Source organism: Xenia sp. Carnegie-2017, unplaced genomic scaffold, assembly GCF_021976095.1.
Source record: "Xenia sp. Carnegie-2017 unplaced genomic scaffold, XeniaSp_v1 HiC_scaffold_19, whole genome shotgun sequence".
Taxonomy (NCBI): domain Eukaryota; kingdom Metazoa; phylum Cnidaria; class Anthozoa; order Malacalcyonacea; family Xeniidae; genus Xenia; species Xenia sp. Carnegie-2017.
Window position 1 is genome coordinate 3,818,757 of NW_025813481.1, and position 263,754 is coordinate 4,082,510.

The 263,754-nt window shown below is 35.5% G+C and overlaps 36 protein-coding genes, 7 long non-coding RNA genes and 1 pseudogene across 65 annotated transcripts; 34 read left to right on the forward strand and 10 right to left on the reverse strand.

Annotated features, from left to right (window-relative positions):
- The first annotated feature begins 2,147 nt into the window (after positions 1-2,147).
- On the forward strand, positions 2,148-10,381 carry LOC124438964 (isoaspartyl peptidase/L-asparaginase-like). The gene is made up of 9 exons (XM_046989158.1): positions 2,148-2,227; positions 4,081-4,151; positions 4,687-5,393; positions 5,780-6,371; positions 7,984-8,111; positions 8,190-8,340; positions 8,566-8,895; positions 9,002-9,171; positions 9,910-10,381. The coding sequence occupies exons 3-9, from the start codon at positions 5,391-5,393 to the stop codon at positions 10,123-10,125; spliced, it is 1,590 nt and encodes a 529-aa protein (XP_046845114.1). The 5' UTR covers positions 2,148-2,227; positions 4,081-4,151; positions 4,687-5,390; the 3' UTR covers positions 10,126-10,381.
- Positions 10,102-12,058, reverse strand: LOC124439307 (propionyl-CoA carboxylase alpha chain, mitochondrial-like). The gene is made up of 8 exons (XM_046989531.1): positions 12,040-12,058; positions 11,720-11,822; positions 11,478-11,559; positions 11,265-11,363; positions 11,149-11,199; positions 10,949-11,014; positions 10,719-10,793; positions 10,102-10,645 (listed from the first exon to the last, which is right to left on the reverse strand). Exons 1-8 carry the CDS (start codon positions 12,056-12,058, stop codon positions 10,499-10,501), a joined length of 642 nt encoding a protein of 213 aa, XP_046845487.1. The 3' UTR covers positions 10,102-10,498.
- Positions 12,059-14,084: 2,026 nt separating this feature from the next.
- On the forward strand, positions 14,085-19,983 carry LOC124439625 (AP-3 complex subunit mu-1-like). 2 transcript variants are annotated; one of them, XM_046989911.1, is made up of 19 exons: positions 14,085-14,253; positions 14,678-14,756; positions 14,895-15,000; positions 15,262-15,365; positions 15,485-15,606; positions 15,836-15,914; positions 16,142-16,189; positions 16,352-16,384; positions 16,479-16,512; positions 16,591-16,670; positions 16,822-16,892; positions 16,966-17,014; positions 17,153-17,209; positions 17,435-17,501; positions 17,603-17,649; positions 17,719-17,766; positions 19,278-19,328; positions 19,540-19,608; positions 19,770-19,983. In XM_046989911.1, exons 1-19 carry the CDS (start codon positions 14,219-14,221, stop codon positions 19,833-19,835), a joined length of 1,245 nt encoding a protein of 414 aa, XP_046845867.1. In that variant the 5' UTR covers positions 14,085-14,218; the 3' UTR covers positions 19,836-19,983. The 2 variants fall into 2 exon arrangements, with proteins under 2 accessions (XP_046845867.1, XP_046845866.1); XM_046989910.1 differs by having other exon boundaries at positions 14,086-14,253; positions 15,262-15,374.
- LOC124439630 lies at positions 17,777-18,798 on the forward strand. Its single transcript, XR_006946394.1, has 2 exons — positions 17,777-18,236; positions 18,453-18,798. It is a non-coding gene; the product is annotated as an uncharacterized LOC124439630 (long non-coding RNA).
- A 1,642-nt stretch (positions 19,984-21,625) lies between the features above and the next one.
- LOC124439628 (V-type proton ATPase subunit G-like) lies at positions 21,626-22,694 on the forward strand. The gene is made up of 3 exons (XM_046989916.1): positions 21,626-21,741; positions 22,001-22,101; positions 22,223-22,694. The coding sequence occupies exons 1-3, from the start codon at positions 21,660-21,662 to the stop codon at positions 22,388-22,390; spliced, it is 351 nt and encodes a 116-aa protein (XP_046845872.1). The 5' UTR covers positions 21,626-21,659; the 3' UTR covers positions 22,391-22,694.
- Positions 22,695-24,087: 1,393 nt separating this feature from the next.
- On the forward strand, positions 24,088-68,043 carry LOC124439622 (organic cation transporter protein-like). Of its 3 annotated transcripts, none has more exons than XM_046989903.1 (12): positions 24,088-24,407; positions 24,884-25,219; positions 26,486-26,728; positions 26,955-27,086; positions 27,168-27,395; positions 64,969-65,165; positions 65,697-65,936; positions 66,143-66,277; positions 66,536-66,621; positions 66,697-66,808; positions 66,890-66,962; positions 67,053-68,043. In XM_046989903.1, exons 3-12 carry the CDS (start codon positions 26,534-26,536, stop codon positions 67,581-67,583), a joined length of 1,929 nt encoding a protein of 642 aa, XP_046845859.1. In that variant the 5' UTR covers positions 24,088-24,407; positions 24,884-25,219; positions 26,486-26,533; the 3' UTR covers positions 67,584-68,043. The 3 variants fall into 3 exon arrangements, with proteins under 3 accessions (XP_046845859.1, XP_046845860.1, XP_046845861.1); XM_046989904.1 differs by lacking the exons at positions 24,088-24,407; positions 64,969-65,165; positions 65,697-65,936; ... (3 more) ...; positions 66,890-66,962; positions 67,053-68,043 and adding exons at positions 27,523-27,719; positions 28,392-28,500; positions 38,807-38,934; ... (3 more) ...; positions 47,585-47,657; positions 47,818-48,976 and having other exon boundaries at positions 24,533-25,219; XM_046989905.1 differs by lacking the exons at positions 24,088-24,407; positions 24,884-25,219; positions 26,486-26,728; positions 26,955-27,086; positions 27,168-27,395 and adding an exon at positions 64,690-64,837.
- On the forward strand, positions 29,141-31,164 carry LOC124439626 (solute carrier family 22 member 8-like). The gene is made up of 5 exons (XM_046989912.1): positions 29,141-29,452; positions 29,588-29,673; positions 29,806-29,917; positions 29,999-30,071; positions 30,518-31,164. Exons 2-5 carry the CDS (start codon positions 29,634-29,636, stop codon positions 30,791-30,793), a joined length of 501 nt encoding a protein of 166 aa, XP_046845868.1. The 5' UTR covers positions 29,141-29,452; positions 29,588-29,633; the 3' UTR covers positions 30,794-31,164.
- Positions 32,040-32,479, reverse strand: LOC124439633. Its single transcript, XR_006946397.1, has 2 exons — positions 32,386-32,479; positions 32,040-32,249 (listed from the first exon to the last, which is right to left on the reverse strand). It is a non-coding gene; the product is annotated as an uncharacterized LOC124439633 (long non-coding RNA).
- Positions 32,398-42,334, forward strand: LOC124439621 (organic cation transporter protein-like). Of its 3 annotated transcripts, XM_046989901.1 has the most exons (11): positions 32,398-32,642; positions 33,789-33,920; positions 34,003-34,230; positions 34,377-34,573; positions 35,271-35,507; positions 35,645-35,779; positions 36,219-36,304; positions 36,379-36,490; positions 36,576-36,648; positions 36,809-37,123; positions 37,310-37,915. In XM_046989901.1, exons 1-11 carry the CDS (start codon positions 32,448-32,450, stop codon positions 37,430-37,432), a joined length of 1,833 nt encoding a protein of 610 aa, XP_046845857.1. In that variant the 5' UTR covers positions 32,398-32,447; the 3' UTR covers positions 37,433-37,915. The 3 variants fall into 3 exon arrangements, with proteins under 3 accessions (XP_046845857.1, XP_046845858.1, XP_046845854.1); XM_046989902.1 differs by lacking the exons at positions 36,576-36,648; positions 36,809-37,123; positions 37,310-37,915 and adding exons at positions 40,306-40,378; positions 41,721-42,334; XM_046989898.1 differs by having other exon boundaries at positions 36,809-37,915.
- LOC124439632 lies at positions 37,960-42,795 on the reverse strand. The gene is made up of 3 exons (XR_006946396.1): positions 42,718-42,795; positions 42,565-42,621; positions 37,960-38,039 (listed from the first exon to the last, which is right to left on the reverse strand). It is a non-coding gene; the product is annotated as an uncharacterized LOC124439632 (long non-coding RNA).
- LOC124439623 (organic cation transporter protein-like) lies at positions 55,458-61,490 on the forward strand. 4 transcript variants are annotated; one of them, XM_046989909.1, is made up of 12 exons: positions 55,458-55,563; positions 56,134-56,373; positions 57,523-57,654; positions 57,737-57,964; positions 58,114-58,310; positions 59,010-59,246; positions 59,384-59,518; positions 59,880-59,965; positions 60,063-60,174; positions 60,261-60,333; positions 60,487-60,727; positions 61,007-61,490. In XM_046989909.1, the coding sequence occupies exons 2-12, from the start codon at positions 56,179-56,181 to the stop codon at positions 61,015-61,017; spliced, it is 1,647 nt and encodes a 548-aa protein (XP_046845865.1). In that variant the 5' UTR covers positions 55,458-55,563; positions 56,134-56,178; the 3' UTR covers positions 61,018-61,490. The 4 variants fall into 4 exon arrangements, with proteins under 4 accessions (XP_046845865.1, XP_046845862.1, XP_046845863.1 ...); XM_046989906.1 differs by having other exon boundaries at positions 60,487-61,490; XM_046989907.1 differs by lacking the exon at positions 55,458-55,563 and adding an exon at positions 55,871-55,997 and having other exon boundaries at positions 60,487-61,490.
- LOC124439631 lies at positions 62,552-64,695 on the forward strand. The gene is made up of 4 exons (XR_006946395.1): positions 62,552-62,585; positions 63,487-63,717; positions 64,397-64,528; positions 64,611-64,695. It is a non-coding gene; the product is annotated as an uncharacterized LOC124439631 (long non-coding RNA).
- Positions 68,044-70,644: 2,601 nt separating the features above from the next.
- LOC124439308 lies at positions 70,645-74,580 on the forward strand. Its single transcript, XM_046989532.1, has 4 exons — positions 70,645-70,912; positions 73,375-73,620; positions 74,154-74,274; positions 74,444-74,580. Exons 2-4 carry the CDS (start codon positions 73,423-73,425, stop codon positions 74,578-74,580), a joined length of 456 nt encoding a protein of 151 aa, XP_046845488.1. The 5' UTR covers positions 70,645-70,912; positions 73,375-73,422.
- Positions 74,581-75,087: 507 nt separating this feature from the next.
- Positions 75,088-75,787, reverse strand: LOC124439629. Its single transcript, XR_006946393.1, has 2 exons — positions 75,629-75,787; positions 75,088-75,326 (listed from the first exon to the last, which is right to left on the reverse strand). It is a non-coding gene; the product is annotated as an uncharacterized LOC124439629 (long non-coding RNA).
- A 392-nt stretch (positions 75,788-76,179) lies between these two features.
- On the forward strand, positions 76,180-77,374 carry LOC124439627 (organic cation transporter protein-like). Of its 2 annotated transcripts, XM_046989915.1 has the most exons (4): positions 76,187-76,332; positions 76,398-76,508; positions 76,913-76,985; positions 77,092-77,374. In XM_046989915.1, exons 2-4 carry the CDS (start codon positions 76,468-76,470, stop codon positions 77,278-77,280), a joined length of 303 nt encoding a protein of 100 aa, XP_046845871.1. In that variant the 5' UTR covers positions 76,187-76,332; positions 76,398-76,467; the 3' UTR covers positions 77,281-77,374. The 2 variants fall into 2 exon arrangements, with proteins under 2 accessions (XP_046845870.1, XP_046845871.1); XM_046989914.1 differs by having other exon boundaries at positions 76,180-76,508.
- A 484-nt stretch (positions 77,375-77,858) lies between these two features.
- On the forward strand, positions 77,859-93,138 carry LOC124438577 (gametocyte-specific factor 1-like). 2 transcript variants are annotated; one of them, XM_046988754.1, is made up of 6 exons: positions 77,867-78,070; positions 78,377-78,475; positions 78,556-78,580; positions 79,775-79,870; positions 82,004-82,139; positions 92,850-93,138. In XM_046988754.1, the coding sequence occupies exons 1-5, from the start codon at positions 77,945-77,947 to the stop codon at positions 82,102-82,104; spliced, it is 447 nt and encodes a 148-aa protein (XP_046844710.1). In that variant the 5' UTR covers positions 77,867-77,944; the 3' UTR covers positions 82,105-82,139; positions 92,850-93,138. The 2 variants fall into 2 exon arrangements, with proteins under 2 accessions (XP_046844709.1, XP_046844710.1); XM_046988753.1 differs by lacking the exon at positions 92,850-93,138 and having other exon boundaries at positions 77,859-78,070; positions 82,004-82,455.
- Positions 83,749-85,822, forward strand: LOC124438576 (UPF0764 protein C16orf89 homolog). Its single transcript, XM_046988752.1, has one exon. It carries the CDS (start codon positions 84,515-84,517, stop codon positions 85,451-85,453), a length of 939 nt encoding a protein of 312 aa, XP_046844708.1. The 5' UTR covers positions 83,749-84,514; the 3' UTR covers positions 85,454-85,822.
- LOC124438578 lies at positions 87,364-89,090 on the forward strand (annotated as a pseudogene).
- LOC124438574 (UPF0764 protein C16orf89 homolog) lies at positions 89,247-90,870 on the forward strand. The gene has a single exon (XM_046988750.1). It carries the CDS (start codon positions 89,489-89,491, stop codon positions 90,821-90,823), a length of 1,335 nt encoding a protein of 444 aa, XP_046844706.1. The 5' UTR covers positions 89,247-89,488; the 3' UTR covers positions 90,824-90,870.
- Positions 93,139-93,191: 53 nt separating the features above from the next.
- LOC124438575 (UPF0764 protein C16orf89 homolog) lies at positions 93,192-94,636 on the forward strand. Its single transcript, XM_046988751.1, has one exon. The coding sequence runs from the start codon at positions 93,192-93,194 to the stop codon at positions 94,509-94,511; it is 1,320 nt and encodes a 439-aa protein (XP_046844707.1). The 3' UTR covers positions 94,512-94,636.
- A 1,157-nt stretch (positions 94,637-95,793) lies between these two features.
- Positions 95,794-102,912, forward strand: LOC124438926 (fat-like cadherin-related tumor suppressor homolog). The gene is made up of 12 exons (XM_046989118.1): positions 95,794-95,939; positions 97,323-97,421; positions 97,540-97,800; positions 98,348-98,500; positions 98,607-99,624; positions 99,997-100,058; positions 100,879-100,922; positions 100,994-101,129; positions 101,404-101,523; positions 101,592-101,647; positions 101,751-101,897; positions 102,234-102,912. Exons 2-7 carry the CDS (start codon positions 97,346-97,348, stop codon positions 100,920-100,922), a joined length of 1,614 nt encoding a protein of 537 aa, XP_046845074.1. The 5' UTR covers positions 95,794-95,939; positions 97,323-97,345; the 3' UTR covers positions 100,994-101,129; positions 101,404-101,523; positions 101,592-101,647; positions 101,751-101,897; positions 102,234-102,912.
- A 79-nt stretch (positions 102,913-102,991) lies between these two features.
- On the forward strand, positions 102,992-106,166 carry LOC124438927 (aminoacyl tRNA synthase complex-interacting multifunctional protein 1-like). The gene is made up of 9 exons (XM_046989119.1): positions 102,992-103,189; positions 103,313-103,341; positions 103,640-103,736; positions 103,884-104,051; positions 104,160-104,267; positions 104,462-104,535; positions 105,467-105,507; positions 105,735-105,891; positions 105,985-106,166. The coding sequence occupies exons 1-9, from the start codon at positions 103,081-103,083 to the stop codon at positions 106,117-106,119; spliced, it is 918 nt and encodes a 305-aa protein (XP_046845075.1). The 5' UTR covers positions 102,992-103,080; the 3' UTR covers positions 106,120-106,166.
- An 873-nt stretch (positions 106,167-107,039) lies between these two features.
- LOC124438791 lies at positions 107,040-110,131 on the forward strand. Its single transcript, XM_046988989.1, has 2 exons — positions 107,040-107,275; positions 107,860-110,131. The coding sequence occupies exon 2, from the start codon at positions 107,905-107,907 to the stop codon at positions 110,011-110,013; it is 2,109 nt and encodes a 702-aa protein (XP_046844945.1). The 5' UTR covers positions 107,040-107,275; positions 107,860-107,904; the 3' UTR covers positions 110,014-110,131.
- Positions 109,921-123,853, forward strand: LOC124438788 (protein transport protein Sec16A-like). The gene is made up of 28 exons (XM_046988983.1): positions 109,921-110,482; positions 110,844-111,593; positions 111,982-112,134; positions 112,981-113,307; positions 114,052-114,233; positions 114,419-114,564; positions 114,648-114,697; positions 115,140-115,284; positions 115,971-116,120; positions 116,208-116,305; positions 116,504-116,585; positions 117,396-117,501; positions 119,037-119,136; positions 119,504-119,552; positions 119,671-119,727; positions 120,052-120,105; positions 120,358-120,444; positions 120,680-120,766; positions 120,930-121,460; positions 121,586-121,702; positions 121,770-121,853; positions 121,983-122,036; positions 122,111-122,210; positions 122,519-122,704; positions 122,783-122,905; positions 123,150-123,195; positions 123,290-123,341; positions 123,679-123,853. Exons 1-28 carry the CDS (start codon positions 110,202-110,204, stop codon positions 123,784-123,786), a joined length of 4,305 nt encoding a protein of 1,434 aa, XP_046844939.1. The 5' UTR covers positions 109,921-110,201; the 3' UTR covers positions 123,787-123,853.
- A 708-nt stretch (positions 123,854-124,561) lies between these two features.
- Positions 124,562-140,938, forward strand: LOC124439310 (choline transporter-like protein 4). The gene is given in 30 exon segments (XM_046989533.1): positions 124,562-125,056; positions 125,445-125,493; positions 125,569-125,642; positions 125,852-125,902; positions 125,992-126,019; positions 126,309-126,411; positions 126,513-126,620; positions 126,683-126,689; positions 127,254-127,325; positions 128,212-128,338; positions 128,587-128,629; positions 129,148-129,188; positions 129,686-129,736; positions 130,001-130,062; positions 130,429-130,452; positions 130,455-130,547; positions 130,623-130,722; positions 131,562-131,654; positions 132,250-132,334; positions 132,838-132,893; positions 132,973-133,102; positions 133,386-133,432; positions 134,521-134,615; positions 134,939-134,978; positions 137,355-137,424; positions 137,685-137,758; positions 137,873-137,943; positions 138,028-138,092; positions 138,189-138,273; positions 139,895-140,938. Coding segments are annotated over 30 exon segments (2,136 nt in total). The 5' UTR covers positions 124,562-124,974; the 3' UTR covers positions 140,005-140,938.
- A 458-nt stretch (positions 140,939-141,396) lies between these two features.
- Positions 141,397-154,275, reverse strand: LOC124439311. The gene is given in 6 exon segments (XM_046989534.1): positions 141,397-141,577; positions 141,713-141,908; positions 141,911-142,234; positions 143,486-144,706; positions 152,289-152,667; positions 154,073-154,275. Coding segments are annotated over 5 exon segments (2,097 nt in total). The 5' UTR covers positions 152,464-152,667; positions 154,073-154,275.
- Positions 142,754-143,517, forward strand: LOC124438793 (secreted acidic protein 1A-like). Of its 3 annotated transcripts, none has more exons than XR_006946168.1 (3): positions 142,754-142,775; positions 142,856-142,882; positions 142,995-143,204. XR_006946168.1 is itself a non-coding variant. In XM_046988996.1 (3 exons), exons 1-3 carry the CDS (start codon positions 142,861-142,863, stop codon positions 143,479-143,481), a joined length of 330 nt encoding a protein of 109 aa, XP_046844952.1. In that variant the 5' UTR covers positions 142,845-142,860; the 3' UTR covers positions 143,482-143,517. The 3 variants fall into 3 exon arrangements, 2 of the variants coding, with proteins under 2 accessions (XP_046844952.1, XP_046844951.1); XM_046988996.1 differs by lacking the exon at positions 142,754-142,775 and adding an exon at positions 143,297-143,517 and having other exon boundaries at positions 142,845-142,882; positions 142,995-143,117; XM_046988995.1 differs by lacking the exons at positions 142,754-142,775; positions 142,856-142,882 and adding an exon at positions 143,297-143,517 and having other exon boundaries at positions 142,935-143,117.
- Positions 154,276-154,336: 61 nt separating the features above from the next.
- Positions 154,337-159,167, forward strand: LOC124438792. Of its 4 annotated transcripts, XM_046988993.1 has the most exons (6): positions 154,337-154,844; positions 154,918-155,205; positions 155,983-156,495; positions 157,008-157,545; positions 157,623-158,175; positions 158,765-159,167. In XM_046988993.1, exons 3-6 carry the CDS (start codon positions 156,475-156,477, stop codon positions 158,973-158,975), a joined length of 1,323 nt encoding a protein of 440 aa, XP_046844949.1. In that variant the 5' UTR covers positions 154,337-154,844; positions 154,918-155,205; positions 155,983-156,474; the 3' UTR covers positions 158,976-159,167. The 4 variants fall into 4 exon arrangements, with proteins under 4 accessions (XP_046844949.1, XP_046844948.1, XP_046844950.1 ...); XM_046988992.1 differs by having other exon boundaries at positions 154,337-155,205; XM_046988994.1 differs by lacking the exons at positions 154,337-154,844; positions 154,918-155,205 and adding an exon at positions 155,291-155,720.
- Positions 159,168-163,387: 4,220 nt separating this feature from the next.
- LOC124438789 (disabled homolog 2-interacting protein-like) lies at positions 163,388-179,712 on the forward strand. 5 transcript variants are annotated; one of them, XM_046988985.1, is made up of 23 exons: positions 163,388-163,597; positions 164,053-164,168; positions 166,168-166,252; positions 166,841-166,917; positions 168,657-168,772; positions 170,887-170,968; positions 172,884-173,038; positions 173,332-173,433; positions 173,637-173,738; positions 173,894-173,979; positions 174,092-174,261; positions 174,334-174,496; positions 174,695-174,774; positions 175,030-175,092; positions 175,235-175,347; positions 175,471-175,551; positions 175,742-175,809; positions 176,331-176,406; positions 176,636-176,729; positions 176,823-176,930; positions 177,266-178,377; positions 178,454-178,529; positions 178,975-179,712. In XM_046988985.1, the coding sequence occupies exons 1-23, from the start codon at positions 163,558-163,560 to the stop codon at positions 179,362-179,364; spliced, it is 3,555 nt and encodes a 1,184-aa protein (XP_046844941.1). In that variant the 5' UTR covers positions 163,388-163,557; the 3' UTR covers positions 179,365-179,712. The 5 variants fall into 5 exon arrangements, with proteins under 5 accessions (XP_046844941.1, XP_046844940.1, XP_046844942.1 ...); XM_046988984.1 differs by having other exon boundaries at positions 163,389-163,597; positions 178,972-179,712; XM_046988986.1 differs by lacking the exons at positions 163,388-163,597; positions 164,053-164,168; positions 166,168-166,252; positions 166,841-166,917 and adding an exon at positions 167,744-167,922 and having other exon boundaries at positions 178,972-179,712.
- A 1,117-nt stretch (positions 179,713-180,829) lies between these two features.
- LOC124438151 (protein FAM102A-like) lies at positions 180,830-185,839 on the forward strand. The gene is made up of 8 exons (XM_046988145.1): positions 180,830-181,250; positions 181,393-181,513; positions 183,559-183,705; positions 183,814-183,860; positions 184,057-184,434; positions 184,567-184,685; positions 184,864-184,933; positions 185,049-185,839. Exons 1-8 carry the CDS (start codon positions 181,117-181,119, stop codon positions 185,080-185,082), a joined length of 1,050 nt encoding a protein of 349 aa, XP_046844101.1. The 5' UTR covers positions 180,830-181,116; the 3' UTR covers positions 185,083-185,839.
- Positions 185,840-186,375: 536 nt separating this feature from the next.
- LOC124438150 (retinoic acid receptor RXR-alpha-B-like) lies at positions 186,376-193,175 on the forward strand. 2 transcript variants are annotated; one of them, XM_046988143.1, is made up of 4 exons: positions 186,376-186,621; positions 189,622-190,480; positions 190,898-191,440; positions 191,925-193,175. In XM_046988143.1, exons 2-4 carry the CDS (start codon positions 189,964-189,966, stop codon positions 192,176-192,178), a joined length of 1,314 nt encoding a protein of 437 aa, XP_046844099.1. In that variant the 5' UTR covers positions 186,376-186,621; positions 189,622-189,963; the 3' UTR covers positions 192,179-193,175. The 2 variants fall into 2 exon arrangements, with proteins under 2 accessions (XP_046844099.1, XP_046844100.1); XM_046988144.1 differs by lacking the exon at positions 186,376-186,621 and adding an exon at positions 188,506-188,687.
- On the reverse strand, positions 187,380-188,220 carry LOC124438152 (thioredoxin-like protein 4B). Its single transcript, XM_046988147.1, is given in 4 exon segments — positions 187,380-187,698; positions 187,761-187,912; positions 188,017-188,048; positions 188,051-188,220. Coding segments are annotated over 4 exon segments (447 nt in total). The 5' UTR covers positions 188,148-188,220; the 3' UTR covers positions 187,380-187,532.
- A 214-nt stretch (positions 193,176-193,389) lies between the features above and the next one.
- On the forward strand, positions 193,390-203,425 carry LOC124438148 (vacuolar protein sorting-associated protein 52 homolog). The gene is made up of 21 exons (XM_046988142.1): positions 193,390-193,542; positions 193,680-193,749; positions 193,838-193,889; positions 194,406-194,481; positions 194,572-194,639; positions 194,718-194,747; positions 194,879-194,962; positions 195,238-195,299; positions 196,839-196,989; positions 197,496-197,596; positions 197,985-198,117; positions 198,362-198,419; positions 198,826-198,959; positions 199,154-199,309; positions 199,555-199,673; positions 200,094-200,217; positions 200,757-200,825; positions 200,911-201,045; positions 201,263-201,343; positions 201,811-202,020; positions 203,089-203,425. The coding sequence occupies exons 6-21, from the start codon at positions 194,721-194,723 to the stop codon at positions 203,233-203,235; spliced, it is 1,791 nt and encodes a 596-aa protein (XP_046844098.1). The 5' UTR covers positions 193,390-193,542; positions 193,680-193,749; positions 193,838-193,889; positions 194,406-194,481; positions 194,572-194,639; positions 194,718-194,720; the 3' UTR covers positions 203,236-203,425.
- Positions 203,293-206,352, reverse strand: LOC124438147. Its single transcript, XM_046988141.1, is given in 4 exon segments — positions 203,293-203,811; positions 203,887-204,115; positions 204,118-205,501; positions 206,140-206,352. Coding segments are annotated over 4 exon segments (1,818 nt in total). The 5' UTR covers positions 206,155-206,352; the 3' UTR covers positions 203,293-203,621.
- Positions 206,353-208,227: 1,875 nt separating this feature from the next.
- On the forward strand, positions 208,228-213,675 carry LOC124439298 (probable E3 ubiquitin-protein ligase makorin-1). Its single transcript, XM_046989522.1, has 18 exons — positions 208,228-208,267; positions 208,376-208,396; positions 208,597-208,672; positions 208,770-208,852; positions 208,960-209,038; positions 209,121-209,204; positions 210,075-210,119; positions 210,266-210,364; positions 210,464-210,507; positions 210,926-211,005; positions 212,097-212,160; positions 212,237-212,319; positions 212,461-212,539; positions 212,604-212,646; positions 212,752-212,819; positions 213,067-213,140; positions 213,223-213,307; positions 213,414-213,675. The coding sequence occupies exons 1-18, from the start codon at positions 208,251-208,253 to the stop codon at positions 213,481-213,483; spliced, it is 1,194 nt and encodes a 397-aa protein (XP_046845478.1). The 5' UTR covers positions 208,228-208,250; the 3' UTR covers positions 213,484-213,675.
- Positions 213,676-214,568: 893 nt separating this feature from the next.
- LOC124439297 (protein Niban 2-like) lies at positions 214,569-222,856 on the forward strand. The gene is made up of 14 exons (XM_046989521.1): positions 214,569-214,938; positions 216,239-216,363; positions 216,475-216,603; positions 217,025-217,139; positions 217,367-217,522; positions 218,217-218,329; positions 218,774-218,875; positions 219,168-219,330; positions 219,825-219,907; positions 220,066-220,170; positions 220,922-221,212; positions 221,511-221,618; positions 221,687-221,798; positions 222,187-222,856. Exons 1-14 carry the CDS (start codon positions 214,890-214,892, stop codon positions 222,354-222,356), a joined length of 1,821 nt encoding a protein of 606 aa, XP_046845477.1. The 5' UTR covers positions 214,569-214,889; the 3' UTR covers positions 222,357-222,856.
- Positions 216,899-217,943, reverse strand: LOC124439304. The gene is made up of 2 exons (XR_006946341.1): positions 217,747-217,943; positions 216,899-217,677 (listed from the first exon to the last, which is right to left on the reverse strand). It is a non-coding gene; the product is annotated as an uncharacterized LOC124439304 (long non-coding RNA).
- Positions 222,857-222,950: 94 nt separating the features above from the next.
- On the forward strand, positions 222,951-237,486 carry LOC124439296 (abnormal spindle-like microcephaly-associated protein homolog). The gene is made up of 23 exons (XM_046989520.1): positions 222,951-223,874; positions 224,402-224,627; positions 224,747-224,923; positions 225,229-225,285; positions 225,435-225,689; positions 226,173-226,240; positions 226,322-226,463; positions 226,584-226,714; positions 227,005-227,109; positions 227,426-227,496; positions 227,819-227,894; positions 227,964-228,113; positions 228,888-229,076; positions 229,269-229,467; positions 229,601-229,671; positions 229,967-230,038; positions 230,112-230,240; positions 230,690-230,719; positions 230,799-235,052; positions 235,612-235,804; positions 236,176-236,330; positions 236,772-236,924; positions 237,045-237,486. The coding sequence occupies exons 1-23, from the start codon at positions 223,344-223,346 to the stop codon at positions 237,252-237,254; spliced, it is 7,644 nt and encodes a 2,547-aa protein (XP_046845476.1). The 5' UTR covers positions 222,951-223,343; the 3' UTR covers positions 237,255-237,486.
- LOC124439303 lies at positions 227,577-237,764 on the reverse strand. Its single transcript, XR_006946340.1, has 3 exons — positions 237,539-237,764; positions 229,580-229,687; positions 227,577-227,995 (listed from the first exon to the last, which is right to left on the reverse strand). It is a non-coding gene; the product is annotated as an uncharacterized LOC124439303 (long non-coding RNA).
- Positions 237,765-237,977: 213 nt separating this feature from the next.
- LOC124439301 (high affinity copper uptake protein 1-like) lies at positions 237,978-240,986 on the forward strand. Of its 2 annotated transcripts, none has more exons than XM_046989525.1 (4): positions 237,978-238,297; positions 239,280-239,346; positions 239,567-239,741; positions 240,640-240,986. In XM_046989525.1, the coding sequence occupies exons 1-4, from the start codon at positions 238,196-238,198 to the stop codon at positions 240,839-240,841; spliced, it is 546 nt and encodes a 181-aa protein (XP_046845481.1). In that variant the 5' UTR covers positions 237,978-238,195; the 3' UTR covers positions 240,842-240,986. The 2 variants fall into 2 exon arrangements, with proteins under 2 accessions (XP_046845481.1, XP_046845482.1); XM_046989526.1 differs by lacking the exon at positions 237,978-238,297 and adding an exon at positions 239,010-239,165.
- A 153-nt stretch (positions 240,987-241,139) lies between these two features.
- On the forward strand, positions 241,140-246,236 carry LOC124439302 (papilin-like). The gene is made up of 7 exons (XM_046989528.1): positions 241,140-241,161; positions 241,294-241,345; positions 241,426-241,479; positions 242,287-242,469; positions 243,247-243,345; positions 244,510-244,605; positions 245,233-246,236. The coding sequence occupies exons 3-7, from the start codon at positions 241,458-241,460 to the stop codon at positions 245,550-245,552; spliced, it is 720 nt and encodes a 239-aa protein (XP_046845484.1). The 5' UTR covers positions 241,140-241,161; positions 241,294-241,345; positions 241,426-241,457; the 3' UTR covers positions 245,553-246,236.
- A 722-nt stretch (positions 246,237-246,958) lies between these two features.
- Positions 246,959-249,215, reverse strand: LOC124439300 (T-cell leukemia homeobox protein 3-like). 2 transcript variants are annotated; one of them, XM_046989524.1, is made up of 2 exons: positions 248,875-249,215; positions 246,959-247,633 (listed from the first exon to the last, which is right to left on the reverse strand). In XM_046989524.1, exons 1-2 carry the CDS (start codon positions 249,005-249,007, stop codon positions 247,215-247,217), a joined length of 552 nt encoding a protein of 183 aa, XP_046845480.1. In that variant the 5' UTR covers positions 249,008-249,215; the 3' UTR covers positions 246,959-247,214. The 2 variants fall into 2 exon arrangements, with proteins under 2 accessions (XP_046845480.1, XP_046845479.1); XM_046989523.1 differs by having other exon boundaries at positions 248,869-249,215.
- A 5,082-nt stretch (positions 249,216-254,297) lies between these two features.
- On the forward strand, positions 254,298-256,237 carry LOC124439256 (transcription factor LBX2-like). Its single transcript, XM_046989479.1, has 2 exons — positions 254,298-254,789; positions 255,166-256,237. The coding sequence occupies exons 1-2, from the start codon at positions 254,657-254,659 to the stop codon at positions 255,729-255,731; spliced, it is 699 nt and encodes a 232-aa protein (XP_046845435.1). The 5' UTR covers positions 254,298-254,656; the 3' UTR covers positions 255,732-256,237.
- A 4,004-nt stretch (positions 256,238-260,241) lies between these two features.
- Positions 260,242-262,009, forward strand: LOC124438682 (homeobox protein Dlx2b-like). Its single transcript, XM_046988877.1, has 2 exons — positions 260,242-260,611; positions 261,339-262,009. The coding sequence occupies exons 1-2, from the start codon at positions 260,482-260,484 to the stop codon at positions 261,932-261,934; spliced, it is 726 nt and encodes a 241-aa protein (XP_046844833.1). The 5' UTR covers positions 260,242-260,481; the 3' UTR covers positions 261,935-262,009.
- The last annotated feature ends 1,745 nt before the right edge of the window (positions 262,010-263,754 follow it).

Below are 263,754 nucleotides of genomic sequence, written 5' to 3' on the forward strand. Positions count from 1 at the left end.
CGTAAGCTTTCTGGTAAAAAATTTCCTCAGAATGTTCGGACTCTGCGAATGCTTGCAGAGGAAATTTTACGAAATGTTATGAAAGATATCCAGTGCTATGAGCATTTGACATTGCAATGGAAGACAAGACTGAGAAAAGTAAGACAACCAAAATTTTGGTAGAAAGTTTCATCAAACCAGTGTTCATCATGATGATGTTTGTTTGGGCAAAGAAAGAGGTTGACTGGCCTTTACATTTTGGAGCAGTAGAGGCTATGATGCCCAACTTTTTTGCGGGTGGGCATTTCAACTATGCAAGATAGGGTTTATATTATTTGCGCTCAATGGAGCGTCTCCCGGCAGAACTTAGAGATAGATTTATGAAAGAGAAGCATGTAATACGTCGTAAGCCTGGTTTATGGAATGAGTTTGGTCGGATATGTTTATCGAAACATTGTTTATGCGTAATTGTAATGGGCCAGGCGGCTAAATTGGTAAAACTTTAAACCGTCCAGCAATATCTCGTTGGGCATTCAGTCTTGATATTGCAGCCATCTGATTAAATGTGCATCTGAAATGAAAGATGAAGAATCATCATCAAACGATGTAGCAACCCATAACGAAGAAATGCCACCACGTATATTTTCGGATGCAAAAGATCGAGAGAAATTGATGGAAAAGCTGCAATTTTGTGTTGATCCACTAAATCCAGAAGGCCATTGTAAGAGTTTCTTTAATATCGTAACTGGCAAAATTGCTCCAGAATTTGTCAAGATAGATGAAGCTATGCGTCTTGGAAATAATCAAAATATTCCATGAATGTTCCATTACGATTCGTGTGTCTTTACTTCATATATGACTCACAAGATATCATTATACTTTAAAAATCTGGATATGACTGTTCTTTGTCAAAAGTAATGACCTTATTTTTAATATACGTGAAAGATCAGGAAATAAATGTAAAAAGAAATCATAAAAACAGGTATGACTGAAAGAGTACATTTAAGCAATATTAAAATATGTTTTTGTTGCCGGGTTAAATTACAGTAATTTAGAAAATGTTCCTATGGCCTTTGTCAAAATCACCACAAAACCCGACAATCTCTCGTTCGCAGCATTTTTTATTCAGTCAGTGGAAATGTTCAATAACAGCCAAATAATAAATTTTAGATTCCTAACCTCTTTGTTTTATAAAATCTTTGCAACTCATTTTGTATCTATATTTCTACAACATAGCCATGCCTGTATCAGTAAGTATTATTTTCATAATTTATTTAAACATGTGCTAAAAAGCAGAAGTGAGACAGTTTGGATGGCTGAAATCTAGAAATAGAATGTGTCAGCCAATATATGAGCTCGTAAATTAGATTTTCACCAAGGGTGCCAAGTTGACACTCTTAAAATTATGAATTTTATATTTTGTAAAGATACAAGAAATGCAAAAACCTGCTTGGGGTCCTTCACAGCAACGTTCTGTCTTAAAGCGGCATTTGGCAACCGCACTATAATTAGAATTTAAATTTAGTTAATTTAACACGCACAATAAAACATGCGAGTAAACAGCCATTTTCATGTCAAGAACGCTGGTCAGAGACAATCATTAATCACCCAAATGCCACAATGGCTACTCCATTTTCACATTCTCGGCATGAACAAAAGCGTGTAGTAACTGTAACGTACGGAGCAAATGCCACTAGCAAGCTGCTGTAGACCCAATTTGACTTTATATTTTCTTTACAACCCGCCTACAATAATTCACTAATTTTCTTATTTACACTTCTTTATTGACACTCTTTTGAGTAAATTTTTTTAGTAACTTATATGTCTTTTTTATGTACATGCACTACTCGTGTTATGGACGGTAAGACTTGTATATTATTTATTGGCACAGGATCATGCACATAGCGAGAACAATAATTGGGTGGGTGGCATATTCATATACATTAATTTTATAATCCGTAAAAACAAATTTTATTTTTACGATAGAAAACATGCTCAATTGCATGCGCATATAAAATTTAAATAAAACATTTCCAAATTCAATATTCACAAATTTTATTTTCTCTCCACCCACCCCCTCCCTAAGGGAAAGTATAGTTTTTTCCAGCTGTGATCTTTGGAAATGCTTCCATTGTTAAAAGATTATTTACATACGCGATGCAAAACAAGTCATACGTATTATTTTGATAGTTGATTCTCATCAGACGAAGCAAAAACTTCAAGTAGTGGAACAAGCACTGAAATTATTGTAAGTTCTATTTGTATCGTATTCTCTTTATGATTTGACACTGTACGCTTTGCCATAAAAATTTGCGAATTCTTTCAGTATATGTAATGACAATGTTCAAATTCCATTGCGTCAAACGTTTGACTTAAATGCGACAAGTTTGAATTTGTATGTAGTTTTAGTCTCTTTTTATTTCTCCTTGTCTAAAATTATATTTTTAAAGGTATAAATTTTTACAAATAGCGGAAAAACTAGAAAAAATTCAGTCAGACAGCAGGTACTAAAACATTTCCATACCAATGGGCTGGGGTGTTCGATTGTTACTCACTAATATATCGTTATTCTTATAAACTAGCGTTACAACATAACTAGTTTGAAGTTTTTATTATTTGGGCAACTTTGTTAGCGTGTGTATTAAATATTTATTTTGTTCATGAGTCATGAGTCAAAAGACTTGAAGTACGTAGGCGGGAATGGACACGCAAGCAAATTTTTCGATAAAAAATAAAATTCATATGAAGATTGTTGTTGGCGTTGTTTAAACTATTTTCATCAGCTTATCATTTAGATCTTGACAAATTTCCGTTGGTACTTCATGATGATTTGGTTAGAAACTGGTAGCGCTAGAAAACTCTGTAAAACTGAAATTACATGGATTACTATGCAGCATTTCAATAAATACGATATTTATGTTTATCGTTTGCATTTTTTCGTCTGTTTAACGTTTCGGAGGGAAAAATCTGTAAATGTTAAGTACATCATAACTGAAATAAATATTACTGAAAGATTGCCGATAAAAATTTCGCATAACTTATCTTTGAAATTGAAAACATTCAAAGTTACCGGTTCATTAAATGCACCATGCTAAGCAAACACAAAACGGAAAATTGAAGAATGATGAGAATATTAAAATGACTTGTTCTCTCACGTTCGAATTTATTTGCAATATGAATACGATGTGAATAATACATATGTCGTAACAATTATCTCAAGTGTTATTAAATATAGATACGTAGATTGCAATGCAGTTTTCAAAAGCTTAGCTTGTTTTTAATTTGCTGAAATTTAATCGTTATTGCTAATACCTGTATCTAACATCTTAAATTTTATTTTTTAGAAATTATTATTTTCCTATCCAAGTAAAAACAAGTTGGTTTTTTTTCTGTCATAATGATGACATCAAAAATCATAATGATGATTAAATGTCCAAGCGCTTTGATAAAAAATTTTTTTGGAAGTTTATCTTGTTTTTATAAAATGAAATCCAAAACAGGCTTTTAATAAAATGAAAGCAAAAACAAAAAAATAAAATTGTCAAGGCCAAAAAGATTAAGATACACTAAATTTAATTATTTTTATGATGCTTCGTTGTTGGTCAAAAATTATTTTATACTTTTTCAATATAAGATGTCTTCATTTTGACATGTTCAAAACATGTTCAAAAGTATACCTTTTGTATTTATTAGCTACCACGTTTGATCATGAGCCGCGCTGACTACATCGTACAGTACAAAATTCTTGTATGTGCATTCCACACACATCTTTATAGAAGTTCATTTCACTGACTTCCACACACCCAGTTCAACCAATAATTTAATAGAACTACCGCAAGTTTTTTTCTTAAATTTATGTATGGCACTTTTCATTAATGAGATTATTTCTTCCTGAATTAAAGATCGAACATTTCTATAAAGCTATTTGCATCAAAGACAGAATTGATGTATAATATTTCAAATTGTATATTTTAATGAACCATGTATACATTAAACACGTGGTCAATATAACGACTGTTTCCTGATGTAGCTTTTAAAACACCGCATACAATTATTGTACCGTCTTTGATTAGTAAATTTTTATTGGTACGGATTTTTTAGTTCTAACAATTTTGCCATTCAAATGGATCCAAGCCACAATTTCTCAGAAAGTCTAGTCAAAAACTCAGAAGGTAACCTTAAAAGCATTAGATTCTTTAATTCTCCGAACTCTTTTCACCTCGACAGATGCTTTCATCTTTGATTTTTCAATCTCAATGTTTTCGTATTTAAAGGAAAAGATAGTGACATTAACTTTTCCATTCACAAGAATTGAAAATTATTTAGCAGTGGAAAAATCAAAAAATTCTAAAGTTAACGAGAGTAAATTAACTGTGAAAACAAGGTTTTGATAACTTTTATGGGGAACATTCATTCCAAACGTTCCTAAACGTCCTTTGAACTAAATATCCCTCATCCGTGTGTTTGGGAGCAGGAAATACGCTGTTAATACAAATAAACTGAAACAAAGGCAAACATGTTATTATGTTATTATTCAGTAGCTAAATATAAAATTTAGTTCACCTTAACGGGCAAAGCGGTGTAGGTATTTCAAATCTTGTCTAATAGCCACATTTTCTTGATGTGCGTATAATTAGAAAATTAAATTGCTTCTTGATACATTGATTTATTCCTTTATAAATAGTCTACTTTACTTTTTGATTGAAGAATTGCTGTCTCAACCATGGAAATGTTATGATAAATCAATAATGCATCAGCAAAAGTTCAGAATGATGGAGGAATATGGGCATAAAAATCCAAGAAACGTTAAACTTGTAAATGGTGTAAAGGTTATTTGTTCTGAAGAGTTTTTGCTTGGTAAGGGAAGTGATGGAACTCGTGTTTACCTTGGACTCGGAAAAGATGGTTATGGAAAAGCAGTAAAACGATTGCTTCGAGATAACTGCGCGGAGTTAGCCAAACGAGAAAAAGATATTTTGAATGAGTTGAATGCAAAGCGTTCAAAATATGTTGTGAATTATTGGCATCTTGAAGAAGAACCAGGCACAGATTATTTGTATTTGATATTAGATTTGTGTGAATAATCGTTAGAGAGTTATGTGAAATCTTCTTCTTTGCAAGATCTTCAAAAAGTCGTTCCTAAAGTTCTTATTCAGATCTTGAATGGTCTAGTTCACCTTCACAGTGGTCCGTGTCCTATTCTTCATCGGGATTTAAGACCCTCAAACGTTCTTCGAGATGTGGATGGAAATTTTTTAATCGCTGACTTTGGTATAAGTCGAAAATTATTAAATGAAACTTCGACACATCGAAGCATACAAAGAGGAGCTAAAGGTTGGATAGCTCCAGAGTCATATGACGCATCAGATGAATCAATTGATAAAGTTCGTTACAAAAAAGAGTCTGACATTATGGTAAGTTCTTGAAGTAGAAATAGAGGTCCAACTACAGGTCAATGTTGTGTTTGCATTTGAATGTTGTATTTAGTAGGGATATCATTATCACTGCCACTGATATCATTATCACTTTTAAATAAAATTTTTGTTTACCTTCATTGTACAGTCATATAGTGGCGAAATACAAATTGTACTGTATAAAATATAAAAATATGTATATGTATGATAATGAATTGTTGTTATTGCCTTATTGGTTTTACGATTGTATGTCTCTCATTTAGATTACTCTAAAAAATTTATGGCTACGATTCTTAATTGGAGAACATTATTCTGACTTTTTTCGAACTGAACTTGTATTTTTTGCAACTAACAAATAAATTAACTGCATTTTTTATTGAAAATAGAATGCCGGAATGGTGGCTTATTATGTTGCAACAAAGGGAAAACATCCTTTTGGACCTGAACGGCAAAGACTAGACAACTTATTAAACGGAAAGCCAGTTGGCTTGGACAAAATCAAGGATGCCACGCTAAAAGACCTTTTATCGTGGATGCTACAGCTGAAACCGGAAGACAGACCATTGGCCAACGAAGCGTTAAAACACCCATATCTACAAACCGATAAGGAGACTTTCGATTTTCTGTGTGATGTTGGGAATGAACCAGAAATAAAGACATCATCTCCACATTCTCTTCCCCCAAATATTCGTGAGCAGTTAAATCTTTCAGTAGATTGGATGGACCGTATCGATCCTGAATTCTTTAATCATTTCAATAAAGTATCCGACTCTACATGGTTAGGTTGCCTAAGATTTTTACGAAACGTTCGCCAGCATTGGCATGATGAATCTCGTCCACAACTGTCATCATGTGTTAAAGATGGAAACTATCAAGAGTATTTTCTTCGACTTTTTAAGAAACTGCCTTATCTAGTTCACAGAACCATAAAATTGAGTGAATGGAAGACAAGACCTGTTCTAAAGGAACATTTTCCAAGTAAGACACAGAAATAAGTTGTTATTTTCGATAGTCAAGCTATAAATTAGCGGTCCATGACACTGACTAGGCTGACCGGCATAGGACAAGGTACAAACTAAGAGCTGCACAATGAACAAAATAGGCAAGAGGACACTCTTGTCGAACCAATGCTTGAACACCATTGATATGGCCAGACATGGCAGAAGCACTATCATATGTTTGCAAAACCAATTTTCTTTAGAACACTCACCAAGTTTATCTTTGACAACTTGTGATAATGCTGTGGCATTTTTGTTCATACTTACATCCACAAATCCTAATTGCCTCTCAATAATTTCACTTGCTTTGTCAAACTAAGCAATAACACTTAGCTGCTCTTTGGTGGACACATCAGATGCTTCATCAACCTGAATACTCATAAACGTGCAATCAATTATTTCCTTTCTGATTTCATCTTCAATAATTGAATCAAGATAGCTGATAAAATCATTTTGAATTTCTGGGGAGACTCCAGTAAATCTTTTGTCACCAATTATTTGCATTTTTGTCATTTCACAATCATGACAACGATATCAAATATGCTACAACTTGACAAGTATTTGATGTAGTTCTTGTTCAGAAGACCACAAAAATCTCAAAGGTTCTCATGATTTGTATACAATTTTTTTTTTCATTATTCATTTACGAAACGCGAGATGCATGTACAAAAACAAATCGTACAATTGTTGTGAAAAAGGCCATCACATGAAAGAAAGCAAAAAACTAATGAGAATAAGTGAGTTAACATTTCTCTCGTGATCCGTTGAGATAAAATTTGATACATTTTATTTCGTGCAGACTACAAACTTTGATCGAGCAAATCATTAAACGACAGTTACGATGCGCACATCTGCATTCATATGTGGCCAACAAATAGCTCGTTCGTCAATAGTTAAAAAAGGCATCCGTCGTAGAAGCCGACAACTGGCAACCACAGTAGACTCGCTTTTATGAAATTTATGTTTTTAAAGTGATTTTAATCTTAAAATTGCTTGCTAAATATGCGAAAAACACATACTTTTTCCTCACTCTTTCTCAAGGGGGGAAAGAGAAATTGTGAAAAATTCGGAAAAGCAGTCAATTTCGGTAAATCTCAGCGGTAATGGAACAAATCCTCCATTTTTACGGCGTCAGCCGCTAATTCCAGTGAACTCAGTATTTAAATTTCTAAGAGTGACACGCAGTTATGTACATCAAGATATTTTCCATGATTATTCTAAGAATGCTCCACTCGAGGTGTCTGAGAGTGAGGGATTATTTTTTGCTGCTCTCATCAAGAAATAATCACATAACCTTAAACAATTTTAGTCAACCCAAATATAGAGTAAAATTTTGATAAGTTGTCTTTGTATCAATTATCAATTTTCTCAAATGTGGTAAGAAAAAAGTGCGCACGGGACATTTCAACTTTTATTTCTCCTAAACTAAGACAAAAAGAAAAAACTTTACTATGGGATATGCATGAATCAGGACAAAATTTACTTTTTGCACATTCATCTATGTCATCAGCAAACAACATCATCCATACAATTTTATAAATCGCTCAGCTTTAAAGTGACGCATCAAATTTAATAACGGGTAATTTTTTAAGATTTCGATGGAGCCCCCGCAATTATTGTCATGGGAGGAGTCTATAGCAACCTTATTAAAGAACATATCAGTAATGAATACCTTAAAAAACTGAAAGAATCTGCCAGAGAGGGATATGCAGTCTTAACGGTAAGTAAGTCGTTTTAAAAATTTCGCCAGAAATTTTATTAACTGCATTTAACATTATGATTATTTTTATCACCTCAGAATGGTGGCACTGCTGTTGATGCTGTTGAAAAGGCAGTTAGTATTTTAGAGAGCAGTGACTTATTCATGATAGGTCGTGGATCTCCATTGAACAGTGAAGGAGAAGTTGAATGTGATGCAATGATTATTGATGGACACACTTTAAATACAGGTTAAAATCCATTTGTGATACTTTAACTTTGAATTTTTTTGATAACAAATAAAACCAGAATGTATTTCCCGCTGCATCTTCATTAGAAATTGGCAAACATGATACATGGTGTTTACATTTTGTACGAAGCAAATCGCATGATGTCACTCAAGAATAAACTTGGTACTCTTAAAATTGTGAGTAATCAGTGTAAAAAGCTTTTTAATTCTTTTCTGTTTACTGTAGGTGCTGTAATTTCTGGTCGAAATTTCAAAAATCCAGTTTGTCTTGCTCGAAAAATAATGGAAAAAACACCACATAGTGCTCTTAGTGGTGATGGTGCTCTGAAATTTGCTCAGGATAATGGATTGGATTGGTGCGAACCGAATGAATTGTTAAATGGACAGAGATGTCTTCCACATGAATGTTACAATGATTATGCGAGATATTTTATGGAGGAAGGACCTTTTCCTGCTAATGCGCCTGAAATTAGACCTCAAAAAATTGACACTTGCGATTGTGCATGTGCTGTTGCGATTGATAGAGATGGCAAGTTGGCATGTACAACGTCAACAGGTAATGACTAAATGTGCAGGTCGTATTTATATAATAAAAAATCATACATGAATTCAGTTCTACGTCACCTACATGTCATCATATTCCTAATTATTCATTATTTTAGGAGGTATTGCTGGCAAACTTAAAGGTCATGTTAGTGAAACTGCATTAGTTGGTTGTGGTGGATATGCAAATGATAAAGGAGCAGCTGCAGCAACCGGTTCTGGAGAGAAATTGATAAAATTGAACTTTTCAAGACAAGTTGTAATTGACATGGAATCAGGAAGTGCCCAAGTAATGCAAAATATTAAAAATTTTTTAATTGTTTCGATGTATTGTATTTTATGTATTATTGACTTTTTTTGTGTAAGGTTATGAAACTTACGACATGGACAAAAATTGTGTGATTTATCAAGTCCATTCAATTTTATCAACTGATACGTTCAACTTATTTAATTATATAATTTAGTCAAGTTTTTTTTTCAACACCTTTTTTGACACAAATTCAAGTCGCTTTACAATCGAAAGTTTACTGATTTTTCTCACCACCATGCAAATTGACTTCGTTTTGTTGTAAGGACCATGCCTCAAACTGTTAATCCTTAAGAAATCAACTTATAGATAAAAGAATATCAAGCTCAAACTCAATCATGTTTTTGTTTAAGAACATGTTGCTGTCGATTAATACGTGTACACGGCACAACATTTGATTGCACTGAACATGCAATCTCATGCTCTACTCTAAATTAAAAACTTATTTTTCCAACTCTTTTGTCGCTTCTCAAATCTCAACGAAATTCCTGTCTCAAAAAATCTCTCTTTTTTAACATTTTAAGCCTTAAAAATATCTTTGACGATTTCTAACATTTCTACCACAGTGTTCAAAGACTGGTCAACTGCTGTTTTTTTTTGATATCGTGATAAAACACTGTCCAATAAGAAATTTATAAAATTAAATTTCAACAATACAATTTTAACCAATACCCATATTCCCTTTTTTGTTTTAACTTTTGTTTATTTTTTTCATAAAAGAGAGCTGTACAGAGTGCTGTGAATTTAGTTCAAGAAAGACTTGACGGACGCGCAGGAGGAATTGCCATTGACAGACATGGAAATATTGGAAAGGCATTTAAAAATGACCTCATGCCTTGGGTTAGCATCAAAAATGATGAAATGAAATTTGGGTTGGAAAGGGATGAAGAAGGAAACTATCCTTTTGAATTTATTGAAAACAATGGCAACAACTAATTTATGATTTTGTAATACATTTCCTCAATATTCATTCACAATCATGCACTGTTGAACTTTAGCATTTGAAACTAAATATTCACAATTCACACAAACAAATAAACAATACAACAATCAATCATTTATGCACGTACATAATTATCGTACGTAGGTACAGTACTCTGCTGCATCAGTTAATCATAACATATTTTCCTTCATTGTTGAACTATAATATTTGAAACAATGCATTTTTAATTATTCACATGATACAAGAAAATCTTTGTTGATTAAATTTCTTCACTTCAAATATTGTCTGAACAGGAAAATGTTGTTGTTTTTTTCTCTTGTGTTTATGGATCACTCCAGTTTAGCAAAGTTTCTTTAAAAGTCAGTGTTACTCGAGCTCAATAAGTCGATCACCTTCCAATATTTTATCTCCTGGTTTACAGTTCACTTTTTTAATTCGGCCAGATTTCTGAACGCATAAACTATTTTGCATTTTCATAGTTTCAACAACACAAACCTCTTGACCTTCAGCTACCTGAGAAAGTGAAGTTTTTAGAGTATCCTCACCAAGTAATTGCACTACAATTGATTTCAATATTTAAAACTACCTCTTGTCCTGGTTCACATGTAACTGAGATCACTGTGCCTGGCATTCGTGAATCCAAAAATGGCGTCAAATCCTCCTGAAAATGAAAATTTGTAAAAAATTTAGAAAAAGAATATTTTACCCTTTAAGTACTGGGGTAATTGATACTATTATTTTTAGTTTAATTCAATAAAAGAGAAAATGTATAAAATTGAAGGTATAAATAGCTATGTAAACCATGAAAATCAATACCTTTGGTTTTTCTTTCATATTTCGTGAGTAATCATTCTGAGTTTCATTCATCACGATGACATCAAACTTACAATGGATGATAATAGGTTTGAAAATAATAATTAGAACTTTCGCTTAGCAAGACTCGCGTTAAAAAATACCATAAATTAAATTGACAGTTTTATTCAACGTAATATCTTAATTTTGAAAGTCATTCATACCTTTGATCCATAATGTTGAAGTTTGATATTTTGACCATTTCTTGACAAACTCTAAAAATTATTTCATTAGATGTAAACGATAAATTTACATGCAAATTAATGCGACAACAAATTACCTGTACAAAGACTTTTTTCTCATTTATTGTTGCTTCTACAAGATTTGATGCAAGGTTAGACGAGGAATGGAATTTCACACAAGTTCCGTCGATATTCATCTGACATTTAAAGAACAAAAACATACATAAGACTAAAAATTTTCCCAAAAAGTGCACAAATAAGCAATTCATTCGTGACATAAATCATGAAATGCACATTGGAAGAAAACGTACCAGATAACTATCGACATTTCGATCAACGTTCACTTTGTATATCTCATCATTTACCAGCACAAAAGCGTCCACTTGCTTTTGTCTGTAGAACCAAAATTATTCCTGATAAATGGAAAGTTGTAGGATATGTCAGAATGGTCGAAAATAACTTTTGAAACATAAAATACACGATAAAACATGAAAGTTGGTTTAAATTATTTTTAGAATTTTATGTTGTTCTTCAAATAAACTATAATGGATACCTTGTATGATTCAAAAAGTGTTTCTGTCTATTTCCACGAAGTATGAACAAATAACAAGCCGTGGCTGTCAATTCGTTCACTTCATCTCTGTTCAGCTGTTTTCCTGAAAAAAGTAAAACATGACTTTTTTTTATGGCGAACGTATTGTTCACAGTGAACTCAATATTTAAATAACTGGAATGATAATTGAAGCCAAAATTGAAACCTAAAAATATTTGTCGTCATCATTCGTCTCACTCGTGTTTCTCGCGTGTTTATAAACGATTTGTATTTTTTCGGATCCTAGATCTTAAGTTTGACCTCAGTTGATTTCATTTCACTAGTCAGTTTTATCTTCATGAAGAAAATCTTTTGAATTATATTTATTTCAATTCTACATCATCCTCAGTGCAAAAGTATTATTACCTCGATCTGCTCTTAAGCTGCGGTTTTCCTTTAAAACATATCAAAGTCTTTAAGGATGTTCAATTATTGATATCAAGATGACAAGCATTTAGTATTTCAAGCACTATCAAATCGATGAAAATGACAATCGCTCTGCAAAAAGTAAAAATGCGAGTTATAGACTCAATATTTTTTATGAAACTGGATATTCAAGTTTCCTTTTTCTTCTGAAAAAGAGATCTTTAAATCCACTGAAATGTCAAAAAAAGACAAACACTGTCTGACACCGTTTGAAAATTTACCTTTCGATGTAAGAAAAATTTTTGCTTGAATATTTTCTCGTCATATTTTTTTATTGTATTGTCTTTTTAGCATACAGTGTAATTTTCAGTTGGCTTTTCCTCGTTACAAGTTGTAAGTTACAACGAACTCACTGTAGTAAACTTTTAGCTGAAAAAAATAACCTTTTGCGAAGAGTTGGCCTCGTTGGCCTGAAAAAAAGAGTCTTCAACGGTCCATTTTTTCTCAAACTATTTTGTCGAGATACGGGACGATTTTGTGGTGGTTTATCCGGGAGAAGACTACGAACATATTCTATTGCTAGTCTTGTTTTCAACTTGCAATGGCTGTTGGGGTTGGTCGTCTAAAGAAAACAAAACAGAAATGTAATTTTGTAATTAGCAACCTGGTTTGTCGTTTTTTTTAACTTTTCTTTGTACACTACACTTAAATGTGTAATCAATCATCAATCATCAATAACCAATGATTGATCATCGTTTTCTGAGACAAACCGTGATCGACCTGTAATTCTTAATACTGAAGAGTATCGTAGTGTAAATGAAAATACATGCTCACTTTTTTAATCATATGTTTGTTTGGTCGTATATTGTTTCGTGAATGCTTTAGTTTAACATTAAATGGAAGATCACGTGGACCAGTTTTTGTCACCAATTGTGTTTTTGATGGCTCAGCTATGGCCCTCTCTTTTCTTGCATCAATGCAAAGGTATTTACTGGGTTGCTGGAAAGAAGTAGAAAATTATTCTTTGATATATGTTTTCTAAAAACTCCACGAGAACATAGTCAAATCTATTTTATAACATTAGAACAAAGTAAATACTTTACAATGCCAGACTGCGAGTTTCAGTTTGGTGGAAAAGCAGCTGATAAAATTAAGTAACATACACTTTTTCGTAAAGGAGAAGTTAAAAAAGATTTCATACAGCAATAGAATCAAGTTGCCAGCAATACCTGATAATGAAATGGACTTTGCAAATAATGTTTGTATTCATCGTTCATTTCATACTTTGATACTGCCATAATCATTTGTTACAATAAGTTGGTATAAAAATGAATGCATCAAAATTCTTTATTTTTTACGGAAATTCACTCTCCATTTTTCTATCCTTTTCATAAACACAAACATGCTAGTAATAAAATAACACAGAGGTTTTTAGTTTCGTTGGTACAGTCAACTAAGTTGATATTTTGGTTTCCAGAGAAACGAAAGAGCTTCTCGATCCGTTCGTAGCGAGTAGAATGAGACTTATTTATTAAACTCAGGATTTGAACAAAGTTATTTTCCATAATGCAGTCTATGTTTAAGGTTTTAGCATTTTTGTAGATTCCGGGGACTCTGTAGCATGTGCATAAAAAACTGAAGGAAGTCACGGTCCATTCCTATCTCGAAATACGTTTTTCTAAACAAAATTAAAATCGACTAAAACAGAACATCTCTCCTTGTACCTAGTGCATGGTATTTCATCTTTCGTTATATTTTATAACTGTTTGGGACTCTTACAATTCATTGACTTGTTATCAATTAGGATCATGGGATTGAGACGAAAATCTTCACCACCATAATTAAAGATAAGTTAGGTAAGGTAGCTGGTAAAGGCCGTTGAGTCTTCAGTGGTCTGGGGACAAGTAAGATGATTACATGAACCTTAATTTTTTTTAAATGGAAACATCGCTTTTAAATGTTGGTTAAATGTTGGCAATAATATAAATAAATATTTACGAGATGAACTTACATGAAAATAGTTTTATAACCATTAAGCTAGTTAAGTAAAGGAGAAATACATTTTTATAGGTTTTATTATCTGTGGATTTTACAATGATTCACAGTTTGTTTATCATCAACCATTCAGGGTGAGTCGGTAGTGACAATATGTATTGGTTTTATATTTGTTTGCTTTCAAAGCTCTTCTGTTGGTTTTGTACGTATCAACTTGTGATTATTGTGAGAAGTACTTTACAATTATTTGAATGAGGTAAAATGAGATTAGTTTCAGTAAGATATTAAAGGAAAGCTTGAACAATGTCAGAAGCCAGTGAAGGTAGATTATGAGAAGTATCATGTGACAGGATTAATACCCAATACCTAGAAAAAATAAAGAATGTCATAAAAATCGTGAGATATTACCTGATATCTGTAATTTCAATAGTGTTGAAGTCAGTTAGATGATGCCATTTTGATGATTTCAGCTTCCTCAATTGTGTAGTTATCACAACTTTACACCAAATGGGTTACTGTGAGTCACTAGGTCATATGATGTTTTTCATGTACATTTAGGGATATATTTCTGGAAAAACATTGGAGAAGTGTTTTGGGACGCTCTGTTTGTGATTATTTCTTCGAAGCTCAAGGAAAGGTAAATGAATTTATGTGTAAATTGTTGTTTGTGCTTGTTTGGTTGAGAAGTTTTAAGGTACTTTCATGAACGGTTTTCATGTTATATTTGTCTGACAAAATGCTCCTAAACAAATTAAATATCATCTTTTATGTTCAGGCTACTTCTCCAGAAGACATTCCTCCTGTAATTGCAACAGGATTCAGTTATCTCATCAGTATATTTCGCCATGATCTCTTCTTTGTTTCTGTTGTTGAAAATGAAGGTTTGTGTTTATATTAAGGTTAGTTAATGTTTTATTAATGTTTATTTTGAATCAATTGCCTCTAATCCAATCAAGAGATTGATTGCTAGTTTTAATTTAAAAAGTATGCATTACATTGCAAAGAAGTGTTATCACTCAATAAAAGGCATTGCATTAGGCATCTTAGTGGTAGATAAAAATAATTTAGTCTTCATATCATCAACATGTGGTGAACACTTTCATGATTATTATTATTGATGAATTGAAAACATTCCTTTCCAGTTCCACCTTTGTTTGTGATTGAATTTCTTCATCGAGTGGTTGACTTGATCAAAGAGTATTTCTCTGACTGTACTGAAACAATCATTAAAGAAAATTGTGTCATTGTATATGAGGTTTGAGATTAGTATATTTTGTAGAGAATCCAGCTGTTTGATAGATGAATTTCAATTTTTTTCTGTTGTGTGTGATGTAAAATATGATATTATATTTTTATATTCTTCAGTTATTGGAAGAGATGTTGGATAATGGATTCCCTCTTGCTACAGAGTCAAATGTCCTTAAAGAGTTGATAAGACCTCCTAGTATAGTTAGAAATGTTGTTAATAAAGTGACTGGAGATAGCAAGTAAGAACCTTCCTTATAGTAAACATATGAGCCATGTTTTGTAGTGATCTTTATGTTGTTCATATAAGGATCAGATATAAATATAAAGCAAATAAAACCACTAAACATTTCTATATTTGCATTGTTATTTATATGCAACTTACTACAATATTTAGTTAAATTTAATTTAGTTTACACATTTATGATCATTCTACATATAATTTAAGTTAAATATTTCATATTTTCCTAGTATGAGCAGTCATCTCCCAACTGGTCAATTGTCCAATGTTCCATGGAGGAGAACTGGTGTAAAATATGCAAATAATGAGGTACGTAGCTATATTCACATTGTTCCATTAAGAAATTTGAAAGAAAATTCTTTTTTATGCTTTGTTTTAGTTGTAATGGGATGAGTGAACTTTTTTCTTTTGTTAATTAGTTGAAATAAATATTGCTAATTAGTTGTTAGTTCTAATTATTCATAATTTGTTCCAATTAATTCTAATTATCACAAATTAGTCCTAAGTATTTCTAATTAATTCTATTCATGTTATAGATTTATTTTGATGTAGCCGAAAGCATTGATGCCATCATTGATAAACAGGTAACAACATTATAATACTGTGGATTTCTTGTTCACTTTGTGGAAGATGTATGACAAAAATATTTTTGTTGTTTTTGTTTAATGTTAAATTAAAACTAAGGACATGTACGAACTGAAAACTTATGGCATGTTTAAATTCCTAAAATTTTCTGTTTTGTGTAGGGCTCAACCATATTTTCAGAAATACAAGGAACTGTAAGTGCCTTCCTTTTTTTATGCTTTGTTATATGTACTCTCTTGTATAACATTTTAAAGGTTTTTTCACCTTTTTTCAACTTTGTTCTTTCAGATTGACTGCAACTGTAAATTATCTGGCATGCCTGGTATATTTATGATACTTTGTTATATCTCTAGATTAAACTTGAATTTATCTGTAGATTAAAGATTTGTATTAATTATAGATCTCAACATGTGTTTTACAAATCCTCGTATCCTTGAAGATGTCAGTTTTCATCCTTGTCTTCGCTTCAGAAGATGGGAGGTACGTAAGTGTGAATGTTGAATATGGATTGTCTCTGGTTGAATTCAACACAAATTATTCTTAATATGACTAATAACAATTGGCTTTTTACATTGAACACTTTTCTTTCAATCTTGCACTAAAACCGCGTTCAAATGTCTGTGTATTTTAGTCTGAACGAATTTTGTCATTCGTCCCCCCGGATGGTCGTTTTCGTTTAATATCATATAACGTGGCAACCGGGTGGGTGTTTTAGCAGTTATATTTTCATGATGACATTGCATATTTTGATGGGAATTTTTTGTTTTTTGTTTAGAGTAAATATGCTACCATTGTTTGCAAAGCCTCGTGTCTTGTTTCAAGAGGTTTATAAACTGTTGAAATTATTTTAAAATATTTTTTATTGATTGAAATAAATTAAAGTGTTTGATTTTTCTGCTTTTTCATTCGTACGACTGTTCAAAACATTGATTCGATGATCGTCTTTTTCTTGGTTGTTTCAGGGTGGAAGTGGAAGATTTGAATTGTCGATAAGCTCAAAACCAGTTATGGGTAAAAATGTATGTATTTATAATCATATCAATTTATTAAACTGCTGTTGCATCTTCTTGCATTTATAAACTTAAAGATATAACCTAAACTAGTCCATTTTTTTCATACGTATTATCTCAAAGCATTTTTTATAAAACTAACTAAATCGTCCTAACGTAATCATACCAAGTCAAATATTGTATACATTAACTTTTTCAAAGTCTTTTCACTCAGTGTTTCAATATTTTATTTAGATCGAGAATGTTGTCGTGACTGTTCCATTTCCTAAACAAGTTCTCAACCTTAACTTGACTACAAACGGTAAAAACACTCATAAAATATTAAACATTACAGTCTGATGTTTCATTGCTCTTCATTGACGTTTCCCATCAACATTTATGACTTGTGTTCCATGTTTTCAGTTGGTACCTATTCATTTGATCCAATCAAAAAAGAGCTTTCATGGGAGGTAGGTTCATGAAGAAATTGTCACGATCACGTGGTTATGTGAATCTAACGTTACGTTAAACAATTTTAGATCGGTAAAATACAATCTCAGACACCTCCACCTAACATCAAAGGAAATGTAAGTAAAACTTGGTTTTTATTTTGCTTTTTGCTCGTCTCAGTTGATTTACAGACGTCCAACCATGTTTTTCAAAAGAATATTTCCAAACTTTTTACATACGAAATAAAGTCGACCTTCACAACAGTCTTTGCTCACTAACTAAAGTTGACCTTCACAACAGTCTTTGCTCACTAACTAAAGTCGACCTTCACAACAGTCTTTGCTCACTAACTAAAGTCGACCTTCACAACAGTCTTTGTTCACTAACTAAAGTCGACCTTCACAACAGTCTTTGTTCACTAACTAAAGTCGACCTTCACAACAGTCTTTGCTCACTAACTAAAGTCGACCTTCACAACAGTCTTTGCTCACTAACTAAAGTCGATCTTCACAACAGTCTTTGCTCACTAACTAAAGTCGACCTTCACAACAGTCTTTGTTCACTAACTAAAGTCGACCTTCACAACAGTCTTTGTTCACTAACTAAAGTCGACCTTCACAACAGTCTTTGCTCGCTACCTAAAGTCGACCTTCACAACAGTCTTTGCTCACTAACTAAAGTCGACCTTCACAACAGTCTTTGCTCACTAACTAAAGTCGACCTTCACAACAGTCTTTGCTCACTAACTAAAGTCGACCTTCACAACAGTCTTTGCTCACTAACTAAAGTCGACCTTCACAACAGTCTTTGTTCACCAACTAAGGTCGACATTAACAACAGTCTTTGCTCACTAACTAAAGTCGACCTTCACAACAGTCTTTGTTCACTAACTAAAGTCGACCTTCTCAACAGTCTTTGTTCACCAACTAAAGTCGACCTTCACAACAGTCTTTGCTCACTAACTAAAGTCGACCTTCACAACAGTCTTTGCTCACTAACTAAAGTCGACCTTCACAACAGTCTTTGCTCACTAACTAAAGTCGACCTTCACAACAGTCTTTGCTCACTAACTAAAGTCGACCTTCACAACAGTCTTTGCTCACTAACTAAAGTCGACCTTCACAACAGTCTTTGCTCACTAACTAAAGTCGACCTTCACAACAGTCTTTGCTCACTAACTAAAGTCGACCTTCACAAGTCGCTATAACTGTAGTTATATACTTTAATTGTTTTCTGATAATTGCTTCTCTCCCCTTTCCACGTTGGAATGAGGTGAGAATCGCTGTACTTTTTTATGACACTGCTCTCGTTTCATATCTTCTTATCTTTACATGTCGTCAAACTCTTGCTGTATGTTGGTTTTCTGTAGTTTCTTGCTTCTTACCACCGGGTCGATAATTGAGGGAGAGGCAACAGTCATAAATGCATGTGTTATTTAATGAGTTTTTTTATTTAAATGAAATGTGATTATGGATTAAAATTGATTAGAACATATGAATGTATGAATATGCTCCCCCCAATTATCCATCTTCTGCGATCCATGCATCTTACTCTTTGTTCTCTTTTCGTGCGTTTGTATTGAAAGACTTAATGCATGACTCCGTTCACTGTATCTTACATTCTCTGATTTCCAATGTTTATATTTCAGATATCTTTACAAAGTGGTATTCCACCTCCGGAAGAGACACCAACCATATTCGTAAGTGGTGTTTTACTGGGGGACTGGGGAGATAGCACCACTTGTAATTGGTTGGTATACATAAATAATTCCCAAAGAGAGTGATTTTCTGAAGTTCTCTATGATTTAATCATAACACGACTCCCTCGAGGCAGGATTAATTCATCACAGTACCACCTCAGAAACCTGTCCTAGTCTTTCCTTCTTTCATCCGTAGCATTCTTTTCTTTAGTTAAATTTCAAAATAAGTGCATATGCAGCTTCGGGATTGAAAGTCAGTAGACTGGATATATATGGAGAGGTAGGTACACTTTGCATGGTTTGTTGTGTATGTAGGGGTACATGGTTTGTTGTATACAAATTGGTGTTCATTTTCATCCTTGCTGCCCAGTCGTCATTTTCAGTGAACGTTGGATGGTTTCTGATATAATTTAACATGTAGTTTTGTTGTGTTCTTTCTAGAAATACAAGCCATTCAAAGGAGTGAAGTATTACACAACAGCTGGACGATATCAGATAAGAACCTAAGAGTTTGTTCAACAAAAACAGTTCATTTGGTAAAAAAGTAATTTGTGAGCATAATCGCTAACGGGCAAGAAAATATTGACTGGTATTGATCTTGTATCCTACTGAAATTTACTCAGTTAATGAATATTAAAATCTCATATAAATTTAATGTGTGATCAGCGTTTGTTGGTGAGGACCTCTTGGGAAAATAGCATGACGCTAGTACATGAACTATTTCATAGCTTGAAAATATGAACAAAAGCGAGTAGTTTATGTTGCCCATTCTTTTAAAACATATTTGTTGAGATGATAGCCTATCTGCAACCATGTATAAATGTATGTGGTCTTTTCCCAAATTATACCTCAAATGCTTGGTTGTTATTCAGTCTTAGAACAGATAGAGTAAACAGATAAATGAGCGTGATAGCTTGTCGCACTCGAGTATTTTAGTTGATTTACTGTTTCTACTACAGGCATTTCAAATTAGATTTCGTTGATGATGTTTCTTGCGAACTTAGAGAATTACATCAAATAATTTTATCCTAATTCAAATCAAAAGTAAACTTTATTTAAACCGGTTACAAATTCATTTTGGGAGAATGGTATCGAAAGGGCCTTGTATGCGAAGAAATTCAAACTACCACTTATATCATTCACAATTTCATAAAAACACGCATCATATGAATATTTCTAAATTTCAATACTGGCGTGCATTGTATGTTTGTTCCAATAGGTTGGATACATTTGTTGCATTGTACGTAAAATTTGAGAAAGTAAAGCATTTAGTTATGAACGTCGATACATAAGACTTCACTTCATTACCTATACTGTGACCAAAATCTTCATTAAAGGATCAAGTGGCATTTTATATCTGGGAATGTTTAAAGATTCTTTTCACTTTGATGGCTTACCACTCGTGATAAAGAATGTTCTACCGCTCTCTGATGGTTTGTCATTTGTAGCAAAGTCATTGATTGAAATCACGAAGCCTATTATGGCTACAGATTACAATATAAAGTAAATGGTTTGAACCCGGAAGTATCGTTAGATGTTTGTAGATGTAGATCGTCCAGGCTAACCTGACCTTTACTCCGCATTTGACTGTGAAGATGACTACCGCTAAAGTTGTCGAAACGTCAGTCAACAACAACAAAAACAGTCCTTCTCGGGACTATAACAACCTGGACGATCTACATTTACAAACATAGTCCATTTACCAGGTGTTGAAAACTATTTAATATTTACTGCAGTGGAAAGTTTCTTCTTTTCACAAAGTTTTTCTGTTCCAGATATATTTTTTATGACTTGTTCTTCAACATGGCTTTAATAGTTGTTATTTTTTCTAGTCTTACTTGGTTTCATGAAACATAAGGAGTTGCTGGTACAAAGGACAACATGACGTGTTTCTTCATGTCTGTCACTGTCGAATGTAGATAGTGGAATCTCACTTGAAATCAAAGCAGGCTGCAAAGTGTTTTGAAAAATTCCACATGGTTTAAGTGCGTAATTAGACCAACTTCTATAAATATATTTATAATCGAAAATATTTTAAAGCAAATCAGATTGGTTATAATTTAGTCCTTAAGATATTGTTTAAAAATTTCTAACGAACAACTGGTTCAGGTTGCTCGTATGCTATGCTATGTTATGTTGTGGTGTGGTGTGGTGTGTTATGCCAAAATCTGTTGTACTTTGATTTTAAAACAATGTGCCATCGTGCATTCTGATTCTGACCAATCACAAAGGACCCTTCATGTTTCAAGTACATCGATGACCGAGGTCAGTAGCCAGCACGCTTCTCACGTGATGAGTGGAAGAGAATGACGTAAGAGGTGTAAATCAAAGATGGCTTCTCAATCACAAGGAATTCAACAACTTTTAGCCGCTGAAAAGAAAGCTGCGGAGCTTGTAAGCGATGCTAGAAAACGTAAGGATGAAGTGCTTTATGTTTTATTTATACTCATTTTGCATGTTTTAGTGCTTTTTCATTTTTGAACTCTTATTTTCAACCAAGTAATTCAATAAGGCTGTATTTTACATTTAGTATTTAAGCTTTAATATTCGTCTTCAGATTTATAGATTAAGCTTTGAAAAATGAGTAAAATTTTGCTAATCATAAATACTTGAGTTGGGAAAGGGCTGAGTGACGATTATGTGATTTAAAATCGAATTATTTAACTTTCCAGGCAAGACAAAACGGTTAAAGGAAGCCAAAGAAGAAGCGCAGGCCGAAATTGAGCTGTTTCGTCGCGAACGGGAGAAAGCATTTGAAGAATATCAGAAAACTGTAATCAGTTTGTTTTGACATTATTTTGCACCAGTGTTTATGAATTGACTAACTGGAAAACAGATTCTCATTGTCAGAATGAGTGACATTCATTTTTATATTTTTATTTTTCAATGTTTAGCACATGGGATCAAAGGATGAATTTGTCCTGCAAGATGAGCAAGACACAAGAGCAAAATTGGAAGAAATTGAGAGGAATGTTCAAACAAATAAAGATGCCATGATTGAACGCATTCTGTCTTTGGTTTATGAAATCAAACCAGAACTCCATCAGAATGTTCGTTTATAGACCAACAGGAATGTGAATCCATTTCCATTTCAAATGGTTGATATCCTTTCATGCATAATTTATTGATTTAAAATAAGCAATTACTCAATACTCTGTCATTATTTTAATTCCTCTGATCATACCAGGTGTAATGGCTTAGTTCTCTTAAGAAAGTGGCTTTAAAGTCGAAGTTAAAAAGTCACTTGCTACCAGAGGATGCTGAGTCAAATATGTTAATTTCATTCTCACATATTTTATGTGTTAGTTTATAATGTTCAACTTTTGCTACCTTCTCCTGTGTAATAAATGATAATTATTGTGATCATCAGTGATTCCTATTCGAAACACACCAGTTTTTTGTATAGGTACATAAATTATTTTTAATTTTGCAATGCAAAAATCCTTGCCACTCTCTTTACCTAATTTTAAGCAAAAATTGCACAATAATTGCATTAACGTTTGTGTAGAAAGATTGTGTAGAAAACATCTAAAGATGTTAGTTGAGGTTTCAAAGTCTTTAAAACATTGTCATAAATCTTAAAATTTCCATCATGATTTCAAAAAACTTTACCATAGATCTCCACAGATAACATGTAGTTGTAAGTAAAGTTTTTTATTACTTTCCTACACTTGTAATCTTTGATCTCTGCTGTAAAAATTCAGGGGGGAGAGGCTAATAAAACACTTCACTTACGTATATTGAAGACACTCAATGGACTTTATGATGTTTGTGATCCCTTGTCATCCCTTATGATCCACCATCAGCAATCAATGCCTATTTAATGAAAGAACGTGTACATGCGAGTGACGAATATTGTAATTTTGAGAGCTTTCCGTTGATCAGCACGTGCACTTTCAAGTACTCAGACCTCAGATGTATTCCATTTATATTACTACAGGGAAAAGTAATGTGTTTCTCTGACAATAAGCCATTAATGTGGAAGTGTACCGTTGAACTAAATAGATGGAAGGCTAGCAAGGAATATATGATACGTGCGTCCCCGGCATAAATAAGGAATCGCAAATATTTGTGATTTTTTGTTTTTAATTTTTTTCGCAGAGCAAAGGTTAAGTTCGTGTCAATCATGTGATTTGAATTTATAGTTTATAAATATCACGATTTCATTGTTGCACGAGATCCTGAATGAATGCACTTCTGCGATGCATCTTTATCTTTTCATTTCAGATTCTTTTGCAACAGTTGTGACAGTCGGTGGATGCAAGTCATCCAAATCTATGAGGTGCCTAGGTTCACATATTTATTTGAAAATTTCAATCGATTTTTTTATACATCGTTCCTTTCTCGCTATCAACCTTTGTCTTCCCACTTCCCCATTGACAACCATCGGAATGGGACTTAATTTTTTTTGCCATGATTTTTTTTATTTTTGGGCCGGGTTCTTATATATTTCGATAAATATGTCGTATCTTGTTCTCGATGAAAAGAATCCGATTTTGTCTCAAATCATCTGGGGCTGGAATGATAGATAGTAGTCAAAGCGTTTGGTTTATAGAATGCTGTATATTCAGTGTACAACAGCAAAATGTATTTGGTAACTCTCTGGTGAAAAACTGCATATGTAAAATCGTCTCATGTACAAAAAAATCGATTGAAATATTCAAATAAATATGTGAACCTGGCAGAAGAAGTCGTCTAGTTTTGGCAGCCATGTTGTTTATGAAAAGCCAAATGAAAAGCAAAGACAGAACGTTTTGCTTACATGACGAACCTCTGGCAAAAATTTCATCAAGTTTGTTGTTGAAAATTTCATCAAGTTGGCTCTTAAAAATTGGCAGCAAAAAATTTCATCAAGTTTTCAAGTGAAAATTTCATCAAGTTTTAAATAATCGCCTTAATTATGGTGACTTTTGTTCTTATGACAAAGTTTTCAGTTGCTTGATGATATTTCATGCGATTTGAAATATTGACCCATTTGGCACCTCATACAAATCAAACTCTGTCACTCATCTAAAAGGACAGTGACAAAGCTAGTTTGCGGACTTAAATTACATCGCCATCCTTGCCACGAAGAACTCGGTATGTACTTGTTAAACTGCTTATGCAACGAATTTTGACCCTTTTTTTTGACCAAATAAAAAGAAGTAGCCTTCCTCACTCTAAATTTCAAATCAAAATAAAATGAATTTTTGAATTTTTCGTCCAAAATTGACATTTTTGACACTTCCTGTGCGAACTCTTAAAAGGTCATTTTATTAACTTGAGAAGTCATAAGTGAAGCACACTTCTATCATGGCATGTAGCAATTATTTTAAAATCTCCATCGAGAATAATAAGACCTTCTCCTGGCGGATGAAACTAGTCGAATTTCACCAATTCTGTGAGAAATGAAAATTAAGATCCTTGTATATATTTCCTAAAGAAGAATAGACTCTCAAAGGCAAAGAAAAGGTTAATTTTGTTCGACAACGTTTCACCCCTTCGTAGATGTTTTTGCTCAGTGTATTTTGATGAGTCGTGTTTTGATCTATGTAAATGTTTGTTTGACCAAGAAGCTTGAAACAAAAAGAATGAATATTTGATTCCCACAGTCTATTTGGCTGGAATCGGTCTTAGCAAAAACAGAAAATGGATTTAGCTGGACTACAACAGGTTGGACTTGAATTCACAAGTATTTTAAGAACAGAATTACAATTATTGTGGAAGAGAAGTCAAAAAATGAAATCCTTTAACAAAATATGAGCTGGTTGAATATAATCAAAGCATCATTTTGATATCTTAGCCACCATGAGGAGATCAGTATGAACTGTGAAATATTGTATGCATGATAAAAACAAATCTGACAGTTTTCTTGATACATTGTCCATGAAAAGTTTTGGGGAATCTTTTGGGTAATGAGTTTGTAACTTTGTTTGATATCAAAATAAACATTGTAATCATTAATATTTGAAGTAATTGAGTAGCACACAAACTAAATCAAGACTATTTTAAGCATATTCTAGCTGTTATATATTATTGATGTAGTAGAGCTGTTTCTGTTGTAATAAGAAAACTAGAATGTAGAATAAATATGACTTATACACTCTCTTCAGATTAATCTTGGTTACTGATTAGTATTTGGTTATGTGGTGATTTAGTATAGATCTAGGGGTTTGTACAAATAAATAATTGACATTAAAATTATAAACTGTACTATTGGTAACTTATATTTTACAAGTATATTATTATCAAAACAAGAACTATGGAAAGAGCCTTAGGCAGGCTACATCTATTACATAAACTTTACATCTTACAAATATTCTAGCCTAGTAATAACTTTAAGAGCTTGACTTATTTATCAGGATCGAGTTGAAAGTACATAGTTTGTAAGAACACAGTCATCATTATCATTTAATAATGGCACTGTATTTTTTACACCTGCTCACATTGTATTAGTAAAATCTCCATCTTCCACATTATGTTTGTAGTTCAGTATTTTTCTAGTTTCTGCTCTCAAATGACATTGGATCACTTATGTGTTATTTTAAGTAATACAAAATAAAACAAATTCCGAAAGCGGACATCTCCTTCTCTTGATATTCAAGATAGTACAATAGTTTGAAACAAAAGATGGTGTAATATTTCGTTTTTATTCCAAAGACATCATCAGACTTATAGTTTACAATGAAAAGTTCGTTCATTAGGTCCGTATTCAGCAATAAAATTAACTAACTTCTACTCTACAGAAAATTCTTATTTATACATCAAATTGATACTAAAACTATGGATTTTCAGTTAAAGAGAAAAAGGGGGCTCATTGCATAAACACTTCCTTTTTCACGAGGAGAATTTAAGATAAAAAAATTATTTTTTAATTATTGAACTCTTCTGCGTGGACAATGCTTAATAAGGAAAGCGTTTATTAATGTGAAAATCGCAAAACCTTGTTTTGCTTATTGAAAGTTTATGGTTTTAGATATTTTTTGAACAAGAAAGTTACGTAATGTAAATTTCATAAATTTTTTATGAAAAATCGTCTCTTATGTTGGGAAATTCGTAAGACAGAAAATCTTTCTGGGATCTATTATGTTTTTAGTTTTACGAACGATATTCGTCCAGTTGATCTTTATATAATGTGCGTGGTGTGTTGATAAACGTTCGTCTCTTTCTTTACCTAGGTTATCGCGCATTTATCGCGAGATTTTGATTTAATAATAAAGTTAAAGATGAAAACAACAGAGTATTTAGCTTTCGCAATAGGATCACCTGGACGATTTCAAGTTGTTTTGTGTTTAATGCTGTCCGTTTCGTCTTCCTTCGTCAGCTGGGGTCATCTTGGAATGGCTTTTTATGCTGCAGAAACTGAACATCACTGTCTTCTTCCAAACTCCTCGTGGAACATTAAAGATTTCATACCGACTGTAAGTTAGTCCTAGTTATTATTACATTCGTTATTATTTTTATCATGTAGGCTTAACTAAGTTGCCTGCGTGTCATTAAAGAAACTTGCCTGAACAAGTTGATTAGATTATTTATTATCTAAGATTATTATATCATGCCGAACTTGTTTCCCATTGCGCACGATAATTGTGGTTTAACTTGATGAGCTACAAATGTGCACATGTGCACTATTCGTTTTATAATTAGGTAAAAGAAAACGGCAAAGAAGTGTTAGATCGCTGTCATCTTTATTCCGACGTCAATAAAACTACGAAAATATCCTGTACTCATGGTTGGACCTATAATCTTTCTGGTAAAGAAACAACAATTATTTCAGAGGTAAGGTTATTTTATATGGAAATAATTATGAACGTTTTATGTCTATCTTATATGTTTACGTTAAGTTCATTTGTTTTCTAGTGGGATCTTGTCTGTAATGACGTTTACAAAAGTAACATTGCCACTGTACTATATAGTTGTGGAATGATGTTAGCAATACTATTTGGTCAGCTGTCAGATAAATTTGGAAGAAAACCTGTGTTTCTGTTTACAACTTTCTCACCTTTCATTGTGGGCATTGTCATTTTCTTCAACAATAACTACATCATTTTTTTACTTTCTCGTTTTGCTCTTGGCTTTCTCTTGGAGGTTTGTTGATGATGAATTAACTCAATGTTATAACGAGTATTTTACAAATCTCATTGTATGTAATTTGCCTTACAAATTGTGTTGATTTTAACTGTTCCAATAGATATTTTATTTTTGCTTTTTTTAGGGATTACAATCAATATCATACATCATATCAATTGAACTTTTCGCCTGTAAATATCGAACGACATTCACGATAGTCAATGCATTATTCTGGGGTATTGGTGTTATGATTCTTGCTCTTATATCTTTTGTGTTGCAAGATTGGAGAAAGATCCATCTATTTACAACTGCCTGTGTGTTGGTACAGTTGCCTTTGATCTGGTTAGTATTGGTATCATAAATTTTCGCCCATTGTAACGTAATAGTTGAATGCTCAGATGTTATATTTTTAACTGATGAAATACAAGGAATTTTCTTCTTTATTAATGAAACAATTTTCAACAAGACGATGTAAAACATGGAGTAAAACATCTAAATCGAATGTATCAGAATAATGTTGCCCGTGTCTTGTGATGTTTTGTGAAATAAACACGAGCAAATCCTTTCGTCCTGCTATGTAAATTCTGTATCGTTATTATTGTCATTATTTATTTCTTTGGAAATGTACTGTTTTTACAATTTGTAAACTCGAAAAACTAAAACAATTAAACTCATGTGCTATCTAGTGTCTGCGCTACTGTGAACACAGCTATCATATACAGGTTGCAATGCTGTAGCTCTTGCCAATTATAATATAAAATAACAACTTTTTGTTTCCACACTTAATGTCCATGCATGAGTTGAAGAATTTAAGGAGTTGAATAAGTATTTCATGGATTCACTCGCAGTGCATTGCTCTATATACGATCGATCCGGGGCTTTGTCACCCAATAAGTTTTTTTCTTTAAATTGTTGGAATTGTTCTAAGCCGAGTGATTAATGTTTGGATCAAGACTAATGGTCAATATGGACAATGTCACCAACTTAAAAACGGCCATATGTATTTTTCTGTAGGTTTTTGCCGGAGTCCTTTCGTTGGTTGATTACACAAAATAAAGTTGACGATGCAAGGGCTGTAGTTGAAAGGATAACAAAGTTTAACAAGTTAAGTTTTCCTCGTGAGATATTCGACGACATCGCTCATTTCGTGAATGACAAGGATGACTTGCGTTCCAAGAGAGTTTACACGTTTTTGATCTGTTGAAATCACGTGAGCTGAGAAAGCGATTGGTGATAGCAGCTTTTGTTTGGTAAGTGCTACCTTGTTGTCATGTGACATTATCACGTGACTCATACGCTTGTTGTTAAGTTTTTTTGTTTGAAGCCTCCGTGTCGAAATGTTACGTATCAAAACATACTTTACCAACATGTGTTGGTCTTTTTACTGAAAATGGACAGAAATAAAATTTTCAATAAGTTCTTCTTTAAAGTGAATGATTTGAACCCAGGAGTTTCGTTAAATGTTTGTGAATGTAGATCGTCCTGGTTAGTAGAGTCTTGAGAAGGACTGTTACTGCCAATGTTGTCGAAACGTCAGTCAACATCAACACCAACAGTCCTTCTCAAGACTCTACTATCGCTAAGGTTGTCGAAACGTCACTCAACATCAACAACAACAGTCCTTCTCAGGACTCGACTAACCTGAACAATCTACTTCTACAAACATGTAAATTCTTTTTTTTTCATTTAGGAATTCCGCTATGCTTGTTTATTATGGCCTGACATTGGACAATTCAAAACTTGCCGGAAATAAATATCTTAATTTCTTTATTGGAGGCGCTTTGGAGGTCGTCATCGTAGTTATGGTAATGTTCATCCTTCACAGGTATCGTTCAAATACTTAATGTAGTAAGGGCGTAATGGAGTGTCTAGGGATGCTAGGGAGTAAATCTTGGCTTGATTGACTTCCTAGAGGCATAGGGGTAGCTAGGGACAGTGTGAAGTAGATGCATGGGACCTTTTACGCAATAGACTATTTTGAACAAATATACTTTGTAGAAATTACTTATACCTTCAAGTTTTATGTCTTTTTGTCGATCACCTCGTGTATGGTATTTATGAAAGTACAAATTGAGGTAGAAATGAGCATTTGAAACATCAATTTTTCATTTAATTGATTTTTTGAGACATTCAATGCAAATCATGATGAGTTTCTTACTTTTCACTCGATATTTTTGTATCAATTTTAATTACTCTCCTTCATCATGCAGATGTGGTCGGAAAAAACTTATAGGTCTTTTTTTTATTCTTGGTGGTATGGCGTGCTTGATTTCTGCTTTTCTGCGAAATGACAATGGTAAATATTCTTCCCTAAGTTGAAATTTTCAAATTGTGTACCCAGTTTGTATTAGGTGATGCTCTACAACACACAAGCCAGAACACATTCCTTAACTTTATTTTTTTCACTAAACAAATTTCTCCCTTTAAGAGTCCCTTGACTCCTTGAGAACTTCTCTTTCTCTGATTGGACGGATGTGTTTAGCTGGAGATGTAGCTGTTATGTTCATTTATACTGCCGAGTTGTTTCCAACAGTTGTAAGGTAGGACATTGATAATTTTCTTCTATGCGTCTTTTGCCTGAACATTTTTGTAATTGTGTTATCACTCGTTGATCTTTTCAGAAGTGTTGGTTTCAGTGTTGCTGTGTTTGGTGCAAGGGTTGGCTTTCTTTTAGCTCCACAAATTAACCTCATTGTTAGTATAACCTAAATTGTTTCAAGTCAATTTGAAATTCGCGCCAATTTATTTGATTGTGCAAAGCTACGTGCTGACGCTCTCAACATGTTAACTCAACATGCGCTCTACATTGTCGATTCAACATGTTTAGAGCATTTGCACACCCTGTTGAGGATTGTTGAGTGGTACTGAGGAGTGTTGAGTTGTACTGAGTGTTGTTGAGGAGTGTTGAGTGGTACTGAACAATGTTGAGCCTTGAGAAAAGTTTGAACTTGTTCGAACTTTTCACTCAATCTTTGTTTTGTTAAGTGATCACCAGAGCTAACCTCAACATTGTTTGAACAGCACACTCAACTTTTTACTTTGCATTTGAACTATTAACGTCATATAAAGCTGCTGAGTCGAAAATCTATTGGCAAACTACCGAAGGCTGCTTGTTCAGCTTATTTTCACGGCATTTTTAGGGCAAGTTCACCAATGAGACGGTGCCATTTGTCATTTTTGGAGCTTTTGCTCTTTTGGCCGCGTTTTCTCTCTCAGTAATGCCAGAGACGATGAACACGAAACTTCCTGAGACCATAGAAGAAGTTAGCAACAATACAAAGTCAAGCTTTACTGTAGAATTTCCTCTCACTTCAACATCCCAGACAGTAAACATAAAACTTCATAAAACTATCAAAGAAGCATGCAACAAGACAAACTCAAGCAATACAGCAGTAAAAGTACAAGAAGATGAATAAGTTGCTGCGTCGACCATTTTTATTGAACTATTTATATGTACTCAGGACTCGATGGTCGCTTGGGTACATTTGGGGATTTTTATGTATCCATGGAAAATTGAAGAACGTACTGAATTTGATGATGATGATGAGATGAAATGACTGGAATCATGGAGAGAATATTTCGGTGTTGACAAAAGATGTTTTTCTCATTTTAAATAGAATACGATGGATGAATAATTAATCTCGTGTATGTTTACTTGAAACAAACGTAAAACTGTACAGTTATATAGGCGCAGGACGTCAATTAGTGCCATATATGTGAAATTGTAGGGCTTAAATCCTTAAAAGATTGACAAGTTTTATCGAAAATATTTTTTAACGCTACAGTTTCCCATAAGCGCACGGTAATTTTGTCAAAAAATGACAAAACGAAGCACGCAAGTGCATTTATTTTGCAATCTGAAAAACATGTAAAACCTACAGCATATTTTTATTTGCTTTTACATTGCTATCGTATGTTAAACACAGTTGGTTAAACACTTATAGGCCTGTACACGATCTATTCTTAAAAACTCCCAACGCTACCTGCACAGAAGCTTCTGCCAGTGAGTAATACATTGCCTTGATGTGGAACTTTGCTTTTGGATTTTAAAATACAGTTAATCTTCAATGAGGCGTTAAATGATTTCGACGCATTGAAAGGGGGCAAAACTTCAAGCTTAAAGCCTGTTTTCCACAAGCCACGTATCGTAAAGTATCGTAGAAAAACGTAACATGGCGCATGCGTGCTTGTGAATTTGATGGTCAATAGGCACAATCACGCATGCGCCATGTTACGTTTTGCTTCGATACGTTACGATAGGTGGCTAGTGGAAAGCAAGCTTTAAACTACAACTTACTGTTTGTTAAGCGCCACAAGTCATTTCGGTTGAAATTCTCAAGTTAAGCCAAACTGGTTGTTTCAATTTTAAATGTTTTGCGTAGTTATTATATCAGAATATTGTGAAGTTACTGAAGAAGATTCATCTGATAAACAGCCATTAAGAAACTGCTTAAAGAACGTAAGAATTACATCTACTGCATTTTATACATCCTGCGCATAAACTTTATTTCAATTGTGTTTACGCTTCCTCTGCTACAAATTGCTACTGAATTTATGCAAAATCTAAACGTCGAGTTATTTCAAGAGGGCTGTAATTTCTTTGATAGACACGCGTAGTTATCGTCTTTACGTTACTAAACTTTCAAACGGTTTATCGTTTCGTTTATTTCTGAAACATATATTAGCCAAAATCTGAATCCTTTCTACATACAATTAATAATTACTTAAGTTATGCAGATGATTCAAGTCATTGGTTTTTAACAAAAGTTCACCGTTGTCGGTATATATGACAGCCTTAAGATCGTTTTGATCAATCGTCACTCTGGATCCTTAATATTCCTTTTGATCACCATTGAACGTTTACTATAAAATCTTAGACACAAAGTTTGGTGAGTGTTTCGTTTGCTTCAAAAGGAAATCTTCCCATACCGTGTTAAAATTTTGTCAATATATAATTACTCAAGGCCATACAAAATACGTCTATTGAATTGTCTAAAATAGTTTTTACCTTTTATAATCTTTTAGTTTACAGTAACAAGTCATCGAGAGAGGTGGTTTTCAGGTTAAAGGATGGCAACAGCGGATGATTTGGCTATCGCTATAGGATCGCCTGGACGATTTCAAATTGTGTTATGTTTAATGGTGTCTGTTTCGTCTTTCTTCGTCAGCTGGGGGTATCTTGGAATGGCTTTTTATGCTGCGGAGACTGATCATCACTGTCTTCTTCCAAACTCCTCGACGAACATTGATGATTTCATACCGACTGTAAGTAAGAACTAAGAAGTTTTTTTTCGTCAATGTGTTGGTGAAAACGATTCTCAAATTATACTCATTTGGTGTTGATTAGTGCAAAAATATTTTACCAAAATCCTGTCATAGCAAAAATTTAAAACGGGTTAAAGTGATTGCAAATCTGGTCATCTAAAGATTTGTTTAAGATTTATGCGACAGCCGATAAAACAGGGCAATTTGGCGGGTCTGCCTCAGGTCTATGATAAGATCTGAAAATGCTGAGTCAGCATCATGGTAAAAAACATTCGTCGATACATCATAAACGATTGACTGAAAGTAAACGGTGTAATATACTTTTTTACTCATCTTTTACAAGTCTATATAATGGTACTGAGAATTTTTATCAAATTCGCAAAATTTTTCGATTAGATAACTATTGATGACGTCATCGTAGATAAAACGTAAATTTCTGCTTATTGTGCACACTTATCGCATGGGGCCCCATTGATTACTTCATTTTGCGTTATTCCTTATAATATTATGAAAGAAGTTAGTTGTGAGAAGTGTGCAGCAAAAGTTATTTTTGAACACATTGGCCATGGCCTTATATTTATTATTATGTAGATTTGTCGTGTGATTATTCACCTCAAAAAATGAATTGTCTTTTTGATATTTTTATTGAATGCCGACATCAGCTACTGTGCATAGCTATTGCTGCGAAAACTAGATACTAATAGCCCGATTTATACAGGAGACGGATCATCCGTGTGGACGAACTTGGGCAAGCAAAACATAGTTCTTCTTCAAGTTCGTCTGCGTGTAAATACTGGCACACTGAAAAATCATCTTTCAAGACGAATTATCTGAATAGTTCGTCTGTATAGAGGAATTTGCATGGAGAGTTAGGTCTTGAAGCATTATCCAACTGTAAATGTAAATAAGGACTGTGGACGACATTGTTAAGTTCTTCGATGTGTAGTTCTTGTAGATCGCTCGTTTTGTGTTTATACTTACAAAGATGATCCTTCTCCAGTACGAAAATCGCGATTATTTTTCATACATTGCAATTGAGCCTCTGAAATGTTGTTTTTCTGGTTGTGCGTGAGCAAAGAAGTACAACAAATCATGACAGTGATTTAAGATGCGTTATGTTATATGAAAGTCTTGTCTTACAATTAGGTAAAAGAAAACGGCAAAGAAGTCTTAGATCGCTGTCATCTTTATTCCGACGTCAATAAAACTACGAAAATATCCTGTACTCATGGTTGGACATATAATCTTTCTGACGGGGAGACAACAATTATTTCAGAGGTAAGGTTACTTTATATGGAAATAATTATGAACGTTTTATGTCTATCTCATATGTTTACGTTAAGTTCGTTTGTTTCTGTAGTGGGATCTTGTCTGTAATGACGTTTACAAAAGTAACATTGCCACTGTACTATATAGTTGTGGAATGATGTTAGGAATACTTTTTGGTCAGCTGTCAGATAAATTTGGAAGGAAACCTGTGTTTCTGTTTACAACTTTCTCACCTTTCATTGTGGGCATTGTCATTTTCTTCACTAATAACTACATCGTTTTTGTATTTTGTCGTTTTGTCCTTGGCTTTCTCTTGGAGGTTTGTTGATAATGATTTGATTAACTTAATGATATGAGTATTTTAAAAATCTCATTGTATGTAATTTGCCTTGTAGACTTTAATTGTGCCATGGGACGTTTCAAGTTTTCTGTATTTGACTTTCTTTTGCAATTCTTACTTTTTAGGGTTTACAATCAGTATCGTACGTCATACCAATTGAACTTTTCGCCAGTAAATATCGAACGACATTCACGCTATTTAATGCATTATTCTGGGGTATTGGTGTTATGATTCTTGCTCTTATATCCTTTGTGTTGCAAGATTGGAGAAAGATCCATCTATTTACAACTGCCTGTGTGGTGGTACAGTTGCCTTTGATCTGGTTAGTATTGGTGTAATGAATTTTCGCCCTTTGCCTTTTTTGACGTCACGAACGTCGATAATAAAGCCAAGTTTACTAATAGTTGTGCTTGCTGTACTTCTTTCGGCGATGAAGATCCACAAATTGCAATTATATCTGAATGCACTCCGTCATTGTTGTAATTTTGTCACAGACATGCAAATTGGAAACGTTTGTTAAAGTTGAATCATGTTTAATTGTTCAATTTCACAAAAAGACAACATCAACTTCACAGAAGTTAGATGCTGACATAAAAAGGTTCACAAAACCACAACAATTACGACTATATGTGAACGCTTGATGTTGCAATAGTTTTAGGTTTGTATCATCATTTGTAGAAGACAGATACACTTATTTATAAACTTGACTAAAGGCAATGAAAGTGTTTTTAAAGAAATTTCTAAACATGGCGAAAGGTAGAATGGATGTCATCAACCTAATATGCAAAATTTCCGCAGTAAAATGTTTCATGGCTCATTGACTTATGCGTTATTTGGCTTAAGCTTACGAAATAAGGAAATTAATGAGTTTTGCTATGAATTCATGCACGGCAATAAAGAAAAATAACTAGAAAAGTCGTCAGGTCACTTAACTAGCTAATCACATTGCACCTTTTCCTGTGTACGTGGGTACTGGGTAACGTCACCAACTTAACATTCGTCGACATTTTTTTCTATAGGTTTTTACCGGAGTCCTTTCGTTGGTTGTTTACACAAAATAAAGTTGACGATGCAAGGGCTGTAGTTGAAAGGATAACAAAGTTTAACAAGTTGCGTTTTCCTCGTGAGATATTTGACGACGTCGCTCATTTCGTGAATGACAAGGATGACTTGCGTTCCAAGAGAGTTTACACGTTTTTTGATCTGTTGAAGTCACGTGAACTAAGAAAGCGATTGGTGATAGCAGCTTTTGTTTGGTAAGTGTAAAACATTGATGTATGGATGTAGTTTCACCAGAAGCGAGCAGAGGTGGCGAATATCACTGTTATATTTATGTATGTTTTGATAAGCCAGAAAAAAAGAGATTTTCCTATAATTTTTCATTGTCATTTAGGAATTCAATCGTGCTTACTTATGTTGGCCTGACACTCGAAAATTCAAAACTTGCTGGCAATAAATATCTTAATTTCTTTATTGGTGGCGTTTTAGAGGTCGTCATCGTCGTTATAATAATGTTCATCCTTCACAGGTATCGTTGTAATACTTTATGTAATCAGGATGTAATGGAGGAGTTTCGGGAGATTCTATGAAGGGGACACATTGGCTTCCTTGAAGGATATAGGTCTTTCGACGACAGATGCTACGAAAAATACAGTACTGACTCTTCCTTAAAAATATAGGTTTAAAAAATTGTTTTCATAATCTTTAAATGTCCTAACAATCATGTAATATACAAATGGCAACAAGAAACCTTGTTGGACTTTGTTGATTTTTTGAAAAGAAAACATTTAATGGTAGCCGTTTGGATATCTTTTCAATAGACTCACTTGGACTTTATCTATCAATTATGAAAGATCCACTTTTTATTAGTTTCGTTTTTTTTCGTCATGCAGGTGTGGTCGCAGGAAACTTGCTGGTCTTTTTTTGATACTCAAGATAAATTTGTGTTATCATTTTTCATCGTGTAGGTGTGGTCGTAAAAACATTGCAAGCCCTTTATTGCTTTTTGCTGGTATAGCGTGTTTCGTTTCTGTCGCTCTACGAAATAACAATGGTAAATATTTTGTCCAAGTTAACTTACACCGCATTCTTAATTTGTTATTATCCCAAGAATTATCTCCCTTTAAGAATCTCTTGATCCCCTGCGAACATCCCTATCTCTGTTTGGACGGATGTGTTTAGCTGGAGACGTAGCTGTTATGTTCATTTACACGGCCGAGTTGTTTCCAACAGTTGTAAGGTATGATTTCGAACATTTTTCTGTATATGTGTATTGTATTGACATTTCATTGCTTCATAGATTACTTTTTTTAAAATCTTTTCAGAAGTGTTGGTCTCGGTTTTTCTATGTTTGGTGCAAGGGTTGGCTATATTTTAGCTCCACAAATCAACCTGATTGTTAGTATAACCTTTATCCTTTCAGATTATGTGTTTATTAAAATGTTTTGTATTGACGATTCAAACCACCAAAGATTGCTGTTACATATTATGCATAGAACTACATACTTTTATTCCTTGATGATTTCTATATTTTTGTCCATTTTCATGATGTTTTTAGGGCAGCTACACGTATGAGTCGGTGCCGTATGTTATTTTTGGAAGTTTTGCTCTCCTTGCTGGGCTGTCCCTGAGAGCAATGCCTGAGACACTGAATGTTAAACTTCCTGAAACTATTGAAGGAGTACACAAAAAGACAGAGTCAAACAAAGTAGCAGGATCTTCCCTTACAATAATGTCAAAGACAGAAAATGTTGAACTTCCCGACTCTACTGAAAGCGAGGTCAAGACAAACTCAAGAAATGTGGCAGGATCTTCTCTCACAGTGATGCCAGAGACAGTGAATGTTGAAATTCCTGACTCTACTGAAAGAGAGGTCAAGACAAACTCAAGAAATGTAGCAGGATCTTCTCTCACAGTGATGCCAGAGGCAGTAAATGTTGAACTTCCTGACTCTACTGAAAGAGAGATCAAGACAAACTCAAGAAATATGGCAGGATCTTCTCTCACAGTGATGTCAAAGACAGAAAATGTTGAACTTCCTGACTCTACTGATAGAGAGGTCAAGACAAACTCAAGAAATGTGGCAGGATCTTCTTTAACAGTGATGTCAGAGACAGGGAATGTTGAACTTCCTGAAACTATTAAAGAAAAGGACAAGACAAACTCAAGCAATGTAGCATGACGACAAGAGGAAGGCAAACAATATAAAGCAATAAAACCATAAAAATATAAACAAGTTTCGTCAAAGACTATTTACCAGGATTTGATGATCGCTGGGGTGAAGTTGGGGATTTTTGTGTATCCATGGAAATAATCGCTGGAATTCTATTCAAGATAATCGTATGATAGGAATATAGGAATAATAGGATGCATTGGATTTAGAAGGAATCTCGCGTATGATTGCTTGACATGAACGTAGAACGTTTACACACGAACGTGAAACGTTGAAATACCAACACAAAAATTGATTGAATTCAAATATTTAGGTTCATGATGTACATATGATGTACAGAGTGATTTAAAAAACTTCAACTGTATGTGTAGTTTGCATAGGAGACAATTCAAATTTGCATCCCATTTTTTTTAGTAATGTATTTTTGTATTTTTCATTTTTTATCAAATAATATTTAAGTATAATATGATATTTCATTCTCATGTTCTGAAATTCGTACATTTTAATGTTACATGGTTTGGTTTTCATACCACTTTCACAGCTGAGTCGAATCGCTTTGGGAAAAAGATGCAAATTGTATCTGATGATGCGAGAACCGAATGAACGCAAGGCCAATCTGGAATAAAAATTAATCATGTATAAGTCGTATAGATGTAGTCTCGTGTGTGAACATTTGAAATTTATGCCATATACTCTCAAATTGATTCAGTGTTGGTTTTAAACGGAAGCTTACTGTTGTTGGTGAACGTATCAACGTTATGATGTTATTTTAATCATTAGTCACTGTTTTTTCATGAACGATAGATTGCTGTTGCATCATGTACGTGTATTGTATTGATTTGCTTGCTTCGTTAATTATTTTTTTAATATTATTTCAGAAGGGTCGGTTTCGGTTTTGCTCTGTTTGATACAAGGGTTGGCTATGTTTTAGCTCCAGAAATAAATCTGATAGTTAGTGTATCCTAAATTGTTTCTAGTTAATTTGATATTTCTGCGAATTTCATTAATCGTCAGACTATGTGATATGTCATGTGACTTTCACAAGCAGCATATGACCAAAACTGACGCTTGCTGGGGATATTATTTTAGTGCATTGATGTTTAGATGTTATACATAAACTGAACTTAGAACATGACCAAAGCCACTCGGCCAATCAGCATCCGGTATCTTGATGTTCTATATCTCATAGTGTCTACAATTCATAAATTGATATGGCAATTCATGAATTGATATGGGCTTTAAGGCTCTAAGAAAATGCACAGATGGAAGGAAAACAATAAGTACAATAGCTCACATCTGCCGGAGTCCTTTCGTTGGTTGATTACGCAAAATAAAGTTGACGATGCAAAGGCTGTAGTTAACAAGTTAAGTTTTCCTCGTGAGATATTCGACGACATCGCTCATTTCGTGAATGACAAGGATGACTTGCGTTCCACGAGAGTTTACACGTTTTTTGATTTGTTGAAGTCACGTGAGCTGAGAAAGCGATTGGTGATAGCAGCTTTTGTTTGGTATGTGCTACGTTGTTGTCATGTGACATTATGACGTGACTCATACGCTTGTTGTTAAGTTTTATTGTTTGAAGCCTCCGTGTCGAAATGTTACGTATCAAAACATACTTTACCAACATGTGTTGGTCTTTTTACTGAAAATGGACAGAAATAAAAGTTTTTAATAAGTTCTTCTTTAAAGTGAATGATTTGAACCCAGGAGCATCGTTACATATTTGCAGATGTAGATCGTCCAGGTTGGTATAGTCTTGAGAAGGACTGTTGTTGTTGATGTTAACAGACAATTCGACAATCGTGACTCTGAAGATCACTACTGCTAATGTTGTCGAAACGTCAGTCAACATCAAAAACAACAGTCCTTTTCAAGACTCGACCAACCTGAACAATCTACTCCTACAAACATGTAAATTCTTCTTTTTCATTTAGGAATTCCGCTATGCCTGTTTATTATGGCCTGACATTGGACAATTCAAAACTTACTGGAAATGAATATCTTAATTTCTTTGTTGGGGGCGCTTTTGAGGTCGTCATCGTCATTATAGTAGTGTTCATCCTTCACAGGTATCGTTCAAATACTTAATTTAGTAAGGGCGTAATGGAGTGTCTAGGGATGCGAGGGAGTAAATCCTGGCTTGATTGACCTCCAAGAGGCATATAGCTACATGACGGGGTAGCTAGGGACAGTGTGAAGTAGATGCATGAGGCCTTTAACGCAATAGACTATTTTGAACAAATATACTTTGTAGAAATTACTTATACCTTCATGCTTTATGTCTTTTTGTCGATCACCTCGTGTATGGTATTTATGAAAGTACAAATTGAGGTAGAAATGAGCATTTGAAACATAAATTTCTTCATTTAATTGATTTTTTAAGACATTCAATTCAAATCATGATGAGTTTCTTACTTTTCACTCGATATTTTTGTGTCAATTTTTAATTACTTTCCTTCATCATGCAGATGTGGTCGGAAAAAACTTATAGGTCTTTTTTTTATTCTTGGTGGTATGGCGTGCTTGATTTCTGCTTTTCTGCGAAATGAAAATGGTAAATATTCTTCCCTAAGTTGAAATTTTCAAATTGTGTACCCAGTATGTATTAGGTGATGCTCTACAACACACAAGCCAGAACACATTCCTTAACTTTATTTTTTTCACTAAACAAATTTCTCCCTTTAAGAGTCCCTTGACTCCTTGAGAACTTCTCTTTCTCTGATTGGACGGATGTGTTTAGCTGGAGATGTAGCTGTTATGTTCATTTATACTGCCGAGTTGTTTCCAACTGTTGTAAGGTAGGACATTGACAATTTTCTTCTATGCGTCTTTTGCCTGAACATTTTTGTGATTGTGTTATCATTCGTTAATCTTTTCAGAAGTGTTGGTTTCAGTGTTGCTGTGTTTGGTGCAAGGGTTGGCTTTCTTTTAGCTCCACAAATTAACCTCATTGTTAGTATAACCTAAATTGTTTCAAGTCAATTGAAATTCGCGCCAATTTATTTGATTGTGCAAAGCTACGTGCTGACGCTCTCAACATGTCAACTCAACATGCGCTCTACATTGTCGATTCAACATGTTTAGAGCATTTGCACACCCTGTTGAGGATTGTTGAGTGGTACTGAGGAGTATTGAGTTGCACTGAGTATTGTTGAGGAGTGTTGAGTGTTAGTGAGCGGTGTTGAGGAGTGTAGAGTTATACTGAGCGTTGTTGAGGAGTATTGAGTTATACTGAGTGTTGTTGAGGAGTGTTGAGTGGTATTGAGCGTTGTTGAGGAGTGTTGAGTTGTACTGAGTGTTGTTGAGAAGTGTTGAGTGGTACTGAGCGTTGTTGAGGAGTGTTGAGTTATACTGAGTGTTGTTGAGGAGTGTTGAGTGGTATTGAGTGGTGTTGAGGAGTGTTGAGTTATACTGAGCGTTGTTGAGAAGTGTTGAGTGGTACTGAGCGGTGTTGAGGAGTGTTGAGTTGTACTGAGTGTTGTTGAGGAGTGTTGAGTGGTGTTGAGGAGTGTTGAGTTGTACTGAGTGTTGTTGAAGAGTGTTGAGTTGTATTGAGTGTTGTCGAGTGTTGAGTTGTACTGAGCGTTGTTGAGAAGTGTTGAGTGGTACTGAGCGTTGTTGAAGAGTGTTGAGTTGTATTGAGTCTTATTGAAAAGTGTTGAGTTGTATTGAGTGTTGTTGAAGAGTGTTGAGTTGTACTGAGCTGTGTTGAGGAGTGTTGAGTTGTACTGAGTGTTGTTGAGGAGTGTTGAGTTATACTGAGTGTTGTTGAGAAGTGTTGAGTGGTACTGAGTTGTGTTGAAGAGTGTTTAATTGTACTGAGTGTTGTTAAGGAGTGTTGAGTGGTATTGAGCGGTGTTGAGCGGAGTAGAGTGGTACTGAGCGGTGTTGAGGAGTGTTGAGTTGTACTGAGTGTTGTTAAGGAGTGTTGAGTGGTACTGAGCGTTGTTGGGCGGTGTAGAGTGGTACTGAGATGTGTTGAGTGGTACTGAGCGTTGTTAAGCGGTGTAGAATGGTGCTGAGGAGTCTGAGTGGTAGTGAGCGGTGTTGAGGAGTGTTGAGTGGTACTGAACAGTGTTGAGCCTTGAGAAAAGTTTGAACTTGTTCCAACTTTTCACTCAATCTTTGCTTTGTTAAGTGATCACCAGAGCTAACCTCAACATTGTTTGAACAGCACACTCAACTTTTTACTTTGCATTTGAACTGTGAAACGTCATTTAAAGTTGCTGAGTCGAAAATCTATTGGCAAACTACCAAAGGCTGCTTGTTCAGCTTATTTTCACGGCATTTTTAGGGCAAGTTCACCAATGAGACGGTGCCATTTGTCATTTTTGGAGCTTTTGCTCTTTTGGCCGCGTTTTCTCTCTCAGTAATGCCAGAGACGATGAACACGAAACTTCCTGAGACCATAGAAGAAGTTAGCAACAATACAAAGTCAAGCTTTACTGTAGAATTTCCTCTCACTTCAACATCCCAGACAGTAAACATAAAACTTCATAAAACTATCAAAGAAGCATGCAACAAGACAAACTCAAGCAATACAGCAGTAAAAGTACAAGAAGATGAATAAGTTGCTGCGTCGACCATTTTTATTGAACTATTTATATGTACTCAGGACTCGATGGTCGCTTGGGTACATTTGGGGATTTTTATGTATCCATGGAAAATTCAAGAACGTACTGAACTTGATGATGATGATGAGATGAAATGACTGGAATCATGGAGAGAATATTTCGGTGTTGACAAAAGATGTTTTTCTCATTTTAAATAGAATACGATGGATGAATAATTAATCTCGTGTATGTTTACTTGAAACAAACGTAAAACTGTACAGTTATATAGGCGCAGGACGTCAATTAGTGCCATATATGTGAAATTGTAGGGCTTAAATCCTTAAAAGATTGACAACTTTTATCGAAAATATTTTTTAACGCTACAGTTTCCCATAAGCGCACGGTAATTTTGTCAAAAAATGACAAAACGAAGCACGCTAGTGCATTTATTTTGCAATCTGAAAAACATGTAAAAACATACAGCATAGTTTTAGATTGCTTTTTACATTGATATCGTATGTTAAACACTGTTGGTTAAACACTTATAGGCCTGTACACGGTCTATTCAAAAACTCCCAACACTACCTGCACAGAAGCTTCTGCCCAGTGAGTAATACATTGCCTTGATATGGAACTTTGCTTCTAGGATTTTAAAATACAGTTAATCTTCAATGAGGCATTAAATGATTTCGACGCATTGAAAGGGGGCAAAACTTCAAGCTTAAAACTACAACTTACTGTTTGTTAAGCGCCACAAGTCATTTCGGTTGTAATTCTCAAATTGGGCCAAACTGGTTGTTTCAATTTTAAATGTTTTGCGTAGTTATTATATCAGAATATTGTGAAGTTACTGAAGAAGATTCATCTGATAAACAGCCGTTAAGAAACTGTTTAAAGAAAGTAAGAATTACAGCTACTGCATTTTATACATCCAGCGCATAAACTTTATTTCAATTGTGTTTACGCTTCCCCTGCGACAAATTGCTACTGAATTTATGCAAAATCTTAAGGTCGAGTTATTTCAAGAGTGTTTTAATTTCTTTGATACACCCGTGTTTTAATTTCTTTAATACACCCGCGTAGTTATCGTCTTTACGTTACTAAACTTTCAAATGAAACAGTTTATCTTTTCGTTTATTTCTGAAACATATATTAGCCAAAATCTGAATCCTTTCTACATACAATTAATAATTACTTAAGTTATGCAGATGATTCAAGTCATTGGTTTTGAACAAAAGTTCGCCGTTGTTGGTCTATATGACAGCCTTAAGATCATCTTGATCAATCGTCACTCTGGATCCTTAATATTCCTTTTGATCACCATTGAACGTTTACTGTAAATCTTAGACACAAAGTTTGGTGAGTGTTTCGTTTGCTTCGAAAGGAAATCTTCCCATACCGTGTTAAAATTTTGTCAATATATAATTATTCAAGGCCATACAAAATACGTCCATTGAATGTCTAAAATACTTTTTATCTTTTATAATCTTTTTAGTTTACAGCAGCAAGTCATCGAGAGGGTTGGTTTTCAGGTTAAAAGATGGCAACAACGGATGATTTAGCTATCGCTATAGGATCGCCTGGACGATTTCAAGTTGTGTTATGTTTAATGGTGTCTGTTTCGTCTTTCTTCGTCAGCTGGGGGTATCTTGGAATGGCTTTTTATGCTGCGGAGACTGATCATCACTGTCTTCTTCCAAACTCCTCGACGAACATTAATGATTTCATACCGGCTGTAAGTAAGAACTAAGAAGTTCTTTGTTCGTCAATGTGTTGGTGAAAACCATTTTCAAATTATACTCATTTGGTGTTGATTCGTGCAAAAATATTTACAAAAATCATGTCGTAGCAAAAATTTAAAACGGGTTAAAGTGATTGCAAATCTGGTGATCTAAAGATTTGTTTGAAGATTTAGGCGACAACCGATAAAACAGGACAATTTGTCGTGCCTTCCTAAGGTATATGATAAGATCTGAAAATGCTGAGTCAGCATCATGGTAAAAACCCATTCGTCAATACATCATAAACGATTGATTGAAAGTAAACGGTGTAATATACTTTTTTACTCATCTCTTACAAGTCCATATAATGGTACTGAGAATTTTTCAAATTCGCAAAATTTTTGGATTAGATAACTATTGATGACGTCATCGTAGATAAAACGTAAATTTCTGCTTATTGTGCACACTTATCGCATGGGGCCACATTGATTACTTCATTTTGCATTATTCTTTATAATATTATGAAAGAAATTATTTGTGAGAAGTGTGCAGCAAAAGTTGTTTTTGAACACATTGGCCATGGCCTTATATTCATTATTATGTAGATTTGTCGTTTGATTATTCACCTCAAAAAATGAATTGTCTTTTTGACATCAGTTACTGTGCATGGCTATTGTTGCGAAGACTAGATACTAATGGCCCGATTTATACAGGAGACGGATCATCCGTGTGAACGAACTTGGGCAAGCAAAACATAGTCCTTCTTCAAGTTCGTCTGCGTGTAAATACTGGCACACAGACAATATCATCTGTCAAGACGAATTATCTGAATAGTTCGTCTATATAGAGGAATTTGCATGGAGAGTTCGGTCTTGACGCATTATCCCACTGTAAGTATAAATAAGGACTGTTGACGAAATTGTTAAGTTCTTCGATGTGTAGTTTTTGTAGATCGCTCGTCTTGTGTTTATACTTACACCGATGATCCTTCTCCAGTACGAAAATGGCCATTATGTTTTCATACATTGCAATTGAGCCTCTGAAATGTTGTTTTTCTGGTTGTGCGTGAGCAAAGAAGTACAACAAATCATGACAGTGATTTAAGATGCGTTATGTTATATGAAAGTCTTGTCTTAAAATTAGGTAAAGGAAAACGGCAAAGAAGTCTTAGATCGCTGTCATCTTTATTCCGACGTCAATAAAACTGCGAAAATATCCTGTACTCATGGTTGGACATATAATCTTTCTGGCGGAGAGACAACAATTATTTCAGAGGTAAGGTTACTTTGTATGGAAATAATTATGAACATGTTTATCTTATATGTTTACGTTTTTTCATTTGTTTCTATAGTGGGATCTTGTCTGTAATGACGTTTACAAAAGTAACATTGCCACTGTACTATTTAGTTGTGGAATGATGTTAGGAATACTTTTTGGTCAGCTGTCAGATAAATTTGGAAGGAAACCTGTGTTTCTGGTAACAACTTTCTCACATGTCATAGTGGGTATTGTCATTTTCTTCACCAATAACTACATCGTTTTTGTATTTTGTCGTTTTGTCCTTGGCTCTCTCGTGGAGGTTTGTTGATGATGATTTGATTAACTTAATGATATAACGAGTATTTTACAAATCTCATTGTATGCAATCTGCCTTGTAGACTTTAATTGTGCCATGGGATGTTTCAGGTTTTCTGTATTTGACTTTCTTTAGCAATTCTTACTTTTTAGGGTTTACAATCAATATCTTACGTCATACTAATTGAACTTTTCGCCAGTAAATATCGAACGACATTCACGCTAGTCAATGCGTTATGCTGGGGTATTGGTGTTATGATTCTTGCTCTTATATCCTTTGTGTTGAAAGATTGGAGAAAGATCCATCTATTTACAACTGCCTGTGTGTTGGTACAGTTGCCTTTGATTTGGTTAGTATTGGTATCATGAATTTTTGCCATTGCTTTTTCTTGACGTCACGAACGTCGATAATAAAGCCAAGTTTACTAATAGTTGTGCTTGCTGTACTTCTATGGGCGATGAAGATCCACAAATTGCAATTATATCTGAATGCACTCCGTCATTGTTGTAATTTTGTCACAGACATGCAAATTGGAAACTTTTGTTAAAGTTGAATCATGTTTAATTGTTCAATTTCACAAAAAGACAACATCATTTTCACAGAAGTTTGATGCTGACATAAAAAAGTTCACAAAACTACGACAATTACGACTATATTTGAACTTTTGATGTTGCAATAGTTTTAGGTTTGTATCATCATTTGTAGAAGACAGATACACCTATTTATAAACTTGACTAAAGGCAATGAAAGTGTTTTTAGAAAAATTTCTAACTATGGCGAAAGGTAGAATGGATGTCATCAACCTAATATGCAAAATTTCCGTAGTAAAATGTTGCGTGGCTCATTGACTTATGCGTTATATGGCTGAAGACTTACGAATTAAGGAAATTAAGGGGTTTTGCTATGAATTCATGCACGGCAATAAAGAAAAATAACTAGAAAAGTCGTCAGATCACTTAACTAGCCAATACATTGCACCTTTTCCTGTGTACGTGGGTACTGGGTAACGTCACCAACTTAACATTCGTCGACATTTTTTTCTATAGGTTTTTACCTGAGTCCTTTCGTTGGTTGTTTACACAAAATAAAGTTGACGATGCAAGGGCTGTAGTTGAAAGGATAACAAAATTTAACAAGTTACGTTTTCCTCGTAAGATATTTGACGACGTCGCTCATTTGGGGAATGACAAGGATGACTTGCGTTCCAAGAGAGTTTACACGTTTTTTGATCTGTTGAAGTCACGTGAACTAAGAAAGCGATTGTTGATAGCTGCTTTTGTTTGGTAAGTGTAAAACATTGATGTATGGATTTAGTTTCACCAGAAGCGAGCAGAGGTGGCGAATATCACTGTTATATTTATGTATGTTTTGATAAGCAAGAAAAATAGATATTTTCCTATAATTTTTCATTGTCATTTAGGAATTCAATCGTGCTTACATATGTTGGCCTGACACTCGAAAATTCAAAACTTGCTGGCAATAAATATCTTAATTTCTTTATTGGTGGCGTTTTAGAGGTCGTCATTGTCGTTATAATAATGTTCATCCTTCACAGGTATCGTTGTAATACTTTATATAATCAGGATGTAATAGAGAAGTTTCGAGAGATTCTATGAAGGGGACACATTGGCTTCCTTGAAGGATATAGGTCTTTCGACGACAGATGCTACGAAAAATACAGTACTAACTCTTCCTTAAAAATATAGGTTTAAAAAATTGTTTTCATAATCTTTAAATGTCCTAACAATCATGTAATGTACAAATGGCACCAAAAAACCTTGTTGTACTTTGTTGATTTTTTTGAAAAGAAAACATTTAATGGTAGCCGTTTGGATATCTTGATCTGTTAATAATCTTACGTTGAATTTGTTTGTCAATTATGAAAGATCCACTTTTTACCAGTATCGTTTTTTTTTTCATCATGCAGATGTGGTCGTAGGAAACTTGCTGGTCTTTTTTTGATACTTGCTGGTATAGCGTGTTTGGTTTCTGTCGCTCTACGAAATAACAATGGTAAATATTTCTCCCAAGTTAAAATTCCTAAACTGAGAAACCCACCTTACATGGCATTCTTATTTTGTTTGTTATCCAAAGAATTTTCTCCTTTTAAGAGTCTCTTGATCCCCTGCGAACATCCCTATCTCTGTTTGGACGGATGTGTCTTTCTGGGGACATGGCCGTTATGCTTATTTATACAGCCGAGTTATTTCCAACAGTTGTAAGGTATGATTTCAACATTTTTCTGTATATGTGTAGTGTATTGACATTTCACTGTTTCATTGATTACTTCTTTTAAAAATCTTTTCAGAAGTGTTGGTTTCGGTTTTTCTATGTTTGGTGCAAGGGTTGGCTATATTTTAGCTCCACAAATCAACCTGATTGTTAGTATAACCTTAATTCTTTTAGATTATGTGTTTATTAAAATGTTGTGTATTGACGATTCAAACCACCATAGATTGCTGTTACATATTATACAGAGAAATACATACTTTTATTCTTTGACGATCTCTATGTTTGTGTCCATTTTCATGATGTTTTTAGGGCAGCTACACGTATGAATGGGTGCCGTATGTTATTTTTGGAAGTTTTGCTCTCCTTGCTGGGCTGTCCTTGAAAGCAATGCCTGAGACTCTGAATGTTAAACTTCCTGAAACTATTGAAGAAGTACACAAAAAGACACAGTCAAACAACGTAGCAGGATTTTCTCTCACAATAATGTCAAAGACAGAAAATGTTGAACTTCTTGACTCTACTGAGAAAGAGAGTAATACAAACTCAAGAAATGTGGCAGGATCTTCTTTCACAGTGATGTCAGAGACAGTGAATGTTGAACTTCCTGAAACTATTAAAGAAAAGGACAAGACAAACTCAAGCAATGCAGCATGAAGACAAGAGGAAGGCAAACAATATAAAGCAATAAAACCATAAAAATATAAACAAGTTTCGGCAAAGACTATTTACCAGGATTTGATGATCACTGGGGTGTAGTTGGGGATTCTTGTGTATCCATGGAAATAATCGGTGGAACTCTATTCAAAATAATCGTATGATAGGAATATAGGATGCATTGGATTTACAAGGAATCTGGCGTATGATTGCTTGACATGAACGTAGAACGTTTACACACGAACGTGAAACGTTGAAATACCAACACAAAAATTGGATGAATTCAAATATTTAGGTTCATGATGTGCATATAATGTACAGAGTGATTTAAAAACTTCAACTGTATGTGTAGTTTGCATAGGAGACAATTCAAATTTGCATACCATTGCTTTTGGTAATGTATTTTTGTATTTTGCTGTTTTATCAACTTGTATTTAAGTATAATAAGGTATTTCAGTCTCATGTTCTGAAATTCGTATATTTTAATGTTACATGGTTTGGTTTTCATACCACTTCCACAGCTGAGTCAAATCGCTTTAGGAAAAAGATGCAAATTGTATGTGATGATGGGGGAACCGAATGAACGCAAGGCCAATCTGGAATAAAAATTAATCATGTATAAGTCTTATAGATGTAGTCTCGTGTGTCAACATTTGAAATTTATCCCATATACTCTCAAATTGATCCAATGTTGGTTTTGAACAAAAGCTTACTGTTGTTGGTGGACGTATCAACGTTATGATGTTATTTTAATCATTAGTCACTGTTTTTTCATGTACGATAGATTTCTGTTGCATCATGTACGTGTATTGTATTGATTTGTTTGCTTCGTTAATTACTTTTTTAATATTATTTCAGAAGTGTTTGTTTCGGTTTTACTCTGTTTGGTGAAAGGGATGGCTATGTTTTAGCTCCAGAAATCAATCTGATAGTTAGTGTATCCTAAATTGTTTCTAGTTAATTTGATATTTCTGCGAATTTCATCAATCGTCAGACTGTGTGATATGTCATGTGACTTTCACAAGCAGCATAGCTTTTCGCATATGACCAAAACTGACGCTTGTTGGGGACATTATTTTAGTGCATTGATGTTCAATGTTATACATAACTGAACTTAGAACATGAACAAAGCCACTTGGTCAATCAGCATCCGGTATTTTGATGTTCTATATCTCATAGTGCCTACAATTCATGAATTGATATGGGCTTTAAGGCTCTAAGAAAATGCACAGATGGAGGGAAAACAATAAGTACAATAGCTCATTAGTATTGTCTATGTAGAGAATACTAATTTGGAAATCGTTTTTTATTTTTCATTTCCTTATTAGTATTCTCTAAATAGAAATTCACGAGGGCCCTCGTGAAGTTCTATCTAATTCTCGGGACTCTTAATCCCATAGAATACACGTGATCATGCTTTAACCTTTACATAACCAGTTCGATTACGAATGACTCAACTAACCAAAGAACAACGAGTTTTTATCGTGCTAAATTTAGCGCGAACGCAAGCTCTACTAAAGTAAGAAACCTTGAAAATCGTGATTCAATGGATTTCAACTATTCAGGGGTAGGATGTACTTAATATACAAGGGTGTATTTAAAAACTGCAACTATGTATATTTAGCACAGAGCCACTTCTAAATGACATGCCATTGCATTTATCTATGTAGTTTTGTGTTTTTTTTTTCATCAAATAATATAAATACTTATAAAAGACTATTATCCTATATCACCCTATGTTTTCGTTTTTACGATACATTCAAACGAGAAACATGTTTGTGTGTATTTTTGAAGTATCTTAAATGTGATTTGATGGAAAGGAGACCTTTAAAAAAATTGGCCAATTGTTAAAAATTTCAATACTACGGGCACATTATTATTGTGCAGATTCTCCTGTGAATTTTTCCCGCGCAGATACGCGCGTGTTTTTCTGTGTGCATATTTTTCTATGTTATGTAATATTTGCACGTATCTTAGGATGTATTACCACGCACCCCCCCTGGTTTAGCATAATCATACATTGAAACTAAAACAATGGGTTAATTTTTAACAATAGTTTAATTTCGAAAGATCTCCTTTTTTATACATACCGTGCACTGCAGATATCTCGATGTTATCTATACCTGCATGTCAATTATGCAATTGATTCAGTCGTTGGTTTTAAACAAAAAAAATCACTGTAGTTGGTCAATATGACAATGTTATAGTATAAAATTATTTTAATCATCCTTCAAAGTACAATAGATTGCTACTGGATATTTACTGTAAATATTTCAACGCAGACTTTGGTGAGTGTTTTTTTTTTTCTTACATGGAAAATCGAGATGAAATCTTTCCATGATGTGTTATCATTTTGTTTATTCGAATTACTCAACTTCCTGGAATATACATGCGTTGCATGCATTATAACTTCTAAGTCTCTTGTCTTTATTGACGTTTGTCTTCATGATTCTTTTTAATTTAACACAGGGAATTATCGAGAGATTTGGTTTTATTAAGTTAAAAGATGGCAACAACGGATGATTTAGCTAACTTAGCAGTAGTCATCTTCAGAGTCAAATTAATCAAAGAGAAGATAACTACCACTAAGATTGTCGAAACGTCAGTCAACAACAAAAAAGACAGTCTTTCTCAGGACTCTACTAACATGGATGACCTACATTTACAAACATGTAACGACACTCCGGATTCAAACTATTTACTTTAAGTCATTACATAATTGGTCAACTTTATGTGTACTGTGTTATTGTAATATCATTTCATATGTCTTTAAAAACTTGTATCATGCAGATATCAGTTACTGCATATATTTATTGTGCCGATTTTGCGCTTAAAAGGCTGATTTTGATTTGATATAATTCGTCATAGCTCATTTCTCGTCATCGATAACTGAAACGTTGTTGTATTGTGGTAGAATTGTCTCGAATTCAAATTTCCATACGACTTCCATAGCATAATCGTAATTGTCGTGGTAAAGAAAAGAAATATTTCAATTATGATTTTGGCTTTTGTATTTCGGATTATGCAATATTATGCAATATTACGCAATGTTACGACAATCAATTTTATGTGATATGAAAACCAGCCTTAAAGTCTTGTCTTACAATTAGATAAAAGAAAACGGCAAAGAAGTCTTAGATCGCTGTCATCTTTATTCCGACGTCAATAAAACTACGAAAATATCCTGTACTCATGGTTGGACCTATAATCTTTCTGGTAAAGAAACAACAATTATTTCAGAGGTAAAGTTATTTTATATGGAAATATTTATGAACGTTTTATGTTTATCTTATATGTTTACGTTAAGTTCATTTGTTTCTGTAGTGGGATCTTGTCTGTAATGACGTTTACAAAAGTAACATTGCCACTGTACTATATAGTTGTGGAATGATGCTAGGAGTACTATTTGGTCAGCTGTCAGATAAATTTGGAAGAAAACCTGTGTTTCTGTTTACAACTTTCTCACCTTTCATTGTGGGCATTGTCATTTTCTTCACCAATAACTACATCGTTTTTGTATTTTGTCGTTTTGTCCTTGGCTCTCTCGTGGAGGTTTGTTGATGATGATTTGATTAACTTAATGATATAACAAGTATTTTACAAATCTCATTGTACATAATTTGCTTTAAAAATTGTGTTGATTTTAACTGTTCCATTACATATTTAATTTTTTGCTTTTTTTAGGGATTACAATCAATATCATACATCATATCAATTGAACTTTTTGCCAGTGAATATCGAACGACATTTACGCTAGTCAATGCGTTATTCTGGAGTATTGGTGTTATGATTCTTCCTCTTATATCTTTTGTGTTGCAAGATTGGAGAAAGATCCATCTATTTACAACTGCCTGTGTGTTGGTACAGTTGCCTTTGATCTGGTTAGTATTGGTATCATAAATTTTCGCCCATTGTAACGTAATAGTTGAGTGTTCCGATGTTGTATTTTTGAACTGATGGAATACAAGGAATTTCCTTTTTTATTAACGAAACAATTTTCAACAAGACGATGTAAAACATGGAGTAAAACATCTAAATCGAATGTATCGGAATAATGTTGCCCGTGTCTTGTGATGTTTTGTGAAATAAACACGAGCAAATCCTTTCGTCCTGCTATGTAAATTCTGTACCGCTATTATTGTCATTATTTATTTCTTTGGAAATGTACTGTATTTACAATTTGTAAACTCGAAAAACTAAAGCAATTAAACTCATGGGCTATCTAGTGTCTGCGCTTCTGGGAACACAGCTATCATATACAGGTTGCAATGCTGTAGCTCTTGCCAATTATAATATAAAATAACAGCCTTTTTTTTTCCACACTTAATGTCCATGCATGAGTTGAAGAATTTAAGGAGTTGAATAAGTATTTCATGGATTCACTCGCAGTGCATTGCTCTATATACGATCGATGGGGGCTTTGTCACCCAATAAGTTTTTTTCTTTAAATTGTTGGAATTGTTTTAAGCCGAGTGATTAATGTTTGGATCAAGACTAATGGTCAATATGGACAATGTCACCAACTTAAAAACGGCCATATGTATTTTTCTATAGGTTTTTGCCGGAGTCCTTTCGTTGGTTGATTACGCAAAATAAAGTTGACGATGCAAGGGCTGTAGTTGAAAAGATAACAAAGTTTAACAAATTGAGTTTTCCTCGTGAGATATTCGACAACATCGTTCATTCCATGAATATTAAAAAAGATGACTCGTGTTCCAAGAAAGTTTACACGTTTTTTGACTTGTTGAAATCACGTGAGCTGAGAAAGCGATTGGTGATAGCAGCTTTTGTTTGGTAAGTGCTGCCTTGTTGTCATGTGACATTATCACGTGACTCATACGCTTGTTGTTAAGTTTTTTTGTTTGAAGCCTCCGTGTGGAAATTTTACGTATCAAAACATACTTTACCAACATGTGTTGGTCTTTTTACTGAAAATGCACAGAAATAGAATTTTCCATAAATTCTTCTTTAAAGTGAATGATTTGAAACCAGGAGTATCGCTACATGTTTGTAAATGTAGATCGTCTAGGTTGGTAGAGTCTTGAGAAGGACTGTTGGTGTTGTTGTTGACTGACGTTTCGACAATCTTGACTCTGAAGATGACTACTGCTAATGTTGTCGAAACGTCAGTCAACAACAACAACAGTCCTTCTCAAGACTCGACTAAGCTGAACAATCTACTCCTACAAACATGTAAATTCTTTTTTTCTCATTTAGGAATTCCGCTATGCTTGTTTATTATGGCCTGACATTGGACAATTCAAAACTTGCCGGAAATAAATATCTTAATTTCTTTATTGGAGGCGCTTTGGAGGTCGTCATCGTCGTTATGGTAATGTTCATCCTTCACAGGTATCGTTCAAATACTTAATGTAGTAAGGGCGTAATGGAGTGTCTAGGGATGCGAGAGAGTAAATCCTGGCTTGATTGACCTCCAAGAGGCATATAGCTACATGACGGGTTAGCTAGGGACAGTGTGAAGTAGATGCATGGGACCTTTTACGCAATAGACTATTTTGAACAAATATACTTCGTAGAAATTACTTATACCTTCAAGTTTTATGTCTTTTTGTCGATCACCTCGTGTATGGTATTTATGAAAGTACAAATTGAGGTAGAAATGAGCATTTGAAACATCAATTTTGTCATTTAATTGATTTTTTAAGACATTCAATGCAAATCATGATGAGTTTCTTACTTTTCCCTCGATATTTTTGTATCAATTTTTAATTTCTCTTCTTCTTCGTCATGCAGATGTGGTCGGAAAAAACTTATAGGTCTTTTTTTTATTCTTGGTGGTATGGCGTGCTTGATTTCTGCTTTTCTGCGAAATGACAATGGTAAATATTCTTCCCTAAGTTGAAATTTTCAAATTGTGTACCCAGTTTGTATTAGGTGATGCTCTACAGCACACAAGCCAGAACACATTCCTTAACTTTATTTTTTTCACTAAACAAATTTCTCCTTTTCTAAGAGTCTCTTGACTCCTTGAGAACTTCTCTTTCTCTGTTTGGACGGATGTGTTTAGCTGGAGATGTAGCTGTTATGTTCATTTATACTGCCGAGTTGTTTCCAACTGTTGTAAGGTAGGACATTGATAATTTTCTTCTATACGTCTTTCTCCTGAGCATTTTTGTGATTGTGTTATCATTCGTTAATCTTTTCAGAAGTGTTGGTTTCAGTGTTGCTGTGTTTGGTGCAAGGGTTGGCTTTCTTTTAGCTCCACAAATTAACCTCATTGTTAGTATAACCTAAATTGTTTCAAGTCAATTTGAAATTCGCGCGAATTTATTTGATCGTGCAAAACTACGTGCTGACGCTCTCTACATGTTAACTCAACATGCGCTCTACATTGTAGATTCAACATGTTTAGAGCATATTCACACCCTGTTGAGGATTGTTGAGTGGTACTGAGGAGTGTTGAGGAGTGTTGAGCTGTACTGAGCGTTATTGAGAAGTTTTGAGTGGTATTGAGCGGTGTTGAGGAGTGTTGAGTTATACTGAGGGTTGTTGAGGACTGTTGAGTAGTGCTGAGCGTTGTTGAGCTTTTTTAGAGTGGTACTGAACGTTGTTGAGGAATGTTGAGTTATACTGAGCGTTGTTGAGAAGTGTTGAGTGGTATTGAGTGGTGTTGAGCGGTGTTGAGTTGTACTGAGCGTTGTTGAGAAGGGTTGGGTGGTACTGAGGAGTGTTGAGTTGTGCTTAGCGTTGTTGAGGAGTGTTGAGTGGTATTGAGCGGTGTTGAGGAGTGTTGAGTGGTACTGAGCTGTGCTGAGGAGTGTTGAGCTATACTGAGTGTTGTTGAGGAGTGTTGAGTGGTATTGAGGGTTGTTGAGGAGTGTTGAGTTGTACTGAGTGTTGTTGAGGAGTGTTGAGTTGTACTGAGCGTTGTTGAGAAGTGTTGAGCTGTACTGAGTGGTGTTGAGGAGTGTTGAGTTGTACTGAGTGTTGTTGAGGAGTGTTGAGTGGTATTGAGCGGTGTTGAGCGGTGTAGAGTGGTACTGAGCGCTGTTGAGAAGTGTTGAGCTGTACTGAGTGTTGTTGAGGAGTGTTGAGTGGTATTGAGCGGTGTTGAGCGGTGTAGAGTGGTACTGAGCGGTGTTGAGGAGTGTTGAGTTGTACTGAATGTTGTTGAGGAGTGTTGAGTGGTACTGAGCGTTGTTGGGCGGTGTAGAGTGGTACTGAGGAGTGTTGAGTGGTACTGAGCGTTGTTAAGTGGTGTGGAATGGTGCTGAGAAGTCTGAGTGGTACTGAGCGGTGTTGAGGAGTGTTGAGTGTTACTGAACAGTGTTGAGCCTTGAGAAAAGTTTGAACTTGTTCGTACTTATTATATCAGACCATTGTGAAGTTACTGAAGAAGATTCATCTGATAAACAGCCCTTAAGAAACTGCTTAAAGAAAGTAAGAATTATAGCTACTGCATTTTATACATCCAGCGCATAAAATTTATTTCAATCGTGTTTACGCTTCCCCTGCTACAAATTGCCACTGAATTTATGCAAAATCTAAACGTCTAGTTATTTCAAGAGGGCTATAATTTCTTTTATACACCTGCGTAGTTATCGTCTTTACGTTACTAAACTTTCAAATGAGACAGTTTATCTTTTCGTTTATTTCTGAAACGTATATTAGCCAAAATCTGAATCCTTTCTACATACAATTGATAATTACTTAAGTTATGCAGATGATTCAAGTCATTGGTTTTGAACAAAAGTTCGCCGTTGTCGGTCTATATGACAGTCTCAAGATCGTTTTTATCAATCGTCACTCTGGAACTTTAATGTTCTTTTGATCACCATTGAATATTTACTATAAAATCTTAGACACGCAATTTGGTGAGTGTTTCGTTTGCTTCGAAAAGAAATCTTCCCATACCGTGTTGAAATTTTGTCAATGTATAATTACTCAAGGCCATACAAAATACGTCTATTGAATGTCTAAAATACTTTTTATCTTTTATAATCTTTTTAGTTTACAGCAGCAAGTCATCGAGAGCGTTGGTTTTCAGGTTAAAAGATGGCGACAGCGGATGATTTAGCTATCGCTATAGGATCGCCTGGACGATTTCAAGTTGTGTTATGTTTAATGGTGTCTGTTTCGTCTTTCTTCGTCAGCTGGGGGTATCTTGGAATGGCTTTTTATGCTGCGGAGACTGATCATCACTGTCTTCTTCCAAACTCCTCGACGAACATTGATGATTTCATACCGACTGTAAGTAAGAACTAAGAAGTTTTTTTCCGTCAATGTGTTGGTGAAAACGATTCTCAAATTATACTCATTTGATGTTGATTCGTGCAAAAATATTTTACCAAAATCATGTCGTAGCAAAATTTAAAACGGGTTAAAGTGATTGCAAATCTGGTCATCTAAAGATTTGTTTGAAGATTTAGGCGACAGCCGAGAAAAAACAGGACAATTTGGCGGGTCTGGCTAAGGTATATAATAAGATCTGAAAATGCTGAGTCAGCATCATGGTAAAAAACATTCGTCGATACATCATAAACGATTGACTGAAAGTAAACGGTGTAATATACTTTTTTACTCATCTTTTACAAGTCTATATAATGGTACTGAGAATTTTTATCAAATTCGCAAAATTTTTCGATTAGATAACTATTGATGACGTCATCGTAGATAAAACGTAAATTTCTGCTTATTGTACACACTTATCGTATGGGGCCACATTGATTACTTCATTTTGCATTATTCTTTATAATATTATGAAAGAAGTTAGTTGTGAGAAGTGTGCAGCAAAAGTTATTTTTGAACACATTGGCCCATGGCCTTATATTCATTATTATGTAGATATGTCGTTTGATTATTCACCTCAAAAAATGAATTGTCTTTTTAATATTTTAATTGAATGCCGACATCAGTTACTGTGCATAGCTATTGTTGCGAAAACTAGATACTAATGGCTCGATTTAGACAGGAGACGGATCATCCGTGTGAACGAACTTGGGCAAGCAAAACATAGTTCTTCTTCTAGTTCGTCTGCGTGTAAATACTGGCACACTGACGAATCATCTGTCAAGACGAATTATCTGAATAGTTCGTCTATATAGAGGAATTTGCATGGATAGTTCGGTCTTGACGCATTATCTAACTGTAAGTATAAAGAAGGACTGTGGACGACATTGTTAAGTTCTTCGATGTGTAGTTCTTGTAGATCGCTCGTCTTGTGTTTATACTTAGACCGATGATCCTTCTCCAGTACGAAAATGGCCATTATTTTTCATACATTGCAATTGAGCCTCTGAAATGTTGTTTTTCTGGTTGTGCATGGGCAAAGAAGTACAGCAAATCATGACAGTGATTTAAGATGCGTTATGTTATATGAAAGTCTTGTCTTACATTTAGATAAAGGAAAACGGCAAAGAAGTCTTAGATCGCTGTCATCTTTATTCCGACGTCAATAAAACTACGAAAATATCCTGTACTCATGGTTGGACCTATAATCTTTCTGACGGAGAGACAACAATTATTTCAGAGGTAAGGTTACTTTATATGGAAATAATTATGAACGTTTTATGTCTATCTTATATGTTTACGTTAAGTTCATTTGTTTTTCTAGTGGGATCTTGTCTGTGATGACGTTTACAAAAGTAACATTGTCACTGTACTATTTAGTTGTGGAATGATGTTAGGAATACTATTTGGTCAGCTGTCAGATAAATTTGGAAGAAAACCTGTATTTCTGTTTACAACTTTCTCACATGTCATAGTGGGCATTGTCATTTTCTTCACTAATAACTACATCGTTTTTGTATTTTGTCGTTTTGTCCTTGGCTCTCTCGTGGAGGTTTGTTGATGATGATATGATTAACTTAATGATATAACGAGTATTTTACAAATCTCATTGTATGTAATTTGCCTTGTAGACTTTAATTGTGCCATGGGACGTTTCAAGTTTTCTGTATTTGACTTTCTTTTGAAATTCTTACTTTTTAGGGTTTACAATCAATGTCGTACGTCATACCAATTGAACTTTTTGCCAGTAAATATCGAACGACATTCACGCTATTTAATGCGTTATTCTGGGGTATTGGTGTTATGATTCTTGCTCTTATATCCTTTGTGTTGCAAGATTGGAGAAAGATCCATCTATTTACAACTGCCTGTGTGTTGGTACAAGTGCCTTTGATCTGGTTAGTATTGGTATAATGAATTCTCGCCCATTGCCTTTTCTTACGTCACGAACGTCGATAATAAAGCCGAGTTTACTAATAGTTGCGCTTGCTGTACTTCTATGGGCGATGAAGATCTACAAATTGCAATTATATCTGAATGCACTCCGTCATTGTTGTAATTTTGTCACAAACATGCAAATTGGAAACTTTTGTTAAAGTTGAATCATGTTTAATTGTTCAATTTCACAAAAAGGCAACATCAACTTCACAGAAGTTAGATGCTGACATAAAAAAGTTCACAAAACCACAACAATTACGACTATATGTGAACGCTTGATGTTGCAATAGTTTTAGGTTTGTATCATCATTTGTAGAAGACAGATACACCTATTTATAAACTTGACTAAAGGCAATGAAAGTGTTTTTAAAGAAATTTCTAACCATGGCGAAAGGTAGAATGGATGTCATCAACCTAATATGCAAAATTTCCGCAGTAAAATGTTGCATGGCTCATTGACCTATGCGTTATATGGCTTAAGACTTACGAATTAAGGAAATTAAGGAGTTTTGCTATGAATTCATGCACGGCAATAAAGAAAAATAACTAAAAAAGTCGTCAGATCACTTAACTAGCCAATCACATTGCACCTTTTCCTGTGTAACGTGGGTACTGGGTAACGTCACCAACTTAAAATTCGTCGACATTTTTTTCTATAGGTTTTTACCGGAGTCCTTTCGTTGGTTGTTTACACAAAATAAAGTTGACGATGCAAGGGCTGTAGTTGAAAGGATAACAAAGTTTAACAAGTTGCGTTTTCCTCGTGAGATATTTGACGACGTCGCTCATTCGGTGAATGACAAGGATGACTTGCGTTCCAAGAGAGTTTACACGTTTTTTGATCTGTTGAAGTCACGTGAACTAAGAAAGCGATTGTTGATAGCAGCTTTTGTTTGGTAAGTGTAAAACATTGATGTATGGATGTAGTTTCACCAGAAGCGAGCAGAGGTGGCGAATATCACTGTTATATTTATGTATGTTTTGATAAGCAAGAAAAATAGATATTTTCCTATAATTTTTCATTGTCATTTAGGAATTCAATCGTGCTTACATATGTTGGCCTGACACTCGAAAATTCAAAACTTGCTGGCAATAAATATCTTAATTTCTTTATTGGTGGCGTTTTAGAGGTCGTCATCGTCGTTATAATAATGTTCATCTTTCACAGGTATCGTTGTAATACTTTATATAATCAGGAAGTAATAGAGAAGTTTCGAGAGATTCTATGAAGGGGACACATTGGCTTCCTTGAAGGATATAGGTCGTTTGACGACAGATGCTACGAAAAATACAGTACTGACTCTTCCTTAAAAATATAGGTTTAAAAAATTGTTTTCATAATCTTTAAATGTCTTGACAATCATGTAATGTAGAAATGGCAACAAAAAACCTTGTTGGACTTTTTTGAAAAGAAAACATTTAATGGTAGCCGTTTGGATATCTTGATCTGTTAAAAATCTCACGTGGACTTTGTCTATCAATTATGAAAGATCCACTTTTTATCAGTCTCGTTTTTTTCCATCATGCAGATGTGGTCGCAGGAAACTTGCTGGTCTTTTTTTGATACTTGCTGGTATAGCGTGTTTGGTTTCTGTCGCTCTACGAAATAACAATGGTAAATATTTCTCCCAAGTAAAAATTCTTAAACAGAGAAACCCACCTTGCATGGCATTCTTATTTTGTTTGTTATCCAAAGAATTTTCTCCTTTAAGAGTCTCTTGATCCCCTGCGAACATCCCTATCTCTGTTTGGACGGATGTGTCTTTCTGGGGACATGGCCGTCATGCTCATTTATACAGCCGAGTTATTTCCAACAGTTGTAAGGTAGGGTTTCGAACATTTTTCTGTATATGTGTATTGTATTGACATTTCATTGTTTCATTGATTACTTTTTTTAAAAATCTTTTCAGAAGTGTTGGTCTCGGTTTTTCTATGTTTGGTGCAAGGGTTGGCTATATTTTAGCTCCACAAATCAACCTGATTGTTAGTATAACCTTTATCCTTTCAGATTATGTGTTTATTGAATTGTTGTGTATTGAAACCACCATAGATTGCTGTTACATATTATACAGAGAAATACATACTTTTATTCCTTGACAATCTTTATATTTGTGTCCATTTTCATGATGTTTTTAGGGCAGCTACACGTATGAGTCGGTGCCTTATGTTATTTTTGGAAGTTTTGCTCTCCTTGCTGGGCTGTCCCTGAGAGCAATGCCAGAGACTCTGAATGTTAAACTTCCTGAAACTATTGAAGAAGTACACAAAAAGACAGAGTCAAACAAAGTAGCAGGATCTTCTCTCACAATAATGTCAAAGACAGAAAATGTTGAACTTCCTGACTCTACTGAAAGAGAGGTCAAGACAAACTCAAGAAATGTGGCAGGATCTTCTCTCACAGTGATGCCAGAGACAGTGAATGTTGAAATTCCTGACTCTACTGAAAGAGAGGTCAAGAGAAACTCAAGAAATGTGGCAGGATCTTCTCTTACAGTGATGCCAGGGACAGTGAATGTTGAAATTCCTGACTCTACTGAAAGAGAGGTCAAGACAAACTCAAGAAATGTGGCAGGATCTTCTCTCACAGTGATGCCAGAGACAGTGAATGTTGAACTTCCTGACTCTACTGAAAGAGAGGTCAAGACAAACTCAAGAAATGTAGCATGAAGACAAGAGGAAGACAAACAATATAAAGCAATAAAACCATAAAAATATAAATAAGTTTCTGCAAAGACTATTCACCAGGACTTGATGATCGCTGGGGTGTAGTTGTTGATTCTTGTGTATCCATGGAAATAATCGCTGGAACTCTATTCAAAATAATCAATTGATAGGAATATAGGATGCATTAGATTTAAAGGAATCTCGCGTATGATTGCTTGACATGAACGTAGAACGTTTACACACGAACGTGAAACGTTGAAATACCAACACAAAAATTGGATGAATTCAAATATTTAGGTTCATGATGTACATATGATGTACAGAGTGATTTAAAAAACTTCAACTGTATGTGTAGTTTGCCTAGGAGACAATTCAAATTTGCATACCATTGCTTTTGGTAATGTATTTTTGTATTTTGCTTTTTTTATCAAACAGTATTTAAATATAATATGATATTTCATTCTCATGTTCTGAAATTCGTGTATTTTAATGTTACATGGTTTGGTTTTCATACCACTTTCACAGCTGAGTCGAATCGCTTTGGAAAAAAGATGCAAATTGTATGTGATGATGGGGGAACCGAATGAACGCAAGGCCGATCTGGAATAAAAATTAATCATGTATAAGTCGTATAGATGTAGTCACGTGTGTCAACATTTGAAATTTATCCCATATACTCTCAAATTGTTCCAGTGTTGGTTTTAAACAATAGCATACTGTTGTTGGTGAACGTATCAACGTTATGATGTTATTTTAATCATTAGTCACTGTTTTTCATGTACGATAGATTGCTGTTGCATCATGTACGTGTATTGTATTGATTTGTTTGCTTCGTTAATTACTTTTTAATGTTATTTCAGAAGGGTTGGTTTCGGTTTTGCTCTGTTTGGTACAAGGGTTGGCTATGTTTTAGCTCCAGAAATCAATCTGATAGTTAGTGTATCCTAAATTGTTTCTAGTTAATTTGATATTTCTGCGAATTTCATCAATCGTCAGACTATGTGATATGTCATGTGACTTTCACAAGCAGCATAGCTTTTCGCATATGACCAAAACTGACGCTTGTTGGGGATATTGTTTTAGTGCATTGATGTTTAGATGTTATACATAAACTGAACTTAGAACATGACCAAAGCCACTTGGTCAATCAGCATCCGGTATTTTGATGTTCTAAATCTCAAAGTGCCTACAATTCATGAATTGATATGGGCTTTAAGGCTCTTAGAAAATCCCCAGATGGAGGGAAAACAATAAGTACAATAGCTCATTAGTATTCTCTATGTAGAGAATACTAATTTAGAAATTGTTTTTTATTTTTCATTTCCTTATTAGTATTCTCTAAATAGAAATTCACGAGGGCCCTCGTGAAGTTCTATCTAATTCTCGGGACTCTTAATCCCATAGAACACACGTGATCATGCTCTAACCTTTACATAACCAGTTCGATTACGAATGACTCAACTAACTACAGAACAACGAGTTTTTATCGTGCTAAATTTAGCGCGAACGCAAGCTCTACTAAAGTAAGAAACCTTGAAAATCGTGATTCAATGGATTTCAACTATTCAGGGGTAGGATATACTTAATATACAAGGGTGTATTTAAAAACTGCAACTCTATGTGTAGTTAGCACTTCTAACTGGCGTGCCATTGCATTTATCTATGTATTTTTGTGTTGTTTTTTTTTCATCAAATAATATAAATACTTATGAAAGACTATTGTCCTATATCACCCTATGTTTTCGTTTTTACGATACATTCAAACGAGAAACATGTTTGTGTGTATTTTTGAAGTATCTTAAATGTGATTTGATGGAAAGGAGACCTTTAAAAAAATTGGCCAATTGTTAAAAATTTCAATACAACGGACACATTATTATTGTGCAGATTCTCCTGTGAATTTCTCACGCGCAGATACGCGCGTGTTTTTCTGTGTGCATATTTTTCTATGTTATGTAATATTTGCACGTATCTTAGGATGTATTGCCACGCACCCCCCCTGGTTTAGCATAATCATACATTGAAACTAAAACAATGGGTTAATTTTTAACAATAGTTTAATTTCGAAAGATCTCCTTTTTTATACATACCGTGCACTGCAGATATCTCGATGTTATCTATACCTGCATGTCAATTATGCAATTGATTCAGTCGTTGGTTTTAAACAAAAAAATCACTGTAGTTGGTCAATATGACAATGTTATAGTATAAAATTATTTTAATCATCCTTCAAAGTACAATAGATTGCTACTGGATATTTACTGTAAATATTTCAACGCAGACTTTGGTGAGTGTTTTTTTCTTTCTTTCTTACATGGAAAATCGAGATGAAATCTTTCCATGATGTGTTATCATTTTGTTTATTCGAATTACTCAACTTCCTGGAATATACATGCGTTGCATGCATTATAACTTCTAAGTCTCTTGTCTTTATTGACGTTTGTCTTCATGATTCTTTTTACTTTAACACAGGGAATTATCGAGAGATTTGGTTTTATTAAGTTAAAAGATGGCAACAACGGAAGATTTAGCTATCGCTATAGGATCACCTGGACGATTTCAAGTTGTGTTATGTTTAATGGTGTCTGTCTCGTCTTTCTTCGTCAGCTGGGGTCATCTTGGAATGGCTTTTTATGCTGCGGAAACTGATCATCACTGTCTTCTTCAAACTCCTCAACGAACATTAATGATTTCATACCGACAGTAAGTAAGAAGTCATTACTTACGTGTTTGTAGATGTAGATTGTCCAGGTTAGTAGAGTTCTGAGAAGGTCTGTTTTTGTTGTTGTTGACTGACGTTTCGACAAACTTAGCAGTAGTCATCTTCAGAGTCAAATTAATCAAAGATAAGATAACTACCGCTAAGGTTGTCGAAACGTCAGTCAACAAAAAAACAGTCCTTCTCAGGACTCTACTAACCTGGACGATCTACATCTACAAACATGTAACGACACTCCGGGTTCAAACTATTTACTTTAAGTCATTACTTAATTGGTCAACTTTATGTGTACTGTGTTGTTGTAATATCATTTCATATGTCTTTAAAAACTTGTATCATGCAGATATCAGTTACTGCATGTATTTATTTTTCCGATTTTGCGCTTAAAAGGCTGATTTTGATTTGATATAATTCGTCATAGCTCATTTCTCGTCATCGATAACTGAAACGTTGTTGTATTGTGGTAGAATTGTCTCGAATTCAAATTTCCATATGACTTCCATAGCATAATCGTAATTGTCGTGGTAAAGAAAAGAAATATTTCAATTATGATTTTGGCTTTTGTATTTCGGATTATGCAATATTACGCAATATTACGCAATGTTATGATAGTCAATTTTAAGTAATATGAAAACCAGCCTTTAAGTCTTGTCTTATAATTAGATAAAAGAAAACGGCAAAGAAGTCTTAGATCGCTGTCATCTTTATTCCGACGTCAATAAAACTACGAAAATATCCTGTACTCATGGTTGGACATATAATCTTTCTGGTAGAGAAACAACAATTATTTCAGAGGTAAGGTTGCTTTATATGGAAATAATTATGAACGTTTTATGTCTATCTTATATGTTTACGTTAAGTTCGTTTGTTTTTCTAGTGGGATCTTGTCTGTGATGACGTTTACAAAAGTAACATTGCCACTGTACTATATAGTTGTGGAATGATGTTAGGAGTACTATTTGGTCAGCTGTCAGATAAATTTGGAAGAAACCTGTGTTTCTGGTAACAACTTTTTCACCTTTCATTGTGGGCATTGTCATTTTCTTCACCAATAACTACATCGTTTTTGTACTTTGTCGTTTTGCCCTTGGGTTTCTCATGGAGGTTTGTTGATGATGATTTGATTAACTTAATGATATAACGAATATTTTACAAATCTCATTGTATGTAATTTGCCTTACAAATTGTGTTGATTTTAACTGTTCCATTAGATATTTAATTTTTTGCTTTTTTAGGGATTACAATCAATATCATACATCATATCAATTGAGCTTTTCGCCTGTAAATATCGAACGACATTTACGCTAGTCAATGCATTATTCTGGGGTATTGGTGTTATGATTCTTGCTCTTATATCCTTTGTGTTGCAAGATTGGAGAAATATCCATTTATTTACAACTGCCTGTGTGTTGGTACAATTACCTTTGATCTGGTTAGTATTGGTGTAGTAAATGTTTGCCCATTGCTTTTTTTTGACGTCATAAACATGGGGATAATACGATAATGAAGTTTTCAAACACGTGACGAAACCAATTTAACTCATAGTGAGTTTTAAGGTCATCAAACAGTTTGCAGTTTTATGCAACTTGCAAAGGAAAATTTCATTGAATTAAAAATGCACGATTTTAATGACATGTATGCTACATGGCTTAAGATCAGCCACATCGTAATTCGTACACACGATGTCTGTGGGGATTTACTGGGAACCTTGCATACACACGATGTCTGTGTGGATTTACTGGGAACCTTGCATACACACGATGTCTGTGTGGATTTACTGGGAACCTTGCATACTCGTTGTGTTCTTACAACCTTTTGCAACTATAATCTTTGTATTGCTAACTGCAAGAAAAAATTTAGAGAAAAATTATCGTCATAATACTTTACCAAGCAATTACAACGCACGGTTTGCAATGCAAACGAACGATCCTCCGACATAAAACCGCGATAATTTTTTCTATAGGTTTTTACCGGAGTCCTTTCGTTGGTTGCTTACACAAAATAAAGTTGACGATGCAAAGGCTGTTGTTGAAAGGATAACAAAGTTTAACAAATTGAGTTTTCCTCGTGAGTTATTCGACGACATCGCTCATTCCATAAATATTAACAAAGATGACTTGTGTTCCAAGAAAGCTTACACGTTTTTTGATCTGTTGAAATCACGTGAGCTGAGAAAGCGATTGGCGATAGCAGTTTTTGTCTGGTAGGTTTTCTGAGACAAGTCTTCCATTTATCTATATACAGTTCGGTGGTATCACCATATCACTTTATCTAGTGACGTCAGAGAAAAATAACGCGGGCACAAAAATAACCCCAGTCTCCATCTTTATACCATATGGTGGTTTTGATGACATGTAGTCATCTTGATGAGGATAAAGACATCTCCTTAAATTTTTTTATGTCGTTTAGGAATTCCATTATGCTTGCTTATTATGGCCTGACACTTGAGAATTCAAAACTTGCTGGAAATAAATATCTTAATTTCTTTATTGGAGGCGCTTTGGAGGTCGTCATTTTCGTTATAATAATGCTCATCCTTGACAGGTATCTATGAAATACTTAGTATAGTCAGGATGTAATGGAGTATCGAGAATTTGTGTGGAGGAGGACACAGTGGGTAATGGGTGGTTTTCATGGGCATGTAAAGAAATTTATTACCGTTTTAACTCTGTGAAAATAGCGTTCTTTAAAGATCATGGGGCACAAACAAATGGAAAACTTTATTTGTTAAAAAGGCAACGCGAAGTCTGATTGGGACTTTTTACTCAAGATAAATTTGTGTTATTATTTTTCATCGTGTAGATGGGGTCGTAAAAACATTGCAAGCCCTTTATTGGTTTTTGCTGGTATAGCGTGTTTGGCTTCTGCCGTTCTACGAAATAACAATGGTAAATATTTTGTCCAAGTTAACTTACACCGCATTCTTATTTTGTTTCTTATCCGAAGAATTTTCTCCCTTTAAGAGTCTCTTGATTCCCTGCGAACATCCCTATCTCTGTTTGGACGGATGTGTTTAGCTGGAGACGTAGCTGTCATGCTTATTTATACAGCCGAGCTGTTTCCAACAGTTGTAAGGTATAATTTCGAACATTGTTTTGTATATGTGTATTGACATTTCATTGCTTTATTAATTACTTTTTTTAAAAATCTTTTCAGAAGTGTTGGTTTCGGTTTTTGTATGTTTGGTGCAAGGGTTGGCTATATTTTAGCTCCACAAATCAACCTGATTGTTAGTATAACCTGCATATAATACATAGAACTAAATACTTTTATTCCTTGACGATATCTTTATTTGTGTCCATTTTCATGATGTTTTTAGGGCAGCTACACGTATGAATCGGTGCCTTATGTTATTTTTGGAAGTTTTGCTCTCCTTGCTGGGCTGTCCCTGAGAGCAATGCCAGAGACTCTGAATGTTAAACTTCCTGAAACTATTGAAGAAGTACACAAAAAGACAGAGTCAAACAAAGTAGCAGGATCTTCTCTCACAATAATGTCGAAGACAGAAAATGTTGAACTTCCTGACTCTACTGAAAGAGAGGTCAAGACAAACTCAAGAAATGTGGCAGGATCTTCTCTTACAGTGATGCCAGGGACAGTGAATGTTGAACTTCCTGACTCTACTGAAAGAGAGGTCAAGACAAACTCAAGAAATGTGGCAGGATCTTCTCTCACAGTGATGCCAGGGACAGTGAATGTTGAACTTCCTGACTCTACTGAAAGAGAGGTCAAGACAAACTCAAGAAATGTGACAGGATCTTCTTTAACAGTGATATCAGAGACAGTGAATGTTGAACTTCCTGAAACTATTAAAGAAAAGGACAAGACAAACTCAAGCAATGTAGCATGAAGACTAGAGGAAGACAAACAATACAAAGCAATAAAACCATAAAGATATAAATAAGTTTCTGCAAAGACTATTCACCAGGATTTGATGATCGCTGGAGTGTAGTTGGGGATTCTTGCGTATTCATGGAAATAATCGGAGGAACTCTATTCAAAATAATCGTATGATAGGAATATAGGATGCATTAGATTTACAAGGAATCTCGCGTATGATTGCTTGACATGAACGTAGAACGTTTACACACGAACGTGAAACGTTGAAATACCAACACAAAAATTGATTGAATTCAAATATTTAGGATCATGATGTGCATATGATGTACAAAGTGATTTAAAAAACTTTAACTGTATGTGTAGTTTGCATAGGAGACAATTCAAATTTGCATACCATTGCTTTTGGTAATGTATTTTTTTTTTGCTTTTTTTAACAAATAGTATTTAAATATAATCATATTTTATTGTAACATGGTTTGATTTTCATACCGTGCATGCATTTATTATACATGAAACAGTCGACGAACGAGTTATGTGATTATGATGAATATTCTAGTTTATTTCACGAGTAGAACTCTTTATAAACAAATAGATAAATTTCGAAAGCCAAAGATCCCGTTTACGGTCCAACGTTCCGATGGGAGAAGACGCCCCCCCTCTAAAACGAAGCGCCACTTAATAGGGGAGGTAGATGTCAATAGCAAGCTTCCGTCCATCAGACACCTGAGAAAGACGAAGGGCTAAACTCACTGCACGCTGGAAGAGAGCCGTCTGCGACTAAATCTGGGATCCTAGAGCACTACTATGGCACGCCAAACAGACACCCGGCCATTGAGTTCTAATAAATTACCTGGTGGAGAAACGGGGGCCTGGAACCAGTTGTCAAAAACATGGATGCCACCAGGTTAGCACTATTTTCCACCCAGCAAACCGCCCTTTACTTTACACAATCGGAAATAAATTAAAGATGGCGGCTAATGGGAAAGAACCAAAAGCTAAAAGGAAACCATGCATGCACTGGTGCTAGGTCGTTTTGAGATGGCGAGTAATTTTATCTTTTTATAATACAGTTTTTAATATCAACATATGAAAATATTTAGAGATAAATGTTGCAGTATAAATTTTCATGCAACCACCTTAAGTTATAAACTTATAATCCAGGCTGGAAAATGTCGTTTTTCGACGATTGTGTAAAATATTATATAAAATATTATATTGTGTAAAATATTAGATTGCGTAAAATATTATATTGTGTAAAATATTATATTTCAAAGTAAAGGGCGGTTTGCTGGGTGGAAAATAGTGCTAACCATGCCACCAGGAAATGCTCAATGTTAAATCCATAACGTATTTGATTGAAAAGTATACTTTCGCGTTTTGTGGAATGCATATATATTAATGAAAAGAAAATCTACGGTGAAGAAACCTTTGCTGTTGTAATACAAATTCTATTTTAATCAAAAATATCACAGAGCATGCAGACGACATACACGACGGGTGTATGTCTTCAAGCTTATTACAAGTTTACAACTATCTTCATTAATTAAATTGACGTAAACTTAAGGCATAAGAAAGCATTGGCTTGGTCCTACGGCAATTCAGTGCACCTCACAATGAATTGACAAACATATCGTCCTTTTTCATGATAAAAGATTTTTGTTTAAAGATGAATTTGTGCTTATGGCGGTATAAATATTGATAGGTTTCCAAACATTTAAACCATTAAACTTACAACTTTTTGTTTTGACTTAGGCAAAGATTTTTTTTTAAAAAGTCAACTAATGTCGAGGGAAAAGAGTTTGGCCTTTGGATAAATTTAAAATCTCGTTTTGGACTTCTAAGTTCCTTTTCATTAAATTGCAGTGTCATAAAGAATAATGATAGCTATGCTTGAAAACTTCCACTCTAAGCTTCCACTTGAAAAAACTAAGATCATGAGGAAAAACAAGCATTAAAGTGACGAAGAATTTATAGCTACTTTCTTTTAATGTCATATACTTTGTATAGATATCTATATTCGGAGAACGGTAACCAATGCCTAGCACAGCAGCTTCTTGGACATCCTTTTATCTCTCCAAATCCCATGTCGCACGGTTTAAGCAGTGACATCACTTCAGATGAGGTTGACGCTGAAAACGATCACTGGAGAAATCAAATTTGCTGTGATGATGGAGATGAGTTTCCTAATTTGATGACTATTTCTTTTGGCTACGCTGCGAGAAATTCAAGAGTTTGGAATGAATTTGAGGTGTTGCAAATGCTTGGGAAAAGGAGGATTTGTTTCAGTTGTGAAGGTAACTTTTTATTACATACATCGTTTAAATAGACGATATTTTGGTCATGTGAAAGAAATTTTGTACATTATTCGGAAATGTTTTATATACGCTTAGGTACGTAATAAATTGGACGGCCTCTATGCAATCAAAAGAATTCCTTTGAATCCCAAAAATGTGCTGTTAATCGCTAAATTACTTGAGAAGTTAAGTTACTTTGTAAACGGAATCGCGAAATATTGTGATGTTAAAAGAACTTCATTATCCTTAATGAATTAAAACTTTATAACACAAGTGTTGAAAATACTTATTATATTAATCCTAACACGGTTTTTAAATATGCACATGAAAAACATGTGACTTGGACGAGATTTGAACTCGCACCTTCGGGATACCAGTCCGCACATGTTTTTCATGAGCATATTTAAAAACCGTTTTAGGATTAATATATTATATATATACTCTGATGATAGCTTTGGAACAAGTGTTGAAAACGGAGTGCAATTTGGACGATACAAATGGCTTGGCTTGTTAAATGTCATCATGGTAAAACTTTATTTATTTTAACATTAAATATGACGATAGGAGAGTATTTAATCCGGAACAAACCATGGAAGAAACAGTTGGGTGATTCTATCGTGTATCTTATCGTACATGGCAAAATAAAACCAATCAATTACATTTTCTGACCAATAGCAACCCCAAGCCGGTAGATCACGTTATTGCGAAGTGGCCCTGCCGTTTTTTGTTTATATGGCTACGTGATGTTATCCAATATGATGCTGTTTTGCTGACGCAAGAAAATACACGTAATTGCAATTTTCCTGATTTTTTCATCGAGCTAAGGTTACCCGTGCAAGTCAGGCGAGTCGACTTTATCGAGATATAAATTTCACGAGTACTTTTCATCGATATATCCTGAAAAGAAGCATCGTTTTGGATCTTTTCATTTTGGCAACTTTTCTTCATTTCCTTAGATCAAGTCACTGGATCAAATCACTCGAAACAGACGTCCATATAAAGGCAGTGACAAAGTTTCTTGGCTGTGCTGTTCACAGCAGGCTAGGTATGTATTCAGAAATCTTTCTGTCTGATTTTGCACTAAGCTAAACGAATAGTTATAGCTGAAAAATTATTAAAGTTTTTACAGTAACACTAATAGCGGGAGTATGCATATAAAAGTTTAGTATGTGTATGTATAACATGTATACTCTTTGTATGTAAGAATTTTAATAGAGAAATTGCCACGATTAAACTTTGATCTATTTAAAAAATTCTTTTCAAATAAGCATGAACGTTTCCAGTCTGTTTATTTACATATGTGATGAAAAGATTTTGGTTTTCATTCACTGTGAAATGAATAGACTTCTAAAGAAATAAAGAATGCTACATTGATCTGAAATTGGAAAAATCTTCATCAATCTGGCTACGTCACTGCACTCTAGATTTTGCCTCTACTGGATGCATGCAGTATTTGATGCATATAAGTGGAAAAAGGCATATGACAACTATGTTTCTGCAAACAAAAAGTAATTCTCGCTAACGAAAGTTAAAAAACTCGTTTCATTAAACTCTTCATCATTGAACACATCCGCTTGGTTAGATATTTTCTCTTCAATGGTTAAATTTTGTGACTGATGTTTACCATGATCATTGAAGTTTACTTGTAGTTTACTAAAGTTTAGGTCTTTTGTTATTCAATGCGTACAAAATATTGACTGTCTGCTTAATGCACAAGTTTTTTGATGTTAAGCTGTTATGAATGTATGTTTGCTATTGTGAAATACGCTTTTCAAGGCAATTTACAGATTTGGAACTACTGCTAGGTCTTTTGGGCCGGTTGCACGAAGCCTGGATAGCAATATCCACTTAATTGTATTTTTTCAAACTTGTATAAAAAAAGGGTTATATTTTCTTTAAGATAGTGTAATTCTAGAAGCAATATTGTATTTCATTGATTGTTCAGATCAAATCGTAGATTTACCCCTTTCAGTTTGAAGGGCTCATAAATATTGTAATCATTGGATAGCGCTATTCGGCCTTCGTGAAACTTGCCCCAGATCAGTGAATAAACCATCGTATTTCGCACTATTTGCAAACACGTCTTTTCATGCGCACTTTCCTTACGCGATAATTAGAGCCACTTTTTGTACATTTTGTCGGATCTCAAAAAAAGGATCGTGTGAACGCTTTTAATGTGAGCATCCGACAGGTTGGATCCGTCAGTCTCAAAAATCGGATAGAAATAGAACTTGCTTTATTTTCATCCGACAACGTCAAAGGAAGCCGACTAGGCTAAAGCTTTTTACCCTTTATACTTCCCAAATTTGAGCTAAAGCGAGAAATAAGATTTGAAAAAGACTTGAAAACAAGTATAAAAATACGCAAATATATCGATAAATGTTCTAAATAGAATAAATGACTGCTTTCATGACTATAATTTTCTAAAAGAATATAATCGTCAACAAAACTATCGAAACGTCTGAACAAGCAACCTAAACAATCGTATCGTTGAACAGGACTTTAAACTGTTGAGTGCGAAATAAATGATGAAAAAGTTCCAGTCTTAGGTAAATTTTTGTTTCACAATTTCTCGAATTAAGATGTTTCAAAATAGTGTAAATGGTCCAAGTTGGTCCGTATTTTTAACCCGTATTCTTGGTATCGTCAGCTGTTGTTATATCTTTAAATTTTGCACATGGCAATGATGCGGCCTCGAGGTTAGGGTTTCTTCCGAAGATTGGATTACGGTCAGTGACTGAGTGACGTATTGAATTAAACCATGACGCTCAAGTGATCTCCAGATGCCTTAGGTTACTGATTTGATTTTATTAAAGTCTTAACCGGTTTTTGCTGCTGACGAACAAAAGGAGAAATATAATCTTTCAAGTTTTATTATGGTGAGGCAATGCGCTAGACTGTTGACTATTTAAATATATCGAAATTGATTTGACTTGTTTCAGTTGTTGAATTTACACGCTCTTATTGTATGAAATTCAAACGGATAATGTGTTCAATTATCTCATATATCTTTGTATTTCTAACGACTCTGATTATACTCTAGTAGAAAGTGTTAGACGCGCTCAGACGTTGAATTCACAATTGACGCATTCAATTCAAAAGTTAATGACTTCGGAGTTTTTATTGATTCATATTTTTAATGATTTCGATTCTTTCCCTCTTAGCATCAATGACATTGTATTGGCTTACATGCCAGGATATAATTTGATAATCACCATCAATTTTACTTTGTTTCGATGTTTCGATTACTGGTTGATTACAATACATATAGTTTTGATGACAATATCACCGTAGTCAAACTGTGTCTCTTTAGCGCTACCTGTTGAATTGATAAGAAGTTACTTGACGTTGTCTTTGTCAAACGATTTCACGTTGTAAAGGTTTTGCATATGTAAACGATTACTTTAGTGTAAATGCTTTCAAAATGCAAGAATAACATGATGTATATAAGTAAGTAACACTAAAATTTAACACATTTTCATCAACATATATGTTTATTCCATCAAGGACACTGTTAGAAGACTCTCTGGATAGGATCTACCTTTGAACAACATAATGAAAACCGTTGAAGATTTAACAAATGCCATTGGATCACCGGGACGTTTTCAGATCATGCTGTGTGCTATACTCTCGTGTTCCTATCTATTCACTTGCTTCGGTCATCTGGGAATGGCTTTTTATGCCGCCAAAACTGATCATCACTGTTTTCTCCCAAACTCCTCGACGACAAGCATCAAATACTCCATACCAAATGTAAGTTATGAATTTATTTTCCTGTTTTATGGAAACGCCCATCACAACCAGTTTGCGGTGTGTATTTTCACAACGTTCAATTAGTTTATAATTAGTGGTTTAGAAAATACTTTTAAAAAAGCGTCCCACAAAAAGATCTTTGGCTTAATTTCAAACGAATATTAGATTCAGTTTAGTCGCGGCGATTGAAAACATCTTATATACGTATTTAACAGATGAGATGATAAAACAGTAGTTGATCTTACTGCTTGGAAATATCGTTATTACTTTAATTTTTCTGCCTAAGGACAGATTGAAGACTGGATCAACACATATATTTAACGGTGATGTGAGGATTTGTTTGAATTATACAAACGTTTATCTCTATTAAAACCCTCATATCTATTAGCTTTCCCTTAGAGCCACTAAAATCTAGTGAAAGAAGAATTTATTGATTGTTTACGGTATAATTTGCGCGGAGCTATTTTGCACCTATGGCAAGCTTGTTAATTAACTATACACTTTGCTATATTTTATGTATATGTTGTGATAAGGATGGTAAAAATGGCAAAGATCAATGTCATCTTTCATATGGGTTAATAAAACCAAGAAAACATCCTGTCTTTTTGGTTGGACGTATAATCTTCATGGGAAAGAAAAACCATCATTTCAGAGGTAATTTATAGCTTCTTCCGTCTGAAAATGCAGATCATTAAATAAGTTTAGTCGATGTAAATTAATCCTTCCGGAGAAAGGCGAAGATGGTTGTCCTTCCTTCAACAAGCAATTGCCTTCATTAACTCAATACTTCATGAAATACCTTTTATGTTTGCATTTTTTTTAGTGGAATCTTGTTTGCGACAACATGTACAAAAGCAACGTTGCCACTGTGCTGTATTTTTGTGGAGTGATGTTGGGAACAATTGTCATCGTATCAATTATTTCCATATATCAATATTCACAAGCATGCGCAGTACATGAACGACACGTGCAGCATATTGTAATCAGTTTCATTCTTTAAGGGATTACAACTGACTGCGTACACGATGATTGTAGAGCTGTTATCAAGTAAATATCGTTCATCCTTGATACTTCCAACGACATCCATATCTTGGGGTGTTGGCGTCATGATACTAGCTTTGATTTCATACATCTTACAAGATTGGAAGGCCATTCAATTGTTTACAACGCTGTGTACCTTGGTGCATTTACCACTCATTTGGTTGGTCCTTTTTAAACTTTTGCTAAATTATGAGAAAGAACGTTTTGGATGAAATCCCAAAGTTTCTCTTCCAATATGATTCAAAACCTAATGTTCCATCCTGGAAGTCTTTTTTTTCATTCTCCAAATCGAAAATTCGGCACTTTCCAACAGTGGCGAAGACTGCCCAATTATTTACTCATGCTATGTAAATTTTTATGTTTTTCCTCACTCTATAAACAATAGATTTCTTAAAGAATTGAATAATGATAATGACCTAAAATTTCCATTGTTTCACCAAAACTTGCTGGCTGGCTTCGCTAGCGATGTCCAAATCTATTGCTCGTGGTTTAAAACTTTTGTTCTATGATCCAATGCCTTTTTGCTGATGTCCAATATCAATTTTCACTTTATAAAGTGCTCAACAAATCGTTACATTTACACTGTTTAGGTTTATGCCTGAGTCGTTTCGTTGGCTTCTTGTTCGAAGGCGTTTTGACGAAGCCAACGGTGTGGTGGAAAAAATCTGTGAATTCAACAAGTTAGAGTTTCCAAGTAAAACATTTGATAATGTACTGCAATCAAGCTGCAAAAAAATCAATGATCTTGAAGAAGAGCCCAGCAAAAGAATATACACAATCATGGACATATTTAAATCACCTGAACTCAGAAAACGTTGGGGAATTAGTCTGTTTGTTTGGTATGTTTATTGTAATTTGTCAAAAAACATCTTTGTCTTTATACTATTATCTGTTTGATATTACTTCAATCACACGGCTGAACTCAGTTATCCAAGTCCGGGCTTTAAAAATTATCCTCAAATTTTACCTAGGATCTCCATGTCATTGTCATATTATGGTTTGATTCTGAACAGTTCAAAACTTGCTGGAAATAAATATCTTAATTTCTTCATTGGAGGTATTTTTGAAGTCATCATTGGCGTCATGACGATCTTTGCGATTAACAGGTAAATAGTCATCTTAAGATGTGATTCCTTACGCCAGTTTGAAACTCTTTTTTAATCAATTCTTCCTTTAAGCTGCCTTCGCTTTGCTTAGTAGTGGAGACTTTGTCTCTTTCCTGTGATTTGACGTAGTATTTTTCTTTGAAGTTGATCAAACATTTTTTTAAAAAATTCGTCTGTCTATTTCCCCATTTCATGTGAGGGATTGTACTTTCTTCCTTAAGAAAAAGTTGAATCATGATAATGTATTTCAATGGTCGGTTTGTTTTACATTAGAATTAAGCGTTTAGGCAAAAAATGATTAACTTTTCGAATCGAGTATTTTTACCAGCCATAACTACGTTAATCAAATACAAACCTTGCTTGATTAGGTCGGTATTGTTTCTTTTATTTTTGTTTATTATGGGACGAAAGACTTCATTTGAAACTAACAAAAATAGCGTCACGAGTTGATTTTTAATAGCGCAGCGTTATCTCCACAGGTTCGGTCGTAAAAAGCCTGCGTTCTTGTATTTTATCATTGGTGGAATAACCTGCATTACTGCCTCTGTTTTACCGAAGAACGATGGTAAAAATTGGCAAATTGCTTCATTCATTCGTGAAAATATTCTTCAGCAATCTTTTGTATTTCAGAATCTTTAGATGCAGTGAAGACATTTTGTCGTTGTTTGGAAGAACGTGTTTAGGTGGTGATTTTGCCATTATGTTTATTTACACGTCAGAGTTGTTTCCCACCGTCATCAGGTATGAAAATTGATGAATTTTTGTACAACTGACCCAATAGACGGCACGAGGTTAACTAGTTGTTGTAAAGAAAACATTCAGTCAATAATGATGAATTGTTTGCATCGTTATTGTGATGTTATTAGCAATGATGTTGCATTGACGTCACAATGATGTTGTCTTGACGTCACAATGATGTTGTCTTGACGTCACAATGATGGTGTCTTGACGTCACAATGATGTTCTATTGATGATGCAATAATGTTACCGGGCTGTTATGATGAAGTTACGATGTTGTAGTGACGTCACAATGATGTCATGTTGATGTCACCATGCTATTACCATGATGATGATGTTGTATGTTTTCATGATGATGTCATGTTGATGTCACCATGATCTTACACCGTTATTTCTCTTTATCGTAGAAATATTGGTCTTGGCGCAGGAGTATTTGGTGCTAGGATTGGTAATATTTTAGCACCGCAAATCACTCTTCTGGTAAATATTTTGTACTTTGTCAAAATTTTTATTTTTTTACAAAAGAATTTTCAAAGCGATTATTTTTTAGTTCTGAGTACGTTTCGTTACGCAATCTTATTTTTAGGGAATGTACACCAACGATTCTGTGATTTTAGTTATATTTGGAGTGACGACACTTATTTCTGCTGGTTTGCTCATGATGTTACCTGAAACATTAAACAAGAAAATCCCCGAGACGATTGAAGAAGTGTCTTTGAGCAAGGCACGTACCGACCAAAATGTCCGTCGAGGAGACATCAAGATTGAAGCATAAAGAACTATGAACGCAAATGATTTAATGTTACAACTTTAAACTTGTTGGTGGGATGTTGATTTTTTAATAATAAAACAATCGATGATTGATCAGAGAAGAGTCTATGTTGTTTCATAAATTAATTGAACTAAATTAGAGCTTTTGTTTGTCTTTCGCACTATTTGGGGAAAATTATGTCGATATGGCCAATCTGGGAAACACTTGCATTACTTCAGAGATTTCATATGTAAGACCACACAGTCAGACACAGAAAGAAAGACGTTCTTTTGACGTCGTAGCTTAGAATTGGAGAAATGACAACACCGTTGTTTTTGCTACACTTAGCCTGAAGTGCAGCAGACTTTTCCTCTATAGGCACATGAAGCAATGGCAGGTCGAAACCAAGTTGTTGGCGGTCCTTTTCACGTAATTAAAGTGGTGTAAATTTGCGCTGTGTGTATGTGTCCAACGTTCACTTTACCGCGCTGTGTCATCTTTGAACTTTTTCACAATTCTTTTCACCAAGAAATGTCCAATAGTCCCATTCGCGGGTAAAATACAATGAAACGGGGGGTGTTAGACCTTAGATGTGACATTTGGCAATGAATACCACACGTGTGTTAAATTTTGTTGGCTAAATACGGTTTTTAACTTTAAATTCGTTTTATTAACTATTCGTAAAGCAATGTCGTGGACTGCTAATAGCGAATGGGAGAGATGGGATCCGGAAAAGCTTGTCGTCTGTCCTTATGACCCTTCGCACAGAATAGCCGTCAAAAGATTTCAAAGGCATCTTGTCAAGTGCAGAAAGGTAAATTATTTTATTAGAAGCTCATGTTGACACAGAAGTACGTTGTCTGGGGAATGTGTTAGTAATGCGATGAAGGTTTCTTAACGCTAAATATGTTTAAAAATGAGGTATAGCTAAAAACTGCAAGTTGATTAAATCACTCCTCCCCCCCGTTTTCCTTCTCAACGCACAAATTATTACATTCGGCAATATCTTACCAGGTCACTGTTTGCTGAAAATGGTTATTGGTTGCCAGACATAAAATCAGTTTTGTAAGTGCTTATAATTTTTATAATTTTATAAATTTGCTTGATTTCTCATTTTCAGAATCATCCTGACAAGGATTTTGTTAGCTGCCCATTCAATGCATCGCACAAGGTGTTGAGATTGGATTTATATAATCACATCTGTAAATGTCCAGATAAGGTTGGTGAACAATGTTTGTCCAGAGCTGTTGTAGAAATTGAACTCTAGCGTTAATTGTTGTTTTTTTCTTCCTTTTTTAGAATTTTGTGGAGGCATATCCTACTGGTGAGTTTACTTTTTATGAAATCTTACTCTTTGACATGTATAGAAAATAATCAAAAGCACAGAATAGTGTAGTTTCAGTGATTTTTCTCTAAGGATGACATGTTGATAATTTTATTCGGTCAAGCTTGTATTAAGGGACCATGCATTAAAGCGGACATCTTTTATTAAACAGACACTTTGTGAAGTCCCAAATTTGATCTCATAAGCCTGGTCCTCACTTGCAACATAAGTTTAAACATAAGCACAAGGTTATCAAAACTTTCTGTTCTTCTTCTGCATAATTCTGCTTGTGCTTATGCTTATTGCAGCTTTTTGCAAGTGAGGAAACCTATGTTTGTGTTTATGATTATGTCGCAAATTAGGACCAGGCTTTATGGCTTATTTGTAATAATATAACCTCAATGAAGCTAACATCTCCTTTGTGTGGACCCTGATCTTTTCAAGTAAATGGTTTGAACCTGGGAGTATTGTTACATGTTTGTAAATGTAGATCGTCCAGGTTGGTATAGTCTTGAGAAGGACTGGTTTTGTTGTTGTTGACTGACGTTTCGACAACCTTAGCAGTAGTCATCTTCAGAGTCAAATGGAACAAGGAGAAGATGACTACCGCTAAGGTTGTTGAAACATCAGTTAACATCAACAACAAAAGAAACAGTTCTTCTCAGGACTTTACTAACCTGGACAATCTACATTTACAAACATGTAACAATCTTTTCCTCGTGAGTTTCTACTTAATCCATGTTTCAAACTGTATTCAAACTTTCCAGTTTTACTCTTCATGATAGAATTTCATTAGAAAATTTGGTTGATCATTTTGAGAATACCCAGGGGGGAGGCTCGCCTCTCTTTCCTACACTTGCTGAGTGTGGGAATGGATGATATAGTTGTCTGTATGTTAGTGTTCAGTGATAAACCAAGAAATTTGACTTTAAATCAATTCAATGAAAATATATTTATTATTTCTGGTCATTTATTGCATTATTATAGAAAAGTGAGCAGATATCTGAAGCGGTATTTCCAGTTTAGTAATTGAGGGTTGTAGTGTATGTTCATACACAGTATGATTGATTTGCTGTGTAAAGTTTCTTCCCCCCAGAAAAAAATCTTTTCGGCCCCCTCCTCATTAACAATCTGGAGGTGTCACTAGATTTCTGTGTGTTTTGATATTATTTCTATTGTTATTGCCATCAACAGACTTTGAAGCTGATGGAAAACTAAAGGGAAACACCTCATTGCCCGATTATAAGACCTCAGTATTGTCGGATCGTGATGATGAAGATTGGGACGCTGGTTTGTATTTTAAAATATGTATTATTAAGAATATGAATCACTGTAAACTTTAGGTAAGCAAATTATGTTGGTTAGTCTATGTTTTGACCGGTTCTATAATGGTTTCTAAAGAGAAGGACTTGTTTCATTTGCTATTTTGGAAGTCATCCATATGCACATTAACCCTAGAATAAATGTTTGCATAAATGCGTGCAGAAATGTTCATTTCCATTTTGGTGTTTTTGGGAACATTGTTTATAACAATTTAAGAATGGCAGAAGCTTGTTAATTGGAGGAAAGGATGTTTTGATAGTCATACTCTATAATCAGTAATCACAATTGATTTCAATAGAAACTGATACATTGAAATATTCATACGTATATGAATGCACCCCTTTTCCCTCATTGAAATATTTATACGTATATGAATGCACCCCTTTTCCCTCATTGAAATATTTATACGTATATGAATGCACCCCTTTTCCCTCATTGAAATATTCATACGTATATGAATGCACCCTTTTCCTCATTGAAATATTCATACATATGAATGCACCCTTTTCCCTCATTGAAATATTTATACGTATATGAATGCACCCTTTTCCTCATTGAAATATTCATACGTATATGAATGCACCCTTTCCCTCATTGAAATATTCATACATATGAATGCACCTTTTCCCTCATTGAAATATTTATACGTATATGAATGCACCCTTTTCCTCATTGAAATATTCATACGTATATGAATGCCCTTTTCCCTCATTGAAATATTCATACATATATGAATGCACCCTTTTCCTCATTGAAATATTTATACGTATATGAATGCCTTTTCCTCATTGAAATATTCATACGTATATGAATGCACCCTTTTCCCTCATTGAAATATTCATACGTATATGAATGCACCCTTTTCCTCATTGAAATATTTATACGTATATGAATGCACCCTTTCCCTCATTGAAATATTTATACGTATATGAATGCACCCTTTTCCCTCATTGAAATATTCATACGTATATGAATGCACCCCTTTTCCCTCATTGAAATATTTATACGTATATGAATGCACCCCTTTTCCCTCATTGAAATATTCATACGTATATGAATGCACCCTTTTCCCTCATTGAAATATTTATACGTATATGAATGCACCCTTTTCCTCATTGAAATATTCATACGTATATGAATGCACCTTTTCCCTCATTGAAATATTCATACGTATATGAATGCACCCTTTTCCTCATTGAAATATTATACGTATATGAATGCACCGTTTTCCCTCATTGAAATATTCATACGTATATGAATGCACCCTTTTCCTCATTGAAATATTCATACGTATATGAATGCACCCCTTTTCCTCATTGAAATATTCATACGTATATGAATGCACTCCTTTTCCCTCATTGAAATATTCATACGTATATGAATGCACCCTTTTCCCCATTGAAATATTCATACGTATATGAATGCACCCTTTTCCATCATTGAAATATTCATACGTATATGAATGCACCTTTTCACTCATTGAAATATTCATACGTATATGAATGCACCCTTTTCCCTCATTGAAATATTATACGTATATGAATGCACCCTTTTCCCCATTGAAATATTCATACGTATATGAATGCACCTTTTCCCTCATTGAAATATTCATACGTATATGAATGCACCCTTTTCCCTCATTGAAATATTCATACGTATATGAATGCACGTTTTCCCTCATTGAAATATTCATACGTATATGAATGCACCCTTTTCCCCATTGAAATATTTATACGTATATGAATGCACCCTTTTCCTCATTGAAATATTCATACGTATATGAATGCACCCTTTTCCCTCATTGAAATATTTATACGTATATGAATGCACCCGTTTTCCCTCATTGAAATATTTATACGTATATGAATGCACCCCTTTTCCCTCATTGAAATATTCATACGTATATGAATGCACCCTTTTCCCTCATTGAAATATTTATACGTATATGAATGCACCCTTTTCCCTCATTGAAATATTCATACGTATATGAATGCACCCCTTTTCCCTCATTGAAATATTCATACATATATGAATGCACCCCTTTTCCCTCGATTATTGATCTTCTGCCTCCACTGTGATGCGTTCTTCTTTGTGTTTTAGAAATAGCCGCAAGTCAGCAGGAAATGTTTCCTGCCAAACAACTGGATCTTGTTAGTACAACTAAAAATGTCTCAAGGTTTGGTCGTACAATGCATAGATGAAGTTGTGGGAATGTGTAGACTTTGTTCTCGATCAAGTAAGATTAAAGTTCTTAGAAAGAGATTTTAAAAAAACACTGTATTATTTACAAATTTGTTGCCAAGCTCAAATAGCTCATTATGAGACAATTATAAGATAACAATACCGGTTTTCTTATAATAACTCTTAACGATAACAATTCCCGTTGGTTCAACATGGAATGTTCACCTTTGAACTTGGCAAACGAAAAACCCAGAAAATTTGGTATAATACAATAGAGAACTTGTCAGTCGTTCGCTATTGAAATACTCGTGTACATAAGGAAATAAAGCGAATACATTTTAATATCAGCCTTTTAAGCTGGTGTAAGTTTTAAAAGTAGTTTTTCGTGTACATGTGATGTAATAATACAGAAATGCAACGCGCGCATACAGCTTACTAGACCGGTAACTGCTCATAATTGTTTCGAATTTGAACTCAGATTACTATTATGCTAGCGGCGTCTCTGTTTCTGCGTTAAACGGCAGTGTGTTTTTTTCATGCGAATTTTATGTTTAACGTCAATCCGAGGTGTTAACTATAAAAAAGGCCACCGACAGCTCGTTGAAATTCACTTGAATTTTTCATGTCGGAAAAAACTTTTAAAAGCCTATGAAGGACTTGTGCCGTTTTATGGCGAGGATGTTCACGAAAGAAATCTTTATGCAAGAGAGCCTTCTCATTTGGTTTTTGGAAAATGTTGCCAAAAAAATTAGAAAAATTTACTACAAAGCTTTTCTTCAATAATCGCTATCAATCTCCCAAGTATACTAACACGCTCTAACCTATCGTGGATAAACCATGGAAAATTTACTGAAATTTCGAACTCAATAAACTTCCACAAGGGATGTGGTAATTTTGTTCAAATTACACCTCGAAAACAAATGGGGCGGAGATTAGGCGGAGAGATGCTTATCTCCAGTCATGGGAACATACAATAACCATATCAAATGAAGATCCACTGGTGACTGTCTGGCGATGGCTGATCCAAATTTTCAAAACCCACTTATCATGTATTTTTTCTGACTTAAGCATGTTGAGTGAGATGATAAGCCTGGAAGAAGTTGACCATCTTCATATCTCGAATATAAATGAAAACTGAAGTTAAATGCAAGTGTAGTCGGCTGAAATTATTTAAGCAAATAAAGTTGTTTTTAAGTGAATGGTTTGAACACAGGAGACTGTTGGTGTTTGTGTGTACTGGCGTTGTTTTGACATTCCTAGCGGTTGTCATCACCTTTAGACTTCAGAGTCGAAAACTATGCGACGGTTTGCGCAAAATTTTGTCAGCTACGTGCATGTAGTAGATAACTTTATTATAAACGCTCATGCTTTTCTGCTCCCGGGAATTTAACACAACTTCTTACCACAAAGTATGCACAATGATTCAATTTTTCAATTTGGAAAAGGTTTTTATATAAATCCTGTATACGACGTATTGTTGAAATTCGATTTTATTTTTATTCATCGCGCCTTAAGGGAAATACCAGATCTTCGGAGACGTATAACTTTGTTTATAGTAGAGGTATCAAAAGCCACGTTAAATATTCAATATTTGCAAGAGTTGTATGGCTTATAAATTGTGTAGATGGTAAATAGACAAATTACAGATCAACTCTATGGTTGAAATGAAGTCTTCAGATTAAGATTTCTATTTTAACTTAATTTGGAATGTTTGGGGTCAAAAGTCAACCTGCATTTACAGTTCCCTTGAGAGCTTATCTGAACGTCTATATTGATGCTCTTCACTACATTGTCGTCTGGTTTTGTCTGTTTGAGACTTATCTTGCCCGTCTGGAATCAAGAATCCTGGAGACAATGTTTATAAATGTGCAACGTTGGCACTTTTATTTTTTTTTGGTTTGTGTGTTGTAAAGGAATTTAACAATCGACACGATTATTTTGTAGTATTATTTAAAGTCTTCGTCAATTGCTCGAAGTGTTAGAAATGTTGTGACAGTCTTGCGGGCAGAATTGATGTGTTTAACTTTATTCTTTATTGGATGAAATGAACACTGCATACTTGGCAGTAATTGTACACTAATGTAGAGAAAACGGACTTCCCTTTCAACATCTTGATAACGCAAAATAAAATACGTATGACTTGTTCATTATTGTTTATCTATTGGAATCTCTTTCTTATATTCCATCGTCTCTGTTTCTGCGTTCAACTGCAATGATGTATTTTTTCATCCGTGTTTTATGTTCATTGTCAATACTGGCTGTTAACTCTCAAAAGGCCCAAAGTCTGCGTGTTGATATTAATTCCTTAAAAGCGTTAGAAAAAACGTTAAAAGCCTCTGAACGATTAGTATCTTTCTTTGAAGAGGATGTTGATAAAGTAAATCTTGATGCTATATACGGATTGCGAGTTGCCGAAGGAGCGTGGGCATTATGTTTGAAAAATATCTAAATTCCACCATGGCAGGTGGGGAAATGCGCCGCGTTGCCTACAGAATAAGAAAAATTCACCAAAAAGCTTCGTCAATCAATGATCGTGCTCAGGTATTCATTAAACATCAATCTCCTAAGTATTATGCCATGTTCAGGGCTATCGTTGATAAACCATGGAAATTTTACAGAGATTTTCAATTTAATAAACTTCCAGCATGGAATGTAATGAAGGCATATGACGACAAAAACGAATGGAGCGATGAAGAAAAGTCGGACAAATGCATGTCAGAAGTCATAGGGACTAACCTCAACAACACCAAATGCACAGTCACCAAAGACTGTATGAAGATGATGACCAATAAAAATTTTATCGATTATGGTCCTACTCATCAAGTACTATTTCTGACTTTAGCCATAATATTTCGATGTGAGACGAAGTATTCTCCAGTACTCAAACAACTATCTGGTTATGATGTCCACGGGCTCATACAGAATCGTTGTGGCCGCGTTATGAGTGAGATGTTAAGACTGGAACGGTTGGGGATTCCTGTGGGTTCACGTGATCTTTACATTGAGCAAGTCATGGTATGTGGGATGCACGGATTTGCAGAGTTTTTGACATTTAAAAGACTTTACAATGTCTTAAGTTGGCAGAGAAAAGTCGGGTGTTTTGGGAAGCTGTCAAACCGAAATGATGACGTCAATATTCAAGATCCTGGTACAGCATTATATAATGAGGAGGAAGTAGATGAGTTAGGGAGAGATGGTCAATCTTACCGAAGCATGCGCAAACTGTTGGTGGATGTAATTGTCGATTACCGTTGTTCCGCGCACGAGTCAGGAGTTGCTGCTGGATTATTGGGATTGTATACAAAATGGCTCGTGGAGAAGATGTATGTTTTTGAGATTAGTCAATCGGATGGGCTGTTAATGGCATAAAGATTACGTCAAACAAATATGACGTCACGTTAACGAATAGCAACACAAACCACCAATGGTACAACATTTCTCTGTCCGGAAACGTAATTGGCGGGAAAAAATTCGGCTATAACAATAAAGAGATTTACATGAAGTCGATGATCATATCGTTTGTGACGTCATTTCTAACATTAGCAGTCATTTTGACGTTGTATAAATATTACATTTCAAAAAATCACCGATACCGACCCCTTGTTGATGCCGGAGAAAACCATTCTTGTGAAAGATAATTGATTTTTGGGTTTTAATTTTATAACTGCAGATAAAACTTTCATGTACTTTTGTTTTGTTATTTTTGTTGAATCAATTATTGCTTGTTTCATTTCTGAACAATCTTTTCATTCGGTCAATTCTGTGGAAGGAGGGGAGGAGAGGGGGGTTAGGTAGAAGACATAGTGCGGTTTTAAGGCTGATTTCCATTCAGTGCAAATTGTCGCGCGATCGACTTTTCGCGATCACTTTCTTTTGAATTGTATGCAGCAGTGTGAAACTGTTCCGATCGAGAGCTTGCAATTGAAAAGAAAGTGATCGGAAAAAGTCGATCGCGCGACAATTTGCCCTGAATGGAAATCAGCCTTTATGAATTAGTCAGTAGCCATTGCCCGTGCAAAGATCGGGCTCAGTATTCATCTATCTTTATAAAACAAATGTTATACAGTTCAAACAAGAAGCCTAAATGGTGACCGCATGTCACCTATTATGTCTTTTGCGATCAATATGAAGGTTTTGCACGTCATTACCAGCACGAAATGATCACGAAGAAGAGTTCAGATAGCAATGTGAACATCGATCAGTTTTATTGTAATATAAACGAAAGGCAAACACACTTTCTACGTATCTGTTCGGTTGAAACGCTTCATTTTCCGTCAATTTTTATATTCGAAACATGTCTATTTTCAAAAATTTATCGTTTATATTAAATGTGTATTGGCAATAGTGCTTTTACGAAATTATATTCTAAAGCCTGTGAAGTAGAATATTGAAAAAGCTCTTAGTTGTATTTATTCAAACATTGTTCATGGCTGTAAGCTGGAGCCATGAATAATGTTTGAATAAATTTCCATTTGAATCTGGAAAATTTTTTCCTGTATAATGTCTGTTCAGCACTTTCTGATGTCAATATGTTCTTAGTTGTATTTATTCAAACATTGTTCATGGCTGTAAGTTGTAGCCATAAATAATGTTTGAATAAATTGCCATTTGAATCTGGAAAATCTTTTCCTATATAATGTCTGTTCAGCACTTTCTGACGTCAATATGTCCAGATAATGACTTTTCTATACAGATGTGTATTACCTTCTGTGCTCGCAATGAAACATAAATGAAATCAAATAAACGTTCTCTTGCGATTATTTATCGAAACACAAGTTTTAAAAGGTAAGCTTAATGTATTGTTAGCAAAAAGTACTTTACCACTAACTGTTATATTAATCACTTGCTGTTTATTCCTTTTAAACCTGCACACTCTATTATCATTGAGCCCATCATTGAAGTAGCTGGAAGCTTCTTATTATGCAATTATTAGGCAGAGAACGTCTATTTGATTTTAGAAAATGTCTCTATTTTGCGTTTAAGCCGTAGCGTTGCTTGGATACGTGTTTACACCTGCCGCCGCAAAAGTTTCAGAACATCATCAAATGGGCAAATTTAAATTGCTTGGTTTTGAAATTTCGGCTAAATTATTTGAAAGTGGCGAGAAAACGTTTAGAGATTTTTAAGACGAACGGAAAATTTAAATTGTTAAATTGGTGAAGTACATTGACAAGTCGATAATTACGTTCGTAAGATCGTAATCATATTTAATTTTAATTTTAGAATTTCTATTCAGTCATTGTCATGTAAAGTTCTTTTTGTTTTGTGTATAACGTTGATACTGTTTGTACATTAAACATTAGAGATGTTCATCTTTGTCCGGGGTTTTTATTTCACGTTCATTGTAACATATTACTGTCAAGTCTGTTTAAGTGGACGCGTTAAAATGAATTCCATGAAAGCCTTAGAAAGGACTTTAGAAGCATCTGAACGATTATTATCTTTCTACGAAGAGGAGGTTGATAAAATAAATCTTGATGCTATATTGGGATTGCGAGTTGCCGAAGGAGCGTGGGCATTATGTTTGAAAAACTATCTAAAGTATACAATGGCAGATAGGAAAATGTTCTCAGTTGCCAACAGAATAAAAAATTCACCAGAAAGCTTCGTCAATCAATGATCGTGCTCAGGTATTTATCAAACATCAATCTCCGAGTATTATGCCATGTTCAAGCCTGTCGTTGATAAACCATGGAAATTTTACCGAGATTTTCAATTTAATAAGCTTCCAGCTTGGAATGTGATGAATGTAACGATATTTTACCACGGAAACGATCGGACGGAAAATCTATCAAAGAGGTGCATGTCAGAAGTCATTGGAACAAACACCAACCACACCAAATGTACAGTCACTGAAGAATGTCTTGAAGCAATAACTAATCGAAATTTTGTCCAATATGGACCCACTCATCAGATACTGTTGTTGACTTTGGTCATAATCTTTGGATGTGAGATGAAGTTTTCTCCATCACTAAAACAATTATCTGGTTATGACTTGGAAGGCCTCATAAAGAATCGTTGTGCTCGCGTAATGAGTGAAATGTTATTACTGGAACAGTTGGGGATTCCTGTGTATTGGCAAGATCTTTACATTGAGCAAGGAGCGGTATGTGGGATGCACGGGTTTGCGGAGTTCATGACATTTAAAAGACTTTACAATGTCTTAAGTTGGCAAAGGAAATATGGATGTTTTGGAAAGTCGAACAATGATGTTCGTAATAGTCAGGAAACCGATGTAAATTTAAATCATGACCACAATGTTGGTGAAGGAAATCATCTTGATTATTTAAAGTTGATGGGCTCTTCTGACGATAGAAAGCACAAAGACGGTACTCCTAGCAATGATGAACATTCTGATACACTGAAGGAAAAAGATGGATCAAGAGGTACCTCTGATTATAAGGATGAATCAAGCACTTTTCGGTGTAACGAAAGCTACATGGGCTTATTAGGAATACGTCATGACATATCCATGAACAGAAGAGAGAGTCGATCTTTCCGAAGCATGCGCAAACTGTTGATGGATGTAACAGTTGATCATGGTTGTTCTTCTCACGAGTCAGGAGTTGCTGCTGGATTACTGGGATTGTATACAAAATGGATTTTACAAAATATGTATACTACAGAGAATAGTTGAATTAAACTTATAGTTACGATTTATGATATTTTATTGACTTTCGGGCACAATGCTCTTGGAACTAAATTTAATTTAGTAAATACATGGAATATAGTTTTCTTCTATAAGATTCTATCTGAAGGTTCATATTATTTTGAATGTTTTAATGGTAAATTATAATGCTGAATACATTTTATCATTAACACTCTTACATTGCCACATTCAAGGCGAATTTTTGTTTGGTTTTGTTGCATATTTTATCAACTTAAATTCTACTATGTATTTTTGTTTGATTAAGTCTTAAACATACAAATATTTATTATACGTAGTTAAGAAAATACGTAAAAGCGTGGTCAGGTTGAAAATCAAATAAAAGCTCTCGAAACATTATTTATGTAAACACAACTTTCAAACACCTAGTGTATCGTTGGAGAAATTGTTATCGCATACTGTTATAATATATTGACATTAACTTGCAGTTACACATTTCTTTTAAACCTGCACATATTACTACATAATTATTATTCAAACCCATCAAAGACTCTACAGTTAGATAGCAAATAATGTGTTTGTTTTTGTCGCGCTAAATTTTTGTCGCGCTAAGTCGTGAATAACTAACAAACAATGTCCTTTGGTCACGCTCAAATCATTTTAGGAATTTTATACACTCATTACCATATGTAATAACTGGATTGTAAGTTCCTTTTCAGCAAAAATCATCTATATTATTGTCATTTAAAACATGTTACTTCCTTACGTCGACTCGGTTTCTACATCAAACTTTAGCGATGTTTTATTTTATTCGTGTTTTATACTTCACGTTTATGCTAACATTTTACCATCAAAGATGTATAAGTGAACGCGTTGAAATGAATTTCATGAAAGCGTTAGAAAGGACTTTAGAAGCTTCTGAACGATTAGTCTCTTTCTTTGAAGAGGATGTTGATAAAGTAAATCTTGATGCTATATACGGATTGCGAGTTGCCGAAGGAGCGTGGGCATTATGTTTGAAAAAATATCTAAATTCCACCATGGCAGATGGGAAAATGCGCCGTATTTCCAACAGAATAAGAAAAATTCACCAGAAAGCGTCGTCAATCAGTAATCTTGCTCAGATATTTATCAAACATCGATCTCCCAAGTATTACGCGACGTTCAAGTTCGTCGTTGATAAACCATGGAAATTTTACCGAGATTTTCAATTTAATAAAATACCTACTAGCAATGTGACGAATACATCGGCTTTTAAGCACAGAGATGATTTTAGCGAAGGTACATCAGACAGATGCATGTCTGAAGTCATGGGAACCAACATAAATCGTACAAAATGTACAGTCACTCGGGACTGTTTTAAGACTATAACCAATCAAAATTCCTTCGGATATGGTCCCACTCATCAAGTACTATTTCTCACTTTAGCCATAATGTTTCGATGTGAGACAAAGTATTCTCCGATACTCAAACAACTATCTGGTTATGACGTCCACGGGCTCATACAGAATCGTTGTGCTCGCGTAATGAGTGAGTTGTTAAGACTGGAACGGTTGGAGATTCCTGTGGGCTCACGTGATCTTTACATTGAGCAAGGTGTGGTATGTGGAATGCACGGGTTTGCAGAGTTCATGACATTTAAAAGACTTTACAATGTCTTAAGTTGGCAAAGGAAATATGGATGTTTTGGAAAGTCGAACAATGATGTTCATAATAGTCAGGAAACCGATGCAGATTTAAATCATGACCACAAAGTTGGTGAAGGAAATCATCTTGATTATTTAAAGTTGATGGGCTCTTCTGACGATAGAAAGAACAAAGACGGTACTCCTAGCAATGATGAACATTCTGATACACTGAAGGAAAGAGATGGATCAAGAGATACCTCTGATTATAAGGATGAATCAAACACAGTCAGTGGTAACGAAAGCTACATGGGCTTATTAGGAATACGTCATGATATATCCATGAACAGGAGAGAGAGTCGATCTTTCCGAAGCATGCGCAAACTGTTGATGGATGTAACTGTTGATCATGGTTGTTCTTCTCATGAGTCAGGAGTTGCTGCTGGATTACTGGGATTGTATACAAAATGGATTTTACAAAATATTTATACTGAGGAAAATAGCTAAATTAAGTTTATATTACATTTATAATATTATATACTGGCTCTCAAGCACAATGGTCTTGAATCTAAATTTAATTTCTAAACTTACATTACGTTTTACACACATGTTCTTCTTGGAAGTTCATATGAAATTTTAATATTTCAATGGTAAGTCATATTGGCATGGCCGATAGTGAATTCTTCATTTTTTTTCTGTTTAGCACAGCCTTAACGAGACCTTTCTAAACTGTCAAAATGCTGAATACATTTCATCTCTGACATTATTGAACTGCCACATTCAAGGCGTCTTTTGTTGTTTTTGTTGCATGTTTGATAAATTTAAATTTATTGTCGATTTCAGTTAACTTTTCAAATGGCGGTTGCCAAGTTACTTTCTAATGTTGCCAATTACATTTCCAAATATGGAATATTCGATATGAACTTGTCAACTTGAGTTGACAAGTTGTGTACTTGAGTACTGAAGTTGGTACTTGAGTACTGAAGTTGTGAACTAAAGTTGCGAAGTACTGGCAAACGCGAAAGGTCTTTGTACCCTGTAGACATTTGGCAATGAATCTGTTCAGTAAGCATGGAAAAGCTTTACCAATAGAAGTAAGAAATGAAATACTTGAAAGGTGGTTAAATAACGAGCGTTTGGCAAACATTTCGAAACAACTAAACCTACCGTATAAGACTATATCGAATATAGTAGATCTATGGGTAGACACTGGTTCTATTGCACCTCGCCAGAGCGAACGTGATGTTCGAACCACGCGTACAGATGACGTTATTGCATACACTGAATATCTAAAAATTAATAAACCATCTATTTACGCAAAAGAGATTCAACAACACCTAGAAAATAACAAAGTTTGCCTTCCAGCAAACATACCTAGCAGGTCATCCATTAGTAGAATTTTGAATAAAGATCTTGGTTACACTTACAAGATAATAAGTCAAATTATTCGAGAGACAGAACGGCCAGACGTTATGGAGAAGTTAGAAGCTTACGTAGCAAATATTTCATTGATTGATTGCAACCGAATGCATTTCTTTTATGAGTCGTCTGTAGTTGTTACGAGTGGCAACAGACGTCGAGGGCACAGTATGCAGGGTGCTCCTGCATTAAAAATGCAACGATACTCTTCTAGTGCAACATTTACTGTAAATTTATTACATAATGTAAACGGCGTATCGCATTATAACACTCTTAGAGGGCCGTCAAACGGATTAGAATTGCTAAAGCTTTTCCTTGCTTACTTAACGGATTCATTGCCAAATGTCTACAGGGTACAAAGATCTTTCGCGTTTGTTAGTACTTCGCAACTTTACTTCACAACTTCAGTACTCAAGTACACAATTTCAGTACTCAAGTACACAACTTGTCAACTCAAGTTGACAAGTTCATATCGAATATTCCATATTTGGAAATGTACCTGGCAACATTAGAAAGTAACTTGGCAACCGCCATTTGAAAAGTTAACTGAAATCGACAATAAAAATGTGTCTTTGTTTTAATAAGTCTTCTGAAAGAAACAAAGTTTCTTTTAGTTGTATACGAACCAGCAGTGCAACATTTTAGCTTAATTTTAGCACTTTTGGATTTATATTGACATGTCAATATTGCACAATTTCATTTTTTAAAAGTATACTTTTTCCAATTAACAGTTTACAATTTATATCCAAATCTGCACACTAAAATATTTTCTAGTATAGAAGGTTTGTTGCTGAAATATATTCAGTAATTGACAATTGCAGTACTGTTTCTACATAATTATTAATAGACAAACAGTCTTTGTTTTAGAAAATATTTAGTGACGTGTCAGGTTGAAACATGTCGAAAATCAAGCAAAGGTTCTAGAAATATTTTTCATTTAAACACATGCAAGTTTCAAATGCCAAGTACATAGTTACAACTTTTATACTGTTATATTATTAACATTAATTTGAAGTTACATATTTCTCTTAAACCTTCACATTTTACTACATAATTACTATTCAAACCCATCAGAGACCATGCTGTTAGATAGCTAATAATGTGTTTTTTGTAGTCTGTAGCGTTGTGAACCTACAAACTTACAAATGTTGTAAAGTTTTCTTGACGAACATCATGTGACGACGTTGCCTTGATTTGAAGTTTCGATTCACCAATATTTCAAAGTAGCGAGAGACTTTCAATGATTTAAAGGGCTTGCACGAAACTTTAAGTCGTGAATAACTAACAAACAATGTCCTTTGGTCACGCTCGGTGTAGGAATTTTATACACTCATTACCATATGTAATAATTAGATTGTAAGTACCTTTTCAGCAAAAATCATTTGTATTATTGTCATGTAAAACTCTTTTTGTTTACTACGATCCGTCGACTCTGTTTCTACATCAAACTTTAGCGATGTTCTATTTTATTCGTGTTTTATACCTCACGTTTATGCTAACATTTCACCATCAAAGATGTATAAGTGAACGCGTTGACATGAATTTCATGAAAGCGTTAGAAAGGACTTTAGAAGCTTCTGAACGATTAGTATCTTTCTTTGAAGAGGATGTTGATAAAGTAAATCTTGATGCTATATTGGGATTGCGAATTGCCGAAGGAGCGTGGTCATTATGTTTGAACAAATATCTAAATTCCACCATGGCAGATGGGAAAAAGAGTCGTATTGCCAAGATAATAGGAAAAATTCACCGGAAAGCTTCGTCAATCAATAATCTTGCTCAGGTGTTCATTAAACATCAATCTCCCGACTATTATGCCATGTTCAAACCTATGGTTGATAAACCATGGAAATTTTACCGAGCTTTTCAATTTAATAAACTTCCTGCATGGAATGTGGTGAATGTATCGACGTTCATACACGAAGACGATGATTGGAGCAAAACTTTATCAAACAGATGCATAACAGAAGTCATGGGAACGAATATCAATCGTACAAAATGCAAGGCCTCTGCAGACTGTTTCAAGGCGATAACCAATCAAAATTCGTTCGGATATGGCACCACTCATCAAGTATTATTTCTGTCTTTAGCCATAATGTTTGGATGTGAGACAAAGTATTCTCCAATACTCAAACAACACTATGGTTATGACGTCAAGGGCCTCGTACAGAATCGTTGTGCTGGTGTGATGAGAGAGATGATGTTGCTGGAAAAATTTGGGTTTCCTTTAAATACGCGTGATCTTTATATTGAGCAAGGAGCATTATGTGGGATGCACGGATTTGCAGAGTTCATGACATTTAAAAGACTTTACAATGTCTTAAGTTGGCAAAGGAAATTTGGATGTTTTGGAAAATCGAACAATGATGATGATCATGGTCGGGAAACCGATACAGATTTAAATCATGACCGGGATTCTGGTCAAGGAAATAATCTTGATTATTTAAAGTTGATGGATTCCCCTGACGATAGATACAACCAGGACGGTACTCCTAGCAATGATGAACATTCTGATACACTGAAGGAAAGAGATGGATCGAGAGATACCTCTGATTATAAGGATGAATCAAACACAGTCAGTGGTAACAAAAATTACATTGGTTCATTTGTTATACGTCATGATATATCCATGAACAGGAGAGAGAGTCGATCTTTCCGAAGCATGCGCAAACTGTTAAGTGATGTAATAGTTGATCATGGTTGTTCTTCTCACGAGTCGGGAGTTGCTGCTGGATTACTGGGATTGTATACAAAATGGCTCGTGGAGAAGATGTAGCTGTAATGGAAAGATTGAGTTAAATTAAATTTATAGTTTTTATGATAGTATTGACTCTCTTGAAGAAAAGTTTTAGAACTAAGTGTATTATAGTAAATACATTTTAAAATAGATTTAGCCACAGATTCCGTGTTGAGATTCATATTATTTTTGAATGTTTCAATGGTAAATTATTCTTGCCAATGGAAAATGTCTCGATTTTTTCCAGTTCAATACAGTTTAACGACTCTTTTCTAAAATGTGTTAATGCTGAATACACTTCATCTTCAATATTCGCGCTCTGCCCCATTGCATATTCGATGAATTTAACTTTAATAAAATGAATCTTTGTTTGACTAAAAGCTCAAAGAAACAAAGTTTAAAAGGTACAAAGTATTTTAATACTCAGTACATGCCTTCACGAAAATACGTGCTCTGCAAGATCTTTTCTGATCAAGATGAGGTTAATTCCCAACGTTCATCATAAACTGAATTTTGTTTGGATGATATTGAATGAACAAATGTTTGTTTTATTCATTTATCTTTTTGTCGAATGCGACATTGTGCAATCACTTTCAACCTCTTACCTCAGTCATTTTTTTTTTGGCATTTTCGTTGTTTTTAATTCGTGTTTTACTATTGCACAATTATTATTTTTTAAAATACTTTTCCATCTAACAATTTATCTACAATATAGGCAATTCTGGACGCTAAAATACATTCTAGTGTTGCATGTATGTAAACGCGTTTGCAGAAATATGTTTTAGAAAACGCACAACTGACTTCGAGAAAGATTTTTCATTTGGACGACTAAGACTAGATGAAGGTAATTTCAAAATGCTTTATTGATCAAGAAATAACTTCAACATGCAATATGTGGCAATATATGATAGTCCTTGACATTACAATGGCCTGTCCATTGAATACGTTTAAGTTTACTTTTAAAGTTAGTCGCCTGATTATTTGCATGTGAGAATTGTTCCGGATACCGAGTCAAAGAAGTTGCTTTTTCCAGTTTATCCGGCATAGAGTGAACGAGTCGATTATTTCAAATAAATTGCAATATCTCTAGCTACGATGTTATTAGTTTCTTAAGAACTCTGCAGGTGATCATTATCGTGACAACGAAACCTCACCTGGCATTCTCGAATCACGAATTCTGATTAAAAATTACTTGTAAATCAATCATGTTTATGTGAACTCCCGATGAGTCGGCTTGTTAAGCTGATTTGAAACCATTGTTCTGCAACAGTATGTTTTTTACTAAACATTCTTCCTACCACATTTCTTTGATAGTCATTTATAGTTGTCTGTCATTAGAACATTCACAGTTCACCTTCATTTTTCATACAATTTTATTAAATCACATCGCTGAAGTTTTAATGATGAAGGTTTTCACAAGAAAACAGCACATTTGTCATCGCCATGAAGAGACAGAAACAAAAAGAGGTTAGGTACATCTTGAAATATTTTTGTGTCCTTGTAGCTTGATGGAGGCTAGATATACAGATGTCTGCATGTGTGAGATTAAAAGACAGTCGATCAAAAGCTTGTGTTCTCCAAATTAAATTATTAACTCGAGAATTAAATTTACATGACGCTTTAGAAAAAGCTTGTGTTCACCAAAAATGTGTGACAAGAACTTGTGCTCTTTTTCTAATCGCGAATATACCAACACTTCAAAGACTTACTCACACATTTAATCCATGCAAAAGCTTTAAACTTTAAGCAAATTCGTTAACTCCAAAACAATATCGAAAGCTGCATTTTTTCCATGCCAAACGTTTTTACAAAATTTAATTTAAGGGTTCTATAAACGTCACATATCTTGTAATCTGGGTTTGCTTTGCTGTATTATCTTTATGGTTCAAACCATACCGACAACATCGCACATTTCTGTAACGAAATGAGTATTTGCCCGCATTGCAGACGTGAAATGTCAAATGACAATTTACCAATAACACATCATTCATTGCATCATTACTGAATATCTTTATATTCTCTTGAGAAATACAGTGGCATAATATTCGGTTGTTTTAAAGTCGGTGAACCTTTGTTTTTAATGAGATTAGATGAAACTTGACATGCTTACCGAAAGGCAGCAAATATAGAACTTTCATATCAGAGCAAAAGTTATGTTCGTTGCTTATTTTGGAGTTTTTATCGATGTAGAATGTGCACTCGTTGTAATTGATGCACGACTGTCGATTTAATGAAAAAGATGGGAAACAGAAGGGCCACAAGGCATGACGTAGGAAGTTAAAACGTTGATTATATTGTGAAAACTTAAAGAAGAAAAACGTATTTTTCAAAATGCCGTGGATATCGTTAACAAACTGCATTCTTTTGGAAAGTCTTTTGTGTGAAAGAGATATTAAATAGATTTCAATTTTGGAAGGAATTCTGGAATTTTAAAAATTAGGACTTGTCCATCGAAGATGACAACATGTATAAGCTGTTATTTTCCCTATCTGTGTCTCGTCAAGATTGATTCATGATGATGAAATTTGGATCGCGAGGAAAAATAACACGTAAAATGGGGAAGACTTGACAATTATATTCATGATATAGGCTGTCTGTAATAGAGCCTTTCATGGAAATTCAATCCCTAATTTACTTGAAATTTATACGATGTCATAGGGAATATATTAACTCTGGGGGCTCACGCCTTGTTAAACGAGATTACCAAGTCAAACAAGGCATTGCCTGCCAGAATGCAGCGTTGTCTTTCGTATCATTGTCGTTTGCATCAAACTACCCAACTTGTATCTGCTCTGTGATAACATGCTAATTTTTTTTATCAAAGGTAATTTTTAGGTATGTTTGTTTTAGACTACTGATGTTGATGTTCAATAATGTCTTCAAAAAGTGAGCAAGTGTGTCGTTTTGTCACTTTTGCTATTTCTCTCTCATTATTCTCTTATTCTCAAGGTATGCTTTTATGTAGAAACCTGTCCTTGTTTTTGTAGTATCTTTTATTTTTGAGCAGCACAATTCATGCAACCATCCACTCGTTGCGTTGCATTGATATTATTCTATTTTCCATCAGCCAGAAGAACAATTTGCGTACGCCAACCTTCGAGAACTGGTGTCACTTTGATAGACGACATCGAGGCCGGGAATTTTAAACACGTCGGAGAAGCAGAAAGCATTGTGGAATGTCTGAATTTAGCCTGCAACCGCCAGACAGGAAATATAGCATTTTTATGGGGGAATACATGTTACATGGTTACTTGCAAACAAAAAAATCGCTGTGGTTTGCTGTCACATGCCAGTATGAAGAGAAAAGGAGCACTTTATAGGATCTTATGTAAGTTAGAATCTAATGTGAATATAGTTAGCAATAATTGTACTTTGCCATTAATATGATCTTGATGTTTATAGATGCTGCAAATTGAAACATTTTAGGAGTGTGGGTTTTTATCGCCCCTGTTAATGAATCTCCCTTGCTTGTTGCTTCAAACAAATGTAAAAACAAGGGAAAATAATGAACATTTAGGTTTAAAGGTGTTTGGTCTCATGTTTTGCATGAATGTGCGCTGGAACAAAAATTAACTGCGTTTTCAACATTGCATCACTTTCAAACCTCATCAGGCTGAAATTAGGAAAATTTGTTTTTCCTTTCATAAGTTCGTTGCTCAAGAAGATAGCTGAGTACTGCTGACTGGAAGATAGAAATCTCATAAATGTAGATTTTGGAGTGGAAAATAGAAAGAATATATTGTCTCGGAGATTTATCGTTCTATGATACATTCAGAAGTATTTTCTTTCGCTGATTTTCTTTTGGAAGTATTTGTAAAAACAATGTTTTATATTAGTATCCATAGTAATGCTTGTGTTATTTTTTTGTTGGTCAGTTGCTTATCCTGAATTTGAGAGTACGAATCAAGTTTTGAGTCTGTCTGAAGATGTACTTTCATCGCAAATGTTCATTCCAGTTAAAACGCTAAAAGCGACGGCGGAAAGTAGAGAGAGAGATAAAGAAAGGATGACTTTTGAAATTGTTAAAGGTTTGTAAAAATTCGTCATATAAAGTCTTAAAAAACTCTGAACTGTACATCTTACATTGAATTCTGCTTGTATAAACTGACTGATCATTTACCATGTAATTTCAAGGTAACATTCACGATACATTCCGCCTACATCCGAAAGCCTCAAACTGGGGCACGAACATATTTTTAACAAAAAGGTTGGACAGAGAATCCGTTTCACATTATGTGTTGCAACTGAGAGCTGTGACTCGTGTGGAAAACGTCAGTAGCGACCTCAATGTGTCCATAAATGTCCTTGATGTTAACGACAATCCTCCAAGTTTCGTACAAACACCGATTGTCTTCAGTGTGCTTTGTAACATAACAGTGGGTTCTGTGATTGGCCAAATGGCTGCCATTGACAATGACACTGGTCCACATTCGAAACTGGAGTATTATATCAAGAATCCTAACGAACTTATAACATACGTCAAAGATACAGGGGAGGTTTACCTTAAAAAAAAACTTCAACTAGACTCGATTACAAGCTATGAGTTTTCCATTAATGTCACTGATGGTAGATATACAACCGGGGGAAGACTGAGGATAGATGTTCATCCAATCAACATGAACCGTCCCACGCTCGAGAAAACGTCAATTGTTGTTCGGCTCAACGGCCAAGTACCGTCAAATACCACAGTCGCTGAATTATTGGCGTATGATCCCGATTACGGAAAACTTGGCGAGCTGACGTATGTGATTACGAATGGCAATGATGATGACATTTTTATGGTAGATAAAAAAGGATTCATCAGAACTAACAAAGAGATAACATCGAAAGCTAATGTCTTTAATCTAACGATTTGTGTCCACGATAAAGGAGAGCCGGAACTCTTCGCATTCAGACCTGCAAATGTCGTCATTTTAGTGCAGTGGTTAAGATTTAATGAGGTTGTTTTTAATATAACTGTAGGAGAAAATTTTGGATTGCGCGAGACTGCATCGTTGTGGATCGGTGGTCGTAAAGTCGTTGATAGTCGACAGACGAAATGTGAAATAAATTATCATCTCTTGACGGAAAAGAAGCAGTTTCAGATTGATGAAACTCGTGGTGTTGTCACGTTAAATAAATCACTGGACTACGAAATCAAGAGATTTCATATGTAAGTTTTATCGCGCTATTTAGTTTATAATGTTGTATTTTGGTAGACTTTCTCACTCAGATGATTTAGGGGACGATTACATGGAGCAATTTCAGCCCGGGCCTGTTATAATATCCTATCAAAATGATTACACGTGATTACACCGGCCTAAACACCGGGCTGAAATTGACCATGTAATCCACAAAATTTCAGCCCAGGCTGAAACTGCTCCATGTAATCGGCCCCTTATATTGATTCTGATGTGTACTATGATTCAATTCAAACATATAGCTCTCTACTCTACCAAGACACTTGACTCTCATTAATCGTATCGTAAGTTCAGGACGATTTAATCCATAGATGTCAGTGGATATTTTTTATTTCTTTTGTAAGAGTAACTATTGAAGCTGACTGCGAATGTAATGATTCAACGTTGGTTCCCTCTGCCTTATCAGGTATTTTTTTATTCATAACTAAATTCAACGTATCCAGTACATGTTTTACTCGTTCTCTGGAGGGGCACTAGTGGAGGTTTCGGCTTGTGGTGTGGAGAAATTGACTTTGTTGACCCACAGTGCTATGACACAAAATATATGATGTAAATGGGGCAAATGCGTGAGCGCTTTCAATAAATTAACATTATCTTTCAGAACACGAGTGTACACTTGAGCTGGCGTTTTGTTTTTTACCTAAAATCGACATCTGCTCTGATTTTAATGCAAAGTTTCCATGAAAACTTTGAGTGGCGAAAATTCAAACGAGTCACGCATATATTGTAAACTTTCCGAGGGGTGAATGCGATTTATATTTGTGGTGATTTAATGCTAGTCAGTGCATCGAAGATTGTTTTATTCAATGTTGTTATAGTGAAAGTTTCACAGTATTCGATTGGTGCATCGAAGATTGTTTTATTTAATGTTGTTATAGTGAAAGTTTCACAGTATTCGATTGGTGCATCGAAGATTGTTTTATTTAATGTTGTTATAGTGAAAGTTTCACAGTATTCGATTGGATAATCACGTGATAAAAAACGGGAGTTACATAAAGAAGAAATGAACTAAATCATTATATGAAACTGTAAATTGGATTTTAGATATTTTCAACCAGTGAAGTAGTCAGACGAGGTTTTTTACGCGCGCTATATGAATATTTCTGCGTTTACCCTCTGGAAAAATAGTCAATTTCTAAAGACACTAAATGACAATATATTTGACAATTGAAACCGCATAAACGAACTTGCTAGATGTCCTGTTACTGTTTTTAACCTTTATTTAGCCAAAGCCATTCTTAATGTGTCCGTGTGGATATTCGCCGAATAGGTATCGTTAAGTTCTTTGTTTCTATGCAATGCGGTGAAGTACCATAGTTAAATTAGATATTTCTCTCTTAGATGTTAAAAAGAGAGAGGGATTTCGTACCAAGCTTTCGGACATCATTGTCATTGTGCTTGGTGTCGTTGTTGGAGTCATTATTCTGCTCGTTGTTTTGAGAGCATTATTTTTGTATCGACGGGCAAAATTGTTGAGGTAATCATATCGGTTGAATATTTGCTATATTTTCATTTAACTAGACCTATGCGCTACTTCGTGTAAGTAAAAGATATAGTATTGCATTACAGGCAATTCTAACCTAGATCATACTCCCAAGAATCATTTACTGTTAATCTGACTTTTCTTTTTTTTCGGAAAGACGATGGCTGCATCTGCCGTATTCTCCCTCCCCCCCCCCTCCCCTCCGCCATTTGTTTCGCATGCTTACACTGATCACTGCATTTGTTTTCATCTTTTATTCTCTAATTAGATTGAAATGGGACAAAGAAAAACAAAACGTATCTACTTCTTTGAGTCATCCAAGTTCTCAAAGATCGGCAGAACGAACTCCTCATAGTTCAAGATCAACAATTTCTTTTACAGACTTGAGGTTTTGCGAGATAGTTGCATTGCAAAGTGTAAACTCACACGCCATTCATTTGTCGTCATTCTTTCTAGCACACCAAAAAGACTTGTTCCAAAACTGGACAAGATGGATCCTTGTGGTGACGCAGGTTTGTTAAAAGGAATCCGGTGATCTTCCTTTCAATGTACCCGTGTATGCGATGTATTTATGTACAGCTAACACCAAATTTTCAAATTTATTTTATAACTCAGAAAGAATTCGAGACGCAGAACGGGAAGGTATGTCACAATACTCTGGCTGTGGGGGTTCTGCGAGGTCTTCTAATTCGGATGTTCATCTTCGGGGAAGAAATACCGTACGAAAGGCGTTTATTTCTTGTGAAAAGACCGCTAAAACAGGTGCAGCTTGAACAGAATATTGAATTCATCGTGAGAAGGGAATAAATCTTGTCTAAATATTGCATCAGAAGCTAAATTATTATATCTCTGTGCTTCTTAAAATAAGCACATATATCTTTCTCATTGAAAATACCCACATTACTTGATTTATAATTTAATGACCAAAATATATATATGCAGCGTGTGATACTGAAATCATATTTGTTATGCTCTCTTGTAGTTTAATTTTCCCTTGCTTTTTCGAACAATGTTTAAGATGGGCTTGGAATGCTGAAATTTTCTTCAATTAAAGGGAAAATTTTTTATTGCATGCAGTAATTTCTGTTTTAACTGCAGATGACGAAGAACGTAATGAAATAGACGAAAATGGTTCCGAAGAAGAAATGGCTACTGAATTGAACACTGAATTATATTAACTTTATTGATGAGTACTTTATTTTTCTTTGGAAAAGCGTGCCAAACAACAGTAATGGAAACGAGAGGACAATTCTTCATTTGGCCATTCAACCAAATCTTTATGGAAATATATGCTGCAAAACGAACCAATTTCTCGTGCTGTGTTTTATGTATTTTACGCTTTTTGCAGTGATTGTAGCTATAAATTGTGTTGTTGTATAGTTCAGCAGATTTTTTTCTGTGCTAAAGGCACGCAACAATAAACTTACAAAGTATATTTTTGATGTTTTGATCGTAAATATATGCTTAAAGTTGCTGGATAAATACTTCGTTATATTTTTGCGGTTGTATTCTATATCATCATTCGTATCTTGAGTCAAGTTATGAAACAGTCAATTACATTTTATGAACTAAATAATATATGAATTTTCGACCTTCATCTAAATGTTGTTTTGCATGCACTTCCAAAGAAACAAGACACCGATTACAGAACCCAATTATCGACATTTCATTGTCGCCCCTGTATAAAATTGGGTGAATTATAAAAAAGCAGATAAGCTTGTAAATATAATTAGTGAAAGTAGAAAAATTTTAATTCGTTGAATTTTTCATTTCAGCACTTATGTGTATGGTAATAATTTATGGTATGAAAGTGCTGAAACTGACTATGTCCTTTTGACTGATCTAATATAGTAAATGATGAAAGTAGTACTGTTTATCAAGGTTATTGTCAATGGTTGTTCTGTTATTGAAATTTTTGTCGATTGCATCTTGTTGAGTTTTAAAAATGCCTGTTTCAGACAAGATTTTGAATACTCTTCGTTTAAATGCGAAGCAAGCTGAGGCTACTATCGCTTTACTACGAAAACAGCTTTCTGCGTTGGAAAACGAAGCCAGTAAGTTACATTTGGGGCTAATTTACATTGACAGTTTTAATAGATGAGAGATATTCACTTAAAATCAGATGAAAGAGATTTGTTTGGGTCAAATTGTCTCTTAATCAACGATTTTTTTTCTAGATAGCGACAGAATTGAATCATCTTACGTGGTATGTCCTAAGCTACAAATATGTACATTCTTATAATTAAATAGAGTTAATAGACGAATTCTGACCACGATAATTTACTCACTTAGTATAAATATAATTGCCCAACATAAAACTTTTAATATAGCCATGGATGTAAAATTTTATTAACAATAACATATAATTTTATTAATACAATTATATATCCATGGCCATATTAAAAGTTTTATGTTGGGCAATTATATTTATACTAAGAATTCGCTTTCCGCCTGGCAAATCCATTGTCACAAAATTAACTCTCTGATTACATTGCTCATTTGAGAAACAAAAAGAGAAGTTGCAAGCAGAAAATCAAGAATTGAGAAAAAAGGCGAAACAACTGAAGCTTGAACTAGAAAAGGTTCAACGTCAAAATGGAAGTAAGTTTTAATTAAAGTCATTGGGGCATGCATAATATGAAATGGTATAGTGGTAGCATCAAGTAAATATTTTCTGTTCGTCAAAATGTAACACCTCATTTTCGAAAAGGGATATTAAATTTCATATTTTAAAAAACTTTTTTTAAGTAAAGATTTTCACCTTACCACATGATAAACAAGAGGATGCAACAGTTGAAGAGGATGGTAGTAAAAGAACATTGACTGAAGTAGAACCACCTGTTGTTGAAGAGAAACCAGTTGCAAAGGAGAAAAAACCATCCAAGAAGGAAAAACCTGCCAAACCCAAAACTTCATGTTAGTATGAATGTATGGCCTCCTAATGTTTATTGCACATTGCTAAATAGTCACATATCTAAGCTCTGTGTACAACAGCTCTAACTATTTTGTTGGATTGTGTTGTAGCAAGTACGACTGAAGAAAATGTTGATGTCTCTCGGCTTGATCTTCGAGTAGGAAAGATTGTCAAAGTACAAAAACACCCTGATGCGGACACACTCTACTTAGAAGAAAGTAAGAATGGTTTTCTACTCAAAGTGAATACAATGACATAGTCTTTAGTCAGTGTAAACTAATACAGTGATGATTACAAAACAAATATGTTTAATCAATGAAGTATGATATATTTGAAGTTCCTTGCCACTGTGTGAGCAAATCAGTAAATAACTGTTATCAAAATAACACTGCTTCAACTTACTTTGTTTTAGTTGATGTTGGAGAGGAGAAACCAAGAACTGTTGTTTCTGGCCTTGTGAAACATATTCCCATAGAGAAAATGCAGGTTTTTACATGAACATATTGACTTAGATCAAAAGATCAAAGATATTATAAAAGTGCTCAGGTTTTTATAAAGTATCAACCCAAAGAGGGCTACAATAAATGTTACAATAAATGTTTAGAACAGGGCGGATTTAGGGGGGCAAAGCAGCTGTGCCCCCCCCCCTTTTGCCAGAAAAAACCAACAAATTGAATAATAATAAAAAATGACAGCCAGTTTCAGTTTTCAAACTAATTCAAAGAGTTTGGCCCCTCTTTCATAATCTCCAGGATCTGCCCCTATAGAAAGCCCACAGAATACAGTGTTTCTATAGTTATAAAGTAAATAGTTTAAACCCGGGAGTATCATTACATGTTTGTATTGTTTCACTGATGTTTCAACAACCTTAGCAGTAGTCATCTTCAGAGTCAAAAAAAAATGTAAAAAAATCAAATACCGCTAAGGCAGTATGCGAATTAGTTGAGAAAAAACGATGTGCAAATTTTTTGACAAAAGTGTTTCTTTAGAGGCATAATCAAATCTATATTACGTTAATTATTGTATAGCGCTAATGGCTAAATTAATATTTTTGAACGTGAACAGATTCATATGATTTACGACAGTGTTTTTCGTTAAAACCGCTGATTTTTGCACATCGTTTGAAAAAGTGATGTGCAATTGTTTTCATTTTAGCTAAAACGATGTGCAAATTGCACATTACACACCGTTAATTCGCACACTGCGCAAAGGTTGTCAAAACGTCAGTCAACAACAACAACAACAGTCTTTCTCAGGACTCTACTAACCTACTACATCTACGTATGATGTAGACGATTTACATCGACAAACATTTATGTATAGTTAGTTAATTGTTATTTTTGTTGGCGTGAAGAAAAATATTGGTACTTGTAAGATATATTATAAGCAATTCATATTAAGTATTTTTCCATGACAGGATCGTATGGTGATGGTACTTTGCAATCTTAAACCAGCCAAGTAAGGCTTTCTTCAAATCCAATTGACATTGCTCTACAAATGCTACGGTTCATACCAAGCGTGGAGAGGTCATGTGGGACTTTCATACTAACCAGGCGAATTTTTGTTAGAGGCTAAGGGCATGGGAACACAAACTATATCTTGAAAATCAGTTTTTGATGGTTTGGGCTTTTTTTGTACTTCAAGACCCAGTATTTATACGTTACGTGTTTTCCATCTGTCTGTAGGATGAGAGGTATACTCTCGCATGCAATGGTAATGTGCGCATCTTCACCAGAACTGTGTGAATTATTGGATCCACCTTCAACATCTGTACCTGGGGATAAAGTGATCTGTGAGGGATACTTGGGGACTCCTGATGAACAACTAAATCCTAAGAAGAAGGTTCGCCATAGTTCAAGTAGCGCTCTTATTAGGTCACATTCAAGTTATCGAAAGATGTTGAGAATTTTACCGCCGTTGAAATTTTAATTACAGATATTTGAAAAGATCCAACCTGACTTACACACTGACGAAGAAGGAATAGCAAAATATAAAGGATCTCCGTTCCTTGTTGTAGGAAAAGAAGGATATTTTTTCTCACAAACGATGAAAAACTCTAGCATAAAGTAGAAACAGAATAATGTTTGTCGCTCGTTTCAAAAAAGTTAAACATTTAAGTTTGTAGCAAATTGACTGTTTTCAGTTTTCTATGGGCCCCAGAAGAATCCAAATCAAATGACTCGTGTCGAAGAAAAAAAGAACATCAGATCACTCTTGATGAAGACTCTAAAATGGTGTGTGTAAGAACTCAAGTTTCAACATCAGATCACTCCTGATGAAGACACTAGACTGGAGTATATAAGAACTCAAGTTTCAACATCAGATCACTCCTGATGAAGACACTAGACTGGAGTATATAAGAACTCAAGTTTTAACATCAGATCACTCCTGATGAAGACACTAGACTGGAGTATATAAGAACTCAAGTTTCAACATCAGATCACTCCTGATGAAGACACTATACTGATGTGTATATAAGAACTCAAGTTTTAACATCAGATCAATCCTGATGAAGACATTAGACTGGAGTATATAAGAACTCGAGTTTCAACATCAGATCACTCCTGATGAAGACACTATACTGATGTGTATAGGAACTCAAGTTTTAAAGTCAGGTCACTTCAGATGAAGACAATAGACTGGAGTACAAGGAACTCGAGTTTCAACATAAGATTACTCTTGAAGGAACAAGATAAGACGAGTCCTTCCTGTGGTAGCCATGAACGACTTTACTTCACATTAAACAAGGTAATCTCAGAAATCTTGATTCTCTTCCATATTAGGATTGAATATTCAATTTGAATAAATCTTATTTTTGTTGAAACATGAAAGTCTAATAAGATTTGGCCGTTGACTGACTGTTGGCAACATGGCAGGTGGCACATATGGATACCATGGTAATCTCGGGTTTTTAAAAATTATGTGCGTTCTTACAGTTCACTTTGTCAGCGGTCGCTCATTCTGAGCATGCTCAATCTGACGTGGCAAAAAGTCTAAATTTCGTACACAACAATATTTTCTTTGGAAAAATATAAGATCTAGTCTACGAAAGTCATTCTTTGGGTTGAATGTTAGATTCCATGCTTAGTATCGGTTTGAAATCAGCATTTATCATTTTGCTTCCCGACACGTGCGATTCAGGAAGTTAGAGTTCTTGTATAGAAATTTCAATTTCGTTTTACTCTCTCGACTACTGTCTATCTTGTTTTGGTCATGTGGGGAAATGGTAAGTTTATACTTGAATTGACTTTTTATATATAAATTTATGTATATAAGTTTCTTTCATAAGCCTTTGATGAAAATACGGAAGGTGGAAGGGTATCATTGCTAATGTTACGTTATAAACTCATTGGACACTACCATACAAAGCGAAATGTTCAAAAAACGTTCATCATTTCTTTAATGATTTATCGTCATCTTCCTCATCATTTCGAACCTTATTTTTAACATTTTCATCAAAACATGATAAGAATGCTCGAGTTTTACTGCATTGTGTTAAAGGTCAAAAGAATTGGTACCAGACTGTGTTGGGGGGTGTTGAGAAATAAAGCTTTTACATCGTTTTATATGCAACTTACGTAATCACTAGATCAATTTTTTATAGTTTTAATGATTAACACACCAACAACATATTTGTAGCTCTTGAAGGAAATAGGCATGCTGTTTTTAAATGTTATAATGACTGTAAAAAACAATCAAAATAGTCCCGTATTAGGTTAGCATGGTGAAGGATACGTACATAACTAGTTCCATGTTGCTTTGCATTTGTGGCCAACTGTTCCAACATTTTCCTTTCTGTTATTCCCATAGGAAACGATTGGATTTACCTTTAAATGGTTGGAAAGTTTTTGATTAATGATGTCCAGTAATCAGTTCCAATCTACAGACTCCAGTCATGAGTTTTTTGATAATATTGGCATGTCAGGGTCAAATACTGGACATTCACAAAACTATGGTGGAGTTACTGAGAACTCAGGTTTCAACAACCAGTTACAGTTCCATCAACTAGACTCAACTGGATCTCAACAAATGGTGGCAAGTTCTACCGCTAAATATTTTCAGCCCAGACCAAGCCAAGGATATAGTTCACCTAACCAAAACATGGTACCAAGTAGTACTCTATCCTTATCCAGCAGGATTGAGCAACAAGGTGCAGTATCAACGGCTCAACTTTTCCAGCCATATCCTTCCACGGCTTCTGCATTCTTTAATGACAATGGTGTTCAACAGGATGCAACACATACAAATGATATTATTTTGAAAAAGTCACCACAACATGAGAACAATGATACTGCACAGCTTTTCCCATCTGATCAGAAAACTAAATATGGTGGACCTAAGTTTGATCGACATGGTCATCAAACTTTCAATCCGTCTGAACAAGCTACGCAGATTTTTCAACCTCAGCTTACTACCAATGATAACTTAAAATTACCTGGTTCTGCTACACAAGAGTTTCAAGGATCTGTTGATTCAGCAACAAGCATCATTCAGCAGCCATCAGTTCATTCAAAAATCCCATTTTATGAGGTGCCAAAATCTGATGCTGCTAACCATTTTGGTTTTCATGACCATTCAACGATTAATGGGAATTCTGCTCAAGAATCATATCCTTCAATGAATGCATTTGAACAACATGGACATCAAGGAGACTTACCAACTCATGTAGTAAATGGGCCTGCACAGTATTTCCAACCTCAAACTAACATGAACCAATTTGCAGAGCAGCTACAGTACCACAAACAAAACTTTGCTTTCAATGATGAAGGTCAGACCAAGGAAGAAGTGCCGAATGTTTCAACTCAAACAGCGACTTTATTTTCATCAAATTCGCATGGTAATGCTTTTGATGAACTTGGGCCAAATCAGTATGATTTATCAACAAATAGCTCACTAACGAACCCCCCTCAAAGTGTGGGAAACAAGGATCATTTACAACCAAGTTTTTCTTACTCTAGTTACAATCCTAGTCATCATATATCTAATACATCTGTTAGTGGTTTTTCTCATCCCAGCGATGGACAAGTATTAACTAGTGGTGTATTTGAACAGACAAATGTCCCACAAGTAACGCAGAACTCAAGCGACCATGCTGATTATTATTCGTCAGAAAGATATAGACTGTCGGGGGATGTCGAGGGCAAAAACCAGTCAGTCACAGATGAAAATGCCTATGTGGGTTCAACCTCAGCTTCTAATACACCTGTGTCCCAGGCCCCCTATGACAATGTGCAGGGCTTGGACATTGTGAGGACAACTGAACGATCTTCTACCGAAACACGCAAAGATAATGAAGGTTATAGACATACAGCTTCAAATCTCTACCCTCCATCATTAGGTCCAGAAAGTGAACCACAATTTGAATCATCTACATCACTATACCCTCCAGGATTGAACTCAGCTATTCCTATGAATCACGGCGAGTCCCTTTACCCGCCAGGAATGGATTTAACTGAGTCAACCCTACCCCCGGCACAAGACATGTATCCAGATCACACTTCATCATCAAGTATGGTCAGTGCGTCAAACTCCGGTACAGATCTACAATCGAACTCAAAGTTTAATCAAAATCACGAGGCAGAACCCGATTCAAAAGATTCTCAGGCTGAAGAGCAGAGATCATTAAGTCAAGATGTTTTAGAGCGTCCTGATACATCCACCTCTAACATTTCTGGTATTTCAACCGTACATGAAAATTTATCTTCCACTGAACAAAATCTTTTATCGCCGAGTACATTTATGCAACAAACACAAAATCCAAAACAGTCCTTGGATGTCCATGCTGAACCCCGTACAACCCAAACAGGCAGTTCACCTGTTATTAGTCAACCGGCAGAATCCAAATCAATGATAAATGACGTGGCTTTAGATAATCGAGGTGTGACCCACCACCAAATCCCACCACATTCTCACCTGTTGTCCTTAGTTCCGAGCAGCCTACAACAGAACGAAGCACGCTTCTAGCCAAAGATAATAGACCAAATTCATCAGCATTCACCCCAATACATACAAACCTTCCCTTGCACCATGCAGTACGATCAAATCTCGAATCTCCATTGCGTTCTCCCGTAGAAAAGGAGAAGAAAGAAGCTTTAAATTCCCGTGCTGCTATTCAGACGTCGTCTTTATGGGATAGTGAACCTCAACTGACCATGCCCGGTTTGATCGTACCAACTGTAGCTCATGGGAATCACTTTCAACCTGTTAATCAAAATCTAGCAATGGCAGGATACGGGGCTACGGTTCCCGTTGTTTCTGGCTACAGTCAAACGAACTATATGTTCCCTATGCAATCAAGTAATTCCTTACCAATCGCTACTAGTGTTCGCGGAAATTTACCCAATCCCGAGGGGGTAGGGCAACCAGAGCGGCCAGTTCCGCCACTCGACAAACCGACGTATAAAAATATCTCACCACGAAATTCTGAGGAAAGGTAAGATTTCATCAATGACACGTAGCCAAGTCGTTTATTTTTTGGGGGGGAGGCATAATTCATAAGTTGATGATCTGCTGTTATTAAGTTCCTTTGAAATCGATTGTTTTCTGCAAATTGCAAATTGCAACGTGTACATATGAATATTCCCCTCCCCTCCCCCCTAATTATCGAGGTTAGCAACGCCAATGGATTGTACTCAGTGTTGTTAACCATTCCATCATTATATTTGGATACAGATTGGGCAACATACATCAAGTTAGAGTGACTTTACGCGGGAAAACCTTACCTAAAGAAATACAAATAAATTTTGCAACATGTAGATTTTCAAAAACTGCGTATCTTTTTTCAATTTTTTTAGAACGAGTAAGATTTCAAAAGATACGGCTACAAATAGTCCAGAAAACGCGAGCGATCAGCGTTCTTCCAGTGAACTGGACCGTAAATCACTGCCGTCACAAGGACTGTCATCCCAGCAACAGCATGCGATGCAAGACAGACAGTTCTTGCAGCAGGAGAAGTTTTATGGCCAACACAATGTCGAACAAGGACAACAGATTGTATCCCCGCAATTTTCACAGCAACGACAGTCTCTACTACCATCACAACGTCAGCAACAAGAGTCACAATCACCCCATCAACAGCAACAACCTTTACAACAAAGACAATCTGAACAACAATGGCAACAAGAGTCACAATTCCCACATCCTCAACAGCAAGTACTCCTGCAAAAACAGCTTCATCAACAACCAAAACAAAGACAACAGGGACGTCAAACGTCACAAGAAAAACAATCTCAGCGGAATTCGCCACATCAGCGACTAGAGTCTCAGCAGAAGTTGCATCAGGAAAATCGACATCACTTTATGGAAGAAAATTCGCATCAGCCGCAACTACAACAGCAACAACAAGTACAACAACAACAACAACAGCTACAACAACAGCAACAGCTACAGCAACAACAACAGCTACAACAACAACAACAGCTACAACAACAACAACAGCTACAACAACAGCAACAACAACAGCTACAGCAGCAACAACAGCAACTACAGCAACAACAACAGCTAGAGTATCAACAATTTCTCGCTTATCAACAAGCCTTGCAAAGGTGTGAAACCATAATTCTTTTTCTAGAAGTTAATGTTTGATATATTCGGTAGAATCTTTGACTATACGTTGTTTTTGTTATTGCTGTTTTTGTAAAAGGTTATACGAAAAAATCAGTGACTTTTTCAAAAGAAATGCATGTGCTATATACAGCAAATTAAGGTTTTCTTCAAATTGCTCTAGTTCTTGGGAATTAATATTTTTTTGGTAGCATTTAAAATGTAAGATACCGTATGTTCTTACGACAGATATTTAAATACATAAAACTTCATCGCCAAACAAAAGTTACACTAAAGTTTCATATCGTTCCTCCCTCCCCTATTTCGCTAGTTAACCAATTTTTTCCAGGGGGTCACTGACTAAAGCATATTTTACTCATTTCGACGTAGACAAACGAGTGGACAATATGGGCAGTACCAACAAATGAACAGCGGTCAATTTGTTGGAGATTATGACTCTGAAGAAGAGTGCAATCGATATTACGATGACAGTAGAAAATGGTTTTGGTCGTTCAAGAGAAATAGGTGGATTCGAGCCGATAGGTTAGTAGAAAGAAAATCCGTTTTTAGCTACGGTTTTATTTATCATTTTCATTGATTGTATGACCAAGATATAAGAACTTTAGAATGGTAAAGCTTCTCTATGTACTTGGCAATGCTTTATGACCAAGATATAAGAACTTTACTGTGGTAAAGCTTTTTTATATGTAGTTGCAATGTTTTATGACCAAGATATAAGAACTTTACTGTGGTAAAGCTTTTTTATATGTAGTTGCAATGTTTTATGACCAAGATATAAGAACTTTACTGTGGTAAAGCTTTTTTATATGTAGTTGCAATGTTTTATGACCAAGATATAAGAACTTTACTGTGGTAAAGCTTTTTTATATGTAGTTGCAATGTTTTATGACCAAGATATAAGAACTTTACTGTGGTAAAGCTTTTTATATGTAGTTGCAATGTTTTATGACCAAGATATTAGAACTTTACTGTGGTAAAGCTTTTATATGTAGTTGCAATGTTTTATGACCAAGATATAAGAACTTTACTGTGGTAAAGCTTTTTTATATGCAGTTGCAATGTTTTATGACCAAGATATAAGAACTTTACTGTGGTAAAGCTTTTTTATATGTAGTTGCAATGTTTTATGACCAAGATATTAGAACTTTACTGTGGTAAAGCTTTTTATATGTAGTTGCAATGTTTTATGACCAAGATATTAGAACTTTACTGTGGTAAAGCTTTTTTATATGTAGTTGCAATGTTTTATGACCAAGATATAAGAACTTTACTGTGGTAAAGCTTCTCTATGTAGTTGCAATGTTTTATGACCAATATATAAGAACTTTATTGTGGTAAAGCTTCTCTATACACTTTTCAATGTTATAGGAACAAACGTGATCCAAATTATCACAACGACGATCGTTATCAGCAATCGAGACGAAGTCAATATGATGAACGCGAATATAGGAGACGTGACGGAAGACATTCTAGACAAGATTACGAACAACTCCGTGGACATCGTTTCGATAAATACTCTTCTCGCAGAGATTCTTTCTCGAGTAATTCGAGTGAAGACAGTCAAAGACTTGGTGGACGTTCTGGTCGATCTTCTCGTTCTCAGTCTCCTACACATTCTGTTTCCTCTCGTACCAGTTCCCGCGCTCGTAGAAGTAAACACGGACATTCGAAACAACAAGATTATGACCGTGATAGGTAGGTGAATCATCACAATGTTAAAGTGTATTTTACTTTTGGTTAATGATGGCCGAGTGAGAGATTTGGAAATTCTTTAATATTTGTTCGTTCCTTGATATGGTGAAGCTTGATAAACTCGACTTGTGTTGCAGCTTTCGTTTCATCTACGAGATTTCGAATGGATCAACTAGCTTCTGACCAGTCAATTCACAACAAAGGCTGTGCATTTGTAAAGATTATGAATTAAGTTTCTCGATTTGGTGCATGAAAATTATACTTCATAAAGTGTTAAAAGTCATTAAACGCCGTGACTCTTTATCCATTATGATGTGTCTCATAAACACTCTTGGACGCATCGCGAGCGGCGTAGCCAGCCCACAAATTCGGTCGTGCTATGTAAATTTTTCTGTGTTCACTCACTGTAAAAACACTTGATTTCTAAAGAAATGAATAATGTTTGTAAATGTAGATCGTCCAGGTTGGTATAGTCCTGAGAAGGACTGTTTCTGACATTTGACTCTGAAGATGACTACCGCTAAGGTTGTCGAAACGTCAGTCAACAACAACAAAAACATTCCTTCTCAGGACTATACTAACCTGGACGATCTACATTTACAATCATGTAACGATACTGCCGGCTTCAAACCATTTACTTTGATATAAATAATGTTAATGATCTGAAATTTACATAGCACGACCAAATTTGCCGGCTGGCTACGTCACTGCGCATGACAAATGGTGTTTAACATACATTTTATTCAGATATTACGGTGAAGACGTGAATCGTCGCACTCGGCAGCCATCCCGTAACTCAAGACAACTTAGTTCGGACAATGGCACCTCTTCATCGTCACCAAACTCTTTAAGTGACAACATCAAATGGAACGATAAGCCAAGTCAACAATCTGTTGATCGGGTTGCTGCAGATTACCATGTGGAAAAAGGTGAGGGCTGTGTAGGGAAAGGAAGGAAAAATATTTGATTATGGAGAACGTTTAGAATGCGTATTTGAGACAAATAATATGGGAATAGAGCAAAATCGTCTTAGTTTAGTGATGAACCAAGAACCAAAGTTTTATCAAATTGTTCATTTCCTCTGAGATAAATTGATCTTTATCTTTTGTTATAGCTTCGACGCCAGAGCGCCTGACACCAAAACAACATAGCGCCCCTCATATTTTGGGAAAATTTTGCGGTATATCACGAATGATCTATGCCCCACCAAGGCGTATTCTTGATGGTGAAATTAGCGAAATATATCTTACAGATGTTGTGGTATACGATATTCTATAAAATAACACTATTATGTAATGTTTTGGATTATTCATGTATATTTGTTTGGATTTGTATCTTTATAGTGTGATGCTCGAAACAATCATGCTCACACTTTTCCTGGACCTCTTTCCAGGTGTGTACAGTAGATAACTTTGTGGATAATGGTTGATATGTTCATATACAAAGGGAACAATGTGGGTATAGTTGGCGTGTGAAGTTACACAGTAAACATTATGGACATAGTTGACTTGTGGATATCTAGGGTAAACATTATGGATATAGTTGACTTGTGGATATCTAGGGTAAACATTATGGATATAGTTGACTTGTGGATATCTAGGGTAAACATTATGGACATAGTTGACTTGTGGATATCTAGGGTAAACATTATGGATATAGTTGACTTGTGGATATCTAGGGTAAACATTATGGACATAGTTGACTTGTGGATATCTAGGGTAAACATTATGGATATAGTTGACATGAGGATATAGATCATCATTGAGAATGTCGTTCAAAAATATTGCTTTGGATTATGCACTTCAATTAAAGTTATTTTGAATGTATTTTTACAGATCAAAAACTCACAAGAGTGACGTTGTAAAGTTTGCAAGGCATCAGGCGTTGATCGCTTTTAACAACTTGAAGAGATCGTTTGAAGAGCGCGAAGGCAGCTACATATTGTGGCAAGTTTTGGCTGTTATGGTGCAGCAAAATGGGGTATGCATTACAATATCTTACATCTGGCCGACATCATAACATCACCTTTGTAAACTGTTGTTTTGTACAGTTTTTTGTTGGTCATTATTTGTATAACAAAATGTTGCTTGTGGTCACAACCTTAAATATATTGATCTGAATAGCGTATTTGTCATATGAATGACAATTGAGTAGTTGTTAAAAACTGTAAGATCAAATGAAACGATGCATTTTGGCATACTTCGCAGACGTGAAAAGGGTTATGTCTTTAACTTGTCTCTGTTTTAAACGTCACCTCCCCGTTTGGCGGTGATGTCATTCTTCCTTGTCTTCATCTTAAACATTAGCAAATTGTTGTTTTCATTTAAGCAGTATATTTCTTTAACTCTGTTTTAAACGTCACGTTTGGCGGTGATGTCATTCTTCCTTGTCTTCGCAGACGTCACACCTGATCACGTGACTTCTGATGAGACGTCTGCCGAAATGCATTGCGTCATTTGATTTTATAGCTATGGTCATCGTTTGTCTTTCCATTTTCACCTGTTTACGGTATTTGTACTGTATCATCAAGATCGTTGAATGAAGGACGTCCCGTACAATCTAAAATTTATCAATGCATTCCGAATGTTAGAGAATTTAAGTAGCCTGATGTTTGGAATAATGTTCTAGTACTTTCTCTGTTATTTCATTATTTGTGTGTTTTCAAGGTTTACCTAAACACAGACATTGCAGAAGTACTGACGTCAGATCTTCCAGGTGTGCACCCTGAGCAAGAGTCTAGTCCCAAGTTTCCTCAAGAACAGTCGTCTGGCTCTGAAGCTCGATTTAGGGAGCTTCTGTTATGCGGCAAATCTCGAGTACGTCATGTGACATTTACATGTTACTTTTTGTTGTTGGTCATGTGAAATTTTGGAAATGTTTAAGGGTTTGTTTTCACATTTTAGGAAGCGTTGGAGTTTGCTGTAAACTACAAAATGTGGGGACACGCATTCACACTCTCCTATAAAATGGACAGGAATCTTTTTCTTAATATCATGAAGAGGTTAGATTTGGTTTATAAAAGAATTTTACTCTCTTCACATGGAGGATTGTACTTTAACAATCTCACTTGGATTATCTCATTTGGTTGATCTCACTTGGATTATCTCATTTGGTTGATCTCACTTGGATTATCTCATTTGGTTGATCTTACTAGGATAATCTCACTTGGGTTATTTTACTTGAATACTCGTGTCTTTAGGTTCACATCAACTTTACGCGAAGACGACTCCTTGTTGTGTTTATATCAACATCTTTCGCAAGAACGACCTTCCATCATTGAGGTATGTGTACGCTCGGAGAAGATCTTCGAGAATTCAAAATATTTTGAGAAAGGGTTACGTGTGTAAACTCCTTGTTTGTTACTGAATTATTGATGTAAGGTTTTGCGTTCTGGATCTATGGATAACCTGTCATGGACTTTTCAATGTTTTGGGAGTGATGTTAGGTTCATTTGCCTCATTTTAACTCGTTCTGTGCTCGCTCGTGTTTGACGATCATTTACTGGAAAGACAATGAATAGAATAGATATTTCAAAGAATTAAGTTGTGGCTTACGAAAAACATGCATCGTAAATGTGAAAATTTAGCCAGTGGCTTAAAAATACTTCTTGAAAATGAAGGTTTGAACTTTGACGTACAGTCTCACCGGATCACCATCCCTTTCTCTCCAACCTCTTTTTTTCCTATGTCCTCCCTTACGTACGTATCTGATGTGAAATGACTATGTTACCTTGCGTGTTGCTGTATCTCGTGTGAAATGTCTATGTTACCTTGCGTGTTGCTGTATCTCGTGTGAAATGACTATGTTACCTTGCGTGTTGCTGTATCTCTTGTGAAATGTCTATGTTACCTTGCGTGTTGCTGTATCTCGTGTGAAATGACTATGTTACCTTGCGTGTTGCTGTATCTCATGTGAAATGTCTATGTTACCTTGCGTGTTGCTGTATCTCGTGTGAAATGTCTATGTTACCTTGCGTGTTGCTGAAAGATTGGAATCATTTGTGATTTTACATAAATAATGCAAATCGATCGTTATCGTATAAACCGAGGACGAGATATTCCCCGTTAACTTGCGGTGAATGTTTTTCATAGAAAAAGTTCAAACGTTGGCGAAATCATTTAGCAGTTATGATTGCAAATCCAACCAAATCGCCGGAGCAAGATCAGAAAAATATACAAGCTCTAGGAAAGAAATTGGGTAAGAGACAGATTTTTCCTTCGCCTTGATTGGTCAACATTAGCACCTTTACATGTTTGTGGATGTAGATCGTCCAGGTTAGTAGAGTCCTGAGAAGGACTGTTGTTGTTGATGTTAACTGACGTTTTGACAACCTTAGCAGTAGTCATCTGTTTTTGACTCTAAAGATGACTACCGCTAAGGTTGTTGAAACGTCAGTCAACATGAACAACAACATTCTTTATCATGTTGACTCTGAAGATGACTACCGCTAAGGTTGTTGAAACGTCAGTCAACATGAACAACAGCATTCTTTCTCATGTTGACTCTGAAGATGACTACCACTAAGGTTGTTGAAACGTCAGTCAACATGAACAACAACAGTCCTTCTCATGTTGACTCTGAAGATGACTACCACTAAGGTTGTCGAAACGTCAGTCAACATGAACAACAACATTCTTTCTCATGTTGACTCTGAAGATGACTACGGCTAAAGTTGTCGAAACGTCAGTCAACATGAACAACAACATTCTTTCTCATGTTGACTCTGAAGATGACTACCGCTAAAGTTGTCGAAACGTCAGTCAACATGAACAACAACATTCTTTCTCATGTTGACTCTGAAGATGACTACCACTAAGGTTGTCGAAACGTCAGTCAACATGAACAACAACATTCTCTCTCATGTTGACTCTGAAGATGACTACCGCTAAAGTTGTCGAAACGTCAGTCAACATGAACAACAACATTCTTTCTCATGTTGACTCTGAAGATGACTACCTCTAAGGTTGTTGAAACGTCAGTCAACATGAACAACAACAGTCCTTCTCCTGTTGACTCTGAAGATGACTACCACTAAGGTTGTTGAAACGTCAGTCAACATGAACAACAACATTCTTTCTCATGTTGACTCTGAAGATGACTACCACTAAGGTTGTTGAAACGTCAGTCAACATGAACAACAACATTCTTTCTCATGTTGACTCTGAAGATGACTACCACTGAGGTTGTTGAAACGTCAGTCAACATGAACAACAACATTCTTTCTCATGTTGACTCTGAAGATGACTACCACTAAGGTTATTGAAACGTCAGTCAACATGAACAACAACATTCTTTCTCATGTTGACTCTGAAGATGACTACCACTAAGGTTGTTGAAACGTCAGTCAACATGAACAACAACAGTCTTTCTCATGTTGACTCTGAAGATGACTACCACTAAGGTTGTTGAAACGTCAGTCAACATGAACAACAACTGTCTTTCTCATGTTGACTCTGAAGATGACTACCTCTAAGGTTGTTGAAACGTCAGTCAACATGAACAACAACATTCTTTCTCAGGACTCGACTTACCAGGACGATCTACATCTACAAACATGTAAAGAAACTCCCGGATTCAAACCATTTACTGTATTAGCAACTTCATGCACAATTGTTATATATAAAGCACTTAAGATGAGAACCACTACGTTCATTAAAATTTGTAGGTCAAGTCTTCGACATTTTCGATACATCTCCCTTTGTTGATCTTTGTTATTTTTGCTCGTTTCACAGAGTCACGTGGCTTGTTTGAAGCAGCTCATCTTTGTTTTCTATTGGCTGGAAATACTGTTAGTGATGCAAATGGAACAACTTTACTTGGCTATTCAGCATAGTAAGTTTCTTCCTGGGGTAGTGGAGCAGGGGGGGAATTTACATATCACGATACACTATACTTAAGAATAGTAAAACTTGTGGGGTGATCTCTCTCAATGATGTTAGTTTTATGTAAGTTTCTTCCAGGGGGACAATTTACATATCACGTTACACTATACTTAAGAATGGCAAAACTTGTTGAGTGATCTCTCTAAATTATGTTAATTTTATGTCTTAGTATTTAATATGAAGAAAACAGTCACGTGTTTCCGTAATTTAAACTTCTGACCTTCAATAATGATAGCCAAAACCGTTACAGAAGGAAACCAAAATTTTGATGTATTGTTCGTTTTACTCGTACCAATGATTTTATATTTCTCATACAGCGGTGTTCGACATGAATTCATTGATGTTCTGGCTCTTCAACGCTCTGAGGTAAGGAACCCTTGAAATTGTTGCACAACTTAAAACCTAGGTTCCATACTACTAGTTCCTATTTCATGCATTAAACTATAGATGTACTTGTAGCAAGGTCGTATTTTGTTTTTCTTAGATATACGAGTATGCAATGAGTTTGAAGGACGAGAACTTCATCGTTAAAGACCTACAGGTTTGATATTTAGCTTGCAGTTTTATTGCAATTCTTGGCTTTCATTATTACATGTTACCTTATCCCAAAGAAAATTCGCACGAGTTGCGTAAAAGTAAAACTTATAGTATTTTATCCCGGACCAAACGCCACAGACAATCTTTTATTGCTAGATCTTGTAAATATATATAATAAAGTTAACATGTAATTCTTAGTATAGTATGATAAATATATAGAAAATCAATGTAAATTCTTCGTACTTTTTAATCTGAAGATGAATAACGAAAACCTTTCAATTCAATTCATTAAGCCTTAAAATGAAAATCTCAACTCTTTCTTTACTAGCCTTGGAAAATAATGCACGCTCATTCTGTTGCTGAGGAAGGGATGATCATCAAGGTAGTTTATTCGAGGTTTTTATGATCTCATGTTTTCATAATTTCGTTGCCTTCATTTACCACACTTAACGGGCAACTTGATAATAGTGTTGGGGGACAACCTTGAATTTAGTTTGGATTAAAATTAGGTTTAAGTTTGGATTAGAATCAGGTTTAAGTTTGGATTAGAATTATGTTTAAGTTTGGATTAGAATGAAGTTAATATACATGTAATGTAATCATGATTGTTGATATTGTTGTTTTTAACTTTTAGGCATTCCATTATTGTGAATCAATGATTGACTTGATGTTGAATCATCCTACAATGTACACCAACAGCTCCATCGTGATGATATATGCTGTATGTTACTTTTTGTTTCTTGTACTATATCATAAAGGTTAAATTACATTTTAAATGCTCGAAACTAATATGTATAGGTTTTATACACTAGAAGTCTCGTTAAAGTTATCACGTAGTCAATTTTAGATGTGTAAAACGTTCGCTTGCAATTTGAAATTGATCTTACAATTTGAAATTGATCTTAATTGAAAGAAGTTAGTGAGTAAAACTTTACTGTACACAAACTTCCGTTTAGCTGACCGTCCGTCTCACTCAAGACGACAAAGTTGCCCCTTTGTGGGATACGAATGAAAAGCTAAATCAACTTCTCGCCCTGTCCAAGGTACTGTGATGAAATGGCTTTGTCCTCTAAACTCTGCCGTGTCGTACGCCGACTGCCATAACTAGTCAAATTATTTGAAAGTTATCTGAAACAATTTGTTATATATACGAGAAAGATTATTATCCTTATGTATCCCTATAACGTTTTCTTTAATTTCCTTCAGGGATCCAATGTGAACTGGCAGTCACCTACTCAACAGCAGCCAATCGACGAATCAAACATTCGGACTGGATCACATGACTACACAACAGACAGTCATACCTTTCCAACATCTCAGTATAATAATAACGCGGCTCTAGATGAACCCGAGAGCCTGGACAATACTAATGTTAGCGACCAAAGTTATAGTCAACCATTTTACCAGGACAGCAACCAAGCCGCTACACAAAGTCAATTTAACATGACCGATGGTCAAAATGAGCCTTATGGCACTATCTATAATCAAGACCCTATAACTCAGGAAGAATTGAATTCGTACGAAGGTGGAACTCAGTCTGAAGGATATTTGCTGGATAATTACTCGCTCGAAAATAACTCTGCCGTACCAAATCACGTGGGTTATTACTCGGCTGGTGCCACTTTCAATCCTGGACAAACGTATGATATGAGTGGGTCGAATATTGAACTTACTGAAAGCAATACCGTGTCCGCTTCAAACACCACTTTTGACTACTATGATGAAGCAAATTTCAAGGTGAGAATGCAATCAATTTGGTTTGGTAAAAACCTCGCTTCCTTTAAGAGCTTTGCCCTCACAAACAATAAATTTTTTGCCCTCTCTTTTTAAACATGCTCCCTCCTAATTTGTTCATTTATCAGTCGAATAATGAGGGTATCCCTGCGGAAAGCAATAACAAAGAAGATATTCCAAACGTGGAAAGCAAAGAATCCGAAAAGGAGGAAAAAGAGAATGACAAAACGGACAAGAAAAGCAGTGTAAAATTTCGTGCAAATATCATCAACGAAAGCGAGGTTCTCATGTTTCGTCTCAATTTTTTCCCAGGGTTGGTCAATTGGTGGGTTTTTCAAGAAGCTTATACCAAAAGGTCAAAATGAAATAAAACTACCTGACGATAAAAAGAAAACGGTAAAGATGGCAAAATTTTCATCCTCGACATCTATCATATTTTTGTTTGCTTGTTTTCAGTTGAGATTATCAATGTAGCGATAGACCAATGAACGTCGTACGTCAAATAAACGTTTTTTTTTCATTCAGATTTATTGGGATGAAAAAGTAGGAAAATGGATTAACACTGAGGAAAGTGAAAAGGTATGTCCGTATCATCTGATGTCCTGTCCTGTGTAATCATTAATCTGATTAACGTTGTGTTGTTTATGAAAAAGGAGAAGGTCGACCTACCTCCGCCTCCGATCGATACTTCTTTGATCAGCGGTGCTCCCTCATTGCCTGTAAGCACAACAGCAGAACCGGCGTCGAGCTCAGGTAAGAGTTTACCACATTAGAAATGGTTATCTTTTGAAGTCACGTTATTGACTTAAATTTATATTAGTATTGTACTCAATGTCAAGCTGATAGGTATTCGGTTGACACTTGATTTTTCATCAACGAGTAAGTCTGCTATACTCAAACTGAACAAACACGAGCGATGATAAAGTTGCAGTATTAAAACAATCTCTTTCATTACTGAGTGCAACTTGAATAAAGTCATTTTTAAGGATATCGATGTTTGAAAGTTTAGCTTTCCAAAATGACGTCGAGTTGACTTTGTTTCATTCCGTTTTATCATCTAGTATCGACTGTGAATCAATTCAACTCTCCCCATGATCTTTCTTCTCAATCAAATACATCTTTACCCCATGGCTACCCACCTTTATTAAATACTACTGCCTTTACTCCCGATCAACCTGAGGTGTCCCTGGTAAACACACCATTGACAACACCAAGTCGTTTCTCGCGTCGAGCACAAGGTGGAAAAGGTAAAACCACATCTATGTCAGACTTCACCATTTTCTTTCGACTTTTCATTGTGATTTGTTTTGATTAATTTACTACAGGAAGAAAATCAAACTGGGTAGATGTTTTGGGCGCATCTGGTTCGACAACTAAAATAGATCAGGGAGCTTCGCCAATGTTGTTTCAGCCTCTTTCTGCTGGAAGTCAAACGCAAATGGGAACAAGTAAGGATGACTGGAAATCTTTTCAAAGAAGTAAATATCAAATTGAGTTCCCTGAACTGGGTCGGTTGCAAAGTTTGTTTAAAATTCCAATAGATGTTCATTATCATCCCATGAAGACCAGTAAAGTACCTTGAGTTTTCGATTTGATTGAAGGATATACAAACTTTAAAACAAACATGACGTGGATAGTTAATGTGAAAATTAACTGTAAGTTTTAAATTTCGTTTTCAATACTCGTTCATAGATTCGGCCAGTCAAGGAGCAGATGGAGCACAGCCATCAATCTTTAGGTAGATGCCATTACTGTTTCTAGCGTTCGCTTTAACGTGAGCCGTTAGCAAAATCCTCCCGCATCCAAATCTTTTTTTTATTTTTGTTTTATAGTCCGAGCAATTCTGTAAATGGTATGACAAAGCAACAAGGAAACAATTCACAGGTAATTCCGCCAAAAGAGTAAGAAATTAAATGGTGACATTTGGTGACATTTGGCAACTTGTATATGAATGTGCATATGTGCTATACATTTTCTAAAAACTGGTTCATTGGTTCAATGAAGTACATTATTGAAAGATCTTTTTACAAAACACTCGTGTGAATGAAATAGACTTGAAGCATTGAAGTATTGAAGTCCTTACTATAGGCATCAAAGACAATTGCTTGTTGTTTGGAAAGCAATGCATATGTTGTAGCAATACAAGGCTCTCAGTTGATGCTTCGTACTTTTAATACTTCTTATTAAATGTTATACATAAATCATGCACTGATTTTTATAGGTTACGCAGCCAGCATCTGCCGGTGTGCCCTTCTTTAATCCTGCAAGCTTTAGTCAGTCGGCGTCGTCATCTAATCGAGGTCTATCGTATCCGCGTACGAACAAATAATTATATTTTAAAATGCGAGAAATTATCGATGAAGAATTATGAATAAATAAAAATGCAAATAACTGTACCCTGTTGTCTGAACTTATCGTTTAAAGCATTGGAAGTATGTTTAAAAAATACCCATATGCTCGTAGTGTCCGAGATCATATATTATTAACATCGCACGTAAGAAGCAGCATAACTGTTTAAATCATCGTTGAAAACCGCAAATTTTTGGAGAGCCTTAACAAGTATGCTGTTATGTCTACAATTGTAAACGTCATTAATTTTTTTGAGCACTGGCTTTTTACGGTTCAATTCGCATTACTTTTCGTTTGGAAAGGAACATTTATCAGCAAAAACATTATTGTAGTAGTATTATAATTTTGGATGTGGTTAAAAAGATACGTATGCATATTTATGATCAATTAAAACTCCTTGTTTACTTATCTTTTTAGCTAGATAAATATTTTAGACATTGGTTTGTGAAACAAAGTGAAACAAATGTATGAAGTGTATGTTCGTATGTTTGTTTTTTTCTTTGTTTGTTGTGTCCCTTTTCTCGTGTATGTAGGCTAATATAGCTTGACATATTTTGTAAGAATGGACTACACAAATAATAACGCTCGCTATTTTCGTTTCATGTAAATCAAGTATTAATCAAATTTATTTCAAGTTGGTACTTAAAAATGTATAATATTGTGAGAACATTTGTCTTCCCACTTATAATTTAAATTAATGAAACAGCGTGGGAGCAATACGTCAAACTTAGCTCAAATTTTGCTCCGCCTACTCATGCACATCAAAAATATACATTCTGACAATTAATGGCTTTTCTAATTTCTATGGCGTTAGTTGGCAATGTTTTGTAGGTTTTTAATGTGGTCGCCATGATAACCAATGCTGCGTTTATGTAGACGAAAATTGACCAATCACGTAAAAGAGCGGACGAAAACATGACTTGCTTAGTATAATTTCCCTTCCGCATTGGTCGTCTTTTTGCCAACTGCTCATAAATGACGTTCGTGTCAATATTTTAAAAGTTCAAAGAAGATTGTGTAGCCTTAACAAAAGGTTTCCCAGGCGGAAAGTTTCGAAAACGAATTGAGTCATTTTGTTGAATTGAATACGCTTAAAGCACCCCCAGTTGAAGTGAAGTAAAGCTTGATTGAATACTTGCGACGAATATTTTTGTTCAAAATATCCAGGATGGGTTGTTGTGGCAATAAAACCGAGAATACAAGCGATATTGACATGGGAAAAAGCGACGGTGGTGGTAGTGGAAAATATGGTATGTATTGACAGTTTACGATGTGAAATATGATTAAACAATGAGTTTTAGTGCGGTGTGACTTGATATCCTTCGTATTTATAGTTTTTAAATTCGTCACGTCTGTATAATCTTATCATTCCTTCGTCAAGTGGATAAAAAATAGTTTGATACCAAGTGTTCTTTTAACAACCCGAGAAAGAACCGTTTTCATCAAATGAAAGCCATAATTGTTAGGAATGTTGGAGAAAGACTATCTCATAATAAGTTGCACTGTTGCATGACTTATAAGCTCACATGCCATAAAGCGCGACCTGCACTACGCAGTATTTAAACGATTCAAAAAATGAACAACTTGATACATTACTGCTGCACTCTCTCAACGTTGTCAAGTGTGTTTACTTTTAAGGTAAAGCCAGGAAACATGATCCAGAGTTTCATGGACCCATAAAAGACAGGTGCAGACCAACAGAATTGAATGCAAAGAGATGTATGTAGTGGATACGTATTTATTTTGTAAATTTATTTTTTAGGAGTTGCACTGATATTCCATGCTGTATACTATTCATTGTATACCTCATTGGCATGGTCATTGTTGGTGGAATTGGTAAGTATTATAGATGGTAGTTTCATCTAAAACTTTTATTTTGGTAATGTCAAAGAACAGCTTGACAACTTGCAAGGTATACAAAATGTTATATCATTTGTCAATGTCATTAGGTATTATTATATTCATGAAACATTATCAATGTCAACAATATTTATCCCTGTGTATTTAGAGTGAATAAGACATTTGTCATTTTTTTCTTTCTTAAGCTTTTGCTTTGGGAGATCCTTCTCGTCTCATCCATCCTGTGAACTCTGAGGGTAATGTTCCTCACTATAGCTTAATTTTCACAATATATTACAAAGAAAATGATGTAGGTCTGATATATGTACGTGATGTTCTATTTTAGGCAAAACATGCGGACGTGGGGAACTTTCGTAAGTGCACAAATCACACACCATTAAAGTCTATATTTAGAAATGGATGTTCACCTATGATAGTTTAGGCTTTATAGAAGGATTTTTGGTATTTTTGATGAATGACTCTGAAGATGACTACCATTTAGGTTGTCAAATTGTCAATCAATGTAAACACCAACAGTCTTTTTCAGAAATACACTAAACTTGGATGAACATAACTTGTAATAGTAGTTTCCAGCTATTGAGTCAGGTTCGAACCTTTCACTTTTAAAGTATAGTTTGTATAAGTTGTTTAAACCGTTTATAGGGATAAACCGAATTTGTTGTTCTTTGATTTGACGGATTGTATTAGCTTATCCAGTGCAACATCTTTGATAAGTGGATTGAATTTTGCCTGTCCTACAACTCAGGTCAGTAGAACTTTTCTTTCCATATGTATCATGTTGATGAATGTAAATCACAAATTAAAGGAAAATGCTTCATTGTCTAAGTTTAGTGTTAAATTTTTCAGGTCTGTGTTAAAAGTTGCCCAAAAGAAAACGAACTTGGATATAGTCGAAAATTTTGCATGATGGAATGCAGACCTGATATTGTTAAAACTTCATGTGATGAGGAGGATGTAAGACATTATTTATTGAATTACTTTATAAATGTATGATGCCTTTGTTCTCCGTATATGAGGATACTGGTATAACTTTCATAGTACAACTTTCAGATACTGTACAGATACTTGTATAACTTTCAACAGTACTAGTTCTAGTCAATATTATTAAATAAAAACAATGAATCACTCCTGAGTTTGCATAGGTCTGGGCAAACCAATCTGAGCTCAACCAAATAGATCAATCAAAGAGAATTTGCAATCAATCATAAATACATGTTAGAGACAAAATTAAAAAGTATATTTTATAATGATCTCTTTTGCATTATTGTTTTAAAATGAAATGAAATGAAAGATTCCTATTTGCTCAGGCATTGGTGAGAACTCTTGAGAAGGTAGAACCCTTAACTTTTAGTCTTGGGCTTGCACTTATCTTTCTCTCAAGTTTTCTCAAAGCTCTCCTTTGTTTGCATAAACCTCTGAAAACACTGTAAACATTTTTTCTTAAATGAAGACATTGAAAGGCACTGACAATAGTTTAAAACTTTTATATTCTTTATGTGATTAAGTTGTTGCACAGTTTATTTAAGTCTGACAAATTCAACCTTTTAAATATATTAACTTTCCATAACAATTAACATTCTTTTATAGTTGAACTTAGACGTGAAAAAGAACTTGTTTCCAATGGTTCGTGTGCTCCGTATTACTTGAAAAGTGAAGACAGTATGTATTTTTATTTGTCTGCAGTGTATGTAAATTAGTTAGATGTATATGGTATTTATCACCATCTATGTTTTGTAATTGTCATGGTATATTAACCAACTTTGTGAACCAATTTTACTACCCTAAGAAAATGAGGCTGTGTTAAAATATTGGCAAAATGCATGTTGTATTTTTAAACCACCATGCATTTGGCTGTGTGATGTGCAATGATCATGCTATGTTTAACTAGTGAAAAGAGGGATCCCTAGGGGTAAGAGGATGATTGTCTTGGATTGGGAGTAGTATATGATCTATGCACTTTTTCTCACTATTCATGGGGTGGGGGAAGGGAGGCTTTTATAATAGTAATGTGCCTTTTTTAACTACCAATTGATGTGGGCCATCATCAGAAATTATACATAATATAAATTATAAATCCTAACACGGTTTTTACATGCACATGAAAAACATGTGACTTGGACAAGATTTGAACTCACACCTTTGGGATACTAGTCCATCGCTCTACCTGTAGAGCTACCAAGCCCACAGGGATTGGAGACATGTCAAAGCCCACAGGGATTGGAGAGTGATTTGACTTGTCTCCAATCTCTGTGAGCTTGGTAGCTCAACAGGTAGAGCGGTGGACTAGTATCCCAAAGGTGTGAGTTCAAATCTTGTCCAAGTCACATGTTTTTCATGCGCATGTAAAAACCGTGTTAGGATTAATATTATGTATAATTGATGGGGGTAGGAGGAGGATACGTGGTAGTGCTTCTCTTGACTGTACATAGTTTTAACAATTAGAACACAGAGCTATAGATCACTTATGTTAGCTTGTTTACTAAAACTCTCAAAATCTTCATCGTACCCAACTTTTTATTTCTTCAATTCTTGTCATTTTTCCTAGTCTTAAATCGCTGCATTCCTACCGTGTTTGGTGAAACGACCAGCACTCTAACCAACGCGAACAACACATTTCTCAGAAATACAAACAATGAAACTTTCAATGAAACTAGTGTGGAAAGAGGTTCAAAGTAAGTCTTTCTTAAAATCATACGTAAATAACACAAGGGAATAGCCTTCAATATTAAATTATCTAATTGTCCATTTATAAGTATAAACTCGATGTTCTTTGAAAATACTCGTGACATCTGACATTTCATGTTCCGGAGTTAAAGCACTTTACCTTATGCAAGAAATTTTTGTTGGTTGATTGGAAGCGTTTTACTATCATTATCCTTTTACTGCTTGTTTATTTTTCCGTCGTTGTTCTGTATTTTAGGTACGTTCAAGCTTTGATTAACGTGCAGAATGTTGGTTTCAAGGTACGTAGTTCCCGATCCGGGACATATCTTGTTTTCTTTCAGGGATGTTTGAAGTAAATGACGATTGGGGTGAGGGAAGGGGGGCTGGGCTGAGCTGAAAACCAAGATACATAGCGACGTCACTAGGGATACGGTGAGGAATTTCATCGTTTACAATTCTCCTAAACATCTACGTGATTTATTCTTGACCAACCGCTCAGATTCCGACAGGCCTGTTTTTTTCATGTTTGTGGGTAGTTGTTTTAGTGCAGAAATCTCCTGTACAATCTAGTAAGAAAAAGCACGATAAGCTTCGTATTGAGTTTTGCCCGTGTATTCTTGTTAAAGTGTTGATGAGAATTTGACAATGTCATGTGAAAGCGATACTTCCAAAACAGGACAATACCGTTCGCAAGCTTTACTCTTATCATATAACTTATAACCACTGATCGTTAACGATGATTCAAAGTCTTTTATGAAACCTGCTAATGTTATTTTATACATGATGCAGTTTTATTCATTTTACTTGTATTTTTCAGGTGTTGGAAGATGTCAGTAATTCTTGGTGGTGGATATTAGCGTACGTACAATTTTAGCTGCCCGCATTGCTTCTGACACCTGCCTCGTATCTCGTTTTATGGCATTCAGTTCTTTGACCCAAATTAACGGGAGGATTTTTGTATGCAATAGTTTTGTTGAGCATGTTGTCGTACATTTTTTAAAGCCGATTTAACACTAAGTATGAAAAGTTTGTTGTATGGCAGAATTTAGCTTGTTAATTGTTCATTCAATTTTGAAGCTTTGAAAATGTGTTCTGTCTCTAACTTGTTTTTCATAACATTTCCAAGCTAAGAATTCCCCACTGTGTCGTACCAGAATTGTTAATTGGGGGGAGGAGGAGGAGGCAGCTTAATCCGTTGAAAACAATGGATCTCAAAGGAATTTAATGTGGCAGAACATGAATACATGAATATGTGCCCTCCCCCCCCCCCAATTAACTAGTCTGCTACGTCACTGATTCCCCAGAGCTGCAAACATGAATTTCTAAAGTTGTTTTTTTTCACATCTCAATTCCAGCGGTTTTGGCATAGCAGTCGGCAGTTGTTTTCTCTACATCGTACTCATGAGGTATTGCAACTTTGTATAAATCTCTTATTGTTTTGTTGCCAAATGGATATGGTATTTAGCTGTTTAAAATCTATGATAGCATTTGTTTGAAAACAAAGACATGCGTATTTTCACATTACATTCCTCAATGTTACAAAAATTACCTACATTATTGAATATTGGATTGTATTAGGTTTTGAAACCTGGTTTTTTTAATTTGCCCACGTTTTCATCAGAAACTTAAAATTTCTATGTGAAATATTGTGTTTTTCTGTACGTTTTAAGGTGGATTGCTGGATTGATGGTGTGGGTAACATTGTATGCTGTGTTCACACTGTTGGGATATGGTAAGCTGACCCTATATGTAGCTAAGCATACCTCGTAAATCATTAGCTTACATCATATATCTTGTTGTCTGAAAGTGGCGTAGCCAGTTTCATGATTTCGGGGAGAGATTGTTTCATTGGGAGTGATGTGTGCATGTTCTGTTTAATTAAGTTTATCCTAAAACCAAATGTTTTCTATGCATTAAATCCCCCCCTTAGAAAAAGCGACTTGTGAGTTGTGTTTGACTTTAAAGAATCCATTCAGCCTGTAGATTTATGTACTCACTGGTATGATTTTTAAATCATTGTCGTGAATGAAAAAGGTCAAAATGAGTTCGTAGCTCTTCTGTACTTCACTAATTGATTGAGATTTCCAACTATGTTTAGGCATTTATTATTGTTACACGAAGTATCACGACTTAGACAAGAAGGAAGATCATCTACTTTCTCGTTCACGACTGATCTTTCCGTGTATACGGATAACAAGAATACTTGGCTGGCATTCAGTAAGTCTATGAAACTTTTGCCAAACTTAAATTTTCGTAAGTGTTTTGAACTTAATGAAATATATTTATTTATAGCTATTATCCTTGCCTTGTTTTCTTTCGTTCTACTGCTTGTGCTGCTCGCACTACGAAAGAGAATACAAATTGCTATCGCATTGATCAAGGAAGGCAGCCGGTAGGATGGACTGTGTCTTTTTCACAAAGATTCATCAAAGAAGGCAGTGTCTTTCTGACATGTGTAGATTGTGTCTTTGTGACTTGTGTTGGTTGTGTCTTTCTGACATGTGTAGATTGTGTCTTTGTGACATGCGTTGGTTGTGTCTTTCTGACATGTGTAGATTGTGTCTTTCTGACATGTGTAGATTGTGTCTTTGTGACATGCGTTGGTTGTGTCTTTCTGACATGTGTAGATTGTGTCTTTCTGACATGTGTAGATTGTGTCTTTGTGACATGTGTAGATTGTGTCTTTGTGACATGCGTAGATTGTGTCTTTCTGACATGTGTAGATTGTGTCTTTGTGACTTGTGTAGATTGTGTCTTTGTGACATGCGTAGATTGTGTCTTTCTGACATGTGTAGATTGTGTCTTTCTGACATGTATAGATTGTGTCTTTTTGACGTGCGTAGATTATCTCATGTGACATGCGTAGGTTGTGTCTTTTTGACATGCGTAGATTATCTCATGTGACATGTGTAGATTGTGTCTTTGTGACATGCGTAGATTGTGTCTTTCTGACATGCGTAGATTATCTCATGTGACATGGGTAAATATATGTGGATTTCTTTGTGCATTAAACAGACGTGAGCAAATTTGACTCCTGTTATCCATTTGGTTTGACTTTCTGTAATCCACTCAAGTTGCGAGTGAACGCAGGATCGTATTTCCACCCGACCCCTTTATAATTCGTTAGAGCTACAAGTTTTTGCATGAGAATGTATGCATGCAATGTACACCAATAAAATATGTATATGATGTGATGTTCATGTGACCTGTTCATTTTTCTTATTATTATAGAGCCATTTCATCAATGTTGTTTACTTTATTATTTCCAATCATACCTTGGTTGTTACAGTTGATAGTTTTCTCTTGGTTTGTGGGTGTTGGAGTGTATCCTTTCATGAATACAGCAATAGTGCAAAACAAATATAAAATTTGTCTAACTAAGAAGTAAGGGATGATTACTAATGAGACTTTGGGGAGAACTCGAAAGCAGATCAGTAAAAGCTCAAAACCGAAAGTCAAGGGTTGCACATGCTCGAGAGTTCTCACACGCGTCTTGAGGTTTGCATATGCCAGTGGAAACACAAAATACATCGTTTGTTTCTTTTATAAAATTACAGACAAATGTGAAAACAGGCAAACGCTTTGATTTTTCCTTTAACATGTATTCATGATGATTTGTTCTGACGTGAGAGAGGGAGGGGGGGGGGACATCCATTGTGTTACAAGAGTTGGCTTGCTTTTATTTGTCTGGTTTTCAATATCTCTAATTATTCAAAATGAAATTAACCAAAATATTACAAATTGTATCTCATTGATTGGGGATTAAAATGATCATCGAAGGATCGTTTGAGGGTCATATTGCTAACTCGCAAGATAGTGTGAGGCATAGGTTTTTTGGTTCGTCTGCTTAGCAGCTCCTTGACTCTTGGCTCCCTTTGCCTTGGCATCTGAATATTATCCTTAATGTAGTTGATTAAAGTTACCTCGTTACAACTGGAGATGCCGAGTTTCAACAAGTTGTCAATGAAAACGGGACAAAAACAGTCACGGGACAGCTTTGTCAGGTGAATAATATTACCAGACTCTCGTTTAAAATGCGAATACCAGTGTGTCATATGTCTTCAATATACTGCTGTGTGGACTGTGTGTCATTTTTTTCTGCAGACTGATGTGTAGACTGTGTGTCATATGTCTTCAATATACTGCTGTGTGGACTGTGTGTCATTTTTTTCTGCAGACTGATGTGTAGACTGTGTGTCATATGTCTTCAATATACTGCTGTGTGGACTGTGTGTCATTTTTTCTGCAGACTGATGTGTAGACTGTGTGTCATATGTCTTCAATATACTGCTGTGTGGAATGTGTGTCATTTTTTTTCTGCAGACTGATGTGGGGACTGTGTGTCAATTGTCTTCAATATACTGCTGTGTAGACTGTGTGTCATATGTCTTCAATATACTGCTGTGTGGACTGTGTGTCATTTGTCTTCAATATACTGCTGTGGGGACTGTGTGTCATTTTTTCGGCAGACTGATGTGTAGATTAATTTTTCCTACTTGTTTTGCAGAGTTTTAAGACCTCCGCAAATGAAACCTGCCAATTTCTCAAGTACTCGGAAGAAGTGTATGTTGGAAATGCGATAGAAGAGTAAAACTAATTTCTTTTGCAGCTTGGAAACACTTTGTTTCGCATGTATTTTTAGAACCATATTACGGCTTCAAATCTATCACTTGTTTGGTTGGTTTTGGTTGCTGAATTTCGTGATAGCGCTTGGTCAATGTGTCTTGGCTGGAGCTTTTGCTTCTTATTATTGGGCATGGGATAAAAAGACGGTAAATTTTAATGAGCATGCCAATTTACTTATCTATAATATCTGAGCCCGCTGTACATAATGGCAATGGTGTAAACGGCTAAAAACTTTGAGCCTGCAGTATATCAGGATTGAAAGTGTCACGGCCAGGATTGTTGGCATTGTTACATTCGAAGAGGCTTGACAACTGTTTCAATAGTTAATTTTTTTTCTTACTAAGCTGTAGTTACGATGACAAAACGTTCTTTAATGCTTTATTAAGTATTGTCACCATTTCTTTATATTTATGTCCTCCGTCATCACAGGATATTCCCACATTTCCAGTCATGTCATCTTTCTGGCGTACCTTACGGTAATTATCATTATTATTCACTTTGTAAGCAATGTTGGCTGTGATTGGTCAACTACCTACAGATAATAGCTCCTACTCAAATGCAGCAACGCATTTCACCCCATCCAATCACATTAATCCACCCGCTAATCCAATTAGACGCTCTAAGCGTTTGCAAGCTAAAAGCAAGTGTAAATAGATAATTTCCTCATTCTGATGAAGGCTCGAAGCAACGAGTCGAAAGCTCAATAAAATTATTTATAAATCCGGAGAAACTTTTATTTTTAAACAAGATAATAGTTTCTACAAATATTAACGCCACTAAAAGCCGGTTTTGAAAAAAATAAAAGCGATGTTTACCACAGTTTCTAAACACGATAAGCGAAAACTTTCGGGCAAAAGGGATGTGAAAAACACTAAAAAAAGCAACTAAGCTGGTTTTGAACATATTTACAGCATATTTTAACAAGGACTTGAAAAAACGGGGGTTTTTTCAACGATAAATTAACGAAGGTTTGAAAATGTTTTACATTTATCAGTTTTAATAATTTTTCAGTTAGTTGAGGTTAATAATAAAACAATTATTGAATTCGTTTTCCGCATGATATCAAGAATTATTCAAACCTCTGCTTAGCTTCGGTGATAACATAGACTTCGGTCTGAATAATTCTTGATATCATGCTCAACCTTATCCAATAAATGTTGATTACCGTATGATTCAGAAGAAAAGACAATTTTAGTAAGATAACTTGATAGATGAAACCACTCAACACAGGCAACACTTTAAAAAGAAATTATTCGTAATTTCTTCTGAATACGGTGAAAAAAAATTTCAAATAAACCCAGGGATGTGCTGACTCAAGTTTAAACCGAAGTATATAAAACTATGCAGATTTTATTTCCCAACCAGAACCTGGTATCATTTCATTTTTTAAAGTTACCGCACTGGTTCTCTTGCGTTTGAATCTTTGATCACCAGATTTTATTTCCCAAATAAAAATTTAATATCTTTTCATTTTTAAGTTACCACACTGGTTCTCTTGCGTTTGAATCTTTGATCACCAGATTTTATTTCCCAAATAAAAATTTAATATCTTTTCATTTTTAAGTTACCACACTGGTTCTCTTGCGTTTGGATCTTTGATCATTGCAATTGTGCAACTGATTCGAACTGTTCTTGAATACATCGAATATAAACTCAAAGGTAGAAATCAAAACTGATATAATTTAAAATTGTCGCGATGTGCTTTTTAAAAAGGATATTTTCCGTGAGAAATGTTTCACATTCATTTAAATGTTACTCGCTCTTTATTCATTTAAATGTTACTGCTCTTTATTCATTTAAATGTTACTCGCTCTTTATTCATTTAAATGTTACTCACTCTTTATTCATTTAAATGTTACTCACTCTTTATTCATTTAAATGTTACTCACTCTTTATTCATTTAAATGTTACTCACTCTTTATTCATTTAAATGTTACTTACTCTTTATTCATTTAAATGTTACTCACTCTTTATTCATTTAGAAAGCGGACAGAACTATCAAATTGTAAAGTTCATTTTAAAGTGAGTGTTTTTAGAAATATATTAGGCGTCGTTTGCACGAAGCCTAGATAGCGTTATTTGTTAGATAGTAAAATTTTCAAACTTGTAAAAAATGTGTTCGTACTTTCTTTACGACGAATAAATTTTGTAATCTTGGAAATGATATTTTATATCTGTGATTTCTCAGTTCAAATCTTATATTTTTCTCTTTTAAGACTTTTTTCGACGTTCAAAAAAATTAGGCTGTCCATTGGATAGCGCCATTCGGCCTTCTTTCAACCGGGCCCTGTGTTACTTTCTACATTGGCGACAGCTGTCGTCGGTTTACGACTACGTTAACGTCGTTATTTTTCTGTGTTACTTTCTACATTGGCGACAGCTGTCGTCGGTTTACGACTACGTTAACGTCGTTATTTTCTGTGTTACTTTCTACATTGGCGACAGCTGTCGTCGGTTTACGACTACGTTAACGTCGTTATTTTTCTGTGTTACTTTCTACATTGACGACAACTGTCGTCGGTTTACGACAACGTTAACGTCGTTATTTTTCTGTGTTACTTTCTACATTGGCGACAGCTGTCGTCGGTTTACCACTACGTTAACGTCGTTATTTTTCTGTGTTACTTTCTACATTGGCGACAGCTGTCGTCGGTTTACGACAACGTTAACGTCGTTATTTTTCTGTGTTACTTTCTACATTGACGACAGCTGTCGTCGGTTTACGACAACGTTAACGTCGTTATTTTCTGTGTTACTTTCTACATTGGCGACAGCTGTCGTCGGTTTACCACTACGTTAACGTCGTTATTTTCTGTGTTACTTTCTACATTGACGACAACTGTCGTCGGTTTACGACAACGTTAACGTCGTTATTTTTCTGTGTTACTTTCTACATTGGCGACAGCTGTCGTCGGTTTACCACTACGTTAACGTCGTTATTTTTCTGTGTTACTTTCTACATTGACGACAGCTGTCGTCGGTTTACGACTACGTTAACGTCGTTATTTTTCTGTGTTACTTTCTACATTGGCGACAGCTGTCGTCGGTTTACCACTACGTTAACGTCGTTATTTTTCTGTGTTACTTTCTACATTGGCGACAGCTGTCGTCGGTTTACGACTACGTTAACGTCGTTATTTTTCTGTGTTACTTTCTACATTGACGACAGCTGTCGTCGGTTTACGACTACGTTAACGTCGTTATTTTTCTGTGTTACTTTCTACATTGACGACAGCTGTCGTCGGTTTACGACTACGTTAACGTCGTTATTTTACTGTGTTACTTTCTACATTGACGACAGCTGTCGTCGGTTTACGACTACGTTAACGTCGTTATTTTTCTGTGTTACTTTCTACATTGGCGACAGCTGTCGTCGGTTTACGACAACGTTAACGTCGTTATTTTTCTGTGTTACTTTCTACATTGACGACAGCTGTCGTCGGTTTACGACTACGTTAACGTCGTTATTTTTCTGTGTTACTTTCTACATTGACGACAGCTGTCGTCGGTTTACGACTACGTTAACGTCGTTATTTTTCTGTGTTACTTTCTACATTGACGACAACTGTCGTCGGTTTACGACTACGTTAACGTCGTTATTTTTCTGTGTTACTTTCTACATTGACGACAGCTGTCGTCGGTTTACGACAACGTTAACGTCGTTATTTTTCTGTGTTACTTTCTACATTGACGACAGCTGTCGTCGGTTTACGACTACGTTAACGTCGTTATTTTTCTGTGTTACTTTCTACATTGACGACAACTGTCGTCGGTTTACGACTACGTTAACGTCGTTATTTTTCTGTGTTACTTTCTACATTGACGACAGCTGTCGTCGGTTTACGACTACGTTAACGTCGTTATTTTTCTGTGTTACTTTCTACATTGACGACAACTGTCGTCGGTTTACGACTACGTTAACGTCGTTATTTTTCTGTGTTACTTTCTACATTGACGACAGCTGTCGTCGGTTTACGACTACGTTAACGTCGTTATTTTTCTGTGTTACTTTCTACATTGACGACAACTGTCGTCGGTTTACGACTACGTTAACGTCGTTATTTTTCTGTGTTACTTTCTACATTGACGACAGCTGTCGTCGGTTTACGACTACGTTAACGTCGTTATTTTTCTGTGTTACTTTCTACATTGACGACAACTGTCGTCGGTTTACGACTACGTTAACGTCGTTATTTTTCTGTGTTACTTTCTACATTGATGACAGCTGTCGTCGGTTTACGACTACGTTAACGTCGTTATTTTTCTGTGTTACTTTCTACATTGACGACAGCTGTCGTCGGTTTACGACTACGTTAACGTCGTTATTTTTCACAAGCTTCGTAGTTCATAAATATTCATGCAGTGTGTTATTTCTCAATGGTACGTTCCTTGTGCTAGGTGTTTAAAATGCTGTTTTTGGTGCTTGGAAAAGTTCTTGAAGTTCCTGAACAAGAACGCTTACATTGAGGTGTGTGTCGTTTGTACGTTTAAAACCTGTATTTTTAATCTTCAACTTTATTATATATATAAATATAAACAAAAAGAATGATAGAAGGTTAATTTCTCAAATGTTGTTAGATAAGGTCGTTATTTTCTATAGTTGTTGGTTAAAGCATTATGCTATCATTCTTTTTGTTTAATAACATTCCAACTATTTATCCTTGTAAACATATAAATATATTATGCACTTTATGTCTTACAAACTTCACATCGTGTGTTGTATTTTAGATCGCTGTTTACGGTAAGAACTTTTGCGTGTCCGCAAAGAACGCGTTTCTGTTATTGATGAGGAACATCCTAAGGTATTGTATACAAACGTCCTATGATACTTCATGTAATTGGCGTTCACCATGTTCGTCCATGGTGACCATCTTATCACTGTTCAATTCTTTATGTCTTCACGATGTCCTTTGTAGGGTGGCCGTCTTGGACAAAGTCACAGACTTCTTGTTGTTCATTGGAAAACTGACCATCACACTGGGAATGGGTTGGTTGTACTTTTTGATTTCTTCATGATCATGATGATATTAAGAAGAAGTCTTGTTTTTACATAAACTTTCATCATATTTAGCCGTGGGAAGTTTTTATTGGTTCGAAAGAGAGAAAAACTTAAACTATTATTTGGCACCTGTCATTGTAAGTGTTTACTTTATTGCATGAAGAAGGTTTTCCTTGTGTGAGAACTGTGTTGTTTTCTTTCATATATATCTGAACTTTTTATTTTCGTTTTAGATCGTTACGGTGGCAACATACGTTATCGCCTCGGCGTTTTTTGGCGTTTATGAAATGGCCATTGATACTTTGTTTTTGTGCTTCTGTAAGTTTACTTTGATCATTTTTGGCGTTTATGAAATGGCCATTGATACTTTGTTTTTGTGCTTCTGTAAGTTTACTTTGATCATTTTGGCGTTTATGAAATGGCCATTGATACTTTGTTTTTGTGCTTCTGTAAGTTTACTTTGATCATTTTGGCGTTTATGAAATGGCCATTGATACTTTGTTTTTGTGCTTCTGTAAGTTTACTTTGATCATTTTTGGCGTTTATGAAATGGCCATTGATACTTTGTTTTGTGCTTCTGTAAGTTTACTTTGATCATTTTGGCGTTTATGAAATGGCCATTGATACTTTGTTTTGTGCTTCTGTAAGTTTACTTTGATCATTTTGGCGTTTATGAAATGGCCATTGATACTTTGTTTTGTGCTTCTGTAAGTTTACTTTGATCATTTTTGGTGTTTGTAAAATGGCCATTGATACTTTGTTTTTGTGCTTCTGTAAGTTTACTTTGATCATTTTATGTTTATGAAATGGCCATTGATACTTTGTTTTGTGCTTCTGTAAGTTTACTTTGATCATTTTGGTGTTTATGAAATGGCCATTGATACTTGTTTTTGTGCTTCTGTAAGTTTACTTTGATCATTTTGGCGTTTATGAAATGGCCATTGATACTTTGTTTTTGTGCTTCTGTAAGTTTACTTTGATCATTTTTGGTGTTTATGAAATGGCCATTGATACTTTGTTTTTGTGCTTCTGTAAGTTTACTTTGATCATTTTTGGTGTTTGTAAAATGGCCATTGATACTTTGTTTTTGTGCTTCTGTAAGTTTACTTTGATCATTTTTGGCGTTTATGAAATGGCCATTGATACTTTGTTTTGTGCTTCTGTAAGTTTACTTTGATCATTTTTGGTGTTTATGAAATGGCCATTGATACTTTGTTTTTGTGCTTCTGTAAGTTTACTTTGATCATTTTTGGTGTTTGTAAAATGGCCATTGATACTTTGTTTTTGTGCTTCTGTAAGTTTACTTTGATCATTTGGGCTCGACTGTTGTTTGATTGACCGTGTCTTGTGAAGCGAGGCCAGCAACTTCATTTAGCTACTCTTGCTATGCTAAATTTTCTTTGTTCAACGCATTGAGAAAACATTAGATTTTTAATGAAATTAATAATGTTATTTTAAAATCGGATAAAGCAGAAACCTGCTGGCAGATATGTCACGGATGTTCTTTGCAACGCGTCGTGAGATGCTTTAGGGATAATATAGATCTTAGGGATCACGATGAGTATCATAAAACATATAATAAATTCCTTATTTAAGGCTACCATTGACATAGTGGTACCAACACTATTTGTTTCCAAACACTAGGTTTATAACATGTTCTTTCACAAAAAGTGTAATCATAGGAAAAACGATGTAACAAGTATAATATTATTGGAAACATGAAAACTAGTTATATAGCTAATTGGCTTTTCAGAGCCCTATGACAACATTGGTTGTCTAGGCACATCTAGAAGATATAGGGTGCAGAACGAAAAAAATTATGTATTTCAAAATATTTAAATCTTCTTACCATTTAAAATACACAATGGAGAGTATTTTATCGTGGAAACCTAATGACGACTAAATTCACGCAAGATTTTTCATTTTATTTTTAACACAGTGGAAGATTTGGAGCGTAATGATGGCTCCGAAACTAAACCTTACTACATGTCAAAAAGATTGAAGAAAATTCTTGGCAAAAAGAACAAGAAAAATTCTGACAGCGAATGATTTAATGGAAGGTTTATTTACAGGTATTTCGACTACTTTCAAAACTCTGTAAACAGGTTTTAGATTGACTCTCAAAGCACAGAAGAGTTTTAGTTTTCTTGTAACTTCGTTGTGATTTTTTAAAAATAACTTACACTAGCGCTGCAATGCAATGAAAGTTTTCATTAGTTTTTATTTGCAATTATTGAAGTGATTTGAATTGTTTACATCGAGCGTCTATCCACAGCCATTATGAACAAGGTGTTTGTGAAAAGACATTGGTGAGGCTTGGGAGTGTGAACAATATCTAATGCATCTTGGTAGATACTGTTCATACTTCGATCATTTAGCAAATTTCTCAAACACCCCAAATCTTATTGATTGATCATTAGTTGCTATGCTAATCATCTAAGTTTTGTACGAGTTGGATTTATGGAAAAGATTTGTGGAAACGATTTATGGAAGACTCAAAACGTGGCCACTGTATCAGGCAGCTTTCTTTGTGTGAATACAGAATAGTAAAGTAAACTAATGCGACAAAAAAGATTATTTTGTATACTGGGTGTTATTATTTTAACAACCCATCCCAATATATTTACAAGTAGGTTGGCATTTTCACTCAATTGCAACGCAAAACGATTTAAACAATTCATACGCTAAACATGTTAACAGTTTTACTTAATTGTTGTAAGTTATTGCTTTTGGGTTTCTGTTTAATTTAATGTAATTATTACGTATAATTTATCTTCATGAAATGTCCGTCATCCGCGCGCGCATGCGTTCATTTTTATAAATGTAAACATTGTTTATAGTGATCAGTATTAAATATTAGCACACACACGGTTTGTTAGGAAGAACATTTTGATGCTACATGTATATCAATGACAATCATTACTGAGAGCTACAGTTTGTAAATTACTCACGTTTTGACTTAAAATATAATAATATTTTATAACTATATGTCTTATTTATTTATTATTAACGTTTGCTTAAATCTAACTAGCAAATTTTTACTACTTTCTTGTACGTTCTCTATACTATCTAAAACGAAATCTACTGATGCTAACTAAAAAAAGGCATTTTATACCTTAGCAATTCAAAAAAGCAGCTTTCGGCTTAATATTAAATACTATAAAATGTGATCTAATTTTTACTGTTTTAAAAACATCATAAGAGAGGGTTTATTTCAAAGGCAAATGTCGGATGTTTAACAAGTACGTCGTTGTTTTTCATGAGAGTATTCTGATATTCGGAAAATACTCGGTCAAAGATCGTGAGATGATTCAGAATATTCGCCGTACACTACGTACATCACACTTCGCTGTTATTTTTGATGAGAGTATTCTGATATTCGGAAAATACTCGGTCAAAGATCGTGAAATGGTTCAGAATATTCGCCGTACACTACGTACATCACACTTCGCTGTTATTTTTGATGAGAGTATTCTGATATTCGGAAAACAATCGGTCAAAGATCGTGAGATGATTCAGAATATTCGCCGTACCGAAAGTGTGCGAAGCAACCTCAAATGTTTTCATACATTGATTATCTTTGTTTTCGACAGTAAGGTCGTAGATTTCCTTTAACATCGTCCTAATGCAAAAAAAATATTTATGTCAGCCTTGGGGTAGCTATACGTTAACATTTTTTACGATATGTCATCACTGCTCTTTCTACTACATTGCAGTATATTCAAAATATTTACATAAAACAATTTACTTTGCTAACCTTGTATTCTGAATTGCCCTCAACTTTTGCTGTACTTTCTCTTCCACATCTTTTCCCTCAGTTACTTTGTTTGATGCAATCTTCGCCAACGTTTTCCACGGAAAGTACTCGTCATTCATTCGGCAAATGCCGTCACCCAGCACCCTGGCTTCATTTTCGCACATCTTGCTAAGTATAGTCGGTCGGGATTTTGACCAGCTGTAGAGATATTGTATTTGTCCAACAAGGCCCGACCGGCACTTTTTGACTGTCGTACGTAGGCAATCAAATCGACTCTTGTCAGGTATTCTGGATAACCAGTTCTGCGCTTAAGTTCACCCAAGGTGATACCGTATCTTGTTTCTCGCGTGGCCGGTAGCGACATAACGCCATTGATGTGGGTAACTTGATGATCATTAGGGATATTACAGTATGGTCTTTGGATATCAGAAATATACTGCTCTCTGTTGGCCATTGAAATGTGGCGGTTTCCTTCAATGCAGTCGATTTGTGGCACGATGGTTCTGCTTCCATTTATGTCTCCTGTGGAATTATGATTATTGTAATATATCTTCAAACTACTTATACAAAGAGATGTCAGACAATGAAGGTAAGATGTCAGACAATGATGAAGATGTCAGACAATGATGAAGAAGGTAAGATGTCAGACAATGATGAGGTAAGATGTCAGACAATGAAGGGAAGATGACAGACAATGATGAAGAAGGTAAGATGTCAGACAATGAAGGGAAGATGTCAGACAATGATGAAGAAGGTAAGATGTCAGACAATGAAGGGAAGATGACAGACAATGATGAAGAAGGTAAGATGTCAGACAATGAAGGAAGATGTCAGACAATGATGAAGAAGGTAAGATGTCAGACAATGAAGGGAAGATGTCAGACAATGATGAAGAAGGTAAGATGTCAGACAATGAAGGGAAGATGTCAGACAATGATGAAGAAGGTAAGATGTCAGACAATGATGAAGAAGGTAAGATGTCAGACAATGAAGGGAAGATGTCAGACAATGATGAAGAAGATGTCAGACAATGAAGGGAAGATGTCAGACAATGATGAAGAAGGTAAGATGTCAGACAATGAAGGAAGATGACAGACAATGATGAAGAAGGTAAGATCAGACAATGAGACAATGATGAAGAAGGTAAGATGTCAGACAATGATGAAGAAGGTAAGATGTCAGACAATGATGAAGAAGGGAAGATGGACAATGAAGGAAGATGTCAGACAATGATGGAAGATGTCAGACAATGAAGGGAAGATGACAGACAATGATGAAGAAGGTAAGATGTCAGACAATGAAGGGAAGATGACAGACAATGATGAAGAAGGTAAGATGTCAGACAATGATGAAGAAGGTAAGATGTCAGACAATGATGAAGAAGGTAAGATGTCAGACAATGAAGGTAAGATGTCAGACAATGATGAAGAAGGTAAGATGTCAGACAATGAAGGGAAGATATCAGACAATGATGAAGATGTCAGACAATGATGACAATGATGAAGAAGATGTCAGACAATGATGAAGAAGGTAAGAGACAATGAAGGAAGATGACAGACAATGATAAGATGTCAGACAATGAAGGGAAGATGACAGACAATGATGAAGAAGGGAAAATATCAGACAATGATGAAGAAGGGAAGATGTCAGACAATGATGAAGAAGGGAAGATATCAGACTATAAAAAGATGTCAAACAATGAAGACAAGATATCAGACAATAAAAAGAAGGTATCAGAAAATAAAAAAATATCAGAACAGCTTGGCTAAATACCTGTCGTAAATTCGTCGTCATAATCGTCGTTATCCGTACTATTTTCCAAAGAAGCGCTATTGGCTCTACTTCGATTGCTGTTTGCTCTGCTTCGATTACTCATAGATATTGTTGTGCTATCGCAACTGTCATTTTCTGTTCTTTCAAGAACATTTGAACCAAAACTATGGTGACGTAGTTTCCTTTTATCGCTGTTCATTGACGCGTCCTCCAAAGCTGTGCTGCTGACAAATGGCAAAGGTACACGTTGGTGTTTTTCTCCTATCTCAGTTATATAATCTTGAGGTACGACTCCAGGACTGGTAAGTACAATGGGCATAGTAGTTGGACATACAGTGGTTTGCTGGTCTTCAGTTGTCGTAGCAACCAAACTGGGACCTCCTTGAAATTGGACCCTACCATCTGTTTGTTCTGTGTTTGGGGTGCTATGCGTTAACAAATATCGAAGGTAGTTAAATTTTTTATTTCCTATCATTTTGCCTTCTTCTAAACCTGGGTATGACAAACTTTCCCGCGTCCTGTTAATATGACCAGGTGGAGACATCATTCGATGGTCACTGGTGATCACGTGGCCTGGTGGTGATATCACGTGATGTTCGCTCGCTATAGTCGGGACAACGTGTTCTCTATGTGAGAAGCGTGGTGGCATAAGTTGTGCACGTGGCAAGGGTGGCACATGTGGTGATGCATGTGTAAGTCCACGGTCGAATGTGGATAAATCAGCTTCTGTTGGTTCATGGTTAATTTCGTGGTCTTCGTTAATAAATCTTTGATTGAACGCTCGAACAACGGGTGATTTCCCGAGGCGCTTCTCTTTCCACACACGAATCTTTTTACTCAGCGGTTCTTCACCACCTTGTTCGAACACCCGTATCTGCCGGCGTCGATGTAGCGAGAGTGACTCAGCACCAGTACTCCTCTCATCGTTGAACACACATTGCTTACAGTTCTCGTTAAACTGACGACATTCATCGGCAGTAAAACTTGCTAGACCCATCTCGAATACGGGTGACATAGAAACTTGTGGATCGACTTGTTTCCATTGCTCAGAAGTCGCAGCCGTGTTTGGTGGCTCGGCCGTGTACACTTGTGTCGGAGATGAATCACAACTTGTTCCGTCGAACTTTTCCTGCTCTTCGGCTAGTTCGTAGTCGTCCTTTGGTTCCTTCTTTATTTTCCTATGAAGATGAACTGACTCTGTTTGATTCCTCTCGCATGACTCTGGAGTGAAAAACATTACTTTAAAATCAAGATATGAATACATTCCTATGAGATTTCGTTTGGCTATGTTGATGTTAATCTTATCTAGTTCCAAGTTCAATGAACTTATAGCAGTTCACGATAGGTTCTTAATAAATGCAAAAAATACAAGCACCACTGCAAGTTATATTTTCCTCAATCTAACTATAATTATTACAAGCGTGAATGCATAATAGACGTAAGTGGCGAAACGCTTCTAGTGGTTTTCAGTTAACAAACATAAACAGAAAAAAATGCGACAATTTTTTCTGTAAATGGTACACAAACAAATGCACTTTTATCATCGACAACACGTATTTGCTGTTTCTACTTACAGTTTCCGGCATCTGGCCGTGGGAAATATCATTCAAAATTTTATATGTACATTCGTTGCCTTAAGACCTAACTGCATGCTGATGTTTTAATGATGGGAAATTTTTGTGTGCGAACCCGCGCCATATTTGGTTGGAAAATTGAAGGTTTTGACTTACAGTATGATCAGTTTAAAATGTTTTTCATTCTGAACTATCTGCAGTGTGACTGTGATTCTACTACCTGCAGTGTGACTGTGATCCTACTTGCTTAAAACTTTTTCATTCTGAACTATCTGCAGTGTGACTGTGATGCTACTATCTGCAGTGTGACTGTGATGCTACTATCTGCAGTGTGACTGTGATTCTACTATCTGCAGTGTGACTGTGATTCTACTATCTGAAGTGTGACTGTGATTCTACTATCTGAAGTGTGACTGTGATTCTACTATCTGCAGTGTGACTGTGATTCTACTATCTGCAGTGTGACTGTGATTCTACTATCTGCAGTGTGACTGTGATTCTACTATCTGCAGTGTGACTGTGATTCTACTATCTGCAGTGTGACTGTGATTCTACTATCTGCAGTGTGACTGTGATTCTACTATCTGAAGTGTGACTGTGATGCTACTATCTGCAGTGTGACTGTGATGCTACTATCTGAAGTGTGACTGTGATGCTACTATCTGCAGTGTGACTGTGATTCTACTATCTGCAGTGTGACTGTGATGCTACTATCTGCAGTGTGACTGTGATTCTACTATCTGCAGTGTGACTATGATTCTACTATCTGCAGTGTGACTATGATTCTACTATCTGCAGTGTGACTGTGATGCTACTATCTGCAGTGTGACTGTGATGCTACTATCTGCAGTGTGACTGTGATTCTACTATCTGAAGTGTGACTGTGATGCTACTATCTGCAGTGTGACTGTGATTCTACTATCTGCAGTGTGACTGTGATTCTACTATCTGCAGTGTGACTGTGATGCTACTATCTGCAGTGTGACTGTGATTCTACTATCTGCAGTGTGACTGTGATGCTACTATCTGCAGTGTGACTGTGATTCTACTATCTGCAGTGTGACTGTGATGCTACTATCTGCAGTGTGACTGTGATTCTACTATCTGCAGTGTGATTGTGATGCTACTATCTGCAGTGTGACTGTGATTCTACTATCTGCAGTGTGACTGTGATGCTACTATCTGCAGTGTGACTGTGATTCTACTATCTGCAGTGTGACTGTGATGCTACTATCTGCAGTGTGACTGTGATTCTACTATCTGCAGTGTGACTGTGATGCTACTATCTGCAGTGTGACTGTGATGCTACTATCTGAAGTGTGACTGTGATTCTACTATCTGCAGTGTGACTGTGATTCTACTATCTGCAGTGTGACTGTGATTCTACTATCTGCAGTGTGACTGTGATTCTACTATCTGCAGTGTGACTGTGATGCTACTATCTGCAGTGTGACTGTGATGCTACTATCTGAAGTGTGACTGTGATTCTACTATCTGCAGTGTGACTGTGATGCTACTATCTGCAGTGTGACTGTGATTCTACTATCTGCAGTGTGACTGTGATGCTACTATCTGCAGTGTGACTGTGATTCTACTATCTGCAGTGTGATTGTGATGCTACTATCTGCAGTGTGACTGTGATTCTACTATCTGCAGTGTGACTGTGATGCTACTATCTGCAGTGTGACTGTGATTCTACTATCTGCAGTGTGACTGTGATGCTACTATCTGCAGTGTGACTGTGATTCTACTATCTGCAGTGTGACTGTGATGCTACTATCTGCAGTGTGACTGTGATGCTACTATCTGAAGTGTGACTGTGATTCTACTATCTGCAGTGTGACTGTGATTCTACTATCTGCAGTGTGACTGTGATTCTACTATCTGCAGTGTGACTGTGATTCTACTATCTGCAGTGTGACTGTGATGCTACTATCTGCAGTGTGACTGTGATGCTACTATCTGAAGTGTGACTGTGATGCTACTATCTGCAGTGTGACTGTGATTCTACTATCTGAAGTGTGACTGTGATGCTACTATCTGCAGTGTGACTGTGATGCTACTATCTGCAGTGTGACTATGATTCTACTATCTGCAGTGTGACTGTGATTCTACTATCTGCAGTGTGACTGTGATGCTACTGTCTGCAGTGTGACTGTGATGCTACTATCTGCAGTGTGACTGTGATGCTACTATCTGCAGTGTGACTGTGATGCTACTATCTGCAGTGTGACTGTGATGCTACTATCTGCAGTGTGACTGTGATTCTACTATCTGAAGTGTGACTGTGATTCTACTATCTGAAGTGTGACTGTGATGCTACTATCTGCAGTGTGACTGTGATTCTACTATCTGCAGTGTGACTGTGATGCTACTATCTGAAGTGTGATTGTGATTCTACTATCTGCAGTGTGACTGTGATTCTACTATCTGCAGTGTGACTGTGATTCTACTATCTGCAGTGTGACTGTGATGCTACTATCTGCAGTGTGACTGTGATGCTACTTGCTTAAAATGTTTTTCATTCTGAACTATCTGCAGTGTGACTGTGATGCTACTATCTGCAGTGTGACTGAGATTCTACTATCTGCAGTGTGACTGTGATGCTACTATCTGCAGTGTGACTGTGATTCTACTATCTGCAGTGTGACTGTGATTCTACTATCTGCAGTGTGACTGTGATTCTTTTATCTGCAGTGTGACTGTGATGCTACTATCTGCAGTGTGACTGTGATGCTACTATCTGCAGTGTGACTGTGATGCTACTATCTGCAGTGTGACTGTGATTCTACTATCTGCAGTGTGACTGTGATGCTACTATCTGCAGTGTGACTGTGATTCTACTATCTGCAGTGTGACTGTGATGCTACTATCTGCAGTGTGACTGTGATTCTACTATCTGCAGTGTGACTGTGATTCTACTATCTGCAGTGTGACTGTGATGCTACTATCTGCAGTGTGACTGTGATTCTACTATCTGCAGTGTGACTGTGATTCTACTATCTGCAGTGTGACTGTGATTCTACTATGTGCAGTGTGACTGTGATTCTACTATCTGAAGTGTGACTGTGATTCTACTATGTGCAGTGTGACTGTGATTCTACTATCTGCAGTGTGACTGTGATTCTACTATGTGCAGTGTGACTGTGATTCTACTATCTGCAGTGTGACTGTGATTCTACTATCTGCAGTGTGACTGTGATTCTACTATCTGCAGTGTGACTGTGATTCTACTATCTGCAGTGTGACTGTGATTCTACTATCTGCAGTGTGACTGTGATTCTACTATCTGCAGTGTGACTGTGATTCTACTATCTGCAGTGTGACTGTGATTCTACTATCTGCAGTGTGACTGTGATGCTACTATCTGCAGTGTGACTGTGATGCTACTATCTGCAGTGTGACTGTGATTCTACTATCTGCAGTGTGACTGTGATTCTACTATCTGCAGTGTGACTGTGATTCTACTATCTGCAGTGTGACTGTGATTCTACTATCTGCAGTGTGACTGAGATTCTACTATCTGCAGTGTGACTGTGATTCTACTATCTGCAGTGTGACTGTGATGCTACTATCTGCAGTGTGACTGTGATTCTACTATCTGCAGTGTGACTGTGATTCTACTATCTGCAGTGTGACTGTGATTCTACTATCTGCAGTGTGACTGTGATGCTACTATCTGCAGTGTGACTGTGATTCTACTATCTGCAGTGTGACTGTGATGCTACTATCTGCAGTGTGACTGTGATGCTACTATCTGCAGTGTGACTGTGATTCTACTATCTGCAGTGTGACTGTGATGCTAGTATCTGCAGTGTGACTGTGATTCTACTATCTGCAGTGTGACTGTGATGCTACTATCTGCAGTGTGACTGTGATGCTACTATCTGCAGTGTGACTGTGATTCTACTATCTGCAGTGTGACTGTGATGCTACTATCTGCAGTGTGACTGTGATGCTACTATCTGCAGTGTGACTGTGATTCTACTATCTGCAGTGTGACTGTGATGCTACTATCTGCAGTGTGACTGTGATGCTACTATCTGCAGTGTGACTGTGATTCTACTATCTGAAGTGTGACTGTGATTCTACTATGTGCAGTGTGACTGTGATTCTACTATCTGCAGTGTGGCTGTGATTCTACTATCTGCAGTGTGGCTGTGATTCTACTACCTGCAGTGTGGCTGTGATGCTACTGTCTGCAGTGTGGCTGTGATGCTACTATCTGCAGTGTGACTGTGATGCTACTATCTGCAGTGTGACTGTGATGCTACTATCTGCAGTGTGACTGTGATGCTACTATCTGCAGTGTGACTGTGATGCTACTTGCTTAAAACTTTTGCAGGTTTATCGTTCTTTACTGTCCACGTTCACGAAACAAAATGAAACTCCATCGAAAAAAAACACATCCATTAAATGGTTAAAATTACAAAACTTTAACAGCGTTAATCATTCATAAAATGAAATGTATGGCAAGAACAGATTTAGCTTCATTTTAGCTATGAACAACCATTGTTTCTAGAGTAATCAACTGAACTTTGAGTAGATGTGACATTAAAAATCGGAAGAAACCGACATAAAAAAACCTTCACTCCTATAACAAGCATAAATAATTTGTTTTTAATGCCTAAGGTTGATATGTCTTAGCACACTTTTACTTGCAAATAAAAAACGCCTTTCAAGCACTTTCATTGGTTGTTTAATGTTAATTTACTGTAAATATGTACACCATTACTGTTATTTACCTTGGTGTCGGTAATTATGGGTAAATATTAACCTTTACTTTGTCTTTGCGTGTACATGGTCATAATCATTAATCACGTCAACTTTGGTGATTTATTGTCGAAATAAAGTTGAGATGGTTCTTCTCGTGCAAATTAGGTGAAGACAGCAGATGTATATGGAAGGTGTTGTACATTGCACCTTATGCTTTTCTTCAAGAGATCATTTGAGACAATCTGATTAACAATAGTTCATGGGGCTAGATATCTATCGACATATTTGTAATTCCAAAAAGTTATGCAATGCCGTTAAATAAAAATGATATTACCGTATGGCGAGAGGCGAAGATGGGTTGTCATTGACGATTAATTGTTTCTTACTGTTCATTTCGGTGCATTTGACCTTTATGGTTTTAATTTAAAAATTATCTATTGAGTCCCTTGAAGACTAATGGTCTTGCATTTTCAAAACAGTCAAAATTTCTTGTGCAACAACGTAATATATTCTCGAGTATTTAGTATTTTTCTTATTGCAATGCACATTTATGCTAATGCATGTCTGGGTGAAGGCAAGCCCAAAATATCAGTCGAGGCCTGTTTCAAACATCGAACTTTACATGCACCGAACACATTAAAGACAAAAGAAAATGAGATTAGTTTCCTCATTATTTTTTTGTTTTAAATGCGTTCGGTTCATGTTAAGTTCGACCTTTGAACTAGGCCTTAATAACCGACTTACATTCACATAAATTTTCGAAATAACAAAATGCGATTTTTTCAAATCTTTAGTTTCGTTTTACCTGCTTCTCGCGATAAGGTTCAGTAGTTTTTCCCGGAAGAAACATTCAAATTTTATTCTATTTTGCCAGGAACCGCCAAAGAGATTGTCAATCAACCACTGCCAAATATGCCGCGATCAATACTTTCAAGATTTTGTAAATTGTGAAAAGGAGTACTGTTTAGCATGTCAAAACATGCAAGCAAAACAAGTGTACAAAGTCGTTCGTTCAATTACCTTTAAAAGGTAAATTTCACACCGCACGATAAACACTATAGTCACTAGCGTCTCACCCGCTATTTTTAATATGCACACAATTTCACAAGCAGTTTGCAAATTGCATGTTTGTTGAGCAACATACATCTTGAATTTAGAAAGATTATGTTGGCCCTCGGATGTAAATTAAAGCAACTCGCGGCAACGCACAAACTCACGATATTGGACCGCCAATTTTATCGAGCGCTGCAGTATGAGCCGTATGCTTGACTTGTCGCGATAATGTGTCGGGTTTAACAGAAAATTTAACGAAAAGTTCGTTTAACCCATGAAAGTAGCGCATCGAGCGGTCTTAGACCATTTGTAGGTATTCTCGTTAATTCGGGAACAAACAGACCCAACATATTTTAATTAATTTTTGACTTCAATTATACATATATGTCTAGTGTTCTTCACCCTTGCGTGTTCCTTTGTGACATTATTTATCATCGCGTTAGCGTTCTGCGAACTGACGGTGTTTAGTTTCGATTTTTAGAAATAGCGTGAGTTGCACACAGGTAAATCGCGTGCAGCTTAAATGGATCATAAGACTTTTACCCGATTGACGCACGTTGCCGACAAGTATTTGTTTTAGAATAAGTAAGCTTTAGTTATGGCATCGAAGTCACTTAGCCGCAGGCTAAATTGCAGATGCTAAATTTTGTCCTTAACATCTATACGTCTTCAAAGAGCTAAGTAATAGATCTGCACAAATTTGTGCCATATTTTACTTACGCATGCCGTGAACACGCGAGTCGAGGTAGTATTTGATATTTATCTGATGCGAAAGTGTAAGTGGCGGCGAGCTAAATTGTTATTGGAATTCCATAAATCTCGGAATCATTTATAACGCGTTCAAATGGCTTGTTTATCACACGAATAAGCGATTGAATGTATTCATAATTCGAGAACACGCGTACTTGTTACATAAACGTCTTCATCGGTGACGAAATGCAACCAAGGCACATTGATAGTTTAATCGCTATAACCCCAAGGCATGCATATAAACACCAGCGGTCTATGATTCAAACACTATTTCCTTTTGAAACATTCGCAAGAGTTCTTTTATATAAAAGTTATGCTTTGCTACAGTTTGTATATTACAAACAAATAAATGGTGCAAGCATAGTTTCATCGTATCGTACAAACGCACCGGTTTATTGTTATCGGAATGTCTAACAAGACAGACGACAAAGGCGAAACGTGGCTCCTATATCCTTCAACCAACCTACTGCTTTTGTATTATACGTAATTGTTGATAACTGGATAGCATTATAACGTTGGGTCTTTAAAATTGCCCATAATCACGCGATATGTTTGAGCAGCACCGCGTCATTATAACGAGCATCGAACGGTTCATGGAAAAGTACAAAGCATATCGCGTACTGAACACATTTGATAGAAATACGTCAATCCCGTAGCAAACATATGTGGCAATGTTTCTGAGAATCGTAAAACTTGTGTCTCGGTCTTACCGTTCGACATTGGTCGCTTGTATGTATTGCTAACTGGATCGTCCATGCCCCAAGCAGACGCTTGTGTTGAACAACTCTGTGTGGCAGGGCCATGCTCTTGCTTCAAAATCCCGACGTGTGATGATTCTGAGTTCAATTCAGGTTCCATAACTCCAGAAGCTAGTACGGCAAGCATCGGTAATACCTAGGCCGTCAATCGGTTTTCCTAGCACTGCCTGGGGACTTGCAAATGCTTGTCTATTTCACTCTGTCCCTTTAGACTGGAACACGTCGCCAGAAATTCACTGACATCTAGAAATGCTTGTTGTGAGACGTCACCATTCGCCGCCCTCAGGGCAATCGCTGTCATCAAATACAATTGTTGACCCCGCGAGCAGAGCTGAAAACACCGGAAGACTGGAATAATTTATTTTGGAAGCGTATCGTTTCCTTTGACACAATCACCCGGGGGGGGTGTGATTCAGGGTATCAGTTAACGCGTACAAGTACAATTCACGCGTATTGCATGCGTCAAGCATGTGTTTTTGTGAAATGCTACGTGACCGTACTTTTAAGCGATGATATTTAATTTAACACAATGCTTTTTGTAATAATTTTAAAGTACATTTAAATGAAAAACGAGGATTTTTTAAGAGCGAACATGTTTCGACATTAACAAAATGCCATCTTAAAAAAATCGTCGTTTTTATTAAATTTATTTTACGCTTGCTGCTACTTAGAAAAAGAATAATCTTACAAATCGTTTCCATATACAATCGTAATAACAAACAAAGAATTGCAACACATTTACTACGATATTTTTTTATTCTAGTCATTGCTGTCTGTGATTATCATTTGAATACTCGTAGAATAATCACCATTAATCCTAAGTACAAAACATTGAGCTTCATTTGCAATTATTTAACGTTGCTCGACGTGCATGTGTGTTTCCCCGTGCATCTTCAGGCTCGTTTTATGTAAGCACACGGGAAATATAAATATGGTGGAAACCATGTTTTAGAAGGGATTTAGGAATGCGGTATAAACGATAATTATTGTTTTAAGTCTAGAGCAACAGGAAATATGTTTGGGAGAATTGAACACCCGCCAAGCAAAAGCATAAGACATATTTCCGCACAACGCTTTATGAAGGCGCAAATATGTATCTCGAAAATATCACATTAACTTTTACTTAAGATTTAATTGAATTATCTCATGCAATTGGAATGTTCTTGCTCGCTATAGAACTTTTAAGACCGGCACAAAACCCGTACCAATAGAATCATTTACATTTAAAACATCCTTAATCTCGGTGAGGCGGATCATAAATATAAATGTAATTTCTATTCTTTCGTATGGGTTAATTGTGAAGGTTAGCAGCGCGCCCCATACATTGTATCGTACCAAAACGCGTGACTTTCATAGGTTACATTCAAACTATGGTACCTTTATTGGGCAACAACTGAAGAAGTCTTTTGAACAACGTGAAAGCCTAAATGTATATATTTGCTGTGTACAATCAGCGAATGTTAGTAATTCTTGAAAATTCGATATCTTTGTTTTTTGAAATTCAATCCAATAAAAGTAGCCCCCCGTAACATTTCACATCAGTATAAAGGCCATTTTTAGTGGTGTTTTAAGCTATCAGGACAGTTCATTACAAACAATGGTCGTATTTTGTATGGGTTTTGCTGATGAGACCATACGAATGCTTAATAACATTTTCAAATATCAAGCGCGTCGCCATAGGTCATTGTAAAATTATTGGCCGCAGGGTCCGATAAAACAAAGTTCCCTTAACGTACCTTATAAAAGTCTGTGAAAGATCCTCGGGAAACAGTTCACCCAACTGTTGTGGCAATTTCTACTGATATTGTGACATTACGTGCGTTCGAATTACTTTCAAGGTCATCACGTTTGTTTAAGAACGCGTAACTGGAACGGCAAACAAATCATACGCCATAGGAATTCCTGAGACGTGCGCTCAAGATTTCTGGTGACGTACAGCCAAATGCTTGCAGCGGAATGTTATTAATTTCAAGATAATGATGATGTAAGAGATTCTCACAAGGACGACGACATGCCACTTGCACTAAGGTTTGAATCGCTCGTTCACTCCATCACATAGTCATGAGACATGCAAACTTTTTATAGCAGAATTTTTGTGTTTGCACTAACTCTCGAAGTCCCAAAATTCTACTAGCAAGCTCGGGATTTTTCATACATTTGTGCCCAAAGCATCAAGGTATATGTCTTTACTCGTCATGTAAAACGTTCCAGCTATGTTCCGGTTTGTTATTGTAATGTGTGTTGTAATCGATGCGATCGAGGTCACGAGATTGTCTTCAAATGGGTGAATTTTGCGTTCAATTCTTAGCTCTTATCACTTGTGTACGTGTTTTAATAAAAAAATATAGCATGCATTCGTGTATGTCCATGAAGAGACACAGCAAACCTCCAAGTATAGATTGTATGGTGTGAAATACATTGCAATGGTTCTGATGTATCAAAGCAGTCATTGTGCCGGTGTTCCTCTCCGTGGCACAGCGCTTGAGCCTAATGTGAAATATACCACATGTAAGGTACTTTGCTTTAAACCACACAATTTAAACGGCTACGATCAGTTTCCTGTTAATTTTTTTTTATAAAGTCACAAAGTTCAGAACAAAGTTCAAACTTTACAATCAACATTAATTCTGGAATCCATGTTTCATGTCATCCAATCAAATATACGATGGAACCTCCATTAGGGAACTTTGGCGTCAAACTTTTCCATACAAATTCGAAAATGCATGAACACGAGAACAGTGAATGAAACCTTTTCCAAAATAATGACTTAGATTGGAATTTTAAACGAAATGTTAACTTCCTCTCGAAAGAAATAAAGTCAATGACTCAAAACTTCACTGATGAGGAAGAAGATATTGAAACAGGCAAGGTTGGCAGTACTTTACCGTACTTCTATAGATAAAATGTGTTTGCATAGTTTGCTTGACGATCATACTGAAGTTTAGATAGAAAGTGAACTCTTTATATACAGGTTTTATATACAGGAAAAGTTTCCGCTTGACAATTATGTGTTTTACTTGATTGCTATTAAACTATGTCTTGTTAATCACCAATCCAACAAACATTGGCTTCAAAAGATAACACGAGCATGGATGACTAGTCTTTAGATAAGCATGAAATTTAGCATCCACATGCCACGTGTGAGTCATGTGACTTATTACCTAGTCATTGGGATTTTTAGAATTGTTTGATCTGACTAACCTCACTCACACAAACAAACACACACCCTGCGATAACAGAATTTTAATTATACGCGATCATTTAAAAGCGTTCGCATTATCTTAATTATTACAGAAGATAAATTCCATTACATTTTTTTTCACTGACACGAAGCTGGTTTTTCCTCAACTTTGAAAGTGGCTGTGTGAAGCATGGCTGTTATAGGTAACGTTAGCTGTACTATTGGTCTTACTAGATGGATGGATTTAAATAGTGAGATGTTGTGAGGGAGAGTATTGTAATAAGTTGCTTTGTTGTATGAATGGCCTTTGAAAGCTTTCTAAAAGACACTTGATTGTGAAGAGCTTATTGTTGATTTTGCTGCAAAATGAACGCAAGAAACCTATTTAAATCATACTTTTTACTAAATTGTTTTGTCAAGTTTAATGGCAGTTTGTTGTATTCATGAAGTCTCTCATTTGTTCAGTGCCGGAAAACTAATCATTTGTGTGGGAATTGGGAGGAAGCTAAAGGGGCCAAACCAGAAAATATGGCCCAGGTCCTCGAGAAAGGTTCAATCCGCCACCGAGACAAAATGATTTTCGTAGGAGAAGGATAACTGACGTTAAAACGAAATTCATTTCTCGATTCTCTTCGCAGCAAAGGAAATCGGTACGGTTTCATGTCACTATTTCAAGGTTTATGCGTAGCATTAGAAAATCTGAAATATACGCGAATATCAAGCTGTCTAATCTTCGCTCAACATGATAATCAACGCCACATCATCACCTCAGTAACAACGTTGACTTTATGAACAACGCCAAAAGTTAAAAATTCATAGACATGCAGCTGTTTGTTGTCCTTCGATTCACTTGACTGATTTGCCATTGCTAGACGCCACAAGGGTGGTTTGGTAAACTTTGCAATGAAACGTTCGTGACGATTGTGGCTGTGTAACTGCAAAAATCCTTCAGAAGAAATGAAACGTTTCAATGGCAAGGTACGGTAACATGTTGTTAAGTTGTAGTGAGTCTTTCGTTTCAATGCCGTGGAAATTAAACGACGGAGTGATAGATTATATTATCAAATGAAATTTCATAGACTTGTATGCCCTACATATTTGTGGTTATGAATGAATAAACGAGAGTATTTGCTTAAATAACACGTCAGTCTAGCAGCAGACTAATGGACGAAGATTCTTGGACGTTTGAATCTTCTTCCGTTGCTGTTCTCATGCTCAAAGTGAAAGTTCGTTGCGAGGAGACTTTACGAAACTCAAATTTACCATATTCCTTTTGTCTCTTGATTATAATGACATAACGGAAGTAATTATATAGCGGCTGAAATTTTGTCTTAATTTTGTGTTTTGAAAGTCTCGGATTGTTTTACACGAACACCAATCTGCGCTCGTGAAAATAGTTTGTTTGCTGGTGGCAATATAGGTAATTTGTGTGTTGACATTGAATTATACTGTTGAAACTTATACGAGTTCATCTTCTTTACTTGGCACAGTCTAATACAAGTGAACCGCGATTTGTGGTTAATCTTCACAAACACAGCTGGTCACAACGTCAGAAAGCGAAGAAAGAGTTAATTAAACAACGAACTCTGGAATGGAAGGAGAAACAACTACAGCATCAATTGACTAGAAGCAATTCTTTATCTCAACACGCACCCCTATCCAAAAAATCCGGGCAAAGGCTGGAATACCTGCACAAATCCCCTCGCGGAAGTGGCAGTTTGTCGAATTCTGTTGTTCCACATACACAAAAGGATACAAGCGATAAAAGTGGGTCTGTCGAACATTCAACATTTGGATCATTTCCCCCAACTTTCTCTTCCAGTAGCTCAAATACTATTCCGTTGGCAAAACGTCGTCGCACTGATGAATTTGACTTTCCCCTAGTCAGTGCAATTGGATCGCTTAGATCAGTGGGAAACGAGTTGGTCAGTTACAGCGAGCCGATTATAACAGACGTGACCTCATTGAATGATCAAAATTCGCGTGGTGAATGCACTCTAAGAAAAAAAGCGAAACATATAGACAAAGGTATTGTGAAATGATCTGAAGTGATATGAACAGCTCTTGTTATAAGTGTGTGCCAGCATACTTTATATCTTTTTAAGGTGATCATTTACACCAGCTCGAGTTTGTGAACAGCAGTAGCACAGCAACAAAAGAGTTTCCTTTAGGATCGGAAAGGTATATATCGGACGTTGTGGGATCACTGCCATACACCGCGATCACTGATGATCATCAAGTCGCCCAAATTAATGGTCTTCTGAGCCTGCCGTCTAACCAGGACACGCATCACAGTATTACTTATGGTGAGCTGAAGAGACGATGTGGCTACCCCGAGTATTTGACTCGTACAGACATGGTTGCATACATTCGACAATCAAAAAGTTCGGCTCGTTCTCTCCTGGACAAATACCGCATTAAGACCGGAAGCAAGACCTCCCATCCGAACATCATGTCGAAAATGTGCGAGAAAGAGGTTCAAGTCTTAAGTAAGGGTATTCTTAAAATGAACATTGATTATTTTCCTATCGACGTTTTATCGCGCATTGCTACTCAGAAGATGAATCGAATATCGAGTGAAAATGACGATTTTCAACAACATTTAACGAGATGTAGGCATCAGGTGAACGAAAAGCTAGCAAGTATTGACTCAACAAGGTAAGAAGGCCTACTTTTCTTACGTTATGTCACTTGAATAATTTGCAATCATGATTTTTTGTACAATCTACAACAAAGACCATTTTTGGACTACCGCAACTTGCCACAAATGTAGCCTTACCCAAATATCGAGGATGATTTTTTTTAAAAAAGTAAGATCTTGCAAGGGATATCGTTATTAAAATATGAGAGAACTCTACAGTACTACAGTTTGTCATCTAGGTATTTAGGCCTACGATTATTAATAGGGCCCCTAACGACAACATTGCTGGAAAACATAATCTTGCCATGATTTGACTTGTGTACATAAAATTTCCAATGTACCCAGTCAAACTGGATGCACAAATATGAACGAGACAAGTTAATCAACGACTATTATTGGTCAACTTGAAATGCTTCTGTACCGTCATTTCATTGCTTTCATGGTTTGTGGCTTTCATGATTTGAGCTTTCGTTTACCTGTTACATCGATAATCATAACAATTCGAACAGTATCACTTGTTGGTGTGTATCAGTGAAACATGATTTGCTGACGCCGATAGAAAAGATTTTCATATTTACGCAACGACCGGATATTTTCATTTTCTAGGACAATGCTGAAAGAAGTATTCGATCTTCTTCAATCTGAGAGTGATTTGGATGAGATGAAAACCTTTGAGTTGGCCAGCCATACCTTTGGTATTTCAAATGCCCAAAATCATCTGTTGTTTTTTGACCGCTTTCTTCACGAGTATCAAAACAATCTCACGATGTTCATGAAAGATTTGGAATTTAAGTCTGAAAACCATAAAAATAGATGACGGTGATTAAGTTAATGTATATCTTTCGTTTAATTCAATATACAAATGTTTCTTTCTTACGTAAATTGACTTACCATTTCCTCAAAGGATTTTTGTTTGGTAAAATTATTGCTGTTTTTATCACTTGTATAACAAGGAAATTGTTTTTTTTTGAATGTTCGTTTTGAAATAAAATGCAATTCTACTGTGTAAGACAGGAGATAATTTAAAAGTCTTCATTTCCAAGCGCAAATATTTGGTGATATACACATATCTTAACGTAACTGGTGATATTAAAGTTATGATAGAATAATGTGTGGTTGTGTCTATGGAAGCTGGTTTTAGAAAGACGATTTTACAGTTGTAATTTTGATGTTCGATCTGTATCTATGATACAATGGTATCAATCTTACGTCATGGATTGTGGATTTCTATTGCCGAATGGTATAACAATATAATATCAGGAATTGTGGGTTGGTTTGAAATGTGCTATTATGTATATGATAAATCTATAGAAAGAATAATTTATGTTTATGTACCATTATTGTCTTTTTTACACTATCAGGAAAGCTGTTCATGTTACGTAGGCTTGGTGTTCTTAGGATGGTTATCAAGGTTATACTGAATACCATCCATTAAAAGGACGATTGTGAAAACAACCAATGACCATCAAGAATTTCTTCATCACGAGTGTGAACTGTGAAGGTACCTTGCCAGGAGCCAGAGTCAAGACTTGGAGAAGACACGATTCGAAGAATTTGGGCTTTGAAACGTACTTTCTGGTGAGATTTTTATTCATATTACAATGCTCATGTGTCGTATGAAAATAGCGGAAACGGGAAGCGTTTATTTGATAATTAATTTAGTTATTTATTTAGTGAAAATGCCGATGTTTATGGTTTATTTTGCTGTTTGATGATCAATTAACACTTATTTAATCACGTTTGAAAGTATTGTTCCTTTTATACTCGAGATTTTTGACGAAATACGTATTTAATATTGGAAAGCTGTTCTCTTCTTTCGATGAAAATGAAGCATGGTGTTAGAAAACTAACAAGTCTTTAATTAAGAAATCAATTTTTGCATCACGAAGTTTATTTGTTAGTAAATAGCTGCTTTTACCAGACATCGTAAAAAGAAAGGCTTTGGTCAGGTTTTTTAAAATGTTAATCTACTAATCAAACAACATAATAATTAAATATATTACCCACAAACACATTATTTATAATTTAATCTATTATTCATTATATCTTTATGAAAATGGCATTAATGTACCTAGTAAAGGTAGAAAAATATTTTGATAAATCAAGTATAGAAGTTATTGCAATCAATAACCACTTAATAAACATTCCATTGACAACCATTCCATTGACAACCATTCCATTGACAACCATTCCATTGACAACCATTCCATTGACAACCATTCCATTGACAACCATTCCTTTGACAACCATTCCATTGACAACCATTCCATTGACAACCATTCCATTGACAACCATTCCATTGACAACCATTCCATTGACAACCATTCCATTGACAACCATTCCATTGACAACCATTCCATTGACAACCATTCCATTGACAACCATTCCATTGACAACCATTCCATTGACAACCATTCCATTGACAACCATTCCATTGACAACCATTCCATTGACAACCATTCCATTGACAACCATTCCATTAAAACCATTCCATTGACAACCATTCCATTGACAACCATTCCATTGACAACCATTCCATTGACAACCATTCCATTGACAACCATTCCATTGACAACCATTCCATTGACAACCATTCCATTGACAACCATTCCATTGACAACCATTCCATTGACAACCATTCCATTGACAACCATTCCATTGACAACCATTCCATTGACAACCATTCCATTGACAACCATTCCCACCATTCCATTGACAACCATTCCATTGACAACCATTCCATTGACAACCATTCCATTGACAACCATTCCATTGACAACCATTCCATTGACAACCATTCCATTGACAACCATTCCATTGACAACCATTCCATTGACAACCATTCCATTGACAACCATTCCATTGACAACCATTCCATTGACAACCATTCCATTGACAACCATTCCATTGACAACCATTCCATTGACAACCATTCCATTGACAACCATTCCATTGACAACCATTCCATTGACAACCATTCCATTGACAACCATTCCATTGACAACCATTCCATTGACAACCATTCCATTGACAACCATTCCATTGACAACCATTCCATTGACAACCATTCCATTGACAACCATTCCATTGACAACCATTCCATTGACAACCATTCCATTGACAACCATTCCATTGACAACCATTCCATTGACAACCATTCCATTGACAACCATTCCATTGACAACCATTCCATTGACAACCATTCCATTGACAACCATTCCATTGACAACCATTCCATTGACAACCATTCCATTGACAACCATTCCTTTGACAACCATTCCATTGACAACCATTCCATTGACAACCATTCCATTGACAACCATTCCATTGACAACCATTCCATTGACAACCATTCCATTGACAACCATTCCATTGATGACCATTCCATTGACAACCATTCCATTGATGACCATTCCATTGACAACCATTCCATTGATGACCATTCCATTGACAACCATTCCATTGACAACCATTCCATTGACAACCATTCCATTGACAACCATTCCATTGACAACCATTCCATTGACAACCATTCCATTGACAACCATTCCATTGACAACCATTCCATTGACAACCATTCCATTGACAACCATTCCATTGACAACCATTCCATTGACAACCATTCCATTGACAACCATTCCATTGACAACCATTCCATTGACAACCATTCCATTGACAACCATTCCATTGACAACCATTCCATTGACAACCATTCCATTGACAACCATTCCATTGACAACCATTCCATTGACAACCATTCCATTGACAACCATTCCATTGACAACCATTCCATTGACAACCATTCTATTGACAACCATTCCATTGACAACCATTCCTTTGACAACCATTCCATTGACAACCATTCCATTGACAACCATTCCATTGACAACCATTCCATTGACAACCATTCCATTGACAACCATTCCATTGACAACCATTCCATTGACAACCATTCCATTGACAACCATTCCATTGACAACCATTCCATTGACAACCATTCCATTGACAACCATTCCTTTGACAACCATTCCATTGACAACCATTCCATTGACAACCATTCCATTGACAACCATTCCATTGACAACCATTCCATTGACAACCATTCCATTGACAACCATTCCATTGACAACCATTCCATTGACAACCATTCCATTGACAACCATTCCATTGACAACCATTCCATTGACAACCATTCCATTGACAACCATTCCATTGACAACCATTCCATTGACAACCATTCCATTGACAACCATTCCATTGACAACCATTCCATTGACAACCATTCCATTGACAACCATTCCATTGACAACCATTCCATTGACAACCATTCCATTGACAACCATTCCATTGACGACCATTACATTGACAACCATTACACAGACAACCATTCCATTAAAAACCATTCCATTGATGAGTAGTCATATGACAACCATTCTATTGACAAATGACAATCACTCCATTGATTATAATCATTTTATTCAAAACAACTCCTTTTGAAGCAACATTTTAAATAACTACTTTTCACATATCAAAAACAAACCTTTTTCCACAAGCACATTAACAATCAGTACCTTGGCATCATTCATAATGATATTTTACCGTTAAAACTGAGCTCACTGGTAATGTTCTTACTTTTAACCTAGATTTTCCTTGTAAGCCAAATGTGATTCAGTCTCCACAACTCATATTCATTCAAGATTGTTGTTTAAAACTCTCAAGTGGATAATTGACCTGCAATATTTTACCATGTAAAACATCTTCTTTTTGAATACAGTTATGCTGTCAGATGATTTATTGAGTTTTACGATGACAATAAAAATGTATTTTGAAATTTACCAAAAATGACTAAACTTAGATGTGGGCCATGCTCATTTGGCGAGTGTTTCAACCCAACATAAAAAGCAGTTAAAATGTTTTCGGAATAATTTTGCGAGCTCTTAGAAACAAAACGTAAACAAAGCAGTAAAATTTTTACATATGAATTTTATTTACATATTTGTCTGTATATATATGTACACAATACATCTTTTCTTTCATTATGTTTTAATTGTATTTAATTAAGAAAAGAACTAAAAAGGCAGTATTGTTGGCATTGAATAACATTGTTTCCATATCAGGCGATTCCCACGCTCCACCAAATGCCGCGATTTGAACGCCTAGCTTGCCCCTGTGAGCGTAGCGATGTCACGTGTTTAACTAGATATGTCAGTGCCACTTGACTGCTGAATACCAAAAGAGCTAACGATTGTTGACCGCTAGCTATAATGGTCAAATTAAATTATTAAATTACTTGCTTGCATATTTTGCTGTCGTTATCTCACCGCAAGTGTAAAATTGAATCTACGTCGTCGGCATGTGATAACACAACAAGACGCGAAGCATACGAAAAAATTTTGGTGATGAACGAAGTTCCTACAGAAGATTGGCTCGATGTTCTAAGTATGTGTTTATATAATATCACGACACATACTTAACCGTGTATACAAACGAATCAGTGAGAAGTCATAGCGACGCATAAAACGGTTTTTGTCGACTAAGAAATGTTCCTTTTGTAGCCTTCATAATGAGCGTGTTTTGCAGAAGTTTTACTAACTTCAAGTTTTGTCGTTAAAGTCTGCTGGATGCTGGTCAAGCATATCAACTCTTCATTGAAAAGATTGTAAAATGCTCTTTAGAGTTCAAACATGTAGTTGTCTTTACGGCTATAAGAAGCTTGCTCGGGCCATTGAATCGCACAGTGTTTATAAATACGCAAGCCTTGCTTCAAATAAGTCGGTGGACAGACACATTTCAACACTACTAGATGGCTTACTGCGGTCGCACCAGGCGGCCAATTTCAATTGTCCTGTGACTGCGTGGCTGATGTTTCATTAACATTACGCGTTTCTTTTCAGTTGTGGATTTAAAGGAGGACGGTGGAACAAGACAGTACAGCGAAGGAGATTGGAAGGAATATTTTTGCGTGTTAGAACGTCATCCTCCAGCTTTGAGAATCTTTCTCGATGAACAGGTAATAATATTCTACGCCTTTGCCTTGCAGCACACATAAGTTATTAGTTGAATATGCGTCGTAATTTACAGAGAAAACGCATGAAAAGCTAATATGGGGTTTAGCTACTTTATTACATTTCCGAACGTTTGTTATTTTTCTGTCTGCGCGTTATTTATTCATTATCGAATTTTGTTTCATCATATCAGATCGAAGCTATCGAGAAAGTCCATTTGAAACCGTATTGCATTTTAACCTTCAAAACGGGAAAAGTTTATGTGCGTAAAAAATTTATAGCCTTTCGTGAATTTGCGCACGAGAATTGACGATTTTCCTCCCTATGAAAAATCGAGTAAATTATTGTGAAATTTTTTCGTATTCTTTACAACATGATGGATCATTTTGCACGGAAATCGGTCCGCAGGGCGGAGTTATGCATTTTGTCTACTCTATTTCCATTGATGGTTTGTTGACTTGTCAATGTTAAAAGAATGAGTAAAGTCATGAATTTGTCTGCGGCATCTCAATCAACATTTAAAGGTGCGAACATCTTGATGCTACCACCTTTAATCCATTTGTATTTTTTCACACGTTATTGAACTCGATGTCAATTTTAAACGCGCATCTCGCTGGAAGTTCAACCGTTATTCCACCCTGGACGTCGCGGTTATCTCTATTTATTTTCTTATTTATTTATACCTGGAAATGGTGCCAGGCGCTTATTTATGTTTCTCGAGTAAAATAAATTTAAAAGCAAGTTGTTCACTGCGCACGTCGTTTTGTGTAATTTAATACCTCATGAGAAGTGGCATGTTTTCGATTGATTACAAGCTCTCGCGATGGCAGTCATTATGAAAGCTGTCGTTTCTAGTTTCTTACAGAAACAAGATCACCGTGATGTTTTGTTTTTTCTGTCAAACGAACCAACCTATATCATCCCACGTAACGTTTTCCTTATATAGGAAGCATTGATAGTTTCCTGATCTCGAGTTTATTTTTACAGTCTTCGTACTTGATGTGGCCGCGCTCATATATATTCAAGGCAAAACGACACGCGAATTCCTCAAAAGCACAATATTTGCCAATTTTTCTCGTTCATCTAAAGCACTGCCAAAAACGCATCTAACGTGTCAGTTAGGCTTATGATCTCTTATCGAGATTAGACATGTTTGCAATGGATGAATTTGTAATTGTTTTTTTGCATCATACTTCTTTTGATCATACCCTACTTTCATCGTGTTATAAACTCAAATTTCCAACGTCTATTCGTTGATGATTTTTTAAATTTTAAGCCGTTTCTAGCACAAGAATTTCTAGTACTTTCCCATTTAAAATGGCCTGTATGGATTTCTTTCTTTGGGAGAATTTTGTGTTCGTTGCCTGAACAACTACATTCACAAAACGCTTGAAAAGTTGCGGCGGAAAAAGAGCAATATAATAATATTCGATTTACTGTTTTAGTCGCATGAACTTTGAAACATGCGGGTTTTATAAAGATAGCTCGCGTGTACAAAATCAATTTCAAGGTGTGAAGAAGACATGCTTTCGCACTTGCTTTTGCTTCTTTGGCATAGAGTTGCTCTCATGAATTCATATAATCCGTTTTAGATTTTGAAAGTGTTATGTCTGTCAGCCGATCTGTAAATTAGCTAAATTGGAAGAAAAATATTAGGGAAAAATTTAAAGATTTAAAGTAATTTCATGTCGGCTTCAACAGCTGTTATTCAAAATTTAATTGTTTTTTACAAGTTCATCTAAATGAGAATTTCTTCTGCGGAAGACTGAATCCAATCAACTCAACTTCATGAAGATTTTTTTTATCAAATTGTCTCCTTAATACTGAGATTTCTCCTTTTGTTAATTTTCCCAAACTTCGAACTCTTTTTCATTGACTTGCTGAATTGCAATAATGTTGTTTAAAGTAATACCGTTTTTCTTTCCTGTTGATTGTGAAATGTAAACGATGAAATATTTCAAGGATTACTTATCGGTATTTTTAAATTTTCATTTGTACCAACAGGAATACGATGACTACCAAAATTATCCCAGTCAATTACGTTCTCCTCAGGGTCGACGACAGTCATTTGGGGATATCATAGGACAAGGTGAGGCATCTGAGAATCTAGGCCGAATAGCTTCTAGTCGAAAGTTTTGTACTTTTAATCGCGAAGATACATTTACTTGGCTTGCTTTAACGAAAGATTTAGGTTTCCAGTTTTCGGAATTTATAAATTTTCGGCATTCCAAAATAATGTTTTGTCATTTTCCGATTAGTGATCAGTTTTTGAGCTTGAGGAAAAAAATAATTAAATCTGTCATTTGGAACTTTTTCGTAACCATATATCATGCTTTTTAATGTACATTAAATTATTATGTTTTATTGTTTTTGAGTTTTTGTTAAACAGATGTGAATCTTTATGTAAACATTTTCGCTTGTCTATTGTGTGTTAGAAGCCTGTCGGCAATCTCGTTGCATTAAAAGCTCTTTCATCGACTTTTCATGACATTAATTTTTGTACTTATCGCAAATATCTGGTCCAATCTCTGGTTTTTTCATGATTAGCGCTGTATGTTCGAGGAAGGTCTTATGAAGTTTTGCAATTTCAAAAGGAATTTTGCAAACGACCCCTCCCCCCTCAAAAAATGTGCGCAGTGCAGTCAAAGCTTAATGTATGCGTAATTCTTTTTTTAAGGTTCGCAATCCATTCGTAAGTGGTCGAGTGTTGGAGATTTATTGTCGACAGTAGATCGTCCATCTATTTCTGGATCGGTATGTACTTTTTTTTGATTATCTGAAAAATTAATGATTCAGTTTCCCATCCGCCCACCTATTGTAAATTGTTTTTTCTATGTACTGAAGATGCCGGCTTCCCTCATGAGCGATAGTCATACTTTTTCCATAGTCAATTGTGTGTCATCATAATGGCGTCTGTATGGCTGAGATAATGACTGTTTTGATACCGGTCAGCGTAAGATAAATCTGTTTAAAAAGTTCATTGAACAAGTGTCAAAACGTATAAATATCTTTGGAAGAGGCTATTTAAAAATTTTGAAAAAAAGTGAAAGGAATTTTTTTTCGGATGTCAAAAAAACGCTGCCTTTTTTTAATTACGTATGAATAAAATTTTCGCCTGTCAATCCTTGGGGTTCATCTTGTGTGACCGCGCTATGACTGCTGGGATCAATCAAGTTTGATTTAGGCACCCGAATTCATTGTGACAAGGTGTTATAAACCAGATCATAAGAATTATTTAATGCGTGCACTGTTTACGTGTTGGGAAATCCTGCTTCACGCTTCTTTACGAGTTTCCTTTACGACAAAACGTCTATCTGTCTACTGTTATATGTTCTTCTATGTCAGCATGACTTGAACGTAAGGAAGTTTTTCTTCATCAGTACTTCATGTAAAATTTTCGATACCAATATATTATATATAATCCCTTTGAGGATAATATCAGACAAAGGCGGTCAAGTCAGGAAATATGTTAACATAAGAAAAGAAAAAATATTCTTTTATATTTTTTTCAAAGGAAGATGTGTTATGTTTAGTATTCCTACGTATGGAATATTTCGTACTTTTCTAAGCTTACTATAATAATTTGTAAGCTTGCGAAACTGTTAAACAGTTGATTTATGGACAGATGTTTTCTCTTTAACACGAGTGGTATCACACATGGGTTGTGAATCGTGTATTTGAAACGTTAAGAACATCAATAGAGTTGTTGTAGTTTGTGTCATGTCGAAGGAAAACTTTATCGATTTCATTGTGGATACGGTAACTATATTGCTTTAAGTATCAGATTAATAATTTAGTGGACCAAGCTTTAGCTTATTTCGAATAATGTTTTTAGTGAAACACCTTAATCATGTTTTTCATTTCTCAACTTAATAAGCATATCATATAAATCAATATCTGTAAACCTTCTACTCACTCTCTTCCTATACCGGTCACAACCCCGCGACTGCATGATTCTCTTTGACGTTTGCTGCTCATGGCAGGCTCATTGCTGCTTGTTGATTTGACCGTGGTTAAACGACACTGAAATTTTAATGCGTGTGAAAGTTTGTGTGAAATGTAAATTCGACCGTAGTTAAACTTCACTGAAATTTAAAGCGTGTGAAACTTTGTGTGAAATGTAAATTCGACCGTAGTTAAGCGACACTGAAATATTAAAGCGTGACCTGACCTAATTAATCTTAGAAAGTTGTCGCTCCGAGTTTGAGAACGAAAATAATGCAGGTCTCCTAGCAGGTCTTGTCTGGTATCGCTATCATAGATATGTATAATAAACTAATCGGGTGCCTTGTTGTTATCACCCGATTACTAGGTCCCACTCGAGGATCGAAAACAAACTATAACACACGACAGAGCTTTAATGACGACTTTTATGTTATTTTTGGAACTTAAAGCCATGTATAAACTTTCAGATCAGTGATCGTTGTTCATGGAACACAAGTTCATGCGCATGAACATCACATGTTCATTTTTGTTTCCACTTTCATTTTCAGCTTTTCCGACGACGGTTGTCATCTGGTTTAGGAAATCTCCTTGCGTTGGGACGACTTGAGAAAGTGATAGAAGAAAGAACAGCGAAAGCTCCAAAGAGATGGAAAATCAATAAAAGGTATAAATTATTGCACGGGTTCATTTCTTTGGTCCGATTTAAAAGTTGAAAATTTTCCTAACGCATTATAAACAAAAGAAAATTAGTGATCTAAACTCATTATCTTATATATATATAATGCATTAGCGGCATACAAAGTTAAACATTTAAAACTGACCATATGTGCAACACAGATTGTTTAATTACACCTATGTGCACAATATGAATAGTTATAACACATCATCAGAAACTCAGAACAAATATTCTTCGGTTGCTCTTGTCATGATTCTTCATATTTGTGTCTGCGTTAAGATCAGTAACATTATCGTCATTGAAGAAAATCTTCAGCCTCCCGATGTGATCGTGTTTTTGTGTCAACAAGCAAAGCAACATTGTCTTCACTTTCCTAAATTTAGCGTTCAATTAGTGTCGTGTCACTGCTGTTAGCAGGCAACATTTAATATCGGCTTGAATACGGAGATTTAACGAAAGGGAAATTTAGGAGAATAGGTTTTATATATTTCATTATTGCATTGTTTATGACTATTTCCTGTTTCTTCTCTCCCCGGCTAGATCCATTTCCATCGCTTTCGCATTATCGCGAGCATGAATTATAATAATTAAGTTAATCCATGTCGGAAAATAATTTGCATAAAAGCAATTTCCATCATTTCTTCTCCACGACAGCGACGCCATTGTGCTGAAATTAAACATTAATCCCACTTATACAAGACAACACTGGATGTTGATTTCTTTTTGTTGAAGAACGATTTATCAATTTATCATCTCGACATAACTTTATGTGCGAATGTTGAAGAGTTACTGCCATTTGTTACAACATGGAACATTCAATATGTTATTGACAGACCTTTCATACTGCTGTTGCAAATTAGCAGCGTCTTAATTTTAAACTTGCGATCGTCTGACGTGGTTATAACGGCTATATTCGACTATGTCGTCGTTTCTTCGAAGGTTTGTTATTCTATCATGCTAAAGAACGGATGCCCGGGAAGTTTTAAAACGTTTTTGTAAATTTTAGTGCTCTTTGTTCGAACTTTATGTCCTTCTTTTGCCGTGACTGTGTTTTGCAAATAGTTTTGTCCCTCAGGTGCATCGAAAACATTTTCGTATTATTTGAATGGAACGTCCCATAGTAAATAGTATTTGAAAAAAAGGTCGTCGTTTTCTGTTTTGCTCAGGTTTATTCTGTTCATTATTTGTTATTTGATGTTGAAACTTGAATCAAAATTCGGTCTATTGTCTTCATGAAGACTAATCTGTTGTTGAAACTTGAGTCCCGAAATTCTTCAGTCTACCTACATTCGTCATCATTGGTCATCTAATGTTTAAATTAGCTGAAACGATACAAATCTATATCTTCATCAAGAGTTATCTGATGTCGAACTTGCGTCCCTTTATGCACAGTCTAATGTTTTCATCGGGAATGTTCTGATTTCATGCGCTCTGTCTATTGCTTTATGAAACTTGATTCTTTATAGATATTACATACGAATAATTCTCATAATGAGTGGTTCAAGTTGAAACTTGACTCCTCGTGTGTTAACAAGTGTTCTTGTATCGTATAATGACACGCCATGTGTTGTCATTTAAATGTTTCTGTGCAATTCAACATGGGACAATTCACGATCTGTGACTTTAGAACCTGTTAATGTCAAATTTAGTGGCATTCAAATTAGTTTGATTGCAAAAATGGCCAAATAACGAATTACGGCTAATTACTTTAAAATTGCGTGAAACACGAGGCGATTCTTTGTTCTTTCTAGTTATTAAATCTAGGATTCAAACACCTTTTGACTTTTTCACGTGTCTTAAAATTATGAATGTTGAAAAACACTTTACAAGATAAGTGTCTTGTGCATCATGACTTTCAAGGAGAGAAGGCAACAAATTAGGGAAATTTCGAATTTGTTAAGAGATAAATTTGAAATAAATTTTAAATATCACTAACTTATTGCGTCCTCTTTTTTACCTCAAATGTTGTGTAAAGATGAACATCATGTTTTAGTCGTAGTATGTTTTATTTTATACTTTATAAAATTGTCGGCTGGTATTGCATTTTGACATCAAGCCATCATTGTCTACTTTATCATAAAATGCCTTTTTTTGTTTCATAGAAACGAGAAAGCAAAGCCTGGACAATCTGGACGACGAAATACAGCATTTTCATTGCAACAACGCGAATCATCGGACATAACGGTTTGAGTGATTTTTCATTCTTTCATTGTTGTCCGTTCGATGTTCAATTTATCGCCATTTGATTCGGTTTTCTTTTAAATCGCGTCATCTTGTTTTACCGTGAAAGTCTCAGCTGTGTAAACATAGTAGAATTACATTTAATGCTTTTTTCATGAGCGGATTATGACCTTATTTCATTTAATCGTCAAGGGAGTGCGTGTACGAAAAGTCATCAATTGCTTTGACATAAATACCTGAAGACTGGTACACAGTTTTAGCCTACAGTTTAAATATGTTTTTGTTCGATGCTTTTGGATTGGTCCAGCCGAATTGCCTGCCTTAACAGGTTTTGACCACCGCCTATCTCTTTATATGGAGCGGCATCCGTTTTATCTTCAGAATTGTCTGGAAATCGTCATGTTTTATTGTCATGTTTTGCTCAAAGAATTATAATCTTGTTGAAGACATCGATCAGGTCGACCGACTATACCTTAATTGTTCTTTTAAATAATTATCTTAGTGTCAAAATTAGGTGCTATGAGAATGGCATTTTGTTTTTATTTTTATAACTATTTTCTTTTGCCATTTAAACGATAGAACATCCGCAACGTGTAGAAATTTCCAACTTTTCATCTGCAATTTAGATATTGGTCTACACTTATTAGATAGTTGGGACTTTTGGTTTATAGTATTCATACCTTTAAAACCACCCGTGAATTGTGTTTCTTTGTTCATCAATTACTGCATGGGAAAACGAAAAATTTGAGAATTTGTTAACCAACTTTTCGAGCAATGTGTATCAAGTATTTTTATCAAATATAAATGGTAATAATTGGGTGAGTTTTGCGGAGAAAAGTATGAAATTTCGATACTTTCGTCTTTGGAGAAATTATACAAATCCTTAATGTATTCCACCTACTCTCTATTCTTATCCCTTCTTTCGTCGTGATTACTATTATTTTATTCCTTGGTTTACCATCAAGTAGAAATATTTGATTGTAAAATCATGACACCAAGGGCGTAGGACGCGTGAATCGACAATTTACACCAAAGACTTCCTTTTCACGCGAGGTTTCGACAAATTCCGATGTTGAAAGTGAACATTTTTACCATTTCGAGTATAAAGAATCCCCGGTTTCAACCGCGAGAAAAATGTAAACATTCATGTTTTATGAATTTTTATACAAGGACTTACTGGAACAAAATCACTCATGTATTACTAACACAATAAATGACGGAACGTTGAAGTTAGTTGTCGGTTAGTTCGTCCGCTGTTCTTGTTTGAGAAAATATTTTGAAGTACGATTTCTTCCTAAAGGTTTGTGTATTGAGAAATGCCTATTTTTTCGTTATAAACGCTTTGATTGTTCGCTTGTAGTGACAGAAAGTTAAAGAATATATTTTCAAATAACAGCAAGGAATTTTGTCATAGAATTCGATGTTTCGCTATTTCACTTTGAGTTTTACGGTTTTTCTCGCGATATTTTCTCACAATGTTACCTACCTTCCTTTTCATTTCATGCTCGTAGTTGAGAGTTTAATTAGTGACCGCACGAATACTCGAGTATGATGGTTTAGTTCATTGTGCTCTAATCGACTATTTGTTTGAAGTTGGGTTAATCGACAAAATCGCATCGTATCATCTCAAGATATTGAGTATAGAATAGGTTGCTAATTATTAAACCCTTTTTACTTTAATCTACTTCATTGTTTGTTGAAATCAACGAACAATACTTGTGTGGATACCAATGAGAATACACCAATATCCTTCGATAAAGCTGTTTATTTCGATATCTAAGCGTGTCTGCGCAAGAACTCCGCATATTCCATCAAAATGGATTATTCTTATACAAATAGATCAACACGATTTACTGATTTTCTTCCCGATATTTGTCTCTTACTGTAATTATAAATACAAAATGTTTTGTTTATAAAGGATTCTGTTGATCTCGCCGTTGATGAGCAAGTTGAAGTACGAGCGATACATCCAAGTGTCATAGGACAACAATATTGTTTTGTCATCTCGAATTCGCTGGAAACAAAGTATTTTGCGTGTCAATCGAGCGAAGAAATGAGTAAATGGATTGGAAGGTAAATTCAAATGGACACTTATGAATCGTGTTGCTAATTTTCTAATGACCTTGACAACTCATTAATTTCTTTATGATATGGAGAACTCTGTAAGTTAAAACGGTATCGCGTGTCCATTTTTAGATCTAAAGAGGGGGTGTTCGTCACCTAGAACTGTAAACTTCTTTGTAGGAAATTGTTGAATATTCTTGCGCAATTCAGAGATTTATATAGGCTTATATCGTTTCCATCGTTTGTTTGTTCTTTTGCTTTGCACAGTCTACAAATTTTAAAAGTTGTTTTGTTAATTATAGTGTTAAAACGGCCCTGGATCCCTCACGCGATCTGGATTGTCGAATCGATGTGTCTATTGCATTATGGATTGTTGAAGCTAAAGGATTGACGAATAAGAAAAGGTACTTTTCAAATATATTGCTGTAAAAATACAAGCAGCATTTGGTTAGAACGATTAGTTAGTCATCTCAGTTAATTTAGATGTGGAAGTCGTTCATTAAGCTATATACTGTAGTGTAATCCATTTATATCACATCATGAAGAGTTTACATTCTTTATATATGAATTTTATAATGGTGATTAAAAAAAGTCCGGTTGATTCTAGATATTTCTGCGAACTGCTTCTTGATAATGTTACCTACGCAAAGTCTTCTGGGAAGCAGCAGAAAAATGACGCATTATTTTGGGGAGAACAGTTTATTTTCGAGTAAGTGGATAAGTCCATCTAACAATAATGTTATGACGAATATATTATGTTCTGGTCGCTAATTTAATTACTGCTTTTAGTTATTATGTCATTTTAATTCTTTCGCTGTTAACATTACCATAATAAAACACGGGATTATTTACTTCCGTGCATAGGGATTTGAAGGAAGTGACGGTACTTCAAATTCAAATTCACAAGGATCAGGAGAAAAAGAAGAAGAAAGACAAATCGTCTTTGATTGGTAGGTACTGGAGTTAAGGACGAACCGACATTTTGGAATTCACAATTTTGATTTGAAGCATTCTTCCGTGTATTTTTCAAATTGGATCTCAAATGCAAGATTTCCCAATTAGGAACGATCGATATTCCCACTAACTCGTTGGCCTTGAACCAGGAAGTAGAGAACTGGTACCCAATCTCGCCTTCACCAACCAGTCATAATGAGGGGGCTATGTTGAAGATGCGCGTAAAGTTTCATAAGAACCTAATACTTCCTCTTGGGTTATACAATGAACTCCTGGAGGTAAACATCATTGAAATTGTTATATGACAAACTTGAAATAACTCAAAGTTTTATTTTTGCATTTCTTGACAGTTTCTCAAGAACAACTACAGCAGTCTATGTCTTTTTCTTGAACCTGTCTTGAGTGCAAAGTCTAAAGATGAGATGGCGAGGATTTTAGTGCGCATTTTGCAATCGTGTGGAAAAGCCAAGGAATTTCTTATCGACCTGGTGATTACTGAAATGCAAAGATCAGGTTTGTAAATCAAAATTATTTATCCGTACCAACTCGTATAGCAATAGTATTCACAGTGGTATTTGAAATTTTTACGAAGTCTTTTTGAATGACAATATTGTTTGAGAGATCCTTCCTTGGGTAAAATCATGTCCAGTCAATGCCCAGTTACATGAAGTAATTCACAATAATTTAACACGAGCTTGTGTTTGTTTTAAGGTGAAGAGAATATAATGTTTCGTGGCAATTCTTTCGCGACAAAAGCCATGGATTATTACATGAAAATGGTTGGAGAAGAGGTTAGTTTCAATACATATCTGAATCATCATAGGCATCACGTGCTAAATAGACCAGAGTCTTTTAAAGACTTTGAATATGGCTAGTGTTTCATGCTCTACATGTGATTACGTATTATAGTTAATCTCGTAAAGAAAACTGCTTCATTTTGGTTGTTTTTATTCATTTTCTTCTTCTAACGTTTTACTCATGTCTGAGCGAAAGATTATTTCATTCATTTGAAAGATTGTCAACGTGTAAAAACATCTCCTTTCTAGTATTTAGAGCGAACTCTTGGAGAATTTGTCAAGTCTGTGTACATGTTTGAAGAGGATTGCGAGGTACATGACAAATATATCCATTGGGAGCTTTAGATTCGAGCCCGCGCGCGATGTGTTTGCGTGAAAACTTTCCCATGTTCTGATTTGAGGGGTTCGCGTAATAACTTCATGTAAGTCCTAATGTTTTCCTCCGATCTTTTAGGTCGACCCTAGTAAGGTAGCAACAGGTCAACTGGAAGCAAATCAAGAGAACATGAAAGCTTTCGTTGAGAAAGCTTGGAATCGCATTGTTAGCTCAGTTGTAGAATTTCCAGGGTAAGAACGACATGGATTAATTACATGACATTAAGATGAGTAAGATTAATCCTTGAGTAAGATCAATGTGCCATGTTAACATGATTACATAAAGTACTGTAATTTACCCACTATTTCTTTCAGTGAACTTCTGGACGTCTTTAGTGAAGTACGGAGTACATTCCCAACAGCTGATAGCAAACCTTTATGTTTCAAATTGATATCGTAAGTATTGTTACTACTTCATGTAAGTGTTCGATTCCGGTTCAACAATTGTTACCGATGGCAGCTTGTTAATACCGTCAATGCCTGGTATTGTGAAGGGGCATAATTTTTAAGGTTTCAGAGGCGATTTCTTATTGGATCAAGCATTTATGTTCTTGTTCTCATTCTCTTTTTTCTCCCTGTTTTGTAGAGGAACGGTTTTTTTGCGCTTTCTGGTGCCTGCAATTCTTTCTCCGAGTCTTTTTGGTCTTGCGCAAGGTGAAGTTTATTAGAAGTTTTGTTCATGGTTTTTATAAGCAAACTTCATGTAGGTACATATATAACTGAACTTCATGTAGGTACATATATATCTGAACTTCATGTAGGTACATATATATTTGAACTTCATGTAAGTACATATATATCTGATAGTAGTCACCGGTCAAAGGTTGCCCGAAGTCCGTTCAACAATTGTAAAATTTTCAAACTTTCAAACAGGGTGTTCATATTTCCTTTATAGCAAAGAAATTTTGTGATCTTAGGAGCAATATTTTATTTAAGTGATTGCTCAGTTCAAATGGAATATTTTCTTTTTTAAGAGATTATTTAAATGTTCTAAACGACATGCTATATTTTTGCAGCCCCAGAGGCCTTTAATTTACTTTCAACTCACACTCACGAGCCTACATTTGCCAGCATTTGAGTGAAATTCAGAATAAAATTTTGAGTTATATAGCGTACGGATTTACGAGAAACCCACTCGAGGATGTTTTAAAGAGTTTGATATTTTTGTTTTGCAGAATATCCTGACGAACAGACATCGAGAACACTGACACTTGTTGCAAAAGTTATTCAGAATCTAGCCAACGGCTTAAGGTGAATGTTTACAGTTATATCAACACTCGTGGGAATAGTGAAAACGACAAATTTTCAAAAACACAACACTCAAACTGCTGGCTAATGCGGTTTTGCAATTAAACATGGCGAATCAGCTTTCAGTATCGACAAATTCTATTGTAAATAATATACAATACATTATAAGCATCAAATATAAGCATTAATACAATAATTCAGCATCTGACTATATGAATTCTTATTGCTTCAGATTCGATCAATCCAAAGAAGGTTATTTAGAATTCATGAATGATTTTATTGACGAGGAAAAGCGGAGTATGCGGGAATTTCTGCAGAATATTTCGGTAAGAGAACTTCACAACGGCAAGTTATTGAGAAAAAAAAATGCCGAACTTCCTCAACAAACAAGACTGTTGCAATCATGGCTATGTTTTTAGACGAAAAATGAGATCATTGAACCTGATTATAACGGTTGCGTGGATCTAGGAAAGGAGTTATCTGCAATGCAAAGTTCTTTAAATGAACAGATTGGTAAACTTAGCAAGGTATATAGAGTACTTAACTTTTCTTGTGTATGCTTGTCGATTTAGATATCCACCCACCTGAATCTATAGATATTTCATTTAAACCAGGGGGGCGACCAACGTAGCGACGCATTACCAAGGGTTTTTCATCATGAAATGTGAACCTAGCTTTTTATGCTGGTAAACAAATCTTTATGAAAGAAGACGTTTGAAAAAGTAACTCAAATGACGTTTTTTATTTGCCTTCCTTGCTTCTCTCGGTTTGTGAACACGAGCACAATTCTCTCCCGGATTTCAGTAATATTTCTCTTATTTTCCGGGAGGTTCGTCTTAATGATGCTCCTTTCTTTATTTAGGAAGCTATAAGTCAACTCAGTCCTTTAAAGTTCGTTTTGGATACTTTAAATGATGCTTGTCAAAATCCAAACGTCTCATTCAATCCCAATCCATCCATTTTATCCAAACATGCCCTATCGAACAACTTGTACAAGAAACTTTCGACAAAAACATCAAATGAGGCTAATTCAAAGAAACCGACGGTTTTACGAATAAGACCGGATACGACCGAGAACGAAGATTATACGCGGCATATTATGATAAGAGAAACGAAAAAAAGAAATCAACGATACTACGATATGCGTTCGGTTGGTGGAAAGAGTCGAGAGACTTCTGATTATAGTTCTGAAAGTCATAGAAGTAGGCATAGACAAGATTTTAATGCAAATAAGACAAATACACAACATTCAGCAAGAAGGAAAACCAATTTGCGTAGTAATACGGACAAAGATGAAACAGACATGCGCAGTCGATCTAAAACTAATCGTCGTTTGCGCTCTCCGCCTCCTTACTCAAAAAGAGAGTTTCCTACGAGTGATTTAGGAGAAGAATGTTTATCTTCCGGTGAGGGAAACTCTACTGCCGTACCATCTTTACAAAGACGGTATGCAGATCATTCCAGTTCTGCTAAGTCGACGGGGAGCAGTGGGGGCTCTAAATGGACTGGTAGCGACTATGGTTCGCTACCAAGGAACTTAAGTCGTTCGGATCAGGAAATCGAACAGAACTATGTGGAAACACATGCTTATGAGCCGAATGTACAAGAAGCGCGAAAAACACCTGTATCGGATGTGGAAGAAAGACTATTTTCTAGACCCCATGACTTTGCAAATATACATCACAGTCGGTCGTTAGAGAATATTGTACATATGCCCGAGGACCAAGTAAAAACGCGGGCTCAACTACGGCAACGACCTCGATCTTTTGTAGCTCGCGAGAGAGTGGAAATGTATGATGGTGAAAATGCAGGGAATGGAAGGAACTGGGTTCCAGTGCGACCAACAATTCTGCGAAGAACTGGCGGGCTTCAAACTCGATCCATTTCTAGTAGCTCTAGCGGTGGAAGTTTTGGCGTAAAAACAAATTCACACGAAATGATCGACAGAGACTCTCACGCATATCAAAATTACAAGTACGACTTGCAAATCTGAATGACCTTTGTGAATGATATCAAATTTTTACAGTTTTAAACATGTTTTGTGCTATAGGAATGATGTTTTGACGAATCACGACGGAAATCTAGCGACAAAATATGACGATCATGTATACAACAATCATTTACATGTAAGGATTTATCAATTCTTTTGTACTTGTAAACATACGGGTTTGTTTGGGAAACGTATTGGTTCATCGTACTTGTCAATATTTGTCTTGTTTACTCTTGAATGAGAGAAGAAAGTCGTTATGTCTTCGAGATATTTGTTCAAGGGAAAAAAGCGAAACGAATTTTTACTGTCTTTGCTTTATAAAGTAAATGGTTTGAACCCGGGAGTATCGTTACATGTTTGTAGATGTAGATCGTCCAGGTTAGTAGAGTCCTGAGAAGGACTGTTGTTGTTGATGTTGACTGACGTTTCGACAACCTTAGCGGTAGTCATCTTCAGAGTCAAAAAAAATTGTCTTTACTTTATGTTGGTTACAAGTTTCTGTTTTACTCGTGTGTATGTTGTGCATGACACTGTCAAACATACCGCATGCGTACCTTAATTCAAAAATATTTCATTAGCAGATGTATTCAACCGACTTGTCCGATGCGAGACAAGAGTTGGAAGAAACAAAAAGTCTACTTTATCAGAAGCAAAAAGAGTTAAACGAGGAAAGGGTGAATATGAGACGACGCGAAGTTGAAATTGAAGAAAAACTAAGAAGAGAACAGGAGTCGAAGAATAAGGAATTGAGCAACGCATACCAGAGACTTAGTTTTCTAGAACAGCAGCTTAGAGAGCAGCGAAAAGAAATGAATGATACTTTGAAGGCAAAGGATGTCATTATTCAAGCACAAGAAAGGAGAATCATCTCCCTAAACACGGACTATAATAAATTATTGGAAGCCTTGAATCATCTCCAGAAAAAGCCATCTGTGAAAAATATGAATATGAGAATTACGGAAAATCTGTAATAGCTGTGTACGTATGGAGCATGTGTTGATTGTGTCGGATAGAAATGGATAAGGAATTTAATAGTGTCCTTTTTTGACGTTTTTTATGTTAACACGAAACCTACGGAGACAATTATTTAGGTTAAAACAATCATCTTTTCAAACCCACAAGTAAGATTTGCACATTCATATCGTGTTCTGTTAATTTAATACGTTGCACATTTGAAACAACATTTTTTGCAGATTGTATACAAAAAAATTATTGTTGTATCTTGTATTCCCACGTCAAAACTCTGCGGTATTTATGTACATATATAGACAGACTGTAGAAATTGTTTAAAATTGAATATATTTTTCATTACGAGTCTATTGTTTTTAGTAAGTCGTTTAGGCAACGATCGTCATGTAATAGAAATTCATGAAAATACGTGACGACTTAGGGATGGTCAAAAATAGCCCTCCTTGACTCTTAAAATGCATTGTTTTTCATTGAAAGCTATGTATATTTATCATTTTTGCAAGTTATCTTGTCAGCTGTGCATTACCACTTGCCTTTGTAAACATCTGTTTCTTTTAAAGTTTCACATATTTCTTTTTAATATGCATTCATGCTTCAGGGAATAAATTGTGTCTTCATCACCTGTTTTCGATTAATTGAAGGACAGTCTACTTGCTCCGTAATTCTTATTGCTTTGCTTGCTTCCCTGAAAGCCTTCGTCATGTGTTATCTAAATAGTGTTACTGGACATCTCATTGTTCCTATCACTATCTCGTTGATCTCATTCATCCACTATCTTCCTACGGTATTCCTATATCTATCCCGTTGATCTCATTCATCCGCTATCTTCCTACGTTATTCCTATAACTATTTTGTTGATCTCATTCATCCAATAACTTCCTACGGTATTCCTATATCAATCTCTTTGATCTCATTCATCCACTATCTTCCTACGGTATTATAGGATGAATGTTGAAAGTTATACCAAATTTTCAACGTTCTCTTATTACCTTAATGTCTACCTTTATGTCTACCTTTATGTTTACCTTTATGTTTAAATTGATGACTACCTTTATGTTTAAATTGATGTCTACCTTTATGTTTACCTTTATGTTTAAATTGATGTCTACCTTTATGTTTAAATTGATGTCTACCTTTTTGTTTACGTTTAAGTCTACCTTCATGTCTACCTTTGTGTTTTGGTAAACATTTGTGTAAACATTTACGTCTGACTTCATGTTGAGCTTCGTTAATGGTCGGTTTTTTGGGTTGTTGACAGTAATTATACGACTAATAATTACCCCTCCACCCCAGAATATTGAAATTTGATAGAGAGGACATGAACAACATTTCCAAAATACGACAAAAACTGCATTTCACCTTAATTGCAACTTGCACAAATTAAGTTAAGTTGTATTGTGATTTGTCACATATAATCATGAACGAAAAAAACAACGCGTCGGTGTGCGTTTTGAGTCTCATAAGATTTCAGCCAGTAAGATCACGAGTAAAAAAGACTCTTCCACAAAATAGAGTACATTATTTCCCACCTCTTATGAACATCTGTCATTGTTGCTGAACTTGCTGCTTTTTATGACATGGCATATCAATCACTTCCGGTTACAAGTTCCGAAATCGTTTCCGGTTAAAAGTTATAAGCCCCAAAGGTCTCTGGGATTTATAAGCAGTTTCGAAACTGAACATATTTCAAAACAAAGCACAGAAGGAAGTATGTGCTGTTCAAATTCCGCTGTAGCTCAAGTATTTTGGGCAAAATGAAAAAGAAAAAGTTTAAGTTTGACGTTGTCTTTGAACTGAGAGAGCTAACAAACGTTTCTCTCGCCAGTGGTCTCCTATTTTCGAAACTCAGACTTCTAGATGGCGGTAAATTTACGGAAACCTGTTACAGGTATGTCTAAAAGTTAAAACTACGCTCATGTAATTTTTAGTTTAAACTGCGGGTCAAGACCTTTTTTAACATAATTTCACCTTTGAAATTTTGTTCTGTTGAGTTTAGTTGATAAAGTCGCTTTATCTTTGTATGTCTGCAGGGTCGACGTCTCGAATAATCGTGTCAAATGGCAACAGACCTTTAATTTCTCCTGTAAAATGACAGCCAATACAAACACTGGCGTTCTTGATCCATGTTTTTGTCGTATTTCAGTTCGTAAGGTTTGTATTTCCCTAACTTTTTTAGCTTGAGGAAACACTCGTTTTAGGATGCGTCATCGAAATCTAACCAGCCGTTTTCCTCAATCAAACAAAGGCTATTCATAAATCATAAGTAGCGAATAAGTCCCCGAAGACTCTTAGATTATATAACACCTCGTGGAAGAGATTGAAAATTCATGTTATCTAATCATAAAGCCCTTCCCAGAAGAAACTTAATTTATAAATAAAAACTGACGAACATCAAATGATACAACTCACAGTCACAGCAAAATTATACTGCTTCATAATACTAAATTTATCATAAATATTTAGTGCATTTTTCAATAGCGCACAATAGCAGTAAATGAGTTGTGTTTTGCTGCATTGAGCGACAACAACAGGCTATGACAGTAGGGGGGCGAAATCCCAGCGCGTTTTTTAATGAAATTTTTGGAGTTCGCGGAATGTGAGGCGTTTTTTAGTGGAATTTTTCATCATTTTTTTTGTGCAATACTCGATATCAAGTGCGTTAACTGACCGTGCCAAGACTTTCCCCTCTACGTTTTCAACTATTTTTTGGATATTTCATGATATGCCACTGTGTTTTATTGCTATCTCGATCATGAACAAGAGTCTCGTTCATATTGTTTTGATCAATTTGTGCATTTTATTTCTCTGCTTGTAAACATTTTGTGTATTTAAAAAGTCACACTGTCAGCCACTTACTCTTTCGCACTTGATGCTAAAAATGCCAAGAATTCAAATGGATGGCCAGCTTAATGTCGTTCAATAAAAAAGTTTGGGATGATAAAGTACAGATCTGTTTACTAGTAAACTCATTTCATACATTAACCATCAAAGCATTTTGCAAAGGAAGCAGAAAATAATAGCAGTATATTTGTTGGTTTGACTCGTTTTAAACATTTTCTTTATTTATTTCATGAACTTTCTATGATCTTTAAAATCATTAAAAATGAACAGTGCGAAACATTGTATGAGCTTCTCTATAATAACCTATTGTAATGTTAAACATTAATGCATAATACATGAAACACATCAATGATATTGCTTTGGAATGTATTTTTTACACCCCCTGAGAAGCTAAGTGTTTTCATTCGTTTTCATTCCAAAAAAACAAAGGGATTTGTTGTCAAGCATAGTGACTATGGTATTTTTTCAGTAAATATTTTGATGATAAATGAGTTTTGTCTGATTGATGGACGACGAATGTGTGTTTGCTAACCCAAATCCTATAAACTTAATCACTTTGTAATTTATTTTGAATTTGGCCTATTTTGTTTCTCCTTTAAAGTAATTTATTGATTGGATTGTAATGTTATTGCTGTATTTTAAATAACATAAGTCATGTTTCTGTTTGTTGTGACCTACAAGAGGAAAATAATGCATATATCTTACACATATTTAATATGTTGATAGATGTATTACTTCTTAGACTTAGAGGTAATATGTTGATAGATGTATTACTTCTTAGACTTAGAGGTAATATGTTGATACATGTATTACTTCTTAGACTTAGAGGTAATATGTTGATAGATGTATTACTTCTTAGACTTAGAGGTAATATGCGAAGTTCTTTTATGCAAACATGGACTTAAAGTTTAATCCAAATTGTCAAAATTTAAGTGTATGAAGATTTTGGTTAGCTGCAAATTATCTTCAGACTATTATTTATCTTGAGCAAAGTTCACATTTTATGTAACTGTGCATCCTATGTCCCAAGTGTAGAGTCACCATTGCACTATGGGAGGATACATTGTTATACATGTTGTACATATGTGTATTAAACATCTTTTATATTCTGAAATATGCATCATTATTCAACTTAAAATACTGCGAGTATCAAAAAACTGCTTCCCTTTGAAATAAGCTAATGTTTAGAATTAGCATGATTCAGCAGTAATTGATCCACAATAATCCCTTGTTTTTTTATATGCCTACATTATTTAGCATGCTGTATGCATTCATTAGTTGCAAAAATATATTCAACATTAGCTGCCATAATTTATGATATTTATGTTTATGCAACAATCAATTATGTCATTTAGGAAACCAAGGGTGGAAAATCTTATGAGAAACTTGGTTTTGTTGACATAAACATGGCAGAGTTTGCCGGGCAAAATAAAAGAACGAGAAAATATTTATTGGAAGGACACGATGAAAAATTAAATCGTCAAGACAACTCCATTTTAGAAGTAAGATATATTGTAGTGTTGTTTTGAGTGTTTTTATCATTGATGAAGCAAAATTTTGATTAGTTTACCCAAATGAATTTCATTTGACTGTGGTGTTGTTACTTAAAGGTCAGAATCTCGATGATTTTAAGACAAGGCGATCCATTGTTCAAACTGTAAGTACTGATGTGTTTGAATTGTTTTGATGTACAATAAATTTCATGAATTGAAGTGGCTTTATTGAAGGAAAAGTAGTTTTTTAATACTATCAACATGGATACATAGTCCATTTTTGAATTTTTTAGTAAATAGCTGCTTTCATTTCCACACAAGTTTGAAGAATATAATTACTTACACCTTTCATCTTTTCAGGCCAACTGTTCAAAATCCTCACAGCACACTTGAGTTACCTAGTTCCAAAGGTGAGCCATCTTGTGGGCAAGAGGATGGCCGTGGTCTTCCTTCAAATAACCCTGATGAACATGGTGCTGGTGCTGTAACATCAGGGAGTGGTACACCAAGCTCACAAAGTTCACATGCTTCTACATCTCTTGATGGTGATGACCAAACTATAACCAAGCTGGCCTTGGCTGAAGGGTCCAACATTGTTACCGGGAAGGCCCTCGGTCATCACCGTAGTGCTAGTGAGCCACCACTTACTAAGGATGTTCTTCAAACTGGACAACTGTCTGAAGGATATGGTAGCATGACCACACAATCAACATCATCCTCTAGTGATGCAGGAAGAAGGTGGGATCTCAAATGATAGATAAGGATCACTTGAATGATTACCATGCAAATACAGCAGCTAATGTGTATCTACATGAGCAATACGTATGAAATGAATGCAGTTTATTCAAATCCCATGATTTTTCACTCCAGATTCAATTCAATTGAAAGAACTCCAAGTAAATACCAACGTAGCAGAGTGGATCCTGGGAATGTTGTTGAGCAAATTATCAACAGTCAGGAAGATGAGTCATCACGGAGCAACAATCATGGTATGTCAAAATTGCCTCTCCCTCCCCTCCCCAATAAACATCCTACTAAAATGCTAAAATTACTGTTATTGATACAAGTCAGTGACACTTTCAAAACACAATCATGTCTCAGCTCTTGTGTGTGCTTACCCCTCGTGACCACAGTTGAAATTTTACAATTTTTGGTCGTTTCCTGTAGATCAAAATAACGTTGCCACTTTTGGCTTTGCTCAAGATGGTATGTCTGGACTCATGATTAGCGACTTTGGGTGAGTATTGATGGCATTTTGGTGCGTTTTTAAACATACTAGAAAATGCAGCATTTTGTGTGCAGAGTTTTACTGTTTTAGCGAGATGTGAAATCAGCGTTCATTTTTTTTTTAGTTTGGAGTCAGAGGACAAGTACAGAACATTGTGAATGGTAAAGGCGATCTTTTTTTTGCTATTTATGAAAGGTGAAACAGAACTTATATATACGTTTATATGGCGGGTTTTTTAGTGCATGTGTAATTTAATAACATTATACGAAAGGACTAATTTTATTCATATTCAAGTATAAGTATATTTTGCATGCTGTTATTTTGAAGTACTTACGTACGACATAACTGTCATTGATTAAGGAACTTGTCCGCTTGATTACGGTGAGAAAAACCAACTTGATGACGGCGAACCTTTAAAGGTGAAACTTTTCTTTTTGAAGTCAACTTTTTATGTTGGCGGGTACCCCCATGTTGCTGTTTGGTTTGGATGTAAGGTTGTTTTTTCGCCCTAAAGGGTGGGTTGGTTTGAAAAGTAAATAATTCTTTATTCGTCATTTGGTTTTTTTACGTTTTGTGTGAACGGACAAGTTGCCTGCGATTCTTCTACTCGAGCCCACTCGGTGAACACGTGACTGATCAGCTGGCCTGACGTCATCGTTACTATTCTCTTGATATCGCCGCGCGATTCAAGAGGTACCGGGTGAAAACATCGTCAGAAGTTTCAATGAGTGATAGTATTGACGGGAGTGTGTGATTTAGTTTGTTTTATAGTATAAGTAATGTGATATAGTAGCATTATTTTCTCTACATGATCAAGAAATTTGATTTTTAATGATATAAACGATAAAATCCCTAAAGTTAAAGTATAATCACATGGTAAAACTTATTCTAACAATCAGTCTTTTTTTGTTGTTACTGCAGTGTATTTTTTTATCCTCAGTCACCATCATCTTGTTATTACATCAAAATTATTTGAAACAAGTTGATTTAGAGCTCCGTTTTTTCCGAAGAGACAATTCAGTTTTTCTCCTAGAGACTATCCAGTCCCCCCCTAGAAACTACCCAGTTGCCCTTAGAGACTATTCAGTTACCTACCTCCCCCTAGAGACTATTCAGTTTTCTCTCTAGAGTACCTTGGGAGAGCAATATTTACTAGGGCAAGTGGATGATATTGATACTTGAGCTGGATGGGAATTGCAGTTATGTTAGCCATCCATTACATTTATATTTTAATCGGATAAACCGTTTTCTCATTTACAACTTTACCGATTATACTAAGTTAGCTATTAACCCAATTTTTCTTCAAAAATGCCAGCATTTCGGCATCTAGCTTTTCCTTTTTTTAACGTTACTGCTGCTACTGACCGAGATGGGTTTAGCAATGGATAAATGAGCACTGCGATAAGTCATTGGTAATATTTGTCTGGAGTTTTTCTGAGGTGCAGTCTAAGGCCTCGTCTGTTTCCCATTGATAAGACACATTGACGAAGACAATCTTGTTGCCTTAGTGAATTCGTTACTTAAAGGTTAAAGGTTGCCTCTTAATAAAGAAATATGTTAAGACTTAAACATTCAAACGACACCTGACGATTACAGGAGTTTACATCAAAAATCTCGGAAGGCGGTCGACACCCGGCTTCTTTTCTTGTATTCACTAACTATGGAGGGAAGATTCGTGTTGGCAAGCTATCCGTTCTGTAAGTATATATGTCAGTTCTGGCGAACCTCTTTATTACACTATATGTATAGTTGTATCTAGGTAGATACAAAACGATAAAGAGTGTCTGGTCCGTGCTGCAAGCCTTTCGTCTGACAAATAGATGTTTAGATAGGCGCTTTTACCTGCGTTCAAATGAATAACTGCATGGTTCTTCTCAAAACGTATTTCTTAGTACAAGCTTGTATTGTTTTTTTCTGTCTTGAAAAATTTATCACCGAATATTTATACTTTCCAACTATTTTTGCGATATAACTCTAAGCAACCTCTAAGGGTAGAATTTGTTGCCAAACAAATAGCGCTAAACAGTTTTTAACGATATGTAATGATCGCGACCAATTATAGGTAATCATCCCCACGTTTTTTTGTGACATACAGGTTAAACGGTACGGTCAAGCTGACGAACGATTGTCGAAACAAATTGTGTTTAGTCTCCCAGACGCCCATTACACTGCCGTAGAATGTGAACTTCTGACTGTTCCAACTGCTCCCGTGAAAAAAAATCACACGAAGTTAACGCAGTTACCCTTGACCAGATGTGCGCAAGTACAAATCACAATTCGGCGCGGATTTCGGGACAGACAAAAGCAGTTTTATTAAACTTGAGAATTGCTATTGCTAAACGATTGAAACTAGGTCGTTTTCTTTCTAAAAGTGATCGCGCGTTTGTGTCTTCGCATGGCGTTGCAAAATTTTCATTGCGTCAATAATTTTTCTTATCTATCACGCATGACCTGGTTTTAAACTGACATGGCTGATCACTGTTACTCTATTCATTTAGTGAAAAAATTCTGAGAACATTGACTTCGGATATTCATAGAGAAATGTAGTTAGGAAAACTAGCTTGTCTCTTCGTCACACATATTGTAAGTGCTATTTGTATAATATAAATTAAATGTCGTTATACAACAGGTCGTATTTAGGTATGTTTTCTGGGGCAATTGGACAAGTAACAATAAGTTTCCCTTTCATAGCTCCTCGATATATAACTTCGACAAGGTCAATGAAATCTTGCTTGGTCTTTAGACTGCCAATAAATTTGGTATGGTCGGGTGTCCTGTGAATAAAATTGAAATATAGACTGGGATTTATAATAAACCATAATTTTTTGGGACTCACCCATAATCCACTTTCATGTGTTGACCGTTGAAGAAGAAGACGGTGGCTGGTGTAAGGGTGATGTCAAAATATCTTTCATACATTTGCACGCAACCCATTTGAACAGTATATATTTCTGCCATGTTCGATAGCAAATGTCTTGTTTTCGCCAGCTAGAGGTCGAAAGCATTACTGTAACCAAAGCACTCTTTAGATAATATGCAAGCCTTATGAGTTAGGTTGTTCTGAATAGGTAATAATCACAATATACACTCACTATATTGTCAAGTCTCATACATTCTTGGTCATTTCTCGACCAAATCGTAGCACCAGTACTTTATCTTCTGTGGACCGAATAGCATTATCTACTTCCTTCTTTGACTCAAGTTTACCAAGTTCGACATTCATGGCTTTTTGAGACTATCACAGGGCAAATTACGTCGTTTAAGTTATTCTTAGGTGGCCATTTTGAATTACATAAGTAAATTATACGAACTTTGAACGTAAAAAAATGTCGTATGACACAAACTATTTCCTCTCCTCAAATTGAAATTTGAATTTAAAGTGTCTTAAGAGTTGATTAGTCGTTAAATTTGGGCATTTTAAATAAAAGTGTGTATTTATGATAAGACTCCTAAGATTTTTTCCGAATAAATCCTCGGAAAATGAATCCAGTAGGTTTTTGGTAAAAATCACAAGCAGTACATATGCCGGTGGTCCAAAACCCCGTGCTTAAAAATGTTGCATATTGGGTAATCATTGCGAGTTTCGATGACCTCCCTCAGTAAGAAGTTGAAGTTCGAAGGGCAGAAATTTTATATTTAAATTGCTGCACGTTTTTTGTGAAGAATATCCGCCGATATTTGGCGTATATCTCGGCTATATCTCATTTAAAGATTTCTCCAAGAATGGCCGATACTTCGGACTCACAGCCGGCAGATTTTACTGGTAAGTTCTGCTTCCATACCTGGCATTCTGTATGCAGCCCTTGGCTAGCGAACGGTCTGCTCAAAAAAACAATGTCGTGTGATTATAGATGCAATTTGGGGAACTAATTTATGATCAAGTTCCTGTTCAGTGTCTCCCTGTGGATTCACAAGAACACACTCGACACGAAAGAAACTTTCATGGTTTAGGTTATTTGCAAATAATGAGCTTCGTAGAAATGAACGTCATGTGTGGCGAAATCAAAACTTCAGCTAGTCAAAATAATTACTTCAAGCGATATTTGTAGCAAATTTACACGGTACCCTTGACCATCACGGGGGCTGAAGTATTTACCCTTAAATCCCTATTATTCGTGGTAGTTTTGAAAAAATTAAGTCTAGCGCTTGACATCTTCATGTATGAAAGTATTACGATGGAATTGGGAGTTTTGCGGCGCGAAGTTAGTTTAGTGCTTGCGTTGCTTTTTATTGTTGACTTTCATTGTTTATGCGTGACTCGAAGGAAATTCGGCGACCAGTTAAACCATTAAAGTTGAAAGATGGATTAGTACATACAGTAATTTCGTAATGAACACATTGATATTGTAATCTACTTGTTACGAAGCGCAAATCAGTTTACTTATGTTATTTATATGTTTATTGAAAACATTTTTAGGCTAATTTCACTTATTATTTTTAAGCTGTAGTAATTGTCGAGTAAGTTTGTATATGGAAATTATAGTTGCATAAAGACATCTGTAATTCAGTATTTTCTTGACAAATGGCATTACCTTGTGAAATGTTTTGCTTCAGTAATGCAGCTGGGTTTTATGAAAAAATCTAATTTAATAGAATATATTAAATGAAATAATTTCAAAGGGAATAGAGCAAATATGTCTCTTGCTGTTGGTTGGGAAACTTGTGTATTTTTTCTAGTGTGTTTTTTTCTCTTTCAGATAATTATGAGGTTGGCCATTTTTCATCATCTGCGGATGGAACATCACCGACATCTTTCACCCAGCATTGCTATCATCCTCGAACCATACTACCGCCCATTGTGCTTCCACTTAACTTTTCTGCTCAACAGGTTATATTGCCTACACCGTACTATTCAACACTTCATTATAACCCACCCATATCAACCAGTGCGTCATTAGCACCTTTGGATAAACCTATGTATTCATACCAAAACTCCGTTGGGCAAAGCATGAGCACTGATCATGGAACAAGTAATTACGAGAACGGTCCGAGTCCGCCTAAGAAGTTTATGACGCTGAAATCGGAGAACATCTCCCCAGATGATATACAGTCAATGCAAGAGAAAAGCAACAGTTTTGGTAAGCAATTCATTACCCGAGCAACATTTTAACTTTCCAGAAACTCCAGTTCAAACTAAAGTAGAGCAATCAAATGACAATTCGAATAATCTTCCACCATGTTTAGCCATGGCTAGTCACACTCGACAAATGAATGTGGTTATGTCTCCTAGCATTCAACCATCTGCTAGTTCCATTACACATACACAAAGTCAACCCGAAGACAGTTCATCTTTACAGAAGGATGATAAAAATTTGCCTATGAATTGTGAAGTACAATCAAATATTTGTGTTATTTGTGGTGACAAGGCGACGGGCAATCATTATGGTGTAACAAGTTGCGAGGGTTGCAAAGGATTTTTCAAACGGACTGTTCAAAACAAAAAGACCTACACATGTAGGAATTTGTCGAAAGATTGTCCTATTGATAAACGGCACAGGAATCGTTGTCAGTTCTGTCGATATCAGAAATGCATTTCTGCTGGAATGTTGAAGGAAGGTTTGTTAAAATTTGTGCTATTTTAGAAGAATTTAAGAAGTGTTCCAACTGTTTCTTTATTTTAAAACTGACCAAGAAAGAAACCAAAAACAGGTTTATTGTCAAAATATTAACAATGTGTAGAAATTTGTATCATAAGATTCAAATTTTTTGTCAGAAATATAATGAAAGAATTGGCTTTCTGGTTTGCTAACCCACAGAGTTTTTTGCATCCTCTGTGTCTACTCATAAGGCTAACATAAATCTGTAGAGTCGATCCTTCATTAGGAATGTTGTGTTGCTTAGCAAGTACCCTAGCAAGTAACTGTTGAAACTTAGTTCATGTTCATTTCTTTAAATCTTGAAATCCTATATTGTTCATTTGAGTAATAAATTATTTCAAAATATTGTTATGTTTTTGATTGTCTCTGTTTACAGCCGTTCGCGAAGATCGCACTCCTGGTGGTAAACACAAGAATGCAAATGTACTCAAGATCAAAATACCATCTTTGGAGGATTCTGGTCAGCTACAGGTCATGTATTGGTCATCTCCCATGATAGAAAGTTTGCTTAAGATTAGCAACTCTTCCATACCTCAGTTGAAAGTTGCTCAGGAAAACTCGGACATAAAGTTAAGCACAATTGACTATGTCATTCAGCTGGCTGACTGGCAGATTGCAGAGGTTTGGAGTTGGTTTAATAAACTTAATTTTCTCTCGGAAATCATGAACGGCGACCGACAGATCTTAATACAGAATTCTCTGATGGAAATTCTTGCATTCGGGCTTGCTCGTCGCTCCATGAAGACTGGTAATAGTCTCCTACTAGGCGAAGGAGTGTATTTGGACGTTGAGGCTGCGAGTGTGGCTGGAATTGGGGATATCACTCAAAGAATTCTTCAACTTTCTGCCAAGTTTAATGAGCTGAAATTAGGCGAAGAAGAATATGTATGTTTGAAGATAATTGTACTGCTGAATCCAGGTTTGTTCCCTTTGCCTTGATTTTACTGTCGTTGTCAGTGTTTGCAGCTGTGTATATCTGTATTCAAAAAAACATCCCTTCACGGCAAATGCTTGAAACAAGGAAATTGGTTTATAGTCTTCGTTTTCACCGGAGTTTGATATATACATCCTTAGCTGTAGTCGTCTTTAGAGTCTAGTGAACTTTATTCTTTATTTGACTTCAAAGATGACTACGGCTAGTGTTTCGACTATCAACTAAAGCACCAACATTCCCTCAAAAGTACGTTACTTGACTTCAAAGATGACTACGGCTAGTGTTTCGACTATCAACTAAAGCACCAACATTCCCTCAAAAGTACGTTACTTGACTTCAAAGATGACTACGGCTAGTGTTTCGACTATCAACTAAAGCACCAACATTCCTTCATAAGTACGTTACTCCCGCGATCAAACCATTTATTGTTAAGAGTTTAATTATCGACTTCGTTTTTTATCATTTGAAGATGTCAGAGGTCTGTGTAACCAAGAACATATCGAAAGACTCCAAGATCAGGTACACACGCATTTGCAAGACTACATTATCCATCGTTATCCCACTCGTCCCAACAGGTTTGGTAATGTTTTATTGCGTCTGCCAGAGTTGAGATCCATCAGCACGAAGATTACGGAACGATTATTTTTCCTGAATGTTACTCATGATTTGAACATAAAAACACGGCTTAACGACTTTCTTTATGCACGCGAGCGTCGTTTCTGACATATGGAGAATACGACGAAGCAATGTTGAAGTTAGTCGGTAATGGTCGCCTAATCTTTGTTTTGGTTGTTGATTTTCAAATGGTTGAATGGTACCAATAACCATCTTAACAGATGTAAGATGGAGGGAGCTGAGACTGGCTCTAACAGATAGCACAGCTATGCTGAAAGCCTGAAACTACTCGCAGATCTTTATATGTGTTGTACGAGTTGTGTAACTACTGCATACATTTCACTTTGAGTACTGCATAGAAGATTTATTACGTCACAGGCGATTACGAACGAATGACGTCGATTACTTACGAATGACGTCGAGTACTTACGAATGACGTCGATTGAAGGATGATGGTTAGATCAATGATTGCTCTACCTGAGCTTGTACCAAATTGACTTACTTTGTACTAAGGGCGCCCTTCTGTGGTGCAGCGTGGGTAAGGAGGGGGGCGCCCTTCTGTGGTGCAGCGTGGGGAAGGAGGGGCGCCCTTCTGTGGTGCAGTGTGGGGAAGGAGGGGCTTTCGTTTTTCAAAAGAATCTGAGCTTTGATAAAACGTACAAAATGGCTATTCTTATATCTAACAATTACTTTTGTATGTTTTCCATCTCTTGATTGTAATCATTATTTCCGTTGAATTTGGGAATTCCAACAAAGATACTGCTCAACAAATGAAATATTGATGAGCTTAGCTCTTTATAAGTAAACTATAGTGACTGACAGGTACAGAGAGTTTATATACGTGATAATGTTTCTATTTACGATGTTTAAAACACACAACATGCATGCGTATCTACAGCTAGAAATCTTTAAATTTTATAATTAAACCTGTGTGTGTATATATATATATATATATAACTTGTGTTCTAGAAATTATTTGAATCATAGATAAAGTATCGAGTGTAGTGTTTGGAACTTTACATGGCTTATGTATTAACAAGCTGTCGCTAGTGTTTGTTAAATGTTTTGTTTAACACAAATAAAACCAGCGTAGTGTAAATTGTTATTTTGCAGTGCAAGGTTAAAATTATGTATTGTCTTTGCTTTTCACGTTGACACTGGCAAATTCGGTACCTTAGACAACCAGTGGTGATTCAGGCTATGGTTTATTATCTATCTATTTCTGTGGTTCAAAAAGTCGGCAACCTATTAAAACCATAGCTTGGTTAACCATTCCTGTCGCTAGTTACCATTCTCTAGGTGGTTATCACGGTCGCGATGTGGAATGCAATATGGCGGATAATCTGCAGTCAGGTCCCCTTACGTCAGAGGAACTGTCTCAAAAAGACGGGATGAATCTCATAGCAAATGATACAAACCCTTTGATAAAAGACAAGAGTGAACAAGCTGATGGGGATGAAGATAGAGATGATGTATGTAATATGTGATCAAATTTATTCATCCACTGATAATTGTACCAATCTCAGTAATCTGCATCATTCGAATGCATTCTGTAACATTGGGCATGTTCTATGTTTGAAATTAAGCTTCTTCTCTATTTTACATGTAGTTTTTTAATCTGGACTTGGGCGAGCTAGATCTTACATCTCAAGACGAGTTTATCTTTGACGAAGTAAACGGTAGAAACTTTATGACAAAATACTGTTTTCACTTTTATGCTGTTGTCCTGTCTTTTTCAACATTTTAACATGCATGAAACATACTTAGAGCATATTCAAGCCAACTTAGAAGACGAATTGGTTAAAGAAGCCCTGAGAAGGTAATTTATCAAGATAAAAATAGCCAGCAGTTTGAAGGACTAATCTACACCAGAGTAGCTGATGAATGTAGTTTGTTATTTTATCTCGAAGACTCAATACTAAATGCCAACCGAATTTTTTCCACACTTTAAACCAAATGAAGCTTCTAGATATTTTTATGTATCTATGCTTTTTTTGGGAAGTCCTTTCAACTCCAATGCAAATGTGCTAAATATTTTAGAAATAAAAGTTGTTCATGGTGTCTGCCCAGGCTTATGCCAACCAAGTAGACCTTTGGGAGAACTTGAGGTGAGATCAAAACAAGCCTAAGACTGAATGCTGTGGGCTTGCACCTGCTATGGAGTTCTCACATAAACATCTTGGAGGTTTGCATGAGCCTGTGCAAAAACAAAAAAATCTTTTATTTCTTTTATAAAATGGTGTTAGTATTTTATAAATAGTGTTTTTATAGAATACTTGTACCAGCTAGTGTTTAATTGTTTATATTCTACAATAACATATATTTACCTCCGTAGGGTGTTGATTTAAGACAATATTCCAAGCAAATTGAAAATGATCTTTGGGTTGTTGAGAATTCCTCCATAGAGGATTGTATCTTTTGCCATTTGTCAAATCCATCCCAAATGCTCATTATAGCTGGAAATTGTTTTGTTGTTCTTTGTCTTGACAATTGAATATCAGACATCAAAGAAAGTGAGAACATCGCAAGTTTACATCAGCAAATTACCGCATGTGACACAATTCTTGAAGTAAGATGCATTGTCCAAATTTATGAAAAGAAGAAATCCTTTTCGACATGTTGTTTCTTTGTTTTCTCATTCTTTTAGAGGATGGAAAGTATGCTAACAAACTTTCAGGTATCCCAATTATTGAACAGTGTCATCGTGGAATTGTTTATTAATGCAAAACTTGGAAGTTTTTTTTTCCAATTTCTTTCAATTGTCATGTCTGTGCAACGAATGTGATCAAATTCTTTTGGTTAAATTAGCATGATTTGGGGAGTATAAGTTCAGAAATTCAAACTCTACAAGAACAGTCAATGTCAATGAACGTCAAACTCAAGAACAGACAGGTATAACCATTTCACTGTTAAGCAAGAGTTTTTCGTAGGTGGATGGTAATACCCTCGTTATAACATATTCATCAAAATTTATCGTTGTGAATCAGGCAGCTGCAGTGTGAAAACTTTCTTACAAATATTTCACAACTGAATGATGTTTGTATGTTGCCAATATCCAAAACCCATGTCTTCCCATAACCCGCTTTTGCCAACTATATAATTATGCTTTGTTCATGTGTAGAACAAAACGTTAATGTGTTAATGGTCTTGTTTTTCGTTTATTCAAGGCTATACGCGGTGAATTAAGCCAGTTTGTTGACGAAATGCTAGTCAGTGAGGCTATGATCAAGTTAGTGATTGCAGTTATTGAATTGCTCTGTTTTTTTGTTTCCAATTTTTCCATGGAAACTTTGCAGTATCATGGTACGGGGCGAAAATTCAAACAAGTCATTCATAGCGTAAACTTTGCTGGGAGTGAATGCTATTGATCTTCGAAATGTACTTAGTTAATACATCAAAGATTGTTCAGATACTTTTGTCGTCCCATTTTAAAATTCTCTCCTTCCCGAATGCGCGAAATTTTATAACAATCAAAATTTTAGAGTGCACATTTTCACTTTCGTGTTCACTTTGTTGTATAAATATGGCCCGCGGCAAGAATTGAATTCTCAAATGAAAATTTACACAATTGCTATGCAAGAGAATTGATAATAATTGATAATTCGATGTTTTTCTCCGTCATGATTTACATTGTTACTGTCAAAAATTATGAATGAGCAGTTGATAAGCTAATAGATTGATAAATTTATTTAAGTCTGTTTTTTATCGAAATCGAATAAAAACACCATTACATAAGTGTTGAAAGTGAGATTTACTTCAGACGATATAAAGGTTTGGCTTACTGATCCTTTTCTTGCACAGGTTACTTTTTCACATTTGATTCGCTTTCGTTAGCGTTAAATATAATCAGTGTAAAAACTTCAATGATTTTTTTCAACATTAAATGAGACAAGGAAAGCAAATAATCCTGGTTTGCCATGAAGCCCATAGATGCTTTCGTTCATGATGTATTAAACAGTAAACGAGAGAGTTCTCTCAGAACAGTAGAAGGAGATATAGTTCACGAATAAACTTCATGAGTTGGTAGAGTATACTGCGTTAGTTTTCAGTCAAAAATTACTGGCATGTTGTCTGTCATCTTCAGCTTGTTTCAACAAATACATTTTCATACTTGTTAGCTCAATGACTGTTATTGGCCTGGCGTGCCCGCACCTTGGCCTGGCATGCCCGCACCTTGCGTAAAAGCAAAGTAACCATAGACATTACACCGTGGACGTAAGGAAAGTTGCTTGCTAAAAGCGTGGACAACAAGGCAACGAGTGGTTACTAATGCTATAGCTAATTGTGATGGGTTTTATTAAACATGTTTTCATTTCCTATGAAGTGAATGGATGTTCACCCCATTTTACATGAATCAAAGTTAAATGGAGTTAATGAGGAAATGAAATAAATGCATAAAAATTGTATGCTTAATTCAATTTCCGAGTCAAAAGGCTCTGTTTTTTGTTAAACTTTGCAATATCCCTGGTTATGAACAGTTTATGATATTTATTGAATTATGAAAGATGAGGAAAGGGGTCTTGTAAGAAGAATGGGTACGAGGTGTGAGGTTACTTAGACAACTGTCTGAAAATGAGGGTTGGGTGGCAAGATATAATGGTGTTGTCATTGCGTTTCTGTGATTTCAGTGGAGGGGTGCTACCATAGGGACAGATGTGTAATCAACACAAGAGAAATGTATTGTGCACCTTTGATGAAATATTTTTAGTTTGCAATATATTTGTGTTGCGTCATTTATCCCTCTTTGTTTGTCTTCATCCCCATCAAGGCATATCACAGAGTCTCCAGTCACAGATCAATCGTTCATTGAGAATCTTCATGAGTTGGATCACAAGATCAACTTCGTCAAAGAACAATCGTTCAATGATTACAAATGTTGTAGTGATGTGAAGGATATTTTAGATAAATTGAAAGTTAAGGTCAGTTGAGACGATGAATTCTTTGGTTTTGCATTTTGAATTAAATGTTTCATTCGATGATTTCACAGCGTTCTTTTCTATCATGTTTGTATCCTCTTTGTGTGATTTCATACAATATCGTTGTCCCATCGTAAACCTGGTCATTTTCATCCAATCAGCTACTGCAGTACTCATTTATTTACTTATCTTTGCTATCAACTTGCTATAAATATGGAACATATATAACTACTAAATTTGGCAGGGAAACGTGCTACACCTTTAGCCAATTACAGCACTCCTTTAAACATGGAATCCCCATCAGTACTTATGGGACTCTTCACATGGAATCCCCATCAGTACGCATGGAATCCTTCACATGGAATCCCCATCAGTACGCATGGAATCCTTTACATGGAATCCCCATCAGTACACATGTAGTCCTTCACATGAAATCCCCATCAGTACACATGTAGTCCTTCACATGGAATCCCCATATTAAGCATAGCTTTTATTTTGTCATTTTCCAGGCAGTTCAAAAGATCCGTGATTTTATCCTACCAAAAATTTATGTGTTTCGAAAACCATTGACAAACTATCAAATTCCACAAACTGCTCTTCTCAAACACAGGTACATGGTATTGACTTAAAGAAATGGTTTTTCGACTTCATGAAATCTAGTTGGATTGATGGGGAGTGTGGCCTTCATGAAGTCTAGTTCAATTGAGAGGGGGTTGGCCTTCATGAAGTCTAGTTCGATGGGGGAGCAGATATAGGCAGATGCTTGAGCACTATAGTTCTTCTTGTTCATTTAAAGTAAGGAGGGAGGCAGTGGATTACCCAGGATTTTCTGTCAAAAGGGAAGGTGTGCCATTACTGTTGTTTAAACTTCGTAGTGTCAGCGGAATATAATTTTTAGTGGGGGGAGTTTAGCCGATGGGACTTTTCTCTTGCTACGTCACTGGAGAGGGAGAATTTGATAAATAAAAGTTAATCATGCATCTCGTCGTGTTTTGTAGATATTTCAATGAATTCTTGATGTCAAACCATCGTCATGTGGCCAGAGAAATCAAAGACGAATACGTCGACACTATCAGTAAAGTGTACTTTTCTTACTTTAAGGCCTACATCGCTAAACTAGCGAAACTTCATGTAAGTAGTCCTCAAAAGCGATTCGTCATTAATAAATACTCGTGAAGTGATTCCATTTTCTTCTTGTTTTTAATCAAGTTCATACAATACGAAAATCACTGAAAATACGCATATTAAGTTTTTTTTATATTCATTAGAATTCGTAATTTTGTAGATAAACGAAGTTAACCAATGATTATACAGTATTCGCGTCATGGCCTCGTCTAACTTCATGTTGGTAACTAACTTCATGACTCTGTTTTAGTATGAAGAAGTTCCAGACAAGGATGATTTAATGGGAGTTGAAGATAATGCACGAAAAAATATCCTTTTATGAAGCGTATACATTTTGATCACGTAACTTCTATGTATTGATACAAACATTGTGAGAATTACATGTCTGTAAATGTAGATCGTCCAGGTTGGTATAGTCCTGAGAAGGACTGTTTTTGTTATTGTTGACTGACGTTTCGACAACCTTAGCGGTAGTCATCTTCAAAGTCAAATGAGGAGTAAACGTCAGGTTAGCCGTATTTTTTATCTGGTTCTTACGTCATCTGCTGGTGCCGCTAAGGTTGTCGAAACGTCAGTCAACAACAACAAAAACAGTCCTCATGACTATACTAACCTGGAAAATCTACATTTACAAACATGTAACGATACTCCCGGGTTCAAACCATTTACTTTATTGTGAGAATTCTTTCGAGATTCTTCCTTAACACATTAAACGTCTATTTTCTTCCCGCGTGGCTCTCCGAAATCGATCGACAATTTTCACTTTGGGTAACCGTGGCAACGTGCTCACGTCAGAACTTGAAGATCCAATCATAGTACCGCACGCTGCGCAAAAGAACGAACGAAAGGTGCGCTTTGTCTATGGAGTCTTTCTACTTGTTTAGACTTAACAGCGATAATGTCGTCTTACTTGAAGTATTAGTGTAGCAATAGCATTCATGTTTATCATGTTTATACTTGTTGGCCTCGTGTAAGAACAATGGAACTTTCATTCAAATTGTTTTCGTGTAAAGAGAGTGTTCAATGTTGTTTTATTATTTAGTATCCATTCGAATCGTTGTTCCGTAGTGAGCACTATGCTTTATTGGACAACAGTTGCCGCGAGTTTCTTTTTCTTTGTGATTTTTTCAACGTCCAAGGAAATCCTGCAAAAGAATTTTTTTCCGCGGTGTTTGGAAAGAGTATTACATTACTAATGGTGAGAGCAGTGTACCTGCGGCTTTTTACTATATTTTGTCTGATAAGAGCTTAAACTCTCCCACCTGATTTATATTGTTGCAGTGTTCAGAACAGGTGGGAGTGTTTAAGTTCATCTGACCGAATCTAGTAAAGAAATTCCATATATGGTCACAGCGTGCGAGAGATTACTTTCAATAAGCACTAAACTCGACCAACATGAAGTTTCTCACAATCATTTCATTTAAAACTTTATCTTGTTTATAGAGATACTGGGATACATACCTACAGTCTTGCTACGATGCCATCGGTATATTTTTATGTATGCATATCGTTCATCGATACAGAATCCTAATGCACAAGAGAACTGTTCCTGCTCTGGATAAGTATGTAAATTAACGCACACCGCTGATTGTTGCTTATTTCTTGTCAACTTTAATGCACTCCGTCGTCATTTACATCTTTTCCACATTAAAACATACTGCTTACAGTTACATCTTTCCCACATTAAAACATACCGCCGTCATTTACATCTTTTCCACATTAAAACATACTGCTTACAGTTACATCTTTCCCACATTAAAACATACCGCCGTCATTTACATCTTTTCCACATTAAAACATACTGCTTACAGTTACATCTTTCCCACATTAAAACATACCGCCGTCATTTACATCTTTTCCACATTAAAACATACTGCTTACAGTTATATCTTTCCCGCATTGTGGTAGTTACTTTATAACTATCCTCTTGTTCAATTTACATTTGCAAACCATGTATTCATTAATTCTGAAATATATTACAGATATTGGGATACGTTATTGGAAATGTTTTGGCCTCGTTTTGAGTTCGTCGTTCAACAGAACATCCACAGCATTCGGACGATTGATCCTCAAAGGATGTCTACCATCGACGTTCAACCTCACTACGTAAGATAAAGGATGATTATTTTATTGATTTTTTAGCAGGAAAGGGTTGTCTTTTTTAACCTTATAGAAATTTATATGTATTGAATACCGTAAACCTTCACCTATAATTTCACCCCCTCATTCATAAGCCCGTCTATAAGCCCACAACGATCTTGACACTCAACTCATTCCGCAGGAAAGTCCACCAGCGTTCAAGCCCCTCCTGAATATAAACCCACAAATGTAATGATGTATTATGCATTATAATATAGTTCGTGCATCACCTCCCCCCCCCTATATAAGCCCACTATATGTATATCCCACGCCGTATATAAACTTATGAAAAAGGGCGTATGAACTAATACAAGCACAGGGCTTATCAGGCGAGGGGAAGTTTACGGAGTATTTGTTTAACTTTACTTATTGCATTTCATATTTTGCAAAGTCTTGTGACAGAAATTTGTCTGTTGTTGTGATGTAATTGATATAGTTTTAAATTTGCTCGATACATAGAAAAGTTGAACAAACATAACCAACCGCTCGCTTTATCTCCTTTTTAGATCACAAGACGCTATGCCGAATTCTCGGCTGCAATCGTGAGCTTGAACGAAAGCTTTCCGGATGAAAAGGTTTCATTAAAATCATACTGTAAAAAAAGGAAAAATGTCTTATGTTTTTGTGAAATATCGTTGTCATGACAATTTATTTATTAAGGTCAATAGACTTTTGGCATTGTTGCAAGACGAACTTCAGCAGTTTATCCTTCGAATGGCGGCAGAATTTCCTCATCGCAAAGAACAATTGGTTTTCCTTATCAACAATTACGATATGATGCTGGCTGTCTTGAAGGTAAATGACATGTTTGAACTGTTTGAATTCAATTGGTGTTTCACTACAGCAGAGTTACACTTAGTAGCCAATCTCAAACAAGAGCCTGCATGTTTCTTTTCCAACATTGAGCAGTTTGAGCGCATGCGTTAAAGTGTAAGGTACAATTTAAGCTACAAGTTATGGAGGAAGGCAGAGCAACGACAAGAACTTAGTTATCTAAATGTTTCCTTGTTAGGAAAGAACATCCGAAGATTCCCAGGAAAATGAAAGTTTTCAGCAGTTGTTGAGTTTGAGGATTCAGGAATTTATAGCAGAAGTAAGCAAAAACAATTATATTTTTTCATGTTTAGACAATACTAAGATATTCAAGTAAATGGTTTGAACCCGGGAGTATCGTTACATGTTTGTAAATGTAGATCGTCCAGGTTGGTATAGTCCCTGACTCTGAAGATGACTACCATTTGACTCTGAAGATGACTACCGCTAAGTTTGTTGAAACGTCAGTCAACTACAAACATGTAACAATACCAAGATATTGTTGGAATATTTTCATGAAATACAGAATACAATAAAACTGTATATAGATACAATATTGCAAACACTGCATTCTGATTTGGTCACTCAAAGCTGTCAATTACGATTACTGCATTCTGCTTTGGCTACTCAAAGTTGTGTATTTCAAACACTAAATTTTGCTCTCCTCTTTAGACGTGATTTGTTGCCAAAGTTTTTTCAAGTCCTGTTTTGCTTTTGTTATTCAATTGTTTTTACGTATTTCTCAAGGTTTTGTCTCCCGGGTTCGGTGGTATGATTGCATTTGTTAAAGATACAGAGCCGCTGATTGAACGACATGAAAATATTGAGGTTGAGGAGAGACGCATTGCTCAGATTGTACGTGGTTTTGCCGCAGACTGGAAACGAGGCATCGAAAGTGTTAATCACGAGATTATGAGATCCTTTCCAAATTTGAAAAACGGAACAGCAATTCTGCAAGTATGATGTCGTGTTTAGCATTTATGAAATATTTCCCCCTCCCCCCGGTGAAAGACATTACCGTTGTGTGGGACAAGTATGATGTCGTGTTTAGCATTTATGAAATATTCCCCCCTCCCCCCGGTGAAAGAAATTACTGTTGTGTGGGACAAGTATGATGTCGTGTTTAGCATTTATGAAATGTTTCCCCCTCCCCCCGGTGAAAGACATTACTGTTGTGTGGGACAAGTATGATGTCGTGTTTAGCATTTATGAAATATTTCCCCCCCCCGATGAAAGACATTACCGTTGTGTAAATAAGTATGATGTCGTGTTTAGCATTTATGAAATATTTCCCCCTCCCCCCGGTGAAAGACATTACTGTTGTGTGGGACAAGTAGTGCTCAAAGTGAAGCAAGGACTTTTTAAAACATGAAAGTTCCATAACCTTAAGTTGTCCAAGGTTGTTGCTTTTTCTTCCTTAGACTTGGAGAGGCCTCATGCTCTTAAAGGGGGAGGGCAGGATCTTGACTCGGATAAACTTTTATAAAATAAACACAACGAAACGTGTGCGCTGATTGGTCTAGAGCTGTGTTTGCATTAGCCTGTGCAAAACGCATTTGAGCTCAACCAATCAAATCAATTAAAACAATTAATCAGTCAAAGAGAATTTGCAAATCGATCATGAATATATTTTAGAGAAAAATTAAAATGTCTGTCTTTTTGCCATTATTGTTATTTTATAAAAGAAATAAAAGATGTTTTTTTTGTGTTTGCACTGGCTTATGCAAACCTTTGTGAGAACTCTCGAGCAGGTGCAACCCTCGACCTTCGGTCTCAGGCTTCCACTGATCTGCTCTCAAGTTCTCCTAAAGGTTCTCGGTTTGCATAAGCCCGTGCAAACACAGTAAACATCTTTTATTTTTTAAGTACAACATATAGAAGTGTAATAACCTATAATTGAATGTCTAAGATTTTTGTTTTTCTTAGTTAGATATTGGATAGCATTTAATAAGTTAAAGGCTATCTCTAGTCAATTGTGAGCAAGGTTCCACATTATTATATGAACAATATTTACTTTCATTTCAGGCAGCGTTGACAGAACTTATACAATACTATCATCGCTTTCAAAAAGTTCTTTCCCAAGCCCCTTTTAAAAAGCTGGCAGTTCGCAGTGAACTTATTAATATACATCATGTTATGGTTGAAGTGAAGAAACACAAGACGACATTTTGACATGTATGTTTACGATTTATGCTTTGTATAAAAATTATTCGCACAATAAGCTGTCAATATTTTTGGAAATCTGTTTAATCGAATTAGCACAAAACATTTACAATTCATTATGCTTTTTGTGAAAGCAAAATTCCACACTAGTGCATATATATTTATACTTAAGTTCTTCATTAAATTAACTCTCCTATAACGTCTCATTAAATTAACTCTTTTTAACGCTGTAACCACCAGCTTTTTTACAAACGCACCCACTCTTTTTCCAACTATTTTTACACAGCAAATATCATGAATGTCCTCAAGGATAATGTTTAGTAAGATATCATTTCCATCAATCCTGCCACAAACTTCGGCTTTAAATGGCCTCGATTTAGTAAGTTCCCTTAACTCTAACTCACTATTTCTTTAATGGCTTCCGTCTGTACGTTTTTTTGTACCATGTGAAAGATGCTTTCAAGAAACTCCAGGCTGTTAAGAATGTTCGCGACACCAGCATTATGCGAGGCAACATTGAACAACTGAAATCTTTCCTCATCCTGTAGAACGCTTACTGTCTTGCGAAGCAACTTGAAAATGTTTCTAAGAAATGTACGGAAATTTCAAGGATTTTCACACAACATTCAACACAATATTTTTGGTATTACACAATCGTACCTGGATTTTTCGATAGCGTCAATTTTCTTTTCTTTTGATGCTCCTCCACCATAAGGCACAATCTCGGTCTCCTTTTCTGCCAACTTCTTGTTTTCATTCAACATATTGTTTTCAGCCAACACATTTTTTGCCAATATCTTTGCCAGCGTATTTCGCGGAAAATACTCTTCGTTCACCTTTCTAATTCCTGTCACCAGTTCCCTCGCATCGGCTTCGCAAAGCTTCGAAAAACTGTAGCCCGAGCCGACTTATCACTAGGTTTGCAATTCCAGTAATCCAAGAATTGCCGACCTTTTGCTCTTGAATGTCTCACGTAAGCTATAAGCATTTGAAAGGAGAAATTTTCAGGATCCTGAAGTCGTCTTTTCATCTCGTGAAGGGTGACCGGATAGACGATGTCTTTGTTAATCCATAGCAAACTGCTCACTCGCGTTACCACGTGATCTACGGAAAACTGTTGAGGAATTTCCACCATTCCTTGTTTTGTTTCCTCTGCTTTCGTCACTTCGTGGTTTTCTTCAGTTATGTTTACGATTTGGGCCTTTTGATTGGGCAATATTGGTTTATTTTGTTCCGGGGATTGTGGTTTGCAAAACAGGGGGGGTTTATCACAATCACTGCTGCGAACATACACCGGAACGATTTTATCTAAAGTTTCTTCTTTTTTGTTTATGGTCTTCTTGATGGATGATTCTTTTTTCTCTAAATGTATCAGTGATGTGTTCATTTCATCTGCACTTGATCTGAATGGATGAATTCTTTCTGGCATCTTGATCATGGTTGGCAATTGATTGATGTTGGTGAATCGATTATCTTGCGGATGATGGAAATGACCTGTGGATTTTCTCCTCATTGGTAAAGAATATCTTTCATTGTTGCTCATAGCATATTCCATACTCTGTACCTCTTCATAGCTCTGTTGTCTGATGACGGAGCGTCTTGGAAAATCTTTAATCGGTGAATGCTCTCTTGATTGAATTATAAGCTGCTGTTGTTTGACCATTTCATCTTTCGTAGATTGCCTGTCTTTGCTGGACAAATCCTCAAGTGTAATAGTTGATGTTTCAGAATGCACCCGTGATCGTTGGTTTTGCTCACGTGACATTTTCAATTTTTTCTTATCTTGCGTGATTTGAAACCCGTCACATGGCATTTGAAGTTGTCCACGTGGGGCTGTGAATCGTCGAAGGATTGACAGGGGCGTTTTTAGTTCCGGAGGAGTGAGGTACTTTTGTCCTTGAGCTGTAAAGTACTTTTGTTCTTGTCGGTAATTTTCATGAAAAACACAAGTATTCGACTGATTGTATTTCTTGAAATGCAAGATAGCATCTTTTTTGTAAGGATAACTTGCTCTTGGTGTTAACAACGCGCGTTGAGCTAATGCATTTTCACTGAGACTTCTTGGACGCTTAGCGGGCACAGCGCCAGCCATTTGAGAATTGTCAAACTTCGTAAAGAACTCATATTCATTTTTTAAACTTCTTGGACGCTTAGCGGGCACAGCGCCAGCCATTTGAGAATTGTCAAACTTCGTAAAGAACTCATATTCATTTTTGACGGCGTTCATCAACTCCTGCACTTCGTTGGACGTTCTACGCTTCAAAATCGACTCCATCTATTAGTGAAAAAATACATTTTCTGTTTTAACTTTTTTGGGGCTCAATATCGTTTGTGAGTAACTGTGATATTGCTAAGGTTTCGTGTCACTTAGAGGATGAATGTTGTTGATGATGTTTCTTTTTGAAAATCATAGGTCATTTAAAAAAGTTTGCTTCAATGTAAAGTACTAATTTTTATCATTATTTTATTATTATTATTAACAATCAACTACCGAAGAAGAGAGCAGAGGCACCTTGTGAAAAAGCCTCACTCGAAGTCAATAACTAATTGATTTCATGGTTCGGAAACTTTTCACAAAAGATAAATAAACAGACGCGTTTAACGAAGGATTTTTAATGGAATCGTCTTTTGTTCGTTGAAGACATGTGATTTTATTTGTGCGCTATGAACTGCGTACAGATTTTCGCTTCGAATTGGATGTATTTCGTAACGACAATGCTAATATAATTACCTATTTGATTATAATAGAAAAGTATGAAGATTATGTACAGTTTGTATTACTACAGTAAAACATCGATTCAATCATGTATTCATCTCGTGTATGTACCACCTTCTCAACATGACGAAAGACTTAACACTTCTATCGATATTCTGTGAATTCTGTTATTTTGAAAATTCTTTATGCAACATTACCTTGGCAAGTTTCATACATAATTATTTTGGATACGTGGCATTATTGATTTCCTGTTGTATGTTATTGCAATCTTGGATGGTTGAATAACACATCAACCCTGAAGATGTTTAGCTGGTCATATACATTTCTATTTGTCACTTTCTCCCATTGCTCTTACTAATTTAGCCCGTCCAAAAGATAGCAAATTTTACTTCTTCGCGTAAAGAACTACTAAAAATGATCTTTCTGTGAATCACGCGTGAGCAATCAATATCCGGTTTGTTCATGCGTGTAAAGACAAGTGAGCTTCAGATTTGTCGTTTGCGTTCTATTTTTGACGAATACGATCTTTCGTTCAGATTTTTACTTCGTACCATCGAAAACATCTGATTACAACGAATATTAAATTTTCATTTTGCCTTTTGATCAACCTACAATCAACCGCCATCTAATATGTGCATTATCATAAGAATCGTTAACTGAATAATCGCCTAATTTATGCTGCCTTGCAACTCCTTCAATTCTCAAATTATCTATATTTTGCTATGAAATTACTCCCATCAACTTTCTGTCTTAGTTTAATGACGGAACCATGGAAAGGCATCACTTGATTTATCTGCGTAGTTTTTTCGAAGTATAGCCAGTCAAATGCATTGTGCTCACTCTAGCGAATCGGCACTTGAGTAAGTTTAAATTTTAATACAAATACTTGTGGTTTATATTGAAAGTTTAGCGATACATCCATTTTATGACAATATTACTAATCCCGAAGATTTGTATGTTCAAATCCTTTGTCTAAGATGTGTTATCTAGATACGTTAATAAGACCCTGTCTCGTCAGAATATCGCTATGGAGTTAGGATTTCTACGTTTAGATTCTTTATCGATACCAGTTAAGCCAAACTTCAACATGTGTTTAACTAAAGTCAGTTTTAGTTAGATCATTTTAGATGAATGATGAAGCTTTTATTCATATTTTCTGACAAAACCGATCAGTTGTTTAATTAGGCATTTGCCAATAGCGCAAACACATAAGTTTGCATTGAATTTGCTGAGAAATGCATTGCAATTAAGATTAACTTAATGTATTAAAGATAACATACCTAAAATGTATACTCGTGACTTTTCTCAATGAAACAAATTGGAACAAGACTGGATCTTCTTGGCGTGCCTCCGTTTGCTTTGAACGCGGACGCTGAATGACTTGATTATGTGCTACGGATGACTTAACAGTGGATAATGCTCACGATGACGTCCAGAGCAGCTGTCCTGATTGTTATTGTTAAAAAAACATTGTGTTTTTTTGTTGGTTGCATTTGACTGCCTCGTTCTAATGATGGACAGTGGTAGAACTCCTTCTTCGAAAACGTTATAATGGGTTGTAGACTTGTAGTGTTAATTTAATAAAGTAAATGGTTTGAACCCGGGAGTATCATTACATGTTTGTAAATGTATATCGTCCAGGTTGGTATAGTCCTGAGAAGGACTGTTTTTGTTTTTGTTGACTGACGTTTTGACAACCTTGTCGAAAACGTCAGTCAACAACAACAAAAACAGTCCTTCTCAGGACTATACCAACCTGGGGACGATCTACATTTACAAACATGTAGTGTCAATTTAGTTGCTTGTACAATCAATCCATTGTTTAATACCACAGTAAGTTATAGCCGAGGTAGGATCTAAGATTCGGCGTCGATAGGGAAAAAACAAGCTAGAATGCTGAGGATGGAGTTGCGTTTTGACCCTGCTGAAATAAATGAGTTCTGAGGAAATCAGAAGGGTAAAAATAACCACCAGTGGTTTAGTGAAAATCACAATTGTCGACACGTTAGTCAACACTTACACCAAAAGTCCACTCGCCTATTATGGACGATCTGCATGTACAAACATATAGTAGAAGATAGTATGTCAAGCGAGGAAAGAGATACAGTAGGCTGCTTATCTGTGTATCCCAACCATTGCTCCCAATCATTGAGTTCTATAAGACCTTAAGTTCTTATAAGTTCTTATAAGTTCTATAAGGTCTTGTAGAACTCAATGCTCCCAATCCCATCCAAGGAGAAAGAGAATGACAGATAAAAGGACTGGGCCGATCAAAATAGTGATGAGTCGGCAAATTTGTTTCACCAACATGGCGACCGGCATCAGGTAAAATTTTTTTAGCAAGATGCATTTTCTTTAAAGTATAATATGATTTTGCTGACGAAGATGGTATTGGCTGTTTGTTTTAATCATATTAATGTTTCTTTATTTTAGCAAAACAGACGTTCTATGCAAGTAAGTCCTTCAAAAGTCGCTAAAATTATCACAATATTTCCTTGCTTTACTTTCTAGAGTCTGTCATGTCAAAGTAACTGTTTTACGTGATTTGCAAAGCAGCCTATGCTATACAACTAAAATTTTGTTTGTTGCTTATGTGCTGGGGAAAGGCGTAATTATTTTCTCAGTTATTTTCTCGAATTTATTTGTTTTGGTAGGTATTTTCAAAACGGTGTATGCCAGCGAGGTGAAAACTGTAGTTTTTCTCATGATCGTTCAACTCGTCCAGACATGGTAAATGTCTCCTTGCCCATCTCATTCTCTAACTCATATTAACATTTTCAATCCCTTTATCTTGAATACACAACAGTATGGTATTATGTGTGTTTAGACCTGCAGATTTTACTTGCAAGGAACTTGCTCATATGGAGCCAATTGTAGATTTGATCACATTAAAGCAGACAGGAAAACAAGGTAAATGGTATGGCTTTTACATCGGGACTTGATTAATGAGTAGTTTTTAACAATAGCGTATCAAGTTTAACACTGCACTATATGTAAATAGCTTTTCTTATTTGTAGGCAGAACTTTGAGAAGCCAAAGACTTTGGTGTCGAATGAGAAACTGTTTCAACATTTAGTCAGTGAACGTCCTTCAAAGGTAAACATGGTTTTTGATTTTGTGTCATTTTCATAAAATGAATGAGATTCAAAGCAGTTCTTTTTTATTCTTTGCTTTGTAGCTAGTTTCTTTAAGCAAAGGATCTACTAAACAATGTGAAAATGAGAAAATCTTTAATTGGGCAGAGGCACCAACATTTGTTCCAGTAAGCACATTTTTGCAGTTAAAAATATTGCAGGTCTCTCCTAATGAGTGAACCTATGTGTACCAATGTGTATCTACAGTGTATCCATATGACTCTGTGTGTACCTATGTCTATTTGTGTGTGTACATATGTGTATCTATGTGAGTCTGTGTGTACCTATGTCTATTTGTCTGTGTACAAATGTGTACAAATGTACAGATGTGGGTGATTGTCCTTAGGTACAATTTAACATTGTTTTTTTTTACAAATTTTACCACACTTTCTAAAAATTACGACATGAACTGTTCTTATTGTAGGAGAATCCTTATACAGTACCGACCTCGAGTAACATAACTTGACTCGCGAGTATCAAATGGCGAGTGGGCGAGTGACTCGCGATGCAGTTGCGGAGAAAGAAATTTTTCCAAGTTATTTCGAGTTATTTCGATTTACTTGCAAACAGCGAAATATTTTATCCACTTGCAAACCTCTCACACTGAGTCACTTGCCCACTTGCCATTCGATACTCGCTAGTCAAGTTATGTTACTCGAGGTCGGTACTGTATGTTACAATAATAGTCATTTTTTTTCATAAACCAAACAATTTGTACAATTTTAAACGCATTGATTGTAATAAAAAGTTACAAATACACTTGATGTCCTCATTTTGAATTTCAATAAAAAACCGACAAAACATTTTGATTTTGGTTCATATCTTAAACAAATATATTATGTTGTTTTTATATTTTATCTTTCATTTTCATAATTTCACACAGAAAGTTTTGTCTCCATTCATTATTTCAATTCCTAAGGTGTTTCCTACTTTTTGTGCTGTGATCATTTTTGTTTGGCAATTAACATAATTGTTTCTTTATCACTTTGCCATTTTAGGGAACAAAATATCAATCAAGGAACAATTCTTCAGAGTTGAAAAATGTATACAAAATCATGTACACAAATTTTTTGACTTAGTTTTCTAACCAATTCTTCTATTAAGCATATTTCTCTGTTTTGATGTTTCAGTGTAACTAAAAGTAAATTCTGAAATATATGTTAATGCCTTAACTGCTTCTTTCTTCTAGAGTGCCATCAAGGAGGACTTTTCGTACTCTGATGTTGCAAGGACTGGCATTGAATTGACATGTGTTGATGAAATGACTGATGAAGAAGCCGGGACAATTGTAAGTTCATGAAAAGTAGTAATGGTAAATCTGTGGTTGACTTTGCTTTCACAAAGGTTTTGCAATGATTATTCTCAACTATTTTGTTTTAAATTTCAGTTGTGTCCATTTGCAGCTGTCGGTACATGTAGTGATGGTGACAGGTAACTTGTAAATTGTATATAAGTTTTGGGTAGGTACGTATAGTAATAGCAAGGGGTAACTTGTAAATTGTTTATAAGTTTTGGGTAGGTACGTATAGTGATAGCAAGGGTAACTTGTAAATTGTATATAAGTTTTGGGTAGGTACGTATAGTGATAGCAAGGGGTAACTTGTAAATTGTTTATAAGTTTTGGGTAGGTACGTATAGTGATAGCAAGGGGTAACTTGTAAATTGTATATAAGTTTTGGGTAGGTACGTATAGTGATAGCAAGGGGTAACTTGTAAATTGTATTTAAGTTTTGGGTAGGTACATATAGTGATAGCAAGGGGTAACCCACATCATTTCAATGAACAGTAGTTTAGTTATTATATTTGTGGATTTATTATCTTTATATTGGAATGGAATGATCTGTTGCAGTTGTCCATTTCTTCATGGGTTGCGTTGTGAAGTTTGTGATTGTTATTGTTTGGATCCAAATGATCCTGAACAACAGAAAGGTTAGATTATAACTTGTACTATAAGAAACTTCACGATCCTCCAATGATCATAAATGATCCTGACCTTTAACAGAAAGGTTAGATTATAACTTGTACTCTAAGAAACTTCACGATCCTCCAATGATCATAAATGATCCTGACTAGTAACAGAAAGGTTAGATTATAACTTGTACTATAAGAAACTTCACGATCCTCCAATGATCATAAATGATCCTGACTAGTAACAGAAAGGTTAGATTATAACTTGTACTATAAAAAACTTCACTATCCTCATATGATCATACATGATCCTGACTTGTAAAAGAAAGGTTAGATTATAACTTGTACTATAAGAAACTTCACTATCCTCGTATGATCATACATGATCCTGACTTGCAACAGAAAGTTTAGATTATAACTTGTACTATAAGAAACTTCACTATCCCCGTATGATCATTCATGATCCTGACTTGTAACAGAAAGTTTAGATTATAACTTGTACTATAGGAAACTTCACTATCCTCGTATGATCATACATGATCCTGACTTGTAAAAGAAAGTTTAGATTATAACTTGTACTATAAGAAACTTCACTATCCTTGTATGATCATACATGATCCTGAATTGTAACAGAAAGTTTAGATTATAACTTGTACTATAAGAAACTTCACTATCCTCGTATGATCATACATGATCCTGACTTGTAACAGAAAGTTTAGATTATAACTTGTACTATAAGAAACTTCACGATCCTCGTATGATCATACATGATCCTGACTTGTAACAGAAAGTTTAGATTATGACTTGTACTATAAGAAACTTCACGATCCTTTCATAACCATAAATGATCCTGAGCTACTGAAAGATAAGACTATTGCTTGTATTTTAAGAATCTTCACGATCCTCCGATGACCATTAATAATCCTAAGCACTTTCATCTAGTTGAGATTCCTCTTCAATTTTCTACTTATATGATATATATAAAATGTAAATTGTACTGTGCATGTATTGTTTAAAGGTTATCATTATTAAATTGTTGTTGAGATTATTCTACCGATAGTTACGAGTCAAACGCTCAAATTGTCACTTACGAGATAACGTTTTAATCATAGAACATCGTAGTGAATGTATGAAATGGCTTGAAGACGATATGAATTATTCATTTGCCGTGCAGAAGTGAGTAGCTAGCTGTGAAAAAAATTGAGTCTTGATCAAATTCGGGATTTTTTAGAGATTGAACCGCTTTTTGTAGAAGTGACGAAGTATGTTGCGGGATATGTTTGGATAAGATTCGGTTGAATCCAGACTCTAAGGATAAACGGTTCGGGATACTTCGTAAGTCGCCGTAGAACATTTTGGTTAAGTTAGGAACACTTCATAGATTTTTGTACAGCTTCAACATGGAAGAAATTTCTTCGTACAATAAAAACACCGACATCTAACAAAATGATGGGGAGTTTTTCATTTTTTTTTCAGCTGAGTGCAATCACCCGTTTTGTTTAACTTGCATCAGAAAATGGAGAAGTTCATCAAAAACGAAAGACAAGTTTGTAAGGTAAGTAAATTCTTAAGTGATCAGCTGAGAATCTAAGACGAAATGTCGTCAAATTTCTATTCAGAGCGTGTCCAATATGTCGGATATCATCTGGATTTGTTATACCTGTAAGTTTACATCGCTATCTTTTTACATATTTTTATCTATTGTGAACACTTGCAGTGTGAGGAATACTTCATGTAATGAATGTTTGATGATACTTATATCGTTAGAGCGAAGTCTGGATTGATGACCCTTTAGAGAAAGCGAAACTCATAAAAATGTACAAAGACGCTCTCAGGTTTGATTTTTTTGCTTTGCAAAAAAGCTATTTGTTGACGAATCAAACAGAAAAGGAACGCAAATTTTTCTATTTACTGTTTCACAAGTTTCTTAAAAGTCGAAGTTAATTATAAAAATTGAGATTTTTTATTTTACTTTTCACATCGCTTTCCAATATCCGAGCTGTGCTTTCGTCTTAATTTAGGAAAAAAATTGCCATGAAATTTGAAAGCAATTTTCAATGTTTAATTTTTCGTTTCCTTCAGCAAGAAGCCATGTAAGTACTTTGACACTGGTAAAGGAAGTTGCCCTTTTGGATCAAGCTGTTTCTATAAGCACGGTTTGTCATTGTTTTTGAGCCAACTGATGGCCGGTTCATGTCAATACGGTTTAATGTTGATGTGTTTCATATTTTCCTTTAGCCAATCCTGATGGTTCTATAGCTAAAGTGAATATACGCCGTTACAGCAACAGTAAAGGAGAAAGTTTGATTGTGAACTCCTCGAGGTAAAGTTATTATTTCAAATAATACACAGTTGCATCATGGGATGGATGGTATCATGTATTTGTTGACGAATTTCACGTAATGCATATTTTTGTGCCTTGTTTTTAGTCTTTGGGAATTCATCGAAGCAAGAGATGGTGTAAGTTTGGAGGAATTACTTGAGAGTCTGTTTGAGTAGAAACAATCAAATCAACGTCCTTCGAGCGTTTTTGCATGCGATGAGAAATTATTCAGCACTATGATCGACACCTAGGAAATTTAATCATCAATTGTATATTCTTCTTAGAGAACATTTGCGTGTCATGTAAAAAACGTTACACCGTTAGTTCAAAGTAAGGTGTTGATAAATAATAGCTGCCCTTCGCCTTTCGCTGTACGCGTGTAACTCATTTCCGGTGAAGTAATGTGAAACAACCTGGCCAACCGGGTCTGACAAAGTGATCTGTTCAACCGGGTTTCACTAAGTGATCTGTTTATATGGCACCGGGTAACTCGGCTAGTACTTCCGTTCATTTGTCTTAAATGAAGTTTGGCTATGCTAACTTCGAGTAAAGGCGCGAGATTTTAAAAAGCCTCACAGTTTCGCAGCAAAAATGGAATGGGTGAATATAAAATTGAAAATTATGATATGTGTATGTTTTTGTATAATAATGCTGCAAGTACAAGGCTTAGTACGCATGCGTACCAACATAGCCAGTTTTCTCGCCTCGCCGAGTTACCCGGCAAATGCGTTTATATCGAAACATTCATCCCGCCTAGCCGGGTAACTCGCTTACACAAACCGAGTTTCCGGCAAGGCGAGTTACTCGGATGTGTCATACAAACGATTGACCGGGAAATGCATTCATTTTATATAAGGGCCGAGTTACCCGGCTAGGCGAGTAACTCGCTCAGCGGGGACATCGACAAATATGACGCGACTTGACAGAAATGTGTGGCTTAGAGTCATATGATACCCTATATGACGCATTTCTTATCAAAAATAGTCTACTTCAGAGAAATGAGATTGACACAATTCAATTGACACAATGACACAGATTGACACAATTCAATTGACACAATTCAATGAGATTGACACAATGAGATTGAATGTTTAACCGAAATTAGTTATTAAAGATTTATTCTCCTCATGTCATACTGTTGCTTAATGAATTATAGAGTTGTACCTTCATTGAAAGGATAGATTAGTAGATGTTTATATTTTTAAAACGTTCTTGTCTTCTTCTAAAATGAAATTCTCACATGACGATACGAAGAAAATCGAGACCTTGTCGGTTTGATAGATGAATTCTAGTGTTCAATATCGCAACAACACAAGTGCACGTGCTCGACGGGTCCAGAATGAGTATTGACGACAGGGGAAATATCAAATTTCTTTTGTACACGGAAATGGGTTTATGTTTGACATATATGCAAAGCGATGTTGGCGATGTGGAACTTATACTGCACTGAAAGGGATGAAATATTTTACAGTGGAAATAGCTGCCGGATTATATTGGTTTATGCCAATGTACGACGCGACTAGCAAGGATATGCTGGTGTTTCTGTTGTAGACTCATAAGTTGACACAAACAATTGGAAGAGATGGGAAACATTGCATCTGTGGAAAGCCGTAAACGTCAAGAGATAGAAGGTTAGAATTTATTTGATGTACGTCAGTCAGACGAAACTATTGTAGTAATTGCTCTTCGCAATTTAGGGTTTTTTAATGCTTTTTTTTTGGAATAGCTTTGTCGATTGTCATGCATTTGTTTGACTTGAACTGTGCAATTAATTATTGGATCAAAACATTGGATTACAATGGGGTGACATATGGTAGTTGTTAAAAGGTGTTTAATTTTGTACAACATGACTCATAGGAAGTTTCCTCTCGGACTTACGAACTGTGTTGGCCTTGTGTTAAAATACATGGCCAGCCTGAAACATCTCGATTTTTCGTGACTGTGAACGCAAACAATGTCGTACCTACTTCCTATAACCGGCGGTCAATAAATGCTGAATCATGTTAACAAATTATAGGTCCTCTTTGTTCAGGAAAAGTTGAAATTTGAAAATAGCATTCTTGCCTTGATGTCATTTCTATTTTAGTTTATTGTGAATCACGACAGGTCCAGATTCAGTCACCCATGCATTCAATGATTTATCTTAAAAGAAAGAAAAGGCCGCCAAATCGACAACCTTGTCGGCTTACATGTTGCAATAACCTTTTTCATAGTGCTTGAAAGCACAATATTAGGAGTCTGGCTTAGTTGCCTGCTTCCTCCATAGAATGCGGTTTTTTTTCGTTCGACAGGCTCTTGAAATTCCTCGGAATTTCAATACTGGAAATTGTGTGAATTTTTGCACGTTCAAGTTATAAATATTCGCCTGTCGTTTCCTTGTTGATAAATACTGTAGAGAAAACAGCAGGTTTCCTTTGGAAATAACAAGTCGTATAGTCTCGTGACAAAAAAGTTTAAATTTTTCGCATTATCACTTTAAGATCAGGAGCAATATTATGTTATGACCTTTAAATATGGTTGCTTGCGCATAATTTTTATTTCGTAATACTTTTTCCAATATTGATAACCTTTGTGCTTTATAGAAATATCGAATGAAACGTAAAAATTCAAAAGTGAAATAGAAAGTTAAAACAATGTGGCTGTCGACCCATGAGAGAACAATGCAGCTCAAAGTCCATTTTGTCAACAAAGAACCTTGCTGTTAGCGTGTTAGCATAGACATGCCCAAGAGCGTTGCATAAATAATTACTGCAATCAATAACTTTCTCGTGTCATCATATTAGGAACATCCAAAAATATAATAAAATTTCCAAAGTTAAATTTGACACTTATATATTTTCCGACCATGAAAAAATTTCCATTGAAATTAATGCATGAAACATTCCCATTTCTTGACCAATATAAAATTAAGATAATATATATATTTTATAGATCTTGTAAAGTCCATGTTGGAGACGTTTGAATCAGAATATATAACTGCATATAGTGGTGAAATATTGAAATGTAGCGAAGAAACTCCAGAAAATGACTTCTCGTTTTCTCTCAAATTTTGTCCAGTTAGTAAACGCTTGCATTCTTAGCTTGGTTAAATATTTGTTTCCTGTTCAGATGTTGTTGTTTAGCATATAAAAATACTTATATTAATTTTTTTACCGTCTTTGCTTCAGTGGGAACGACTCGAATGTCCGATAAAGAAAGGCTATCTTACAAAACAAGGGGTTATTGTGAAAAGTTGGCGACGGAGATATTTTGTCGTGCGATCAAACTACCTGATTGATTACTATGAAAACAAGGAGGTGACGAAAAATCAATGGCAATTTATCTCATTTCAATAGAATAGGGACATATTGCCATTCTGTTCTTACATGTAATGAGGGTTTTATCAAAATATGAAGATGATAGTTGATAACACCCAATTCAATCACTCAGAGTGAGACTGCACTGAGTGCCGAGCTTTTTTGTAAGGGTGTGCTTCAGGAAGGGTCAATAATCACCTTAAAACTGTTTTTGACCGGATGAAACTTTTTGTCGAACTTGTTTTCGAAAAATTTTCCAGTTTCTAATTTTACGAGGCATTTAACCAAGAACAAATTGTGGCAGAAGTAGTTTAATGAACCAACTCTTTGAAAAAAAATCGTCGATTTTCAACTGTTTCTGGCGAGCTGATTTTTACACTATCCATTTTAGCCAACCACGTTTTTTAACATGCTATTTCAGACCTATGACAAGGGACTAAAACCCAAAAGAACTATCAATCCATGTGGCTACAGAACTGTCCCCAACATCGAAGATGAAATAAGTCGAAAGCGGAAATCATTGGCGAAAATGTTAGGTCAATACCATCACACTCAATCATCGACGTATTTGCAGATTGTATCGTCTTAATTACTCGAATATAGAAAGTATATTTTTGTTGCTTGTATTCTAGTTGGTCAAAGAACAACTAATCGATATAGTACGACGACTTTAAAGATTTCAATCTAAACTGGCTACGCCACATATCTCTTTCATCATCATTATTGAATATACGTTTTTTTTATTTCCTTCTTTCGTGTGCAGATACATTTGCTGAAGCAGATGTTACCGAGAAATTTCCAGACCATTCATTTGGCGTCGTTCATGATAAACTTCGAAACTTCTTCATTTATGCTGAAAGCGAGGAAGAAAAATCTGAATGGATGGACATGTTTGATCTTTGCTGTGCTTCTGTGAAAGGTATAGGATAGATCTTCCACTTGGTCAGATTAAGATTTCACTTAATAACGATTACCACGTGATCGTCAATGATTTAGAACCCAATCTTCCAGATGTCTAACTACCGTGACAAGATGAGGCAAGGACGACATTTTGAAAGGTGGCAAGAAGCAAAACTAAAAATGAAAAATAAGTTAAAACGAAGCTTAAAAAACGCATCCTCTCAATCATTTTAAGATTCAAACCTAGATTATCCACTTTGCGACTCAATATCAACACAGCAAAAGCAGATATTTGTCGTAAATATCGTCAGTTTTGCCACGTTTCAAGATGGCGGCTTGCCTCACACGTTACTATACAATTTAGGCGGAGTCAGAGATCTAGTAGACTGGGTTCTAAGTCATTGGTGACAGTACTTTGAGATTTCAACCAATCAACGGTCAGGAAATGGTGCTCGAATTTTTTGCGTTTTTTGATCACGTGGCCCGCCAGTATGAAATTAAATTTCAAGTACACCTCACTTCAATTCTTTCCCATTCAACTTTATATTTCACATCCAAAAAATATAAGATTCCCTGAAACGATTTCTGTCGTAATTCATGTCGTCTATGTTAATAAAGCCTTTTGTTTTCCCTATTAGTTTAAACTTTCCTGTTTTACGAATGTCACTAAAGCAGTATCTCAAAAGGAAGTTGTTACATTTGTCATTAATTAGGTCTTGATATCGTCGATCCAGTAGAGGAGTCAACATTTCATGAAGCAGTTCATAAAACTTTAACTATTTATGGTTTTCCTGACCATTTCAAATACCAAGGCACAAAAGAAAAGGTAAGACACACTGAACTATACAGGCAACTGGAGCGATAACTTTATGAACCACGTGACGTCAGTTCCAATTTCTGTTGAAAGCAAACTGGACTTCTTCACCGAACTTTCACGGTGGTACTTCAATGCTTTTATAGTTACATGTTATCTGCATTATTTGTGGAGCTAGAGGCACGACTTTAGTTTGACACTAAAAAATTTAAATTTACTGCTTACTTATATCTAATATGCGTGTTGAACTCTGTAGTCTGAAATGATCACAATGTATGTTTTTTGACCGTAAAAAGCCGCACAATGGAAGAAAAACTTGTGTTTTCACAATATTGTTGTGAATAATCGCTGATATTTTTTCACGTCGACAGTTTAGTTAGACCGTTTTAGGTGTCTTGAAATAATCATCTGTACATTGCAGGATATCGTATTTCTTATAAAGAAAGGGATTTTTAGGTGATTTATGACATCATAAGTGCTAAAGTTGACGCAAAATTCATGGCTGAACTGTGTAAACACGTGAAAGGACTGTCTGCGAAGTTGAAAGTCAGAGATCAGGTTTGATTTCTTATTCAGTGTTAGTGGTACTGGTCACGTTGCGTTTTTTTTTCTGTTTTAATCAACTCTCTGCTCGTTGAAATTATCAAACGGTAATCTAACAGAGCAAAGCTTCCATGGAAAATCCACGACTTCCGGCGGAGCTCTAATAAACTCCATTCATTGTGGCTATTGTAAAGAGCTCTTATGCTGTTTTCGTATTATAGATTTTTCTCCGTCACTGATATTGATCCCTTCTTCTAAAAAAAGCATAAATCCTTTATCCAGACTTATAAATATTCTGTTTATCTAGGTGCTCAAACATTTAGACGCTTCTTTAATGTCTCTTGTAACGGCCATGTGGCAGAAGCTTGAACTTAATACATCAAAGATGAAGTCTGAAATTGAATTAACTTTGTACGAAAAACAACGCGAGATTGATGCTGTGCGTCGGAAAGTCGAATGGGAAATGAACGGTTTGTTTAGTTATTTAATGCAGAGGAAACAGTCGTGTGCAGTGAGTGAGTTATGATAAGGAATGCGTAGGATTATGGTACCACCGAAACCAAGATTTGATAAAGACTTGCTCAGTTAAGAGAAGTGATTCGTGAAAAACGAAAAACGTTCATGCGTTCGACCTTTTGTGTTCTTTTATAGATGATTTGTTACGTTAGATTGTCGTTCGGGATAAATGTTTGGAGTTTCATATGTTGTTATGGACGTACGGTTGTTCTCGGAGATAAATTGTGATGGAGTGGATGGGTTGTTGTAGTGGATGTAGTTTTGTTATGAAGTGGGGATGTTTTGTAATGGGGGTGAGGATAGATGTTAGGGGTGGGTGGGTTGTCATGAAGATATACATTGTTGTGAAGAGGGACAAGTTTTTTTAGGGGGGGATGGTACGTGTTTGAAAAGTTATAATTACAGTTTAACAGGACTTACTTGTGTTCATGTTTTGTAACTTTTTCAGGAACAACAAGGATGTGCCTTGATGAGGCATTAAAAGATACGAAAGTACGAATCCTGAGGATGTGTCCTGTACTAGAAAAATCCGTAAGTCTAATTATGAAATTTTCTTACCAAGGGAAAAATATGTTTTTTTGTTTTTCAGAAAAAATAAATTTATAATAAAAACTCTAGCGAAAGCTTTTAAAAGCTTGTTGAATAAATTAAATTGAAAGTTCTCTTGCAATCTGTTTTCTCCTCTGCAGATGTTCGATGCATTGTGTGAAGTGCGAAATATTTACGAAAGAAATATTGTTGAAATCGGTGTAGATGTTGAACAGCGAGATGAGATTGAGATACCAATTTTGAGAGTAAGATAAGTACCTTTATACAAGTGATGACTACCTTTATACACGTGATGTCTACTTATAAACACGTGATGTCTACTTATAAACACGTGATGACTACTTATAAACACTTGATGACTACCCATATACACATGACGACTACCAATATCATCATCATCATCATCATCATCAGCCGTTCACGCCACTGATGGCAGATGGCCTCCACAACTTCTTCCACTCGATTCGGTCTTTAGCTCTCCTCATCCAGGTCTTTCCAGTTTCCTCTTCGATCTCGTCTCTCCATCTTCTCTTTGGCTTTCCTCTTCCTCTGGTGCAGTTTCTTGGGTACCATTCTGTTGTCAATTTGGCCCATCTGTTGTTTTCCATTCTTGCCACATGGCCTGCCCATCTGCCTTTCATTTCTTTTGCTGTTTGGATGACATCTTTCACCCTGGTTCTCTCTCTGATTACTTCATTTCAATATACACGTGATAACTGCATAGATACACGTGATGACTATACACATGATGACTACCTAAGATTGCGTAGGAAGGTATTACGTGGTTGCTTTATAATAATATATTGATGCACTTCAGAAAGGGTCAGATAAAATAACTTCCAACTAAAATAGTTAAACCATAAACAAAAAGAATGTAATCGCCTAGAAATTACCCATCATGAATCATTGAGCATAGCGGTATGCAAGCGACAAAAAAATAATATATTTACATGTTGGCAATTTATTTATTCATACAATTTCTCTATTCATATTTAGTACGTGCATTCCTTGGACATGATAGCTAGAACTCCGTCCGAGATGGCTTCGGCTTATCAGTGCCTCGATTCCCTGAAAAAAGAGCTGACGTCACTCCAAGTGGACATAAACACGTTTGATGCAACGGCGATGATGCTGCGGGCTCAGGACAAGCTGAGACGTGTCATGGACGCGTTAGTGAACACATTCGAAGTGAAATTTTTTGAAGTGTCGAACGAAGTCGAAGGAAAGTTGAAACACAAACAGTTGCGGATGATGATCGAAAATTTAGACGATGAGATTGCAAATAACGTATGTGAACAAGGTTTTGAAAAGTGTTAAAAAGCTTTGCGTGACACAGTTTGTTTCAATCAATGAAACTATAGAGTGTTTTTACTGGCTACCGTATTTGTAGAAACTAGAAAATAAATAAATTGTGCATGAATTTTATGTTGACTCATTTGAGCATCGGCTTTACGAAGTAATCTACGAACATGGCAGTAATGACGTCACAGGAAAACATACAATATGGCGTGATCTTTTATTATAACTATTAGGTAGTTTGTATTGTATTTGTATGTTAATGAACCAAATTTATATCTCTATGTAGATGTTTGAAAATAATGTGAAGGAAATCATGTACAGGTTCAATATGGATACATTAAAGACCATATTTATCCCATACGTGCACCGAAATATCCATGAAAAATGCACAATGGTAAAATTCTTAGGATTTACAACCAGATTGCTTGCTCTGCCTGCCGTTTCAAGATTTTTTTTTTACAGGAAGTTGAATCAGCGGAAAAGGTAATTCCTGAACATCTCAAGGTCGTCATCAATACCAATAACGAATATAGAGTTCTTGTTGAGCGATCCGTTGAAGATCTTATAAGGCAAGGTAAGGTAAAGTTGGAGGTTTGACAGGGTTGCTATAGTAACTAGTTGAAGCAAGGGAATGTGAAATATATGTTCTTGCAAATGGCTGAACTCTTATAACATGCTTGTCACTTTGTGGAAATGAGTAAACTTGTATAGTTTAACATGTTGGTCATTTTAAGGAAAATGATTAACTTACATAGTTTAAAATGCTTGCCTTTATGGAAAGTGTTAAACTTTTACCATTTTACAGGTTTTTCATTTTTTCCAGTCTGATTGTATGCGCTTTTCACGTTTGAGCGCTTCAAATTTTAAAACTTAGAGCGTAAAGTGATAATTTTTTCTAAATTTGGGGGAGGGGGGAGCTGAGAAGACGCATGTGTACCTATTTTTTTACAATTATCTTTAAGTTTTGCTGAAAAAAGACGATGCAAAACAACGTTCGTTTAAATCAAGTTTACGCCAAAGTAGGCGTAAAACATTCCCAAAGTTCATTCGCCGACAGACGAAATTTCAAGATTCTGGTAGCGAAGCTGGTCTCGAACGAAGAGTGTCGTATCCGCAGACAAAAATGGCGTAAAAGGTGAACAGCGTAAAGGCGGCTTGAACAATCATTCAGTTAGCCTGCCTATTCAGGCAGATTACTGTGAGCGTTACTTGTACAATATTGATGACATGCAAGAAATTCATCTGACGTTAGAACGAGACACCAAACTATGATTTACTGGTGAAAAATATTCTTCTTTTCGTATTGAATGTGCATGTGTTTGGCCGTCTGCGTGTGGATTAAGAAGTTAATCTAAATGAGTAAAGAAATATTTTGATCAAATTCAGGTGGCACGTGCCTTGATGATTTACTAAGGCTGTAAACATGTCCGTGAGTTTCATCATTTATCAAGAACTGTCCTCTAATGACGTCAAACGTCATTACTTTTGTGTCAGTTTCCTATTGTTGAAGAAGTAAATATTGTGAAAATGTGATTTAGAACATCATTTTAAGAATTTAAGAGTTGAATATTTCAAACGATGATTGTAAATAATAGTTACGTTCGTAAAAGTAAAAGTTCTGTAAGGGTAAAAGTTTTAAATGGTTATAGTTCGTTGGACTGACAACTCTTCCTTGTTAATTGTAAGAATTGGCGTTAGTTTTTGTGGAATCAAGCAATCGTGAGCTTCAACTATATTTTTTTATTTTAAAATTTTCTTGATGAAAAAGTTTTCATGCATTTGATTTTCATATAAAATTGAAATATACGACGAAAGTTTGGACTACACTGTAGTCACTGCAGGCAAGATACAATATGGCGTTACTTGTAATGTCTTCCGATTGGTAGAATGTATACAGAAGAAGAACGGTGATTGGTTACTCGATCCGAAGACGAAATTCAAATCATAAGAAGAAGTTTATAGTCGTTAAATTGGGGAAATGTATTTTTTTAAAGTACTCATGTAAGAAGTTATAAATTTATGGTTTTAAATCGCGTCGAGGTTCTTGCCAATCTTTCATTGTAATTGTAATCCAAACTGTATTTCTTGTACAAGTCTTCCCTTCGAAAGTTAAGCGATAATGTGGGCTCACGAGCAACAACACTTGACGAGTCCTTCAAATGAGAACAGAGAAGAAATAACAAAAACAACTCACGGAAAATGGTACGGACCAAATACACCTCACAAACAAAGACGTGCTTGTAGCTCATTAAGCGAAAGTCCTCGTTTATGTCTTTCTATGTTTGCAAACACACCAAGGATATCGTTTGGAAAAGTTAAAATTGGTCGTAGTCGAACTAAAAGAGTTGTTATTGAAAATCCTTTGAGCATCGCTCAATGTTTGCACTTGAACAAATGGCCTGAGGATAAAGGGTTCAAGATCTTACAACCGGTTGAACATGGCGAAGAATGCACCTTTACTGATACTCTTCATCGGGATGTAGAATTTGTAATTCCAGGATTTAGTGAAATGGATTTACCTATAGTCTGGACACCAACTACTGAGGGAAGTTTCCGTGAAGTGGTGACGTTGAATCTGGGCGATTTCAATCGTTTGAATCTTATTTTATTTGGAAGTGCGTTTGATACAACTGTAAAACAGAAGCCTAAGGTTCGTGGAAATACGTTTTAGATATTTTATATCTTCAGATTTGGGATTTCATGTTCTTGAACCTTGAGATTATAATGTCATAAATATCCAATTCTATGTGGAGCATTTATCGTTATATAATGCCGTTCAATAATTCCAATGCATTATGAAAGAATGAACTATTTGAATTTATGATAAATTATTTCATTGCTTGGAATTAAACTTATTTTAAATTCATTTTTGTTGAGCAACCATTTTGCATTAATACAGAATTTTGGTTCTGGCATTTTGCTGAAGTTGTGATAGTGGAAGTAGGCAAGAATGAAAACATACATGTTTACTAATAATGAATGGATCTACATAAATTCCCATTTGCAAACACATTGTCAATTCAACCAACTGTGCTTAGCAGATACTATTAAAACGCTCTTATAACTATGACATGTGACAAATTTGACCAATCAATATTAACTAATGATTATCTCAACACACTTCATTATTTTGATATTGTCAGTCTCTTACAGTACATATGCATATTGATTTTTTAGATGAAGATTTTGTTACCTGAAGATATGAAAAGAGCTAATGGACATTTTTCAACCAAAAGGAAGATGTGTATGAGCAACAAGCAAGCCTCAAAGAAAGTACCGCCAAAGAGAATCCTTAAAGAGAACAATGCTGGGCTTCCTAAACCTACCAAAACAGATTCAGGCTCAAATCATGGATCAAATGTGGAAAATAGACTGCCAATGATGAAAGACAAAACTATGAAAGGTTTGTGACAAAAAGAAGTTACTCAGATGACATTCATTATACACATTATCTTCTTCACAGAGAGCTTTGTCTTTTATTCACTGTGATTATTGCAAACCACTTTCCGTAACATGCTATAGGAGAAAGTAAAATGGCAAGAAAATTCAAAGCTAAAGTTTCCTCAAAAGGTGTGGCACCTTCACATTTGAATCTAACGAAGCATCTCACTACAGAACGAAACCTTCCTCGACATCCGCTACCTTATGCTGCAAAAAATATGTACTATGATGAGAAATGGACAGAGAAACAAGAAAGAGGTAAAGAAGCATGGACGTATATGAAAGTCGAAACATTGCTAAGGTTTTCGAAACGTCAGTCAACATCAATACCAACAGTCCTTCTCAGGACTCTACTAACATGGACGATCTACATCTACAAACATGTATCTATATATATATATACTAAAACAAAACTCTCAATGTTGATATTTTTCAATCATCTGTACATTTTTAGACAGAACTATAGCTGTATACTTGCGATAAACTCTCTATGTCAACATTTCTACTACTTTTCTCTCTATCTCCAGCATGCTTCATATTCTATGATTGTTCAAACTTTTTAGGATTCACCCAATGGTTAAACTACGTTCTCACCCCACCCGATGAACTTGGAGATTATGGTAAGGCAGACGTATAACGTACTGTATTGACTGATCTTGTAATATCCTTGTAGGTTAAGTAAAGGTCTTTCTACTGCATAATACCTAATCCCCCTTCACTAATGAGTATTTTAGTGTTACAAAGATAAGTTGAGTTGTGTTTTTTGCAGTTCAACCCACGTGTTCATCGTCTGGTATTTTCTCGGTCAACGATGTTTATTCACGTGAACAGCATCTTGCTCCCACTAAGGAAGAATTGTCTTTGCGTGCCTACACAGCCCGCAGAAAGATGTCACGTGTTCGACGCAGTGCTTGCCTGCTTTTTCAATCGCAACCGTTTGCAATAGTTGCAAAGACAATTGAGTCAGAAGTTGAGATGTGTCGTCTAGCAATCCGTTCCGACAAACATCTCCATCAAGATTTAGGTAAAAACTTTTGTAAAACCTCAGTATGTCCTCGTTCCTACATGTGTGGTGTAGTGATTGGTTAGTATTTTTTTGTGGGGAGGGGGGGATGGTGGGGGGGAAATTTATTTGTAGATCACAGCGATGTTTTGAAGTATGTCTTTACTACAGCCAAAATTGTGGAAATGTTTATATGAGAACATCGTGATAGGCACATCTGGACTTTGGTAGCTAATATACAAGAGTAAAGCCTTCAAGAAGGAGAGAAAGAAAGAAATCTTAAATAACCCTCCATTTACTTTTCCCTATACTTTTCCTTTGTTTATCCCCACGTATCCTTCGTCATCCTAATTTCTCTTTGGTAACTTTCACTTATCCTTTGATAACGCCTACTTTTTCTTCGTCTTCTCCAATGGTACTCCTTGTTTCACCCAAAACATCCCATGGAATGAGTAATTTTTATCAATTAAAACAACTTGATGAAATCGTATTGATTTATTTTAGGCATTAAAGAATCCATGTTAAAAATGCTACTTTCCTACAATGCTCTTTGGCTTCGTATTGGACTTGAGGTATGGATATATAATGGAAGGCAAGTTTTTACGTGATTGAAATATTTTTAAGGCTCTCATCGTGTTATTTTTCCGTTAAAGACTATCTATGGTGAGGTGCTACCAGTACAATCAAATGACGATGTACTTGGTATAAGAAAATTTTTAAAGAGAAGATTTTTAGCCAATCCCGACGTTGCGCTACGCTATCGTCATGCTACTGTGGCAGAGGTGTACAGACCTGGTACGGTGTTTAAACATATCGCGCATTTTATGCAAATTCGACTTGTTATGAATTGCGCTTCCCCAAGACGATAGTTTTAATGTATTGATAGGTCTTAAGATCTTTTTATATGTTCTTAAGGTTATTACGAAGCGCTCAACAAGTTTACTTTAAAGAAATTTCTTTTGTTGATTCTGTTTCTGGACAAGGCAAAGTTAAGTCGTTTGATAGACCACGATCCTTGCTTGTTTAACAAGGATGCAGAATTCAAGGTAATTGATATTTATGTGTTATAAAGTTGACAAATGACCACTTGCAGTCGAAGGACAGGCACCGAAACGATTCTTTTGGAGTTATCCTTCAGGGTCCTAATTAATCCCTCAGGAGACTGCAACTCTCCCCAACGATAATATATCTTAAATTTGGCTGTGAAGTCGAAATACATATTACAAATTGTAAAATTATAGTGATTCTACAATCAATATCTTGTGAAGTAAAACTGAGAGATAACAAAATATAGTTGTTTATAAAAAAACTTAATATAAGTACACTTTCCTTACAGAGTAGTCGTATGTTGTTGCTTGCATTTTCTCGCGATTATCTCAAAGGCGAAGGTGATATAACGAAACATCTTGGTCTACTTAATTATGTCGTGACACACGAACAGGTAATCTCTGGATATGTGTTGTTTAAGCCGTACATCTCGTGTCCCAAGTGCAGGAGTCACCATTGCACGATGGGGATTGCCGGCAGGACACATTGTTATATCAGGGGCTTAGCCGGCCCGAAAATTCGGTCCAGCTATGTTAATTTTTCTGTGTTCACTCAATTGTAAAAACAACAGATTTCTAAAGAAATGAATGATGTTAATGATCTGAAATTTACATAGCAGGACCAACACTTGCGAGCTGACTACGCCACTGTATTATACATTTATACATCTATGTATGTACTTGCTTAGTCATGTATTTTTTCGTCACCAGACTCCTCTCGACGAAATGGATTATGCTGTGACAAACCTTGCTATTGATCTTCGCGATGGCGTTAGGATCACGTAGGTTTCGCGTGGGATCATCCCAAGGATCCCATTTTGTATCTTTATGATATCTTTTAAAGTTAAACAATTCACGTCTGTCGGTGAAAGGTTGCTAAACTTGCAACCTTTTTTGTTGTATTTTACTTTGTAATTGTCAAAGTTAAAATTTAACAACTTACGGTGATATACACGGCGCTCATTTTTTTTTGTAAAAGTGTTGGCTCCTTCACAAGGCTTTTTAAAGATTTAAATCATGCATCAACAGTACATTTCTTCAACATGCATGCATCTGTTTTTCCCATTTATCAACTTTGTTTCTTTTTCTGTTTGTTTATTTTAGACGCGTTATTGAGCTTTTGACCCAGCAGTGGTTTCTGACAGGAAAGCTACGTGTGCCAGCGATCAGCAGACTTCAGGTCAGTGTGCATGATTTGTATAAGAGTATTTGATATTATATTTATGAAAATAATATTTTTTCCTTCCAGAAAATCCACAACGTAGATATTGCTTTGAGTGCCTTAAAAGAGAGGAGAATTATTTCAGATGAACTAAATTCCGTCAATCCTCGGCACATTGTCGACGGTCATCGTGAAAAGACGCTTTGTTTACTCTGGGTTATTATACTACATTTCCAGGTATCAACGATGTCATGTAATTATATGATATATATGGAAATGTATGTTAACCTGTAATGTACCATGGATAGTGTGTGCTAACCTGTAATGTACCATGGATAGTGTGTGCTAACCTGTAATGTACCATGGAAATGTATGCTTACCTGTAATGTACCATGGAAATGTATGTTAACCTGTAATGTACCGGTACCATGGATAGTGTGTGTTAACCTGTAATGTACCATGGATAGTGTGTGCTAACCTGTAATGTACCATGGAAATGTATGTTAACCTGTAATGTACCATGGAAATGTATGTTAACCTGTAATGTACCATGGATAGTGTGTGCTAACCTGTAATGTACCATGGATAGTGTGTGCTAACCTGTAATGTACCATGGATAGTGTGTGCTAACCTGTAATGTACCATGGATAGTGTGTGCTAACCTGTAATGTACCATGGATATTGTGTGTTAACCTGTAATGTACCATGGATAGTGTGTGCTAACCTGTAATGTACCATGGATAGTGTGTGCTAACCTGTAATGTACCATGGAAATGTATGTTAACCTGTAATGTACCATGGAAATGTATGTTAACCTGTAATGTACCATGGATAGTGTATGTTAACCTGTCATGTACCATGAATAGTGTGTGCTAAACTGTGATAACCTTTGATAAGCCATAGATAGTGCATGCCATAGTATCTTTGAACTAGCAATGGGGTCGTATTGCTTAAATCACTCTTAAATAAAGTGCTGCCTTATTTGAATCAAATTTTTTTTAATAAATTTAGGTAAATCTGGTTGTCAATGAAAAACAAATCAGAGATGAAATCCAATTTCTAAAAAAGTATTATGATCAAAGAAATCCTAATCTTCATAAATACTTTATCAACCCGTCAAATGATGTTTACAACAAATCTGAGAAATTGGCTTTGCTTTTGACGTGGTGTCAGTCGGTCTGTCGCCTGTTCAACGTCAAGGTTCGTAATTTAAAGAAAAACACGTGGATCTTATTGTAGTCGCTGGCGAAAAAAACTGAATCACATAAAACTGAATTATATGCTACGTTAATTATATATCACATACTTTATTATGTTGCATTAATTACATACTTAATGAATTGCTGTATAAATTATATAAGTCATGTACTAAATCAACGTATTTCTTTAAAGGTGGATAATTTCACTGTATCAATGTCAGATGGACGAGCTATGTGTTATCTAGTTCATTACTACCATCCACGTCTTTTGAGAGAGGAGGAAATTTGTCAAGAGACAACCCAAACCCGCAATCCTTACATACTGCAAAATAACAAAAGTTTTGATGATGACAGTCTTAACTCTGACAACGACAGTTGTCATAAGGATTCTGGTATGGATATTTTTTTTTCGTATTGATGGATCCACTTGGGGTGCTTTAGTTTAGATTAAATTTTGTTGGCTATACTTTTGAAACCGTGCTTTGTCATGTTCAGTTATGTTACCTTGTGGTATTGATATTATAGATAGCGCCAATTTTAACACAGCCCAGCTTAAAGAGAACGAGAAAAGAAACTTCGAACTTCTTCAAGATAAGGTTAGCTCATTCGTTCCTTTATGAAAAAAATTTTCTCTTAATAAAAAATTATACCGACAAATTCACAAGCAAGGTGTCACTATATCTGTGAATTTCACAAAGAAGCAACTCATTCGATATTTTCTTGAGGGTGAATACTTCATTATTAGTATGAATTTGGCTTTCCTTATTTAGTTTAAACATCGTGAGCACAATTCATCCAATCACATTCAACGTTAAATATTTACATTATAACAAGTTGATCAAATTTTTTTTCATATGTACTATGTTGTCCTAACTTTTGTCGCTGTTTCAGGTGAAAGCGTTAGGTGATTTGCCTAGGATGCTGAAATTTAAAGATATATCCTGCACATTACCAGATGAAAAAGTATGTTAATAGAGAACAAGTTGAATGACAGGCGCTTTCTTGACATTATAAATGTGTTGAGTGTTTATTTTAGGTAATTATTACATATATTTCCTACCTATGCGCTCGTTTACTGGATCTGAGACTAGAGGGTCGTGCAGCTAGAGTAATTCAAATGGCCTGGCGAAAGTACTTCCGTAGCAAGCAATTGATTGCGCTCAAGGTAAAGTATGACCTTCTTAAGTATCGAGTTTATCTGTAAACTAACTTAAAGTTTCTTAAGTATTTATTGTCGTTGTTTATCAGATTTGTAATAGATTATTGATGAGTAGATTATCGATTTATAGATTATTGATGAATACATATTTGTACACTATTACATTGTACTTCATGTATAGTATACCAAGTAAGTGTACTAAAGCTAGGATACTACATAAGTAGTCGTAGTTACTATGCTAAAGTGGCTGTGTGACTCAACACTTCAAAGTTCAAATAATCAAATTTGACACTATAGTATTTATTATAGCATGTGATTGGCCAGGGGGCTAGGATAGGACGATGAATTTCGAGATTGTTCTTGGGAATTGTTTGTTTTTGTTTTGTCTAAGTTGCAAAGCAATCTATAGTAGTTTGCTACGTAAGAAATTTTTCTTCTTTTTTTTCGTGTTTTAGCGAAGGAATTATGCTGCCTGTGTTATCCAGGTAGGAACGAGTTAGTGTTGTGTTCTATCCTGAAGCTGGAAGACAGGTTTATTGTATAATTTTGATGGTGTCATTTTAGAAACATGCCAGGTTGATGATGCAAAGAAAACAGAAAGTTCTCATCTTCAATTCGGCTAGAATAATCCAAGCATACGTTCGCGGTTTTCTTGTAAGACGTAATCTCCATCATCGACACCAGGCTGTAAATATCATCCGGACATGCTACCTGTCCTATCGCGTTGCACAGAAGACTAGACAACATTTCAAAGATCTCAGGATGGCTACCTTGCGTCTGCAATCACTGTATCGTGGCAAGATGGCAAGACGTCATGTAGAGAAAATAAGAGCGGCACGAATTATTCAGTCTCGATGGCTTAGCTATCTAACAAGGCGCGAATTTTTAGCACAGAAACAGGCTGCATTGGTTATCCAGTCTGAAGTGAGAAAGCGGATCGTTCAACGACATTATCGAAATCTGAAGGCGAGCGTTTCCTTTCTGCAGAAACGTTACAGAGAGAAGTTGATGGCAAAGCAAACTAGAGACCGATTTGTTCATTTGCGAATTGTCGCAACGAACTTGCAAGCAATTTACCGTGGAAATGCAACTAGAAAGAAAGTCCGAGTTTCCAGAGCCATCGTTACAATTCAAAAGTCAATGAGAATGTGTGTGTATCGACGGGAGTATGTGAGGATTAGAGGTGTTATCATCAAGTTACAAGCCATTGTTAGAAGAAATATCTCTCGTAATAAGTACAAAACGACGATGTCCGGCATCCTTCTTATTCAACAAAAATGGCGAGCTTATAAACTGGGTAAACATACAAGGGAAAAATACCAGCAACTAAAATCCAGCACGATCCTCTTGCAATCCTACTACAGGCAACACCAAGCTCAGAGACAATATCTCGCTAAAAAGAAGGGAATAGTTTTGATTCAAGCATTTGTTCGTGGTTACACGACGAGAAAAAAACTGCAACAAAGGGACGATGCTTCACGAGTCCTGCAATGTCATTATCGAGCTTATGTATTGTCAAAAATTGTTCAAGAAACATACAAGAACACTAGACACGCCATAATCAAGCTTCAAGCATTATGGAAAGGATATCAAGTTCGTATGAACTATAGTAAACAGAGGACTTGTATCATTCTTATCCAATCCAGAGTCCGTGGTTACATCATGAAAAGACAATACTTAAAAATGAGATTTGCTGCAGTTGTTCTGCAAACGCGTTTTCGTGCATTTCGAGAAATGCTCATCGCTCGTGCTGAATACTTAGAGACCCGTAGATCAATCATCAAACTCCAGGCTGTTGTACGCGTTCATCGTTTTCGTCAAGAACTTAGACAGAAAGTCCTTGCAGCCGTTCTCATACAATCTTCGTTTCGCGGTTACGTCACACGGTCTCGATATGTATGTTTGAAGGAAAGTGCCATCATTCTACAGAGACGGTATCGTGCATGGAATCTTGGTCATCGGATGAAAAACGAATATAATTTAACACGTGATGCAATCGTGACCATACAGAAGCACACACGTGGCTGGGCAGTGAGAAGGGAAATGAGAAGACTGAGAAATGCTACAGTAAGAATACAAGCTGTGTACAGAGGTTATCAACAGAGAAATATGTACTCAACTTTGCGTGTGTCGGCCATTTTTATACAACAAAAGTATCGTGCAACCCGCAAGTCTCGAATTGCCCGCAAGGAATTCATACAAAAGCGAACTACAACCGTACGCCTTCAAGGTTTTGTTCGTGGAAGATTATGCAGAAGACAATACGAACGTGTTAAAAGCTCTGTTATAGTTATTCAAACTCGTTGGCGAGCCTTGCTCAACGCTCGCAAATCAAGAGCAGAATATCAACACATGAGAGCATGCGCAATCACCATTCAGTCTTTCACCAGAGGACTGCTGGCTCGCAGGATAGCACACAGAGAACGAGCTGCAGTTAAAATTCAGTCATTCTGGAGAGGTATCGTTCAGAAGATTAGCTACCATAAGTCTAGAAACGCTGTTATGAAAATACAAACTTGTCTACGTATGAGAATCGCAAAGAAGAAATATGAACACTTGAAAAACACGGTTGTACACCTTCAGAGACTGGTGCGAGCCAATCAACTGTGTCGACGTCATACTATGGAGTACCAGACTAAACGACAAGCTATTATCGCTTTACAAGCTTCTCTACGTGGTTATTGGTTGAGGAAAAAGTTGAAAATTATGAATGATGCTGCTATCAAAATTGAGAGTGCTTACAGAGGATATTCAACTCGAAAGCGTCACCTAAGGGTGACTCGTTGTGTTCTCTTACTTCAAAGAAGGCGACGAGCCACAATTTTGGGCAGAAAAGCGATGATTGACTACCAAAGAAAACGACGGTCCGTGAAATTTCTCCAATCACAGTTCCGTGGTTTTATTGCAAGAAGAAACTACAGGGATATCCTAAGGAAAATTATTTCTCTTCAATCCGCTGTACGTGGCATGCAGGCGCGTAAGAAGTATCTAAAAACATGTAAAGCTGCCTTGGTCATTCAGGAACGTTATCGTGCCCACAAGAAAGGTTTGATGATTAAAAAAAGATATCATTTACAACGAGGTGCTTGTATTACCGTTCAGGCTATTGTAAGAAGATGGTTATGCAGAAAACAATATCAGAGCATGCGCAAAGCGATTGGAACAATCCAGTTATATTATAGAGCAAGTTGTTGGGCCAAAGAGGAACGGAGGATGTTCCTTAAAACAAGGAGTGCGATCGTGACCATGCAGGCGTTCACACGTGGCTGGTTAGCACGTCGCAAAATTCAACGACAACGCGCTGCTACACGTATTCAAAGTTACTGGAAGATGCATGTTGCAAGACAAAGGTATTTATATCAACGTGCATGTGTTGTACGGATACAATGTTATTTCCGCTTGTGGGTGAACTGTAAAAGATACATCACCTTGAGAAAAACGGCAATTTTCATCGAGACTTGTTACAGAGCAAAAATACTTGGCAAGAAGGAACGAGATCACTATAAAAAATTGAAAAGATCTTGTATTATAATTCAACATGGTTACCGTAGGTACAGACAACGTCGTTTGGTCAACAAAATTTTGGAAACTGTTTCTTCTCAAAAAAATGCTGCTTTGGTCCTTCAGCAACGACTTCGTGCTAATATGGCGGCCAAGAGCATTCGTCAGCATTATCTTCTTTTGAAAAGATCTTCTGTACTTATACAAGCTTCCTATCGTGGTCACTTAGCTCGAGCTCATGTCGCCAGGATTCGTTCTGCCATCGTGATACAGTCGTACTATCGCGGACACTGGCAGGCAACCGAGTATAGGGGGATAAAAAATGCCATAATCTTTGTCCAAGCTCTAGTTCGAAGGAAGCAAGCATTTGAGAGATATAGAAGTCTAAAAACTACTGCGTTGGTTGTTCAATGTCATCGTAGAGCAGTTGTGATTGGTTGTAGACAAAGAAAGATGTTCTTGAAGATGAAAATAAGTGCTATAAAAATTCAAAGTTGCTATCGAGGTTATAGAGCATGGAAGGCGTATGAACTTATAAGACAGGCTACCATAAAGATTCAGAGCTTTATCCGTGGAATAATAGCTTTGACTAGATATGAGAAACTACGCAAAGCCATTGTAATACTTCAAACCAGAGAAAGAGCGAGAATACGTGGAAAAGAAGAAAGAACATCATATTTAAAGCTGAAAAAATACACCATTTCTATGCAGAGTTTGTTTCGTGCAAAACGCGATGAAATGAGTTATATGCTTACTCGAAACACCATTATAAAGCTTCAAGCTATGTTGCGTGGGAAACATGCACGAAAAGCGTTTCAAAGATCACGTTCAGCTGTTATCGTGTTACAACGTGCACAACGAGCACGGATGTTGGGAAAACGAGAACGGATTCAATTCATGGAAAAACGAAATAGTACTGTGCTTATTCAAAGTCTTATAAGAATGCACTCACAGCGAACACGCTATTGCAAATTACGACACGCGGTAATCATGGCACAAACACGTTTCCGTGTGAAACGAGCGCGCAAAACTTACCAAACAATGCGTACAGCTGCCATAATTATTCAACGAGCGGAACGAGCCAGAGTTCTTGGAAAGCAACAGAGAGTGGAATTTTTAAAACTGAAATGCAAAGCTGTTTTAATTCAGAGTTTGGTACGATGTCACACACAAAGAAAACGTTATCTTGAAATAAAACACGCTACCAACATCGTTCAAGCGTATGTTCGTGGCAAGAAAACACGACGTTTTTATAAAGAACTACGTAAAGCTCGAAGATTTGCTCGAAAAAAAATGAAAGCAATCATCAATATACAGGTATGTTGGTGATTGTTGACAATTTTATAAAAACCCGTCTATTTGGTGACTACGAACTACAGTTAGCGGCTTAAGTGGGTATCCAGCTTTCCGCTCGCCCAAAAACCTTTAAAGTGTGGCTGTACCTTATAGAAAGGACACCCGCAAATTTAGCTTCTTGCTTTAACGGGTATGATCTATTGCATGCTGGATTTTTATAGGTGTACAAAATTTTGAAATTAACCAATGGGCACAAGGAAGAAGAAAATTTTAAATGATGTGAACTTTGACAAAATATGCAAGTCACTTGTATGTAATGAAACACAACTAAAGAAAATTGAAAGTAACTAATACTGAGGAAATATTTTTTTTACTATTTTATGTTTCTTGCGTTACGTCTCACATCGCGAACATGAGACATTCGCAACCTTTGAAAGCTTTCAAAGCCCCTGAGCAAAATGTTTTTCAAGCTCTTTAGATTTCTGCATGTTACAATCGTTTCTTTCCTAAATTGTTTTTTCAAGATCTCTAGTCTATATTTCTGCATGTGCCAATAATTTCTTCCTTTCTCACCATAAAGAGAACGTGGCGAGGTTACAACGTTCGAAAGCGCTTCAACTCGAAGAAGTTTAGAAAACTAAGAGAGCGAATTATTGTGGCTAATTCCAACGTCACCGAGTCCATGAAGCTTTGCAATCGTACTCGTTCTGCACTCGACTATTTACTAAATTGTAAGAATTTAACAACGGTCCGTGAAGCTCTGGTTCATCTTGGTATGTCGCACTATTTAATTTTTGCAATCTTCACTCCATTATATTGTTCAAATTACAACGCCCATACAATCACATAATTGCCATTAGTTCTATCCGAATTCTTATATACTGTCCATTTGCTTTTCCTCCCCATTCCAAACCGTATTTTTCAGCATTAAAAGATTTGTACCCGAATTTCCTTTTGGGTATTGATTTGATCATCCCTCATTCTATGAAATGTATCCAACTATACGTATATTGATCATACCGTATACCAAGATATGTACCCAATTGCACCCCTGTATATTGATCATCCTTTTTTCTAAGATTTACTGTACACCCAAGTGTCCTACTGTGTATTGGTTATCCCTTATACTCCATTTTCTCGACAGAGGTCGCAACAAGATGGACATTCAAGTGTTCACAACAACTGGTTGAGAATAACGCTCTCCGTGTTATTTTCCAAATTATCCGAGACTCAAATAGGAGTCTAGCTCACATGGGATTGATCAAACTGGCGTTAGATATTTTCACCAATGTGTCCAAGGTGAGTTTGGGCTGAGATCCATTGATATATATTGAACATTACTGTCACTGAACGTTGGCAGTGTAATCAGTTTGTTGTTTTTGCCATTTGTTGCATGGTTTATTGTTAGTTGTTTTGTGACTCAACAAAACTTCATGCTTTCTGCATTGTTTTTCCACCATAGTTGTTGGTTGTTATTGATAAATGACCGAGAAACTGTAGTATTTTTTGTGAAGATATTGCCACTTTAATGAATAAAGAAAGATTGCACCTAATTTTTTATCATTATTTTAATATCTGACTTGAAACAAAAACCAAAACACTTTTGCTAAAGTAATCATGTATCTAATTAGAAACCATTTTGATAAAAACACGAAACAATAGGCATTCCATGTTTTTTTACCAAAATACTCTTTGGCATTCTTGATTTGACTATAAACTATATGCGCGACACATTTTTAGTGTCCAGCCACCCAGGATGCCGTGGTTTTAAAAGAAGAAAATGCATTGGAAACCATACTTGAACTCGCATGTATTTTTCGCGAGAAAAAGGAAATTTTCCTCAGCGTTGCAAAGCTACTTACAATTTTATGTACTCACGAAAACGTAAGAAAGGTAAGCTGAAGTAAACTTCTAGGACAAGAGCTGCCTGCATGTATTTCTTCTAAAGGGTTTGTCATTCTTTGTAATGTCGAATTAATTTAGCAACTTTTGTCTGTTTTGATTCGGCTTTAGAAATTACTGAAAACAGAAAACGCTGCAATGAAGATATCTTCCATTTACTCCATCACAAAAAGGAAGTTTGAAATCGAGATGAAACGGAACACGAAGATGAAACAACAAAATGGCAAGGGCGGACGATACAAGACTGATAACAATTATGGTGTTGCCTTAACAGCCGTGATCACTCTTATGGAAACGATAGGTTTAGATTATCCCGTATAGATAGGCTTAGATTATCCCGTATAGATAGGTTTAGATTATCCCGTATAACAACCATTACATTCTAGTATTTTTTATATTTAGGTCAAAATTTATGCGGCGGCAGTATGTAATATATTATTTTTAAATTATTTCTTATGCGCTCAAACTCACCGTTGTTTAACGCAGATTTAACGCGGCAGTTTTTTATTTTTAAACTAGCCAAAATCAATTGATTAAATTACTCGATGGGAAACAGTCTGTGATTGTCTGTGTAAGTAAAAGTTCAGCTGAGGTTAAATTATTACCTGTGCGATTCAGCTTTAAGTAAACACTCCTCGGCGAATCTCGCAAAATAATTCATGGAAAGTTGTGACATTCCTAAAATATGCATTGATAGCCAACCAAATACGTTTAGAAAACATTTTTTTCGTTTCTTTGTTAAGTTTAGTGACATGATGAACCGCTTCTTTCTTTGTTAATGAAGCTCAAAGGTCAAAGAAAGTTGGCTCTTTCGGCATTAATTGCGTAACGACATTTTTTTGTTTGACTTCCTACGCTTTCTATTTTTGAAATATTTTTGATTTTTGCATATTAAAGTTTCTCCTACGTGATGTACATGTTTTGAGAGCTTTGGCTTATATTGGCCTTACATCGCTTGTTTTTATACGTTTTTGTACGCCAAGTTTCTGTGGCCAATAAATGTGGCTAGATTTTTCTCCTTTGGTAAATACTATGTACGTAGTATGTGTACTTAGCTGCTATTTTCATCTTTAAACAAGTCATCTACTTTATCGTTTCAACTCCGCTTACGTTGAGAAGCGTCATCAATTGGATTATTCATCTGTATCGCAACAATACAGGCATCAGGTATCCGTATCTTCACGCGTCTAATATTGTTCGCTCTTCAAAATTGATGGGTGAAAGTTGAAACACTCGTTGGCAATCCCACTTGAACCAAAAAAATGAATATGAATCATAGTATGAACGGACATGGACATGGACACAATACAACACAAGCAATGGGCTCGTATCACGTTCTGGGCCGTCACACTGGTGGTCATGAGGTAACATATTGTGCTTGAAGGACAGTTTTGAACTGAATCCGTTGTCGAAACGATTTTTTACTTTGTAAGGATTTGTGGTAAATTTGATTTACACTAAATGTTTAAAATTATGTTGATTACCCCATTCTATGAGATGAATTAAGCTCTAAGAATCGTCAAAACCGAGTGCTGGTAAAATTATCGTTCTACATTGATGGGAATTTTTTATGAAAACAAATTCATCGTTTATTGGCAAACGACTGCTCTATATCACAAACCTAGTTTAAAGGGATATTAAATGGGTTAAACAAGCGTGGAGGAAGCTTTATGATTAGCAAGGAGGCTATATTCATATCGTTTGATCCGTGATTACAACTGATTTCAATGAAAACTAATACAGTACAAGCATTACCGTGAAAATACTCAGTCAAGTCATTCATCAATTAGGCATGGCCAGCTAATCAATTACATTATGTACTATAAATGTATGTAAAGATTATCTGAAGACGTTTTTTTTCTCGCGATTATTCATACAGCGTAAAAACTTTATTCGTAACACGAACTACAATATATAAAATCGACAACGGAAACATTTATTCGTGCTGAAGGAAGTTTTTAGTTGACACTGTTCCATGCTCTTAAACCAATCACATTCCAGAATGCATGATATTTCCCGTCGTTATGGCAATAATACGTGCGTTTCATGCAATAATTTCATGAAATATAAATTAGCTACAGCGCAGTGTCGTCACATTGACAATCGAAAAATTATTTTCGTCCATGTAAATTGGTAAACATGGAACATTCAAATTTGACAATGAATCATTCAAATTTGATGATGAATCATTCAAATATGCACAACATGAAACAATCTATGCACATGATGAAGGTTGAGTTTTGCTTTTGATTTAAATATTTGTCAATATACAAATGGCGAACGGTCACGAAAGTTTTTGTTTCTTTCTGAATGATGTTTTAATCTTTTCAAATCTATTTTCCACAGATGTATTTCCAATTCAGTTCAAAGGCGACTATTCTATTCAAAGAATGGGACATTGACAGTATTGGAGGTAGGTTCATGAAAAAGAATTTATAGCTTTCACTTTCCCTTTAATGTGAGTTGATCAGGTTACTACCTTTGCGTCAGTGAACAGTATTCAATTATTCCCAGTTGAGTTTTATGGCATAAACTGCCTTTCGTATTTGACAGTTCTACCAATTTCAAGATTTGTGACAGTTAATTGTGTTCATGGCATCATTTTGCATTCATCTTATAATTTATTTTTTTAGGCATGGTTTGGTCATGTGTTGTTGTCTTTATTCTTGCAATTCTTTATGAAGGCTTCAAGGTGTTTCGAGAAGTATTAAGAAATAAGTACGCTACGTCTGTGTCGTACAATGTTTCAGAAAATGGTCTTTCAGCCAGAAGTAAAGGACCACAAGATGTAACTGTGCATATAAACAAGTATGTATTTGGTAAATTGATGCATTTTTGGAAATGTTTTGATAAATGTTTTTGACCACATGCCTGGTGACAACATTAACATGTCAAACAGAAACGCTAGCATGCTAGGCTCGTTGTTGATTCAAGGATATCATGAATACTTTATTTCTCATATTTCGATTTAATCAATCCAAGGGGTTGATTGTTAGATTTTGCTATTTATAACACATAAGAAAGCAACTGGAAATCTACTTTCACAAGAAAATGTCAAACAGTGTGGAAGTATTTCAAAACCTCATAATATTTGTGTGCTGGACATTTTCTTGTAGTTTTCATCTCCAAATTCTCACACGGGGAAACCCACAAATTTTTATCATTCTTTAATACAAAATACACATTGCAATGACAAGATTATGGAAGATGTTGATGAACATGTTGTATTGGTTGTCTTCAATGTCTATACAAAAGCTAAATATATGCTAAAGTAAGTGCATTCTGATGAGCCATTCTATTTTATATATATCAGTTGAACTGATTATGAACCAAGTTGTACGAAATTTTAATTATCTGTATGGTAGTTAGCTAACCAGTGAATCATTAAACTTGTCACATGACTTATTCAGGTCAAGGATGGATTCTTGATGGTTTTGTTGGGGAGTGCTCTAGTTTGATTAGATTTTGGTGACTTTTTGCTGACATAACATGTCTGCTGTTTCTGTTGGCTGAATTTTGTTATCTTTTCATAGTGATAGGGAGATTTTTTGGAAGTGTATTGCATACAGAGATGGCAACAATATTTGACAACTGCTTTTACTTATTGATATGTTAATGTTTTTAAGGGAAACTTTCACCCATCCTGAATTATTCTGCCTTGTAAAAAATGCCATTATATATCAAGAGTTGCTTTCCTTTTTTTCAGAAATCTTTACTGCAACTGGCATCATTTGCTTCAGTCCTTTTTACACATGATTCAAGTTGCCTTCAGTTATTTTCTTATGTTAATTGCTATGACTTTCAATGGTTGGCTGTTCATCTCTGTTTGTATTGGCGCTGGTTTTGGCCATTTTATCTTCAGTTGGAAAGTCAATCGTCCTTATGACGTAAACGAACACTGTCATTGACACGTGCTAATGACGTAAGAAGTGAAATAACCTGCTGTCGTCATTACAATTCAAAACTGGTTTTGACGTGATTTTATCGAGTAATTTTTATATCTATTGTAGTTAAATAATATTGCTCAATAAGTAGAACTGTATAATTGAAAAATCAATCGTAGATTCTTTTGATTGAGTGTATCCCGTTTTAAATTCCTGTAAATAGGAAGAAAATGTCGAGTGCTGTTCGTTTGAAACAAAATTTAAAACTTATTCTTTGACCAACAGTGTTAGCCTCTACCTAAACCCAAATAGTGAACTTTCAAGGTACCCGTTGGCATAAACAGGTAAATTTCATTCTTGTGTGTCGTGCTCAATCAATATTTGGCCAGGAAATCTCGCGTAACATGAATTTTTCAGTAAAATTTTTATGTGCTTTTTTTTGCTTTTGCCCGTATGTTGAAATTGTTCATGCAAAGACTGGGAACGAGAGAAAATGGAAGAAGAAAGAAAGGAATTTGACTGCAAAAGGCAACGTTGTTTGATAACTTAGTTGATTAAATAAAAAATGTACAAAATAATGTTGTTATTTCTCCGTGATTTTTGCTCAGGTTTTCTAAAAGGTAGAAAGCAGTTTCTTCCAATGCCAATGACTGTAGGCGAAGGTGGGTTTTCAATTTTGAATCGACAGCAATGTGTAAAAGAGTCTCGTGAATATTCAAAATCGACCTGTGCTAAAATGTTTTATGTATTTTGTCACTTTGTTAATTTTTAATTGGGGAAGTGGAAACGAAGTAGAAGTGGAGTAGATGAAAATTGTAACGAAGGCTTTGAAGGGTAAGGGGTGGGTGTAATGAGTGGTAGGGGGATGGAACATTTGGGGCAAGGGCTTGATATTTGTCTTAAACGCAATGTTTTCTGGGATCGCGTCACCCGTGTAATTGCAAATGGCGCCAAATTGTAAATTTACGAAGGGGGTACATCAGTTGAAAGAAGGAGAAAACCTTGAAAAATGGTATTAATATCGAATTGAATGCTCAATTTTAATGTATGTATTTATATTTTGGCTTAAGAGTTGTTTTACTCGAAGTTCAGACAAAGCTCGAGCTTATTTAAGCTGTTGTTTGTTCATGGGTCGTGCGACCAGAAAATTGACGTACGCGTAAAAGCGTAAAACTGAACTTAAAAAAGGCTGAAATCAACTCGCAAAACTTTGCCTTTTGTAATGTTTAATGTTTCACTATTTTATACGTTTGCGTTTGTGACGGGTCATTTCTACCATACGACGACATGCAGGGCTCGAAATAAAAGAAATTTGACCTGACATTTTAATTTTTGTCTTTGTGTAATTTTACAAAACAACTGTTATTTTTTCAAATTTTTTTTGCCATCCATCTCGTATGACCTGCTTTTTTAAGCCCTGACTACACAAATTATATTTGTATTTCTAATGACCAATTCATTTAATACAGGTGCACAGGATCCAGTAAGGAAACCTGCTGTGTTTTCAAACCAAAAATTGGTTCCCAGTAAAGAGCATGAAATGAAGATTACTAAAGGCTTACCAAAAGCTTACGATTGTTCTCTTTCTCCAAATGGTTGTTGCTGGGATGGACGTACACCAGCTTTTGGACCTGCTGGAAAAGGATGTCCACGTAAGTATTTTTTAAAGATATTTTTTCAGTGTTATGAGGTAGTTATGTGTGTTTCACCTGCAAATAGAAAGGTCATAAAAAATATCTTCTATCAAATTCCAAGAAATCTTTGTAGATTGACTGACTTCATGACACTTGCAGTTTTCACTTTCCATTTGCATTTATGTATTTTTGTTTACAAGTATATCTATTGAAAGAGAAATAATTATTTTGACGTACTGTTGTGCTAAAAATGATTTTAGAGCAATAGAAACACAGTCATAGGTGTTGCTGTTATTTTACTTTTGCACAAAACTTTAGTTGCATGATGTTAGAACTGTACTGGTTCTTGCCTGAAGCTAAGACTGCATGGTACTCTTACTTGATGCTAGCACTGTATTAGTTTTATCTAATGTGTAAGGGGACTGTATTGGTGGCTACATGACGATAGAACTGTATTGGTGGCTACATGATGATAGAACTGTATTGGTGGCTATATGATGATAGAACTGTATTGGTGGCTATATGATGATAGGGCTGTATTGGTGGCTATATGATGTTAGGGCTGTATTGGTGGCTATATGATGATAGAACTATATTGGTGGCTATATGATGATAGGGCTGTATTGGTGGCTACATGATGATAGAACTATATTGGTGGCTATATGATGATAGAACTGTTTGGTGGCTACATGATGATAGAATTGTATTGGTGGCTACATGATGTTAGGGCTGTATTGGTGGCTGTATGATGTCAGGATTGTATTAGTTTTTGCATGAATAACATTTTCCATTTAGAATGCCGTGATGTTTATGAGGATTTCTGTAAAAGAACCAAAAAGTTTTGTAACTACCCCATGGTTGCTGATTATTGTCGTATAACATGCAAGTTATGTGGTAAGTATTGATGTTTTTAACAATTTCAGACCTGCCAACCTCAAAAGACCTAAAAATTTAACTGTCAAAAGCAGGAATTGATTTGTTCCCACTTGCAAAATCTAAATTCAATATATAGACAGGCAATAGACCTTTTTCTTTGAAGTAATATTGTAGAGTGTTACTGAGCAAAGATATGGCAAAGATATTCCGATTTCCTAACTTTGTCATAATGAAAATTGACTTAACTGGAACTTTCATAGATATTCCACATTTGATTGGGTAACAAATTAATATCGTATGCCATTAAACTATTTCAGTAACATTTTATGAATAAAATTTGTGGCAAAAATTGTGTGAAATGGATGTTAAATCTTGAGAACTTAAGCCTAGAAAATCATGTGTCACACAGCATTACAGTGTGAGTTGGCAGGTCTGCGGTTTCTTGTGAATATGTTATGTGAAGTTGTGAACAAGCACTGCTTCATTTGTTTTTGATATACTTAAATTGTGGAATTGTATTATATATTTACAATTGTATCACAATTGTAAATATATGTTAGTAGAGCAATTTTATAGTGGTGTCTCGTGTGAGCCAATATCATATGGTTATAGGTAAAGTCAACTTGTGGCTAGTATTTCAATGATAATTTTACAACTTTAACTCGTAGCTAGAACCATAGTTATTCGTTCTACCCAAAACACGATATTTTAAGAGGGATTTGTACCATATCAATGAAATCGTTAGGATAGACTCAGTATATTATACTCTAGCTTCTCTAGGAAGGAGTTGAACTAAAAGTATTTACCTGCGTCAAATAAATATGATGCAGTTCTTGTTTGAATTTCTGCAATGAAACGTGATATTTTAAAAGGTATTTACTATATCAATCGAATCATTAGAATAGACTAAGTACATCGTACTCTAAGAGTTTAACTAAAAAAAATTTCAACTGCGTCAAACAGATGCGAAACGGTGCTTTTTTGTGAAAATTGGCTTTTTTATCAAACTTAGCGACTCCTGAACATAGTCAAAACCCAAAACATGATATCTCAAGAGGGATTTGCATTATGTCAATGAAATCCACATGATTCATTCAGTGCTTTGTAAACTAGGAGTTGACGAGACTTCAATATGCCACTTGTTGTTAAAAAAATAACAGATTTCATTTTACGACATGTTAGATAGAGAAAAAGGCAGAACTTGTGAATCATCCAAATACAACTGTTGTTGGGATGGAACTACTTTTGCCAGTGGACCTAAAGGCCAAGATTGTCCAAGTGAGTGTCTCGTTATGTTATTGATTATCACTTAGTTCCTAGTGCTGTAGCTAACTGACTATTTGCTACTATTACATAAATATGATGCTCAACAAACTGTAGCTTTAAACTATCAGAAAGATAGAGTAGTTTTGTCGTTCCTTCTGGGGAATCAACTTGAATGATCAAAATATGACATAGTCTGCGTAAGATAGCGGCGTCGATTGTCCTGCATAGTTGAGACAATGGTAGTTAGAACCATACATGTTATTCGTTCGCAATTCGTTGTCACGGCGATGCTATTGTATCTATTGTATGTTGTGTACTAGATATGCGGGGTATTAGGGTACTTTAAACGTACCTGCCTGACTACTTGTGTACTAGATCTGTGGAGTATCATGGTACTTTAATCGTACCTACGTGATAAAATAAAATCATGATGCTAAGCACGCTATAGTCTAAATTGCGCAATGTTGACGAGGTTTTTCTCACAATAAATTTTGACTGTCCGTGATTAGAAATGCCGATGTAATAATTCTACTTTCTTCATCTTTCCCCACCCCGAGACGTTTTTGTTTTATTTTGATCGATCTGATCTCTGCAACTAAAGATATTGGGACATTGACTCTCATCAAGCATTCATCGTAGAAATAAGAGACGATCCTAATGCAAGATGTGCCATGTTTGAATCGGAGTGTTTAAGAAATCCTTACTACATGTGGACAAAATGTCGACAAACTTGCCTGAACAGCTTACCACCAATCAAGCCTTTCATTCAGGAACTCGGTCCAAATTATGGCTTTGGTCTCCCGCCTCCTGCATACGGGCAGCCGGCTGTGGGCTCAGGTATTTTATCGCAAATACAGCCCACCGGAGATTTGAACCCCGGAATAGGTGGATCATACAGCCGTAAACGAAAAAAGACTTCGACAAGACAGCAGTTGAATGTTGAAGGGAAAGAAGACTGATAATGAGTTGACTCTATGTAAAATTGCTATTGTTTTTATTGTGATAGCTGAGCTTTCAGAGTGATTTCTCATATAACAGTAAAATGTAATAATAGATGTATTATTTCGCGAGGAAAGGATGTCGTTCGTTGTGACCATCGTTCTAGTTTAGGATGGTGACATTAAACATTTGGTATTATTGATGTGGTTCTTGTTGAATATGGTTCTAGTTTAGGATGGTAACATTAAACATTTGGTATTATTGATGTGGTTCTTGTTGAATATGGTTCTAGTTTAGGAAGGTGACATTAAACATTTGGTATTATTGATGTGGTTCTTCTTAAATATGGTTCTAGTTTAGGTTGGTACCATTGAACATTTGGTATTATTGATGTGGTTCTTGTTGAATATGGTTCTAGTTTAGTTTGGTACCATTGAACATTTGGTATTATTGATGTGGTTCTTGTTGAATATGGTTCAAGTTTAGGATAGTAACATTAAACATTTGGTATTATTGATGTGGTTCTTGTTGAATATGGTTCTAGTTTAGGTTGGTACCATTGAACATTTGGTATTATTGATGTGGTTCTTGTTGAATATGGTTCTAGTTCAGGATAGTAACATTAAACATTTGGTATTATTGATGTGGTTCTTGTTGAATATGGTTCTAGTTTAGGATAGTAACATTAAACATTTGGTATTATTGATGTGGTTCTTGTTGAATATGGTTCTAGTTTAGGTTGGTACCATTGAACATGTGGCATTATTGGTGTGTTTCTTAAATATGATTCTAGTTTAGGATGTTACCATTGAACATTTGGTATTATTGATGTGGTTCTTGTTGAATTTGGTTCTAGTTGAGGTTGGTAACATTGAACATTTGGTATTATTGATGTGATTCTTGTTGAATATGGTTCTAGTTTAGGATGGTACCATTAAACATTTAGTATTATTGATTTGGTTCTTCTTAAATATGGTTCTAGTTTAGGTTGGTACCATTGAACATGTGGCATTATTGGTGTGTTTCTTAAATATGATTCTAGTTTAGGATGTTACCATTGAACATTTGGTTTTATTGATGTTATTCTTGTTGAATATGGTTCAAGTTTAGGATGGTACCATTAAACATTTAGTATTATTGATTTGGTTCTTCTTAAATATGGTTCTAGTTTAGGATGGTACCATTTAACATTTAGTATTATTGATTTGGTTCTTAAATATGGTTCTAGTTTAGGATGGTACCATTGAACATTTGGTTTTATAAATGAGGTTCTTCTTAAATATGGTTCAAGTTTAGGATGGTACCATTGAACATTAGGTATTATTGATGTGGTTCTTCTTAAATATAGTTCTGATTTCACACATTCATCCAGCTATACTAAGGTTGCAGCGTTTTTATAATTATTTATGAGAAACTTTTAGAATCATTGTCATTCATGTTGCCTTTTAATTTCTCACATGAAAATGCTCACTTTTATTTCATATTTTACAAACTAGACAATGAATGTTTGTTGATAACACGGCTCCTAAAATAAGTTCAATAAGCTTGTTGGACAATGAGAAGATTTTATAACTAAAAGAGAGGCACAAATAAACCCGCACCTGAGAAAATCATGTTGGAGTATAATTGAAAATTGGTCAATGAAGATCCCAATTCATCTCACTGTGGCTTTGAGTAATTTTCTATTCATGATTGTTGTAATAGAGATGCGTAAATGGATTCTGAATGGAAGCACAAGAAAAATAATTGTCTATCAAATATGGTGGCGATGTCGTTGTCTTGCTAGCGTATTGAAACATTTCCATTGAAGGTTGAAGCAAAAGCTGACCACGATTCTCTCGCTTCCATTTATTTCTTCTGTTCTGAAACCAAACCTTAACTTGTCTCGAATTCAACTCCAAGAAGTTCGCCAAGGTGTTGCGCTCCTGGATGGTGAGATAAGGGGACCGTTGAAATCTAGCCTCTAGCATACGTTGTTGAAGGCGGGAAAAACTCGTACGTTTCCGTTGTGTTGACTCCATGCACTCGTCGTCTATGTCACGTTTTCCGCGAAGGCCATCGTTGTCTTTCGCTGCTACACGTGCATTTGAAGTCAAGACTTCTTTAAAAAAAAGCATTTTATCAATAAATACAATGGTAAATGGTTTGAAGCCGGGAGTATCGTAAAATGTTTGTAAATGTAGATCGTCCAGGTTGGTATAGTCCTGAGAAGGACTGTTGTTGTTGATGTTGAATGACGTTTCGACAACCTTAGCGGTAGTCATCTTCAGAGTCAAGTGTCCAATGGTCTTTGATTTGAAAATGCATTTAACTGCTTACCCGTTGAAACGTTAAAATATAAGATGAAACGTTAAAATATAAGATGAAACGTTAAAATATAAGATGAAACGTTAGAATATAAGATGAAACGTTAAAATATAAGATGAAACGATAAAGGAAAACTCAAAACTTTTGTAATGTTTTTATAGCAATATCAACTGGGACCAGCTATATCGGGATTTTTGTTTTGCTCTTTAATACTAAATAATTTGTCAGTTTAATGTCAGTAGAGGTTAATTATTGATCAGTTGCTCATGTTGAGGACATCAACATCATTCACGTTTTGCATATTTCCGATAGTTACTTTTGCTATGCTTACTTATAAACTTTTCAAAAATGATCTGTGTAAAAGAGTTTGGTTGACTTTATTGATTTAAGACTTATTTTAGTCTATGTTTACGATCATTATGAAAGCATTGCGATTGCCGAGCAAAATATTTATTGTACAGCATGTTTAGCTGATGACTGAAATGTATTTTTGCTTGTACAATGTCGAGAGGATAATTCTCAATAATGCGGATTTTTTCGTGTTTTGTAAGCTATTTTAGAAACATATTCTTTGCTGGGTATTTTTACAACATTCCGCAACTATAAAGCTAGATTCTGCTTGATAGCAAGCACTTTTTATCTTTTCTACAAAGTATTTAACAGATATATTTTATAGCGACCATATAGTACATTATGAGAAGTATATATAATTTGATTCAGCTTCGAACACTCCGTTTATGTGTAAAATTTTATTTGACTTATGGCGAAAATTACACACATGCATGCAAATAAGTGCGAGTGGATTCTGTGAAATCTGTAGCATAGCGAGGCTGAAATTGTTTTCAAATCATTTGCCAATTGTACTATTCAATTAGTACAGATGCATTAAAGCTTGTTGGTATTAACGTTACGTTAATGCTGCTGTACAGTTAGCGATATATATATGTACTGCACTGTTCACACTATCAAACCTTGGTAATAACACTGTGATTTTTCCCTTATGACGATCGTCAACATAAGGGAATTTACCTTTACCTTCTGTATGAAGGGCGAGTTTGTTATCTTTGATTTTCAGTGATCTTCTGTTGTTGGTTGTAAAGGATCTTTCTTCTGGCTTTTTGTCAATTTCTCCCATAAGAACCGCTATCGAGAAATTTGTATAAGACATTTTACGATGTATATGTTGATTTTTACTGAACTTGAAACGAAGAGTGAAAATATTGACAAGGGCAGCGTTTCTGTCAATGAGAAATTATGCACGGAGGCAATTGTATCTTCTCACAGCGAATGTAGATAGAGCCTGAAGATCTGTATAGTTTTAAACTGATTGCGACTTCTTTGTGATAAATCCAATTACGAAAGCATGTACTTGTGACGTTATCCCTCACGATAAGCACATACTGTGATCGTGCATTGCTTATCAATAGACATTGAACCGTTGCGTTTCAGTAGTGTTGCACACTGGGAATGGGTTGCACACAGCGAAGAAAAAAGGTCTGGATTCTAAAAGGGGGACGAATAAAGACTGCAATAATTTTAAAAAGTGCAATATACAATAAGTAACGGACTTTTTCTAAGAAAATTCTGGATCAACTGCCGCAGTGTTTCCAATGGTGACTGAGGACGTCGATCCACTTTATTGAGATATTTTGTGCAGCTTTTTGTTGCTTACTTTTGCTTGATCTTGAGGTTACTGACGAGAGGCAATAAGCATTGTTGAAAACACTGTCAACATACTGAGTTATTTCTGACAAAATAACTGGCAATAAGCATTGGGGTTGAATTTGGAGATGTTACCTTTTCTCTAGTTTTTCTCTCTACCTTTGCTCTGTACAACATTTTTCAGTGAGCGTTTACTCTGTTGAAAATGAAGAATGTAATGTTTCTTCACTTTTAACCAAACCAACATGGTTAAGTTTGGTCACGGGGGTTCACAATCGTTGGGCTATTGAGGGCTAGCGGAAAAAAATTCGTCATTCAGATTTGAAAGAAAAGAAGCGTCCTTTGTATTTATGGTCTTTGTGCATTGTCGTCATCAAAACTTTTAAAAGAACTTTACTCTGATTTTTAGGCAACATGAAAACGCTAGCGTTTTTAAACCAGTTTTTTTTACATTTGTTGTAATTTAAACTCTAAGAAATTAAAGTATTTTTTAACGGTCTGTAATCATGTCGCCATGCACGGAGATTATAGAAAGTGTTGTTGTATCTTAATGTCTTTTTCAATGCTTCATACATGGAAAAATCACTTACATGTTTGCGTGGTCATCGTCATTTTGTCATGTGTATTATGATTGATCTATATGCAAGTCATTAGCTGTATTTTTGTATTACGAAGTTCATATCCTTGTATTATTTATACACCCTGCACAATATGCTAACTTTAGGTGGCAATTTTATCGATAAATACGATGTTTAGCCTATGACATTATCCCTTCCCCTCTCTGGATATTAATCTAGGAATTTTGTGGTAAGATTATGAGTGGACTCCATCTTATGAAAATAGTTGCAATCAGCGTTTAGCGAACATGTACTATTTATCTCATAAACAATCGTTCGTCAGCTAATGTTAAAGGACATTTGTTTCATTATTTGCTATACGGTATGTAACGTTGAATAATGGAGAGTATCGTTTTTCATAATTTGGCCTGTAATCTGTGAAATGGCTTGTTGGAATTTTGCTATCATATAATTACTCCTTTAATACTGGAACATGCCAAGAGGCGGCCTTCTTTCATCTACCATAAATAGTCACAAGAAATTTTGTTTTCAAGCAGTTCAGACATAAGCGACGAAGCTGCTTATCTTCATCAAATATTTCCTATGCTCAATACCCCATGGACCGCTGTACATACATGAATTATAACACTTTTTTAAGGTAAATCACACCTAGCATGCTAACATGAATCGTCGCCTCTGGTCATTGATCAACGATATGTTGACAATTCAACAAACATGTAATGTATACCCAATGTACACGTTTCCCATGAATAAATATGACTTTTTGCCTCCATGGACGAGCGAGATAATTTCATCAAACGTAATTCCATTTCTGGACATGCATAAATGTGTAGATGTATTTGTGACCAACTTTTCATCTGTTTTCTTTGATTTTTGACCTCTTATTTAGCTTATCCTTTTTTTGTATATACATTAGTACTTTAAATATATTTAATTCCCCGATTATTTTTACTGATTTACCGATAAATAGCCGTAAACACGACACTTTGACGTAAGTTATAATACTTAGGTTTATAATCTAAACAATTCCTGCTAAAGTTGAGAAGCAGCTTTTAATTGTTCAGCAGTAACACGTTTTCTATAATACTTAGTCACATGGAGTTAAATACGTCGTCGGCCTTTTTTTGTCTTCAACTCAAATCGTTTTTCAAAATATTTTTGGAAAGGAAAGTCATTTACTTCTTATGAATGGCGTATTTACTATATTATACACGCTCGATTTGATTTTTATTATAAAAAAACTTCATATGTTGCATGATTTTCAAAAAAGGCTATGAATATGAGCAAGATTCTTTTTGTGTCCACTTATATACCATTGTACTTACATCTCACAACACCACTTATCCAAAATTGTACATATATGTATATAAGCTGGTTATGATGAGTATAAAGTCACGTGGATAGCTTGAATTAGCTTTGAATTTCTTTCAACTACTCAAGAGCGCTAATGTGACTACCGAAAAAATGATTTGGAAATTAATTATCACAAGTGGGCCAGGAAAGGCTTTGATATTAAAGGCAGTGGAAGTGATCGATAGGTCGAACTTTTTTGTTTATACCTTATTGTTGGGGTACAGTTGTAACATCTTTTAAATGGGACTTTGTTCGCAATGCTATTGAAGTGTGATGTTTTCAAACATTCCAGTGAATTAACGAGATATTTTTCGCGTATTTTTTTGTTTTTTACTTACACGTAACATGTACATGTTCGTGCAGGAAGGAGCGTGGAGACTTGGACCGAATGCCAAGGCCGCGCGTCCCTACCTCCCAAAGTAAACTTATATGCAAACAAGTTTAAATATATCAAATACAGTATTGTGTTTGAAAACACTTCAAAATTGCTGCATGATCCACTTTAATCAACAAATAGATTTATGTTCATTTTAACGAACTTACTTTATAATCATCAGTTGCAATTATTTCCATTACATAACAATGTGTTTTACATCGTGCAATCTTTCGTGGTTTGCTTAACTTGGTTAACAGCATTTCCTTTTAAAAATCGTAGCTTATCCGAGGAAATATTTTGGATCAATATTTTTAAACCATTTGTCGGTAATGGTAATCATATTAATTCCTCCATACATTGTCTTCATACAGGAAATATCATCGTTTAATAGAATTGCTACACCAACCCTAAAGAAATGTTGGGGATTAGGGGATTAATGACACACGGGCAACGAGATCTCCTTGTAAATACTGCCGCCATTCAAACGAGCCTATGAATCATGATTGTGTGCATATATTTGTCATATATAGCTATTTGTGCTCATAAAAATTTTGGGACATAAAAAAAATTCGTTCGCTGAATTTTATGTTCAATAGTTCATTAAGTCATGCTAGTTTTTGTAGTCTTTTTTAGCTAAGATATTGGGTAGAAAAAGTTCTGTCTTTGATTGTCATCTTTCAGAAGAATGTCTTGTGTTTATGTCGTGTTCGTGTTCTTTGTACAAAAAAACTGGTGTATTTAACGTACTATATTCTTTGAAATGCTTCAAAATCTGTTTTCTTGGCACAGACGCCAATCCAAATGATTAATGATAATAATGAAACTTTGATTGTTTCTGGATTAACTAAATTACCTTTGTTAAACTACTTAATTATATAAAATTGATACTTTCATGTGATATTTTTTATCAATTACGTGTGAGTTGAACAATTTTAATGTTATGGTGCTAGACGACTGAAGCTACTTTTTATTCTACGCATATTTCACCATAATTTTTCACCATTGCCGTGTATATTGGGCATTTTTTAAGCCTCTCACATCTTGACAACGTTCCCAGAGAGGGAAAACCAAAGAACCACACGATCTTGCCCTGTTTTAAATATAGCGTTGATTCTGAGGGTTTTTACTAGAGCTATAAAAATGTTGGCAGGAATTGATCTCTCCGGAGAAAGAGCCTAACGACTTGACCACTCTGAGATTAGTCATTATCCCCCTTAAAAAAGACCACGAAACGCTACTATCTTTTTGTGAGCAATAAATGCTCATCGGGTGTATCCAGGCACACGGCAAGGAAAATCATTCTTTGTGAAGTTATTCACGAGTCATCATGATGGAAAAATAACCATTTGAAATTTATTGTATATTTTGGCAACATTTTGGTAAATGATTTGTTGCCATCCATATCTTTTAGGTTATCCTTACGAGTTGACAAATGATATTAACCTAGGATTGAGAGTTGTAAACCCATCAGCAATAATTTCCCTCTCCTGTGGTATACGGTTTGTTGACAAGGAAGTTAATAAAATTGAGAAAAAGCTACACTTGGGACATTTTTGGGTGTTAACTAATGGTTTTTTGACGTCCGTCGACATCTTCTGGACTTGTTTTTTACCAATGATTCCCTTCAATGTTTTTAAAGTTTGTGACAAACGAAGTTGAACATGCTCTTTACAATGTCAACATTATTTTGCAACGTTTTCAGTCAAATTCCGACTGTAGTTGAAGAATTTCTAGAATGATCTTCAGTGAGTATTCAAAGTCCAACTAACATCGAAGAATTTCTGGAATAATCGTCAATGAGAATTCCAAATCTCGAATCAAAGCCCATGTAATAGATTTGGTTAAAATATAATGCACTCTATCAAAAACAGGACATTGGATAACAATTATTTTGTCATCCGTCGTCATTGTAATCATCAATTCTCATCATGGAATGTTGTAACATTCAAAAATGAAGTCCTTGGATTAATGTTATGGTCTTAAAAGCAAAACACCTTGACTGCAAACATGTGACGTGTTTCATATTTTAAGAACAAATTAGTGTTTCCGAGTTTCATGCATGTGACCAGGATGACCGTTGAGTTTTATAATGAACTTATACGTTTGAGCTTACTTACCCTTGCACAATTCAAACGTGCATAATCTCTCGTAATCACTCAATGTATACAAAGTATCCTTTGCTGTAACAGCCAGTTTGAAACACGTGCCTTGAATGCAAGACCTAGCCACGTGATAGATGCTCTAGAAAAAGGCATAAGTTAAGCAAAAAGTCGCGAACTACAATGGTTCCACTCATTGTACTGGTTCATAGAAGAACTGAGAAACAAAGGTTACCGCTTCGAAAACATTCTCGAAGATTTTTCAAGCTTGCGGTTACTAAATTTACGGCTAAAATACATAATTTGTGGTGATTTCTATGGTAATTGGTTGATCCACTTGACTTTAATGTTTAACTTCAGCGTTATTGACGTAATATCGCACTGGGGAAGCAAATAAAACACTGTTATTCTTTGTGCTTAATTAGGATAAAACTATACTAAAACTACAAGTTGTCTTCATAAAAATAAGAGCTTTTCCAGAAGAATTTGTTATTTGTTACTTTCTACCGTCACGAAACGTATATTGATAGAGAGAAATTGCTTCGTGCGTCCATATTCTGCAAAAGACGCAAGAATCACCGGTAGTTTTCTAAAACTTGTACCGCGACACGACAGTCTGAATCGTTTGTGTTTTCAATTTTAGCCTGTAATTGAAACACTGGTAACAAAATTGAGACAAATAAAAGATCTTCTCGAAATTATAGAAGTTAACTGTTATTGGCTAGTACTTTAGTCTAGTTCTGACAAAAATGGCCACCGACTTCAGCATCGAAGCACTGCTTGACATGCCAAGGAAAAAGAACTGCCTCTACGAAAGGAATGCAAATGGATTGAGAAGAAAGCTTTTGGAGTCACCGAATGTTGGCTTTTGTGCGTTAAAAGGTTAGTTAGTCTTTTAGCCATGATTATCTATAGTTTATACAATACAACATGTGCACATGCGTTAAAAGATTAGTAAGTTAGTCTTTTGGCCATGATTACCTATAGTTTATACAATACAACATGTGCACATGCGTTAAAAGTTTAGTAAGTTAGTCTTTTAGCCATGATTATATACTTTCTACAATACAACATGTGCACATTTACGTAAATGTAAAAAAATGCAACTTTTAACTGTTTATTGTTTGTGAAAACTATTGTGTTTTGGTAATGGTTTATTTTGATATTTCACATTGCGTTCTCTCGTCCGAGGATTTCCTTCCAAAGTGAATGAAAGCTTTGACCGTCACTTGTTCATAATGTACGGTTTCTTCTTTAGCGGATGACATAAGCAAAAACTCCGTTGCTATGCAAAATTCAAATGAAATGAGTGGCGTTTCCGAGAAAGACTTAACGACAGTTCCTGTAACGACGAGAAAGTCCATGAAACCGCGACGAAAGCGCACCGCTTTTTCCAACATTCAACTGTATTTCCTGGAGCAGTTTTTTCAAAAGAAAGCCTATCCAACGAGCCAGGAGAGAAATTTCATCGGAAGTATTCTGAACATTGGTAGCGGTCAGGTGAAGACCTGGTATCAAAATCGAAGGACAAAAATGAAAAGAAATAAGGAATTTGACCATGGTTCCGTAGAAGCACAAGAATCCGCGCCCTCTGAGAAGCTGAATGTGAATTTTGTTGGAGAAGCAGCGCATTCTCCAGGTTCACTGAAACTTTCAAACACTTTCAACATTAGTGGGAAAAATGATGAAAGCAGATTACGGAGTCATACAATTTCAAACCGACCAGATAATCATATTTCCATATCTCATTGTTACTACAAATCTACCCGTATTGCCAGCAATCTTTTAATCCAGCGGCAAAATATGTCCATAAATCATCGTTGATTCACATGAATTATTCATCGAAAACCTCTACTTTTGGCTGGGATGCAAAACAAAGAACGACAATCACTTTATATGAAAAGAAAAAGTCTTGATGTTCAGTTCAATGGCTTTTGTGTGTGCTTAAAGGTCAAATGAGTTGAAAGTTTGTATGTTGTAGGCAGTTTTTTTTTTAGTTTTACAATGAGAGAACATTGAAACGTTGCTGTTATCAAGCATTACTTGCGCATTAACATGTGTGAAGTGAATAAACAATTTTAAAATATGCGTTTCTTTGTAGCGGAAATAATCCAAGTTAAAACCACTTAGATAGAATGTAAACGATCTATGGAAATATATGTATACAAATATTTTCTTTTTATCCCGGGAAATTGTGGACTTGTAGAAACAAGTTTATATTTACCATCGAGATTACATTCTTATTCCACATGTAAAACTACATATAGTCACAGAATTCCAGTTTTCACTCAGCTGGTGTATCCACTTTGAATAAAGACAGTTTTCCTTCAGCTGGTGTATCCACTTTGAATAAAGACAGTTTGCCTTCCTTCTCGATGTGGATCAATCAGCTCAAGAGTGTCTGTGAAACTCAGTGATATCGTACAGCCATGCTCCTGAGCAATGATATTTTTTTGATGCGATGTTTACCTTTTAAAAAGGAGTTCTTTTGCCGAAAATCTTCCATCGCATTTTTTTATTCTCCATGTGCATCTTGGGAATGTTATGGATGGTTGTGCAACATACCAACGTTTAGGAAGGTTGATGTCACATACATCTTTTACAAACAAGTTAGCATAAATTCAGCGTGATGATGAAACGTCCGTAGAATAAACTAAGCTATAAACCAATTACGTTGCAACTATTTCCAGGTACTACTGAAAATATAAAAATAAAAATACTTTAAAGTGTAATAACCTCATTTCATTAAGTCGCTAAAGTTAGTTGAAACTCCGGATCCTACTGCTTTTTAAACTACGTAATCGCAGGAATTATATTGCTCACATCTTTGGACTAGTCACGCAAAGCTAAATTATATCAATTTTTTATGTCATTATGACAAGCTTCTCGTTCATTGATTGCACACTGTATTTCGTTAAAATTTTTTACTGTGTTTTTTTGATGTCGTAATCTCCTTTTAGACATCGGTCATTCGGCAACCTTGCTCAGAGTAACCTTTAGGGTAACCTTCATTAAGCATCTGCACATGTTTACAGCTTATATACTTAAGTACATTAGAGGTACTGAAAGGGTAATGTAGTACTGAGAGGGTACCCAAGTAAGCACTAAACTACAACATACGATCATGCGCAAAATTTCATGGTTATTTTTTGTGTGTCGATTTATGCTTGAAATACAAGTCAATCGCGATGACAAAAAAATGCCTCTATGCATACGTGTATATTTTGCGTTAGACTTACTGCGTTTATAGTAAATGTTTTTTAAGTGACAAGTTTATTTACGCAGCGTTTGTCTAAGCTGATTTCCAAAACGAAATGAAACCCTGGAGGTTTGTGAATGAAAATCCACTTTATTGTCTATGCATAGTGTAAATAAGTCATTTGAAAAACAGCGAAGACTAAATAGACCCCCAGTCGTGACTCGTCTTAATCCTTTTTAGCGGCGTCTTTGTGTAAGGAAGGTTTTGTATCCAACCACTCTATACAATATCATCATCGCTTTTCTATGAGTGGGTCATCGTCGTTGCGTGTTTATTTTTAGGCATCCTTTGAGCATGCGCATTATTTTATGTTTTGTTTTTCGCTTGTCTACTATTCAGTTTTTTCATCTTTTCCCAAACATGTTTGCTTCTTTGGTTTTCAAATGATCCGATATGTTATGTTTAGGGAATAGGGTGGATAGTTTTTAATTTTAAAACGAGCGAGTGAGTACGAGCTATTTTTTAAATACACTAGGAAATTGCGGTTTAAATCTCGTCTATGCTAAGACTGCGAAGCATATTGCTATAAGTACGATAAATAAAGACGTTCTTATAAATTTGATTACATCTGTGCTTTTACATGCTATTTGTTTGTCGTAAGTTAACATGTGTTATGTATATAAATTGTAAATACCACTTTTTTACATGTTGCTTGTATGGAATACTGCTGGCAAAAACAAATAGGATTATAACAACTGCGCTTGCCCATACGACGTGTTGTAATTGGATAAATAGTTTTTGGAAAAGCTGGATTCACTAAAACATCGTAATTCACATACACTAGAAGCACATAGTTTTATATATATACATAAAGTACGCTATTTCCCTTCGTATAATTACCCTCGGCTACTGTATTTAAATAAATTGCGCTATATGAAGGACATGTTGACTTGCAATTTAGTTTATCAGCGTGACGCGCCGTTTTCTAAATGCTCGAATACTTTGTCTCCGGAACCGATTCATTCTTGCGCCCGCAGGGTGTCTCGTAGCTATGCACAGCGTGCCTGTTACAAGACATTTCGTTGTAATGAAATTAAAGCACTGTTTCCGATGGCGTTTGTAAACTGTCAACGATGAATATTTAGCATTGTTCATATCAGTAGACACATAGCAAGGATCGCAGTTCTCACAAAAAGTCTTTTTTCTGTTTCTGGTTAGTGTTCGGTATCCGTTATTCAGAATGATTTATCATTTTGAAAAACAAATTCTTTTTTGTAGCACGATACTTTGTTGTAGCATTTACTTATGCACAAAACAAAGTCTTTTTTTTTGAGAAAGATTTGAGAAAGCTTCTCTGATCTCATTCCCTAAAAATCGAACATTGTCTTACACAGTCCGGCCTGTATCGCGAAATGTAATTGATTTTGTTTGTGCGACTAAGAATTTGTAAAATTCAATTTTCTCTTCACGACGAAAGCTCTACTGAGTAATTTATACTGTCCCTAAATGAAGAAGTAAATAGTGGGCGTTTAACTACTTCTAGCTTTGCTTTCTGCGCAAACGATGGGGGTTAAACTGGCAATTTGTGATTGAAAATGGAAATTAATTACTGCGATTGTTCTTGAAATTTCTACGTTTAAAAAATACCTACCCAAGTAAGAACACCCAAAAGAAATCATTAAGCGGTGAAACTCACCTGGTAGATTGTCAGTAAAGGTTCTCTGATATGTGATTATGTTAATGCTTTTTTAACCGAAGTAGTCCTATTTTGATACTTTCATTTGTTCGGGTTTCTGTAATTTTTATACGATTTTGCCGAAAGAGGCAAGTCATATTGCAAACATGTTTAAACACTCTTTATTCAAACACACCCAACTATTTGAACTGTAGGATAAAATGTACTGGTCAAAACACATGCTCAATTGTGCTTCAGATGAATACATCCAAGCATGTGTGCTGATTCTTGCCTCCATACACTTATTTTGCTATTAATGTTGCCTTACTTGGTAATCTGAACGTGCTTTATGCAAATTTAAGTATGACCTTTAAAATCCTTCACCTTGCGCGCTGGGTGTATTGGCTATAAATAAACTTATGTCAAATTTTATCGGTAAATAGCAGAGTCTGTTAAAGTTCGTTAAGAATCAAAAAGAGAGTTGTTATTAAAGAAGAAAGATAGATTAATAATGTCGTGCTAATTATTCATTCAGTACGACGGATTAGAGTAAAAAAAGACACGAAATGATGGTGAAAAATATTTTTGTGCGCGTGCTCATAACCAATCAACTTTATGGGGCTAATCCACACTTTTATTCGTTCAATTATTTCAAACTATTCTTAAAATTAGATGACTCTTATTTAGGTGTTTAATCAACGATTTGATTTGTTTAACATGATGATACAACTTATATTATACTGACTTTGGTTTTTTCGAAAACTCGCTGAAAAAAAAGGTAGAAAGCGTTGGGCATTCTTGCTTGGTTGATTATAAAATACCAACTTTCCAACATGGAAAAGTGTTCCAACATGGCAGACGGCAAACCCATGGATGTATTAAATTAAAAACATTCATTTCTCACAGTTGTCTATGATGGTAAAACAGACTGCTGTTTAACGCTTTCCAAATTCTCTTCTATTCAATTAATGAACGACATGAACTCTGAATAAATCCGTTTATGAGTCTCATCCGACAAGCAAGATATGTGTATTTTGTTTCTCCAAATGATATATGGAACCCCTTATATTGGAACAAGCCAGAAAAAACAATCGCTTTCTCTTCACTACGTGTAAAACACGTGATTCATCTCGATTTTTGCAAACGATGTGCGTTGCTTCTATCAAATTAAAGCAACGCGAACTATCAGGATTAGAGTTGTGGTTAAATTCCCATCAAGTGGATGTTTATATAGCAAAATGTATGCGTTTGTTGTCAATTATGTTTTATACCCGTGTCGGCGATTTATGTTATACAAAGGATGCGACTTTACCATTGCATACCAGGATTTCGGTGTAGATTACATCGTAATCTTGGGGGTAGTCGATTATCACAGTGAGTTCGACTGTGTAAAGTTATCGACAACACCCACAGCGGCGTTTTTTCACAGTTTTTCGAATTTTGACTTGCCGTGTGAAGATCTAATGAATGCGACGTTACACGCTGAGTGGAACGAAGAAGACCTAGCTGTATTCCTGTGGAAGATATTGAGATAAAAAACACTCAATGCTATCCGAACTTGGGAACTTTGCAGCAAAGATCAGTCATACAAGCAAGTCTACATATCATATGTGCATAGGTTGTGTAACACATTTTTACGAAGCTCGTGAAAGTGCACACAATTTACTCTTATCTTCATAAGGAGAAAAAAGATTGAGACGATGTCGTTTACTATCGAGGCCTTGCTGGGAATTCAGCCTAAAATAGAAAGTGAAAATTCTCTCGACACAAATTCCCACAGTCGTGTTATTTTTGATGAGGCAATATACGAAGATTCTGAATGTGGTGTTGGTAAGCCGAATTTTCTTGCTGTATTTAATGATTTCATCACGAACCCAGTTTTAGCGGTCAAACCTTATGTTTCATTCTGTCCTTCAATCGACGATCTGCACGTTTAAAGCATCATTGCGTCTTTCAGAAAGATAAGAGGGACAAATCTTTCTCTGATATAACACTAAAATAACCGTGCAGCAACACAATCAGTGTGAGCAATTCAGTCGGCTTTTTCACTCCTTTCAAATAAACCAAAAAACTTATGGTTTCTGGGTATTTCTTTAGCCGCTTTCTCATGAATGAGTTAAGGACGTGTTTCTAATTGGAAAACGTATGGTTAAGTCAGTCAAAGTCTTTAAACAGAGGGCTTTTCAGGTCTCAAAATTTCTGCATAATATCTTTTACTTTTGTGTAACACAACACTCGTTGGTATCGTTAGAGATTTGTAAGTTTTTGATGCAGTTATTATCTCAACAAAACTGTTATCTTGTCCTGTCTATTTTCTTTTTAATTATTGGTTGTATTCAGTCGGTTTCTATTTCACGATATGATTTTCCTTCTGGTGGAACGATGCGGTTTGGTTGGGCTTATTGACATGAAGGTTTTGTGAAGCATATAAGTACTGTAAACATATTTTATTGTTTTGCTAGAGATATCAAAAACAATCCCGCTTATTTTATAAAATGATGTATGCCAAAGACTGAGTGCTCTGTGTTTTATATCGTTTGATATCGTTATTCATTAGATATAAACAAAAACATTGATAAACTCGAAAGAGATGACGAGACAGTTCCTTGTGAAATGACGATAAACCAGACGATTGGTAAACGACGGATACAAAAGCTGAGACGACGGAGAACCGTGTTTTCAAGTATGCAGCTGCATTATCTAGAGCAGAAATTTCTTGACAATCATTATCTCACCATTCCCGAGAGGGACTCGCTTGCGCATGCTCTCAATCTCAATAGTAAACAAGTCAAAACATGGTTTCAAAATCGACGAACAAAATGGAAGCGAGATGGTTCGGTAAACTCAGGTGATCTACCCTCGACTTCGTTGAGCTCACCTCAAATGACTTCGTTTCCTGTAAATTCCTTACATATGACATCGTTACCCCTAGTGACGCCGCCGTCATCTTTTACGTCATATAAATCTATGACGTCACTTCTTGCACATCAACATGTAAAACCATCACCAGTGATGTCATCATTTCCACGTATGACATCGATCCACGGACAAACTTTGCCATTATCTGCAACAAATTATCGATATCCAATTCTTAGATTGCCTTTTTCACATCAGTCAATGGATTTTTCTCTAAAGCAAGCACGATATGCGTAGTATTAAACGTTTGTTTAACGTATCTGTAAATATAACTATATATAAATAAATACATTTGTATGGGTTGAATTTTCATTTAATTGCTGTAAATTTATATGATAAAAATGCCATTCTTGAGGAGGATATATGTTGATCTTATATAGTATGATGGGGAAGATAGGTGAGGTAGATGTTGACATTATGTAGTATGAGGAGAAAGATAGGTTGGGTAGTTGTTGATCTTATATACCATGAGGAGGAAGATAGGTGAGGTAGTTATTGACCTTATATAGCATAAGGAGGAAGATAGGTGGGGTAGTTATTGACCTTATATACCATAAGGAGAAAGATAGGTGAGGTAGATGTTGATCTTATATAGTATAAGGAGGAAGATAGGTGAGGTAGATGTTGATCTTATATAGTATGAGGAGGAAGATAGGTGGGGTAGTTATTGATCTTATATAGCATAAGAAGAAAGATAGGTAAGGTAGTTGTTGATCTTATATAGCATAAGGAGAAAGATGGGTGGGGTAGTTATTGATCTTATATAGCATAAGGAGAAAGATAGGTGGGGTAGTTATTGATCTTATATAGCATAAGGAGGAAGATGGGTGAGGTAGTTATTGATCTTAAATAGCATAAGGAGAAAGATAGGTGAGGTAGTTATTGATCTTATATAGCATAAGGAGAAAGATAGGTTGGGTAGTTGTTGATCTTATATACCATGAGGAGGAAGATAGGTGAGGTAGTTATTGACCTTATATAGCATAAGGAGGAAGTTAGATGGGGTAGTTATTGATCTTATATAGCATAAGGAGAAAGATGGGTGGGGTAGTTATTGATCTTATATAGAGGAGAAAGATGGGTGAGGTATTGATCTTATAGTATGAGGAGGAAGATAGGTGAGGTAGATGTTGATCTTATATATGAGGAGGAAGATAGGTGAGGTAGATGTTGATCTTATATAGCATAAGGAGGAAGATAGGTGAGGTAGATGTTGACATTATGTAGTATGAGGAGAAAGATAGGTGGGGTAGTTATTGATCTTATATAGCATAAGGAGAAAGATGGATGGGGTAGTTATTGATCTTATATAGCATAAGGAGAAAGATAGGTGAGGTAGTTATTGATCTTATAAAGTATGAGGAGGAAGATAGGTGAGGTAGATGTTGATCTTATATAGTATGAGGAGGAAGATAGGTGAGGTAGTTGTTGATCTTATATAGCATAAGGAGGAAGATAGGTGAGGTAGATGTTGATCTTATATAGTATGAGGAGGAAGATAGGTGAGGTAGATGTTGATCTTATATAGCATAAGGAGGAAGATAGGTGAGGTAGATGTTGACATTATGTAGTATGAGGAGAAAGATAGGTGGGGTAGTTATTGATCTTTTATAGCATAAGGAGAAAGATGGATGGTAGTTATTGATCTTATATAGCATAAGGAGAAAGATAGGTGAGGTAGTTATTGATCTTATAAAGTATGAGGAGGAAGATAGGTGAGGTAGATGTTGATCTTATATAGTATGAGGAGGAAGATATGTGAGGTAGATGTTGATCTTATATAGCATAAGGAGGAAGATAGGTGAGGTAGATGTTGACTATGAGGAGAAAGATAGGTTGGGTAGTTGTTGATCTTATATAGATAGGTTGTAGATAGGTGAGGTTGATCTTATATAGGTAGATAGGTTTGACTGGATAGCATGATGGATGGGTATATTAGGAGATCTTATTGATCTTATATGAGGAGGAAGATATGTGAGGTAGATGTTGATCTTATATAGCAGGAGGAAGATAGGTGAGGTAGATGTTGACGAGAAAGATAGGTGGGTAGTTGTTGA

What these genes read in the sequence shown, in the direction of transcription:
- LOC124438964 (XM_046989158.1), top strand. An exon ending in TGGACACACTTTAAATACAG is followed by an intron (nt 8,341 to 8,565) that starts GTTAAAATCCAT and finishes TGTTTACTGTAG; the next exon opens with GTGCTGTAATTTCTGGTCGA. An exon ending in TGGAATCAGGAAGTGCCCAA is followed by an intron (nt 9,172 to 9,909) that starts GTAATGCAAAAT and finishes TTTTCATAAAAG; the next exon opens with AGAGCTGTACAGAGTGCTGT.
- LOC124439307 (XM_046989531.1), bottom strand. An exon ending in GAAATGTCGATAGTTATCTG is followed by an intron (nt 11,364 to 11,477) that starts GTACGTTTTCTT and finishes TTTAAATGTCAG; the next exon opens with ATGAATATCGACGGAACTTG. An exon ending in TTCAACATTATGGATCAAAG is followed by an intron (nt 11,015 to 11,148) that starts GTATGAATGACT and finishes ATCCATTGTAAG; the next exon opens with TTTGATGTCATCGTGATGAA.
- LOC124439625 (XM_046989910.1), top strand. Translation starts at nt 14,219, where the DNA reads ATGATTCACAGTTTGTTTATCATCAACCATTCAGG. An exon ending in TTTATCATCAACCATTCAGG is followed by an intron (nt 14,254 to 14,677) that starts GTGAGTCGGTAG and finishes ATGTACATTTAG; the next exon opens with GGATATATTTCTGGAAAAAC. An exon ending in TCTTCGAAGCTCAAGGAAAG is followed by an intron (nt 14,757 to 14,894) that starts GTAAATGAATTT and finishes TTTTATGTTCAG; the next exon opens with GCTACTTCTCCAGAAGACAT.
- LOC124439628 (XM_046989916.1), top strand. Translation starts at nt 21,660, where the DNA reads ATGGCTTCTCAATCACAAGGAATTCAACAACTTTTAGCCGCTGAAAAG. An exon ending in TGTAAGCGATGCTAGAAAAC is followed by an intron (nt 21,742 to 22,000) that starts GTAAGGATGAAG and finishes TTAACTTTCCAG; the next exon opens with GCAAGACAAAACGGTTAAAG. An exon ending in TTGAAGAATATCAGAAAACT is followed by an intron (nt 22,102 to 22,222) that starts GTAATCAGTTTG and finishes TTCAATGTTTAG; the next exon opens with CACATGGGATCAAAGGATGA.
- LOC124439622 (XM_046989903.1), top strand. Translation starts at nt 26,534, where the DNA reads ATGAAAACAACAGAGTATTTAGCTTTCGCAATAGGATCACCTGGACGA. An exon ending in GTACAATTACCTTTGATCTG is followed by an intron (nt 65,166 to 65,696) that starts GTTAGTATTGGT and finishes TTTTTTCTATAG; the next exon opens with GTTTTTACCGGAGTCCTTTC. An exon ending in CTCCACAAATCAACCTGATT is followed by an intron (nt 66,963 to 67,052) that starts GTTAGTATAACC and finishes TGATGTTTTTAG; the next exon opens with GGCAGCTACACGTATGAATC.
- LOC124439626 (XM_046989912.1), top strand. Translation starts at nt 29,634, where the DNA reads ATGGCGTGCTTGATTTCTGCTTTTCTGCGAAATGACAATG. An exon ending in TTGTTTCCAACAGTTGTAAG is followed by an intron (nt 29,918 to 29,998) that starts GTAGGACATTGA and finishes TGATCTTTTCAG; the next exon opens with AAGTGTTGGTTTCAGTGTTG. An exon ending in CTCCACAAATTAACCTCATT is followed by an intron (nt 30,072 to 30,517) that starts GTTAGTATAACC and finishes CGGCATTTTTAG; the next exon opens with GGCAAGTTCACCAATGAGAC.
- LOC124439621 (XM_046989898.1), top strand. Translation starts at nt 32,448, where the DNA reads ATGGCAACAGCGGATGATTTGGCTATCGCTATAGGATCGCCTGGACGA. An exon ending in TTGATGATTTCATACCGACT is followed by an intron (nt 32,643 to 33,788) that starts GTAAGTAAGAAC and finishes TCTTACAATTAG; the next exon opens with GTAAAAGAAAACGGCAAAGA. An exon ending in AGACAACAATTATTTCAGAG is followed by an intron (nt 33,921 to 34,002) that starts GTAAGGTTACTT and finishes TTGTTTCTGTAG; the next exon opens with TGGGATCTTGTCTGTAATGA.
- LOC124439623 (XM_046989906.1), top strand. Translation starts at nt 56,179, where the DNA reads ATGGCGACAGCGGATGATTTAGCTATCGCTATAGGATCGCCTGGACGA. An exon ending in AGACAACAATTATTTCAGAG is followed by an intron (nt 57,655 to 57,736) that starts GTAAGGTTACTT and finishes TTGTTTTTCTAG; the next exon opens with TGGGATCTTGTCTGTGATGA. An exon ending in ATAATGTTCATCTTTCACAG is followed by an intron (nt 59,519 to 59,879) that starts GTATCGTTGTAA and finishes TCCATCATGCAG; the next exon opens with ATGTGGTCGCAGGAAACTTG.
- LOC124439308 (XM_046989532.1), top strand. Translation starts at nt 73,423, where the DNA reads ATGAAAACCGTTGAAGATTTAACAAATGCCATTGGATCACCGGGACGT. An exon ending in TCAAATACTCCATACCAAAT is followed by an intron (nt 73,621 to 74,153) that starts GTAAGTTATGAA and finishes TGTTGTGATAAG; the next exon opens with GATGGTAAAAATGGCAAAGA. An exon ending in GAAAAACCATCATTTCAGAG is followed by an intron (nt 74,275 to 74,443) that starts GTAATTTATAGC and finishes CATTTTTTTTAG; the next exon opens with TGGAATCTTGTTTGCGACAA.
- LOC124439627 (XM_046989914.1), top strand. Translation starts at nt 76,330, where the DNA reads ATGGTAAAAATTGGCAAATTGCTTCATTCATTCGTGAAAATATTCTTC. An exon ending in TTGTTTCCCACCGTCATCAG is followed by an intron (nt 76,509 to 76,912) that starts GTATGAAAATTG and finishes TCTTTATCGTAG; the next exon opens with AAATATTGGTCTTGGCGCAG. An exon ending in CACCGCAAATCACTCTTCTG is followed by an intron (nt 76,986 to 77,091) that starts GTAAATATTTTG and finishes TCTTATTTTTAG; the next exon opens with GGAATGTACACCAACGATTC.
- LOC124438577 (XM_046988753.1), top strand. Translation starts at nt 77,945, where the DNA reads ATGTCGTGGACTGCTAATAGCGAATGGGAGAGATGGGATCCGGAAAAG. An exon ending in ATCTTGTCAAGTGCAGAAAG is followed by an intron (nt 78,071 to 78,376) that starts GTAAATTATTTT and finishes TCTCATTTTCAG; the next exon opens with AATCATCCTGACAAGGATTT. An exon ending in TGATGAAGATTGGGACGCTG is followed by an intron (nt 79,871 to 82,003) that starts GTTTGTATTTTA and finishes TTTGTGTTTTAG; the next exon opens with AAATAGCCGCAAGTCAGCAG.
- LOC124438576 (XM_046988752.1), top strand. Translation starts at nt 84,515, where the DNA reads ATGTTTGAAAAATATCTAAATTCCACCATGGCAGGTGGGGAAATGCGC.
- LOC124438574 (XM_046988750.1), top strand. Translation starts at nt 89,489, where the DNA reads ATGTTTTATTTTATTCGTGTTTTATACTTCACGTTTATGCTAACATTT.
- LOC124438575 (XM_046988751.1), top strand. Translation starts at nt 93,192, where the DNA reads ATGTTCTATTTTATTCGTGTTTTATACCTCACGTTTATGCTAACATTT.
- LOC124438926 (XM_046989118.1), top strand. Translation starts at nt 97,346, where the DNA reads ATGTCTTCAAAAAGTGAGCAAGTGTGTCGTTTTGTCACTTTTGCTATT. An exon ending in ATTATTCTCTTATTCTCAAG is followed by an intron (nt 97,422 to 97,539) that starts GTATGCTTTTAT and finishes ATTTTCCATCAG; the next exon opens with CCAGAAGAACAATTTGCGTA. An exon ending in GAAATCAAGAGATTTCATAT is followed by an intron (nt 99,625 to 99,996) that starts GTAAGTTTTATC and finishes TTCTTTTGTAAG; the next exon opens with AGTAACTATTGAAGCTGACT.
- LOC124438927 (XM_046989119.1), top strand. Translation starts at nt 103,081, where the DNA reads ATGCCTGTTTCAGACAAGATTTTGAATACTCTTCGTTTAAATGCGAAG. An exon ending in TGCGTTGGAAAACGAAGCCA is followed by an intron (nt 103,190 to 103,312) that starts GTAAGTTACATT and finishes TTTTTTTTCTAG; the next exon opens with ATAGCGACAGAATTGAATCA. An exon ending in TGCAATCTTAAACCAGCCAA is followed by an intron (nt 105,508 to 105,734) that starts GTAAGGCTTTCT and finishes ATCTGTCTGTAG; the next exon opens with GATGAGAGGTATACTCTCGC.
- LOC124438791 (XM_046988989.1), top strand. Translation starts at nt 107,905, where the DNA reads ATGATGTCCAGTAATCAGTTCCAATCTACAGACTCCAGTCATGAGTTT.
- LOC124438788 (XM_046988983.1), top strand. Translation starts at nt 110,202, where the DNA reads ATGCCCGGTTTGATCGTACCAACTGTAGCTCATGGGAATCACTTTCAA. An exon ending in CAAGATTATGACCGTGATAG is followed by an intron (nt 113,308 to 114,051) that starts GTAGGTGAATCA and finishes CATTTTATTCAG; the next exon opens with ATATTACGGTGAAGACGTGA. An exon ending in AAACGGACAAGAAAAGCAGT is followed by an intron (nt 121,703 to 121,769) that starts GTAAAATTTCGT and finishes ATTTTTTCCCAG; the next exon opens with GGTTGGTCAATTGGTGGGTT.
- LOC124438793 (XM_046988995.1), top strand. Translation starts at nt 142,952, where the DNA reads ATGTCAGACAATGAAGGGAAGATGACAGACAATGATGAAGAAGGTAAG. An exon ending in TAAGATGTCAGACAATGAAG is followed by an intron (nt 143,118 to 143,296) that starts GTAAGATGTCAG and finishes CAGACAATGAAG; the next exon opens with GGAAGATGACAGACAATGAT.
- LOC124438792 (XM_046988992.1), top strand. Translation starts at nt 156,475, where the DNA reads ATGAAACGTTTCAATGGCAAG. An exon ending in AGCGAAACATATAGACAAAG is followed by an intron (nt 157,546 to 157,622) that starts GTATTGTGAAAT and finishes TATCTTTTTAAG; the next exon opens with GTGATCATTTACACCAGCTC. An exon ending in GCAAGTATTGACTCAACAAG is followed by an intron (nt 158,176 to 158,764) that starts GTAAGAAGGCCT and finishes TTCATTTTCTAG; the next exon opens with GACAATGCTGAAAGAAGTAT.
- LOC124438789 (XM_046988984.1), top strand. Translation starts at nt 163,558, where the DNA reads ATGAACGAAGTTCCTACAGAAGATTGGCTCGATGTTCTAA. An exon ending in GGATTGACGAATAAGAAAAG is followed by an intron (nt 173,434 to 173,636) that starts GTACTTTTCAAA and finishes GGTTGATTCTAG; the next exon opens with ATATTTCTGCGAACTGCTTC. An exon ending in TATACAATGAACTCCTGGAG is followed by an intron (nt 174,262 to 174,333) that starts GTAAACATCATT and finishes ATTTCTTGACAG; the next exon opens with TTTCTCAAGAACAACTACAG.
- LOC124438151 (XM_046988145.1), top strand. Translation starts at nt 181,117, where the DNA reads ATGAAAAAGAAAAAGTTTAAGTTTGACGTTGTCTTTGAACTGAGAGAG. An exon ending in TTTACGGAAACCTGTTACAG is followed by an intron (nt 181,251 to 181,392) that starts GTATGTCTAAAA and finishes GTATGTCTGCAG; the next exon opens with GGTCGACGTCTCGAATAATC. An exon ending in GGCGATCCATTGTTCAAACT is followed by an intron (nt 183,861 to 184,056) that starts GTAAGTACTGAT and finishes TCATCTTTTCAG; the next exon opens with GCCAACTGTTCAAAATCCTC.
- LOC124438150 (XM_046988143.1), top strand. Translation starts at nt 189,964, where the DNA reads ATGATATACAGTCAATGCAAGAGAAAAGCAACAGTTTTGGTAAGCAAT. An exon ending in TGCTGGAATGTTGAAGGAAG is followed by an intron (nt 190,481 to 190,897) that starts GTTTGTTAAAAT and finishes CTCTGTTTACAG; the next exon opens with CCGTTCGCGAAGATCGCACT. An exon ending in AATTGTACTGCTGAATCCAG is followed by an intron (nt 191,441 to 191,924) that starts GTTTGTTCCCTT and finishes TATCATTTGAAG; the next exon opens with ATGTCAGAGGTCTGTGTAAC.
- LOC124438148 (XM_046988142.1), top strand. Translation starts at nt 194,721, where the DNA reads ATGGAAAGTATGCTAACAAACTTTCAG. An exon ending in GTATGCTAACAAACTTTCAG is followed by an intron (nt 194,748 to 194,878) that starts GTATCCCAATTA and finishes TGGTTAAATTAG; the next exon opens with CATGATTTGGGGAGTATAAG. An exon ending in GTCAGTGAGGCTATGATCAA is followed by an intron (nt 195,300 to 196,838) that starts GTTAGTGATTGC and finishes ATCCCCATCAAG; the next exon opens with GCATATCACAGAGTCTCCAG.
- LOC124439298 (XM_046989522.1), top strand. An exon ending in AAAACAGACGTTCTATGCAA is followed by an intron (nt 208,397 to 208,596) that starts GTAAGTCCTTCA and finishes TTGTTTTGGTAG; the next exon opens with GTATTTTCAAAACGGTGTAT. An exon ending in TAAACGGTTCGGGATACTTC is followed by an intron (nt 212,320 to 212,460) that starts GTAAGTCGCCGT and finishes TTTTTTTTTCAG; the next exon opens with CTGAGTGCAATCACCCGTTT.
- LOC124439297 (XM_046989521.1), top strand. Translation starts at nt 214,890, where the DNA reads ATGGGAAACATTGCATCTGTGGAAAGCCGTAAACGTCAAGAGATAGAA. An exon ending in TCCATGAAAAATGCACAATG is followed by an intron (nt 221,619 to 221,686) that starts GTAAAATTCTTA and finishes TTTTTTTTACAG; the next exon opens with GAAGTTGAATCAGCGGAAAA. An exon ending in TGAAGATCTTATAAGGCAAG is followed by an intron (nt 221,799 to 222,186) that starts GTAAGGTAAAGT and finishes ATTATCTTTAAG; the next exon opens with TTTTGCTGAAAAAAGACGAT.
- LOC124439296 (XM_046989520.1), top strand. Translation starts at nt 223,344, where the DNA reads ATGTGGGCTCACGAGCAACAACACTTGACGAGTCCTTCAAATGAGAAC. An exon ending in TTATTATACTACATTTCCAG is followed by an intron (nt 228,114 to 228,887) that starts GTATCAACGATG and finishes TAATAAATTTAG; the next exon opens with GTAAATCTGGTTGTCAATGA. An exon ending in ATGCTGCCTGTGTTATCCAG is followed by an intron (nt 230,720 to 230,798) that starts GTAGGAACGAGT and finishes GTGTCATTTTAG; the next exon opens with AAACATGCCAGGTTGATGAT.
- LOC124439301 (XM_046989525.1), top strand. Translation starts at nt 238,196, where the DNA reads ATGAATATGAATCATAGTATGAACGGACATGGACATGGACACAATACA. An exon ending in GTCACACTGGTGGTCATGAG is followed by an intron (nt 238,298 to 239,279) that starts GTAACATATTGT and finishes TATTTTCCACAG; the next exon opens with ATGTATTTCCAATTCAGTTC. An exon ending in GGACATTGACAGTATTGGAG is followed by an intron (nt 239,347 to 239,566) that starts GTAGGTTCATGA and finishes TTATTTTTTTAG; the next exon opens with GCATGGTTTGGTCATGTGTT.
- LOC124439302 (XM_046989528.1), top strand. Translation starts at nt 241,458, where the DNA reads ATGCCAATGACTGTAGGCGAAG. An exon ending in TATAACATGCAAGTTATGTG is followed by an intron (nt 243,346 to 244,509) that starts GTAAGTATTGAT and finishes ACGACATGTTAG; the next exon opens with ATAGAGAAAAAGGCAGAACT. An exon ending in TAAAGGCCAAGATTGTCCAA is followed by an intron (nt 244,606 to 245,232) that starts GTGAGTGTCTCG and finishes CATTCATCGTAG; the next exon opens with AAATAAGAGACGATCCTAAT.
- LOC124439300 (XM_046989523.1), bottom strand. Translation starts at nt 249,007, where the DNA reads ATGTCTTATACAAATTTCTCGATAGCGGTTCTTATGGGAGAAATTGAC. An exon ending in CCTTCATACAGAAGGTAAAG is followed by an intron (nt 247,634 to 248,868) that starts GTAAATTCCCTT and finishes TTTTTTTTAAAG; the next exon opens with AAGTCTTGACTTCAAATGCA.
- LOC124439256 (XM_046989479.1), top strand. Translation starts at nt 254,657, where the DNA reads ATGGCCACCGACTTCAGCATCGAAGCACTGCTTGACATGCCAAGGAAA. An exon ending in TGGCTTTTGTGCGTTAAAAG is followed by an intron (nt 254,790 to 255,165) that starts GTTAGTTAGTCT and finishes TTTCTTCTTTAG; the next exon opens with CGGATGACATAAGCAAAAAC.
- LOC124438682 (XM_046988877.1), top strand. Translation starts at nt 260,482, where the DNA reads ATGTCGTTTACTATCGAGGCCTTGCTGGGAATTCAGCCTAAAATAGAA. An exon ending in AGATTCTGAATGTGGTGTTG is followed by an intron (nt 260,612 to 261,338) that starts GTAAGCCGAATT and finishes GTTATTCATTAG; the next exon opens with ATATAAACAAAAACATTGAT.